Raw genomic sequence first — 237,500 nt, 5'->3', positions numbered from 1 at the left:
TTTGGACTGCTAGTGGTATCAGCAGATACACAAGGTTGCAGTATCGGTATTGGTCAGGGTTGTAACAATACAGAATGATCCACTGTCTGTCAGCAATCTCTACATTTAAACTATTAGTTAAAAATCAATACTGTGTTTTGAGAATCGATACAGTACTGAGAAACATAATATTGTGATACTTCGATATACTGATATTTTCTTACACGCCTAGTATGCTCTTATGCTGTATGTGAGGAATGTAGTGACGCAGTAAAGAGAATGGTGTGTTTAGACTTAGTTTCAGATGGTACTGTATCTGGCTGATGTGGGCGGGATTCCCTGGTTTAAAGGGCTTCTTCTAACCAGAGGTGGTGAAGTAGTGGAGGATCCAGCTGTGCTACTGAAAATCAGCCAAATTAAGTCAGGAGTGAACAAAGAGGTGTGAGTGCTTGTGTGTGTGTGTGTTTGTTTTCTTACATTTTCAGGACTTGTATACTGTGCCGAAGGTATACACACCAATCAGCCATAACATTAGTACCACCAGCCTAATATTGAGTAGGACCCCACCACAACAGGTCTGTGGTATCTGGCAACTAACTAACGTTAGCAGCAGATCCTGTAAGTTGTGAGGTGGGTTCTCCATGGATCACATCAATGAGCCTCAGGTGCCCATGACCCTGTCAACAGTTCAAAGGTTGTCCTTTGTTGGAGCACTTTTGGTAAGCGCTGACCACTGCATATTAGGAACACCCCACAAGACCTGCCTGATGCTTTAGTGATGTTCTGATAGATATGTTCACTTGTTGCCTACTATATTTAACCCCTAACAGAAGCCACTGTCAGTGGTACTAATGTTATGGCTGATCAGTGTACACACAGTGTTACAGCATTACAGAGAAATACAGAAATACAAGTGCAGTAAAATAAACATAATGCAGACAGTGGTCAGGTATAGGGTTCAAATTTGGGTCAGATCTATTATATTATAGGTTATATAAAAGATTAACAGATTTATACTTATATCGTCGCTGTCACGTATCTCCAAAATTGTCCACTTTACAGGAGAGGGATAAAAAAACTGGCCCTGCTTTATATTAAGCATCTCTAACATTTGTGTAATTACATATTAATAACCCATTAATAACAGCAATGTGAGTACAGGTGAGGTATTCACTGTTGCAAATCATTACAGTGTATTTTAATACCTGTTACAGCATAGAATTACTCAAACACTCACCCAAAAACACTACCCCGAAAACTTTACAGTAGAATGAAAAACCTTCTGAATTTTCAATGGACGTCAATGGTAGTCATTTTGGAGCATTTCTATTGGTGGAATTGTCCTGAAATTTTCACACAACATAAAGAGCAACTGAATGATTCATTACATCAACAAAGTGAAACTGTCAAAAACGGAGATGCAAGGGTTTTGTGTGACAGCGACAATATTCTCTCTTTTTTGGTTATACATGTGTAATAAGATGAGGGCTATTCGCTTTGTGCATGTAGCGCTTCCACATTCGCCTTTACCAGAATTTTCTTTTCCGGTTAGCTAAGAGACCAGATGGCAGATGATGGCAACAACCACGTTTTACGCACAGTGTTTCCAAGAGGCACAAGCTGCACATTTCCCTACTGGACAATAAGTGCGCTATGTGATTGCGGACAGCGGTACTTTTGTAATCTGTTTAGTGCACTATGTAGGGAGTAGGGAGCATTTTGAGACACAATCTAATCAAACACAGCAACAAGTTAGCTAGAGAAGTGTTTCCCAACTCTTTCCCAACCCTCCATGATTGGAGTTTGCAACCCTGGAGCTAAAGCGATATGTCCATTAGCTCCGTTCCTGAACTATCATCCGGAAAACTTGACGGTCTTTCTCTTCTTTCCCAAATACAGAGTCGCGTCTTGATTTGTGTATGCCGGTAAACTCTTGAGAGTGGCTACCTTGTCAAAGCGTGCTACTATGGTGAAAAATTATAGGTAAAGCTGTTTTAATAATACAGTAGGGTGGATACTGATAGGCTAAAGGCATCAAGCTGAAGTATAGGCAGGGTATTTGGACTGCCTAAACTACTGTATCAGAGGGTAAAGAGAAGGTATTAGAGGCGAGAAGAAATTATATATGTTAAAAAAATCAAATTTAAATTGATAAATTAAAATGCACACATAGGAATTTAAAAACAATTATCCTAAAAAACACAAAAACATTAAAAACTGGGGGTCCACGCATGCGCAGAGCTATAAAGCAATACATATTGATGGATAGAACAAATCTGCAGAGCGCCGGTTTCCCTCATCCTCAGGGAAAGAAGGAAAATTCCCTACTGAATTATATCCTGACAATACAGAGCAAAGTGGTACAGAACATTACTCTGAAGCACCCCCTTCACGCCTCTGGAAAAAAAAAAAACAACTCACACCAACATTCATACTGAGTTCTTGCTAAACTCTTCACAGACGCTGTTAAAATAGCTGCTAAAACCCAGGCAGGGCGTGAAGGTGCCGGTATAACCCAAAGCGAACCTACGTCACGGCTCGGTAAATGTACAGCCGTTCAGATGCACAAGTCTCTACTACAGTCTATACAGAGACTACTGAACCATCTGTAACAACATTACATTACCATATATATAACAGTATATATATATATATATATATATATATATATATATATATAACAAGAACTAAACAACTAAATGATGTATCGGCATCAAAAAAAAGCTAAATGGAGAGATTTAACCTCTGAAACACCACAGAACCAGCACAGCTTCTCCCCCACTGCTTTAACTTAGGAACAACTCAGCCAGGTTGCACTGCTTTGCATGTATTTACTGATTAGTAATCCTTAAGGTGTAAGAAAAGTCCCAGGCAATTAACTCTGTCTTTGCTTTTAGCAGCATGATCTTTACAGCATCTTTACTTTTGCAACCTGGCTTCAGAGAAACTGGGCAGGCCGAGGGCTGAAATCTCAGTGCCACCCCGAATATGTCCACCAGACATCTTGGAGCACAGAGCTGTTTTTCCAAGCCACCTCTTGATATGGTTTATTTGAAAAGCCCTTTTCCATCACTTTTTTGGCATTTAGGCTTTAGCGGTATTCTATCTTTTCCACCTTGTCCTAGTAAAAAAAAAAGCTTTCCCACTCTCTCTCTTTTTTTTTCTCTGGGAAGAGAATGGCAGATGTAGATGGAGGTACATGTAGACTAATAGATGCGGTGAGAAGGCAGAGCTCAGAACTGTTGCGTTTAAAGTTGTAAACATCTGCACACAAACACTGACACGCAATCGATGTGAAATCCCAGATATCTGCCACATTTTTGATGAACCAGAAGCTTGTGAGAAAAGTAAAATGTAAAAGTGCTGGTACTGAGTATCGGTGAGCTCTGGCCCACTTTGAGTATTTACACTTAATATCAAGTGGAACCAACCTTCTAAACTTTCAATGGAAGTCAATGTATATATATATATATGGTATACAGTATGTATGTATGACTGTATGGAGCTGTGTGTGTGTATGTGTCCTGAAATATTATCAGTCAGTCAGCAGCCTTATCTGAGGTGCTGGAGGACTAAGGAGGTATATATGGGTGGTTTTCATGCTTTAAGCTTCCATGATCAGGGGTTGAAGAGTGATGTCACACATACACACACATACACACACACACAAATACCTTGAAGACTTACATTTTACTTTGAAGAACAGTTGGCTTGAATTAGGGAAATCAGTAGCAGCACTAGAAGAGCAGACATGCGGGAGAGAGAGAGAAGAAAAGAGAAAGGAAAACAGAAGCAAGAGAAAGCAGGAGAAGGAAAGCGTGAAATGAAGTAAGCAAGAAAGAAAAAAAGAGATAGAAGGAAGAAAAGAAACAATAGAAAAAGGAGGCGAGACAGACAGAACGACAGAACGTGAGGGAGAGAAAAGCAAGGGATGGAAAAAGGAAGAGGGAGGAAGTGAGTGAGAAAGCGAGGTAGAGAGAACGAAAGATAGAGAAAGAGAGGAATATGGAGAAGTAGAGTGTCCAGTAGGCTATCCTTTATCATATACACCATATGTCCAAATGTTTGTGGACATCCTGCTTAATGAATACATTCAGCTACTTTCATTGTTGTTTCATCCATTGCTGACCCATGCAGCACTGAGCTGTGGAGCAGTAGAACTGTGTTCTCTGGAATGATGGTTGGTGCTCCATCAAATACATTTCGGATAAGCTGGGGAGGTTGGGTATGAGGTGGGGTAGTGATCATCATCCAACATCCTGACCTCACTGACACTCTTGTAATCGCTGAATGCAATCATATCCTTTTTGCAATGCCATTGATTTTGGTACAAACAATAAACGAGCAGCTGTCCTAATACTTTTGTCCACATAGTGGATCAGGCTCGTCTTTATCCATGTGTTTCTGATCGACTGTGAGTGAAGGAGATAAAAAAAAAAATTGCAGATCAGGGTTTTGAGTATGTCGTGTTCGTCGGCCTGCGTGACCTCTTTAAGGGTTCTTTTTGTGCCACTGCAGTGCATTACGGGGGACCCATCAGTACACTATGGGGCATTAGAGAGCGGGGGATGTTAATAATAAATATCATAATTTATGAGTGAGGAACTGCTCCTCTGGTGAAATGCAATGAACCGTATTTACTCAAGCGGGAGTGGGGCAACGGGGGGGAGTCAAATTTAAAAACGCAGGGTTCACAGAGCAGCTGCAGGGGAGGATAACTAAAAACACACTCCATAGTGTCAGGATTAACTGAGTCACAAGACAGACGTTCAGTGATCAGTCGGGGGCTTTATTTCACCTGAATAACACTCCTTCGTGCAGCACTTCTCCTCAATCCCCCCGTTCCCAACACCATCCCCTGTATCTGCCGAAAGAGACAAGTGGAAACGACCTGTGGACACTTCGCTATGAATCTTTAATCATCAGGGGTGAATTGTTCACGGCACCGTAGGCTTTGAATAAGTTAAATGAAGTGTGTAAAATAAGCACACATTTAATATTTATGCTACTTATATAATTTAGAAAAGAAAAGTGAGCTGTACAACTAAAAGGTAGTCCTAAAAACTGTACCAAGCCACTGAGCTGCCATGTTAAGCTTAAGTGACTGATATACACTGCATGTCCCAATGTTTGTGAACACCCCCTCAAATGAATGCATTCGGTTACTTAACACAGCTTGTCTAGTCCCTGTAGAGAAGTGCTGCCAGTAAAATAAGACTCTCTGGAGCAGATAAACATGAACCTATAGGCACCATGCCTAATGCCAGACGTGTGCCAGGGGGTATAGAGCCCCCCAGAATTGAGCTGTGGAGCAGTGGAATTGTTGGGGAGTTGGGAAGGGATGATGTGGGATGGTGATCATCCAACATCCCGACCTCACTAACGCTCTTGCTGCTGAATGTAATCAGATTCTCACAGCAATGCCCCATCAAAATCTAGTAGAAAGCCTTCATAAAGGATAAAAGGTAAAAGGATAAAGGTGCACGTATTCGTCACTGTACAGTGTGGACTGTACAGCGAAATGTGTCCTCCGCATTTAACCCATCTGGTAGTGAACACACACTCACACACGTGTTAGGGGCAGTGAGTACACACACACACCCAGAGCGGTGGGCAGCCAACTCCAGCGCCCGGGGAGCAGAGAGGGTAAAGGGCCTTGCTCAAGGGCCCAACAGTGGCAGCTTGCCGAGCCCGGGAATCGAACCCACAACCCTGTTATCGATATCCCGGCGCTCTAACCGCTGAGCCACCACTGCCCACTTTGTCCCTGGACAGTAGAGACAGTTCCTCCAACAAAAGCAGGATCAACCCTTAATTATTACCTTTGATTTCAGAAGAAACAATGAATGAGTAGGTGTCCCAATACTTTTGTCCATATAGTGTATTTTTAATGGGATGTTAAGACTAGCTCAAACTCAAAGGCCAAAGCCAGAGACAGAAAACAAGGATTTGTGCTATGCTAAAATTTAATGCTTGCATACTGGCATCGTCTGCTCCCTCCAAAACAAACTCAGCTGAATTGCCTTAGCTGAACCAAACTCACATCAGAGAGGAAAGCACTGGCTAACGTTTTACTGGTTTGACTCAAGCGATTAAAGCAAGTTTAAAAGATAGTCGGCACATTATGCTGAGAGGACTCAATGAGAAGACAGCAGCACTATCTGTTAAGACTCAGGAATATTAATAATAATGAGAGGGTAATAAACAAGCCAATGACATCTGAGCATTTTCCACCCCAACCTAAGTCTCATATTTCTTATTTATGACAACTGTAAGCACAAATGAACTTCAGTACACCTCTAATATCTTATTAGTGTCATTAATAGCGAGTACTTGTGTATAAAACCTGTAAAATCTACTCTAACTGGAACATCTCCAGTGTTACACATTTGCATTTTCTCTTGTCTTTTGTTTTAATGAAGTAATTAGTAATTAATTAACCTAAAGGGCCTCAGGACAGTGGGTTAATGTGTCGCCCAAAAATTAATCAAGTTGATGTGGTTTAGAAGCAAAGCACTGTTGCCTCAATTAACATACTTTCCTTGCCTTTGTTAGATGGCTTAAAAATACAGCCAGATACAAAAACAGATTGAATTTTTCTTCACCACAATCACCTAAAATAGGTCTATAATAGCTGGGCAAATGACCAGTGCTCAACACCACTAGCTGATAGAGTTAAGAGTAGATAAAATGTTGAAATTCCACCAATATTTCCAAATGTCGCCGTATTTTAGTCAATGGGATGTTATTAGAGTGGTTTGATGTGAAATGGTGTATTGTAGAGAAACATACAGAAGACACCAGCACTATATATATATATATATATATATATATATATATATTTGTTAAAAAATATTGTATGTTTTGTCATATATTATACAATATATAGTATACATGTTATATATGTAACTATATATATATATATATATATATATATATATATATATAACTATATATATATATATATATATATATATATTTTACAGGTTGAGTATTCCAGATTATTTCACGTAATAGTTTTCTGTGAGGGCGCTCTCAGGGTCATTAATTAATTTGGTTCCATGGGCGTCACATCTTAACCATGTAAATAGACAGACATTTTGAAAAGCAGTGAAATTCCCCTCCCCTTATCATTTCTCTGTGCTGAATCTGAACAATATGGTCGCCCACATGCAATAAAATAAAAGCAGGAGCAGAAAAGCAGTTGACTAAATAGCAGAAGCCAACGGGCCGTCACTGCAGCTTTCTGCTGTTTTCTGAATGCTGATGATTGTCTATGATTGACAACCGTATATTACAGACACAGCTGACAGAGGTTAGGCTGAAGAAACTGTGGAGTTTTCCTTCAGCTAACAGTCTGAGAGAGCGGCACAAACCGGGTTGGTTCGCTAAAGACGCACACACATTGAAGTGATGCAGAGCTGGACAGCTCAGACACCCCATTGATTGACAGATGGGCTGACCCTGGGTGCTTTCCCTCACTCAGACTGGACACTGGACATGAGCTTGTGTCAGGGGCGTGATCCATATGTTTCAGAACAGTGTCAGTAACTGGGGACACCCCAAAAAGGCTTAGGCAAACTCACTACACTTATACTTAGATACTGTTAAACAAGCCTATTTACCACCCTGTTATTTTGCATTAGAAGGAAAAATGCTACGCTCTGGTTGTATTGGCTGGTTTACAGCATCCCACAGCCAAATAGTCTAGCCTGTTCTAGCCTGGTTTAGGTTTGCACTGTGAAAATAACAAATTATTCTTATCATTTTTAAATTAATATTCCTGAATCCGTCCCGTCACTGTCCTAAAAAAAACATAATAAACTGCAATGGGACGATACTGATGCACCTGTCCATTGGCTTCTATTCTAATGATGGTTTGGCAATTTTTTTCCATTCTTTTACGAAAGCAAGTCCACACCAACGAATCAGCTATGTGCTACAGACCCGGCTGATCAGGCTGAAAAACATGGGACTGTTCCTTTAACAGGTGAGGCAGGGCTGAGGTGCTGACTCTCTCTTTCTCTCTGACCTTGGTGAGGCATGTGAAGGCAGCTTGTTGAGGTAACTCGTCGTTCCGGCTGGAGCACGTACCCTGATTAGCTGTATGACATGGAGCCTGCAGACAGTGGGAGGGGGCCGATGTGAGAGCATTTTAGACTCATAAGCATTCAGTCACAATCACGACCCCCGCCACGAGCCTAATGTTCCGACACTGCGCTTCTGATGGCCAACCGAGAGGCTTCAGGCTGTACGGAGACGGAGACGCCAGGCTGCAGCGATCATTACATACGTCATACGCACTATTTATGACCAACCGTGTCCTCAGAAACTCCCGGGATATTATTGTTTATTTAACTTATAAAAGATAAAATCAGAAACCAAATATAAGTGTGTGTGTGTGTGTGTGTGTGTGTACGGCAGCATAGGCAGCAATGTTTGTGTGGAAGTGTGTGTGTGTGTATTTCTAACCTACGCATGTGTGTGTGTGTGTGTGTGTGTGTGTTGGACTCATTTTTTGGGTCATTAGTGCTCGAAGTCTCAGTCTGCGCTCCATTAAGATGACAAGCTACAGTACGCTGACTGACCTCAGTGTCGCAGCTCAGCATGCACAGCACAACAACACAACACAGCATGATGTCACATGACACAGCACTGTGCAGTATAGCACAACACAGCACAACACACATATAGAAAAAGCACAATACAGCATCAAAAACATGGTAACACACAATACTACCCAACCCAACACAGCCACACAACACAATCGTACAATACAATACAACACAATATAACAACACAGCACAACAGAAAACCACACAACATATACACAATATAACAAAGTCAGATAATACAGCACAAGACAAAACAACACAACACAATGTGACACAATAACACAATATAACACAGCCATGCAACACAATAACACAATATAGCACAGCCACACGACACAATATAACACAGCTACACAATACAATAACACAATATAACACAGCCACGCAACACAATATAACACAATTTAACACAGCCATGCAACACAATAACACAATATAACACAGCCACGCAACACAATTTTAAACAGAACCACGCAACACATAACACAGCCACGCAATACAATAACACAACAACACAGCCATGCAACACAAAATAACACAGAGCCACGCAACACAAAAACACAATATATCACAGCCATGCAACACAATTTAAACAAAGCCACACAACACGATATAATACATCCACACAACACAATATAACACAATATAACACAGCCACAGAACACAATAACACAATATAACACAGCCACGCAACCCAATAACACAATATAACACAGCCACACAACCCAATAACACAATATAACACAGCCACAGAACACAATAACACAATATAACACAGCCACGCAACCCAATAACACAATATAACACAGCCACAGAACACAATAACACAATATAACACAGCCACGCAACACAATATAACACAATATAACACAGCCACACAACACAATATAACACAATATAACACAGCCACGCAACCCAATAACACAATATAACACAGCCACACAACACAATATAACACAATATAACACAGCCACGCAACCCAATAACACAATATAACACAGCCACAGAACACAATAACACAATATAACACAGCCACACAACACAATATAACACAACACAATATATCAAGCTACACAATAACACAATATAACACAGCCACACAACACAATATAGCCAAACTACACAATGAAACACAATATAATAAGGGAAAAACACTTCACTGTTAAAAACTTCTGATGTCAGCGTCAGTCATGGAAGCGAGTGGTCAAAAAAATTTTTTTTTGTAAAATGCACACGTGTGTGTGTGTGTGTGTGTGTGTGTGTGTGTGTGTTTGTGTGTTTGTTTGTAAAAAACTAACTAATATCTGACAATCACCCAAAGAACCCCTTTGTAGCACCTTTTTTAAGAGTGGTCTTACAGAAACCACGGCATCACTTTCATTTCAGACTGAAGTCAGTAAATAATCGTGGATGAGAACCTTAGGGAACGCTCCTAATGACAAAGAAGGCAGTAAGTTGTTTTTTGGAGTTGTCTAATGGGGAGGGGATTTGAGGACAAAAGCAGCGAACTGGCACAGAAAACACAGCAGCACAAGCGGAGCCAAGAAGTGGAACCAAAGACATTAGCTCCAAGATTACAAAGTTACTGAAAAGACCGTCTCGCAGACAAACACACCACACACACTCATACACATGCAAAACACACACACACACACAATGCATGGCACCTGCACGCAGACTGACAGCACTATTCGTCTTTCTTCTAGACAACTCTTTCTGGGCGCAGCACTAATTGGCATTGCGAGACGAGACAGAAACGCTTGTTTGGGCGCTGATGGATTCTCACCCTCCGACTGTTCTCTTCATTAAATCAATTTCACTCCCACACTGAAAAAAGTGATGTTTTGAGCACGCTTGATTCAGTTGTGGGCATCATTTCCACATGAAAATAATGTATTACATCAGCACATTACAAGCCAAACGCAAAATCATGGTGATGTAATTCTGTATATCGTCACGGCTATATGACTCTTTACGTTTCTATTGGTCCGTTCGCCATCACCAGTTTACATTCTTTAAACAGATCAGGGTGAATGGATCAATGGGAATGTCTCGGATTGAGTGGTTGTTATAGTAACGGATGCTAAAGGCAAAGGGAGCTCATGTCAGGAATTTCCCCCTAAAAGTCGCATGTATGTACTGTGTGTGGCCTACACAGCAGGGCCGATTGCTCGTACATGGAGGATTTTCTCAGACTAACTTAAATAGCTTACATTAAACAGATTAATCAGGCTTTATCACTTATGCACAGCAGTACAACAGAATTTAACCTCCACATTTAATACATCCGTCGCAATGAACTCTCTCTCTCATACACACACACACACAAACACACTAGAGAATAGGGCAGTAAGAACACACCTGAAGCACCTGGGGCTTAGGTGCCTTCCTCTAGGGCACCTCAGCCGTGTACTGGGGTCAAACCTTCCAGTCCAAAGCATGTTTCTCTAACCTCATTTAAAATCAAACAATAAAAATGTCATTATGACATTATATGTCTTTTAATTAATGATAGATTATGATGGTCATTGATGATTTCTTACTTTTAATTATATTGAATATATATATATATATATAGATTTAACTTATATTTGACTTATATTGCAATTTTTTTTGACATAATTTAAATAGACCAATAGAAATGCTCCCAAGTGACTTGGAATTAAATCTTTTTACACTGACTTTCCCTGGAAGTAAAGACTTTTTTCCTTCCCCTGTATAGTTGCTAATATTTTGCATATATATATATTATAATATAATATAATATATATAATATATATATATATATTTATATATTTTTTCCCCCAGTGACTCTACCAGTAAATTGAAATAAGCCTACGGACGTCCTGCACTGAAGCAGCTTTGTCCAGTTAAACTACAGCTATTAAAATAGATCGTTCTTCAATACTCAGCCACTCAATACTCTTCCTGTAATTTGATGGGTGAAAGCACCAGTTTCCTTTTCAAGTCACCAGTAGAAACAAACAAAAAATGCATGTCTCCGAAAAAAAATCACATTGAATTATTTATATCCACTTTCAGTTTTTACTAATATGCAAGTGTTGCTATATTACACCTTTTATTTAAGTAATCGTTTATCTGGAAAAAAAAAAATCAATACTTGTATGGGGCAAAAATAGTCCGATCTTGGCCATTTCCGACAGCGCATCCCTAACATTTACCTTTATTTGGCCTCTCAGCCCACAGCCACAGTCTAGTCCTAAAGACTAGAAGTGGTTTTGTAAAGCAATTTGGTAGATGAACCCACACAGACAGCATAAGAAATCAAAAGGAGAAAAAATGAAACACTAGAAACTGTAAGATATTGAGCATTTCTCGTAAAACTACTGTTTCTGCAGCATGTTAGCTGCGCAGGAGAATTTAAAAATGAACTTTAATGAACGTTACAATTGTAAAATTTTATTCAGAAGTGTTTTAGATGGTCACGTCAAGAAAAGCTATAGAGGGCAGCAAGTGGTGATTTAAATGGTATAAAGATAAAAAGATAAAAGGTAAAAGATTATGACAAATTATGACAATTTATTATGACTGCAACAATTTTTTACTTACTTTCAGCAGCAGTTGTCTGATGTAATACATATTTTTCATCATTAAGTGTACATATTATTGGAACATATGTATAATCCATATATTATGCATAACATCTGGATTATACAAATATTTTTTAGTAGGTATATACATGTATATGTACATATGTGTGATAAACCTTGGTAAATATCAGATATAGTACACACGAAATGTATGTTTGATGAATGCACACATAGATTTGTTACATATACAGACACCATATAACATAATTTCCCTCAGTAATACGTATTTAACCCCAGATCTCATTAGAACAGATGCAGGGAAACATAAATACAGTAAAAAGTAACAAGAATTCTGAAGAGAGTAGTTGAGATCTTGTAAACTAGTCTGAAGAACAGAGCTTGGCTCCAGATTTCTTCTAGACGCCCCCATCAGCCAGTACAGTGTGGATGTGTTCAGCTCCATCAGCAGCAGTTCACCTGATTTACCATCATTAAGCACTGATTTACCAAACCAGATGTTGGATGATGACTATAAATAATACTAGACTCCCATGAGGAGCACTTTGGAGATGTTTTAATGAACACAGAGATGTAAATGTATGATGTTTTGTATGAATGTTATTAGTATTTATTCTAATGTTAATGTTTTACTGAGTAAATAAACACTTACTGCTCAGATGAGGAGCTTTCACAGGTACCTTTGCACAGTACTGTATATGTCTGCATATGCTGATGTATGGCTAAAAGTTCATGGCCCACATTCGAAATGGCCAATTTGGCATAAAAACTGTATGTTACATATTTCATATTTCACATATGTGACAAATACACCTCTGTTGGATATATGGAAATTTCATATATTCCATATATTCTAATATATGTAGTATAATTTCTATATATAATCTATATATTGCCATTTTTTAGATTTCCATTTCAGGAACCGAATCTATTCAATGTGTTAAATATTCCAGTGTATCTGTTGACTCTCTGAGTTTGTGGTAGCAGTCAGACACATATCTCTCAGACACTCTGTTTTGATGGGGTGACATCACGATTCCTGCTTTGCACTGATACCCAGAAATTCAGCATTTTCCACCCCAGTTGTACACAACTGCATTAACAACCCTACCGTTTGATGGACAGTGTGTGTGTGTGTTTGTGTGCATGTACCTGCATGTCTGACATTCAGCGTGGCCTTCAGTGTTGCTCCCCAGCAGGTCACATCCCAGACATACTAGGAAAATGGCAAGAAACATGCTGGTTACTAAACACACTGAGCTGCAGGCCATGCATTTCTCACCAATTGCCAAATGTTTCACTTCCACGTTTATGGCTGAAGCATTAGACAGTGCCATTATCATCACTGTGGGCTTCATTCATTTGGCTGTAACAAGGCACCAACTGTGGCATCATCTGCAGATATGGTGTTCAATAGAGATCTATACAAGTCTCTGTCTCGGTGTCTCTCTCTCCCTGTGGAGAAGGTCTCAGCTGAGCTAGTTCTAATGAATGGTTGTTAGAGCAAAATACTTTCTGAACACCTGGTGTAACGGTAACTTCCAACTGATGAGCAGAAACAACAGAATTAGGCTGATCGTTATCTGGCTTAGCGTTTAACGCTTCATTATAAAGTGGTGTTTAAAACATGGACTGCACACTAAATGTGCCAGTACTAAACAGTACATCCACCATTAGCAGTACCCTCATTAGTATAGTAAGTATAATTGTGTGTAATTAGGGATATCTCGATTTTAATCAATTACTTTAAAATCATGGTTCTCTGTGAGTTGGCTTACAGTTCGACTGATGAACAGAGTATCTGCACCTTGTTATACAGTCATGTCCAGCAGTCTGAAGGTTCTCTACAAGGCTGCAGGCATACACCGATTAGCCATAACATTAGCACCACTAGAGAGTGGGTGAAGTGGGGAAAAAACATCGGCAGCAAGTGACCAGTCTGTTCTTTATAGTAAGGTTTAAGAAAAAACAGGGAAAATGGGCAAGCTTAAGGATCTGAGCCATCTTGAGCCACAAGAACCAAACTGTGATGGCTAGTAAATTAGAGCATCTCCAAAACATCAGGCAGGCTTTATGAAGTGTTCCCGATATGCTGTGGTCAGTACCTAGCAAAAGTGTATTAAGAAAGGACGACCTATTTATTTATTACATATTTAAGTTCTTGTTTAACCTCTTAAACGTAAAATTTAAAAGTTTAATTTATAATATTATATTATAAATCTTATAATATTATATATATAGTATATTAACAGAATATGAATGTAATAAATGTAATTTATATATATATATATATATATATATATATATATATATATATATATATATATAAATTACATTTATTACATTCATATTCTGATAATGCAGGATACTCAGGTTCAACTACTCCTTAGTTTCTTAGGCTACCTGAAGCACTGTTGTATTCCAGTATCAAACAGCTGTGACAACATGAAAAAAGTATTAAATATTTTTCTTCACCTTATGGCATAAAAAACAACTATACGTATTGAACTAAAACCTACAGATACCCTTATCATGTATTTTACATTACTGCTGCTTTCTCACAATTTCATGGCACTACTGAGCATGTCAGCCATTTATCTTTGAGTTTTTTTTACTGAAATAGAATTGTGTAATTCCACTGCATAATTTCATGATTAATGAATGGAGTACATGTATCTAGGTTTGAGTCTGCACTCTCTGCACTTAGTTAGTTAGTTTTACTGTGAAAAATGACAAAAACAAAACAAGTCTGCTGATGCTGGCACCGCAGGTAGTGTGCCTGCTGTACGACTCCAGAGGTCTCTAAAGAGTTTGCTGTGTTCTTTCCACGTCCGTGTTGGTTTCTCCTGGGTCTTTGGTTTCATCCTACTCCTACTCCTCAAAAACACATAACAGGTGAATTGGATATGCTAAATTGCCCCTACATGTGAGTGTGTCAGTAAATGGGAATGTGTGGTACCCTGCAATGGAATGACACCCTGTCCAGGGGGAATTCCTGCCTTGTGCCCAAACATTTTGGGTCAGGTCCAGATTCACCGTGACCTTGACCCACAAACAGCAGATAATAAGATAAATGACTAAATTAATTGACATAACAATAACTCTCTCCTCAACCGATCACGTATGAAGACGCTATACTATATTGACAAAAGTATTGGGACACCTACACATTTAATCTACAGGACATTTTTTTTGACAACCCATTCTAAATCTATAAGCATTAATACAGAGTTGGTCCCCCTTTGCAGTAAGCTAACAGTAAGCTTGGGCCTCTGCAATTATTGAGTCAGCAGAGATTTCAAGGATGCAGAGGGGAAAGGAAATTCTCACAAACTGTCTTGTTGCATCGGTGGCATCCTATTACAGTACTGTGCTAGAATTCAGTGAGCTCTTTAGAACCACCTATTCTTTTACTAATGTTTATAAAGGTAGACTGCATGGCTAGGTGCTAGGTGCATTGCTGTGGCATAGAGACTGAATGAAACACCTGAATTCAATGACTGAGAGGTGTGTCCCAATACTTTTGTCCATATAGAGTATCAGATGGTTTTGTTATCACCCGTGATTAGTGTGACTTCTAAGGCCGCTTCTGTCAGCCTGGAACTGACATTTTCATTTCCAGATTTCCGGCAGCCTTCGGTAAGCTGAAATTGTCTGTAGAACCTCAGAGCCACCCTAGCAACAAGTCCTGATGCTGCAATCTTACTATTCGCCACATTTTCCACATCACTTCTCCAAACAGTGTGCAGCTATTCCCCCAAAGGAAACCTCAAACCAGGTCACTCTTCACACCCCCCTGACCCAACAGAAGCAGTGAAGTTCACTGACGCTTGTTCACATCGACCGAAACAGTCCAACCTCCATCTGCCATTCGCGCCTATTTACCCACAAACCCCTGCTGAGAAACAGATTACCACAGACATGCACAGGCTCCCCTCCAGACCTTATTGACATTGCCCTCACTGCACAATACAGTAGACCTACTCACTAGGGCTGCATGATCTGGCCGAAAAACTAGTATTGTGATTATACACTGTTAAAAGTATAAGATTCTTGAGGAACATTTAGAGATTCTTCTGTTTGAATCTTTAAGAAACCTTTAAGAAAAGATGTTCAGAAGAAGAAGGTTCCTTGAAGGTCACTCAAAGCACCTTCTCCACTTGTAAATGATTTAGCGGACAGTGGGACGGCTGATTTCTAACTTATCCTCTTTCCAGACTCTTCTGCAGCTACAACCTTTTCTCTGAAGGCCTGAGAGAGCTCTTTGGATCTGGCCATGGTGATAGCACTAATTTTAACAGTCAAGAGCAGACCAGACTAAATGTCTGAGCTTTAAATAGGACAGGCTCCTCCAGAATCCTCGCTAACCAGCTGTTATGCTGCACCTGATTCCAAGTAGTAATACATGTGGGATACAAGTTTTTCCTCATAAGAAAATAAAAATTCTATTAATTATATTTTCCTAATGATTTTAAAGACATTTCACCAGTTGTATGTGTTTAGTTATATTACCTCCACCTCTTATATACTGTGGTAAATATGGCACAGTCTATTGCATATGCAGCCCTAACACTTTGCAGTGCACACACAGACACTCAAACACCATTCTGTCGTGTAGGAAATACACTAGATGTCCCAATGTTTGTGGACACCTCTTCTAATGAATACACTGAGCTACTATAAGTTACACCCATTGCTGACACAGATGTGCAAATATACACACACACGCAGCTTGTCTAGATTCATGTGTAGAAAAGTACTGCCAAAAGAATAGGACTCTCTGGAGCAGGTAACCTAATGCATGAACCTAATGGCACCATGCCTAATACCAGGTGTGAGCTAGAGGGGTATAAAGCCCCCCTGCACTGAGCTGTGGAATGCTGTGGTGCTGTGGAAGCCCCCAGTATTAAGCGCCAACAATCTGGAATGATGGATGGTTCTCCAACCAGTACTTTTGGGAAGCTGGGGATGAGGCGGGGTGGTGATCATCCAACATTCTGACCTCACTAACGCTCTTGTCGCTGAATGCAATCAAATCCTCACAGCAATGCTCCTCCAAAATCTAGTGGAAAGCCTTCTTCCCAGGAAAGTAGAGGTAGCTACTCCAACAAAAGCAGGATCATTTTTTAATACTGCTGATTTCAGAAGGAACAATGAATGAGCAGGTGTCCAAATACTTTTTGTCCATATATAGGATCTTGTTTTTAGCTTATTAATGTTAAGAGAATGAGGGGAAAAACATTTCTGTTGGTTGATTTATTGTGACATTCTCACCCCTAACACAGGGCGGCTGGTGTTCTCAAAAAAAATAAACCAAAAACTTTATGAGCTGTTATGAGTTATGAGGTGTTGATGTGACACGACAGTATGCTCACAAACACGCAGGCTTACTCTCCCATACTGCATTTCTTACACACACACATACACACACATACACACACACACAAAAGAAGAGTGCAAACCACAAACTAAATCCTTTCAAACCCCCCCCACAGCCAGAGCCACACTGGAATGGGTGGCTGGTGACTGTGAGTTTGTGTGAGTGACAGTTTGATGGCTCTGGGGTCATTGTCTGTCAGTTAAACTGAAGTGCAGTGAAAATATAAGACTGTATTACCAATTCTGACACACTGTTAGCATGCTAAAACATACACACACACACACATTATCAGGTCCTTTCGTCCTTACGTTTTGACCCCAGACTGAAGTCCTTCATGCCAGGTAGAGCGAATGATGTAGTCGATACAAAAAGCATGCGAGATCAAAAATCAATCTACAGAGGCGGCATGACGGAGATTCATACCCACTCTCTCTCCCCCAGTACATCCGAATGTCTCTCTATCTGATTTTCCCCACTGACATTACATACTTATTACTCTCTCTCTCTCTCTCTCTCTCTCTCTCTCTTTTAACATAATTTCATTATCTCTCCCTCCTTCTCTCTCACATTGCATACATATACTCTCTCTCTCTCTACCTACACTTCATTCTCTCTCTGTTTACATGATTTAATTACCTCATGTTATGTACAGTATACTCTCTCTCTCTCTCCCACACACACACGCACACATTAAATACAGTATACCCTGTCTCTTTCTATCCCTTCCTCCTCCCCCCCTCTTTCTTCCTCTCTCTCACACACATTACATAAAGTACACTCTCTCCCTTTCCTACGTCTTCAACATTTCCTAAATCTCTGTCCTTCTCCTGAATCAGCAGATACAGTGGTCACTGAACGGCTGCGATCACACACACACACAGCAGACATACACAGACAGACAGACAGACAGAGTTTGTATGAGGTAGGCGGCAGTGTGCCAGTCATGGTACCATGCTCTTCATGCCAGCAACCCCATTAGTTAGAGCATACCCCCAACACACACACACACACACGCACACCATCCCCTGGCATCAAATACCCTTCCCCCAACTCCAAACCAACCCAAACATCCAGACAACCCACCCACCACACACACACACATCTCATTATCAATGCAAGGAACATGCAGAGGGGACTTCTGAGCTCTTGATACGATTGACCCAGATCTTCAAGCGTGAGTGAACAGAGGAGAGAGAGACAGAGAGAGAGATAATATAGGGATTTTCCTATCATCTATAGGGCTTCTCCTATCTCCTATATATATATATTTTTGGACACAATTTATATCTGATGGTACACAGGATTTGATAGTATACTGGAACTATGATAATGTATATATATATATATATATATATATAGAGAGAGAGAGAGAGAGAGAGGGGGGTGAGGAAAGGGGGGTAAACAGGGACAATGATAGACAGACAGACAGACAGACAGTAATGAAGGTGTGACAGAATCAGAGAGAGAGAGAGAAATTGTAAGTAAGAGAAAGAGAGGAATAGGGCATACAGGGACAGGAGATAGATAGACAGACAAACAGACAGACTGATAGACAGTAATAAAGGTTCGACAGAATCAGAGAGAGAGAGGAAAAAGGAGGGTATACAGGGACAATGCGAGGCAGAGAGAAAGAGAGAAAGAGTGACAGACAGACAGGACTCTGTCAGCAAGAGAAAGAGAGAAATGGAAGCGAGCGAGAGAGAATCACACAAAGAGACAAATAAATATACACTGAAGAGAGAGGAAGAGGGGGGGAGAATAGAGCTAAGCTTCATAAATAGGCTAATTTGAAACACGGCTGGGTGTCTGTGTGTGTGTGAATGGTTGTGAAGATTGGGCGGTGCAGGTCAGTGTGTGTGGCTCGGGCTGGGACAGGGGGCTCATAAAAGACTTATCTACAGAGTCCCTCTGCCTCTCCACTCTCCTCTCTGTCTCTCACCCTCTCTCTCTCTTTCGGTCTTGTTATCTCCCTCCCTCTCCCTGTCCTCTTTTCCCCTCTTCGTGCCCCCCAATACACACACACACACACACACTCCAGTCATAAGACAGAGCAATCAGATCTGCACACATGTGCTATAATCCACATTCACTGTTGTTGCTTTTTCAGGAGGAAAGGAGGGCCGGGTCTTAAAGGAACACTCTCCACACACACACACACACACACACAAGAACCATTCACCTAGAAAAGCACACGCCGAACAGGAGCCAGCGGGCAGATGTTGAAGAAGCTGTCTGTTGGCTTCTGTTATAAATGGATTCCTTTTTGTTTCTATGGGGAGGAAGAAGCTAGCAACACTATAGCACCCACCTAGCAACACCAAAGCAACCACCTGGGATATCACAGCAATGAAACACCATAGAAGCCACTGAGCAACAGCTGAACATCCACCTAGCAACACCAATGCAACCATTCAGAATACCACAGAAATCACCTAGGATACCATAGCGACATCCTAGCAACCACTAAGCAGCATCCTAGCAACACTACTGTAACCACCTTATTATCACAAAAAACACATAGCAACATTATAGCAACCACCTAGGAAAAATATAGCAGTCACCTAGCAACACCACAGTAACCACCTTCATGTCACAGGAACCACACAGACGCACCATAGCAAGGTGCAAAGGTTTGTGCAGATGATACAAACACACCAAGAACATCCAAATAAACCACACAGGACAGCGCAGCATCCACCTGGCAACACTCCAGCAACAACCTGAAACTGCATAGCAACTACCTGGAATATCATATAGGGCTGGTACAACTGGTCAACATAACTATAACGATATGGATACTGAAAATGTGTCAATATGTTAAGCAGATGCATCATATTATTACTACATATTTCTATTATTGAAATTGTAGCTTTTAGATCTCTAAAAGACTTTAGCTCGAATAACAAACTATTCCTCGTTTCCTTATTAACACTACGTAATTACTGCAGGAGGTCAGTCATTTGACTGAGGTCAGTCATTTTTGCTCCAGTCATCAGTCTGCTCCATTCCGAGCTACTATATTAAAAAATTAACAATATTGGCGGCTGCAGCAGAGTCTGACTCTGCAAAAAAGGTTTTTATAAGTTTTCCAAAGATCAAAAGCCTTCAAAGTACAGGCGTACTTGAAATTAGCATGAAACAAATAGGAGGTTAGTACACTGGGCCAGGTATCACTGTCATACCACAGCAGCACCAGCGCAATGCACGTTCGCCTGAGGAGAAAACACACAGGTGCTGTTTTGGGTGATAGACCACCAGAAATGTCTAGTAATGCTTATTAATTATGATCAATCAAGGGAAGCTTCTCTCCTTATTAAAGCGATGAATCCGTCTGCCTGCCACCCTAAGAATTTTCAGTACCTACAGGACTAAGAGAAAATGTCATGGCTAGAATCTGGGCTTTTATGTGCTGGTGTGTGTTTATACGCTTTGGAATTTGGAATTGTTTTATTCCGGCCATTATTTTAAGCACCTTTCTTTGTGTAGGGAATGCTAAATACACTTTGACTAGGGATATAAATACTCCAATGCACTGCTGACTATCACACTGGTGTTCCCTTTGTTTTGTTATTTTAATATAAAAACCTTCGTTTACTTTTTGTTTCATGCTGCATTAAACAATGACAACGTTTTTTATGTCAAAATAAAAGGAATTTAAAATGCTCAGTTTAACTGTTTTGGAGGAAAATTAATTGTTCAGATTAATCCACTAATCGATAAAATAGTCGATAGATATAATATCACGGCAACTGCATAGCAACCATCTTGCAACAACATAGCAATCAACTGAAATACCATAGCAACCACCTGAAATACCATAGCAACCCCATAGCAACGCTATAGCTGTTGTAATAAAACTTTATTACAGGTTATTCATTTATTTATATAATAAAACTCTAATGAAAAGTCTCTAAACGGACCCCTTTACGCAATAGAAAACTACTGCATTATAGCATGATCATTTTACCCCATTTTGCTGTTTGTCCATTTATAAATAAATATTAATACAATTGAAAGCACAGCTGAAGATGTCAAATGGTGGAAACCAAGGTTTTCATATGACTGCGACGATATGTATTTCCACTGTGTGTCTGTGTGTGTGTGTGTGTGTGTATCTCCTTATAACAGCATGTAAGGATTACTGAACCCCTGCAATCAGAATTAAGTTACTACAAAGCAAAGGAGACCCAAAGTCAGCAAAAGTGTGGTTTGAAGGGTGATAGGGGAAGTGTGTATGTGTGCGTATGTGTGCGTGTGTGTGTGTGTCTGTGTGTGTGATCACAGTCACTGAGCTCCTTTTCTGATGGGTAGTGGTATTCATAAAAGAGGATTAAACGTCACAGTGTGAGATGGTGGAGTGTGTATCAGGGTATGCTGTGTGTTCTCAGTAGGGGAGTATGTGTGTTTGTGTGTGTGTGTGTGTGTGTGTGTGTGTGTGGCAGAGGGAGAGAAAGTGAGACAGAAAGAAGGAAAGAGAGATTGGCTGAGTCTGGGAAAGTGGCTTTCTGTATCACTAGGTCTGTATGTCTTTGATAAAGCCCAATATATATGAGCAGACAAACAACACACACACACACATACACACACCTTGTACACTCTATGTCCAAATGTTTGTGGACACCCCTTCTAATAAATGCATTCAGATACTTTTAGTTGCGCGCTGTGCCCTAAAACATTAACCTGTTGGTACCATGCCTAATGCCAGACGTGCGCTAGAGGGGTAAAAAGACCCCCAGCATTGAGCTGTGGAGCAGTGGAACTGTGCTCTCTGGATGGTGCCTCATGATGTGTCTCATCCAATACTTGTGGGATAACGTTGGGGAATTCTTGTTGCTGAATGCAATCCAATCCTCACAGCATTACTCCAAAGTCTTGTAGTAGAAAGCCTTCCCTGGACAGTAGAGACAGTTACTCCAATAAAGCAGGATGCACTCTTTTTAAATACCCATGATTTCAGAAAAAACAATGAATGAGCTGGTGTCCCAATACTTATGCCCATATAGTGCATACAACAGATGTAGTGCAGTACTACTGACAGGGTTTATTCTGGATGAGTTGCAGGGGTATGTGAGGGCCAGCTTGTCTAAAATGATGTCACATTCTTAGACACGCCCCCTTTTTGTAGCGATGTGGTGGAACAGATAGAGACGGCAAGAATCGAGCTGGATGGTTCTGAAGGAGGACTGGTCGATAAAATATGAAGGAACAGGCATAGAGCTTTCAGCTTAGAAAACACATTTAAATTTTTCATTAAAATACAGCTGCTTAGCATATCTACATCTCTGTGCGAATGAAATGTCAGCAGCTACAAGGATGCGCAAATGACAAATAAGTGATTAAGAATTCCCATTTTAGACCAAAAACAGCATAAAGTAGGGCATTTCAGTTCAAATTTATGAACCCACTGCTTTCTAGAGCCATGATAGGGGATATGCTTGTAAAAAAAAAAAAAAGAGTGTGTGAGCTACATTTTACATTTTACTCTAATAATGTCATTTGTCTGATTTTTTTGTTACAAAAACATTAATAATTCATTTCATCATTACTATTGTCCAATCTCTCTTAATCCCATACAGACAAACAGGCTGCTTTTGTTACTGTGCCTTAAAGACTGATATATATAAATTAGCTCTGCACTGATTGGCCACCCTGTATAGAGGATATGCATTGACGCCACGTTCCTGCTGGAGCACACCCTCTTTATCCAGTCTAAGTGGCAAACCCCTCTGCAACACGGCTGCGTTTATTAGGGAAAACGGCTATCTGCTCAAGTTAATGGCAGTTGGACTCGACAGCAATCCATCCAAATGACCAAAGAAGCAATGGTCCATGGACATCAATGTGTAACTGTTAGCAAGGAACGTCCAGCTAACTGAGGCTCAAATCACACTCATTTAGGGATAAATCCTCATATCTGAGAGCACAAAGTGGAGGGAATCGTCTTAGGAGTGTTTTCAGGCACATTTAGTAGACTAGTTCATCCAGACTGGTTCATTGAGCTTATTAAAGCACAGTTAGGCTCAGGGTTAGGGGCTTGGTAAGCTTGACGAACCAGCCTGGATCACAGTCGGAACAGTGAAAAGGATAAGGTATAAAGTGCTTTACCACTCAGCCTTGGACTGAACCCATTCGCAAGTAAGGCCTGCCTACCTGTAATGGTCTGCCGAGAGTGAGAGTCAATTTAAGATTCCTCAATTTTAGGGCTGTGCTGTATGTTGTAGTTATTATGTTAGTAGACAGATTTGATGAATCAGTTGAGTTAAAGCTGAACGTTGCAATATATTCGAAGCCGAATGTTCAGATCTCATAGGTGGTTAAAGAGTTAAAGTCCCAGCCATTAAAGCCACTACAGAATGAATGAGGAATTTGTTTTATGGCTGATTTCGGTACATAAACACACATCAACAAACATCATAAAGGGACTTCTGTGGGGAAAGAAACTACAAGAAAAATGTATGCTACGGCCCTCTGAACACCAAACACTAGAGAATACAGAGTCTTTGCACATACAGTGACATGGAGACAAACTGACACAAGTTTTTTTCTCTAGTTTTAAAGCTACAACAGCACAGTTGCTTCAGACAGATTCCACCTTCTGTGCCTCATTAAAGCCAATATGTGCCTCAGTGACAGGCTCGGCTCTGTCGGACTCACAGTTGTTTGTCTTTGCTTATTGGCTAAAAACAGAGTCACTCCGTCAGCGAAGAGGAGAAAAGCCTTATCTGTCACGTTTGTTTCAGGGTTCATTTACCAAAGAAGCTGAGTTCGCTTCCATCTGTAAACCATCAAACTCATTCAGCATAATTAAGACTTTAATACGACGTCAGCAGTGTGTACAGCAGCTTATATCACACTGGAGAAAGATGCAAAGGTTTCCTTCTGCTGGTTTGGTCAGAGAGACAGCATAATCTGGCATCCAACAGTGAATAAAATATATATGGGCTTGTAGATGACGGAAATTAAGACGCATTAGAGGCCTTAGGTGGCTACAGACAAGGTACAATGTGTGTGTGTGTGTGTTCTAGTGAGGAGTGAAAAGGGAGAGAGCAGGGGAGGATATGCTGTCATAGCAAAAGAGTCACAAGGGACTCATGCGCCCCACTTAACACAAGATATCTGTTTTTGTACATACATACACTCATGTCAAACACACACACATGCAAGTGGGTTAATGCTCAGCCAGCATTTGGTGTGGGAGGGGCTAATATTTTAAACACATTACAGTTGACTATATTTATGCACTTTCTTATTCATCCTATATCTTTTTTTATAAGTACAGCTGAGCTCAGGGTTGGGTGCTTGGCAGAGGGAGTGGTGGAGCTTCAGCCTTCAAAACTACATCAGCACAATCACTTTTTGGCATTTAGGACTCGCTCACAGTGAAAAATATAAGGCATATAGGCCTAAAGTGGATTTAATCCTCTGTCAGATTATGTCTCCTAGTTAACATGAAGTCTTGTAGGACTATAGCCTCATGGGTTCAGACGCCTAGTGTGGCAAAGAACCACTTTCTTTGACAGGAAGGGGCATTTGACTGACATGCAAAATGACCAGACACAAACAAGGATAGATTAATGGTCTTATAAGACCCCCAAGCACAAGCAGAATTTAAATGGGATGTTTACATACACTCATTATCACACTCAGAGCACAGATAACAGACAACACCACTACCTGCCAGTGAGCTGCCACACCATGTGGGAGACCAGGGTTCAATTCCTGATCTGGGTGACTACGCAGCGCTATACCAATAAGACTCCTGACACTACACTGGTCCACCTCTGTAATTTGAGTAACCAAGTAAGTCGCTCTGGATAAGATAAATGTAATGTATGGACTTATGCTATGGTGATATTATGCTTTTTATATTAGACTAAGATTTTTGACCTGGAAAAGAACAATTATACAGAAGGCCTTCCTTTTAGGGGTGTTACCTGAACACCATCTGTATGTAAATGAACTACAAACAAATATATATTTTTCTGTCTTAACCCAAGTGGTCTCGACTACAACACTGCTAACTTACCTTATTGGCTCCATCATCGGTAGGTCACAGGTTCCATCCCTAGTGATGCCACAGCCATCCGTGACTAGGAGTCCCGAAGAGTCTAACTGGCCTTGCACTCTCTGGGTGGGTAGAATGGCCGTCCGTCTTCCTGTTTGAAGGGAGTAGATGTTAGCATTGAGTCCTAACTACTGAGTTTCCTAATTGAAAACTGATTAAAATGGTGCATGCAAGTGCGAAAACATAAATGGGGGTGAGCCAGGCAATCATGTTAGTGTTACTAACATACTTCCAGCAGTTGTGGTCGTCAAAGCTTACATTAACTTTTGCAAGTTAGTTTTACATGATGATCACAGGCTTTGCATGGTAGCCAGAAAAGCTATTCTTTAAAGAGGGATTCCCTTTCCCTCTAAATATACACTAATGGTCAAAAGTTTCAGAACACCCCCAATTTTCCTGGCTTTTATTGACATTTCAGTAATTTAAAGGTAAAAGTGCACGTATCTGTCACTGTACAGCGAAATGTGTCCTCCACATTTAACCCATCTGGTAGTGAACACACACACACACACACACACACACCTCCAGCGCCCGGGGAGCAGAGAGAGTAAAGGGCCTTGCTCAAGGGCCCAACAGTGGCAGCTTACCGATCCCAGGAATTGAACCCACAACCCTGTTATCGATATCCCGGTGCTCTAACCGCTGAGCCACCACTGCTCCCATTAAGTCATTTGAGTCCTCAAATGATACAAAGGTAAGCAGTGAGCAGCCAGGGCTTTTAGGGGTGGAGTATTCTGACTCTTAACCATGTCGATCTTACAGATCTAGAAATTACAGATAAAGCCAGAGTGAAATAAGCACAGTTTCCCACACCAGCAAAAGACTCTTATAAACTGGAGAAAACTGAAAAGATTTCTAGTACAGAAACAGGTGGTTGGTGTGGCGCAACAGATAACACCACTACCTGCCACTGAGCTACCACAACCTGTGGGAGACTGGGGTTCGATTCCTGGTCTGGGTGACTGTGGTGCTGCGCTACACCAATAAGAGTCCTTGGGCAAGACTCCTAACACTACACTGACCCACCTGTGTAATACGAGTCACCTTGTAAGTCGCTCTGCATAAGAGCGTCTGCTAAATGGCATAAATGTAAATGTAACAGGTCTGACAGACCCAAATCCACAACAGCATCAGAATCCAAGTGTTGCGTGATAGACGGCTCACGTGAAAGCTTCACCTGACTTGGAGCTGCAGGTTATATGTTAGTGTAGTGTATATATTTATAGTGTAGTATATATATATATTAGTGTAGTGTATATATTTATAGTGTAGTATATATATATATTAGTGTAGTGTATATATTTATAGTGTAGTATATATATATTAGTGTAGTGTATATATTTATAGTGTAGTATATATATATATTAGTGTAGTGTATATATTTATAGTGTAGTATATATATATTAGTGTAGTGTATATATTTATAGTGTAGTATATATATATATAGTGTAGTGTATATATTTATAGTGTAGTATATATATTAGTGTAGTGTATATATTTATAGTGTAGTATATATATATAGTGTAGTGTATATATTTATAGTGTAGTATATATATTAGTGAAGTGTATATATTTATAGTGTAGTATATATATATTAGTGTAATGTATATATTTATAGTGTAGTATATATATATAGTGTAGTGTATATATTTATAGTGTAGTATATATATATTAGTGTAGTGTATATATTTATAGTGTAGTATATTTATAGTGTAGTGTATATATTTATAGTGTAGTATATATATATTAGTGTAGTGTATATATTTATAGTGTAGTATATATATTAGTGAAGTGTATATATTTATAGTGTAGTATATATATATTAGTGTAGTGTATATATTTATAGTGTAGTATATATATATTAGTGTAGTGTATATATTTATAGTGTAGTATATATATATAGTGTAGTGTATATATTTATAGTGTAGTATATATATATATAGTGTAGTGTATATATTTATAGTGTAGTATATATATATTAGTGTAGTGTATATATTTATAGTGTAGTATATATATATAGTGTAGTGTATATATTTATAGTGTAGTATATATATATTAGTGTAGTGTATATATTTATAGTGTAGTATATATATTAGTGAAGTGTATATATTTATAGTGTAGTATATATATTAGTGAAGTGTATATATTTATAGTGTAGTATATATATATAGTGTAGTGTATATATTTATAGTGTAATATATATATATTAGTGTAGTGTATATATTTATAGTGTAGTATATATATATATATAGTGTAGTGTATATATTTTTAAATCAGTATAAGTATTGTATTTCCTTTTGTTCATTAACAAAAAACATTATTTTAGCATCAGATGAAACTGGAATAATAAAAGAGTTTATGAAAGCACCCCCTAATGTCCCATATCAGCCTAATCTCCCACTTTGCTGAACCACAGCACCAAAAAAAGCAGCGTTAGTAGTGACTCAGACCACTGGCCTGAAAGCATCAGTCATATAATGATAGCCTGCGATGCTTCAGGTTAACCGCCGTCTGCCTGGGGGATAAAGCGAGAGCCATTACTGCGGACAGCTCGCTCTGTAATGACGGAAGTTGATGATGCTTGTAGCGGTAATGATGATGATGATGATCTTCACGCGCTGTCGCGCATGCGCGGAGTGGCTTCATAGCGACTCCCAGCGGTGCAATTAGACAGCATGAGGAAGAGCAGCTTGTTTACACCGCCTCTCTGCTCCAGACCGGAGATGGAGCAAATTAATAACCCCGACTCAACAGGGAGGAAAGCAGAGGTGGAGAGTGGTTAAAGTAGCCGCTCCGAAGTACAAGTATTGTGACATAAGTGAAATAACGACTAGAAGTAAAAATAGGAACAGAAGAAACTTCAGTGTAATATATATATATATATATAATACTGAAGTTTCTTCTGTTCCTATTTTTACGCCAAATTATAGTGCCAGCTAGCTAGTTCCTTAACGAGGGGCGAGTTGCTAGGCCGCATCACCGACCTCCCCTCACCGCGCAGCCTGCAGCCCCTTCTTCCGCTCTTTACACAGACCAACACGCGTCTCCTCCCTGCTTGTTTGTTAGTTATTTGGGTATTCTTGTCTTAATCCTTGAAGTTTAGCTCATTCCTGTTTTTAGCTGAGGATATTTACCTAATTCTTGGTTCACTGTATGATGGACAGCGACAGCGTTCAGCGGAGTGATACAGTGGTTGTGAGAAATAGCGGAACGGTTAGAGCGCGTCTCGACCAATCAGCTTGCGTGGCCGGAACTAACTGCGCTATTACCTTGAGTATATGGTGCACTTCAGCATAGGAGCTGAGCTTCCTCCTCTTCAGCTCTTAACAACTGAAATATATGAAGAAGCTGAATGTTTTTATTTTATTCTTTATGAATCTATTGTTTCTGTTTTTAGCTGTTTTGAGGTTTCTTAATTTTAGCTCTTCTGAAAAAGCTGAATTTCCCTAGTCTTAGTCCTTATGAAGAAGCCAAGGTTTCTTATTTTAGCTTTTATGAAAAGCTAAAATAATTTTCTCTTGATTACAGGGAGCTATGTAGGGGTAAATGAAAATAAACATGATGATTGGCTAATATTTTAAAAGTTTTTATTCTTTTTTATAGTTCATTTAAATGACATTTTTTCTATTTTTGATATCTAATGTTTTTATCTTGATTTTCTATGTGACTACCCTTTTTTTTGTTTTGTTTTTTTACAGTGTGATGAGAGGCCTCTTTTGTATCAGTGGTGGTATTTGTATTTGGGTGTGGTTCTATTGTTCACCACTAGACGGAGACAACTGTAGAAGTATCCCAGATGTAGAAAATAAAACCCATAGAGGGCTTCTCTGATGGGATTTCTGCAAGTGCAAGTGCTGCTTTCAGCATGAATGTTTAATGTGCCTCCTCTGGCGGTGTTTTAATAGCAATGTTAATTAAATCACACAAAGAGAATATTATTTCTACTGCACACAGTTACACAGACCTCTGTTCACTTCATTAATATAACACAAAGGGGAGTCGGATGCTAAGGGGGAATCCCTTCTTTACTGTGAACAGTTTTCCAGAAATTCTCTTGGTTTTACAGGCTAGTATTTAAAAGCTAAAAATAATCACTTTTATCCAACAGTTAAAAGCTGAAATTCAATACAAGATTGAAGCAACACCCCATTTCCCCATGAACTGATTCAGAGTCCTACACAGTAATGAAACTGGTGCACACACCTGAATCATGCCAGCAGCTTGACACATAAGCCTTATTGGGTGTAGGTCATCTTCAAGAAATTTAAAGTCAATTAAACCACATGATGTCTCAAAAATGTCCAATCTGGAATTTGAATGGAGCAGTCTTTGAACAGGAAACACCCCAACCCAAAAATGTCCCGCATTAGGCTAATTCACCCTACTGCTATTAGATTGTTTATCTAGATTATCGTAGCCATGGTGTAATGTGGTGTTACAACACATTCCTTAATTAATTAATTAATTTAGTTATTTAGCATGACAAATATTATGTAAAATGTGTTTTTACTTATTTTAAGATACTCAAGTTGAAATTAAAGCTATCATTTGGTTATATAATTTATATAATTATAAAATTTGGTTAATTAAGGCTATATATTAGTTTTGGTAAATTAATAAATGCTTATGTATTATTGTTCATTAGCAAAGCTGTGTGAATTTGGAGGTGGCTAATTCCCTCCTACCCTCTTACAAACACACTTCCATGGCCCTACAACTTAGGCCTACTTGAAGTCCCCCAGCCACAACATCCTAACCACGATAGACGCCTGTGTTTCTACAGTGTCCTATATTTGAAAAGCAAAATATGGTCACCCTAGATTAAGCAAAGATATTTGCAGCTTGTAACAGACATTTAAGTACCAGGTTTTTACTTTGGATGGTACAGTTTCTCCTGCAGCCTTCAGTTAGCTTAGCATAATGTCCAGCTTACACCACTGAGGACGGAATATGGTCCAACCATAGAGAGACTTTTAATATCAACACAAACTGAATCCAACATCAGTCCCTCGCACCTCATTGACCATGTGTAACACGTCAGACATGTTCATTACTGGTGCTGGGTATGGTTGTTTTTGGACGCAGTGAATAATATTTTGTGAATAAGTTATTTTCAGTCTTTAAAACTTTACATTTTACACAGAATGCTGGTAAAATACTTTCTTGCTTGAACTCTTTTCCTGTTCATCCACAGATGTTTACAGCAGAGATCTGAAGCGGTCACCATCAACAGCTGTTGTGTACCAGCTTGACCGTGCCCCCCAGCCGTGTGTACGTCCCCTGCCTGCTGAGTGTGCTACCCTTGACCTGACTGAAGTGTCGCCATGTTGTGGACTCTTGTGTTGGCGCTGATCCTCTTGCTGGTGCTCCAGGCCCAGTTGTGTGTGTGCCTGCGTGAGCTCAGATCCTCCGCCACCTCAGTGACCTCTGATACCTCAGTACCCCCGGCTCAGGTTCCAAATGCCACAGCCTCGCGCCGAATGCCAGGGGCCATCATCATCGGGGTGCGAAAGGGCGGCACCAGGGCCTTGCTGGAGATGCTTAACCTTCATCCAGACATCGAGGTCGCCAAAGCCGAAGTCCACTACTTCAACCTGGACGAAAACTTCCGCAAAGGCCTGGACTGGTACCGTGCACAGATGCCTCTCACCCTGCCAGGACAAGTGACTGTGGAAAAGACACCCGGCTACTTCACAGCACCTTTGGCTCCATCCAGGATGTGGTCAACAAATCCTGCGGTGAAGCTTCTGCTAATCGTCCGCGATCCGGCTGAGAGACTTGTGTCGGACTACACGCAGGTTCTTCACAACCGCCTCCAGCAGAACAAGCCCTACCAGCCTCTAGAAGAGTTGCTGCTGCGCAAAGGCAGAATCAACCCCAGCTACAAGGCCCTCCAGAGGAGCCTGTACCACCAACACCTGGCTAGGTGGCTGGAGCTCTTCCCCAGAGAGCAGATCCACATCGTGGACGGGGAGGCACTGATCCGGGACCCATTCCCTGAGCTTCAGAAAGCCGAGAAGTTCCTAGAGCTACCACCCCGGATCACGCAAGACAACTTCTACTTCAACACCACCAAAGGGTTTTACTGCCTGCTGTCTGAAGGACACGACAAGTGCCTTGATGAATCCAAAGGAAGACCACACGCGCCACTCAGTAATGAAGTATTCCAAAAGCTATGTCGATACCTCTGGGTGCCCAATCAGATCTTCTTCAGGATGGTGGGCCGGACCTTCAAGTGGTGTTGATGGAAGGCCACAGCATTTGTCTGAACTGCAGGGCAGGGTTTCAGAACTGCAGAGAAGATTCCTTTAAAACGTTCAGGCTCCTCAGAACCTCACACAGTAGTTGTTATTTGATTGAATACCAGTCTGCATAAAAGCTGGTCCCGTTTCAAGCTGTTCGAGTCCAGGAGCCGAAGAAGAAAAACTGTGAGAGCACACATGAGGATCACATCTCTGGTCCACACTTGGTCCCTCCAGGTGTTAGATGTGCAGAACTGCGGCAGACTGCTGTGTGAATTCAGACCTGTAGTAGGACACATTTCGTAGACTGTATGTTTAAAGTGTAAATGTTCAGAAGACTGGAAGCCTTCATTTTGCGCACTATGTACGATACATCAATCAAACAAGCAAGCCTTCACTTTGCTAAATATGTAAAAATATATATATATAACTCTCTCTGGTCATTGAGGATAATGTCATCGGCGGGGTGGTCCTCGAGATGCCCTCCTCACAGAGCTAACCTGTGCTTTCTGTGTATCTTGTGTGCTTTATGAAGCTCTCTGAAAAGTTGTAAATAGTACGAGTGAGCCATAATCCATAGTCCAATAGCTGTTTTTCATATTCGCTGTTCATAATCCTAATAATTTGTACTTGAATATTTCTTTGGGACGTTCTGAATAGAGATCTCTATTTTTTAACTGTCTCTTACAATGGGTTATTTTAAGACATCGGTTCAGCACAAAAAATATTTTTTTTATTCAGTAAATGTTTGTACATAATCCTTCAATATTAGACTAATGTAAGAACTCTAATACACACAATAACTGTTTACCATCTTTAACTCTTCCAGTAATGGATAACCAATGCAGTCTACTCTGTAATTCAGGACCCAGTGTAAGCAAACATCAACTGATTTTGTAATTAAAGACATTTTTTCTTTGGATCAACTTCTCTCTCAAGTCAATCAGTAAGTCCTGAAATGGGACGGACCAGTGTTCAAAAGGTCTGAGATACTAAAACCACTGTAGTCCCAATAAGAACTGTGTGTTTATGTGTCCGAGATCACAAAACACACAAGGACCATGTCTGAAGTTCCTCCAACCTGTCAATCCAATGTCCTGTAAATTTCCCTATCTGCTTCCTGTGACCGTTTTCCATCCTACTCAGCTGACCACCAACGTCCATAGGACAACTCAACAAGCTCATCATGGTCATTTTGAACCAGGTTACCAATAAAACCAGTAAAAAGAGACGCAGGGCTGAATGTAGACGTACATAGCTGTGTCTCTTTGCTAGTTGTGGGGTCCAGGGCGCTCACTAATGTTGCTTCTGGTTACTTGGACTGAGTGGCTCTTGTAGCTCAGTAGGTGCTAGCCTTTAGTCTGTCCATTCAGGGATGTGATGTGGTGTTAACATAAAGAATCACGCTGGTCAGCAAGCATGCTGGGGACCACCACACCATCTCCTCCCTGTTCCTCAACACTTTTGAGTGTTTCTAGGATGAGGCTAGTTTTGTTAGGCCTTGGATAATCAGCAAAAGGATATTGTGGATACTGTCCAACAATACCCAACGTCCAGCTAACCCAGACCTGGGAGAAATGTCACCCTGATAGGATGCTGAGGCAGATCTTGGTCAGCAGAGGGCAATATACGACGCCCAGGGCTCACCTTGCCATCATCACAGGTACACTCAACAGGACAAGACATCTACTGCTGCTGCAGCGCCCAGGGAGCAGGGAGGGTGAAGGGGCCAACAGTAGCAGCTTGCCGAGCCCGAGGATTGAAGCCACCACCGCCCTACAAAAGCAGGGCTCGTCTGGGATTTGAACCCGGGACCTCTCGCACCCTAAGCGAGAATCATACCCCTAGACCAACGAGCCAGATGTATGAACACTGCTCCCCATCACAGCTACAAATATCTAGAGTTCTACAACCACCAGAGCTCCACTGCTCCTGTCCCAGTACAGCTGGCTACAACACCAGCGCTTCACTTCTAGCCCCTTAGACACGCTTAACAAACTCCTCATAGAACTGAGGCCATTGCGGCGACTGACCGCTAGATGGCGGTAAAGCGCCGCTCGTCTGAACCACTGACTGATGGCATCAATTTTCCAAGGTGGATCCCACCTGGTTCTGTATTTTCTGTAGAGTTAAATTTTTTATTCCATTTTGCAATATTCTTACAATTACCTGCATGAAAGTCTGTGTGTATTTAGGCCACAACTTAATTTTAAAACTATGGTAAAACAGTGCAGGTACTGACATGTACTTCCCATCATCACCTCTGTAAAAATCCTAAGGGAAGGAGATCTCCCACCAAACCACTCTTGTGGACTTCTGTGTTGGGGGTTGCACTGGGGGTAAAGCTGTCAAGTACACCTCCACACTCTTCATTCTCCTACCTGCATAACATGGTCAATCCAAAGGTAAAGGTAAAGGTGCAAGTATTTGTCACTGTTCACTGTACAGTGAAATGTGTCCTCCTCATTTAACCCATCTGTGGTAGTGAAAACACACACACACACACTAGTGAACTAGGGGCAGTGAGTATACACACACACACACACACACCCAGAGCGGTGGGCAGCCAACTCCAGCGCCCGGGGAGCAGAGAGGGTAAAGGACCTTGCTCAAGGGCCCAACAGAGGCAGCTTGCCAAGCCCGGGAATCGAACCCACAACCCTGTTATCAACAGCCCGGAGCTCTAACTGCTGGATAAAAAAAAATCTCCAATTAGAGACTCCAATTCAACTAGATTTTGAAGCATTGCTGTGAGGATTTGATTGCATCCAGCAACAAGCGCATTTGGTGAGGTCAGGATGTTGGATGATCACCACCCCACCTAATCCTTAAAGTATTGGATGGAGGAGATACATGCATGTAATGTTTGCATGGAGAACACAGTTCCACTGCTCCACAGCGGGCATAGTGTCAATAGGTTCATGTTTTTTGTCCTATTCTATTGGCAGTACCTCTTTACAGGGACTAGACAAGCTGTGTGTCAGCAATGGGCACAACTTAAGCACATTTGGACATAGAGTACTAGTCTATAATCAAGGTTTCCGATCCCTGCTCATGGTGACCTACAACACTGCAGGTTCAAGCATTCCTTCTCTTAACACACCCCATCAAGATCAACTAATCATTAAACTCGGCTGGTCATTTTTGTCCCTTAAAACATCACAAGGGGTAAAACAAACACTGAACTGAAAGGACGTATCCCGTGACATATCAACTGTATGCAAATTCCCTTATAAAGGTAAAAAAAAGGTAAAGGTGCACGTATTTGTCACTGTACACTGTACAGCGAAATGTGTCCTCCGCATTTAACCCATCTGGTAGTGAACACACACTCACATGTGTTAGGGGCAGTGAGTACACACACACACACCCAGAGCGGTGGGCAGCCAACTCCAGCGCCCGGGGAGCAGAGAGGGTAAAGGGCCTTGCTCAAGGGCCCAACAGTGGCAGCTTGCCAAACCCGGGAATCGAACCCACAACCCTGTTATCGATATCCCGGCGCTCTAACCGCTGAACCACCACTTATATTCCCTTACTTATATAATTAATCAGCCAAGACATGCTTGGTTCTTTAATTTTGGGTTGGAGCCAATATCCTAGAGGTCTGGGTCAATGGCTTGTAACTCCAGTGAAAAACTAAAGAAGCACACTTTGGACACCAAACACTTCCTGGCTGAACACATAAAACACATGTTAGACCTGGACCCAAGTCCTAATCCCCTGTTAGTTTAGATAAAGCTGGCAATAACCCAGCGCCTGTGTTCCTGCACACAATAAGCATAAGACAGCACATAGTACACACAAGCCACCAGTGAGGATAGTGGGAGAAACTGTAGGGTGTTGGGGTTGGGGTTTCTTGGAATTATACGAAACATGACAAGAAGCAGTTTTGTAAAAAAACTTTTTATCGGTTCCATTTTTCAGTATAAAACACTTCCATAGCTCTGGCCAATCAAACAAATTAATTTCACTTTCACAACAGGACGATCACAATTCCTGCACGTCTCTCTAAAATAGCTTTGGGGGGTTGGGTGGGGGTAGAAGAACTGTTTTAAACTAATTTTGTAGAGAACAATAACACAACCTAACAAAATCACTGGTGGTTAGCTAGTACAACATTAACATTAATTTAAAAGAAAATAAAGGAAAAAAATGTAAAGAAAAAAACAAAACAAAAAAGGATGAATAAATGAACGTAAGCTGATCTGGTCACAGTCCAAACGCGAGTCCTTGAGTCCAGGTCACCACGGCAATGACGATGGTGATTATGCAGTCTTCTGCTGGCCCTTCTTGCCAATCAGAGACTTGTGGATGTGAGGGATCACACCTACAGAAGCAAAACATCCAAGATTACTCTCCATCCTCTTTAATAGGACATATTCTCATTTCTCTTAAAAGAAAATTAACTTCTTTTTTTTTTTAATAAAACCATGGAAAAAAACATCTGAGCCAAACCGAGTTCAACACAGAGCCATTACTCCTCAGTGCATTAACTAATATGTATATAAATGCTCCACAACAGTAGTAACAATTCCAAGCCCGAAAGCATCCCAACTCACCGCCACCAGCGATGGTAGCCTTGATGAGGGAGTCCAACTCCTCATCTCCACGGATGGCCAGCTGTAAATGGCGGGGAGTGATACGCTTCACCTTCAGATCTTTGGAGGCATTCCCTGCCAACTCCAGCACCTAAGGATATATATAACGTCAATCAACTATGGAAGCCAATCCGGTTTAGGGAGGAAAAAAAAAAAAACAGCCCTGTAAAAAGTGTCCAACTTTACCTCAGCTGTCAGGTATTCAAGGATGGCAGCACTGTACACCGCTGCTGTAGCCCCCACGCGCCCATGGCTGGTAGTACGGGTCTTCAAGTGCCTGTGGATACGACCCACAGGGAACTGCAAACAGGTGGAGAGACAGCCAACCCATTTACTACAGGTGCAAAATCTAACAGATGCATGTCATTTAAATTAACAATAATAAATTATAAAAATAATTTATAAATATAAAAATGTGACAGCAGCAGTATATATATCATAACTACTAGCATCCCAAACAGCAACTCATGCTCTTATCATACTAACTTGCGATTTTAATGCCTGCATCATTACAAAAACAAACCGTCACATCACACACAAACTACAAAAAGGCTGAAGTGAAGAGACAGTCAACCGAAATCGCGACAAACCTGCTTTTCAACCACTGCTTCACAACTTTCCAGTAATCTAAATGGTCCACACCTAAACATTACATATTCTAGGAAGTAGGGGAAACTGCACGGTCATACAGCTTACCTGAAGTCCAGCCCTTTGTGAGCGAGACACTGCTTTCGCCTTGGCTTTGCCGCTATCTTTTCCTGCCTTGCCACCGGCCTAAAACACAGAGAGGGGGCGTCAGGTGTAGCAGTCAAAACTTCTCTGAATGACAAATGCACTCAAAAACAAACGCAGGTAATGTCTCAAATTTAAGCAATAAGCTTTAAATAAGTGAGACATGATATTTTTGCAACTTATGTATCGGACCTGTTTATATAAGTCAGCTGCAAATAAGCAAACATGCTAAAGTCATTTTTGCACTACTTTTTATTGGAGTTAACCAAACCTGTTGGTGTTAATTATCTATTATGCATTATTAACTGAAGATACCCAGATTTATTTATTTTCTCAAAAGAAAAAAGAAAAAACATCCATATGGAAGTTGTAAACAGAAAAAGTTATTGTAGTTATTGCTTTAAAAAGCATCAAATTTCTAACAAATTACATAATTTATCATTTCTTTAAGAATTTTAGTATTTACTATGTTGTTTTTAATCAGAAACCCCATATAAGGAGCTATTTAACATAACAGCAAACGTTACAAACTTACTTTTTTAAGCCATATTGATTGTTAAATTTTAAAGAATATATTCAAGCTAGTCCCCAGACAAGTTCAGCAAGCATTTGACCCAAAATGATCTTTTAAAAAACTTTTTAAAAAGTTTACAGACACTAATGGGTTAAAGTAGGCGAAGCTCAGCAAGTCAGTCTGTTTAGCAAACAGTCCCCCTGTCCCTCATTCACACTGCGGTGTTTCCCGCCGAGTAGGGTCGCAACTACTCCGAGAATCCCCCCTTTATTAACCTAAAATGGGCTAAAAGTGCTTAAAATATCTACTTAGACATTTAGTTTGCCACCTATTAAAATATGCCAGCGCTTACTGAAAGACCAGCGACCTCTTTCTGGCTCCCAATGAATGAAATAACTAAATCAGCAGCCTACGGTTAAGCTCCAACTCCCGCTCAGAAAACTGCATTTGCTGAAATCCAAGAGAAAAATACGTTCAAACGTTTGTAAAGATGTTAAACCATGTTTATTCTGAATTAGCACCAACTTGGGTGTATTATTGGCCCAATAAACCAGCATAGCATAGTTGTTTTCAAGGGAAAAGCACAAACTTTGCGGCGTTTATTTACTCAGTCGAGGTGGCAAATCCAGGTCCGGGAAGTCAAAATCCGCGCCAGGATTTTGCTCCAACTGCCTGGACGGCTCCGCTGCGCGGAGCCGTCCAGGCAGTTGGAGCAAAATCCTGGCGCGGATTTTGACTTCCCGGACCTGGATTTGCCAAAATTATTGACATCCTCTTTGTAGCTCATCTATCCGCACTAATCTGGAGCTACGGCTAGAAAAGAGAGCCACGTTATATATTTTAACCTAATCTCAACGGGAGATTACGCCGTTTTAAAAATGTCGAGAAATTAGCATTGAAACGTTTTTTTAATTTTTTTAATTTTTTTTTATTTATTATTAATCGTACTTTAAACCGTGCGGTTCTCCATATCGGCGAATTCAGCAGCAGGCAAGCTAACCAACTGTTTTACGCCTTTTAAAACATTTAGCTATAACAACACAGAAAACAGACACGCATGCAAGCACTACTCGGCGATCCGTAGGAAGAAAAGAAAAAAAAAACGCATAGATGTACAGATAGAAAGCCCATAAACATACCATTTTATCGGTTTGACGTTTAGGAGGTGGATTCAGGAGCTAAAACCCAATTTCGCCTCAAACACAGAGGAACAATAAAGCCCCTTTAGGAGAGAACACTCAAAGCATACCGAGCAGAGACGACAGCCAATGGCAAGCGACGTTGTTGTTTCGAATTTCCTGCGAGACCAATCAAATGAGGCCTTGTTAAAGAGTCCTTTACCATCCCCCCACCGATGAATGGCACTCGCACACACAGGCACGTAGGCGGGTCTTACTACAACTGCCAAAATGTACAGAAAAAGAAGGGCTACAAACTTTATTTTGGGGGGTGTGTGATAGTTACTAGCCTACAGCTAGAGTGTTTAGCCATTAAACTTGGATATAAGGTCATTCTTGTATGTATTGGCACTTTTTCTGTGGTGAGGACTTGTTCGGTAGTGTGTGTTTTGCAGACGATTTAGCTATTTTCCATGTTGTGGAGAAAGAGTGACGTGTTTTCTTTTATTATTATTATTATTATTATTATTATTGTATATTTTATAACAATATTATATAATAATAATAATAAAATAATAAAATATTTAAAATATGTTAATTTCAGTTCTCATTCTTATTGCATTATTTCCAGCTATATAATCCCTAGATATGGAAGCATTTCACAACGCAGGATTTCTCCGTTAGCCAGATACCCCGAACCCAAAGTTGAGGGTTGTCCAATAGAAATCTTCCTCAGCTATTTCCCTACAGAACAGGCTTGACTTCGGGTTCAAATTATCCAGCTAAATTGAGTAATCTTATTGTACTAAAGATAAGATCAAATATGTGAGGTTTAATCCGGAGTTGTTTTTTTTTTTTTTCATTGAATTAAAATGTAAAACGAAAATGATAAAACACGTACACACGGCTTGAAAATAAATAACTATGAAAAAATAAACAGAAAATACAATTAATGTAATAATTTAGGGTGCCTTCACGCAAGGTTTTTATTATTATGCATAAATTTAGGGTATTTACTATAGTTCATGTTGTTATTTTTAACCCTATTGACAGAGCAGCGAGCCAATCGCCTTGTCAGCAAACGTTGACAGCGTAACGAGGGCGGGATTTTCCCTTTGATTGGCTTACGGCTCGGTCAATGACAGCGCGTCGCTCGAGTAACGGACAGCTGCTTATCCAATGGGATGAAGACAATCGGCTGCTACTCGGGACAGGGAAGGCGGGACTGCGAATTTGATTGACATCCCAGCTCGTCCAATGACCGCAGTTGGATTGAATAACTGACAGCTGTTTATCCAATGAGATAGAGGGAATTTGCGCTCGTTTTAGACCGTGAGGGAGGGAGAGCGGTAAAGCTGCGCAGGACGCAGGAGCAGCTCCTGGTGATGGTGAAGATGGCGGATGGGGACAGTGGGAGTGAGCGCGGTGGAAGCAGTGGCGGCGGCGGCGGAGGGGGTGGAGGCAGCGGCTTTCCGCACTTCCAGCGGGATCAGGAGACCCAGGAGCTGGCCTCCAAACGCCTGGACATCCAGAACAAGCGCTTCTACTTGGACGTGAAGCAAAACTCCAAGGGCCGGTTCATCAAGATCGCGGAGGTCGGCGCCGGGGGCTCCAAAAGTCGGCTGACACTTTCCATGTCGGTCGCAGCGGAGTTTCGCGACTACCTGGGAGATTTCATAGAGCACTACGCCCAGCTGGGGCCCAGCACCCCGGAGCAAATCGCTCAGTCCTCAGGCGGCGATGACGGTGGGCCTCGACGGGCCTTGAAGAGCGAGTTTCTGGTGAGGGAAAACAGAAAATACTACCTCGACCTGAAGGAGAACCAGCGGGGGAGGTTCCTCAGGATCCGCCAGACCGTCAACCGCGGGCCTGGGTTCGGGGTCGGCGGCGGAGGAGGCGTGCCCGGCGGCGGTGGCGGTGGCGGCGGCGGCGGCGGCGGCGGCATGCAGTCCGGACAGACGATCGCCCTCCCGGCTCAGGGACTAATAGAGTTCCGCGACGCGCTGGCCAAGCTGATAGACGACTACGGCGGCGAGGACGACGAGCTGGTCGGCGGGGGCTGCGGCGGGGGCTACGGGGAGCTCCCCGAGGGCACGTCGATCACGGTGGACTCGAAGCGCTTTTTCTTCGACGTGGGCTCCAACAAGTATGGAGTGTTTCTGAGGGTGAGCGAGGTCAAACCCAGCTACAGGAACTCCATCACGATACCGTTCAAAGCCTGGAGCAAGTTTGGGGGAGCTTTCTGCCGCTACGCCGAGGAGATGAAGGAGATACAGGAGAGGCAGCGGGATAAGATGTACGAGAGGAGAGGAGGAGAAGAGTCGGAGGGCGACGAGGTTGACGATGACTGATCCAGTCAGCTGGTCTGTTGTGTTTTTGACAAGCAAGAGGCAAGAAAAAAAAAATAATAAAAAAAAAAAAAAATTGTGCATGACGAACTTTAGTGCTAAAAATATGGGGAATAAAGTTGTATGACTGAGAAACAGAAACTGTCTTAAATAAAAACAAAAAATATTCTTGTTTAAAGCAGTGTAGCTAGATGAGCTGGTTGGCTATAGCTAGCTAGCTCGCTGCAGTAGGGCCTAGTCGTCTGGAGAGATCCTTTTGGTGCAACCCGGTTTTAAATGTTATGGAGACCCCCCTTACCCATTTAAAAAAAACCCTCAAACTGTTCTTAGTGTGCTTATGAGCTCAAATGGGCGTACAGTATTACTTAAAAAATTAAAAAATTAAAAAAAAAAAAAGGTAAGAGATTATTTAGTGTGCTTGTGGTGTGTTACCATAATGGGACAGAAGACCAGAGTTGGTTAAAGAGACATGTGGACTCCATAGAAAGCCTCTTCAGGTTTGTTTTGCTAATGTATTTATCATATTTTGGATCAAATTACTGAATTAAAAGTCGTAAGTTGGACTCTTGGGTGCAGTTCAAGCCTCAGCTTGGACACTTGCAGTATATAAAGCCACATAATGTGGAACATTTCAACCAGAAAAAGGTGCTATGAAACTCTCACCACCTCCCTTAAGCATCAGCAGAGGTTTCTTATGTTCTCTTTTTAAATCCTTGTTTTCTCTTGTCAGGAACGAAAAGAAAAGAACAGAACAGAACAGGACAGGATTCAGACCTGTCATAGGGATCAACGTGCTTACTAAATTATTGGAGAGTGTGCTTACAGAGATGGTGGGGGATTGACAAAGCACACCAAGCCCTCGAGTTGGCCGTAACCTGCGCTGATTCAGAAGATACCGATGCCCTAAGACCTTGCTCTTAAGTTGCAAAGGTTAGCATGGATACTGGGTTTCATTGTGTTTAAAGGGAATGACATTGGCCTGTTTCGGAGATTTGTGTACAAAGCACTGGTCGTTCAATATCAGTCTTTGATTGATTGATTGATCGATTGATTGTCAAATTAGAAGTTTTTGAATTGAATATACTGAGTGCTTTCAGGCATTAACTGGAAACGAAACGAGATGAGATTAAACTTAAACACCTAGCAGGGGTTAAAGACTTATTTTTAAAAACGATATACAGAAATATATATATATAGAAATATATTTATATATAGGAATATAGAATCAATTATAAATGCTTCCTGAACAGGCTTATTTAAACCAATCTCAGATGCAATTATCCGGTGGGATATTTCTTACTGTTGTTTCCTTAACTTTTACTATGTTCCTTATGGACGAAAGGCCATAAGAATAGAAAATTATAGAATACAAATAGACACCGTATTTAAGATGCTTTAAATTCAGTTTAGTTTGTATCCTGTCTTTCTGCCAGCAGATGTTTTTTTTTTTTTTTTTTTTGTTTGTTTTTTTTGTCACCCCCCGAGAAAACATAAGGTTTTCCATTTTTATTACTTGTATTTCAACAGTCACACAATGTTTGACCTCCCAGAACAGCCTAGTCTCATCAGTCCGCTGCTCTTTACCATGATATATTAAAGTGCATGCCTGTTACAGTTTACAACCACCCACCCTTCTGTTCCCTTGTTTTTGTTTTACCTGTTTGGATTACTGTATGATCTATTATCATAAGTTTTATTTTTCTCAAGAGAATAAGGAGCAAGTTGTTACCTAATTTCCTAAATGTGACACTTTGTATTTGCACATTTGTCAGATCCAGTGTGTGAAATCTTCCTTGATCCTTTTTCTTTTGTTTGTTTTTGTTTTTTTTTAGTTTTAAGCCCTTGAAACAGCAAAGAGTTTGTCATACTACACACCACCGGGGAGCAATAGTAATTTTCTACTACTTTTAAACGCTGTTTTTGAGTTTTGACTTTAGTCTTTTCTGTACCGTGTCCTGTGACAAAGGCAGCTGTTCAGTCGAGATCGTTCTGCTGTACCTAATTCTCCACAGACCTTTCAACAATAAATAAAATTTCTTTGCTGAGGAAATGACTCTCATTCGAGTTGGGGGTGGGTGGAAAAGAAATAAAAGATGTGCCAATATGTTACTGGAACCTTCAGCTAATGGCTTACGTATGGCCAGCTCTTGGGTAGGGGATACTTACTGGAAGAAGAAGATGATGGTGATAATCCCACAGCCCTTTCTGGGTTGCAATCCAAGAAGATGGAATCGACCCTGGTGCTCATTGAGTCCGAAGGACGGCTAAAGATGTGTCCCAAATCTAGTACCTCCTAGTGTACACTTATTACCAAAAATAAAAAAACAACGGCAATCATTCTGCAATACCCACCTGAGAATTCTGTTACATTTGTTTTTCATCAAGTCCTAACAGGAAGTCTACGTCACATTAATGTTTTTTTACTGCAGAATTGTTCACAGCTCAGCTCTTATCATGATGGGCTCCATGAGAGCTGTTAGAGCGCCGGGCTATCGATAACAGGGTTGTACGTTCGATTCCTGGGCTTGGCAAGCTGCCACTGTTGGGCCCTTGAGCAAGGCCCTTTACCCTCTCTGCTCCCCGGGCGCTGGAGTTGGCTGCCCACCGCTCTGGGTGTGTGTGTACTCACTGCCCCTAGTTCACTAGTGTGTGTGTTCACTACCACAGATGGGTTAAATGCAGAGGACACATTTGTGTGTGTGTATACTGTAGAGTGACAAATACGTGCACCTTTACCTTTTACTGAACAGATCCCACTTAAGAAAAAGTGCTGAATGTTAATCCTCATAAAACTGTTTTTGTGAGCATGGAACCTTTCAAGCAGACTGTACAGCACACTCTTAAGAGTAAAGGTGCTTCAAAGGGTTCTTTATGCAACACCATAGAAGAACCATGATTGTAATGAAGATCACCTTCACATCTCTTTTACAAACAAGCTTCTTTATGGAACCAAAAGTGGCCAAGGCATCGCAAGCACCTTAATGTGTAACAGCTGTGCTGAATGTATGAACATTCTGTAAGCATCTTATTTTTTTAATCATCAGTGTGTTGTAATAGGCTTTGATACATGACCACCCCCAAAATCTACCATTTACTACTGTAACTGGGTTAAGCTCGCTTCTGATTTTCACCTGAATATTTATATTTATAACACCTACAGTATTGAGAAGGTTGTATATAAGGTTGCTGGGACAATATGAAACTTACAAATTTAATGTTATTTTTCCACCAACTTGAACGTACATACACTATATGGGCAAAAGTATTAGGACACCCTGGTCCATTGATCATGAAATTCTGACACAATGTAAAGAACAACTGTAAGATTCACATGATCCCAAAAATGTCTGTACTCTCCAGACAAGGCTTTCTATGACTTGTTTGCATTCAGCAACAAGAGTGTTAGTGAGGTCAGGATGTTGGATGATCACCACCCCACCTCATCCACAACTCCCCAACTTCCAAATTCCAAAAGGAGCACCACCATCATTCTAGATTCTTCCACCGCTCCACAGTTCAATGCTTGGGGGTGTTTTTACCCCTCTGGCCCACATGTGACATTAGACATGGTGAGAATAGGTTAATCCCTCTTCTCCAGAGAGTCACATTGACAATACTTCCCTACATGGACTAGACAAGCTGTGTGTGTGTGCATTTGCACCTTAAAGTAGCTGAATGCATTCATTAGCAGGGGTGTCCACAAACATTTGGACATATAGTGTACATTTGATCAATTATTGTCACTATATTTTGATTTGATCACAAGACAAGTCTGGAAATAAGCTACTTTAGGAGAAATGGGGGTGCATGTAGCATTGGTCCCTTGCCTTCCCCATCATAGGACCCACCAAGCTGCCTAGTGTTTCTGATCACTGACAGCGGTTTCCTAAAAAGAGAGTAAATCAGAGGTCCTGAAAGGTGTAACTGTGATAAATGGAAATGTGATTTGAACTCCTATGTATAATTACATCACTGCACACACAGACAACTAATGCTAGCCAAGCAAAAGTGTCCACAGACATGAGCAGCATGTCGGGGACAGCAGAGCAGGTCTGCTGTATTAGTGATTGCATAACAGCCGCTGTGTTACAGTGTGTCTCTCAGCTTGTCCGGAATAGAAACCTGTACTTTTTGAGTGGTGTCATCATTTGACATCTGGAGGCTGATAGATTTACCGGGTTTGTGAGTCACCAGGAGCTGAGTATGATGCTGATGTGCAAGCAGTGTTAGTGTGTGTTAAATGTGTTGAAACAGCACGCCCGTCCAGGGCTTTCTTTGGGCCTGCTGGGGTCAAGAGTCCAGTCAGAGGAGCACTTTCAATATGCATAATGTTCATCTGCCAAAGAACAGCTGATGATGACAAGCGGTGAAGCCAGTAAACTGCATTTTGCAATCAGGCAAAAGGAAATAGTACCTAACACTTTGATCTGAGCTGTGATGATTCATAGATTGAGAGAAAATGAAAAGCATGAGGACGACAAAATAGCATTGCGCAAAAACGGCGAAAAGATTAACTGTAAAGTTCAGCTGACTGAATACGGGTGAATTCGCCGACTAATACTGAGTAAAGCCGCCTTGTGATGCCACAACAGATCCGATCATTCAAGGCATGGGCTCCACTGCGTCCTGTGGTATGTGGCACAAAGACTAACGTTAGCAGACGTGGGGTCTCCATGAATCACATCAATGAGCCATAGGTGCCCGTGACCCTGTCGTTGGCTCAGCGGTTGCCCTTTCTTGGAGCACGTTTGGTAGGTACTGACCACTGCATACCAGAAAAAAACAATACAACATTTGCCTGATGTTTTGGAGATGTTCTGATCCAGTCGTCTAGCCATTACAGTTTGTTCCTGAGTCACAGTGGCTCAGATTCCTAAGCTTGCCCATTGTTCCTGCTTTTAACACCACATCACCTTCAGGAACTGACTGTTCACTTGCTGCCTGATGTGTATATCCCATCATTTGACAGATGCTACTGTAGACATTGTAGATACTGTAGTTATGGCTGAAGACACTAACATACGAAGTCAATGTATTATGAGGTCTTATGAAGGGAAAAAACACATGTAGTGCCCAGACCGGACAACCCTACCCTGGCTCTGTAGTGCCAAGCACTGCAATTTTCAAATCCATGAAGGATTTTATGTGTTTACTTATGAACAACAAATGAACGTCTGTAGTAAATCTGACCTATTTGAAACCTTCTGAGCAAGCTCAGCCTGCTCAGTGAACAACAGCAGTTACTGTTACTGTTTCTCAAAGGGAAGGGTGAATGAACACCTGGCATTAGGCATAGTGCCAACAAGTTCATGTTTATCAGCTCCAGAGAGTTCTATTGTATTGGCAGTACTTCTCTCCAGGGACTAGACAAGCTATATGTGTGCATATGCACATCTGTGCCAGGAATGGCTGCAACTTAAAGGAGCTGAATGCATACATTTGACCTTGCCGGACTGGTCCTTGTCCAGTCTGAAAAGGACCTAGTTCAGTCTAAAATGTAAATACAGTTCATGGGGAAAAAAATAAATCGAGGAGAAATTGCTTGTTGGTTATCGGTTTTAAGAAAGAGGACAAAGGTCACAAAGACGTCACAAGATGTCCCAAGACATATGCTTGGTCACAAATGGTGCACTAGAGGTCCTGCAGTCAAAGAGATCACTGGGGCCCTCTATGTGCCTTCACTACGGCCTTCTGGAAGGACTTCAACATTGCAGACTCAGCAGCGGCCTTTCACCCAATATTTCTTGAGATACAGCTGACATCCAGTCAGGATTTACAGCTCTCTGGCCAACATGGCTGAGAAAAAGATATTTGGATGTGAGTAAAAGCATCTTTTTTATGAATTTATTTGTAATTAATCTGCATAATGTGAGTATTTGAACAAACAAGCAAAATAGGTCATTGACAAATCCAGCATGAGTCTGTTCCAAACATGTGTGGACTTTGGAGAGGGCCACAAGACTTCAACAAGGTTTCCATTACAGCTGAAAGTTCTAATAGAAGAATTAGATGTGGAGGGACCATATGTGTGTATATTACTGGGCAATATATTAGGACATCAAACAGCTTATTCTTTATCTATGTTGTTCAACCTACATAATAGAGGTCATATGCAAATAAAGATCCTTCATGTTCATATGATCTCTATACCATAGTAACTTACAGTTAACCTTGTTAAGTGTAGCTACATCAAACTAGGATAGAAACGCAAGATCATGTAGCGGATCTAAACTTCTAAACATTTCTCCCTAAAGCCCTGATTTCGCAACCCTCCACCACCCCGTCATCTCCTTAGCTCATCTAATTCCTTAAGAGAGTGGGGGGGATTGGCTCCCAACCACAAGCAAAAGCCGCCTGAACTCCAGCCCAAAGTTCTCAGTGTTCTCACCCTTCTCTTCAGTCTCCTTCCAAATCACCATATGCCATGGTCCGAACTACCAAAGCGACAACTAAACTGTTACATGTGTAGATCCAGTTTTATATACACTCACCAAGCTCTGTATTATGAACACCGGTACCCCTACTCATTCATGCACAGACCAGCAGCTTCAGGTTATGTTTACACCAACCATCAGAATGGGGGGCAAAATATAATCTCAGTAATTTTGAGCGTGGTCAGAATGGCACAGTAAAAAATACACATCCAGTGAGCAGCAGTTCTGCACACGGAAACACCTTGTTAATGAAAGAGGTCAACAGAAAATGACCAGACCGGTTGGAGCTGACAGAAAGGCGACAGTAACTCAGATAAAAGCATCTCAGATTAGCTACAACAGCAGACGACTGTGTCAAGTTCCACTTCTGTCAGACAAGACTAGAAAGCTGAGGCTGCAGTGAGAACCGGCAGTAGAAACGTAGCCTTGCCTGATGACTCTCGATATCTGCTGAGGGTAAGAATTTGGTATCAGCAGCAAGAACCCATGGATCCGTCTAGGCTACTGAAGGTGCTGTGAGGTTTCTCGGCAGATTTTGGGCCATTCATACCAGTCAATGATTGCTTGAATGCCACAGCCTATTTGAGTATTGTTGCTGACCATGTGCATCCCATCATGACCAATCCCAACATGACCAACCATGACAATTAACCTACCTTCTAATGGCTACTTCCAGCATGATGATTCGCCCTGGCAGAAAGAAAAAGTCTCAGAGAACTGGTTTCATGACAATGACCGTAGGTTCAGTGTTCTTCAGTGGCCTTCCTAGTCACTGGATCTGGACCCAATAACCATCACCTTTGGGATGTGGTAGAACAGGAGATTCGCAGCAAAAAAGGGCTCCTGATCCTGTGGAATCCATGCCATGGGTTGATGCCGTTTTGAGAACAGACGGAGGCGGTACCCAGCATTAGTATCAGTGTTCCTAATAAACTGCCTGGTAGGTATATAAGAATATTTTGCTTTTTTAAATGAATATAAGAACTAAATTATGTCACGTAACAGTTCAACATAAGATTGAGGTCCTAACTATTACCCAGCTCTGCATCACTGGAACATCCCTGTATACTGCTAATGCTAACAGAAACATTAATTCAGTGGTGAGAGACTGCATACAGCTTATTCTCTGCAGAGAAACCCAATGGCCTGTGTAATCTCCTCTACTGAGATGCTTTCACATTCAGAGGACAGTGCATAGCCACGCTCACGAAGCATCCCATATCCACTGCCGGAGAGGCTACAGGGGAGAGGACAGTTCAAGGGCGTGTAATACCGTCCTGGGCAGTGTGCCAGTGGCAGAGGAGATTATTTCACATTCTGTGGCCTCCCGCCGAGATGAGGACAAGATACGAACTGACCAGCACAGCTGTCACTTACTCGTTCATTCAGATACAGACCCAGAGGTTTGCTCTTGCACAGCGGTTTAGAGACTGTCTGATCCAGGATCAGCTTTCACCAAGCCAGTTCTAACATTACACATTAAAGGAACAGCTGTTCAACCTGATCTCTACCTGATGAATCTGCAGCATTCTACCAAATATGTGGCATTTCCACCTCAACAGTCTCATCAAAAGCTAAAACATATTCAAAATAAGCCATATTCAATAAAAAAATGTGACGGGGTGGTACATTTGATCCTAAATTGGCTGCAGTTCTTCATGTGGCCATGTTTCTGACCTTGGCCTTAATAGTGCATAAACTATTTGTTTCCCCTATGTATTTTTCCATGACAGGGTGGTTGGGTTGAGCTTGATAGACCCTGTCTAACATAAGAATGCAAAAAATAAACAACGCAGAACTGGACGTTTTTGTTCCTGGCTGCTCCAAAGAGTCAAATTATGTCACTTCCTCTTTGTGATATCATTTAAACCAACAGTACAGTATTTCTAGACAAAACAAGTTGGTGTGACGGGGTGGTAAGACAAACATAAAAGTTAATAATAATAAAAATGTATTTGGTGATACAAATGTGGGCATGTGGGAATGGCCATGTACTAATGAACAATTATTAAAATTAGTATGTTACTGTTTAAGAAATAGCCATAACATTAACACCACCTACAGGTGAAGTAAAAAACGTTGATTATCTTCATCCACAGTGGCGTCTGCCAATGAATGGATGCATTAGGCAGCAAGTGAACAGTCAGTTTTTGAAGGTGATGTGTGCTAAAAGCAGGAAAAATGGGCATATGGCCACTTTGACATGGTCCAGACTGATGGCTAGATTACTGGGGCAGAACATCTCCAAAACAACAGGCAGGTCTTGTAGTTTTTTTCTGGTATGCAGTGGTCAGTATCTACCAAAAGTGCTTTGTCTCAGGATCTCCTGCTAATGTCTTGGTACCAGACACCACAGGACACCTTCAGGGGTCTGTGTTGTGGAGTCTATGCCTCAAATGCTCATATCTTTTGTGGCTCAATATTAGTCAGGTGGTGCAAATGTTATTGCTGATCATTGCATGCCGTGATAACAAGAACACTTTTAATTAATAGCTTTGAGCTTTGGAAACACACTTTGGCATAATTTTTGGGCTTAATGCGTCTCATCAAACATTGAGGATAGAAATGGCACCTGTTTTGTAGAATGCCTCTGGATATCACTGAGCAGGTGCTGCAACTACTCTGTTGTATCCATTATTAATGTAGTCCAAGTCAATAGTTTTTCTATAAATAGTCAGTAGTAAAACGAGCTGTTACTAGCGCTATGCGCATTTATGCTGAACGTGCTCCAAGGCTCAAAAAGGCTCACAAAAAAGTGAACACTCATCACTGTAAACCTTTAGGTCACGTCAACTTATAATGATGCATTAACTGATCACAGAGTTAAGTCAGATGTCAGTTGGTCAACGATACTGAGTCAAACATCAGAAACTTTAATAAAACAAGCTGCAGCTGAAACCCATAAAATAATGTGTAAGATGTTTAGTATGTGGCTTCTCCCCCTCAATCTGTTTACTGTCATTCCCATCTGCAGGTTAGAATTCCCCCAGACCACATGACCTGCCCAGACTGGGAGGCTTTTACAGTGGATCACTAAGCCCTTGCTGGGATTTGAACTTATGATCTCCTTACACTTGATGAGCAACAGTGAAAGCACTGTGAGAATTAGAGTTGTGAAAGTCCACTACATCAAAACACAGTTCAATCTCCAACTTTCTTGAACACAGAAATCTGCAGTTTTTCACAGCTCTGGGGTGGCACAACTGTCTAACTGCCTGCCTGTCAAGAGACAGGAGATCATAAGTTCAAACCTTGGCAACATCTCAGCCTCAGGAGTCTTAGATTAGGAAGGCCTCCCTTGTGTGTTAGAAGTGGTTCTAGCCTGCAGATGGGAATTAACAAATTAAGGTGAAAGAGCCACAGACCAAACATCTTATAGAGTATTTAATCAGTTTTAGCTGCAGCTGAAACATTTATTATCATTAATTATTAATTTTGAGGCTCAAATATATCTTCGTTGATCAAACCGAGATACAGGAGTAAGAATTGCGAGTTATGAGAATGGGAGTACCTCTCAGCATCCGTGAAAGGAAAGAAAGGTCTAGTGACATGAACTACTCGTTTCTGGGAAGCTGTTCCGTTTGGTGGAGCGAGTGAAAGAGCAGAGAGGTTTCCCTGCTGAGTCGTTTGTGTGTACCCCCCCCCATTACAGCACATATAAATCTAAAGCTACCCATGGCAACAAGGTCACCAATCCACACTCTGTAGAGAGCAAGAGAGAGAGAGAGAGACATAAAAATAGACAAAGTGAGACAGAGAGGACAAGCAAAATAAGGGGGAGTGAGAGAGAAAAAGAGGCAAAGAGAGGGGAAGAGAGGGATAGTGCAAAAGTAGGAGAGGCGAGGCAGACAGAAAATGGAGAGTGTAAGAGGGAGCAGGAGAGAGAGATAAAGAGAAACAGACGAAGTGAGAGAGCGAGGCAGAGAGAGAGGGATAGAGATAGAGCAGAAGAGGGAGGCATATGAGAGAGAGAGGAAAATGGAGAGGGAATGGGGGTGAGAGGATACAGAAAAATACAGGACTGAATAATAGAGCAACTGAAAACATGAAGACAAGCGTAGTAATGGTGAGCAGAGAACTCAAAAGAGAGACATGCAGGTAAGAAAGAAAGAAAGAAAGAAAGAAAGAAAGAAAGAAAGAGAGAGAGAGAGAGAGAGAAATAAAAAGGATGAAGGATGTTGCGAGCAGAAGCAGGGGGCGCCAGAGGGGGATTTTGCAGGCAGAATGGTTTGACTCACAGCAGAAAAGAGAGAGAGAGGGAGACCTCTGTGTGTGCTGGGTTTCCAGTGCTATATTTAGCCTCAGTGTTGCCATGTTGCTATAGGAAGCTAAAGATATGCCCATGTGTTCATACACACACACACTGCTTACACACACACACACCATTTTTCCTGTATTGAATATGTGGAGGAAAAAGATAACCCCCTCTGCTGGAAGTATTCCTAGTAACAGAAGTACACACACAGACACACACAGACACACACAGACACACACAGACACACACAGACACACACTTTGTAAAAGACAATGAGTCAGTGCTGTAAATGACATTTATTTTACTACATACACATAGAAGGCACTAGAAATTGTGAAACTACATATTCAACTACAAAATATGACATAAAACAGAAATACACAAGCATATTGTTCAAGTTAGAGTATCTGGTGACCTTTTGACCTTTGGGCCTTACTACAGGCCTGTCAGTCGACTCAGATTAATTGGATTAATATTCAAACCCAATATAATATTTATCTAAACACATTTAGAGGCTTACAATTTAATACATAGAGATACTTAAAGTAATGAGCATAGATAAATTAGCTGGCAAGAGGATGATCAGGCTGTAAATTCCTGCGGGGTGTGTGACAGGATTCATAGATTGAGAAGAGGTGGTACAGTGCAGTAAAGGTCTCATTGGATGTGTGGAAAAGGGAGCAAAGCAGATGTTAATGTTTGACAAAAAGGAGTGATTGCATTTGATTGTGCCGAACATTCATTCACAAGCTGTGAAACCTGACCACAGTCCCCGTCTGTCCGATTTGTTTTTCGGCCACAAACTTAACGAGAATTTCCGGCAGACGGGGACTCCTGCCACTGCTGGTAGACCCATATGACCATACACTTTGCCCCCCCTCCCCCATCAACATCCCTTTTTCCACACATCCAACGAGACATTGACTGCACTGTCCCACCTCTACTCAATCTGTGAATCCCATTACACATCCTACAGGTATTTATAACCCTTGTGCAACAGCATCTGCAGGACCCTGAAGTTACTACCACCTTAAAACACACAAGGTTTTGTGTCAGCTTAGCTACTATGTCTAGAAAATGTAGGTCCAGAAAGTAAACATCCTGGACAGCTGAAACTAAATCTTGGGGTGGATTTTTTACTTTTCTATGCTGCTGTAATAATTCATTAAACATATATTTTGACCATCAAGATTGCAAAGCAAATAAAACACTGCTGTAAAATAACAACAAAGTTATGTAATATTCAGTTACACAATTCAGACAAAGCCTGGGCTTGGTCACTGTAAAGGTAACAAGTCTTTAAAGCACCTCAGTGAAAGCCAGTCAGGCCAGCCAAGACAAAGTGATTTGACTGCCTGGAGACGATGCCTCGGCGGCAGTTTAAAAAGAGGCGGTGGCTGGTTGCACATGTGTCAGAGGAAGCATGTGTCAGTCCTCACCCTGCCAGTGGCGGGAGCATTACATGTGATTGGGAGAAAACTAACAAGTGGGTTGGGTAAATGACTAACCTTGGGGAGGGAAATGTTGGTTCAGTAATTCAAGAGTCTTCAGTAAATGTATTATTTAATGCCATGTCTAAAGGGGTCCAAGCACTGAGCTGCTGCACACAAACTCACATTATGTATTTGTCTCAATTGAAACAGTCCATAGGTATAAAAATTGGTCAATAAGCTGTACTACCTCCCACTACTCATGTAGTGCTCAAGGGCATTTAAGCCCCTACCTCCTACGCTGTGAGGCCTACAAACATTATTATCCATTATGCAAGATTAATCACAGAAAAACAAAATACAACTCCAACTAGGAATCATACTTTTTCGAAGTAGTACTAAGCTGGTCATACAATCCTCATAAAACGGGAGACAGAATTTTCTTAAGAGCCTTAACCTCAATAATGTTATTCAACTATCAACCAACCAGGTTTCAGCAAGTATTTAACGGGGTAAATATTCTCAATTCAAATCCACAATGATTTGTATGTCTATGTTGGGACACATAATTACACTATGAATTTTCAAAAGAATTGGGCACTAGGGGAGCCACACATTTTAAGCAAGTAGATCTAAAGGTGCACATGAAACTGAATCCAGATTATACCTAATCCCTTTGGAATTACAAGTGCTATCATGTTAAAATGTAAATGCATGCGCAATTTGACCCAGATTCTCATTAAATACATTAATTACACTAGAGCCTCATTTTGTATAGTCAGTGTTTGTCAATCAAGATTATACAGGCTGTCTGAACACAATATAATACATGTGTCAGCAATGGGTGCATCTTAAAGTACTAATTAGCAGACTCCTCTAAATGAAGACCCATATCTGGTCTATATGCTGGCAGGTTATTCTAAACGTGTAGTTTAGACAATGCTGTTACATGGTTACATGTAAAGATGTGCTAACTGCTTTCACAAGGCTGGGTTGGAAACCTCAAAGTGCTGTGCTGATTAGCAACAAATGACTCAATGAATCAGAAGGCTAAATTGCTGCACATTGGTCTACTGGTTCGTCGACGTCTTGGAAGCAGCTTACGCGTCCTCACATTGCACATTTTCGTGTCATTTTTAAATTTGAAGAGAGTTTCTGGTGAGGTACTGAGAGTGAAGGCATTGTCTGAGATAGACAGGTACTTGCTGGGTTCTGCCACAGAGCTCAGGCTTCTCCATTCTTCTGAATTACTTGAGTTCCACTTAAACAGGAACTTGGTGTCGATCTGATTTTTGATGGGTTCCTTCAGTGGTACAACCTTTTAAGATGGAAAAAAAGCATTTTAAATGTTTATAAAATGTAATGATCATTATTATGGTAGCTTTATTGTTATTGATACAGAGATCTTCATTACCTGAATGTTGGATTCTTCTTGGTTCACTGCAGCAAAGTACTTCTTATTATTCAGTTCAAAGCAGAAGGACAAGTACACATGGTTTTGTTCCAAATTCCACATCCACAAACTCACTGAGAAAAATGACAAAACAAATTCAATTACTCATGTGCTATAACTATGTGCCATGCATGTCAGATTTCCTGGGTTTGCTACTGCTTAAACTGTACGGACACTTCCATCAGCAAGTTTTCATCCTTTGAGCTCCTGGATACTGTCCTTAAAATCCAGAGACATTTACTATGTTCTCACTCTGAGAAAACATCACATTAGCTGGATTCCCTACAGAGACTACTAAGAGACCTCAAGCAGAAATCAGGCACCTAGCCATGCAGCCTTGGCAATATTACATAGATGGAAGAAGGCAGTTTGAACTATGTAATAGATGTGTCCATCAAGCGAGAGGACAGAGTCAAAAACAACCCCTAGGTTTTTAAACAGTGCTGCTGGGTGTGACTGAGACTCAGACATCTAGATTTAGAGAAGTATTGCCATTTTTGCATTGATCAATATTAGGATCCAAAAGTAAGACCTTTGTCTTTTCTGAATTTGAGATATTAAGTCTGTTTTTTTATTTAAACAAAGTCTCATTTGATTTATCTCATAGTAAGTAAAGCAGGGTGTCATCAGCATAGCAATGGAACCTGTGATGCTTAAAGACTGACCTATTTTTGACCAAGATTGACACTGTAATTTACTTTTGTGTAATAAAAGAGTATTTATTATTTAAATATTATTTAAATGGCGATGAGTGAGATAGGATCTAAACTAGTGAGGGCAGATCCTTACATTCCTCCAGTATTCTGTCTATCGAGCAGGATGTGCATGCATACATACAAGGGTATGGGAATGTTCAGAATTAGCCCAATCACATCTAAACTCATGTCAGTACACAGCTGCCACCATCTGATGTGATTCAGATTAACCCTATATAAAGTTCAGCTGTTCTAATTCAGCTAAGAGTGTCTACTAAATGCCTTACATGTAAATGTAGTACATTTTCTCAGCTGCGTTTTACAGCAAAAGCCATTGTCCACAAAGTGAGCTGATTGCTGAAAGGTATCAACATTTAACTGGATATACCATGCAACACAGTGAGAACCGCCATCAGGATGTGGTACAGCAGTTGTCAAATTGATGAAGTCAAGAAAATGTATCTGAGAGGCTGCCAGGAGGCCTACAGCAACATTCAAGGAGCTGCAGGAATGCTTGGCAAGCACTGGTTGTGTAGTGCAGGGACAATCTCCAGAATTGTTTGAGTGTCTGGCTGTGGGGTCGGGTGGGAAGACTAACAAGCCTTTTCTAACAAAGAAAAACACCCAGGTCCGGCTATGTGTTACAAAACGAGCATCCAAGACTGTCAAATGTATGTTATGCTCTGATGAGACCAAGGTTGAACTTTTTAGCTTTTAGATATGCTTGATGTAAAGGCAACATTTTGCATCACCAAAAAGATTAAATTAAAAAAATAAAATAAAAAATAGAAGCTGAAAAGGAATTTTACCTTTCAGCACAACAATGACCCAAAGCATTCCTCCAAATCAAAAATTAATGGCTTTGCCAGAAGATCAAAATTTTACAAATGGCCTAGCCAGAGCAGTAAATCTGTGGGTAGACCTGAAGAGGCTGTACGCAGGAGATGCCCACGCATTTCTGACTTATCTGGAGTGCTAGGAACAAGGAAGAGTTGTGCAAGATGTGTCATATTGATAAACTCCTACTCAAAAAGACTGAATACTGTCATAAAGCCACAAAGGGTGCATATTTATGAATTAAGGGTGCAACAATATGATTGTAGTTTTTATGTGGTTTTTTTTATTTTCCCTCCCCTAAAAAATTTCAGTTTGGTTGTTAATGAAACTACAGATTCTGGGTCACACTGAATGTGGGAACACATCTCAAATGATTAATCTTGGTCTGAGTGTTAACATAACAAATCTGACAAAGACTTTATATCCCTTGTATATAAAAAAAAAAAATGCCTGATAATGCATAATGATTTTTTTTTTTACTTAAAAAAATGTTTGCCATTATATTAGTTCACTTAGATTTTTTTCCTCCATGATGTGATTGGTTCACATACATTTTTAAAATCATTTACATTACAATTTGTTTCATTTCCAATAGAACCGCCTGTAAATTTAGCTTATCAGATTTTATAGCTAAGAACAGTTTGGCACATCCTGCTGGCAAAAGGACATTAACACCTATTATTGTGCTATCTTCCATCGACCCGAGGAGGACTGTTTCCTCTCAAGGAAGGTTCCTTTCTTTCTCTCGAACCCACCTTTTTGCTCAAGCTTTCAGATAATCCAGCAGTGTACTTTACTGTTTTCCTTGCAGATGTAGCCTGTTTCCATACTAACACAGCTGTCTACTCGCTGCTGATGCGAGTCCATTTGTGGTTGGGTACTGATGCCTATGCTTTGGATCAGCCTGTTCTGCTGTCACTGTGATGTATTGAGATGCCCTGTTCCAACTGCTCTGTCCTGGCACTGCCAGACCTGGCTCTCCACTAAGGACCCGGATCTCTGTAAAGCTGCTTTGCGATAACATTCCTTGTGAAAAGCCTATATTAATAAATTAAAATTGAACTGAACTGAATATTATTCACTTTTACTTTCAACAAGGTTTTGCTTTTTGGCTTTTCTTTTTTCACTTGGCTGTTCCTGAAGCACTGCATTGCTGCAGAAAACAAGCAGTGTGTAGCACCTGATCACAGACATAGCAACTCTATCTACACAGAGCCAGAAAACTGATCTCCTTACCTTTATGGACAGTTCCATGTGACTGTTTAACCACCATTCTGAGGCTTCTTGAGCGTCTCCTACTGAATTCTATCTTTGCACACTTTCCAGTTTCGGTTTCCAGTTGGCCCTCAATTGGGTCACACAGAGGCACAGGAGCCATGCTTCCAGTGGGCTAGAAAATCAGACCACTAATGGTTAACTTTGCTGTTGCTCTCACATCTCACTTTGGAGGTTTAACCTTTTATTGTCCTTTTAACTGAAAAACAAGTATTCTGGACATATTCTGGATCTTCAGATGACAATCTTTAGACCTGCAGGTGTCCTAAACTGCAGGTCTAAAGGGATTTCAGCACTTTAAGAGAAAAACACAATGTAGATCTATTAAGAGTCACTGCACAGAATAAGGCACTGGCTCAGAGTTCGCACTGGAAGGCACCACAGGTCAGGTTCATTAGCTACTTACAATGTTTGTAGCAAACGTGGATGAAGGTCTGCAGTGGAAATGTGCTCCCTCAAGAATTTCAGGCTGCTTGTCGTCGCAGTAAAACCACACAAACGCAGTTTCTCAGGCGAAAACGCTTCTCTCGACCCACACTGCAGCTCTGTAGAGCTCTGTTAGCTGTGGCTCAGCAGCCTTCCCATTTTATGCTCCTGCAAAGGGGTGGGCACGAAGGAAACGAAGGGAAAAAAAATTTCCTTTAAGCGCTTTATTGAGCAATTCACTAAATACTGAAATCCAAAACTTCCCTCATAGACTGAAACCTGTGCAGGAAAAAAAATATTTAAAAACTATTAGACTAACTCAACTATAATCAGTTGGCTGCCATGGCTGAAAATGATGCCCAATGCCCAGCAAACGTCAGGCCAATGTTCAAATCAAGCACCTGGCAGCTGTTTAGAGTCCATTTAACTCTTTATATCCAAGTGTATCTTTATCTGTACGTTTTGAGACCTCTGCAATATATAATGTGATAATTAAAAATAAATATCTCAAATGAATGTGAGACAATTTCGATGTTAAAACCATAGTATTTAATACATCATCATTTTTATAGTTATTAAAAAATAAAAACTCGGTTTTCTGGCGCCCCCTGGTGGATTATATGTGCACTGCAGGCGCCAGAAAATTAGAAGAATTTACTTGACTAAAATCTTAAAGGCAACTCAAGAGTATAAGGGGTTAAACAATATTGTGTTCTATATGTTTTAGTTTGTTTAAAAATCTTGCTTTTAGTTTTAGAATTGTAGAGAAAAATAAACTGATGTTATTTCATTTCTATCTTAAAAAATTGTCATTTATTGTCATATAAAAGGTCATATAAACTCCTAGTTTTTAAGAATTTGAATTTTCTGGCATCTATTTGTATATATAGCCGCTTTTAAAGGGCTAAAAACTGTTCTAAGGCGGTCAAATAACAATAAAATTACAAGCATGGCTTCCATTTTCTGTATGTGTTATTATGGTTGAAATTTACAGTTAAAGATGTGTCTAAATGTGTTTTAAGGCTGGATCAACACTGAAATCAGGTTCACAGCTGCCACTTAATTCATATTTTGATTAAAAATACGAGTCATCTTAAAGTCATGTTTTTGGGTTTAAAAAGGCACTGAAAATGTATAGAAAATTAAGTCATTTATGATGCCATGAGTTCAAACCAAACAGCATAATGTCACTGACTGGGAACATTTTTTCACCATGAATCAGAGACATTACAATCCAACTCACCCCTGTTGCACTAACCTAAATTTAGGTGTAGGTGTGTGTCACATGATACCGCCATAAGCATGCCAGCACTTGCTTCTACAGTAGTCACACGTCCTGTGCACAGATTGACAGCATTAGATATACATGTAGGCCTGCATGTACGTAGTTAGGGCAGGTGTGATGTGCAAAAAGGCGGGGCTTACTTGCATGTACATGCAACCAGCAACCATGGATCAGACTGAGCGTCAGTCAATTGCACAGTACCAAACATAACCCGGGGCAATTAGAGGAGGAAGCTGAAGTACCCGGAAAAAACCTGTGCAGACAGACGTTTCTGACATGGACAGTGACTGGCGCAGGGATTGAACTCCCAACCCCAGGCCCCTGGAGCTGTGTGACAGTGCCACCCACCTTAATTTGTTGTTTTTGAGATGAGTTTACTTTCTCAAATATGCATATCTATCCCTGAGTTTACTACTCATTTATGCATATCTATGCAATCATGCAGATACAGACCAGCCGCTGCAGGTAATGTTTCCATCAGAATGGGGGGAAAATGTGATCTCAGTGATTTTGAGCATGATTGGTGGTGCTGCTGGAATTTTTAAACATCCCAGGGTCACTTCTGGACTGAGAATAGGACACAAACTGCAGCAAACAGACATATATAAAGTACTAGAGACCCAGACTTGAGTAAAAGTACAAGTGCTCTATCAAAAAGTGACTTAAATAGACGTGTTCTTTAAGCTCCAGACTTCAGTGGAAGTACTAAAGTATTCAACATGTTTGTACTTAAGTATCGCAAGTAGTTTATTCTACAATGTACTACTTAAGTACTGAAGTAAAAGTACAGTACTGTGTTTTGTAGTTCTTACAGTCAGTCAAAAGTTTGAGTATCAGTGTTTATTTTTTTTCAGATGCTCAGACTTAAGGACTGTCACAGTTCCTCTGGCTGTAGTTGAATGACAGGACTGTAGAAGACAGACTTCATGAACATGAGTTATCAGTTCTGAACAGAACTGACAAATACAAGAGTTTCATCTGTAGAACCAGTGAGGAGAGCAGCTTACACCCCTGAGCGACAGTTCTACAGACAGAAATGAGATGAGAGATGTCAAAGGAGAATGGAAAAAGGCAGCGGTCAGGTGTGGTGGACGGGCTACAATAGCTGAGGCCACAGTAAACAGAGACGCACCCAGACACACTCTCTGTAAACTCAACTACAGCTGAAAGAGCCATGGCTCAGGCCATTTGGACACATACAAGTATTTATTATGTATAAAAGTGATTAGTGCCACAATCACTGGAAGTTTAAGGTGGTGAAGATGGTGTTTCTTCTGGTGGCTCTTCCATCTCGGAATAAATAACAGAGCTCTAGTGTTAGTGTTCTCACTACAGCAGCAGAGTGAGAGGAAGAACGGCAGCATGCTCGCTCACGACTGTTCTGCTCAATGTTGAGGCGGCTTCATCAAACCTGGTGACAGTGCCATCAACCGCTCTGGCCGTAATAATGTGGGTTTGAAATGATTCGTACCATTTTTAGGATTGTAACAAGTAACAAAACAGCACATAAACAATGTAACAGAGTAGATGTATTCATCCAAAATATGTAGTGCAGTAAAAGTAAAAAATAATACTCCAGTAGATACAGATACAGTAGTTTTTTAAATGATGTAGTTCTACTATAGAACTCAGCCAAGACTATCTGCTTCTTTAATTCCCCCCTTGGAGCTTGTACAGAGATGATGAAATATGTCCGCTTGTCAAAATCCTGCCAAGAGCTTTCAACGTACCAAAGCAGTTACACAGCGAAAGTACAATAGTTTGCAGTGTGTTTGAGCAATTTCATAACTGCACCTAGATTTCAAATGAGCCCCACCAGAGTACATTTGGAAGCTTAGTTTAATCGAGATTTTTCTTAAAATGACAGTTTTATAGTGTTTAATATCTTATAATCCAGTATGACTCTCCTTCATCTTCCAGCTCCTTTACAGCACTACAGTCTTGCTTCCTGTGTGTGTGTGTGTGTGTGTAGTGGTACACACTCTGGACTGATATATGTAGTTGTTGGTCTACTGGTGTGTAATATCTGGTTTATAGTGGGTGCTGTGTGTGTGTTAGCATTAGCGTTTGTCTCCACTTGGTTCTGAATGGGTTGTTCAGTGCTAGTTTATAAACAAAGAAAGGCGAGCACCGGTTCTCCCGCTGGTAAAACAGAGCTTTACAGTGAGTTTTTTTTTGTTTGTTTGGTTTTTTTTAATAAAAGGTTAGATATTATGGTTTGTTTTTATGTTCCACTGTAAAATAGCTCCACACGGCAGACGCTCAACTCTTTTATTTACCTTCTGAGACTCCAGTAGAGAACAGACACAGCATTTTAGTACTTATGTACTGTAGTGACGTAGTTCTACTATGTATCTCTGGCAGCAACAGATGAGCTTCTGTCTCTGACTTTACATCTACAAGGTGGACCAATTAGGCAGGAGTGGACAGTGAGTGGACACAGTGTTTAAACACTCCAGCATTTTCAGCACAGCAGTGTTTACTCAGAGTTACTCAGAATTGTGCAATAAAGAAAACAGTCCCAGTGAGCGACAGTTTTACAGTTCTAGACAGAAATGAGATGAGAGATGTCAAAGAAGAATGGAAAAATGCAAGCGGTCAGGTGTGGTGGACGGGCTACAATAGCAGAAAACCACGTCAGTTTCCGTTTCTGACCAAAATAAAAAACTGAGGCCACAGTAAACAGAGACGCACCCAACCTGCCTTGTGTCAACAGTCAGGCTGGTGGAAGTGGTAGTAGTAGTGTAAGGCAATGTTTTCTTGACACATTAACACCGGTCATCGCTTGAATGCCACAGCCTACTCCAGTACTGTTGCTGATCAGTACTTGTGCATTACTTCATGTCTATAACTTGCTCATACCCAGCATCTATTTTCTGCATGATTGTGCACCACGTCACGAAGCCAAAGCAGTCTCAAACAGGTTTCAGTGGCCAATGAGTGTAGGTGGATTTATTAAAAATGACCGGATGTTCTGTGTATAACTGCTGTCTGAGCGCATGGAGGAATTTAAAGGGGCAGGAAATGCCTCAGCCAAGAATATCTGCTTCTTTAATTTCCCCCTTGGAGCTTGTACAAAGATGATGAAATATGTCCGCTTGTCAAAATCCGGCCAGAAGATTTCCACGTACCAAAGCAGTTACACAGTGAAAGTACAATAGTTTGCGGTGTGTTTGGGTAGTTTTGACGTCTTTGGATTTCAAACTGCACTTAGATTTCAAATGAGCCCCATCAGAGTACGTTTGGAAGCTTAGTTTATCAAGATTTTTCTTAAAATGACAGTTTTATAGGGTTTAATATCTTATAATCCAGTATGACTCCCCTTCATCTTCCAGCTCCTTTACAGCACTACAGTGTAATTAGTTGTTGGTCTACTGGTGTGTAATATCTGGTTTATAGGGGGTGAATGTGCTGTGGCTGGGGTTTTCTACAGCCACTTGGTTCTGAATGGGTTCTTCAGTGCTGGTTTAAAAACAGAGAAAGGTGAGCAGTTCTCCAGCTCTCCCGCTGGTAAAACAGAGCGTTTCCGGGAGTTTTATAAAGGTTTAGATAATATGGTCTGTTTTCCACAGTAAAATAGCTCCACACTGCAGAACCTCAACTCTTTTATTTATTCAAGGTCCGCACTGCTGCTGCAGGCTGGACTATGTTTATTAATAGTGCCGCAGGGACACAAGATGGTGCGCTTTTTGGAGAGGATGTACGTGTTGGGTAATTGGCAGTCCACGTTGGGGAGAAATTGAAATCAGATGAAATATTATATATATATATTTATAAATGCTAATTATATTCATGTACATGTTTAGAAATTGTTTGTTTTCCTGCTTTGTCATGTAAACTGATAACTAGGAGTCTGTACTCCTATATCGTGAGTCTGACTTCATGTGCAAATAAAATTATATATAAATAAAGCAGATACCCGATCCATTAAAATATGCCTGGATTAGCCCCATTCCATTGCAGTGGATCTGATTGGGACATCATATTATGGACTATTAAAATAGTCATGCACTCAAACAGCAGATCAGAACATCACAAAAAATTGTAAACACTGCAATTACCATAAAATGGTTATTTATTTCCTTTAAAAATGTGCACTCTCCTTCATTCCTTCCTTCCTTCACTACGTGAAGTAAATCTAGGATAATATGTACAAACAATGGCAACAACTTGTTTTTTTTGGATCATCTACAAGAGGGAAAGTCAACTCAAGGCTTTCTACAGAAAGCCAAGATTTACATAAATAAATCATTTCTGACGCCCCTTACTGCTTCCATGTTCCACTATTGCCTAAAGCAACATGAAACCTAAACAAGTGGATAAGCAGTAAGGCATCACAATTCACATACTCAGTTGGATGAAAGTGAATTATTTGAAAGTATGAATCATTTTTAGAAGGCACTGACTGCAGATATCCCTGTGCAGACAGAATGTTCCAAGAAAAAGCCAGAAGACATTTATGTAGTAATCAATTACGTCTACTCATACACCAGCTCAATTGCCACATGATCTTTAAGGGCTTCATTCTCACGATACACATAGAGCGGGGAGTCTTTATTTTCTGTTGCACATTTGCTGCCCACATCGCATTCACCATCGGTCAGAAGGTCTGGGAGAGAAGTCACGCAGGGGTCGTGCTCCTGTAGGGCCGCTGGGTAACGAGGAGCAGTTTTCTCGATTCGCAGTGAGCGGCGTACAGGAGTAAAGAAGCGAAGTTCCTGGCCATTAACTCGGCCTGATTTCTCCCTCTGATGACTCCTTTTCCCACTGGACACAAACCACAAGAAGACTATAAAAGTCTACAGACTATACACAACGCAATTCTTTGGTTTTTTTTTTACTCAAGCTACCGGAAATGACTAGCATACAACTACCAGGTGTGGGAACCTGTGAAATCTCTAACTGTAAATGAGTAAGCATTTACTGCCCTCATTTCAAGGACTATCAAATGTGCTGATCAGCTTTACAGCCATAGTCTGTAGATCATTAACATCACTAACAATTTATGAATGGATTATTAAACAAAGTCTATTGTTGGCATGATCACACCTTTTCTGATTCTTCTTATGCCATACAACACAAAATAAATATTGACAAGCATTCAGACTTTTGAAGAAGGAGGAGAAAAACAGACAAAAACAAAAACCAGACAAAAGAACTACTTTTGGTTCCATAAAAAGAAAAATGTTTATAAAAAGGAGAATTAAAAAAGATGCTAAAAACCCTTTATCGCATCTAATAAAAGGTTCTTTAAATCTTTAAAAGGTACATTATAACATTTACACATCTCTATTACAAACATGGTTCTTATTGGAACTGAAAGTGGTTCTTCTATGGAATCACTGAAAGAACCTTTTTTCTTGTGCTGGAGCAAGTGACTAATACACTAGAAGAGAATAACATACCCTGGAGTAGTTGTGATCTTGTATTTTATTACAGACGAGTTCCCCCTGGCCCCTCGTATCAGTGCGCCCACAGGTTTTGGGGTATGCATATCACATTGGCGCTTGCCCTCTCCTTCACTGTCCACTTCCTTTCCTTCCTCTATACAAGGGGAGGCAGAACCTAAAAATAAGACATTTGTGAAATGATCGTTACATTGTGTTTAGGGCCACAGCAATGCAACATACTAGGATTATCTGCAGTTAACACTAAAAACACTTAAGAAACTTCAAGAAAGTTAGAACTTCTAAACATGCTTGGGGACACAGCATCACTTACACAAGCCAATACGCCCCCCCCACAAAAACAAACAAACAAACAAACAACCCCCCCCCCAGAAAAAAACAGTAGTAATTTGTCATTTGTTTACCTTTTGCTTCTTTCTTTTTCAGGATCTCGAATACCACAGCACGTAGTTCGTCCACAGGCTATCAAAGGGAATGGTGTTATTATATATTTATTATACTATTAAAACATTTTATCTATATGCAATATATATATTTAAGTTCACGAATGATTGGTCACTCAACTTTTATAATAATATTTTTAACAAAAATATTATTGTCTGCACTTAGAATAACTTCTAAATTAAAGTTTAGGAATTTTGTATATAATTTATTATTATTAATCAAACTGTATTATATAATTTGCAAAGAAATTAAACACTGTGATATCAGCTTCATATATCTGCCTTTGGTCACCCTGCTCTCTGAGTCCAATCGGCCATAAACACATGTAATGTCTATTATCTATTTTAAAATGGAAACCAGGAGGTCAGAGAGAAGCACAACACGTGTAGAAATGAGGAGTGGAAACAGTATAAAGATCATTTAAAACAAATCAATACAGCACTATATAATCTGTCCCCATAAACTTGAAACATCTGCCAAGCAGCCATAACCTGCTTTAAATATAACGTCCAAATGCTACATTGCACTGTGGAAGTAGTTTATGTTGTTCTTCTGCAGTATATTCAAAAACAAACTCAAGAGTCTATGGTATTTTATAGTTTACCTCATCTCAAAACATTAGGAGGTCAGATTCAGATAATCTTTAGATACTTCAGATTATCAGATAAATACTGAACAGAACTACAATAGTTAAGAGCACATGCATGCACTCAGATAAGACTGCAAACTGGCCCGCCTTTGCTGAAGACTGTATTATAGTATCTCCCTGAACAAACTGTACTAAATCACACTGTAACACACCCTGTACTAAATCACACCCTATTAAGCGTCTAACTATATCGTCCAGAGTAATGGGGCACCTGTTCATTCATTATTTTTTCTGAAATCAAGGCATTACAACAAGAGTTTATTCTGCTTTTGTTGGAGTAACTGTCTCTACTGTCCAGGAAAAAAGGCTTTCTACTAGATTTTGAAGCACTGCTGTGAGGATTTGATTGCATTCAAGCACAAGAACGTAAGTGAGGATGTTGGATGATCACCAACCCGCCTCCTCTCAGAAGCATATGGAGCACCATCCATCATTCCAGTGAATACAGTTCCACTGCTCCACAGCTCAATGCTGGGGGGCCTTAATACCCTTCTAGCCCACATCTGGTAATAGGCACGGAGCCAATATGTTCATGTTTATCTGTTCCAGAGAGTTCTGTTCTATTGGCAGTACTTCTCTACAGGGACTAGCATTTGTACATCTGCGTCAGCAATGGATGCTAGTTAAAATAGCTGAATGCATTCATTAGTGTATGAATGCAGTGTCCACAAACATTTGGACGTTTACTGTGTTGTATTCTGTTAATCACATAATTACAAGAGTTCATTTAGTGTAAACGTGTGGAGTTCTGATTACCTGACTTATATTACACTGAATGAAAGGAGCTTTCTTGTCTTTGTAAAATAAATGACTGCGGATAAGACACCAGTTCACTTTTCCCAGCTAAGTTCTGACCCATGTAATGCAGCCAATAAGACATCACGAGTCGCAGTACATTTTAAAATACTAGCATAGACGAATGCTATGCAAAACAGAGCTGTGATTTATCTCAGCTTGAAAAAAGTAAACAATTTAAGTTAACGATTTTATTTTATATCTTTTCTTCCACTTCTGATAAAGTGGATTATGCAAGGCCCTAAGATGATCCAGCATAACAATATTAATGTCCCAACATGAACTCCTTCCTGAGGAATTTGCAATGCAAATTCTCAATATCAGTGCGTAATCTCATCTCTTAGAGGTTTAAAAAAAAAGAAAAAAAAAAGGAGAAGAAAAAGACTATGTCCAAATGTTTGTGGACACCCCATGTAATACATGCATTAGGCTACTATTGTTGACGTGCAAAAGTACACACACATCTAATCTAGTCCCTGTAAGGAAGTATTGCCAAGAAAATAGGAATTTCTGATTAACAGGAACCTATTGGCACCATGCCTAATGCCTAATACCAGGCATGGGTTCGAGAAATATAAAGCCCTGTGGAGCAGTGGAACAGTGTTTTCTGAAATTACTGTGAGAGGGGAAAGAGTTAGGGAGTTGGGGATGAAATCTTTACAGCAATGCTGCTCCAACAGCTAATAGAAAACCTTCTTCCCAGGACAATAGAGACAACTACTCCAAGAAAAGCAGAATAAACTCTTTAATACCCTTGCTTTCGGAAGAAACAATGAATGAGCAATATATCACAGGATTATAATAAAGTGCGGCAACAGGCAGTTTTTACAAAGGAACTGTCCAAAACAGTAGTACAGTCTTTACTATCCATCACCATAACTTCATTAAAAACATTTTAATGTTTTAAATAAACTAAAACAAAATGTACCAACTGGCACTGGACATTCACCCAGTTGGCACATGTATCTCCCTCTTAGTGGCTCTAAACTTTGCTCGATCTGTTAAGCACTGTTACCATTGGTATCTATGGCAACAGTGGCACAGCCATTTCTTGATCTTAAATACACTGCTATTCAAATAATTAGAAAAGAAGCTGGAACGACAGGGTTTACTTCCAAACACCTGCTCGCTCACTATTTCTTACGAAATCAAGGAAAAAAAAAAAAAAAAAAAAATATATATATATATATATCCTGCTTTTGGCTTTCTACTGAACTTTGGAGCATTGATGTGAGGATTTGATTTAATTTGTGTTCCCGAAAGTACTTGATAAAGCAGCCTCATTCCAGAGAACACAGTTCCACTGCTCCACAGGTCAATGCTGGGGGGCTTTATACCCCACGCCTGGCATTAGGCAAGTAGGTTTGTTTACCAGCGTCGGAGAGCCTTATTCTATTGGCAAATACTTCTCTACAGGGACTAAACAAGCTGTGTTTGTGTCCACACGTGCATCTGCACATCTGTGTCAGCAACGAGTGCAATTTAAAGTAGGTGAATGCATTTATCAGTAGGGGTGTCCACAAACATTGAGACAGAGTGTATCCTGTAAGCTGAGAGAATACGAGCTTCGGAAATGTGACACAAGAGTGCACTGGTTTGGAAAGGTCAGAACAAAATATCCCGGCCTATTCTAAAAAAGGGAGAAGGAGGATCTTATTTCCCAGCAGTTCTGGGCTTGATGCCATAATCTGTTTAAGGAGCATTTGGTCTGCAGCGTTTGGAATTAAATTCAAAGCCTTTCCAGACAGCTATGCACACAAAGTACTGCCTGCATTAATGGTGTTTTATAAAGGTGAAAACTGAACACACACACACACACAGTTGGGGTGTAACTATACCAGCTTGGGAGATGTGCAGAAAAACATGTTTTATCTGAACAAAAGAGACTCCCTATAGAGAACTATAAAAGGGAACAACTTTTGTACGAACATCAGACTACTATGGGCATTTTCCATGTGCTGTGTGGTCTCCGTATTCTGCAGAATACTGCAATAAACTTTTCTACTTAAGACGGACAGCTCTCTGTGTGATCTTTTCCTCATCCACGAGCATGCTGATCATGGACTTAGAGCTGTGATCGCGACAATATATATATATATATAAAATCTGAGACAGTGCAGAACAGCACAACCTTTTAAACTCCAGCTTAAATGCGCCTCAGACCTCCTCCTGAAGTGGTCTGAGTGATTGCATTAGTCTCTGTTTTTTAATGCATCTTGTATTTGTATGTAGCTTGGCCTTATCCAGATATTCTCAAGATAATCCTGATACTCAAGATGCATGAAGTGACATGCATCTTGAGTTAACTTTTGATAAAAGTTACTGGCATTGCTGATGTTATAAGCTTGGACTTTAGATTTTAATACAGTTTTACAATGCAGACCTCGGCAGACCAGTGGATTAACTTCAGAGAACATGCCTTGCAGCCAGAGGTTGTGGATAAAATCTGTTTTATGGTACCTCTACGACATCAGTCTATAACGTAAACATGGTACTGGAATAAGACTGGGCTAAATATAGAAGACACTTATCTGTTTAAAGATGCTTGGCTTAGGATTGGCCTCTTGTACACTATAATACAGTTTGATGTATTCTAAGAATTTTTTTTAGGATCTAGTGAAACCTTGAAAAATGGTAAACGGATACCAACAACAGACAGTTAAAGACCGAATGTGTGTGAGAGGGAACGCAAGTGAAACAAAGAGAACATAAAGAAATAATGTACCTCTCTGACTACCCGAATGGCTTCCTCAAATGTAGGTAGAACGTTAAGGTTTCCCTCTCTCTCCATCAGCCTGACTTGACAGATCCAGTATTTGGAGAACTTCTGCGCCATTGGCACTCGAGACAATACATCTCTAATCTGGTCTACAGGGCAACCCTGTTTAGCACATCAACACAAAGAGGAAAAGGAGAGAAACTTTAAATGAGGACTGTTAATGACAGCTTATATAAACAGCATTTAGAAACAGATCAGTTGACTTGTGTTGGACAGACCTCAGGCACTGCTAAATACACTATATGAAGAAAAAAAAAAAAAAAGGCATTGGGACACCTACAGGGACATCCCATTTTAAACCAATAGGCGTTAAAAATGAGTTTTTCCTCCTTTGCAGCTCTAAACAGCAGGTCTGGAATTTTGCAGTTATTGGTTCAGCAGAGCATTGGAGACTTTTCTGCATTAAGCTCTGAGCTCAGCACTCTGCCCTAATCCTGCTCTGTAACTTTACGTGGTCTGACACTTGGTGGCTGAGTTGATGTGGTTCCTAAATACTCCCACTAATGAATAATACCACTCAGAGCTGATGGTGAAATTCCTTTAAGAAATCCCAGCAGGGGTGTAATGTTACCTGCTCTAGAAGTTTGATACAGTCATTCAGTGACTGGTCTACAACACAGACAAAGCCATGGACCTCATCCTCCTTTTCCATGGTAGCCCAGTAGCTCTGAGGATAAGCAGCTGTAGTCTTTCTCCTCACTGGCTTAACAGGCATTGGAGGACGCTTGTAGGTTATACCTCTAGATTCTCGCCATTCCTGGAGTTTACGCCTGTTCAAGGTGAATCAAGATATTGAGATTATTAGTATATGCACCACAATGTTTGACAAAAGATGGAAAGCCACATTTCAGCATTACACTACAGCAATTGCTCAGGTTTTTTTTAGATAAATGACAAAAACACTAGACTCACATTCTCTCCTCCTGAGCAGCATTTTGCTTTTTCGTTCCATCAAGAGGGACGGTCCTAACACCCTGAGTCCCAGGGTTAAATGTTGATTTGGGGGTCTTAAGCTGCACTGATCCCTTGGCCTGGCTGGAGCTCTTGGAGTGGTGTGGAAGACTCTGTGGTACTGAGACTTGAGCAGTGGATTTAGGGGGCAGTTTAACTGTGGTACACTGTCGTTGTGGTAGTGCTTTTTTATTGCCTGTTGTGGTTGCACTTGCTCTTGTGGAAACATTTGCAGTTTTGGAAACTGCTGAATAAAGAGCTGATCTTGGCCTAGTTGCAGTTGCGGTAGGAGCGTTTCTTTGCGAGGCAGGGAGACTAGACTTATTTGCAGGCTTATTTGATTGAGAAAGTGGTTCCTTTGGATTTGACTGTGATCTGACCTTTTCTGTCTGTGAATTTCTGGTCTGATTTCTCTTTACCCGAGTGTCATCACGGCATGCTTTATCTGCAAGATTAATGTGTGTATTAGTCACAGCTTTGGACTCAGTCCTGACCGGCCCCTTGTCTTGCAGGAGTCTCGATACTGGAAATGTAATCCTTGATCCTGAAATCATTTTGCTGGAACCAAATTCTTTTCCTGTGACAACCTTTGGCATGCCTGTTTTGGCAATGCCCATTTCCCCTCTGAAAGAAGAAGCCCTGGAAGATGTTTCAGCTTGCCCACACATAGGTTGCTGGCCTGTCTTTAAATGCTTAAATTGTTTGGAAGCTCTGACACCTGTTTGGAGAGCTGGTTTTATCTTCTGCTCTTTAATAGAGACATTTCTAACCATGCTTGTTAATTCTGAATGTGTTCTATAGTGTTGTGTTGCTGTTTGAGACATAGTGGGTTTGAGCACTGGGTTGCTGCCAGAGGGAGCTTTGAATAAGCTTCTCAACTCCCTTTTTGAGGTGGTAATGTTTGTATGCTTCTCGGTCAGTGCATCTCCCATCTTCACATCTTTTTTCACATCCGTAGCATTCCGAGCACTGTTCTCCTTTCCTTTGCCTGACTGAGAAAAACAGAAATGTCACAAATGTTAGCTGAAGAACCTACCTGTCTATGAACCAAAAGGGAGAAAAGGAGCTTTTGGGACTGTGGTCTGAAAACTTACAGACTGAAACTGCTGCATAACCTCTTGGGTCTTTTTCAGATGTGCACTGTCCTTGAGATAAGGCCTTGAGGAAGGGGAAAAAAATGAGAAACATCCAAATACTGGTCTGACACCGTTTCAGACATGTTCTGAAATTCAAACGTGAACCTACCTCGGATTTGGTGGTTTTAATTTGCCTTTTGCTGCCAGGTACTCTGCAAGTTTCTGCTTGCGTAACTCTGTAAACAGATCATTTGATTATGAAGTATCGCTCTCCCTCTTAGCCACATAAAGTACGCTGTGTAACGGCAAACAACACCTCAAGCAAATTCAAGAAGAACAGATGTGAAAAGGAGTGGTGACATTGGGCAACTGCAAGTTCGTTTTGCATTCAAAATTGGTGTATTACACAAGAGTAATACACCTCTCCCCGTCACCTGAGACATTCACCACCAGCGATGAGTGTTCAGAGCATGCAGCACTATCAGGGACTCAACCCATCCAGCTGCACAGTGTATGACCACCAGCATCCATGCCAGAACCAGCTGATACAGGACACGCTTCTTTCCATCAACTATTACTCTACAGTATACCAATACATACTGCAGCCCATATGCTGCTTAGGGTGGATTTATTTATCCACTATTATTTAATAATACAAAATATACTTTACACTAAAAAAAGACTGTACATATTTATTCTGCATCATAAAATAGAACATAAGATATATTCTGCACTATATATTATCATTTTTTAAAATGTTTTTGTATGTATAATGACATTTCTCATACATTTACCATATTCACCCATATATATATATATATATATGTTTGGAGAGCAATGCCAATGTTAAATCTATCAACCTGTCAATCATCTAGCATCCTTGCAGGTCCACTTAAACGAGTGGGATATTACACTCATGTGCAAAGACAAACTAATGATCTAGTCATGTATTTTAACCACAGCAGATGGACAAGTTAAGTAGATGGATAGATGCTTTAAGCTTTGGCCACGTTGTTAATGTTTTGAGGCAGTGCAGGCGAGCCTGCCCTGTCTTCAAGTCTTCTGGTCTGATATTAGTGCTGGCTAACGTTACTCAGACGTAACGCAAATACCCAGCACAGAAACAGGACATTAGGACATTATTAAAACGTAGCCCAAACTGCAGGTCAATCTTCAAAACAGGCTGGACGTGTCCTCTCTGTATCACAATGTTTACAAGGCTCTAAAGCTAGCTAACAGTTAGCTACTAGCTAACGTAACGTCGCCACGCTCCTGAAGCTGAACAACAGTCAGAATCGTTGATCTACCTGTTCGCGACAGTTTGACCGCGTCTTCATCCGTTAAGGTCCCCATTATTGTCCAGAAATACACTATATTTTGACCTTGTATTGTTTAAACAAGCAAAGTGTGCGTAAAAGGGGCGAAACACTCCCCAAAACAGTCGCACACAGTCGCTTGAATGCTGCGGGTTTGGCGCCCCCTTCACTCTCATTGGTCCGTTCAAAGATTTGAAAATAACAGCCGTTTCCGGGTGATAAAAGTTCCTGAATAAAAAAAACAATAATGGCCATTTTACTTGTAGAAAAGGGTAGTTTAAATATTATATAATATTTATAATATTTAGCTAATTTAATGAGCAACAATTTCTGCAGTACTACAACTTAAAACGGGCGGAATCTCTTTTAGCGCTATTTTAGTGTCTAGAAGAGATAGCTAGCCAGCTCGCTATTTAAAATTTAGACTTCTTAGTTCTGCATAATTTGTTATTATTATTTTTCATCTTTATAAGATTTCTAACACTCTAAATTACAATTATTTACATCTTGCTTCGCTCGCACCTGCCAAAACAATGAACTTTTATTTTGATAAGCATTTACAGGGGAGGTCACAACAATTGACAAACGCCTTTATTTTTAAATTATTTTATTAGTTATGTAATTTTATTCATGAATACAATACTTTTATTGGACTACGTTTTGTGACATCACACAGCCACAATATTATTTATTGCTTTTTGAACCATTCGTGTTATTACTGTAGACTGCATGCAACTCCAGACTGGTCAAGGCTGGTTTGCGCTGGTCTGGTGCTGGTTGACCAGTATACCAGCCTTCAAAACACTACATGCTGCTTTTCTGTTAGCAGGGCTTCTCGTGTACTTTATGTTCTCTTGTTTCTAATTACCCACGTATTTTGCTAATTAAAATTTTTCCCATGCATGTAAAACTTGCATAAAATAATAAGAGCAATTTATTCAGTATTGTTTACATTAAAATGTATAACACACTGTCCAAAAAAGGGGTAGTTTTGTTTCAGAAGGTACAAACAAACAATGTAACCTTATCCTGAAATGTTCCTGATGTTCTAGCTGTTTACCTTAAAAGGGCCACTACATTATACTTTTTTCATGAAAAAGCATAACTGTCCGTTTTTAAGTGTAATTAATTAAATAAAAAGCACTATGAAAGTAACAGAGACACAAAACACATAATTTCTTTTCCATAACTAAAAGGTACTGAAGGCCGACCCTTGGGGGGACAGCTCACCTACTGGCCGCCGCCTTGCACAGGGGTGCCTTGGCCATGAACTTACTTTGCTGTCCCTGCCCCTATTCCGTACCTGTACTAGAGATCGAAACAGCCACCTTCCAGTTCCAAGCCCACGTCCCAATCCATTAGGCCACAGCTGCCCCCCAAAACAGATTTAATTAATTAAAAACCTTTATTGTTGTCATTATACAGAGTGCAGGGTCCCTGGAGCTGATTAAAGGCGGTTAAGGGCCTGGTTTAAGGGCCTAACAGTGGCAAGCGAACCACGGATACAGCAATTTGTGTAAAATCTACATGAAGTCCAAGAACGGGTTCGGTGGTCTAAAAAACTGATTTAATAAATAATATAATTAGATTTTTTTTCTGACCAAAAACTCCAGAAAAAAACAAGACAAGCAGGCAAACAAAAACAAAGATGGGAGAAAAAAGGAGGAGAAAAATGGTTCATATTGAAGAAAACAGGGTTTGTTTGGTCTTTAAACCAAATGAAGTTCAATAACCATTAACAGAAACAGCCAGTAAGAGTGAAATGTACAAAACCATACACCCAAAGCTCTAGCAGCGTCTCAACATGACCCACAACGCACAGTGAAACCCCTTATACAGATAAACAAGAGGCGTTCCAATATATTTATTTGGCTAAACTTGCTGTGATTCGAAAAGACTGATTTTTTGTGTCCATTAATACACCGTTCACCTGCATACGGTTCGTCAAGGATGATTTTTCCAATTTGGTATAAAGCAAAATAAAAGTCCTCACAGTGGAAAAATAAAGCAAAAACAGTAAAGACAAAGTAAAACAAAGAGAAAGAGGAAAAGCTTAAAACCTTTCAGGACCCCTGGCCTAGTTTACATAAGTAGAGATTTTGGCTTCGAGGAAACTACAGATTGTCTTAAAACTGGAGCACATTCTTGCATGTACATAAATCAGTACCGCAACACACTGCTTGATTAAAAGCATGAACCTTGAAACAGAATCAGAGATTACAAAACACAGACAAAAACGGTACATTTCACAAAAAGCTCAAAAATATACAACTTGAATCTTAGGCAAAATAAATACAGTATTTATATATTTTTCTGGTTGGTTCGCTTCAAGTCCTGTAGCTGGGGAACCACTATAGTGTCTTAAAGCTCGTTCGCACACAAGCAAACATTTTCATCCGAAGCGGAGGTGAACTCCACTTCCACGAGCAACTGCCCTCGCTTTGGGGTTGAAGATAAGAAAATGACCATATGTCACTGATTAACAATTACACACAGGCACTGATTCGCACGAGCATGACTGCACAGAAAACCAGTGGACGCCAAAAAAGCATCTCACACAATAATAATAATACACAGAATCAATATGCTACTTCTTTCTCTAGGTCTTGATACGAGATGAAATTTAGCGTAGTTTGTACAACGACATGCTTCAGTTTCTTTCTTTTTTTGGTCACTTGTATTTTAGTTGTACATTTATACACAGAGAAAGGTCATTCCGACATGTGGTTTGGTGTGTATGATGCTCAGTGTCTCCCTGAGATGCGTCTTACACGCCTATAAACAAAGGTGCTACTAAGGGTTCTTTGAACGATGCCATAGCGGAACCATTTTGCGTCTCCATAAAGATCCGTTTTTGTAAAGGTTAGTGAAAAAACAGTGGCTGTAAAGATTCTTCGGATTCTCTTTGTACAAGAATGAGTTTGCTGCTTCGCCATCAGCAGCCTGAACCTGACCGAGCACAACTGGCTATGCTCTCTCTGTGTGGGTAGATGCCGTCCTGTCCCATGCTGGCCAGCAAAGGTGTCCATTCGCTAATGTATCAGAGCTGTGGACCCAACACTTTCAAGTGGCTGACTTCATCACGTGTGTCAGAAGAGACATGTGCTTGTCCTCACCCTCCTCGTGTTGGAAGCATTGCAAGTGATAGGCGGAGTCCTAGTGAGTGGGTGGGCAACTCGGCTAAACTGAGGATATAATTGGGTTAAAATAAAAGAAAATAAAAGATGGCATTGCTCCCAGAACCCTTTGTAACGACTGTATTTTTAAGAGTGTACTGCGACAAAAAACCCCCCAAACAAACCACATATATATGTATAAATAAAATGCAACCAATCTGCTGCTTCTTTAAAATGGAGTGCACTCCACTAATAAACTTGCTGACTTTCTTTCAGGCGCTTGCTTTGGCGCACCTTCACCCCGCCACTCACTTATGCTGCCTTCAAGTGCTCCTTAGACATTTCTAGTTAAACACTTTGGAGCTTGCAAGTACGGCGTGTTCAAATGTTTCCGTCAAAAGCAACAAGAACATCCTGGGGAAATGTTGCTTTGCTTACTTTGGGACTTTTTGTTTTTACTGTTGTTTATGTAAAAATTATTAGCTGATTTTGGTGGTTGCTAAAATACAACCAGTCTACCGTAGAATTATCAGCAGCCAGCTGTTTTTTCTGACTTGAAGGCCGCACAAATCAGCAACTCTCGTCCCTCCTACACCCATATGCATTTTCCTACAAGAGCTGGGTCTGAAACTGTGCCCTATTTACTATCCCCTACATGTGAAAGTCCGGATCACTATTTAGGGCAATGTTATAGGGAATTGAATTTGTCATGGTAGTGAACAATTTCAGATGGATTATGGGTATTTCATTGCATTGCTGTGATGATTAGATTGCATTTAGCAACAAGAGCCTTTAAGAGCCCTTAAGAGCCTTCATCATCCCAAAAGTATTAGATGGAGCACCAACCATCATTCCAGAGAACTCGATAGCTCAAAGGGGGCTTTAAACCCATGGCATGGCATTCATGTTTATCTGCTCCTATTCTATTGGCAATAATTCTCTACAGGGACTAGACAAATGGTGTGTGTGAACTTTCACAATGATGTGAGTAGCTGAATGAAGTCATTAAAAAAAGGGCTGTCCACAAACATTTGGACATATAGTGTATGGTTCTACTAGTGCTAGAAGGGTGAATGAGCAGAGCACTATTTGCCAGTTTTGTTACAGTTGGTTGCAAAGGCAAGTAGAGGCCGTCCTAACCACTCAGAGAGAGCAAAGCCAATTGGATTCTCAGACCCCTGGTTACAAATGGCTGCGGCAACACTGGGGATTAACCTGGCAATCTCCCGATGACTGGGGCAATGCAAAAGACAAAACCGGCTGAGAGAAGCTCTCGACTTGTTAGCTACAGTAGGCTCATAAGTTTAGCACAAAATGAAAGAAGCAAACTTTATAGACCTGAGATGCTAATCATGCCATCTGGGCTCAGGGGAAAGCTGTGTAATTTTTTAGCTTTAACTGTGACTGCTTCTAAACATCAATAAAGATGTTAATCACACTGACATTCTGTTAGCATTACTGTTTGGAACGGGAACACTTGTTAAAACAGAAGTCTTCTCTTCCAGGAATCAGAAGACACACACAGCCTACAACTCTCTCAGTTACACAGACGCACAGAAAGCTCCTGCTCCAGCTTTTTGTTGGCAACTTGATTTGGCAGAGTATCAGGAGGCAGTTTAACGTGTTTGTGTTTGTCTCTACTCCTAAATCCATCAAGTTGCAGACAGATTGTGTATAGCAACTACCGTTATTGATGCCAGTCTGTATGTGTGTGTGGCAGTCTGTTAGATGTGTTTGTGTGCGTGTGTGCGTCAGATGGAGCCATCGTTGTGTGTGTTGTGGTTGGACTGGCGGGCAGGTAGACAGTTCTGCTCATTCAGGAGGGAGGTGTGTTCGTCCGGGGGAGTGTCCGTCAGGGGCAGTGCGAGTGTGTTTTCTGAAGGAGACTGAGGCACTACGTTTGATAGATTCTCCACAGGTGTGTTCTGGTCCATGTGTGTGTGTCCGCTGTCTGGAGACTGGGGTGAGCTGTCCAGCCGAGACGTGATGAGACCATTCTGATACTGTGCTCGAGTAATCTGATTGGGAGAAAAGAGACAGAGTGTTGGTTAACCAGATACACGCTACATGTCTGAAAGTATCCAGACACCCCTTTGCTTTGCTACTTTAAGGTGCAGCTTCTATAATCTCCAAAGAAAAGTACTGCCAATAGAATGGAACGCTGAGTGGAGTAGCCACACATAAGCCTGAGGTCACCATGCACTGGGCTAAAAGTGTGGGCTAGAGGGGTATAAAGCCCCCTGCACTGAGCTGCGGAGCAGTAAAACTGTGTTCCCTGGAGTTATGAAGCTTCATCCATGTTTGTGATCCAGAAGCAATCGTCCAACATTAGTACATGACCTCACTAATGCTCTTTTAGTTAAATGCAATTAAATCCTCACAACAATGTTCACAATGTCTCATCTAAAGGCTTGTCTGATATGTAGAAGCTATTACTACAGCAAAGTAGGACGACACACTTCCCATCAACACCCCTGCTGTTGAAGCTCATTCCGAGTCATCTGAGTCACTGCAGCCTTTCTGTTGGCTCCAATCAGTCTGACCATTCTTTATTGACCTCTACTATCAATAGAGTGTTTCTGTCTGCATAGCTGCTGCTTACTGCATGTGTTTTCCTTTATTACACTTTTCTGAGTAACTCGAGACTAAAAAGCTGCAGTGCGGAAAACCCCAGGAGATCAATACTTCTAGAAATACTCAAACCAGCCCATCTGACACCAACAAACACGCCATGCTCAAGGTCACATTTTCCCCACATTCTTATGGTTAATTTAAACTTATGTGAACTGCCCCTGAACTGGCCATATAAACATTGTTCGACATATCATTCACTTCTCCACTCCATATAACACATATACAGTGGTGTGCAAACGTTTGGGCACCCCATGTCAGTTTCTGTTTCTATCAATAAAGTTAAAGCAACATTATTCAACATTTAATAAAAAGGATTTTTAAAATAGTAGTTTTAAAATCAATGTGATGCTTCACTGACTACCAGAGAATATCCACTTCCTGACTGCAGGGGGAGCTGAAAGGAGAGAAATACCAATTCTTGCATAATGCTTCTTTAAGCTGAAAAAAGATGACCTGGTTTCCAAAAGGCTTCAAGTCAGAAGTTAAAGATAATTTTTCACATTGTGGCACTCTCATGTGAGTAATTCAGGGCCATTTTTGTGTTCTGTTGTGGGAATAGAGGTTTTTATAAACACTGCTGTAGGCAGAAAGCAAAACCTCCAATTGTAAAAAATATCCAGATGTGTGCAGGTGAGACCTTGAAGCAGCATTATGCAAGAATTGGTATTTTTGTTTGGAAGTGTCATTCAGTTTAAAAATAAACTGTAATATGAGCGCCCCCTTGTGGACAGCTGTACACATGCATTTGGTGACAAGCTGAGAGATACGGAGACAGCATCTGAAGTGAAAGAAGCATGTGGACTGAGGCGGTAGAGTAATATTAAAGCATTTTACACAAATAATGTAAATGTAGTGGAGCATTAACATGATTCTGTTGTCTAGTTTTAAAGCAACAGCAACAAAAACAGAAGGGATAAAAAGGAGTTGAAATCTTGTACTGCAAAAAAATTGTCACAACGGTCACAAGTGGACCTCATAACTGTAAAGTACGGCCCATTAAAACGGCAATAAAATGGATGGAAAGTTCTTTCATCTGGGCAAAAAACTTCTCACCTTGACGATCTGCAGGTCCGTTAGCGCGCGCACGTTGAAGTCAGGGATGTACTGTGGAGAGGAGGCGCTGTTGAGCTGTGTATTGCTGCCACTAATGGACTGTGACTCTGTGCGGTCAGTGTAGTTCAGAGACGCTGATCGATTCAAACCGCTGAGATGAGACGGAGAGCGGAACTCTGCAATACATGCACACAGAGGCAGGAATAAACACCTATATGAGCAGGTACTAAAATAATAATAATAACAATAACAACAACAACAACAACAATAATAATAATCACATTTTATAACAAAAACTTCACACATGCTCACACAGCATACAGAACAGGCTCAATAGATATTTGCATTGGTGTATGAGTGTGTAAGACATTTGAACTTTACAAACATACTCCAATATGCAACAAGCCATAGCAAAAATTAGCAAAAGCACACAAGAGAGATGGGGCAATCAAGTGAGAAACTGATTCTTTGTCAGACTGTCATCCTGTGGAAAAAGAGTTATAGATTGGGTTCAGGTTAGGCGGAATCAACTCAGAGTACACAGTTATTACAGCATTATTACAGTAAAGACAAACACTCTCAAGAAAAGGAATAAAAACCATCAACTTAACTGGAATGGAAGCGATAGTTCATCAAATAAAAATATCAAACACTGTCATCAAAGAGAAATAGCAAATGTAAAAAGAGAAACAGTGTCATCTCTCTTCACAATTACACATTCTCACTCTACTGTGAGAAAGTCTGTGTGAAAGTGCTTTTCTGAGCCAATTACATAATTTTCAATGACTAAAATACACACAGACAGACAATACTGTGCAAAAGGTTTAGGCAATCTGATTATCTGATCAGTAAGTGTTTATTTACTCAGTAAAACATTGTTATTAGAATAAATACTAATAACATTCTTACAGAAAGTCGTGGATTTACATCACTGTTCATTAAAGCATCTCCAAAGTTCTCCTCATGGAGTCTAGTATTATTTAAAGTTCTCATCCAAAACCTGGTTTGGTAAATCTGTGCTTAAATCAGGTGAGCTGCTGATGGAACTGAACACATCTACGCTGTGCTGGCTTCCAGTCATGATGTAATCAATGGCTGAGGCTACTGCTCTGTTGTTTTTTACTGCTCTGTTGTTTTAAACCAAGACAAATTAGCCTGTGTTGGAGGGACTTCCAGACATGTTTATGGCCCTCCTGTTGGCTGTGCTGAAGCCTACTGAGCCTACAAGAAAGATCTATAGAGAGCCATTTCAGTCACAGCCATGGTGTGTGTGTGGCACCAGTTTATCACATTAAAATATATATTAGAAATATAAATATAATTGTAATATATAATATAATATAAAGACATATCAATTAGAAATTGAATAAACTAAAAAGAAACACAGAAAACAGCTCACATTTCTTTTTTTATTCCCACGTTAGGCTGAAAATATGAATAGCAAAATGGCCCATTATTGATAAAAGCCGAATAACCCTTTTAGTACTGTAAAGCTCCCCTTTACAGTGTACTTCAGTGTTCATCATCCCTCTGATCATTTCTGCACCGAAGCTGAATCATGCATTGGCTTGTTGTTTCCACTGGCTTGTCATGGCACAGTGTTTCCGTACAGAGAATGATCCGGAAAAAATGCAATTTGATATAATCCTTAATTCAGTGTTATCCACCCACCACCTACAGACCCAGATGTAATACAGCCTAAAGTGGGGAAAAAGAAATAGTATAGGTAATCACTCAGATTCCCCATGTAATGCCAGTGGATCTGATCTATTACTGATAGGCTTCTGATAAGTTATTGTTATATAGCAACATTTTGAAAACTTGTTTTTTGGCAAAGCTGAGGGGCTAAACAACCTATCAGCCCCTTTGGTGCGCATGCAGAGTAGCACTGATCCAGAGCAGGCAAACCCTTCCAACACAGCTGCACACACTAACTAACCTCTCAGTGAAAGTATGATGTGTGTATGCAACTTAGTGCAAGTGTGATGTGAGTGTGTATGCAACTTTCCTCCTTATGCCAAATAGACAGTATGGACAAAATTATTGGGACACCCACTTAATCACGGTTTCTTCAGCAATCAAGGGTATTAAGTAAAAAATTAAAAACGTTTATCCTACTTTTGTTGGAGTAACTGTCTCTACTGCTCCACAGCTCAATCCTGGGGGTCTTTATAACCCTCTAGCCCACAGCTGGTGTAAAACAGGGTGGCGCCAATAGGTTAATAGTTGTCTGCTCTAGAGTGTCCTATTCTGTTGGCAATACTTCACTAAAGGGATTATACAAGCTGTTTGCACATCTGTGTTTGTATTGGGTGCTACTTAGCTGAATGCATTCATTAGAAGGGGTGTCCACAAACATTTGGACATGCAGAGTATCAGCTGATCAGTGGTAAAATTGTGTTAAGACTTTGCTTAACTATTTATCACAGTTCATACAACTGTGGTGTGAACAGCGAGTCAACGGGGCACTACAATAATAATCTGGCTCCCCCTACAGGCGGAATCTTGTCTTACAAGGAACCTTGTGCAAGCCATGGGGCAGAAGCCACAGCTCTTTTTATAAGTCTCTTTAAAAACTGTAGGCTGTAGGAACCAGGCTAACCAGTCAGTAAAAAGGTAGGTGTTCTGTTCCATGGTTCTAGGTATTAGACATTTTTCTGTTCTTTTGTCACAAAGATCTGACATATCCAATCACAGAGCAACAGGAACACTGACACTATGTGTCTAAGCTTTAGAGTTTACTGATATACACTCGTCACATTAAATATGTAATAAATAAGTAGGAATTGAGTCCAAAATTAGCAGAAAAATGACAGTATTTGTTCACTTATTTACTCTAAAATGCTAAGGTTTGAGGGTGTCTAGCGGTGACCGAACTTTTGCTTAGGGCTTTGTGTAACAGATTTCTTTTGAATGGCTGTCTGGTACTGTAAGAGCAGTCTGGGCTGAAACACACAGTTTTGTGTGGTCACAGAACAGCTCATTCAGCTTAGTTTCGCTAATGGACCGTATAGGGAGTACATCACAACAGTGCAATTACAACAGCGTACGTTACAGCACACTATGGTAGTGGAAACACAACTTTATGTGGGTATATTATGAGGTTAATTTCAGTAGTTGTTTTAGGTCATTTGGAGTACAATGCAATTCCCACTCTAACTCATCCCCCTATATTTACATTTAGTTGAAGATACCAACACTGGTTTAAGAGCAGCTGCGGCTAATCTCAATCAGTAACAGCTGATGTAACAGGTGTTTGTCCCAGCGTTAATGCTAATGTGGCCAGCCTGGGGTTAGAGTAACTCAACATGCCGATGGTTACCTGGAAAACGGGAGAAGAGAGAAAGCCTCTTTAAAGAGAAATGACGAGGACGAGAGACTTTCACTGGTTTGGGGGTCGGGTGGTGGTGGAGTAAATGGAGATAGAGAGAGAGAGTGTACATGAGCAGACATGAAACAGCAGACAAATGGGAGGAGTTTACATGATGGATGAAGAGGAAGAGAGAGAGAGAGAGAGAGAGCACAAGAAAGAGAGAGCACGAGAGAGAGAGAGAGAGAGAGAGAGAGAGAGAGAGAGAGAGAGAGAGAGAGAGAGAGAGAGAGAGAGAGACACACACACAGACACAGAGACACAAACTGACCAACAAACTTGGGGGAATTTACATTTGTGAGGATATTGTTTAAATAACTATTTCCTCCTCAAATCTTCAAGTTTCAACCTTTAGCTAAACAAATGTAAAATTTATTTAGCTAAACAAATGCAATATACACACACACACACACAAACACACACACACACACATATATATTTATTTTTATATATATATATATATATATATATATATATATATATATATATATATACACACACACACAAATAAACAACATTTACACAACGTGTAAATACAAAATACAAATTCAAATAGATTACATATTTAATATTGCACATTTATTATGTATTCTTTTATTCTATATTTTTTCAGAAATTCTTCTATTTTTGCTTTTGTTTTACTCATCACTTCTTCATTTTTCTCTCCACCATCTATTTCTTTATTTATCTATCACTTCTGAACTAGAAAACAACAAATCCCAAAAAAGACTACATGACAACAAAGAACCATGACTGTAATGCTACACCTTTCCCATTAGGTGGCAGTAACGCAAGAGATATGAATGACGGCTATGCACTGTGATTCTTCCCATGCTCTGAGGATGGGTGGCCCTTTGATGGGGTGACACATGGACTATTACAGAAAATTACTGTTGTAGGTTGATCTTGGCAATATTGGCATATCCTTTAACGCCTACATAACAATCCCTCTGATGCTCTTTTTGGTTGTTGGGAATCGCTTGCAGAGTGGGCCAACATCTGACGTAGACTTACAGAAACAGAATCAGACAACAGCGCTGAAATTACACGATGTACTTCAAACAGTGTTTTATGTAAACGCTCCTGCTTTCCTTTTTTTTCTAATTACAGGAGAACTGCAGTGATTTTTTTAAATTAGTAAAGGTGTAATTTAGGTGGTTTCACGTGAATTGTAGGGAAAATTACCGACTCCATTGTCTTTACAGTGGTGGTGATACAGACTACGGGTCATCATGCCTACAATGTACATATAGCTATTTAATTTACTATCCAAAATGAGCAGTTTACCCAAATGTTTCCTGAGTTCTAAATGTGATGTTGATTGCGGTAAAAGAGAGGTAATCTTGGGTACGAAAATACCATTAAAAAAAAAGCAGTTGTTGTAGCACAATGTCTGACACCACCTGGGCAGACTGGGGTTCGATCCCGCTGGACAATGCATTTGTAACCACTTTGTGTAGTAACTTCATCTGAAGGTCTTTTAAAAGGTATGAAACTCATAAGACGTTTTATCAGACGTGATCTCATTCACCACCACTGTGATTCTGTACGTTTCTGTAGAACTGTGCATTTAATGCTAAACCAGCCTGAATGACTTCAAAATTCACACAGTGCTCCCCTCACCCTAAATGTAATCAGTCATCCAAGACATATTTAATGTCTGAAGATTGCTTCTTTAGTTTTGGACTAAAGCTAGGTACTAGACTGAGGCCATGTTATCCAAACATGGAATTAACTAGGTGACCTAGACTTCCATTACTTATTAGCTACATTAGCTTTGTAGCTCCAGTGTAGAAACTAAAGAAGCAAACTTCCGCCAACAAACAGGTCTTGGCTGATAAACTACTGTTAGGAGGAGAGAAAACTGTGTGTGTTTGGGTTTTCAGTGAATCACTTCCACAACGATTTAATTATGCATGAATTTTGACAAATGAGTGAATCTCCCCTTGAACAAATGGATGCCATTTTTATTAAGAAAAAAGAAGAAAAGAAAAAAAAAAAAAAAACCTCAAAAGGGGCAATGCCTTTTTTTTATAAAACAAAGCTCATCAAATCAGTGTGTGTGCCGGTGTGGTCTTACCTAGTGCGGGAGCACTGAGTGCCATGACACCATAATAGGAAAAGGGACCAGTCTCAAACTTCATATTTTCATTACCGGCCTCCACCTCCACACGACCCTGTGGACGAACCGGACACACATAAGGCAGAGCAAGATCACAAAATACTGTCATAAACAACGTGTGTGTGTGTGTGTGTGTATGTGTATATGTATATATATATAAATATATGTGTGTGTGTGTATATATATACACATTACTGGACAGGCAGATGAGTACATAGAAGAGAGAAAGATGAGTAGATGGATAAAGAGGCCTGTAACTGATTCAGCAAATGTGTGTGTTTGATTCACTGAGAATGGATTGTGAGAACTGACGCCAGGAATGTGAGAACTGCAGCATCAACATAGCACAGTTAATCCTTACTGAGACAACACTGCTTGCTCACTCTCTCTCACACACACACTCTGAGTAAGGCAGAACGATCTCTGCCATTTCAAAGAACTGAGGACTGGGTTCTTAACACGTACGTACGAGCACAGGAATTTATCACACACACACACACACACACACACACACACACACACACACACACACACACACACACACACACACACACACACACTTTTTTTTTAAAACCCCAATTTTTAGGCCAATATTTAGTCAATTCCCACTGCCACCAGTAGCATCAGTCACATGTAGTCAACAACTTCTTTTAAAACTGCTGCTAAAACACCCCTGGACAGCTGACCACGCTTGGAGAGCAGAGGACTAATCACCAGATCTGTTACATCAGCCACCAGACACCCACACTGACGAGCACGGTGATGAGAGATAGGCAACAGGGATGGTCATCCTACCCACTCAGAAAGAATAAGACTAAATGTGCTCTATAAGACTCCTACTTACAGATGAAGGATGATCAATTAGGGATTGAACCGAATCTCCCGATGATGGGACCAACACTAATCCAGGGCTGAAGCTCTTTAGCTCTACTATATTTACCTTTACATTTAGGGCATTTAGCAGACACACCATAGCTAGTTTGTACAGACGTCGATACCGCTAATCTTAGACACTACTAAATACAGAAGTCCGTATAGAGATCATAACACCCTGCACTCTTGGAGGAGATGGGTCTTCAGTCAGCGCTTAAAGACAGCAAGCGACTCCGCTGTTTGGACACCCTGTGCCAGGATAGAAAAAACAGCCTGGATGCTTGTCTTCCGTGGATCTTAATGGATGGCGGGTCAAACCGAGCCATACTTGAAGCTCGAAGGGCTCCTTAGCCTTGTAGCTGCAGCACAAAACTAAAGACACGTACTTCAAACACCAGAGATGTCCCTCCTACCCATCCAGAGAGAGCGAAACCAACTGTGCTCTCTGATACACACCAGATTTCACTCGAAGACCGCACCAACATTAAGACAGTTTATTAAACTAAATGGTCTAATATAGTACATATGAATACTGACCTGCTTTCAGATACACAGTGTTGTTTATGTGACATGCAAGTTTTATTAATTCTGTGAATCGGTTAGTTTTGTATGTTCCTTAATATTTAAAGACCATACTGCTTTCTTCCTAAGCTCTGTCTGAACAAAACATGCTCTTTTACAATGATCCACACGATGTAAGTGAGTAATATTACAGCATTTTACCCAAATATGACTCCAGTTACGCAGCATTACACAGTTCTGGCAAAGACGTCTTGTGCAGCTCCACCATAGTTCCATAGCGCAGAGGCAGTGCTCCAGCCGAAGAGGCAATGACAGAGATGCAATTCTCCCCGTTACAGCCTTAAACTGCTATTTAAGGTACTAAAGTAATTAATAAAGTAATAAATAATATTGCTTTAAGCTGTTATATGTTAAACACTTCAAACATGTTCAGACCTAGAGCTTTTCATTTTCTGCTGTAATATCATCTGGTATTGTATACTAGGATCCTACACTAGCTAAAATTCTGCCAACCACACAACTCTGATGCATGGTTCTGACCAATACACCTATTAAGTATACTGACACATATGATACACGACCTCTACTTTTCGCACCCACCAAAAGCTTAACACTGTGCTGAATGTGCTGGAACAAGCAGTCTCTCTCTCACACTCACACACATACACACACCACTTGACGTAGTGCAGTGTGCAAGTGTGGTGTGTCCTTGAGGTATTTGGTGCGTCACTTCAGCCTGTGTGCCCTGAAGTCACAGCATGTCAACTGCCAATCAGTCATTGTGGCAAACAACAGAGGGCAAAGTAGGTGCCAGACATACTCCAGGAAGGGAAAAGAATGAGCATATCTATACCATTACAGGCATAAAACCATTTAAGGACCAGTAAGATCTAAGTATACAGCCATGTGAAAACAGTCAGCCAATGAAAATCTTTATCTTAACAATATCATTAATACAAATTTAATTTTCTTGTGCATAAAAGGTTAGAACTCACCCACATTTATTACTACTGCAGCACATCAGCTTAGGTGCCAGTCACCACCTCTCAGGTTAGAACTCACCCACATTTATTACTACTGCAGCACATCAGCTGCAGATGATTAGGTCATGTTTTTAGAAGGATTCTGAGGAGCCTGTTTTATTTAAACCTCAGTCTGGTTTGCTCTTGATTATTGAAGTGAGTGGTGAAGAGCTCTCTGAGGCCTTCAGGAAGAAGGCTGTAGATGCAGATGGGAATGAGTATGGGAAGGAGTTTTTTCGAAACAGTTAGAAATTAGCCGTTCCACTGTCCGCTAAATCATTTGCAAGTGGAGAATATTTAAAACAATGACCAACATGAAAATATTTTGCTATATATTGTTATTATAAAAGCATTTACAGGCCAGGCTCGGAGTAGTAAATGCCGGTGGGTTGACTGGCAGTGGGAAAGACCCCCCCCCCCCCCCCCCCCCAAAAAAAACAAAACAAAAAAACAATAATAATATTAATAATAAAACACTAATAAAAAAGGCCATTCACAGGCCAATAACTTCAAGCAGCAAGCTTACTTCTCTTTCTTACTCTCTCCCTCATTCTTCATTCTCTCTCTGAATGCCATTAAAGGTCAGCGTGAGAGGTTATTAAAACTCCTGAGAAGCACTGCTGGGAGCTGCTGCTGCTAATCTCCTCAGCCCCCAACACATCTTCCTCCCCTCCCCTCGCTCCGTTCTTTCATCTTCTTGCTTGCTCTCATCTGCCTCCTGCTCATGAGGCAATTGACCTATCCTTGCTCCGCCCACAAACATGTGACTGAACGAACGACACCCCCCCCCCGTGATGATAACTACTTACAGTATTAATAAAACAAGAGTTTGAAAATTAGCTGTAAGCTACGCTACACAAGGACTAGCCTAAGGCTGCAAGCGAAGTTACGCCTCTGAGACCTTTGGCTCACCTTCGGGATTTGACTGAGGTTTTCCGAAGAAATGAACAATCGAGCTGTCTGTGCCATGCAAAACGAACCTGAGCGCCTCCATACTTGAGAAAAGGACATGACAGAATACTTGTCGATTTGCACTGGATTATTAGAACCTGAGGTTAATTTTTCAGATTGTTTTACAGAAGGTCAAAAGCACTGAAATCTTTACTCAAGTGGGAGCACACAGCCTGTAAAAAATTACAATCTTGGTGCATTCGGTCGGGGCAAAAAAAACAAAACACTGAGACCCTCACCTCCCCATGGAAAAATAATCCGTCCGAATGGGGCTTAAGTTTAACCCCCAGAGATGCCACAGCCATCTGTAATCAGGAGTCAGAAAGATCTTAACTGACCACACTCTCCCCTGGGGGGTAGGGAAGGTCCCCTTTCTCTCACAGTCATTAAAAACATGAGTCTAGCAGGCAATGTAACAGAACTGGCTGTTACGGTTCTCCTCAAAGCGTGTTGAGCAGTTTTAAAAGACAGATTTTGGCCCATGTTCTTTAAAGCCCGTCACACAACAGTAGCTTCTTAATAGCAGATCTGTAGGAGGAGGCTGGACAGCTAAATTCAAGACCTTGACGCTGGCCTACAAAGCCAAAAATATTCCAGCCCTGATGTCACCTTATCTGGGTAACTGTGTATTTCCAGCATTCTTCATTTTCAGGTGTATATTTATGTGTCTGTTTGACATTCAGTACTTTTAATAAGTACTGTGCATCTTCTGTATCTAGGCTCAGAGGTACATTCCGATGCTAGCTTGCCAACACTAGCTAGGGCTATTTTCTAAAATAGCCTCACTCTGGATAAGAGCACCTGTAAAAGTGTATGTGAAAATCAGAAGACACTTCCTCCACCATGAACCCATTTGCTTTATGCTTTGTTTATCCCTCCTCTCACCCATTCATTTAAACTCTTTCTCCCCAACTTACACATTCCTGTAATCCATTCTCCTTTTCCTCCTACGCTCTCCATTTCTCTCAAACTACTCTCTCAAACAGACACATAAATACACACCTGAAAATGAAGAATGCTGGAAATACACAGTTACCCAGATAAGTGTTTCAGGAAAGAGGTAATTACAGACAGTTTAGTGCATCTCAGTTCTTGCTCTATTCCAGCAGGCTCTCTCATTCAGGGTATCAGCGCAACAGTCAGAGGAAGTATTAAAACTCTCTGCGGCCTAAAATAAACATCAGCCGGGATCAATTTTCTCCTGCTGCTATTTTCGTTCGACTACAAAATGCACTTCTGCTTTTGAAGAGGGGTTTCGGAGACACAGAACAGCGGCGCACTTGAAACAAAGACTGAAAGAACGAACAAGCTCCTGAGGCTCTTTTTTCACAGGCTTTTAGATAGACATTGATAGAGAAGATACTAGTGCAGGCTGTAATGATAGGGCTGGCACTATTGATTATATCACATATTAAATATTCATCGAATTATTTTGAATTTCAATCAAGTAAGCAGACATTTCATAAAAGCACACTGTTGCAGATGTCGTGGTCTTTGTCTAGGTGATCTCTGGCAAACGTTAGTCTTGCCGTGATGTTTGTTTTTTGACACCAAGGGTTTCCTCCATGCACCTCCCACTAAAACCAAACTTGTTGGGTCTCTTGCTGGAGTTAGATGCTGTACTTTGACATCAGCTTATGACAACAAGAGCTACCTGTAGGTCCCGTGGTGAGATTTTAGGATTGTCGGGGACGTCTTTACACATTTTGCGGTCTGCTCTCGGGTCAAACTTGCTAGGACGGTCTGATCTGGCCGTGCTAGCAGTTGTTTTAAATGTTCACCACTTGTAAATGACTTAGTGGACAGTGGAGCGGCTGATTTCTAACTATTCTGAGATCTTTTAAAATCCCTTTAAAAAAATCTGACTTTCTTTCTGAAGGGCTCTGAGAATTCTTGCCATGGATATTCTCCAAAATCCTCTCTTACCATGTTCTAATCATCTGCAGCTGATGTGCTGGGTATTTTTTAGGTAGTAATATATGTGGGGGTGTTCTAAAGTTTTCCTCACAAGACAATTGCTTTACTATTAATTACATTTTACAAATGATGTTTAAAAGCATGTCGTCAGTATGTGTTTTGTTTTGGAGATTACCTTCGTCTCTCAGTACTGATCACACAAAGATCCAGATGTTTGAAAAGTTTATGTACACCCCTTCTAACAAATGCATTCAGCTACTTTAAGTTGCACCCATTATTTACACAGGTGTGCAAATACACACACACACACACACTGCTTGTCTAGTCCCTAGAGAAGTACCAATGAAGTGCCAAAATAATAGGACTATGGAACATGAACCTATTGGCACCATGCCTAATGCCAGGTGTGCGTTAGAGGGGTAGAAAGCCCCCCAGCATCGAGATGTGGAGCAGTAGAACTGTGTTCTTTGGAATGATGAGGGTGCTTCTCAGCTGGGGAGTTCACTAATGGTCTTGTCGCTGAATGCAATCAAATTCTCACAGCAATGCTTCTAAATCTAGTAGAAGACAGTTACTCCAACAAAAGCAGGATATATATATATATATATATATAAACATATAAACAGACTTGATTTTGGCAGAAACAGAGAACGAGCAGGTGTCCCAATACTTTTGCTTGATTTATAAAGCACTACATAGCAAGCACTATATCCATCTTCACTGTAAAATAAACCAGTAAGAACAGGTTTAACTCTGCAATTATGACAGCCCTTATATCTACTGCTCCAAAAATCAAATAAAAAAAAACATTAATCTTTCATGAAGGTCACAGTAGACTTAGAAAACAGCAAGCGAGCAAGCTAATTGTCTTTCTTGTTCCAGGGGGGCTGTAAGAAAGTCATACAGGAATAAACAACAGGAATTACATGCCATTACATGCACATGCTAATGACTACATAGAGCAATAACTGGAATAAGCCTTTATGAGCTCTCAAACCATCACTTACTAGCATTACCAAACATTCCCAACCTAAACTCTATGCAGTCTGTAATACACACATCACTGTATCACTGGACCCCAAAGAGAGATAAGTAACGATGTAGGCACTGATTGTGTCCCATCAGGACGTCACCTTATGCACAATGACTTCACCCAGCAAAGTAAATGATCAACAGACAAGCACGACTCAAGGGAGATATCTCTGGCCCTTAAGCATCTGAGGCGCATCGGCATGCAAATCACGTACATGTGTGAATCTCCCTCCCCCTGCTCAGGACCGACCTGTTTACAATTTAACCAGCACTGTGGTGATGGGACTTCTGTGCTTTGCAACCATGTTATCAGCCTGTTGTGGGGTGTCTGGCTCTGGAATGTTTACATGTAAACAGCTCAGCCCCCTCCTCCAGAGTCCAAATGGAACGCTCCGTCTGGGAGGTCTATAATTTGCCCCCAAGCTAAGAGCAGACCACTAACACCACTAAGGGGGATGGGGTTTTGTGGCTAATGAGTATTTATAGGGCTGTATTGGCATAACAAACCCAGGATAGAATGTCTCTCTGTGTGCGTTTTATACATTTGTATGACTTTGCAGGTTAGCCATGTTTTTCTATGGCTTTCTTACAAAGTCATGGACAACAACATGGCAAAGCACTTTTTACAAAAGCTCCATGTTTCACATGGTTTTAACTGAAAAGCAGAAGCTTTGTTGTTACTGAGGTAATGGTTACGGTTAGGTTTAGAGTTTTATGTATACAGTATACACCCATTAGCCATAACATAAGCCCCACCTGCATAATACTGAGCAGATCTCCCTAGTGCCGCCACAACAGATCTGAGGCATGGACTTCACAAGACCTCTGAAACCACCAAGACGTGACATTCTGTAGGCCCTGAAGGTTGTCAGATGGGGCCTTCGTGGATCCAATCAATGAGCCTTAGGTGCTGGTTCACCGGTTGTTCTTCTCTGGACCACTTTTGGTGGGTACTGACCCCAAAAACAAAAAACAAAAAAAAAAACAAGACATGCCAGATGGTTTGGAGATGCTCTGTGACAGCAGTCAAGCCATCACAATTTGGCCCTGATCAAACCAGTTTAAGACTACAGTTACCATAACAAAACTACTAAATACACTACAGGTCCCACAATACCATGCAAATCCAACAGTTGTGGTCAGCAGTTAGAGTTCCAGGCTATTGATGACAGGGTTGTGGGTTCGATACCAAAGCTCGCCAAGCTGCCACTGTTGTGCCCTTGAGCAAGGCCCTTCACCCTTGCTGCTCCCCAGGTGCCGCAGCAATGACTGCCCACCACTCTGGGCATGTATGTTCTATGTGGCTGTGAATATTACTACACATAGGTGCATATTAGACATATTACACACAGGTATATGTGCTGTATATCTCCACTACATGCAAAAACCTTATATCTCCAAAATGGCAACTTTACAGAAGAGGGGGAAAACCTTCTTGGTTTTCAATGGAAGTCAATGTAAAATATTTTAAAATATATGTCATTTTGCAGCATTTCTATTGGTTCATTTATCATGAACTTTGTATATCATGAACAATGTATAGAACAACTGCCAGACTCAAACTGTGTCAATGCAACTGATATAGAAACACAAATGGGACATATTACATAGGCCAGGAGAGAGAATTTGAAATGACTGATGAAATACAGATTTAGTGTACGTGTACAACTTGCCTTACCATTTGTGCAATTCCTCAGTTACTTTAGTATTTAGTCTTTCAACACAGTCGAGAGGATCAGTATGTATCCTCTGGGACGATAAACTTCTAACGGACATGCGAGAGCCACTAAGAGGGACTGAGGAACTGATTAGGAAGGCAGAGCAGCAGCAATGCCCACAGGAGCACAGCACACTCAAGGAAAAATAAAGAGTGATTTATTTATTAGGCTCAGCTAGACCACAGCTGTTCTTTACCTACTGCGGGGCATTTAACAGCGGATATACCCCCCGTTTCTGCCCAGGCAGTCTGGGACTCAGTAAAAGAGGGCAAACACGTCCTACAGGCTCATACAGAGTAGAGTCCTAAAGCCTGCACCATATGACCCTCCCTGCTAATTGTTGTGCCTGCAGTGCAGTTAAAGGAACAGTTTGGTAAAATATGAATGGATACTTCGATTGCACAATGATTTGGCTGACTGACTGTGTTTGAGCTCAGAGAAAACAGTGTAAAATTGATCAGAATGTCCCAATCAAGTTAAGTTACTATCAATTTTATAATCAGATCTGATAATAAATCAGGTCTCATAATGCTGAGTATCAAGAACACAGCGACACATTTTCGATAAAATGAGCTGCTAATTAATTGGTTCAGTAAAATCCTTTATTTTTAGCCTCAGTTTCTGTAATGAGACGTTCTGGACTGATGATTTAGTTTAGTCAAGACATTTCTTAAAATGATCGTTTTATAGTGTGTTTCATATCTTATAATCCAGTCTGACTCTCCTCCCTGACCAATCAGCTCCGAGCTCCTGTACAACCCTACAGTCAGGTCAGTTCCTCTGTGTGTGTGCACTGTAGACTGATTTGTTGTTTGTTGGTCTACTGGTGTGTAATGATTGTTTTATAGTGGGTGAATGTGCAGTGATTTGGCTTTCTATAGCGTGTGTGTATTAGCATTAGCCTTAGCCTCCACTCGGTCATAGTGGGAATGACGGACACCATTCTCCCCAGAGTCAGTGGAGCATCAACATGATTCTGAGATTATGTTACTTAAAGATAATATTAGTACATAAATATTGAGTTAACGCAAGTTAAATGCCAGTTTATCTATTTTTGAAAGTATTTTATTTTTTGTGCCACTAATACTTTCCTCAAGTAAATGTTTAGGTTTTGACCTAGTTTTGGAGAAGTCATTTTGAAGAAGTAGAATTTTTAAGTGTGAATTTTAGCTCTAATTAGATACACTCTAGGACTATACCCAAAAAACTTCTCAAACAAATTGGGTACATTTGGGAATTTTATAAACCATAAAATAGATGCAAATATAATTATGGACTGTAAATCCAAACTTGTGCGGCTGGGAAACTTCATCTTCAGTGCCCCATCAGCTGAAAAATCTGCTGATTAAGAGAACGGTCTTTCCTCTGACTGCTGAGCCAAACTGTAATGTTAACCCCTCTACCTGGCTCCAAACCAGACCCTGCTTTCTTAACTCGTCTGGTCAGAGTGTCCCGCAGCCTGATTGAGTTTTGCTGACAGCTGACTGGCAGACTGGCTTGTAAATGGCCCTTGGCTTGGATATCTGCTCTAGGGAAAAAGCTTTATTATTACCTTTATATTATGAGGCTCTTTAGACCTTGAAAAGCTGCTTCACTCTGAAAGCTGTTATTCGGATGTTCATAGAACTCCCTGGCAGATATTCACTCAGTGAGGAACTGGAAAAGGCAGTGTGTGTGTGTGTGTGTGTGTGTGTGTGTATATGGGCTGCTACCTGCAGTATGAGTACAAAGAAGTCGACAGCTTTGCCTCGCTGGTAGACATAGTGCTGGAGCGACCGCTTGTCGCTCTCGTTGAATTTGATGTCCTGGATCACGTCTGGGTGCTTCAAGATCCTCAACAGAACCTTTTCTGAGATCTGAGACTGGCTGAACAAATTCACCTCTGGAGAAGAAAATGAAAGGAATTCATTAAAAACATATCTATTGCTGGCTAATGTTCTGCCACTGAGGCCCGGGTGGTCACGAGTTCAAGCCAGAAGAGCACAATTGGCCATTCCTGATTGGTAGATGGCGCTCTCTGCCTTCATCACTCTTAAGCGACGTTGGGCGGCACAGGCATCTGTTAGCTGGTGAGGTGGAGCTGGGGACCTGGAGCTTTCCTATGGGAGTGTCAACTGTTCGTAAAGAGGCGGTGGCTGGCCTCACATGTATCATAGGAGACATGTGGTAGGTCCTTACCCTCCTAGTGTTAGAATTGCTAGTACATTGCTAGTGTAGGGGAAGCTATGAACAGGTGGATTAATTGGCAGTTCCAAATTGAGAGAAAAAAAGGACAAATTTGATAGAAAAATGTAAAAAATAAAGTTTTCAGGCCTCAAGCAATGACGTCTCATCTTTTTTTTTTTATAAATAAATACACCTCTCAGTCATGATCCTGACCTCACACTAGACCACAGCGAGAGCCTTTTACCCACGCTGCCTCCCTCCTGCCTGTGCCAGTCTACTTTACTCAGCACCATGACTCCATCTAACAGACGGCTTGTTACTGCCAGCAGCCCACTAACCATCTAAAGCTCAGTAGGGGATGGCGCTGCATGGGAGCACCTCATAAGCAACGGCCACAAATACCACAGTGCTGCTGCAGCACAGAAGCATCCCCTGGAAACTCCTATTTTCTCAGGTCAGAGCTATAGTTTTAAAGAGCCAATGTTCTTTGCCTTTATTAAAATACAAGTTAAGATATACTAAAAGCACACCAAGCATTATTAGGAAGACCTATACATCTACTCATTCATGCTGTTATCTAATCAGCCATCAACAGCAGGCAATGCATAAAATCAGCAGCTTCAAAATGATGTTCATATTGACCAACAGAATGGGGTAAAACTGTGATCTGTGATTTTGAGCGTGGCCTGACTGTTGGTGTCAGAAGGGCTGGTTTGAGTATTCCTAGAACTGCTGATCTCCTGGGATTCTCAGCACAACAGCCTCTAGAGTTACTCAGAATGGCTTAATGAGGAAAACACATCCAATGAGCGACAGAGAATGGTTAAACAGGTTGGAGCTGACAGAAAGGCTACAGTTACTCAGATGACCACTCTGTACAAGTGTGGCAAGCAGAAAAACACCTCAGCATGCACAACTCGTCCAAGCTTGAAGCGGATGGGTTTCAACAGCAGAAGACCACATTCCAGGTCATGTTCCAAATAAAGTGCTTGGTGAGCGTAGACCACAACTAGTCTAGGATTCTAAGAAATCCACTAATCCAAGGATGGGTTTTGTATAGCTGTGAGCAATATGACTAGTTATAAATACCTGTGGCTAGGAAGCGGTGAGCGGCCAGTAGAAGCTGAGGAGAAATCTTGACTTTAGATTCACTCTCGTGCTTGAAGGCGGAGAAATCTCTCTTGTTTTTATTGGGGGCCACCTTCTTCCTGGTCCGATTGTCAACTGAAGTGGGAAAAACACATTGATGTAAATGATTAAACGTATTTGGTTAAACACAGTTCAATACATAAACACCTTCCTGTGATGTTTAGATGAGAAGCCAATGTTTTACATTAATCTAAACCTGAAAACACTTCTGTTTCACATTTGAAGGGTTTTAAAAGAAACATTGACAGAATGCATAATAGAAAACTATCTATAATGGTTACCATAATCAAAAGAGCTGAGATGGCAAATGTTCCATAAATAACAGCAGCACTATTACTGACACCAAAGATTAGCCTTTCATTTTAACCTGAGTTGAAAACTCAACCACCGCCATTCTATGACTGTATGAAACACAATGTACAAAACATATGAACCAAAGGTCTGTTCACCAAACATGCAAAACATGACCCAAGCTTCTTTTTAAAGAAGTATGAGTCTACAGCATGTACAGTATTGCATGAGGAGTGTGCGTAAGCAGTGTCTGATGACTAAGTAAATGAAGTATGCCAGTATGACTGTATGAGTGTTGGACGTTGTCACTCACTGTAAAGGTCTGATTCATCCAGGATCTCAGACTTGATGATCTCCTCAATGACATCCTCCAAAGTGACCAATCCCAAGACCTCATAGAATGGATCCCCTTCCCCCTCGTTATTCACCTTTTGAACAATGGCCAGGTGGGATTTACCTGTGACAAAAATAATTACAGGTCATAGGTCAGTCAAACCAATCAGTGTTTAGCAATGCAGACCATCGACTCTAAGAAACAAGGGTTTGGCTTTGTGGAGAGTCAGTGCTTTCCACTGGCTGATAAGTGACAACGCAGCTGGTCAAGCCAACAGGCAGATGGTCATTAGCAGCTAAACCACATCCAGCAACAGAGATCAGGTACAAGTTGTTGCTTATCACAACTGTATTGTTTACTGTATGAGCACACACAGCTTGTCTAGCCCCCGTAGAGAAGTATTGCCATTAGAATAGGATTCTCTGGAGCACATAAACCTGAGCCTATAAGAGGGGTAGAGGTGCATAAAGCCCACAGCATTGAGCGGTTAAACAGTGGAACAGTGGTGCTAGAGCCAATACTTTTAGAATGACTTGGGGTGGTGATCAACACCCCGACCCCACTAATGCTCTTGTCAAATCCTCATAGCAATGCTCCAAAATCTAGCAGAAAGCCCCTTTTCCTGGACAGTAGAGACAGTTACTCCAATTAAAGCAGGAGAAACTTTTGAAAATCCTTGATTATAGGTGTCCCAATACTTTCGTCCCTATATTATATATTTTCATCACGAATGGACCAATAGAAATGCTACAAAATGACGAAGCAGTGTAATCAAAATATTAATAGTAATAACATGTTCGTTATTAATGATACTGGCTGTTCTTGGACTTTGGCTGCTATTTGAAACTGTAAGTGCCTGATACAACAGAACTAAAACTATTAATATTTAGTATCAGAACTATTAAGGCGACGGGCCTTGAATGGATTCAGGGTTGTTGCAGACAGATCAATACTTAATACAATACTTTCAGCCCAGCACAGACTAGTGGGCGGAGTCAGATCCTGTGGAAAACAAAACACTTCTATTCAATTAAACTAAACACTGAGTCACATCTTGTTTTGGTACTCGAGTCTGCTTGAAGGACCAGACCACTGACTAATTACATATAAAGTGTAAAATGCACTGAAACACAACAATGCAATGGAACAAAATGACAATGCACTGTGCAGAAGAGTCCGTGTTAATTACCAGAACTACTGAATCTGCATTGTTTTTACACCAACATTTAAAAACAACCAGCACCAATTAACAACCCCCTCCACCCTCACTCTGCCTCTCAGTTCTAGTCTAGTCTAGTCTAGTCTAGTCTTGTTGTGAAACAACATGATAACGTCATTACTTCCTCATTTCCTCACATGTACTAAGCGGTATGTGTTTAAACTGAGATCTTCAGTAAACTGGTGTTTAGCTGAAACATGACATCATCAAACTACTTTATTTCGAAACACTGAACCCTTACTGGCTAAAACACAACAGGTGCGAAAACAATGCATAGCCCACCAGACGACAAGGACTATAAACTATAGCAGCTTCTCCGGACAGCTGTAGACGCAGTCGATCGCTCAAAACATGTTTGATATCTGACATTTGCTTGTTTACTTTACATCAGATGATGCTAGGCTAATGTTGCTAATAAACACTAGATTTGAACGGTCACCAATCTTATCTTGGTAAATACGCCAAACCCCTAATTTACGTGCTTCGGAAATGTAGGGACGTCTTGTAATCCAAGTTATGTTGACAATCTCATTAATTTGGCTGCAGAAAGGTAATGAAGACCTGAGTGCATTTTGAGAGACTGTTTAAGAGGCTGGCCTTTTCCTGAGCTGTGATTGGTGACCGTCTAAATCAGGTGTCTGTTTGCAATGTTAGCCCAGCATCTCCTGTCCTAAACTAAAGAAGCAAACTTCAGATTCCTCTGTAGGCCCTGAATGAACATGACTGGAGTAGCCTGTTAGCTCCAGCTATAGACATTAGTGGTTTGGATCATGCCAGTGGGCTGTGATTTGGGTTTCTGTAGCAGGGGTGTGTGTTAGCATTAGCGTTAGCTTTCACTCGTCCTGGAGAGAAAATAAATAAATAATAATAAAAATATAAATCAGTGGTTCTCCGGACGGTAAAAAAAAACGAACATTTCAATGATAGTTTTAGAAAGGTTCAGATATTATGGTCTGTTTTCATGTTCCACTGTGAAATAATGGCGCCTTGAGGACACCAGATGGCGCTCTGAACACCGTGGTTAAAACATAGACTCTGGATTAAGATTTACTCTGGATTAAAATACTGCATTACGATTAAAATAGTCAATGCCTGACCCATTAAAATATGCCTGGATCGTCCCTTGGCCCGCTTATTGTTGTTGATATTATTATGATGATGACTATTATTTGTAATAATAATTATTATAAGAATAAGAATAATAATAAACAACCACCAAGTCAAATATTAGGAGATACTCAGAAATTGTTTAGGATAGGTCCCACTCATAATGCCCACCCACGATGCTGGGGCACACCAACTTGCATACTTACCCAGACCCCCCGCAAACACACACACACACACACACACACACACGCACACACACACACACACACACACACACACACACACACACCCTTTTTGCACTTAAATTTATGTAGGCCAGAATTCAGAACGTTAGAAACACCTCACAACCCTCACCCTGCTGCGGCCCATCATATTACTAAAGCTCGGAGAAGGAGCCCACTGTTACTTCAATCTCAGCAAAGGAAACTCATAACCAATCTGACAGAGAAGGAAACAAGGAGAGGCCTATTCCCCTGCTGGAAAGGACGAAGAGGAGACAGAACGTAGCTTTGTGAAGCGTGAGCAGGACTTGGATTTGATTTACTGAATCCTCCCCAGCCACGTCCTTATGTTTCAGACTACCGCTAAATCATTAACAAGACGGCTGTGATTGGTCGAGGGCAGCAGTTGGGTAAACTATACAGTGTCTTAAATACAGGGTGATCCATTATGTAAAGCATGGTTTCTTTGACAGTGGTGTTATTAGATCTTGTTGCAGCTCTGCCTTGTGCAACAATTAGCCCATGCCTTAACAAGCCTGCTAGTTGCATGCCTGTGGTAACAGAGCGAGAGAGCAAGTAGTAGCAGACAGTAAGAAACGGAGAGAGAGAGAGAGAGAGAGAGAGAGAGAGAGAGAGAGAGAGAGAGAGAGAGAGAGAGAGAGAAAAGAGAAATACAATATATATGGTCACCTTGTCTCTCTAGACATAATTTGAATCAGGCGATTGAACGGACCAATAGAAATGCTCCAAAAAGGCTTTGAATAAAGATTTCTTTACACTGAAGGTTTTTCCTTCTCCTGTAATGTTGCTATTTTGGAGAGTATAACGTTTTTAGCTGGACAACGATATGCATTAGATGAGCACAATACTTTTTGTAACAAACAGTTGCTCTTTCAGTATTACTTCTGATATCAAGGGCATTAACAGGGAGTTCTTGCACCCTTTGCTGCAGTAGCAGCCTCTACTCTTCTGCAAAGTGCTTTACACTTGATGCTGGACCACTGCTGTGAAAAGCCACAAGAGCACTAGTGAGGTCAGATGCCGGATGGCTCTGGATCAGAAATGGTATTCCAATTCATCCCAAAGATACTGGATGGAGCTCATACTCTCTGGAGTTCCACCGCTCCTCAGCCCAATGCTACGGCCTGACCTTTTGATACCAGTCACTGGGAATGGCGACCCTAGGCTTACGGGTGTCCCATTCTACTACCAAACCTTTGCTACTGAGGTTACACAGGTTACACAGGTTCGTCAAAACCGGTTCTCCTAGGGCATCACTCAAAGAACCTTCTGTAGCACCCTTATTTTTGAGGGTGTAGAGTACATGGTTGTGAACATCCCAAAATATGTATCAACAGATGGCGAATAAGCTCACGCAGGGCTGCAAAACATGGACATAGCGCTACTGCTACATACTGTGACTGGGTTCTGCCTTGCATCACATTCAAATGCACTAGTCATTTAACACCCAGATTACACAAAGCCACCTTCACCGTAATCATTTACTTTTCATTGCACAGTTATACTGTCAAAAGTATGGGGACACCTGTTCTTTTAGCGTTTCTTTTTAAGTCAAGGGGTTAAAAAAAAAGTGTATTCTGCTTGTGTTGGAGTAACTGTCTTCTGTCTAGGAAAGGCTTTCTAGTAGATTTTGGAGTATTGCAGAATGTGGATTTGACTGCATTCAGTGACAAAAGTGTTAGTCAGGATGCATTAGTTAAGATGTTGGATGATTAACACCTAACCTCTTCTGCAAAAGTACCGGATAGAGCATAATCATTCCAGAGAACACATATCTACTGCTACGCAGCTCAATGTTGGGGGGCTTTACTCCCCTCTAGCCCACATCTGGCATTAGGCATGGTGGCAATGGGTTCATGTTTATCTGCTCCAGTGTGTCCTAATCTATGGACAGTACTTCTGTAGAGGGCCTAGACAAGCTGTGGGTGTGTGTTAGACTGTTTAGTAGTGTCTAAGCTTAGAGGTAACTTTTTTTTTTTGTAAAAAAAGTTTAGTTAATTTTTAGTCTATTCAAACTAGTTAAGGTAATTCTTGAGTAAACAGCAAAGAACTTTTGTAAGTCGCTCTGGATAAGAGCATCTGCTAAATGCTGTTAATGTAAAATGTAAATGTGGGCATTTGCACATCTGTATCAGCAAAGGGTGCAATGTAAAGTAGTTGAATGCATTCATTAGAAGGGGTGCCCAGGGGCAACATTTGGACATATAGTGTACCTTGATTCATCAGAACACCAACAGAAACATCTGGAACTGTGATTGGTTGAACGATGCCCCATAGAAATGGTTCAATCATTTAAAAAAGGATATTTCTGCATTGACATCCATTGAAATGAAGATTTTTACCTTCTCATGTAAAATATATTTTGTATGCAAGGCTGTTTTCTTAGAAGGTCTTTGAGTTATGCCCTGGAATAACCACTTTTGGTTCCCCGAAGAACTAGGCCACTATCACTATCAAAACCTTAAAGACTAGGAGGCTTCAGACGAGCAAGTCTCCCCAGACACATGTGGAGCCAAGAACAACAGCTTACAGCCACCTGTGCTGACCAACAACACACTAGGAGTGACGTGGGGAGAACGTGGCATCAACTCACCCCTGGGAGCAGGGCCAATTGTGCTCTTTCTGACGCTGCTGACAGCAAGCAGCGTGACCCGGCATTCGAACCAGCGTTCCTCAGCTCAAAGTGGCAGTGCTTTAATCTACTGGGCCACTCAGAGCTCCCGGCTTTCTTTGTTTTTAAACCAGCACTGAAGAGCGCATATAGAAAGGGGAGGAGTAGGCCAACACGTAAACCAAATCATAGCCCATTCACCACACTATAAGCCAGTTGTTTCACACCCGAAGTCAACAAATAACAACAGATATCAGTACCGCTACACACACACACACACACACAGAGGAAGTGATTAGACTGCAGCATTGTAAAGGAGCTGGGAGCTGATTGGTCAGGGAGGAGAGTCAGACTGGATTAGAAGATATTAAACACACTATAATTATTTTTAATTAAGTCTTGACTATTAATCAGTCCAGAATGTATCATTATAGAAATTAAAACTGAAAATAAAGGGATTTTACTGAATATATTAATCAGCAGCTCATCTGATCTAAACTGTGGGGTTGGATTTTTTATACAAACACACAAAGATCAGATCAGTAGCATCTCATAATCAGCATTTAGAGACTCTGATCAGACTGGGGGTTTAAATATCTTTATCAGGACATTTTGAATAATGATTAGCAAGTAATATAATATGCAGCCTTACAGCCACACATTTGAGGGTCACGACTGGCTGTGGTGAAGAGGCTTCAGACAGCCGCCGCAGTGCCTGGCCTACTGCATGCTACGCAACAGGGGATGAGGCAACGTCCTGACAGCATTGCTGGCAAGCTTACAGCAACTAAACACTGGGTCAGTGTGGATCTGATTCTCTCTCCGTGGCCCATTACTTCATCAGTGCACACACACCAACACACCCACACTTTGCCACACAGTCCTAAATGGACAAAAGTTTTGGGACACTTGCTCATTCATTCTTATGAAATCAAGGATATCCTGCTTTTGTTGGAGTAAATCTATATTGACTGGCTGGAAGGCTTTCTACTAGATTTTGGAACACTGCTGTGAGAATTTGATTGCATTCAGCGACAAGAGCGTTCCTGAGGTCAAGATGTCAGATGATCACTACCCCACCTCATCCCAAAAGTATTGGATGGAGCACCATCAATCCAGAGAACGCAGTTCCACTGCTCCACACTAAGAGGACATCCTTTTCTATTAGCAGTACTGCTTTACAGGCACTACACAAGCTGTATTTGTATGTCAGCAATGGGTGCAACTTAAACTAGCTAAATGCATTCATTAGAAGAGGTGTCCACATACATTTGGACATATAGCATGAGTCAGCCATTTGTAACTGCTGATGCAAACCGATGCGAAGACATGCATGCTTGGGTCACGCGCACATACTCACACACAGACACACACAAGCCAGTTTCCACAAGCCAGTTCTCGCTGAGTCATCACTCCCTCTGGTTAAAACAATGTTGGTCTTTCTTCTCCCTCCTCTTCCACACACACACACACACACACACTTCCCCTACGCCCTCCAGCACCACACACACTACCCTTTAGTATGCACCCAAAGTGCTTTTCCTAGACATCTTCACCAACCCACAACACCACTCACACACACAATCTAAGTTCAGTTAAGCTTTGATAGGGCTGTCATAATGATCCGATTAAAACTGATCACTGAATTGTAATAAATGATCAGTTGGTAATTTACATTACATCAATGCACAATTTAAAATCTCCCAGAAGTCTGTTATGTCTGTTAGCCCGAGCCCGACTCACACATTCAGTATTTATAAGGACTCATATTGCTTCTTAGAGTTTTTCAATGGAGGTTTTTCTATAATGTATGGCCTCTTTTATTATGCAGTCAAGTCCATTTGTGGTGTCTAATTACTTGATTAATTGCTAAAATAGTTGGCAAATTACTCAATTACTTTTATCTTCAATTATGGAGGTCAGTGCTTCCATTGGGCTATGGAAGCACTCAACTACAATGACCAATGACCTGCTTTTTACACACACACACACACACACACACACACACACACACACACACACACACACACACACACACACACACACAGCCACACTGCAAGCTGCGCAGAAACTCCGTAATTTCCCAGTCAACAGTAGTTCAGAGAAGAGTAAAGCTAAAGGAATTCATATTTCTAATGCCAATTCATATATAAACGTTATTGCAAATAATGTGCAAGTTGAATTATCAAAACTTGCTCAGATTAATGAATGGGAAATGAATTATCATATCATTTGACTTAAAACAAAGGCAGAGGCAGATTACCAACGGCCCAAGAATGCCAGCCACTAGAGCCCCTCACTCAGTAAAGACTTAAAAGACAGTAAAAAATGGGGAATCCTCAAGGCCAAATAAAGGTATATATGGAGTTGAAAAGCTTTTGAACATTTAGCAGGAGACAATGTTTGACCAACACTGACCAGCTGCGTATTTCACTTTACAGAACATAAAGAGAAAGTTTTAAAATCTGAACCTCAAAACACTAAACAGCTGGCAATGGATGGTTCTGATTTCATTGTAATTCCACTGTCAGTCCTCACTGTCTTTGCTGTCCTAACTGACAGGCTGGGGTTTTGTAGAACTACACACTACTCATCAAAATCAATAAAATGACTGTAGATGGCAGCGGTGCCTTACATCGGAGCTGGCATGAAACCACCACAGTGTTGATTTAGGGCCCTGCAGGAGTTTATGCCCCCGGGGGCCAGGATTTATGAATCCGCCTATGACTATAAACAGGACGTTCTGCTGAAGTTCTGCTGCTGTAAGGCTTGAGAAAACCGATCATTTGAGGGGAAAAAAAAAAAAAAGTGGTGAAAAGGGTCGACTTTGCAACCCTGCTAACAGAGTTACACGACTGCTACAACCGCTTAATGAATCACTGGAGTCTGTAAATAAAAGATGGTATTTCTTCAAACAGGACAGCGAAGTTTACTCTGGTTCTAACATAATGAATATAAATATTAAAGAAGAGGACAGCAGGACTGGTTACTGATCTGCAACAGGGCTTTTTAACAGAAGGCCCCGCCCACAAACACGTTCTCCTACAAGGCTGGACAAGCATTACAGAGTGATAGCAGTGCGATAGAGATGTAGCAGAGCGATAGAGAGTTCTCAGCCAAATGAAAGAGAAACTGCAGACGTCTTTGTTTAGAGCCTTGAGTTTTCTGCCATGCTGCTGAGCTGGATTATGTTGACTATGTCAAATTAAGGCAGACTACAAATAACCTTCAAAACACCCTACAAACGAATTAGAGTTGGGGGTGACTAACGCAACGCTATTTAATACCCTTGATTTCAGAAGACACAATGAATGAGCAGGTGTCCCAACACTTTTATCCACATAGTGTATTTTGACAAAATGCGACTTGCAATTTCTCATTAGGTTGAATAAGATTGTTTGCAATCTCCACATTTTGGTCGGCCTAGCAATAGTTGTCATGAAAGCAGCGTTTGTGGGTGGTGAACGAACAGGGCAGTAAATACTACATTGTGCAACTTCATCCAAGATTGCACCAGCCAACTTTACTGACTTTCTAGAGTAAATAAGCGAAGGACAGCCCAATGTTCTTGAGCAAGAAATGGCCCCAACATGTGAACATCATGAAAAATGACTTACCCATTTACAACATGGACAAACATACTGACAGATGAAAAATTATTTCATTAGTCAGGAAATAAGAGCCTTAATCTGTCATTGATCTTATCATTGGGGGGGAGGCCTACTCATTCTCAGCATTAACTCCTAAAACCAGTGCCAGCCGATTAACCTCACTGCACCATTCCAGGAATGTCTGGTCAAGGAATGTCACACAAATATCTAAATAGTCTTTGATAGAATCACCCCAAGCACTAAATTTAGCAATGCAGTGACCTACTAGTTACTGCTGTTCATTATGGATGTGTCAATTTACCTGTGTTTACTAAATCCAGTAAAGTCGCCCTGTCCTTCTTGTCTTGGTGACTTTTTCCTTTTCCTGCTCACTAATAAGCAGAAGCAGGAGAGCAGAATCTCAGACAGTGCAAGGCCTAGTGGCACACCACAAATCACGTGTGTGTGCAGTCAGCACGCTAACAACTGAGGCACGTGTGTGTGTGTGTGTGTGTGTGTGTGTGAGAGTTTGTTTTCATACATTTACAAGACAGAAGCGTTCTTCTTTTTGACGAACATCAGAGAACAACCTACAGAGCTAACCTACAGCACCAATAAACTGCTGCTGATTTTGTAACTTGTTCCCCTCACAAACAACTAGGAGTGTAACGGTGCGTGTATTTGTACTGAGAGTGCATGGAGAGTGTGCGGTGTGCTATGTGGGAATAGCCCGTACCACCCGGTAACCTTACGGTACGTGCCCACTTGCCACCTCACCTCGCCACATCCTATTTACTTTAATGGAGATGCTGCCGCATGCGCGCGGTGCATGACTGGTTGCACTGTGTCTAGAGCTAGAGCTTCAACTTCATGCCAATGAGTATGACCACCACACTGCATTTCTCATACATTAGCACCACCTGCCCAATATTGAAAAGGCCCCCTGTCACAACAGATCTGACCTTTTGAGCCTTGGACTCCACAAGACCTCTGAAGGTGTCCTGTGGTATCTGGCACGAAGATGTTAGCAGCAGATCACTATAGTACTGCAAGTTGTGACAAGGGACCTTCATAGATCCCATCAATATGCCGTAGGTGCCCATGACCCTATTGCCGGTTCACCAGATGGACTTTTTTGGAACACTTTTGCAAGGTACTAACCTACCAAGCACCTACAGCATACAGAGAACAGCCCCGCTTGACGTTTTGGAGATACTCTGACCCAGTTGTGTATCCATCATAGTTTAGTTCTTGTCAAAGTGGCTCAGATTCTTATGCTTGGCCATTTTTCCTGCTTTTCAAAAACTGACTGTTCACTTGCTATCTAATATACCCACCCTGACAGAAGACAATCAATGCTTTTCATTTCAGCTGTAAATAGTGAAACTCTTTAAGACTCTTATGGCTGATCAGTCTATAAGGGTTTTCAGGTCCTTGAACCCTGTGACCCTGTATAAAACACACACATGAACATGTTGAGCATGCACGTGTGAGGGCGAGTTTACGTCGGCTGAGACTGGGGGCCTGTCAAGCATTGTGATAAGTGCAGACAGGCGGATGACAACTTTGCTCCTTTCTTAGACAGCTGTCAATCATTCCTACCTCCCTCTCCTTCAATCAGCTTCAAACTGTTCTTCCACTGACCTTTCCTCTCTCGCTACATGCAGTGTCAGCACAGGAAGAGAGGAAAAAAAGAAGAAGAGCATGTTTGAGAAAACACTGCTGTGAAACAGCCACTAACACACACACACACACACACACACACACACACACACACACACACACACACACACACACACACACACACACACAGATCCTATTACACACTGAGAGGCTTACGACATGATGGTCCCGAACAGGGAGCAGAAGGAATCCACTAAGCAGGACCATAATAACAAACAAAACAGCACTTTGGTCAGAGCAGTGGGCCGCAGGGTCTACTGGAAGTACACAGAGCGCCCCAGTGCCTGCTGTCTGCTGAAACACAAATTTTGGGGTAATTATGAATGCTGTATTACGTCTACGTTATGTCTACTTGTCTGGAGGGTGGGCGAATGCAGAAAGGAGCAGACAATGATGTAATATGAGAATGGGCCATTTCTCAAAAGAAAGACAATAGACCTCTCGTAAGATCTCGTAACAGCCCAAAAAAAAAGAAGAAAAAACGGTTCTCATGATGATAATGCATATTTTAAGGTCCCTCAAACAGTAAGAGACTGACAGACACACCGCACACTCCTAAAAATAAAGGTGCTTCAAAGGGCTCCATAAAAAGACCGAGATTTGAGTGTGGAGAAGCTTGGTAGGTTGGTAAATAGCCTTTCAAGTACCCTATATGTGCAAAAGTTTGTAGACACCTGCTCCTTTAGAGCTGCTTTCGAAATCAAGGATGATAAAAGGGAGCTTGTTCACCCTCTCCTCTTCCATTTTGGAACACTGCTGTGAGGATTTGATGGCATTCCACCATGAGAGCATTAGTGAGGTCAGGTACTGATTATGGATGATTAGTTATAGGTCAACACTGCTGCTCAAACCTATCCCAGAGGTATTGGCTGGAGCCTTCAGCACTCCAGCAGGATTTATGCCCCTCTAGCCACCGAATGGCATTGGGCATTTTGACCGTAGACACATGTGCATGCACAACTGAATACCAATGTCAATAATGGGTGCACAGTAAAGTTGCTGAACTCACTCATGTGTCTCTATCTAGTTTTAAATCATAGGTTGACATTATCCTACTGGGACACCTGCTCATTCATTGTTTCTTCCAAAATCAAGGGTTTCTCCTGCTTTTGTTGGAGTAACTGTCTCTACTATCCAGGGATCACTTTCTAATAGATCACCACCACACCTCATCCCCAACGCATGTACTGTATGCACTGGATTGACCACCACAGTTCTACTGCTCCACAACTCAATGCTGGGGAGGATTAACACTCCTCCAGCCCAAGTGTGGCATTAAGTATGGTGCCAATAGGTTCATGTGTATCTGCTTAACAGAGTCCTATTCTATTGACAGTACTTCCTTACATGGACTAGACAAGTTGTGTGTGTGTGTGTGTGTGTGAGAGAGTGTCAGCAATGGAAGCAACCTAAAGTAGCTAAACGCATTCATTAGAAGGGGTGTCCACAAACATTTGGACATATAGTGCATCTTGGTGTGCACTCTCATATTCAATATTTTATGCACAACACTAAATCTAATTAACCAGCACTAATTATACTCCCTCCTATTGCAGGGGTGGGGAAGAAAGGGCAAGAGTCCAGCGCAGTTTGCTGATTTTGCTGCACTACACACCTACTAAACCTGGCCAACACCAGGTGGGCTGAATCAGGTGTGCTTGAGAAGGAAAAACACACATCTTTGAAGGAATTTGGCCTTCCTGGACCACACCTGCCCACTCCTGCCCTGTTGAAACATGTAGTTGGTCAGTGTTCACTGAAGATATCTGACAGTATTGTCCCACAACACAATGTAAAACAGAAACGGAGGAGCTTGGAGAAGTGGATAACATTAATTACTTGTCAAGAGGTGGGATCTACATATTAGGCAGCAAGTGAATTCCTGAAGTTGGGGTGTTGGAAGCAGGAAAAATGAACAAGCATAAGAATCTGAGCCACTCCAACAAGGACCAGAAGACAATGCTAAAGAACCATGATAAGGCCCTACTGCAGATGCACATGTTCATACACGTTCAAACCAACTCATGTCTACACACAACCAGTTCAGCCCTGTTTTTCCTCTAGCTTCCCTACAAAGTCAGGACATTTTCCCCCCGTAAACTATATGAAAACAAACACACACGTTATTGGAGTGACAGTCAGTCAACCCGTTCCTGGGTGTGGACGTCAGACTGCCACAGGCAGGTAGGAGGGGTGGAAGGAGAAAGGGTCAAAGGGTGTCTGAATGAGGAAACAGCAGACAAAGGGGCCATTTTAGATCAAGGACAGAAAGTGGACTGAGAAGAGACTCCTCTGGGCTCTGGACTTGACCGCTTTGCCTTGGCAGACTCGTTCACACAGCAGCCTAGATCCAGACCAGTGGGTTCCTGATCCAGGATCAGGTCTCTCTCTCTCCTAAATAGATCTCAGTCAGTGCACACTAAAGAAAGGAACTGACCCACAAACAGCACATCAGACACGTTTTTAAAGTGGTTCAAGGTTGGTAGGTGGAAGGTTAAATTCCTATGAAGGTCTTAAGAGAAGATCAGTTAGATCCCTAGGAAAGGCAATTAAGCGTACTGCTTTCATGAGCCAGACAGATTCTTAAGAAGTACAGGCCAAGCCAGGCATACACTACACGTCCAAAGGTTTGTAGATTCCTTCATTCCAAACATCTCTCTCAAATCAAGGCTATTAATAGAGAGCTTGTCCACCCATTTGTTGCAGCCTCTGCTCTTCTGAGATTTACACTAGACGCTGGAACACTTCTATGAAGATTCGATTGCATTTAGCTGTAAGAGCATTAGAGAGGTCACGTACTGGTGTTGGACCCATCCCAAAACAACTCATTGGAGCTTCCTTCACCAGAGAATGAAGTTCCAACTTCCACTGCTCTACAACCCAACGCCCAAATGCTGTGTCAAAGATTGGGAGCACTCTAAAGTTGTCCATTATGAACCAAAATCTACATTATCCAAAACCTGCTTTTGTTGCTTCATTAGGCGAATAAGATGTTACAGTTTACAGTATGTTTGTATTATTTCAAGAAAAGGCTAAGGCTAAGTATGCTCAAATCCCATATTAATACTCAGAACTGGTCGATTGTTGTGGACACTACTAGCTTATGTTGTAGAATTTCATCCAAGCCAATGGCATGGAGGGGAAATGCGCAAGACGGCCGCCATGTTGGGGACGGCCTTTGTTAAGAGACTAACTGCTAGCTAGCTAGCAAGATTAAGCAGTAACATACACATATATAAGTTGGTGCATTTTAAATAAGCATGTCAAAAGAACTGCTAACAAAAACTAAAAAAAATAATCAAATTAGTCCATAACAAAACTTTTCTTTTTTGGTTTCAATTTGGCACTACTTCAAAAACTTAGCTTACAGGGCTGTACCTTAACACAGCAAGTCATTTTATCACTCCTGTTGGTACAAAGTGGTGTAGAATGTCCATGTTATGGGTATTAATCTGGCAAAACATAATAATAATAATAATAAAATTGTATAAAAGCACCTTTTTAGAGTATTTGTGTTCAGTACACAACTCGGGGGGGGGGGGCGCACAGGAGTGCTGCAGGAGTAGTCTTCCGCTTGGCCAGCTAACTCTGTCACAGCACTGCTCCAGCAGTTTGCAAACGGTGTTGGACAATACCTCGATTTCGCTCGTCACTGCACATTACTTGACAAATGACCTACAAGCAGGAGAAGCTGAAGTATTACATAATACGCTGAGAAAGAGAAGGACGAGAAAACGTCAATACAGCAACTCGAGCCTACAGACGCACCAGAGAAACACAAAGTGCTCACTGTGCTAATGTGCTTAAATGTTTGATACTACAACAGAAAAGTTACAGCCACTGCTTCTCTTCTCAGATCAATAACACTGTGAAAGTGGCATTTCAGAATAGCATCTAGATTGTCTTAAGCTGGGGCAATATTATTTAAAGAATAATGCAGAAATGACTTTTGGAACAAAATTTGCCATAAAAGCTTCAGCAAACCAACATCCCCTGTCTAACCAGAGTCAGAAGGACCTGACATGAGTGAGTGCACGGTCACCTAGGAGAAAACCAACGACAAGAGCCCTCCTTAACGCCTCTTTCCTTCCGACAAAACTGTGCTATACTGTGCTCTATTGTCCTCATTACTAAAAACTGTTAAAGGAATTGTCTAATCTCCATCTGCTGCATCTCTACCATATGGTTGAAAAACATGGATAGGAAAGAACTGAAGAACTGAACACTTAAGGCCTTTGAAACACACTTACAATGGATACCAATGGGCATCCTATTGGCTTCATCATAAGTGTGTTTTTGGGTCAGGAGAGGTTTCTGTTTGTTCCTTAGCACAGTCAAATTCAGTCATTGTCCACTGTAATTAAGTATATCATCATCTCCATTTTTGCCCTTTGCCCTTTTTTTCACAATAATAGGTCTACGATGACCCTACCCCACCCCTTCCATCCATCATTCCAGCTGCTGCTATAGGGCAGGAGACTTAAGGCCTTATGTATTTCTATGTATTTGTGCATCCGACTGTCAAAAATAGGTCTCCATATTATGCAAATTTAATGGACTATAAAGTGGTCTTATCTATATGCGAATCTGGCAGTCGTTCTTTACATGGTCTCAAACATTTATAAGGAATGGACCAGTAGAAACGGTCCAACATGATTCTGTCATTAAAAGTCAAGAGTTGTTTTTTGTTTTTTTTTTCCTGCAGGCTTGTAAGCTTGCAATTTTGGAGATGCAAGGCTTTTGTGTAACGGATTCCTTTAAAGACACAAAATCATTTGCATTCCTCTTTCATTATTCATTATTTAAAGGCAAAAGATGGTAGTTTGAATGAGAATGGAGGGTTGGACTGATGAATGCAACCACAACAAATGTGGAGCCAGTAACCCCGGGATACACTAAGGCTTCTCATTTTGTCAATGCATCATCCAAACGAAGGCCACGTGCCAGCACAGAGCGAGTTGGCTACCACTGCCATACTGTATGCAGGGGTAAGAACAGCGAGGATACCGCTGGCAGGTGTAGAGGACCAGGCCAAAGCCTGTTGACTGTAAACTGGTTCCCTTTGTGCACATATAATGGACTTAGCCTCTTTACTGTGAGCCATGGCTGGCTGTTAAAAAAAAAAAAAAAAACATACAGGGGCAGGTTAGAGGCACATGACGCACTCTTGGAAAGCACTGCAGTACAGCGACACAATTAATCATACTCTAATCATCATGAGCATTGTCGGGTTCTGCAGTTAATTAGGCGCAGCTGCCAAAGCAGCAAACTTGGCTAAAGTTAAAGTATTACTAGTATTAAAGTAATATAGTTAATAATATTTATAATTTAAATATCTGCCAAGACAAACATATAACCTGGATTTGCAACAGCATATATATAATTAGGTTGATATTGAGTGCTGTAAATGAGCTACTGTGTTACATAATTATCTGAATAATTTGAATAAATGTTAGTCATTTTTATAGTGGATATACTTTTAGCCATCACTGTGCAGCTGTACTCTGCAATAGCAGCTCTTTCTGAACCCCTTAGGCCTTAAATATAAAATGTAGAGGAGAACATGGATCCAGAATTGCAAAAAAAAAAAAAATCTCTCTAAGAAATAAGACACACAATCATGAAAAAATAAAGTACATTAAAAAGCAACTGAATTATTCTCACTGGAAATCTGGCATGATTAAAAACCTTCCTCCTTCCTCTGGAGAGACAGAGCATAAGAAGGGCAGGTACAGGTTATATATAATACACTAGGGGGGGCAAACTTTCACTACGGTGGCAGCCTCGAGAGTACACAGTCACTACCTCTTTAGTACCTTTTTAGTTAGTGAACACAACCGCACTATTTTTCAATATTTTTTTTGTGTATATAAGTTCCATTACTTCCCATACATTGTGTCTCAACTTCAGGCCTTATCTTCCATAATAGGACCAAACTGGACATTACTGCCCTACAGAGTTCCACAACACACTTCTATTGTACCCTTTTTATCTTAAAGTAATGATGACCACAGTATACAGTTTGAGAGTGTGTTTATGTATCACCAGTCAGTATGGAGGCTAAGAAGACCTACACGAATAAAGAGTAGCGGATGGTGTGTGATATCTATATCCATCAGACGGTTTTGATTTGGCGATATTTATGGGCCTCCAGGGGATCAGAATGTTTAAGTGGTGTTAGGCTACTGTGCTGCAATATTTGCATTTTAATTAAATTACTACAGTATTTAACCTTTATGAATAACTATACATTTCTTCTGTGCTTCAGATCCTTGTAAAAGTAGTCTTAATTTATAGGTTTGGTAAATATTCATGTATCAGCATCAACAACGGTGGATATACATGAAAAATATTGGTTAACAATTCCCAGCTCGGTGCATACTTAATCCCTATGTAATAATTAGGTTGTCTTCTTCCGTGCATATTAGATATGCATACGTCGCAGCTTGTTCATTTTTATCATGATACTGGCCTTTGTAATACTGATAGCACAGATGGCCATTACAAAAATTAAGCCTGTAGCAAAGCAATACATTTATTATTACTGTCATGTATTATGGCCAACTGTAAATGTATTATCTAGATTATTATTACTATTACCCATCATTACTTTTATTATTATGATTACTACTATGCATATCAATAATTATATCAGTGCACCTGATCTTAACAACAGTCTTATGTGGTGTTAAGGTGACTTTATTGGTCATTTATAATTGGTTTTGATCAGAGGAGGATGTACCCCCCCTCCCCCCTTTATAGGGGAGCAGGCCTAAAAACGTACGAGTATTTTGGTTGTAGGGCCCAGTGTAAAATCTCTTTACTCAAGGTTTCTTCCTACAGCTTTGAGGGTGTTTTCCATTATACTCTCACCTTTCCTTGCTCACCTGACCTGACCTGACATGGTCTAGGAGATTTTCGGTGGGTTCTGTGAACCCAGGCATCTATAATAATCTTTAATATTGTGAGGACCTGACGACCTGATGAACTCATCACTGCCAAATGAGAACAGGCAGACTTTACTTAAGAAGGTTTCAAAAGCCTGTTGATTGATTGTTCCATATGCCAGTGGCCAGTGACTGATTTTTGCTCCATCCCGGTTCCCAAGAGACTGAGCAAACATGTGGACCATCTGGATGGGTCTAAGGACCAATCAGAGAACCCCATTGCCTTCTGCAACAATAGAAGTGCAATCACCCTCCAAGCACCAAGCACCCACTGAAGGACCTCCCTGTTTAATGTAGAAGTTGTGCATCTTCAACCAGCACTAATAACCCCAGACCAAACACTGTGCAGTGTGAACAGACCTTTCTTAAACTCCTCCAACATGGAGTCCAGCTTGGTGTCATGGAAAACAAAGTGGACCGGGTGGTTGTAGAATTTGGTGATGGTCTTGAGGGTCGTGCAGTCGTCCGGATCCACGAAGGCCAGGTCCTTGACGAAGAGGATGTCCACGATGTTGGTCCGCTCATCCTCAAACACCGGGATGCGAGTGTAGCCGCTCTCCATGATCTCGGACATGGTGTTGAAGTCCAGCACCGCATCACTGTGTATCATGAAGCAGTTGTTTAGCGGAGTCATGACGTCCTCCACCGTCTTAGTCCTGAGCTCCAAGGCTCCCTGGATCATATTCATCTCCTCTTTCACCAAGTCGTTGTAAGGCTCAGTCACCTTCAGCATCTCCACCAGCTTCTCACGGTTGTAGACCGTGCCCATCTCCTGGCCCAAGATGCAGTCCAGCAGCTTGCTGACAGGGTAGGACAAGGGGAAGGTCAGCAGCATGAAGAACTTGGTAAGCAGGATGGTGTTGGCGCCCACTGCCAAGCCGTGGCGAGAGCAGAGGGCCTGAGGCACAATCTCACCAAAGATGACTATGCCGATGGTGGAGGCCGCCACAGCACCCACACCTGAGCCTATGAGGTCATCCAGAAGGATGGTGAGGGTGGTGTTGACCAGAACGTTGCCTAGAAGCAGTGAGCAAAGCAGGTAGTTCCCCTCCCTTCGGATGGGCTCAATTTTGCGTGCATACTTCTTCTCTTTGTCTGTGCCACAGCTTTGCACGATGCGCAACTCCATGGGGTCCAGAGCCATGAGGCCCAGGTTTAGCCCACTGAACATACCTGACAGCACCAACAGGCAGCAGATCAGGATCACCTGGAGCCACATGGGGAGCAGGTACTTCTTATCCTCCACCACGCGAAGCCTGCCATCCTGCTCGCCTAACAGGTACCACGTGCCGTCCCTCTCGTTCCTCGTGCACAAGCCATAGTCCTTGTGCGTCTCACTTTTACGCAGCAGTCTGACTGTAAGGCGCAGCACCGCGGAGGTGCCCTGCTTACCCACGTTTATGCTCTTCATGATGATGTCTTTGGTGGAATCGACGCAGGTGCCGTTCTTCTCATCTCCACCTCCACCGCTTCCACCTCCACCACCACCACCACCGGTGTCCCCACCCAGGTCCATGAACATGACCTGCGCCAGGGTGTTGTTGCTGAGGTGCAGCCCGTAGAAGCGGAGGGACACGCTGCTCTCCTCGGTCACCTGGATCACGCCGTCCTCGGTGATCGTGGCCGGCTTGTCGCTGCCCTCCAGCCGCATGCCGAGGATGCGGCTCTCGCCCGCGTCCCCCGCGCCGCTCCCCGCCGCGCTCGCACAAACTCCGGTGCAAAGGAAAACCACGAAAGTCAGCGCGCTCCCCTTTCCACACCATCCTGTCGCCATGTTTGTTATCCACACACACTCTGACACACGCGCACGCTCGTTCTGCCCGCTAGTCGAGGGCTGACGTCACCTACTCCTTTCCGCAGGACACGCCTCCTCATTAGCATACCACCAATGAGGTTGCTGTGCCTGCCTACTCAATTTGCATGCCACCAAGAAGTCTCTGGGCTGCGATTCTTGTTACCAAAACACCAATCAGACTGTTCGATAGGTCCCTTATTAGCATACCGCCAATAAGAGTGGTATACGCGCTCCCTCATTAGCATACAGCCAATGATATTTCGATATACGCGTGTAAGGCGTGAGCGCCTTCAGTCTGTGCTCTTTTTAAGGACGACTGCGCCCTCGTGTGGTGCAGGGTGAACACTGCTGAAGTGGGACGTTTAAGCTTGAGCCTAATTAAATTAGTTGGTATACAGAACTTCAGTGACTGAAACACCTTTGGTAGTAAAGTGTTAAACTGGTGGGACTGGTGATCGTTATGCCATTTATAAGGGAGGAGTCCAAATCCAGTTTTTGACTGGGATTATAAAAAATCAATAGTAAGTGTATAGTAAGGCATGGCAGGACTGAGGAAAATTAGTCTAAATGAGTTTAAGATTTAAAGAATCAATTTGTAAATAGTATTTAAGGTTTGTAAATGTACACTAAAGGGTGTGACATGTAAAAAAATGGAAAATATAAATAATTGAATGTAATTTTTAGTTTTTAATTTTATTGGAAATGGGACTGGTAAACTGGGACACCCACTCAATCCATTTGAAGGGGCCTTAATGGGGAAATCTGTTTTTGTTATTGTATTTTTAAAAATATCAATTTACAGTGGAATACAAAAGTTTGGACACCCCTGAAAAATAATAGTTTATTAATAGTTAATAATATTTTTTATTATTTTTTAATTTTTTACAGTAAAATGTTTACCATGCCACTGGCCACATCTCTCTACACCACCACAGAGCAGGTATTAGTCGAGTGGTGGGTCGTTTGCAGCCCTGCAGTGACACTGACATGGTGGTGGTGTGTTCTGTGTGTGTTGCGCAGGGGATACGAGTGGATTTTTTAAAAAACAAATATGTGGTATTAATGTTATGGCTGATCAGTGTTTCAATTATGCTCAAGTAAAGTTCAAATCCAAATACCACACAACCTCTCTGTATGATCATGAATGCTGGTGGCTCAAATATTGGTTCCACTTATTGGCTGGAAGGCCTGTTGACACTTGTGGTGAACAGTCACTAAGTGGCAGTATCAGCTAAGTGATTAAATTAGGCATACTGCAACAAAGGTACAAAACAAAGGTACTTAAACACATGCAGAATCAGCGTTCTAATTTAAATATCAGTGTTTAATTAGTGAATTAATTCATCTTAAACAATTAAGGCAATTTAAGAATTACAAGTACACAACAGGGACAGATACACACTGGACAGACTGTAGGTTCTCAGACAATAGGCACCGACCTACTGGCCCTGTTTGAAGGGCAATACTCAAGCATTTTATCCACTTTATCCATCATTAGTAATAATAAGTGTTATTAGAAATATAAACATTATCAATCCAACTGTTTATATTATCAATCCAACTGCATGTCATGACCCCTGGGGTAAAAGAAAGCATGGCATCGACAAACAAACACTGGCATCAACCATCAGAACATTTATACAGTATTTAATACAGTAAAATACATTTTGTTGATTTTTCAAAACAAAAACCAAACCAAACTTAAATAGGTATAAATTAAACCTTGAGATAGTCTTATTAAAACAGTTGATTAGGAACTGTGCGTACTGTAGCTAGTAAGTAAATAAAAACAGAATTTTGCCAGCCCTCTCCTCCTAGCGATTCTGACAGCATCAGATAGCCTGATCCCGACTGTGATTCCTCCATCTGTAGGGGTGGTTTAAATAATGCAAAGGTTACTTCAGTAGAATATACATGTGCACAGGCCTGTCCAACGGACTGGTGACGACCCAACCAACATGCTCATGTGGAGCTTACATGGACTAGGTGGGTTCCAGGTGGGCATGGCTTCTGAGTGGGTTTGTACATGAGCTGTTCCCTAAAGGGGCCCAATTGTTACAGCCCATCCTAATCTCACATGGGTCCCATCTAGGCCCCATGCGCAGTGTACAAACCAGATGGTGCCCAAGCTTAACCCTTTCTGGCCGGTCCCATCACTAACCCTGCTTTGACCTTAGTGGGCATCTATATGTGGGGCCAACATGGAGACCATAGACAAGACTTTCTGGTTTCCAGATAGGTTAACCATTCAGGCCCCACATGGGCATGTTATCTGGGGTGTGAAGGTTGGTTTGACATTCCTTTCCTGTGGAATATTTTGCAAGCTGAAAAGAAATCAACTAAAACGAATGAAATAAATACATGAATGAAGCTCTATGAACCACTAAGTAACACTGTGTTTTATGCAAAGCTGCAAGGAATGCCAGTGATTCACTTCCAGTATTCAAGCTATTAAGATCACATCATTAAATTAGTCCAAATTAGTGGCATTTATATTATCTTACTGAGTTAACCTGCACTGGGGTTGTCCTAAAGTGCTGGGATCACTGAAATGATCTTTGGGAAGTCCTAATCAGCAACCCAACCTAAGAGCATCTACTGTTACAAAGGCTGTTGTTTCAAAACAGTCATAATACTTGCACCAAAAAGGAAGACCATGTTCAACTTGTATAAAATATAATGGCAGGGGCTACAATGGACAGTTCTTTATAGTTTGCCTACAAAGTGCATTATGCAGTCTGTCACAGTCACACAAAAACCCTGCATGTCTGTTTTTCCAAGTCCAATAGTAATTACAGAATAAAACCTCTCCTGTAAAGTTGAGATACAAGGTTTTTCTGTTTTGTGTTTTTTCTGTGGTTGGGTTTCTTTACCTACGCTATTATGTATGTTTATTACTGCTCATAAATTTGGAATCACTTGTTTTATAAAAAAATGTTATTTAATTTGATAATGAATTTTGCAATGTAAACTTAGATCATGTAAACCAGGGACTTATTTATAATCTGTAAATCTGCATAGTACTGCTACCAAATTAGAATATGTATTTTATGTACCTGCGCAAACATCTGTTGTATTGGCAAAAGTACATAAACATCCATTATATCTTCATTATTGTCTGTTTGTAGTTTTCTTCATTGTTTGAGCCCTGTTGCTGCTCTGTAAACTGTTTACATAGTTCTGAATTCTCAAAACATTCTCAAAATGACTTGGAATAAGCTGGTATTCTACATTAACATACATTCAAAGCTAAGACCATTTTGGAGATACATGTTTTTAATTGGACAAAAAAAAAAATCTATAATCGTATAATCGTATATCTACAATTTTGACATCTATTTTATTTTTTGACATAAGTTGAATCTGGCAGCTGTTGTTTACATTATGTCAATATTTTTCCATTGACTTCCATCGAAATTCAAAACATTTTTCCTTCTCCTGTAAAGGTGCTATTTAGAAGATATGATGTTTCTGTGTGACAGTAACTATATATATATACAGTCATGCCCGAAAGTATTCATACCCCTGGCAAAGTTTGACTTAAATTTACTTTTATTTAACCAGAAGTTATATTTTTGCCTGGAAATGACACAGGCATCTCCCAGGAGATAACACGATGATGTACAAGAGGCATCATTGTGGGAAAAAGTATTTCTCAGCTTTTATACACATTTGAACAAAAAGTGGCATGTCCAAAATTTTTTGTTCAAATGTGTATAAAAGCTGAGAAATACTTTTTCCCACAATGATGCCTCTTGTACATCATCGTGTTATCTCCTGGGAGATGCCTGTGTCGTTTCAAGGCAAAAATATAACTTCTGGTTAAATAAAAGTAAATTTAAGTCAAACTTTGCCAGGGGTATGAATACTTTCGGGCATGACTGTATATATATATATATATATATATATATATCAGTATAAGTAAGCATGTAATTTACTGCTTCTGAACTCAGATCTGCTGTACAGCATCAGCTGTATAGAAACCTCCTCATATTTAAATAAACACCACATACAACCTCTTCACTGCCATGACGTGGACTCTGGAATGTACTGATGGGAAACCTGTGATGCCAGGGCTTGTGCGAGTATTCAAGCTGGACTTAGAATAAATGACTTTGACTCATTCTCTTCCTAACAGCAGCATTTTTCTTAGTTCACCCACTCTGTTGTACAGCTCCAAAACCCTTTCCATGTTAGGCCTGAATACAAGACAGGCTGCTTCAAGTGCCAGACTCTATAGTCTCTGAGCAGGTGTCCTACTGGCTGCTGGGAGATTCTTGTCCTGACGCTTTGCTTGTCTGGGGCTGTGATTGGCTGTCACTGCTGGGCAGAAGTACCTCCACAGAGAAGCTGACTTTTTTGGACTGAAAGATGCTGTAAGTGTTGTCAAATCGTAGAACATCTAAAAGAAAAAGTCCCATTAGTAATTTCATTACTGAGCTGAGCCTCACACATTATCCATTTCTTGTTGTTCTCTACTCACACACTCCTGCCTCTGCACAGGTGAGGGATCCATCCTCAGGTACCAGGTGTGCATTGTAGCGCTGACTGGGCACCACCTCCTGCATCTGACCCGCCTTCATCCACTCCCCTAGTTTCTTCTTTAGGAAGACCCCAAAGCCCACATCTGCTCCCTCACAGCAGAACTGCCATCTGATGGGAGGAATGGAGGGAGAATGAGATTTGAAAAGTGCACGTTATGGGGTTGACAAGTATGTGGAGGTAAAGGTAAAGGTAAAGGTAAAGGTGCACGTATTTGTCACTGTACAGTGTACAGCGAAATGTGTCCTCCGCATTTAACCCATCTGGTAGTGAACACACACTCACACGTGTTAGGGGCAGTGAGTACACACACACCCAGAGCGGTGGGCAGCCAACTCCAGCGTGAGGAGTGTGAAGGAGAGAACCAGCCGAGTCTTGAACAGCAATGGGTAATTTATCAGCATAAAATGTTTATTGTTGGACAAATCACTTGTTGGACAAATTTGTTGGACAAATAAGGATTATCTTATCTTAAATTACACATTTGCTGTTCCAAACCTGGCTAGTGCGCCCCCAGGTGGCTGATACGTCCATAACTCATAGCATAATTCAGTCGATAATAAAAGAAATAGAATTTCCCCTCTGTTATGTAGCTGTGGGCAGAGACCTTCGATCGCTAATGCTCCCACTGGCTGCAGCAGCAACTTCAGTAGCAGACAAGCCTTTACATGGCCTTTTACTAGTTTACTAATGAATACTATATGGACAAAGGTGTTGGGACACCTGCTCATTTATTGCTTCTTCAGAAATCAAGGATATTAAAAAGCTGCTATAGTAACTCTATCTCTACTGAAGGCTTTCTATTTGATTATGGAGCGCTGATGTGAAGATTTGATTGCATTCAGTGACAAGAGTGTTAATGAGGTCTGGATGTTGGCAAGATACCCGCATGACATTCCCCTATAGCCCACGCTTGGCATTAAGCATAGTGCCAATAGATTTATGTTTATCTGTTACTGAAGGTCCTATTCTATTGGCAAAGCCTGACTATATATATATATATATATATATATATATATATAGTCAGGCTTTGCCAATAGAATAGGACCTTCAGTAACAGATAAACACACACACACACACACACACACACACACAAAAAATAAAGGTTGGATGGTTGGGTGTATACATTGCGGAAATCTGATCAACTATATTTATGATGAGGCAAAACTGAGCAAATTTGATTTTTTAAACTTAAAAGATAAGGAATGACATGCCTATGTGGGACCTGTATGGTTAGTCCATCTGGGAACCAGAATGTTTTGTCCATGGGTTTATAGTTTGTCCCAAATATGGATGCCCACCAGGGTCAGTGATGGGACCACGAGGGGTTAAACATGAGGCACATCTGGGTTGTACAGCACATGGGGCCTAGATGGGACCCATGTGAGATTAGGGTGGACTGTTCCAACGGAGTCCATTTGTAAAGCCCAACTGGGGTCCCAGTAACAACACATGTACATACATGAGTCCATGCCAACCTGGAACCCACCTAGCCCACGTTCCACCTATGTGAGCCTCACATGAGTATGTTTGCTGGGCACACTCTGCTCTATAAAATACCTTACCTGAGCACACAACCCGGTGCCAGGATCTCGTACTCCAGCTGGTGTGAGGACCCACGGCTGATGGACACACTCTGGTCGTACTGCACCTTAATGAATTCCCGTGCATAGTATGTCTGAGGCACCTGCCCTCCCTGTTTAATCTGTGCAGAAAAACAGGTAACAGCTTTAACATTGAAGGTGTTTTAACTCCTTTTGAACATAAGAGAAAGTTGTTTGTGAGAGGAAATGAAAAGAAGAAAAAGGAAAATGAAACTTACTGAGATGACAGGAGGATTTGTGGGGAGACTGCTGTGGTTAATATGACATTGTGAAGATATAGTGTGTTGTGGATGGAATGTACACTTGTACAATCGTCATGTAATTGATGCAGTTATAGTAGGTATATTAGGTATATTATAAGGTATATAATATACAGCAATATACTCACTCATTTAAGGGTACATTAGCTAACAAAATCTGAATAAGCCTTCTAAGCACAGTCATGTTTGGTAAGGCCTATCCTTATGAAGTTAAATGAAACCCAAAAAAAAAGAATTACAAGGTAAATACAGACTTTCATCATAAACATATAACAGTGTCTAAGTATTAATATTTGGAATATTATCAGTAAATGTATGAATCCAACCTCATTTGTAATTAAGTGCATAAAATGAACCAATGTCTTACGACATGCTTAAGCTCAACACTTAGGATTACGCAAGTAATGCAATGATAAAAGGCTGACAGCAAAATTGAGAGAGCGTGAGAGAGAGAGAGAGAGAGAGAGAGAGGGAGGGAAACAGAATTGTGGATAATAGATAAACCTCCAGTGGGCCCCCTATTCACACACTCCTCCTCATTGCCTCTTCTACTCTCTTCTGCAGTCTCTCAGCACCATGGCAGCTTTTCACAGTGCTGAAGTATTTCATTCTGAAATGCTTTCTGAGCATGAGTTTTAAAAGCAGAGCTTCAAACTGGTTTGAGGATCGAAAACCAAAACTGGAAAGGTTTTCTTAACCAATGTCTGAATTTTCTATCTAGACCAGCTTAGCTTATTATTTCTGCTTTGTGTCCTTATGTACAGCACTGGGCAGGTTGTGTGTGTGAGGTTTTGGGCACCTCAGCACACTATTTAAAACTCTTTCTCTCAGCAATAAGATTATTTTTACTGTAGAAGCTCCAGATCACTTTAGATCAGACACAGCTAAGCTTCTTATTTCTGCTTTGTGTCTTTATGTACTGCACTGGGCAGGTTGTTTGTATGAGGTTTTGGCCAGAGATTTACAAACAAATATAATAAAACCAATAAGCAATATGCAAATCACGTTATACTAATTGATGTCAACTACCTTTTATGTGTTGTTAACTTGTTCAGATTCTTAAGTTAAGATTCTTAATACCACTTTATTAATCTGTATATCAGATCAATATATTGGCACAGAATGTTGAGTAATTTCTACATATCATCACTGTCCCTAAAACACCTTGCATCTCTAAAAGGACAACTTTTCAACAGAAAGAAAAACCTCCTTAACTTTCAGTGGAAATCAATGTAAAAAGATTTTATTCCAAGTCATTCTAGAGATTTTTTTTTGGTCATGACATTTTGAGATCATGATCAAATTAGGTCAAAAAGTAGTTGAAAAAATGAAATAAAATGGAGATACATGTTTTTTGCGCAACAGTATATAATATCAATATATAAAGTCACTCATTTTTCTTATTATAACATGTTGTGATTATCTTATACAGTCTCAAATATCCTGCTTAGGATATGACTATGTCATTATCAGTTTTTGTATTGTTTTAGTGTTTACTGTTTGTTGCAATAAGTGGAGAAACACAAGCTGTCTAGTCCTACATTTATTGCAGCAGATGAAGGTACGTGACTAAGACTATGTACATACAATTACTATGTTTACAGTCAAGCTGTATGGAGTTAAAGACCTGAATAGGGATTTGAGAGTGTTGCTGAGAAGAGCTGGATCACCAATGAATTCACACACTGTCTACAGATGCCTGAAGGAGCTGTTTATGGCTAGTCTGCACTGGACACCAAATACACAGATTGCTCGTCAGTCAGAAGGTCTGTTGTACAACCCTAAAAAAGAGGTCCTGACAAAGAATCCCCAAAACTTTTACATATACACACCTGCACAAATACTCAGAATTCATTCGTTCAGTTACTCAATGTTAAGTTTGAACTTGCTATCTAAAAGGCCCAGCTGTCCTCACAAACACACACCCACACCAACTTCATTTTATCTAACTCTTTTTCCCATGGTAGTGAAGAAAACATGGATGCCCCTGCTGAACATGGATTACTGGTTGACCAGCACAGGAAACATTATGTGTCTTTATCAAACAGAAGCACGGCTGCAAATTGATCTATACATACAGCTTCTGTTTTAGGAGACCCTGAAAAGAACAAATGCCTCTATTTCGTGTGAAAGCAGCAAATCTTTGCCTTTGCACAACTTGAGTATTACCAGTCCGAAACTAAAAAACTAGCACTGGATTAATTAGAAGAATGTTTATCCGCTAAAATCTCCGTCCAACAAAATTAGGCAATCCCAAAGAGAATAAAAAAAGAGTCCAGTGTGGCTTCATAAAGACCTCTCCTCCTGTCCTGAAGGGGGCAGCATCTTTACCTAAGTGTGTATGGACAGACAACATGTCAGATCATTACTAGGCCTTGAAAGGCATGATACTACTTCTGCATTGTCTTACTGGGCCCGATAAGCATTTAATAAGCAACATTATTTAGCTACAGCAGAAAGCTTTAGAAACCATACAGTCTGGGAACTCACTTTGTCACTATGCCAATGCACCTGAATTTGCAACTGTAAGACCTTTTGTATCACCATAAGATATAATAACATATAAATCAGCAATCAATATGCACAATAGAGTATATATACAATCATACATGAATATTATTGAACCTGGCCCATTAAATGAGCTCCTCGTCCCATATAAGAGCACTGAGTGTAGTTCTAGAATTCCATACTGTATCCATCTGTTTCTCTGCAGACTTACTGTAAGCCTCCTTTCACCCTGTTCTTCAATAACCAGGACCCCACAGGACCACCACAGAGCAGGTAGTATTTGGGTGGTGGGTCAGCATTCTCAGCACTGCCGTGACACTGACATGGTGATGGTGAGTGTGTTAGTGTGTGTTACGTTGGTGGTACAAGTGGATCAGACACAGCAGTGCTGCTGGAGTTTTTAAACACTGTGTCTGTCCAATCACTGTCCACTCTATTAGACACTCCTACCTAGTTGGTCCACCTTGTAGATGTAAAGTTGGTTGGACATTCTGTTGGTGTACTGTTCTCAGTCCAGCAGTGATGTTGAGGATGTGTAAGAACTCCACCAGCACTGATCCACTGGTACCAGTGCAACACAAATTAACAGACCACCAGTTCTGAGAATGCTCTGTGGTAGGCCTGTGGGGTCTTGACCATTGAAGGACAGTGTGTGAGGAGGGTAACATGGGACGAGTAAATTCCAAACCAGGGGTGGTCATAATATTCTGATATAACTATATATATATATATATATATATATATATATACATATCAGAACACACACACACACACACACGCACACACACATGCACACACACACACACACATATATATATATATATATATATATATATATATGGATTGTAGCTGTCACACAAAAAACCTGTATCCCCATTTTTGTTGTTTGTCATTTTTTTACATAACTTGAATCTGGCAGTTGTTCTTTACTGCGTCTACTGGGTTTGTTCTTTACTGGACTAGTAGAAATGCTCCAAAATTGACTTTGAATAAAATATTTTTACAATGACTTCCACTGAAAGCCAGTAAGATTGCCTTCTCCTCTAAAGTCGCTATTCTGGAGGCACAAGGTTTTTGCATGATGGCGATATGCTGTTGGTAACGTTTAACAAGAATCCCCAGACTGTCTGGTATTGTGATACACTGCCAGACACATTTGGATCACTGTACATCTATTATATGTCCAGAAAACATTAGCTTAGAGCGTGTAATGACTACTGCACCCATAGTCAGACTGCATGCCACAGCTTTAACTCTCAGCACTAATAACTGATAGAAATGCCTAGTCACTGCAGAGCATCAATCCAATCTACAACACACAGTGAAGCAACTCAATTGGCTCTGTTCCAGACAGCACCACAATGCCATATCTCCTTCTTCTATCTTCTAAATGGTTCTCTCTGTAGACAATAATGTGCAACAGAAATCGGATTTCAAAGATGATGGTTCATTAGGGCTTGCTGTCTTTCAGTCAAACTCAGTGTTGCTAAAATTGCAAATATGGTGGGTGTGGATCTCTTAAAGGCACATGGGGGGATGAGCTTACTTGCCGTGTACTAGATAGACACAGAACAGAAGTTGTACTGTGGTAAACAGTATTACCGTCATACCACCCAAGTATACAGGATGCACAATGCCATGTAGGGCAAATTCACTTGAATGAATGTTGTCATTTTCCAGGACAGATCTATTAGAGGATGCTTATATCAGCCCAATATAATTTTTTGTAAGCCATCCTCCATGACATGTTGAATTATTGACTTCTGATGAAATCTGTTAAAATTGTCTGTATTAATAAACTGCACAAATACTAGGCATGTGAATTTGTTTGAGGTGAAAAATGCTCAGTTGTGGGTTTAACAAGCATGTTTACCACCCTGTTATTTTCCCTCAGAATGAAACCTGCAGCTGATCAGAGTTTATTAAGCTCTAGTCTGGTATGATTAGCTTTTAGCCTAGTACCTGCCAAACGGTGTTTCACCTGGTTAGTATTAGCTATTAGCCTTTGCTTCCATCTTCTCCTGACGTTGTTGTGTTTAGCAGCGAAAGGCTTTGACTAGTAGGTGGAGTTTGTCAATTTTGGAGGGGTACATTAACAGCTTTTGGGTTTTGGGATTGGCCTAGATCTTTTTTTACAGACTTAACATGGGAGGAACAACAGTATTTAAGTATTTAACTATGCCAAGGTAAACACAGTTTTCCCAGTGAGTGCCAGCAGTGGTGAAACCACTGTTACTACAGATATATATTAATAAATTGTTAATAATGCAATATATATATATAGTCCAATTTGAGATGCTTGTTAATACTGATGCTGTGAGGCAGAACACTAATAACTAACAAAAAAAAATCTCTAATCACTGCTGTGAATCAATGCAATTGATAACGCACAGTGAAGCAACAAACTGGGCTCTGCTCCAGGCAATACCATAATCTCTAAATCTTCTATCTAAATGTTTCCGTCTAGAGATAATATTTGTATGCAATAGAGCACATTTCAAACATAGTTCACAATCTAGCAAAAGCCAAGAGTGCACAACCTGAGGAAATGCTTGCCAACCTGCCTACTTCTAATATATTGAGATCTCAGAACATGTAGAACATGCAGGCTGTTCTTTGCTGCTCTACTGCATCAGGGTCTGCATTAAGTTTCTCAGAGTAAGACTGATGAATACCAAGCCCGGGATACTAGGCCTACAAGGCTAATATTAAAGCTGCTACTGCCTGATCCTGAAGCAGTGGCTTGGTGTTGCAGAATCAGTGTGGTCTGTCTAGGCAGTTCAGTTTCACTAAATCTGTGAAAGCACAGGGCAGATTCTTAAAATCAACTCTAAACTAGACTGATCATAGATAATGTACTATTTGAAAGTCCCACCAGAAAGTTTTTTATTCTATATTATTATTATTATTTAAGTATTTTAATGTCTTTTGATGCACACTAAGCATGTGAATTTGTTTGAGGTGAAAAATGCTTAGTTTAACAAGCATGTTTACCACCCTGTTATTTTCCCTCAGAATGAAACCTGCAGCTGATCAGAGTTTATTAAGCTCTAGTCTGGTATGGTTAGCTTTTAGCCTAGTACCTGCCAAGGTTAGTATTAGCTATTAGCCTTTGCTTCCATCTTGTCCTGACGTTGTTGTGTTTAGCATCGATTTGACTAGCAGGTGGAGTTTGTCAATTTTGGAGGGGTACATTAACAGCTTTTGGGTTTTGGGATTGGCCTAGCTCTTTTACCGACTTAACATGGGAGGAACAACAGTATTTAAGTATTTAACTATGCCAAGGTAAACACAGTTTTCCACTCTAGGGCCCATTTAATCCCAGTGAGTGCCAGCAGTGGTGAAACCACTGTTACTACAGATATGAGGTGAGTTACTGTATACTGAACCGACAGCCATACGCACACTGAACACTGTTCAAGCTGAGCTGAGAAAGATACAGACTGTATTCAGGAACATATGTTACTAACCGAAGGACAGGACGTTTAAAGGAAGTACATGTTGCAACTTCAGCTGATTTTCAACACAAGCCAATTTCAAGACATGACTATCTAGTTAAAAAAGGGACTAGTAGCCTGTTCAGCATTAAATAATGCATGTAGCGCCTAACTATGACACTATGCCTGCAATTGCAACTACCTGTTTGCTAACAAGCTGATGTCACTTAGGCAGGGCTGTGACCCTATGTGACCTCCATCACTTACCCTGGTTTTGCAGCGGGGGTCGCCGTCAGGGTCAGTCAGTTTTCCCCCGTAAACAGCTGGGAGCTCCTCAGGGTCGATATGCTTCCGTAAAACTTCCTGCCAATTCGCTGAACAGGATTAAAACAGATGCAATTTCGATCACAATCAGTGCTTAAGCTGTGGGTACACCTTAGTATTGAACATTCAATTAAAATACAACTGAGCTGTTTATCTGTTATGTGCAATTTGGTCACGGCAGCATCAAGATGTAGACACACAATGCCAAAACACCTTTCCCACAGAAGAACCCAACTGAGCCCCCTGTTTAACTGTATGTATATAAGCTATGTTATACAAACATGTAACTCACATAAAGAGATTTGAGAAACTACGGACAACTGACATATAATTTTACATTCTAGATTTTAGTTGTGTGCTTCATTTTATATATCGCCTATTGAAACTGTAGCCCTCTGAAATCGGTATCTATATTGCACCCACTAAAAGGTCCATATCAGCCAGGCCCTAATCAGTAGAGCAGGACTTTAACTCTTACTTTACAATGCTTACATATTTTATTTTAAAGCTCATTCCTCACACCTCGGTCTAGGTATGGTCTCAATATTCGAATATTAATAATCTATATTTAGAGTTACCAAGGCAACGCTGATTTGTGTTTTATTTTTTGTGCTTTTTTACTTTAAACTGTGGCTGTGAATTTACCATTCTTTACGGTTTACTAAGGTTTTGCTATTTGTAACCAAGTTATCAGCCCATTTATAAAAACGTCTCCATTCCGGCAGTGGCCTACGAGATGGGGTGCTGCAGGCAGCAGATATCCCCGGCTACGGTGCTGTGTGGGGACTTTCCGTCCATCCCGGCACCCAGCCACTAAATTCCACAGTGAAGCGGAGAGGTGACAGACGCTGGACGTTAAGAATGATAGGACGTGCATGGTAGCCACTCTCCAAATTGCGGCTTGAGCTTTAGCTCGCCAGGTTTAGCTTTCGCTTAATCTTTAGCTCTCCAGGTTGCTCAGACTTGGAGAGATGGTGACGCCATGTTAGCCTTGTGATTGGTCAGGGGTATGCTGAGGCAAAACTGACCCACTTTTCTATGTCGAGGAGAGCAATACTGGTGACATACAGCAGGACTTTCTATTAGACTTTGGGAATATATTCTTGAGACATACTTTGTACATTTAAACTGGGGGCCCTAAAGAGCTAGGTTAACTTCATTAGACAGAAAAGTAGATTTAGGTTCCCATGGGCTTTAATTAAAAATCACACTGTAAAACAACTAAATAACATATAGAGTGTTTTAGAGTTCATTTAACTTAGTTCCGCCAAAAATTCTCATAACACATTTTTTTAAAAACATTAGTAAATGAGCTGCAGCTGAAGTTAAATTCTCTGCTCTGTAATCAGTTACTTATATAATATATAATACATATTTTAAGTTGGCTTGACTTTACACTGCAGATTCACTGGTTCATGCCTAGCAAAAGTCAACAGCAATAAGTGAGAATCAGTGATCAATCAGTGAGATAACACAAAAGGTTTGTTTATCTTACATCCCAGAACCATGATCTTGCGCCTAGTGTCTTCGCTCAGAAAGTGCTTCACCAGATTATAGGCCACAGGAAACAATTTGGGTGCTGCAAAAACAAACAAAACGTTGTAGCATAAAAGCAATCAAGCCATCAGGTTACAAGTCATTAGCACAATCCATCCACGTTCACTAATGCAGAGAAAACTGTGTTCATATAGCTGTGTTACTGTGTAGTTATCATTTATGCATAAACTACAAATGTTGTGTCAATATTTAACTGGATATGAGAACAAACCTTTTATTACAAACAACTTCTTGAGACCTTCCGGATAGTTGTCTTCAAACATGGTCAGGACCTATAAGAAATAAACATCTGCTGATTGCTCAAGAGTTCTGTCCCCAAGAACTGTCCCCCTTTTTTAAGCCATGTTCAGCAAGGGGTCATGACATGTAAATATTTACACATTTTACATTTCAACAGAGGCATGTTTGAGGCAAAGCAGAGGGTAAGGTCATTAGAGTACACACAGATACGCTAAATACACAGGGATATAATCCTACCTCTCCATAGAGTTCTATAGCAGGCTTCCATAAATGCTTCAGACCCAAACCCTCACAGTCATATATCATTGTGATGGCCTCCACGTTCTTCCCCAACTGATATGCAAGAGAGAGAGAGACGGGCGCTTTGTATAAACAAACAGCAGAAGAACAGGAGACATCCGATATAGAAGGGTGTCAACAAAAAATTAAACATGGGAAGTGACAGTTCTCACTTTATCCTGTTTATTTAGACATAAAAATAGAGGAAGGACGTTTGCACAGACTTACACAGTCATCAGAACATTATGACCACCCTTGGCTTGGATGAAACTAGCAAGATGTGAAGAAGTGGTGGCATAGACTGTATTAGGTGAGGGAAGGTGTTTATAGAGGTGATTATAGAGGATAACTGGTTCACAGTGGCACTTTAATTGCTCTGTACCACTTGCCGGAGTACACATTCCACATCTGGCCTCAATAGCCTATGGGGCACCACTGTTATGCCGTTGGGAGGCACTTAATGTGTGAAGTCCATTCTCTGTTCACCTTCACTACGGCGGCTCTAGAAGGACCTTCGCCCACTGTCACAGTCATATCAGAATATTATGACTACCCCTGGTTTGTAATGCACTGTGTCCGGGACGTCACCGATGCCATGCGAAAGGGTATATTGATGCACACCAGTCAGTTGTAGCGAGTGCAAAACAGTCGGCATGGGCAAAGGATGTGATTTGGCTAATGTCCAAAAAGGGTGTGATAATAGGGTACCGGGTAAAGGGTGATAGCATCTCGGAAATGATTAACTTTGTGGGATGTTCTACAGCCGCTGTTGTGAAGGTGTACCAAGAATAAACTTCTCTCACCTTAAGTGCCTCCCAATGGCATAACTGTGGTGCCGCACAGGCCATTGATGCCAAAGAGGAATGACGGCTCCGGCAAGTGGAACTGAACAATTGGCGTGCCAGTGTGGAGCAGTTACTCTCTATAAACACCTTCCATCACCTAATACAGACCATGTCAAGATGTCTCGTAGTGTCATCTGAGCCAAGGGTGGTTATTTCCACTATTAGGTAGGTGGTATATTCTGTTATGACTGTGTATTTCACAATATTTCAGGAGAACAGCTATTAAACAAGCACCTGTGAAAATACATGTTCTTTATATTTATAACTATCAAACCATATATATATATAGATATATGGACATATATATATATATATATATAAAATAAGAGCTATATCTTCCTATTCCGTATTCCTATCTTCCCCCTTCTACTGGGTGATCTTATGTAAATGATGATAACGTATCTCCCTGTGCTTTTGCAATCAATAACATGACTGTTAACTCAACCACAGGTAGGACAGGTGAGCATGGATGTGATTTATAGAGTTTATAAAGCAGTGGTTATCACACCAGTCCTCAGAGTGAGAAAGACCCTCAGAAGGTCTACATTTTTGCTCTATATGTTGCCTACTGGTTTGCAAAAAGAACCTGGACCGTCTGCAGGTCCCTGAGGACCAGTTTAAGAAGCACTGGGTTTGAGAACGCACCCGTTTGCTCTGCAAGTCGCACTCTTTCTGCAGCATCTCACAGTCTCTGACTTTGCACTTGATGAAGTCCTGCTTGGAAGCTGACAGAAGGAGACCTTTGGGGTCCACAGGCCCAATGACGTCATACCAGACAGGGCTGCCCTCTCTGTCGTAGCCGCACATGCCTCCAGAGAGGTATTTATCTATCACCTGGACGGGGAGCACAACAGCAACAGGCAGAAATAAAAGAATAAAGGTTAACATCTGAACTCTGTCAAGCTTTAGCATTAATGCTGAGGCTAACTCAACAGAAAAACGTGGTTCGACAGCAGCCTAAAAGAAATCTAATAAGAATAAGATAATAATGGAAATGCCATCTCTGAAACTTGAGACTGTTTTCTGATTGGGACTTCCAACTGGGACTTCCATTAGGTTGTATAGTGTCCATTATGTGTGCATTATACCTCAGGGGGCTTCCAGTCAGCAGTGATAGTGTCAGCTTTCATGTGTTTCCGGAACTCCAAATGCTAAAAGGTAAAGGAGAACATTTCTGAGATCAGGGCCCACAGTTTTCAAGCATCTCAGAATCTTTTTTTGGCATAAAGTTTACTTATTAATAAAAATGATTATCAATAAAATAAAAGAAAATGATCAGAGAGGAACAAAATGACTACTTTACTCTTAAAAATTAAGGTGCTACTTAAGGCCCTGGCATTAACATATGTCTTGTATCTGTATAGTATCTGGATCTACTTTGACCGGATTCTGTTTAATGTTTCATTAAAATGTGTCACCGGTGTGACTAGATTAGATCAGATTTTAGTGTTCCACTTAAGAAGCTCACCAACACATACATCATTTCCATTTTACTTTCTGTACACAGCGTTTTTTCATCAAAATTGTTCTGCACCAGGAGACTGTGAATGGTTTAGGGGAACAGTGGGGGTTCTTCGACAACACAGGGGAACAATCGATGGTTCTTGCATTCCTGTAACAGCCCTATCAGAATATGCACCAGGCTTTTTAAACAGTAAGGGAACAAACTCTGTAATACTGCCATCATCTAACGGTAAATTGGTGCGAGTAAGAGCGTGTACACACACACATGAGAGAGAGAGAAAGAGCGAGGGAGAGAAGGAAGCCAAGATCCACAGTTATTAATATTTGTAGTAATGTTTTTTTCGACAGACGTATTTCCGATTGCCTGGCAGAATTTGATCACGCATTCTGTTTACACTTGTATTGACTTGTATGTGGTTTGAGTGATCCTATAGTTGTAGCAATAGCTATTCAACGTACAGTGTTCAATTCAGTCTAGCTAGGAAATTGGCGATATGTTCTTGTGCAGTGTTTATGCTGAGCTAACATTATCATTTAATTCTGTTTACCCTATTTGGGCAACTCAACCGAGCGGCCACAAACCTTTCTAATAGGGTAACATATAGATATAATTTATTGTCCTGCTCCTGCCATTGAACAAAAATAAAATTATTAGGGAGCATAGAGAACATAAATTCAATCATTACTTTTCTAGCGTCAACAGTCTGTGCAGCGCCACACCTATACAGTTCCATTTATCCTCAGTTTTCAGACATATCAGTTTACATATTTTCTCCCAGTGGACATAACTGGCAAAGGGTAAAGAATGAATGACATAATTTTATGATTAAGCTATAAAATGCGAAGTGAGGGTTTGCAGTTTTACGATGGCAAAATAGGAAGAACTAATACCTAATGGAACTAAAAAAACGGATTGGTACAACAATTAATAAATCAATAACCATAACATGTCTTTCTTTCTCTCAGCCCCATGTCTCAGCCAGAGTGGAGGCTGTACTGATAAGGCCTCACTATCTATGTCCTCTAAACAATCTTCTCAAACTCTTCTTTTCTCTCACTCCAAGTCAGCTCAACTGTATCCAACCGTCTCAAACTGACAGTGTCTCCAACTGCATGCTAACTCTTTATCTAGGTGATTCAATGCCTCTGAACAGCCAATCCTGTTCTAACACTGAGACAAACCTATTTCTGCCCACATGGCAAGTTCTGTCCCCCCCTAAGGAGTCTTGTCAACGTATTTATGATCCATTGCCCTCTTTACTTTTGTAAAATTCCAAAGAAAAGGACTCCATCTACCTTCATAGACTGTGCATGGAATGGGTAAAAAGTGGTCCCTTAAAATAGTGTTGTAAACCTATTTGAAGCCTTTATAATTAAGCAGGATGATTGTGTTACTGTGCTCAACATGGATATAAGCATAATAAATAAACTCTGTTCCGACTGGCTGCCTTTTAATGTGCCTCATTCAAAGGCACTTCGAGCCGAAGCACTTCTGAGAACGGCAGTGTGAGCGGGCAGAGCTGTTGTAAGCTGAATTGGAAGAGATATATAAAGAGTGATTCCTAAATGGGCTGTTTTTGCAGCTTAGTTTTCATATATGGACTTTATGGACTTGGGCGTGATTGGTAAACGTTTGGAAACTTCCAAACTCCTTTATTTCTAGTAATTTAAAGAACGTGAAAACTACTTTTGACCTTCTCTCAAAAAGGCAACTGTGGAAGAAGCTGTGCTGGAAAATACTAGAAGGACAGGTCTTCATGCCAAGTGCGGAACTATGTGCTATTGATAACCACAGTCAAAACACAACACAAATTGTTTCTGGAAACGTCTTGACCCAGAGGTACACTATATGTCCACATATTTGTGGACACCCCTTCTAATGAATGCATTTAGCTACTTTAGGTTGTACTCACTGCAGACACAGATGTGCAAATGTACACACAGAAGCACTGTCAACAGAATAGGACTCTCTGGAGCAGATAAACATGAGCCTATTGGCACCATGCTGCCTAATGCCAGACGTGGGCTAGAGAGGTATACAGCCCCCAGCATTGAGCTGTGGAGCAGTGGAACTGTGTTCTCTGGAATAATGGTGGATGGTGCTTCATCCAACTTTTTATCCACTTTTGGTATGTTGTGGAGTTGGGGATGAGGTGGGGTGGTGATCATCCAACATCCTGAACTTACTAATGTTCTGGTTACTAAACACAATCAAATTCTCACAGCAGAATTGCTCCAAAATCTAGTAGACCACCTTCTTCCCTGGACAGTAGAGACAGTTACGCCAACAAAAGCATTATAAGCTCTATTTGAATACCCTTGATTTAAACCAGGAAGAGCTTTTTGAGTAGACAGTATGTCATTGTAAGGGCATGCGTGAGGACATCTGCTAAATGTAAATGTTCATGTAAACAGAAACCAGGGAGATACCTTCCTAGATACCAGAGTACCTGTGTGTTAGTGGTAGTATGTGAGTCTCCCAATACCCTCTCTATTTTCACCTGAGGAGCATTGGAAAAACAACACATGGTGTGTACTGTGGTTCTTCTCATTAATCTCTAATGTCTTTCTCTCTGAACAGGTGGAAACATTTATGGCTATTCTGTGTATGTTCACTCCACAGCGGTCGGAGCAGTTTTTTGAGACTAAGCTAACATGTCAAGACTTGAGATAATTGGCGCTAAGAGAGTCATACTTTAACTGTAGTCATGTTCATCAGTGTAAAGTCGTTAAGTTGTTGTATCCTTTAGGATTGTGTGTATTGTGAACCAAAGAAAGCTGCTTCTTGCAATGTTGGGTTTCTCAAAACTAACCATCGAACTTCCTTTTTTTTATATATATATTTGAGAACAATGTAGGGCTGAGTGAATTGTGTCACCTTCACTGATTATAAAGGAACTGAGAATATAGGGTCAGTGGAGTACATAACCCTGACACAATTGAATCAGCAGAATCCAACCAGGAACAGGGTCATGAGTGCTGCCAGCTTGTGACTGGCTAACGTTGTGACTCATCGAACTGAGTCTGTTGCATGAATTCCAACTCACAGCTGGGTTCCCACCACACCCTGAGGGACATCTCCCACTAGAAGAATTCATACTGATACACTCCTCTAACAGGCCAATTCGCCCTTGAGCAGAGGGCCCAGTCTCGAACCCATAACCTGGTTAACGATAACCCAGCACCCTAACCACTATGCAACCACTACCCTAGTTTTTTGCACATCCCAGCTGAAAAAGCCAGGATCTGAGCACAGGTTCAGCCTGTCTATGGCGCCCCTGGAGCTTGCTTAAGGGCCCAACAGAGGCAGGTTTTGTAGTTTTCATACATTTTCATACATTCATACTTACATTTTCAGCACATTTTCATATAATGAGGAATTTCTGACAGCATGCTATTAAAATGTGTCTTTAAATTGGACACACAGTAATTCTTCTAAAGCATAAGCCATATGTTTTATATAAAGAATCAGAGAAAAAAGTACCATACCTTTCGTAGCATTGCTTCAGATTTCTGCACATTGAAATTTCTGGCTGAAAAGAGAAATGAAATAAAGAGTGAGTGAGCAGAGCACAGCGGGAGAAGAAGATATGGGTAACTAGCAATACTTAACAAACAAAGATGCAACAATTTCTCCTTTGCTGAGATTTGGAAGTGCCTAATCCCCTAAACTGCAGGCTTATTATTAAGTAACTACTAGTTAATCTCTGTCTGAATGTCTCGTATCTCCCCTGCTGGAAAATCCAACTCAAGGCCAGCTTGTGCTGCTTTCAGATGGTCGAGGTGGTTTAAAAGTTTGACATCCAGGAGAATACATACCCTATGCAGGTAAGCCAGCTGGTTAAGTGTACAGTAAAACTTGAGTTTGATGGTTGAGCTGGTTTAGAAAAATGACTGGCTGATATGGCTGTTAAGCTGATTATACTGATTTGGTAAAGCTGGCTGAGCAGTTTTGTTGAAGCTGGTCATGCTGGTAACTAACCTGCCACATAAGTTATGCAGTTATCAAAGTAGGGAATTAAAGCATTGGGGCCATATGGCCCCCTAGGGTTTAAGGGGTTTAGCAAAATGAGTGGCGGACCACAGGAGACCATATGTGAACTTGGTCAGGAATTCTTTGGTAACACATTAACCATACGCTTTATTGAACAGACCCAAAGAAGTGAAGAGTTCACTCAGCCCTGCAATGATAAGAAAACTGTTCTCTTGTGCTACTGATAAGATTCTGTAGCAATCATACAACACTGACACAGTGCAAATAATTTAAATCAAGCCTTTCCTAGAAAGCTACTTTGGGGATAGAGATTCAATTCACTGCTGTTAGGACTGTTAGGCTCTTCAAGTGTGAAGTGTGTTCTGACCCTCAGGATATGAGAACAGTACAACAAAGAATGGGCCTCATTATATATCTCAGATTTATAGTACTGATCTAAGATCACCTCTTATCGTCTGACTAACTGAATTCAGTGAAACCTAACTGATCCCAGATCAGCGTTCTTACTATGAGAAGTTTATAAATACGGGCCATTATTTTCCCTGAACCCTGGATGGTAGGGGTGGATATGACCCAATAAGGTTTAATATAGTGCTACCTACCTCTACTTAATCTTTTTTTTTTTTACACACTACTATGGACAGAAGTATTGGGACACCTGTTCATTCATGGTTTATTCCAAAATCAAGAGCGTTACTGGGGTGAGGATGTTGGACGATGGCCACCCCTCCTCATCCTCAAATCCCCAACTCATCCCAAAAGTACTGTCTGGTCCATCATTCCAGAGAACACAGTTCCACTGCTCCACAGCTCAGTGCTGGGGATCTTTATGCCCTTCAAACCCACACCTGGCATTAGGCACAAGAGTCCTATTCTACATGGACTAGACAAGGCTATGTGCATGTGTACATTTGCACATCTGTGCCAGCCACGGGTGCAACTTAAAGTAGCTGAATGCATTCATTAGAAGGAGTGTCCACAAACATTTGAACATACAGTGTATATGAATAAAGCTTTTTGTTTTTTTTGGTTGTTTTACTGTAATAATAAAAGTCAACTCAACAGAATTGTAATCCTCTCCATTCTGGTTCCCCTATTTTGCTTTTCATATTACTGAACTTCTTCTATCAGCAGCACTCACCACAATTATCTATGATCAAATCTAGTGACAGTGTGGACTATCCCACAAAGGGGAGGACTAACTGGAGCTAAGTAGAGTTTTTAAGATTTTTCAGTCTTGGCCTTTGAGAGCTATCTCATTTAGGAAACCCTAGGTAGTCAGTGCCAGTATGCAATCAGCATAGGGATGCCCCTGCCCATGCAAATGACATGCTCACTTCACACAGTATTTGCATTGGCCCTGCGTGTGTAGCTCAGTGTAGCTCAGATTAATGTCACCTCTGTGACACCTGTTCACACATGACTGAACCGGTGACAGGCCTGCTCCATAACACACACTTACTCACTATGCCATACAGTAGTGTTTAAGAAGTGTTTAATACCCACAACAGGGATTATATTTTACAGCTGACAGTAGCGGTCATTGGGTTAAGACGGATCTGATGCCTGCCTCCAACCAATCTCTGCTCAGTTACAAGGGGTCAATCCATGTCACATACATGCAAAATGAAGCAATAAGCCATTAAAACCAAATAAAATAAAACACATGAATATTCAATTATTATTATTATTATTATTTTATTTGTTTTAACAACAACTGTAATGTACAGTGCAATGGATTGTAGATGCACTGTAGTAACAGTAGACAACGGATGCCAAGCAACCATATAAAAACTGGACATATTCCTTTAGGTGTTGTATGCTTTTTGTTACTGATTTAGATCCTTTAGATCTGGAGTTATCTTTATGATAAGCCAAAGTTATCACAGAATACATCCCAGGCACGGTTACATAATATATAAGCCGAGATAATCTTAACTGTTGATCTTAACTCGAAGTCACAATGACTATTCCACCATATAACGAGGCTTGTGCTGCAATGCAAACTCAGCACACCTCACGTCTGAACTGTCAAATCTCTGCACAATCTTATCTTAAATAAAATGAGATAGGCCTATAAGGCAACTCCTAGGAAAGATCACTGGCAATCATAGGCATGTGAAACTCACAATAAATGGCCACTCTGGCAAACACTACATTGAAAACACCTTTAAAATAGCCAAAAAATCGATATTACATTCATTCTAAACTCGTAAAGCTGTAAAGTATTTACTGTCCGTCCAGATATATACAGATCTTCAAGAGAAAAGCATTGCTAATAGCTCTGGAGCAGCCCTACATGAGCCTAAGTCACCATGCCCAGTGCCAAGCATCAGATCGATGGGTAAAAAGCCCCCAAAACACTGGAACTGCCTTCCCTGGACTGATGAAGCTCCATCCAATACCTCTGGAATGACTTGAAGTCACGTATGCGATCCAAACCTAATCATACCACATCAGTGCCTGACCTCACAAATGCTCTTGTGGTTAAATGCAATCAAATCCTCGCTGTAATGCTCCAACTAGTGTTAAGCCTTTCCAAAAAAAGTAAAGGCTGCTACTGCAGGAACGGGGGAACTGATTTCAGAAGAAATACTGGATAAGCAGATGTCTACAAACTTTCGGACATGTACTGTACTGAAACAATAGCATGTATGAAGCAGGGATATGTTATCTTAGAAGGCTGATATATTGCTGGTCCTTTGCTCTCTAGTAATGCTGACCAGGACATAATTGGAGTCTGTCCAGAGCTGCTGGCTCTGAACACAGACATCTTATGCCACAAGCCTAAGGCTTATAGGAAAACAGCCTTGGCACCTGCATATAAAAGATCCCAGAACCAAGCTAAGGAGGACTTAAACTAGTTCACAGTATGTTTACATGTCAGTAACTGCTCGAACTAACTGTTAGGACTGAAAGGAACATTTGGTGAATAAATATATTCTTAATAATGGCACTGATACAGTCGGCTGTACTTAACCCCACAGATACGTTTTTGTTTTACAGTCACTAATCGGATTACAGCTGGGATTAATCCGGTTCATTCTGCTTCTGCTGTGTCAGGACAGAACAATAGACCCTTTCACTGCATGAGTTTATGTGCAACTGTTAGAGAAACTGAATTTGTGTAACATGGTATTTTATGTGGACTCTTAACTTACAGAGTTAAGTACGGTTACTAGGCCACTACGCTAATAGCACAGTAACTCTGGAAATCCCAGTGTGCAATATCACTGTTATAGCATGCTAATAAAACAGGGAACATGAGGACAATGCAGCCCCCACATACCAACAGATTGCAATATCACGCTTATAAAACACTGAACATGAGGACACCGAAGTCTCCACCCACTCTTTTTGTTTACGTCTGGGTTTTACAGTTTTTCCAGCACACTTGTTACGCTATTACTATTTTGATACTATTCTTATCTTCTTAATCTCCCCATGGGACTTGGCTACACTGCAAACGAGGATTTCCAGGACACAGATTAGGCCCACACTGATTCGGATGTGTCAGTCAACCGCACTGAAGGAAAATATCGGACATCAACACAAGCGCTGTCTTACAGTTTTAAAATGTCGTTTGGGATTTATTCAATTCTGAATCATGGAAGCTCAAATAACCCTTAGTTTAGGGCTAATCTTCGAGGTCAGTGGTCATTTACCAATGGATAAATCTTTAGGACGCCAGCTTTGTAAACCTGAAAGTGTTGCGTCCATCACAATTGTGGAGGTGTGTTAACTTTGGCTTGTCAATTGTAGTGTTGATGGTGTCAAACACTAGGTATTGGCCCTGACAAACAAGTACCAGTACAAGTACCAGTCAAAAGTTTGGATACACCTGACCGTGTGCTGATCCAAATGCTAGGGTGACCATAATTTTGTTTTCTAAAAGAGAACACTGTAGATGTAGTGAAAATATCATGGCTGGGGGGTTTCAGGTAGGCCTAAGTTGTAGAAATGTAGTGTGTGTGAGTGTGTGAGAGTGGAAACACCTCTCAAACCATGCAACTACGTACAATAGTGTACTTTAATAAATACACACTTACTCATTTACAAAGACCAGTAAATAGCCTTAATAGAGTGTGTGACCAAATCATCTCCTCTTGGTTTAGCTCTAATTAAATCCCTCCCCCGTCACGACATCCTAACTACCCTGGATACCTGTGTCCCCCCAGTGTCCTCTGGACCAGATGTTTTTAGATGGCGATCAGCACACATTCAACCAGGTGTATCCAAACCTTTGACTGGTGCTGTGTGTAAGGAAAATACTAATAAAAGCTTTATACATAACAACCAACAGGCTTCTGTCTTGCATAGACTCACAAGTCCCATAAGTCCATCTTGTTCTTACCTCTAAGCCAGCGCAGTAAGAAGTGGTCACTCTGAGAAGGACACTGTGGGAGAACATCCTGAAGCTTCTCACGAAACTGTCCAGTGAAAAAAAAGAGTCAAGGGATTTTTATTAGATTTGGTGAGATCACCAGCGTTAACTGGTATAAACTGGCTGGTTAATTATTTTAATAGATTATACTAAAAAATACCATATGGGTGCTGGAGGGGGAGAGGGAGGGGGGAGGGGGGGGCAAGTTAGGACCATTCTAAGGGTCTGTGACTGATAGGGGCCCTGACAATGTGTTAATTGAGTATTTTAGCAGCTGAACTGTTAGCTAGAGTTGTGTGGACCAGTGTAATATTTGGATATCTCTGGCAGTGCCCCTGCTTGTATCCTACACAAGCGTTCAAAAGTTTGGAATCGCCTGCCACACTGACATATTAATAATAATTTACAATTTTTCACACTTTTTGGATGGTGACTTCTGAATTTCTAAGTCTTTTCTGGACCCATTCAAGCCTTAGCCTACTATATAAGTTTCACACTTGTTAGCAAACCAAATTTCGATAAAAAAAAAAACAAAAAAAAAAACACTGGTGTTAGACCTGCTACTTACGCAAGCAGCTCAAGGTGGGACATGCAGATGAATCAGCACAACACTGCATCAACCTACATGCGCAGATACAGCGTGCAAGTTCACTGAGGAGCAGTCAGGGGCTGACAGGCACAGAAACAGCCCTCATTCAGGCCCTGCTTTGCACTACCGAGCTACTGCATCTCACGCGTAACTCCATAGTTCACGCCCTTCAGCGAGTTGATGGGAGACTGGAGGGCGGAGGGGGGTGGGAGGGGGTACCCGGCGCGTGCTTTTTTTTTCGATCTTTAACGATGTCTAAACCCGTAAAAAGCTCGTTAGAAAAGAAGACCAGTATGGAGCAGGAGCTGAAATTACCCACCTGTGCTAAAGCCTCAGCCTGTTTGGGGCTCAGGTCTCCGACTCTGCCGCTCATCTCGTCGTCATCCGCTGCAGCTAACAGGCCCGAATGAACGGAGGAGTGAGAGGTGATAACACTCGCACGAGCAGAGCTGCTTCCTCATCCCTCCCACTGGGGGCCTGGGAGGGGCAGAACCTACAAGACACGCCCACCAGAGGCGCGCCAACCACAACACACGCCCACTGTCCGAGTGACGTCACACTCGATTTTTTTTTCATTATTATTTTAGTAAGATTTCATATATTATAATTATAATCTAAAATAATTATTATTTTTATTATATTTATTTTATTACCATATAAAAGTTTTAGCCCCCTGTGAAAATTAGAATAAGACGATACTCCCTTATTGTGCCTTAAGTGTCTATTTACAAAGTAAAACACTGATATTAGAATAAATACTAAAAAAAACATTCTTACAGCAAGTCGTGGTTTTCCATCACGGTGTTCATTAGCTCTCCTCATGGAGTCTAGTATTATTTAGTTCTCCTCAGATCAACACCTGGTTTGGTGGTAAATCAGTGCTTAATGATGGTAAATCAGGTGAACTGCTGCTGCTGCTGCTGCTGCTGATGGAGTTGGACTGGGGGGCGTTCAGGAGAAACCTGGAGGAACCGAGCTCTGTTCTTCAGACTAGCTTACAAGATCTCATTACTTTCTTCAGAATGAGAAGCTCTTGTATCTATTTACTGTATTTATGTTTCCCTGCATCTGTTTTAATTAATTGCTGTTGAGACAAGGGGCTTAATATTGTGCTTAGGTGCTTATAATGTCTGCACAGTACTTTACATTCGTAACCTCTTAAACTATGCAATGTTTATTTCATCCTAGGCATCATTATTGAGTAATTGCATAGTGTACAATGCAAAATGGTGGTTATTCAAATTCTACCAAGTTTGTACTATTTTGTTTACATATTAATGAAAAAAAAAAGAATAATCTAATGTAAGGGTAGCATACAGCACATGTATGTCCAGCAAAGAATGGTAGGAGTCTCCACCAGAACGTACCAGCCATAACTGCTCCATGTTTAAGATACGTTTAAGTTTTCTGCATCTTAAGCAGTGTTAAAATGAGCTAAAGCTACACATGAACAGAAAGGGGTGAAATTCCATTTTGCATTTAGGGGCAGCTGCCTAGCCAATGGTATATGGAATATATAGCTCACAGAGTCTTATTCACAGTTTATTAACCAATTAATCAGTGAAAAACACAATAAATAATATAAAAATGCACACATCTTTTATCTCTCAGTACAAAACTGAACACTGTTATCAAACTAGAAATTTACATTCATGAGAAAGTAACACGGTAACTGAGCCTCATCAGCCCATTCTCTCGCTTTTTCCACACTCTCAAACTCACACTCACACACGTTTTCAGTGTTCACAGAGACAGTTACAGTACATTCTCACTAAAGCCTTATCTCTCTCGCTCATGCATGCATGCATGCACACACCCCCCCCCCTCCCAGTCAGAGTGAGGTGTTACTCCATGCCTGTCTGATTTGTCTCCACGGCGTTCCTAACACGGATGCGGCGATGAAGAAAAAGACGAGGATCAGCCCTTTAGCCAGAGCCTGTGAGTACGGCTCACCTGCAGACAGAGACAATCACAGCACTCACTAAACAATCCTCCCCTCAATCGTATCAAAGCCTTAAAGCCGGACTTATTACTCAGTTATTAACCTCAAGACTTTTTAATCAATAACTACTATAAACAGCTCAATAACTAATCCCCCCCCCAATCTGATCCAAGTCCCTAAATGCTGAGTATCAGTCGACGCAGATCTGATCTGATCTTTGTGTTTGTATAAATAATCCAGCCCCACAATTTAGATAGGATGAGCTGCTGATTAATCCAATCAGTAAAATCCCTTAATTTCTTGTAGCAGTTTCTATAATGAGACCACGATCAATCAGCTCCCAGCTTCTTTACAACACTGCAGTCTAATCACTTCCTGTGTGTGTGTGTGTGTGTGTGTGTGTGTGTAGTGGTACACACTCTGGACTGATATCTGTTGTTGTTGGTCTACTGGTGTGTAATAACTGGTTTATAGTGGGTGAATGTGCTGTGCTGTCATTTTACAAATTACTGTTAAACACGTTCCTTCAGTTGTGTGTGTTTAGTTATATAACCTCCATCTCTTAATATTGTTCAAATAAAGATCAAATGTCCAGATGTTTAAATATGTTAAAATGGGTAAATGTTTTCATAGGATGTCCTAATGCTAAGAGATGCTAATCTCTTATTCTATATCAGCAGCTCAGAAAAGTTTTCCTCACCAGTGTAGTAGGGTGTCAGAGGGAAGGCGAGCTCAGGCCAGCACACGTCATTCCTCTGACAGTCAAACTCTGTGAAGTTAATGCTGAACCTGCAGTGGAGAAGCAACAGAAGAAAGATATGCTGAAGGTTAGATTAATTAGATTATTATGCTGCTCACATCCCAATTAACCTTTTCCAGGGTGAGAAACTGTCGCCAACCTTAACTTTAGCTCTAGTTTCAGACTTATTATTCATCATAATGAAGCCCTGTATGAACTGAAGTATCCACAGTATATTATGATGACAGCTTCTTTAGTGCTCACTTGACACATATAATTAAGTAATAACACATGCCAAGGAGTTCATAGCATGAGATCAAGGGGTCTGGTGTGTCATAAGCTCCCTGTGTAGCAAGAACTTGAAGGTAGGATGAGAAGGTACGATTACACTACAGTTTCATTATAAGTATTTACCATTTGTTTCTGAAGTAACAATACAAAAAACAGGCCTGTATCTGCGGTCTGTGGGTGGGTGGGTATCTCCCAATATTGGCAAGGGATTCCTTGACTTAACCTAGATGTAATTTATATGTCTATATCATTATTATTTCTACTATTTATTTACATAACCATTCAGCATGCCCACACCTATCATTAAGCACACTGTGATAAGTGTAAGAGCTCTAAGCAGCAGTTAAAGCTGTGATAATGATAATGTGAATGATATGTTAATGATAATGTGTAGTTTCTGTCCGATAGTAGTCCCTGGCAAAGCATTTTAATAGAACACATTGCCAAGAGAAGACTACAGTACAGACTCAATAATTGTCCTCCCACTTCCATACAAAAAACAATCTATTGCACTGATGTTGCTGCAATGTAGACTAGTCCTACTTCACCATATCTACTTACCTATACCTATATAATAAGAGAAAATCTCTGATAAACTTAATGTAGCTGGATTAGGTGTGCAATATTAGGTTGGAAATGAATCTCAGGAGAAGGCATCAGCATCCTAACTACAGTGGAATCACACTCCTAAACATGCAGACGTATTAAAGGACATCACATAAGCTCAAATGCCTACATTTAAATTGATGTAAATATTCAGACATTTGTAACCCACACTGTAGGACTTCAGAATAATATATTTAGTCATTGTGTAGTCAAAATACAGACTATTCTGAAGTAATTGAAAGAAGTTCTGTAAAGCTGCAGTCACACTAAAAAATTGATTAGCTTTCTAACCACAAAGGTTATCAGAATTACAATTAATCTGACATCAAATCTGACACTCATAACCTCTAATCAACATAATATTGCCCATGTTAAATATTTATTTATTTATTTTTATTCTTTTATTATTTTTCCCTGATCTTTCCACCTTCTGCGAAATGAAGCCAACTGAGCAACTCAAGCAAATTATAGAATCCTTCATTAATCATAACTGAGGTAAAATGTTCGATTATTTGTGATACTGATGATTTGAGGTCATATCCCCCAGCACTACATCAGACAATTATGTACTCACGAGAGCCTACTGCTACACACTGCAACATGTAGCTTCCTTTATATGTGCTAATTTATAGCCAGTAGGAAAGAAATGTCAAGAGGGTTGTTTTTGGTCACCTATAGTTTCATATATTTTGAAAAACACACTCATTATAAGCTGCTATACAAAGCCTTGCATTACAAAACCATTTGAATACTAATAAACTTTGGCTTATAGAAATGGAAGTGCCTCAATGATAAATACGCATACACAATGCGCGAAAGACAATTTGTGGCTCACCTGGACTTAGGTGGTTGAGTACTGATGGGTGTGTCAATGAAGGTCACAGAAGAGGTCAGAGGAAAAGACTGTGTCAGGTCTGGAGTCACACAGGGATTGCCGTCCACCGCATCACACTCCAAACTCCATGTGGCTTCTTTAAAACTGGAAGAACAAAAAATTGTAATGCTTTAATCTCAAAGACATTTACATATATTTACAATAGGACGTTCTGAATTAAGCAAGTGACCACGATCACTATAAATAGAGGATGAAAAGGATGAATCAGGTAGTAGTATTACTGTGTGACTGTTCATGAATATAGGTTCAATCTGAACTGATGCTATGTTTTCCTACTTGTGTAACATGATTCAAGTGTAAGACACTCTGGATAAGAGCTATTAGAGACGAAGTCATCGATCTCTATGAATTATATCAGTAATTAATAAACTAATCTATGTATGAACTATCATAGATGTTAAGCTCTATAATAAATGTTGGATTTCAATGTTGGATATTACTGTTGGATAGTCTCTGCTGTGATGACGAACTACAATTGCTTAGGTGGTCCTTTGTTACTCTTGGGGACGCATAAGTCTTCACCCTACAACTGTCACATACATCCCTCATACATTCTTTGAAGGTATTTTGAGGGAGTATGCCAGATGGTAATACCAGGCTTGCCTAAGCACAAGCTTCAATAATATGCGCTCATTCAGAGTGAGGAACTGTATCAAGGTTGAGGCTCTACCTTAACTCTACAGCTTGGATCATCTTCTGTGGCACACCTCCCACTGTCCCCATGACAATGCTCCTGATGTGGATGTTTAGATGGGCTGGAATGCCAGAGCACACGCCAGCAAAGCCCCATGAAGGTTGACTGGAGTTCTGCACTACAGCTGCAGAAAATACAGGACAGAATTAACATTTCATGCAGCACAAAAAAAAACAAACAAACAAACAAAAAAAAACACACCCCTTAATGCCATGTAAACAGATGTGAACTTTTCCTGAATTGTGTCACATTTCAGGGTGTATCAAAGATTCATAACACTTCAGGGCTTACATTCACACATTCAAAGAGACAAAATGCTACAGGATTCAGGTCAAAAGAAATAATAAAGTACAGACCAAGAATGGCCTGTAGTTACTGGATTACTCACTGCTGATTTTGGTCCAGTTGGCCTGCAAGGTGAAATCTGGCTTTCCTGACCAGGAGACCAGTGTAGCAGGAACCAACCCAGACAAGACAAAGCGGACTGTTTCTCTGTGGCAAAAGAAAAATGTCTGTTTCTGAATCTCAATCCTTTCCATGATTTTGAACTGTTCTATTTCAGTATGTCAGTTACATTTGTGTCACAAACTACCATTTTTAACAAATACTGAACCCTTAGTGATCTGAACAGTGGCGGTTCTAGGGGGGCTGAGGGGGGCCAGTGCCCCTCTCAACATGCTTGGACCCCCCTATGGCCCCCCCTTAAATTAGGCTTAAGCAGCACAATAATGTAAAAATGAATTTTCCAGCGCCTAGAAAGCAGTCTGCCCCTCTAACATAACCATTGGCCCCACACTGCCCCCCCATTATGTTGTTATGTTAAGTCATGCTTTAATAAAATGTGTTATATGAGCATCCTTAGCACTAAAAACAGTATACTGAGAGATAGCAGTTGTGTTCTGTGACTGTTTGGCACATCTGAAAAATGCATCTATATATATATACTTTTTCATCAACTCAGTTAGAAATATGGTTCTAAATATTTGTATTCTATGGCATTGCTCAAACACCCATGTGTAGACCCTTAATATTTAGGTGCACAATTAAGGCTCCATGATGAAACCTTTCACAATTCAAGCATGGGCACTGATGTTCCTTAATTACTCAAGGGCAGACCATAGGTTGCAGACCTATGTGTTGCAGACCATAGGTTAGGCAAGATGGGGTTAATTCACAACGTGTGAAAGGACACTGCCTTCATAAAGTATCACCAGCCTGCCAAAGCTTATTAAAATTAGACTGCTGTGTAAATCATCAAATTTGAACATCTGGATGCAATAAATGTACCTGAGCTGGCCGCACTGGGTGAGATTAAGCAGACTGACAGGCATTAGACATCCAGATGTGGAGTTCATCCCATACAGAACTGGCCTCAGGCCTGCTGAAGAGCACAGGCCATCTCCCACTGCACAGAGGACAACAGGGATACAATAATAAAGAAATCAATAAAGAGCTACAAAGCTATACAGGCTATAACTGACCCATCCACATAATGTAAGGTCTTACTTCACTAACTAGGTTCGTGAACTACTGTTTCCCAACCTGCCACAGCTGTAGCACTTGGGCAATAAGCAGTTCTTTGAGCTTGCGTTTGCTATATTACCTGTGTGCCAGAGGCTAAGTGGAGCTCTCTCTATGACTCCAGTGGTAGAGTCCAAAGACCCACCAATGACAGGCCTTCCAACTTGATAACCTGAAAAGAACCCAGAAAATCAATGGATTTATTGAAGGAAAAACTATTTGAAAAAGTATTCTATCCCAGTACTTATTTATCACAAGTATTCAATGGAGCACCATCCATCATTCCAGAGAACACAATGCTGGGGGGACTAATAAAGGAATATCTTATCTTTATACCCCTTTAGCCCACACCTGGCATTAGCCATGATGCCAGTAGGTTCATGGTTATCTGTTGCAGAGAGTCCTACTCTATTGGCAATATGGGACAAGACTAGAAACTGTGTGTATATGCAATTACACTTCTGTGTCAGCAATGGGTGCAACTTAAAGTAGCTGAATGCATTTATTAGAATGGGATGTCCACAAATATTTGGACATATAGTGCGAATCAAATGCAAATGTAACAGAATACACAATTATCATATAACTGTTAACAATTAATAATTGTGTAATGTAAAAGTATAGTAAAACAACAATGAGAACTCTAGATTCTAAAGGGTTAATGTGGTACTGTGTGGAGTAGAGAAGTAGTCAGACCTGGGTTGCCAGAGTTAGGCTGAGCTGTTACATTTCCATTCACAAACACTGCAGAGTATCGGCTGGTCAGAGACACTGAAAAAAAAATGAGAAAGCGTAAATTATACAGTGTCTCAGTGGGAGAACGGTGCAACTATGCTAATCTAAGCTATGCTCACCTGCTGGACTGAGTGTGATGTTTCCAATGCGGCGGGTCACACTGATAGACGTGAGGCCGTTGCCGCTCCAGTACACTACATAACTCAAGGCAAGCACCACATTTACACACAGCTGTCTCTCAGGTACCTGTGCAGGGCCTGCTAAAACAATATAGACAACACACACCAAACAGAAGAGTCAGGGCACGACACTCAGGATAGCACTGATCACACAGAGATGCCACAGAGAAGAAAAGTGGCATGTAATGACTGTCCAGTCACTGACCAGATTCAGGTTTTGCAGGACTGGATACATATAAGCTGGTGTCTGTGATAACTTCATCCACAACGCTGACAGTGACCATTCCTGGAATGCACACAAGAACAGGGGATTATACTATGCAGGTACAACACACAGCATATCAGAAAGCAACAGCCTCATGAAAACCCACCTCCCAGCCCATCTCTCACTGCCACCGTTAGATCTGCTGGTGTAGCAGGACAGGCCTGAAGAGTCCTCGTACACACAGACTCAAAGTCCTGTAGGAACGCTACTGGAGCATTCTCTAGACATTGGCCCAGCACAGACACCTGAATAGGGACATACACAGAACACATTAGTGCATTAGTAAAGTCAGGCTGTTGGATAATTACCCCACCTCTTTCCCAACTCCCCAATTCATCCCAAAAGTATTGGATGGAGCACCATCCATCATTCCAGAGAACACAGTTCCACTTTATACCCCTCTAGCCCACGCCTGGCATTAGGCATGGTGCCAGTAGGTTCATGTTTATCTACTCCAGAGAGTCAGGAAGTAGGTGTGGAAAAAACATCTTTCAGTGTATTACAATACACACATACAGTAGATTGTTACTAACCTGTGGGATGGTAAAGTACTGGTTGTCCGTGGTGAATATAGGCTCCCCCTGGCGGTAGTTTGTGGGAGGTACAGGAGTTGCCACCTGCTGAGCCTGGAAAGATGGAGCACCCTTTGGAATTCTGCAGGAAGGGTGTTTCAACAGGAAATCATTCAACACACATTTAAAAGACTTAAAAAAGTAAAAAAAAATATCTGTTGAAATAAATCTTGAAAAATGATTTAGAGACTTAACCTACATTGTTTGACCATGGTAGAAGAGCCCCAGGAACGGGTTGTTTTCAGAGGGTGACGTAACACAGAGGAAAGGGAACCAATCAGGAGCATTGTCAGCAGACTGGGAGGAGCAGTCATACTCAGGAGCAGGAGTGACACTCCCTCCAAATGGACCAGGGAGACAGTGACCAGTAAAAAGCCACAGCAATTCTGGAGTACAGTCCTGTAGGAGAGAAACACACAGGCCTACAGCAGACAGGTCATGCACTACCTACTCGACCATTTTGGCTCATTCATCGCCTAGCGTAAATAATAGAGATAAGCAATGATTTTCTAGCCATTGTTTAGATACCCAGCTCTAGTCTGGGTGGGCCAAGGTTAAAGTCATGAGTACTATTGTTGCCAGTGGGAATTTAGAGGAGTTTTTTCTTTCTATGACATTAAACATACCTGATCACAGCAGCATCGTACATCACACTCTCCTGGTGACAGATCACATGGGCAGCGTCCCAAGGGCTGAAACACTTGATTAGGGATAACCGTCTTATTCTCTACAAAACCAAGAGAATCAAAGAATCACAATATACCTCACAGCAATAAAAAAAATCCCCATAGTTCTACACAGTGCTGCAAAATACACAGTCTGGTTTAGGACTACATATTGCCAGCACCTGGCCTATATTGATTTACACATTTAACAAAATTGTTCATAAATAAGAATTGTTGTTAACTCACAATGTTGTTAAGATGACATTTTTGGACTGATAGATAGATAGTTCTTTACTCATCTTGTGGTCTGCTCTTGGGCTAAACTGGCTAGGATGGTCTAACCTGGCCACGCTGGCAGTTGTTTCACTTGTCAATGATTTAGCAGACAGTGGAACGGCTGATTTCTAATTGTTCTGAAATCCTTTAAAATCTCTTCCCAGACTCACCTGCATCTACAGCCCTCTTTCTGAAGGCCTCAGAGAGATCTTTGGACCTGGCCATGGTGATCCTCACCACTCACTTTAATAATCAAGAGCAGACCAGACTAAACGTCTGAGGTTATAATAAGACAGGCTCCTCCAGAACCCTCTCTAACCATGTTCTTGTTATCTGCAGCTGATGTGCTGCACCTGATTCTAATTCTACACATTTTAGGTGGTAATATATGTGGGGGGTGTTCTAACGTAATCCTAATAAAAACTGCATTTATATTAAATACACTATTTAATTATTTTTTGAAGACATTTCTCTCTGGCTATTGATGACAGGGTTGTGGGTCCGATACTCTGGCTCTGCAAGCTGCCACTGTTGGGCCCTTGAGCAAGGCCCTTCACCCCCTCTGCCCCAGGGCACCGCAGCAAGGGCTAATGTTAAATATGGTTGTTGTGTCTTGTCAGTATTGTTCAAATTAAGATCAAAAGTCCATATGATTAAATAGTTTTTAAAAAAAAATTCAAAAGGTTTTCATTGGGTGTCCTATTTTTTCACATGACTCACATTTTGTGTATATGGCATAAAATGGCAAATGACACAGTGAAGAAAAGGCAGCAGCTGAGAGCTGAACGTTGCTTACCCAACACAGGGCCACCAGGGGGCAGCTGAGCATAAATCTGAGACTGAAGGATCAGTGAGGCCAGAGGAGCTTCACCAAGACAAGCCGAAACTTGCACAGTCTCTGCCACACACAGCGGCTGGGCACAGCACTCTGTCTCATTTACACACAGCTGCAGACTCCGGTTCAGGCTTAGTCGCACCAGCAGGGAACTCTGATACACAACCAAACAATGAAAGTCAATGTAAAAAGATTTTATTTAAAGTCATTGTGGAGCATTTCTATTGGTCCATTCATCATGAAATGTTGACATAATGTCATGTATAAAAGTGAAGATGCTGCAAATCGGACTTGGCCATGCAGATTTCTTCTTTACAACATCCAGAGAATTCGACCCTTCCTCTTGTCATTTTAAGACTTGACTACTATAGCTACCTTCTTGCTGGTCATCCTATGCACACTATTAGACGTCTATGATTGATCCATGAATGTTTCTAAGTTCAGCCATGTAACTCCTCTGTTATGTTCTTAACTGGCTTCCTGTAGCTGTTGCCCGCATCAGATTGAAAACCCTGATGCTGTAAAGACCAGTAGAAAAGTAAACCAGTAAAGTGGTCAAAAGCCAATCTTTACCAAAAGCCCTTCCAGCTATAAGTATGGCTCGGCTTGAACCGCCATCCTTTAAGATCAACGGAAGACAAGCATCCAGGCATTTTCTGTCCTGACACCTGACAGACTGAAGACTGATCTTCTCAGAGAGTACTTAGACGGAGTGTAGAGTATGTTCAGTATTCTGGTCTGGAAAGGTATCTTTTAGATCCTAGTCTGTACAAACTAGCTAAGGATATTAAATGTAAATGTAAGTCAGTGAAATGGAGTTGAAATGGATACAGGGCCATTGCTAAGGCTCTGGGAGTCCAGTGAACAAATGAAGAAAAACCTAAAACAGTGGTGAATGGGTGAGTACAAATCATTATCTTTCATAAATGCACTTTTTTGTGTGTTTGTCATGTTGTCTTTATCTTATGTTAAATTAATTGAATTATTTAAAACATTTAAATGTGACAAATACACCCACATAGAAAAAACTGGGCAAAATACTTGGCACTGGCAAATACTTAATCACAGTACTGTAGGTATGACAGTTTTAAAGAACCAAGTAAAAAGTAGTTTGTACCGTATGTCATTCCAGGTGACTGAAATGCTCTAAATAAAATAAAAACTCTAAATAAAAAGACATAAAACCTTTATGAGCAGTACATATATACCTTTCCAATCAGCTCTTGTGACAAATTCCATTGACTGGGAAAGGATGGAATGCAGGACGGAGGAGGGAGACGTCCTTTTGGGCAAAGAAGCAATACAAAATGAATATGCTGACCCTGTGGCTTTGTTTACAGTTTAAAGTGATCACTTATTTTATTATGTTTAGAAATGTACATAGAGATCCTGCACACAGTGGTAAAGGCTAATGATTCTGCATATCAATAGCAAAGGAAAGGAAAAAAAGAAAATGAAAGAGAAGAGGGAGACAGACAATCACAAAAGATTTTGAACCGCAATTAATGATCTAAGGTGGAGGAAAAACAAATGAAAGAAAGAAAAACCCCCATGCACTCCACCATGGCATTACCCCAACATACCAGCTGAGCATTGCAAATCTGGATTGTTCTGGTCATACCTGTTTTATTGGATGGTGTGACGCTGCTGACGGTCAGAGAGATATTAGACACGTTCCCAACCAAAAAGGCAGAGGCTCTCGGCCCAAATGTGACAAGGAATGAAGGTTGAAACACTGTAAAGTACCCAAGAAGCGACAGGTCATTGGGTGTTAAGATAAGCAAAGTCATTGAGAATGGCCTGGTATGAAATCACATTCACATTAAAACCACAAGAGTAAGTTTAAAAAAACATGTGAGTGAGTAACACTGATTATCTGATAACAATAGCATGTGCCAAGCGGTGAAATCTACACATTGCAGGTAATGAACAGCCAGGTTTTAAAGTGTTGGAAGCAGGGAAATGGTCACACATAAGAAGACACCAAATTATGATGGGTCAGAACATCTCCAAAACATCAGGCAAGTCCTGTGGGGTGTTTCCAAATGCTGTGGTTAGTACGTACCAAAAGTGGACCAAAGAAGGGCCACCAGTGACCCTGTACCCCAATACCCCAACTTACTGGACTTAAGAGATCTGCTGCTAACATATTTGCTCCAGATACCACAGTAGACCTCCAGAGGTCTGGTGGAGTCCATGTCTCATTGTGTCAGCTGTTTTAAGGAACTACACAATATTAGACAGGTGGTTTTAATGTTAGGGCTGATCTCAGATATTAGGGAAGGTAGTAAATTGTGAACAGTTCACAAAGAAAGCATTTTATTGAGATTTACCCTCTTTTTCCATCTTCAACATTACATACGAAAACTTACAGTAGTAGCACTGCAGGCAGTGGAAAAACATCTGGGGGAAATCTGAGTCATTGGCTTTGTTAAAATTATGAGTTGTTGAATCTAATTTGAAAAGAATGGTGGAATTCCCCTTTAAGCAATCATGTTTAACCTGAATTACATCAGGCGGCACATGGTTTAGAGCTCTGCCTTGTGACTGGATTCCTACAAGGGGCTTGTATTATATTTTTCTCTGTTATATTTTGAAATATTAAAAAAACACGGATTTTCACCAGATTTCATCAGAAGGTAGTGACCGGACATGTCATAATATTAATAATGCACTCTGTGTATCCAATATTGGACCACAATTAACAATATTTAGCATATATAATTTGATGTGACATAAAAAATAGAAAGGTGTGAATATCTAACAGCAAATAATTTGTAACATTTTTTATTTGACATTACACATCCTGCAAAGTGACTATTGCACATGTGCACACTGCAGTAACAACATTGAAATGACTTTTTTTATTAATAATTTTAATTATATAATTTTAGGGTTTTTTTTTTTTATAAATCAAGCTGTGAATCAATATAATGGTCTTAGGCCTACTCAGAATTATGCATGTCCAAGACTTAACCAGGACTAGCTAAGACTGAACCTGGATCTACTGAACCAGCTTGCTTTCAGCAGTTAAACCTAGGCATAATGGTAATAGGTTCAAGTGTATCTGCTCCAGAGAGTTCTATGCTATTGGCAATGCTTCTCTACATGGACTGGACATTTGTGTGTGTACATTTGCACTTATGCATCAGCAATAGGTGCAACTTAAAGTAGCTGAATGCATTCATTAGAAGGGGTGTCTGTAAACATTTGGACATATAGTGTAATGTAAAACAATGCCTCAGCTATTATGCTGTGTATTCATATCTATTACATGTATTAATGTCCTGTGATGTGGCTTTAAGAAGCACTAGATGCTATAGGTGTTTAGTTCCTATAATTTTGGCTTGACAAGTTGGGAATAACGTTGCTGACATAACAATTTAATTTGTTAATTTGGGAAATTTGATTTCCCTTTACATGTAGACTTGAAATAAACAGAAGATATAAAAAAGTGCTAAAAAGCCTGACTGGCACCAGCATAATCTGCTTTTCTGCCAATTGGATATTTCCCATCTAACCACCAGAGCTTTGATGGCGGGAGCCATTCCTAAAGAGCGCTTATTAGTGTGTCCAAACATTTGTAGACACCTACTCATCCATTCTTCTAAAATCAAGAGTATTTTTGCTCTTTTTATAGCCGTAACAGCCTCTTCCTTAAAAACCTTTACAGTAGATGCTGGGCTCAGTCTGGTTGCCTCTGTATGAGAACATTCATCTAACCTTTCTTGTTAACTTGTCGGGCTACTATAATGGGCAGAAGATGGTTCCTCTACTAAATCCTCTCAGGGTTTCTTATGCATGCTTTTAGGTAGTTCTTCCTGACACTGTGACTTTTAGTGTGATCAAGAAACCCCAGCACTGGACAGTAGAGCTGGAGAACTGCCAAACTGCTTACCAATAACCTTGAAATCAGAAAAGGCTGAATGAGCAGGTGTCTATACACCTTTGACCATGTAGTGGATCACACTGACCCTTCCTCTGTATGAACCCATGCCCTCTGTTTAACCTTTACTGCAAACATCTAAGGCTATGATCTCAGGGAAAAGCTGGTTCCTCTATTGAATATTGGTTCCTCTCAGTGTTCAGTGTTTCTTATACATACTTTCACTAATTCTTTCCCAGCTAACTTACTCATGTGGGGCTCACATGGGTGGAATGTGGGCTAAGTTTTCTACCATGTGTGCGTCATTTACATTACATTTATGGCATTTAGCTGACGCTCTTATCCAGAGCGACTTACAAGGTTACTTGTATTACAGAGGAGGGCCAGTGTAGTGTTAGGAGTCTTGCCCAAAGACTCTTATTGGTGTAGCACAGCATAGCCGCCCAGACTGGGAATTGAACCCCAGTCTCCCACATGGTGTGGTAACTCACTGGCAGGTAGTGGTGTTATCTGTCGCACCACACCAACCACGTGTGTCGTAATTAGGACCCAGTTGGGCTTCCCAAAATGGGTTCCATCGCTACAGCCCACCCTAATCTCACATGGGTCCCCTATATTCCTCATATGCAGTGTACATCTCAAATGGGGCCCATGTTCAACCCCTCCTGGTCCCCTCACTGACCCTGGTGGGACCCTGGTGGCCAAGTCATATGTGAGTTCATCATGGACAAAACTTTCGGGTTCCCATTTGGGCAAACCATACAGGCCCCATATGGGCATGTTATCTGGGTCTTGACACAGACACCCTCAGCATGATCAAGCTGTGATGTGATGGAGAAGTGGAGCTGTGGAGTGAGCTGGACTAGCGATTGTGATCCACAGCTAATCAACCAGATTGGAAACTGGATGAGCATGAGTCCACAAACATATGGACATCCTCATAGACCATTTTTTTCAGTTTAACCTTTCTTGTAAACATGTAGGGCCACTATAATGAGCAGAAGTTGGTTCCTCTACTGATTCCTGGTTCCTCTCAGGGTTTCTTATACATGCGGTCAGTGAGGTTTTCCTGACACTGTGACCTTTAGCATGATCAAGACACCACAGCCTTGGGCGCCTTGGGCTGTGGAGCAGAGGAAAATTAATACACTTGATATTTAGAAGAAACTTTAGGAGGTGTCTACAGACGTTCGGGCATGTAGAGCAGAGTCTTCCTTAGTCTTTCTTGCAGACTTGCTATCTTTTAATATTTCTTATACCCTATTTATGGCCAAAAGTATTGAGACACCTGCTCATTCACTGTTTATTCCGTAATCAAGGATAATAAAAAGAGAGTTTATCCTGCTTTTGATGGAATAACTGTCACTGTCCAGAAAGGGCTTTCTACTAAATTCTGGAACACTGCTGTGAGGATTTGATTGCAATCAGCAACAACAGAGTCGATGAGGTCAGGATGTTGGATGATCACCACCCCACCTCAATCCCAACTCCACGATTCATCCAAAAAGTACTGGATGGAGCTCCACCACCCATCATTCCAGAGAACACGGTTCTTCCACTGCTCCACAGCTCAATGCTGGAGGGCTTCGGACCCCTCTATAGCCCACGCCTGGCTTTAGGCAGCATGGTGCAGATTCAAGATTCAAGAGTTTTATTGTCATATGCACAGCCGAAACAGACAGTTACGCTGTACAATGAAATTCTTACTTTGCTGTCCCTCCATTCACCAATAGATAAAGATAACAAAAAAGAAATTAATAATAAAAAATATATACAAAATAAATAAAGTATAATAATATAAGTTGAAGTAAAAAAAAAAAAAAGAAAAATTAAGTAAACTTTTTCCTTTTTTACAATAAAAAAAAATTTAAATAAAAGTTAAATGTGCTTTTATGTGCAAGTATGAGCAAGTATGAAGAGCAGCAGCTATAAAGTGCAGGTTGCAAGTAAGAAATGTAAACAATAGTGTGCAAGTGTAGAGTCCCAATCTACCAGCAATACTTTTCTACAGGGGCATTGTGTAGGCAATGGGTGCAACTTCAGCAAAGCAGCTGAATGCATTCCTTAAAAGCATTCCTTAAAAAGCCCTGAATCACTTGTGATCCAGGGCTATTCATCCAACACCAGTAGCTGGACAGTAGGAGCTTATACTCTTGTGGCTGACTGCAATCAGATCCTTAAGGAAATGTTCCACCTTCTAGTGTAACTAGGCTTTCCCAGAAGATCAGAAAAGCTCTGTACAATGTAGAGAATCTTAATGCAGCATAAATACGCGGTTATTTACATAAACACGACTGAAATAGACAGGGTAATGAGCTAGCTGCTAGCTAGCTAGCTAAACGAGCTAGCGCATGCTTCTATTTACATCGAGAGGCCTGCCTACGGTCTCCTTGGCAACGAGGCAAAGATCTCCCTGGCAACGAGAGTGCGTTGAGCTCGCTGGCAATAATATGCTAGTGCTAGCAAGCTAACCAGGTTCATAACAGACGCACAAACGGCGCCTTATTCAGAAATTCAGCTTACCAACACTGCATGTGGCTTCTTCTTTTAAAAGCAGCACGAAGACAAGCACAGAAGCGACCTTTAAACGGAAAGATGGGCTCCCTGTTGGCATTTTAGGAGCGGGTGGGAATTTCTCTCTGTGAAAACTCTGAAAGCGCTCGGAGAAACAATCCCCGCATTATCGCCACCCTGCGGCCGGGATGACACGCTGGCCTGAGAATTTAAAGGGGAATTTTCACATTTCTGAATAAATGACATAAGTGAATAAAGCCATTCAGAGGGGTTCAGTGTGTGAAACCTACTGACTCGGATTTCGTTGGTGAAAGGAAAACAGCTGCCATCAGCACTGTCACAAAGACCTTGTATCTCCAAAATGGCAAAGATAAAAATCTTTCTCTCAGTGTAAGACAATGTAAAACAACAACAACAACCAAAAAACAGTAATAGTCCAGTAATTTGGAAGCATTTCTAACATAAATATAACATAAATAAATAAATATATATTATATTATAATAATATTATAAAATTAAAAATTAAATGTAATAAAATTATAGAATAATAATATTATATATATTATATACATATTATATATATATATATATATACAACATAAATAACAACAGCCAGATTTCAATCTAATTACTATTTTGTTATATTAAGTTAAGAATGTGTTAGTTCTATTGTATTTTCATTTTCAAACAGTAAAGTTCCAGTAAATTATGAAGGTAAATATGCTATTAAAAATGTATGCTAACACAACTGCTTTCCAAAACTATTATGTAAAAAAAAAAAGCAAAAAAAGATACAAGATTATTTGTGTACTGACCTGCCAAACATGCACTGTCTAGAGTAATATATAGTATATTGCTGCTGTCCAGTAAAAACACGTATCTCCACTTTTATCTGCTTTTACTCAGTAGCTGTTCGGTACACTGTGTAAAGAATTTTGAATGAATGGACCAAGAGAAATTCAAACTCTTATTTAACACATACATGTTTGTGATTGGACAGCGACAATAGACCTTATAGTATGGTAGTGTGTAATGAGCAATTGGGACGCAGCCCAGTTCTTTATTAATTCTTTACGGATGTGGTTCAATATGTATCCTGCCACAAGGGATAACATACCTATATATGGTAAAGGTAATGGGGATTTTAAAGAAAATATTTTCTTAAATTAAATTTAATTTAATGATCAGGATTTAATAATTGTAAGATGCATTTTTAGAGCAGTTGCCCTTACTGAAACTCACTTTAGAAATCCTGTTAATATTTTTATTATCATAAAAGACATAGAAAGAAAAAAGCTAGCAATACAAGCATGTAGTACTATAAAGGACAATGAAGACAACACTGCACATTGCTCACACTTCAATCATTTATTGAACATGACACATGATTCATCTACAGTAACAGACCAAAGAAATGCCCACTTAAATCCTTTTTAGAAAACAATGAAATATCAAAATGGTTTACAAAAGCTTATTTGTACCACAGAAACAAAAAGTGCCATGTTGCCATGCAGAGCAGAACGTTTAGAAAGCATGTAATTCGAGAAAACAAAGGTGATAATTTAGCTGTATAGCTGCCGTGAGTCACGTTAACCTCCAGCTTTCATTTGACACTGTTGACGGTTGTGTGAGTTCTCTCAATTGTTCTAGGGTTTCATGCCATTGCATCGTTTCCCCTGCAACACAGAGAAACAGAGGAGAGTGAGCTCACTGAGTGACGTGAGTTGTTAGTGATTATTCAGCAGTAAGAAGTTATGACTTGTGGTCTGCGGTTTAAGAGTACAGTGGTTTTTGTGTGAAGGCTGTTGCGTCAGACCCGTACCAAAGCAAATGGATACAATGAGACAGATAATCTTCCAGAAACATAAACCAAGATTCGGTTCAGATAAGCTCAATGGGGCTTGAATTAGTACTCGGAGCTCTAAACACATCTGTTCATTCTTTTCAACAGCATTTGGCATGCAGTTTTAAGCACCGGTTTGAGACAGCTGTAGAACTGTAGATCAAGCCTGGGTAGTCATGGATTGACACTTATTATTTGTCATCATCCAACACCTGGTTTAGTGGTAAATCAGGGCTTAATGATGGTAAATCAGGTGAGCTGCTGCTGCTGATGATGATGATGGAATTGAACACATCCATGCTGTGCTGGCTGGACTGGGGGGCATCCAGGAGAAACCTGGAGGAATGGAGCTCTGTTCTTCAGACTGTATCATGAATATATGACTAGATCTCACCTACTTTCTTCAGAATGAGAAGCTCTGGTATAACTGACATTTTTGTTGAGTCCCACAGGGTTCCAGTGCAGGGTCTATAAAACTATGTACAGGGTTTGAGGAGTTGCATAACCCTTGAGTTGCCTTGTAAACTATGTTTACCATTAGAGAAAAGCCCCTAACCTGTATTTTGCAGCTTGAAATTAGATGGATTATGTTTTCTTGCAGCATAAACTTAATTGTCATGTTTAATAATTTTGCTGAGTTTAAATGTACTACCCACTGGCTCCTGTTATAAGCATCTGTCTATTGACTTCCATTAGCCTATACATGTGTTTCCCATTATGCAAGCTTTCTGTCGTATTGCAAGTGCAAAGAAGCCAGGTTGTCTCTGGTCATCTAGTGCAGGTTATGGATGCTGCAGTTAGGGTAAAACCACAGGTGTATATTTCTTCAAACTACAAACTTTTGACAATAAGTAAATCACATACCTTGAAGTTGGTCTTCTGGCAGTGAAGCAGAGTTTTGTCCACATCTTTTCTCAGGTTGATGACCCATTCAGGATCACTTGGAGCGCACAGGTGCCTGCTTTTTTTGGTTACAAATCTGTGAAAGGTAAGCAAAGTCACCTATTAAAGATGCTAGTCTTATATATAACTATGTAAACATGTTATAAATAACAGTTTTCAGATTATAGACGTGCTACATGCTGCATTTACCATCTATGGGGAATCAGTCATCAGCTCTTGAGCTATACATGTATGGCAATTGATGAACATGATATGTTGTCCAGTCTATTCTGCATGCTATACTCACATGACAGCATCGATGGGACAGCCTTCATCTTTGAACTGCTCGCGGTAGCTGGATACGATATATTTTGGGATACTGTTATTACTGACTGACAGACAGCAGTCCAGTGCCTGGTCTCCGAGGCCCACTGAGAGAGAGAAGAGGAATAATAATATTAATATTTTAATTTCAAACTTAGATTTAAGCTAGAAAGAAAAGCACAGTAGCAAAAAAATAAAAGCAGCAATGGAGTGTAATTCACTTTTGCTGCACTGCAGTAGCTGTGTTCCAATCCTATAGGGTGTCAGGTCCTCGATAGGACTGTCCTATGAAAACTTAGTAGCCTACTGGTCACATCAATGGAACAGTCTAACCAGGCTGCGTGAGAGAATGTGCGATGATAGAGGGATACAGAAAGAAAGATATGGAGAGGATAGAGAGATAAAGAAAGAAAGAGGGGGTATAGAAAGAGGAGAGTGAGTGAGAGAAAGCGCGCGCGCGAGAGAGAGAGAGAGAGAGAGAGAGAGAATGAGAGATGATAGAAAGATAAAGAAGGAGAGATAGCACAGTGTTGAGTTTGAGTGTTGTCTGGTCAGGGTTAGATTGATTCATGTTACTCTGAGGGTGAAAGACTATAAATAGATACCGCCTGTTTGTTTCAGAATTGCTGTAGGTCAGTGAAAATGAAAGTGTTTCTTAGCTATGTGTGTGTGTGTGTGTGTGTGTGTGCACGTGTGCACGTGTGTGGTCAGTGTTTTACAATCTCATACATTTTAACATCTGCAATGCTGGCTCATGGTGGGAAAGGAGCAGCAGCTATTAAGACCGGAACTCTGCTGCACTAAAATCGGAGCTTGTCTTTTATGATATATAACTGCAATATTCCCAAGCCTGCGACTGTGGAGTCACTGCAGGGGGATGTGAAAGCAGACTGTAATTCGGCACGGCACGACAACATCCCCCTCAGTGCACATCTCTCTGTCTCTCTCGCTCTCGCTCTCTCTCTCTCTCTCTCTATATATGTATATATATATATATATATATATATATACAATATATATATATATATATATATATATACACAATATATGTATATATATATATATATATATATATATATATATATATATATATATATATACAACTGGGGTATATATAATACAAAATTAGAGTAATGTGTATATATATATAATATAACATAAAATAACATAAATGAAATACAGCATTTTATTGTTACTAATCATACTGTTGTTATATAACACCAGGGTTATATTCAATACAAAATAAGAGCATGACATGTAATATAATGTACATAATATAGGACAGAAATGATGCTATTATATAGTTTTATATTGTTACTAATAATACTGCTAATAATACTGTTATCAAAATCTATTATTTCTACTCTTGTATTATACATTATATAAAAAAACAGCAACTTCATATATATATCAAATCAGTGCATCTATGCATATACACAACACATGTACTGTATACTGTCATGCATGATGCTCACTTGAATCAATAGAACTTACTTTCCAGGTTGCTGCTTAAGATGAGGCCAGTGATCCAGAGAGCCACACACAGACTGCTAACCCCGGTTGTTGCCATCGCTGATGAAGAAGGAGAGAGGAGTGTTCGTGTTTCAGCTCAGTTAAGAAGGTGTGTCTGTTGCTGCTGAGAGTATAAAGAAACCTCCTGTGGGCTTTTGTGATGTGATGTGAGTGATGTGTCCCACTGTCCCTTTCTTGGCTCTTTATAGAACAGCAGTAAGTTTCGTTTTTGACAGTTCCCTTTAGGACTTACTTTTAGGGGGTTTCCAGAGATATTGGAGCAAAGGTTAAGTAGTGTGAAAAAAAAAAACAATAATTGGGCTGCTTACACACACATTTGAGCACACTCTCTCTTTCTCTCTCTCTCACACACACACAACATGCACTTACACACACAATATTAAAATCAAAATGAGCCCCTGGGGAAAGGGACATGGCCACCGTGACCTGGTAGGCACAGCCACATTATATACATATAATACAGAACATTTTGTTCAGTGATGAGGCAAACTTTTATTTGAATGGTGAAGTTAACAAACAAAACCACCGCTATTGATCTGACACTTAACCCACATTGGATAGATCCCTTTAAGACTGTTGGAACACAAAAATCTATGGTATGGTGTGGTATATGGGGTACAAAGATAGTGGGGCCATTCTCTATCAATGGAAACCTCAAGGCCACTGGATATTTGAAATTGCTACATGATGATGTGTTTCCCTCTTTATGCACTGAAGCTGGCACGTTCCCTGAGTTTTTCCAGCAAGATGGTGCACCACCACATTATGAGTGTCAGGTCCGAGCATTCCTAGATGAACCGTTTCCTGGAAAGTAGATTGGTCGTCGTGGGCCAGTTGAATGGCCCCCAAGGTCTCCCGATCTGACCCCCTTAGACTTTTATTTGTGGGGTCATCTAAAGGCAATTGTCTATGCTGTGAAGATACGAGATGTGCAGCACCTGAAACTACGGATACTGGAAGCCTGTGCTAGCATTTCTTCTGCGGTGTTGCTATCAGTGTGTGAAGAGTGGGAGAAGAGGGTTGCATTGTCAATCCAAGATTGTATATATAAAACCTTCTTAACCTTCAATGGAAGTCAATGTAATGCAATGAGTTGCACTCATGAACATTGATGGTTCCTGTATGCTGCTCACACTGAATTGTTTACTGACTTTCTTACTCTTACTTCTTACACACCACTGACCAGCAAACAAATATTTAGAAAGCACATATTACCGCCTGCACAGAAATGAATGACAACTCTTCACACTTTCTAAATAACAAGCCGTTTCAAAAGGACACACATTCTGTGGTAGTGGTCAGGGCAACATTTTTTCCATCATGGTCAGATGGGAAAGGTGCTTTTTCTCATACTCTATTAAATGCTCTCCACGTTTAAAGTGTAATGCTCTACGTAGTATGCTTTCAGTTTCTCCTAAAGTTCTCTTCAAACATTCATTTCCACTCTGTAATCATCAGTTGTAATCTTGGTTTCGGCGCCAGATTCCTGAGCTCTATTGTGTCTGCACCTTTTCATTGAAGATTATAACTGTTTGATTTTGGGAAGTCCACTGGTGATGATATGTGATTATTATGTCTGAGAAGTTTAATTGCTTTGGGTTGGCCAAAACAGGAGTGCCTTTTTGGAATTACGCTATAAGAATAAAAGTATTCAGACACCTGCTCATTCATTGATTCTTCTGAAATTAAGGGTGCTAAAAAAAGAGTCTCTACTGTCCAGAGAAGACTTTCTGCTGGATTTTGGAGGAGCATTGCTGAGGATTTGACTGCATTCAGTGCATTCTTGAACTTCTTGCACCACCACATCTGTGAGAGGGGGCAGTATAAACACTGTTCATAAGCAATATAGAAAAACGGTGGGAAAACAAACAAAGGAAAAACTAGGAGTGGTGTTTACTCAAACAAACGACAACAACTCAAATGCTTTTCTTTTTTAACTTCAGCTTTTCTTCATTGTTCACACCTTGAACTTTTTTCTCTTTTAACTTCAGCTTTTCTTCACTGTTCACAACTTAAACCCACAGTTACCGTTCGCCCCTCTACAAAGGTGTGATAGGAAATTGTGTTTGGCTGGGTGTATTTATACCGTGCCACACAGGTGGGTCTGGTCAGCGTTGATTACCGCTGGGTATTCTGGGGCTTAGAGTTCTTTGCTCCAACCCCACCAGCTTTCATACTTTGCTGGCCACACCCCCTGCTAGTGGCTGACGGTACACGCTGCCTGCTCATAAGTGCATGTAGTACAAATACTCTGCAGCAATAATGGTATTCAACAGCCTGAAAGAAATACATTTGGAAAGGTTGATTTGAGCGAGGTTGTCCTCGTTTTGGCATAATTGTTGATCGGATATACATGTTTTGCTATTTCTTTTATTAAGCACCTCATTGGGTAAGACAATAAACTTTATATCAGTCTATTTTTGATGCTACTGTATGGATATATTCTGCATGGGGTCCCCATTGTCTTTTTTTACTTGTTGGTTAGTCTATTTGTTTGTTTTTGTCTCAATGTATTAATGCACAGAGATGTGTATGTGTATGTTACTGTAAAAATACAAAACTAATGAACAGCTATTAACCAAAAAATAAATAAATAACACATGAAGACTGTCCCATTGCTTGCCTGGGATTGTGTGTGCATGCTGTAAATGTTGCTAAATTGAATGAATACAAACTTATTTTATTTATAAATATGTACAATATACATAAACAACCCATAAAAACACAAACAATTATTCAGCAGCACCAAGATATGAAAAGCACTGAATGACATTGAATAGAAAAGCCCTGCTTGTGTCTACAACAGCAACATACACACACTATTTGTATATCATTTGTGTTGAGATGTTGAAATGCATGACAACATAACCATTAGAAATGTCTATAAAATAGAAATCAAGGTATGTAGCTTTAATGCCGTGAAGGCAATCATCCGATGAACACCAGGACACTCAGTTTGGGCAGTCATGTTGATGCTTTTCTACTGTGTGTCTGCAACAGAGCAATTGAGAGAGAAAGAGAGATGTCACTTAAATTAGGTTGCTTTTGAGGTTTGATTTTGTTGCTGTTAAAACAAAACCTTGCATCTCTGAAATTTTTGAAAAAGGTCATATATGTAAATGTAACACATGTTTGGAAATTCTTACACTATAAAGTTGGCTTTCTAAACCTTCATATTATACATGTTAAACCCCTTAAACAGCCTCTATCCCGCTGGCGGGCCGAACGTCTTATTACACACTTTTAACTTCTATTACCAAAGAACGGCTCCACCAGATTCTGCAGAAATCCCTGTAGCTGCTAAATAATACACCTTAGTGAGTAATAAGCCTTTCTGTGTTAAAGGGTTCAAGAAGAGGAGGTCTAAAGTCTGCAGAGTTGTGGCCTAAAAGGAATTTAATTTGACATCTCTGGTTCAGAGGGTTTGTATATCTGTGCTGAGAGTCTGCATACCTTCATTTCTGCCAGCTTTATTGTCCAGGAATGAAATGAGATTGGCCACCCATTTAGATTTTTTGTCTTCTGCAGGTGGAGCACATAGCCTTTTGTTTCTCTTTGTGATGAACCTGAAAGAAAAAAAAGACATGAGTTTTTCATTCATCATTTAAAATTCACAATCCTGGTAGTGGAGATCTGCCATACTGCAGAGTTTAGTAAGCATTCTGTGTAAGAGAGCCGGGTGGGTGGTAGATCACCCCTGTTATAGAGGGACCACTTCTGGGTTCCTATAGATTCTTTCGACCTAATCTCCATCAGTTCATTATCACAGACAATTAACTTCATGCTTCTCCTCTGTACTTGTTTGCATAGAGACCTGTAGATACTTACACAGTAGCTGCTATGGGGCATCCACTGTGAGTGGTTTGCACAATGTAGGATGCTGCAATTTTGCGTGGAACGTAATTGTCTGAAGTCGCAAAACAGCAGTCAATGGCATCCTCTGAGAATGCTAGCAAAGAGAAAGAGGGGAAAACCTGCATAAATTACCAAAGCAGTGGGATAAAAGATGGATCAATGAGTGCATATGCATTTTTATGGTTCAAGGAGATGAAGGAGACGAAAATCTAAGAAAAGGGAAAGTTGGACATTTCACTTTGTTTGGTTTCATTGTGAAATTTCTGGATTTCTGGATTCCTGTGGGATTTACTGAAAGTCCGTCTTCATAAAGAACCACAGAGGGATCTTTCAAACCACAGCCAAGATCAGAACATGGAAATGTTGTTGACCTTTATGGGTGACACAGATGCACTGTGGCACGTTCACATTATGCACAATAGAGCTTCAGTGCTGCAGCCAGCAGCTTGTGAACTAACTGGCCATTAGGTCATAATTTAATGAAACTTCCAACCCCAGTTTCCTCTATTGTTTCCTCTAAGCTTTGAAAATATACAACAAAAATATTGTGCATGCAACTGTGTGTCTGTGTGTGTTTATGTGCATGTGCAAATGCACACCCTACCTTCTGTGTTGCCCAAGATTGCTGCTGTAATGAGCAGAAGAGCTGCCACTGCAGTCGACATGCCTGTTGCTGTGTTGTATGAGCGTCGGATGCAGGTGTGTGTAGCTCTTCGAGAAGGTGTCTGTGCTCAGGTGGAGAAACTATATTTATACACCTGCTGAAGAGCTTCATTTCACTTTCATTATCTGATAAACTCATCGTACCCTGAAGGCATCTCCACTTCCCACAACTTCAGTCAAGATGTCCAATTGCTTCCCGTCATATTTACACCCTCCTCCCCCTTCCCTGTCATGTTTGGACACAGATGCTGTGCATGATTCAAAAATGTTTCAAAATACTTTCAATTTCAAAAAGTTAACTTCAGGCCAAAAGTCAGATTCAGCTGCAAATCATATCACAGACATTTAAAGACTAGACTAGTTAGTAGAACAGAGAGACATTTAATACTGTGCAAATACCAGTCTGGACACACCTGGCTAAATGTCTGCTGAGAATCATCTTAAAAACATGTGATTGGAATGCTTGGCTTTTTTCGTAAAGGAGGACATTGTGGACACATGGATATTTATCATGGTGAGGATGTTGTAGCTGAGGGGTTTTAAGTAGGCCCAATTGTAGGACCTTTACACAATTTACATCTAATACATGTAAAGTTGGGGGTGTCCTAACATTTTCACATGACTGTATATATATATATATATATATATATATATATATATATATATATATATATATATATATATATATACACTCATTGCACATCTGGACATATATATATATGTATGTCCAGATGTGTAACGAGTTTCCCCGCACATGGTCTTTCACCACCCCTTGGTCTTCTGTAGGTGCCCAAGAACCACTGAGAACACATACCCCACCCAGAGTGGTGGGCACTGGGAGCAACACAGGGATCAACTGGGGGTTAAGTGCTAAGGGAGGAGAAATGCTGTTCCTTTACTCCTCTGCTTCCTGTTGGTCCAGGGGATCAAACCAGCAAACTTTCCGGTTCCAAGTCAATTAATCTAGCCTTTAGGCCACAGCTACCCATAGAATTATAATTAGATGAACATGCTGAATGCCTCGTATGTGAAAATTACTGATACAATAATATCAAGGCAGATAGCATGACAATAATTTACTTAATAAAATATCAGACTTATTATTGAACATGAAACTGAGCAGAATTGATCAAAACTTAAGTGATTCCGTATATTTTGCAAAGTCATTTCTAGTAAAGATATGGTTTTGCAAGGCAAAAAGAAAATGTATATTTTGAAATTTGCCATTATTTTTCCAATAATCAACATTACATATAAAGCACATAAGACCTATGTGGCTTTACTAGTCATTTTGAAAAGTAAATAAAATGGATATTGATGAATATGGATATAGATAGCACTTTAATGCAGGAACCCCCGTAATTTTAACTTTCAATGCAAGTCAATGTAAAAATAAATATTTCAAGCTATTTTGGTGCACTTCTATTGGTCCATTCATTGTTACAATTTAACACAATGTACAAAATACCCGCCAGACTCAAAAATTATCTCTGACTTTGTTTACATATCAAAGATTGAATTATGGAGAAAATTTGAAAAACCAGTAGACTTCACCATTAGGTGGGTATAGATACTCTACAAGCTGCAGTGTTTTCTGTATTGGTTATAAACTGTCATGCATAAGTTGTGTTGCAATGGACTTCTTAGACACTGTACTGGATGTTCACATGTTTTGGATGTTCACATGATTGTGCATGGGCCCCTCGTCGGGAAGCATCCTTTTCAGCCCCTTCCTGTGAAAAGAAAGTCAGTTAATTCTTCAGAAGTAGCGGTAAATTCCTGAGAGTGTGTTCCTTCCTGTTGCACAGCTAAGCATTTAAGTGCTGCTCACCAGACGTGTCAACATCTCTTCCTTTTCTTAGGCTTTTAGAAAGTCCACCTTCCTCTCCTGTTTTTCTCTACTTTGCATGTCAGCTGCACAAACCTGGATCTGGTTTAAGTTTCGTTCGTAGGAATGGTTTCGTAACTTCCTCCTTATCCCAATTGTCAATGAACAGTCAAGCCATGCTGTAGTGTTAGCATCAAGCATGCAGCATACCCAAACCATCACACGCTTGCCTTAACCTGAACTGAGTTGTTAAATAATCTCAAATAGACTTGCTGGTTTGTGGTTTGTGACCCTGTATGATGATGTTATCTATAAAATTGACTAAAAAGTATAGATAGCACTGAGGCTACATGATGGCTGCTACTATGATGGCCCTCTCGCAAGAATAGAGTGGTACAACACGTAGGTCTATTTATATTACTGGAGTTCTTCAACAAAAAAAAATATTTAACTAAATTGATCAGAACTAAACTGACTGGAAGACAAACAGTGAAGAGGACAACCATGTGATATGTGGACAAATTGCTGATAGCAGTAGGTCTCAAACCATGCTGTAATTAGTTCTGTTTAGCAGCCGGCACACACTACACCAATGGTTCCCAACCCTGGTCTTGGAGGACCCCCTGCTCTGTACATTGTGCCTTCATTTATATAGAATGGAAAGTAATGAAACCATGGCGTTCATGGCCTCTTTTCCACTGCAAGGCCAAATGTTTAATAAGGCCATGCAGCACCGTTCTACTCCAGTGCAGACCCGATATATATATATATATATATATATATATATATATATATATATATATATATATATATATATATATATATATATATAGATCACGGCTCCTTTTTCAATATGCAGCACTGCTAAATCATGGCCCCAACTTAAATATGCTAAACTTTTTTATCCTAAAGTGCATTAAAGGGTGCTTGTTGCCACACTAATGTTCAGTGCAACTGAAATAGACTATTCTCTTATTAGATACGGTCTCTGCCATTTTCTGTACTGGAAATATCTCGGATTGGTCCTCCCACCGAGTAGTTCTGTGGCCCCAAGTAACTGAGAAAAGCTGGCCCAGCCCGGTTTGTAAGCAATCTGTGCCGAACCGTGTCCGTGTGGAGAAGCCAACGAAACTGTTACCCACCAAGCTCAGAACCGTTCAGTTCTGCAGAGGAAAAGCAGCCATGTTTTCCATTGCCATTTTAGGACCCGTACCATTTTAGACAAGCGTTTACCTTTAAAATGGCTTTGCTTGAGCAGACACCAGACTTGGATGCTCAATGTCATTTAGGGTAAAGGGGAGGACTATTTAAACTGTACCTTTGATCCAGATGGCTTGCAAACAGATCTAATAATGCACTGCCCAAGATAACAAATGCTTGACATTATCTTGACAGTGATCAGCACGTACCTCAGTAAACCACAAGCTTTGTAGTAACAGCCACCACTCTTCTGGAACAACGTTACACAAGATGTTGGAACATTGCAGTAAGGATCTGAACTGGACCCCATCACATGGTGACCATGGTGGATTCCTTGAGCATTTACAGGTAGATCTATAAAAGGACAAACTGTCACAAAAGGATATATCCATCATATATTCAGACACTGCTTTTTTAAATCCATAGTGTGCGTTTAGTTGATTTCCTCAGATTGTATGACAATCACTACTGTGACAAAAGTATTGGGACACCTGTTCAAGGTAAAAGAGTTTAATAAAGGGGTTTATCCTGCTTTTGGTGGAGTAACTGTCTCTGGAAAGGCTTTCTACTAGATTTTGAAGCATTGCTGTGTGTGTGCATTTGCACATCTGTGCAAGCATGTCTACAAGTGTACTGTCTGTACTTCCTTTTAATTTTGTTGCACGATAGACTATAATATTTCAAAAGGTCATGTTTATGAAAGTGCTTAGTCTAAGCTTCATCCAACGTTAATGGCATAATCTTCCTGTTGTGGCAGACAGACAGCGATCACAAAGAATTCTGTGGAATATGCAAACGGTCCTGAAAGTACTTTTTCATTTCGGAACACAGAACTTGGCTGAAGAAGAAGAGGAACCTCGAAAAATGAGAAAGCCCCGTTTCAGTTAAGTATCCCTGTCACAAAAGGCCACAGACGGCACTAATTCTGTTTTGCGCACGCTATCAAAACAGTATGAGTATGAAATACAAACCAGGCTATTATATGTGTAGAATACAGCTCAACTGAACAATGATTCAGGAGTGGCCGCCAATGTCCAGGCCAGTCTCGCTGGTGCAACGGCTCATTCACAGGTGAACAGGTTTTTTTAGTTCCATTACTCTGCCTGGAACTGTAAACGGTTCGAACTCCAGCCAACGGAGAAGTGAAAGCAAATATGTCTGTGTTTGCTGGCATTTCGCCTTGTCACGGGCTAAACAAAGTAATCAGGGCCGCAGTTATCTGAGACCTGCAAAAGAAAAGGCTATCTATGATTAGAGAGTGAAGAGGAAATGTGATACAGTGCAATCATTACATTGACACTCAATGAACCTGTATTCAAAAGCAGTGCACAGTACAGGTGATACATGATAGGCTTATGTGAACACTGTGCTGCTTAAAAATAGACCCTGTGTTGGCAAGTCATAGTTAGCCTAATATAAAGATGCAGATGCTGAACCACAAACCGAGATACTCCATCAAAACTGAACTCCTGATTCGAAAAATTATTAATACAGTATAAACTAAATGAACTTGTTCACTAATTACAACATTGCATTTGCCGTGTAACGAACTGACAGCCTATGGTGGCCGGAAGTCCAAGACAGCATAAAGTCGCAATTCAAATTATTTAACCCCCATTGCAAATTAGGTTTATTAGCAAAATGTACAAAGCGGTTTCAATAATTTCAGCGATTTGCAATAAACCAATCAAACAAGACCAATTTGAATAGCTCAACACAACCAACAGAAGAAGTACTTTCTCCAAATTCAATAAATCTTAATGACAAGCGTCTTTAGCATCCATCTGCTGTTACGACCTGGTGCAAATATGACGCATAGCCAGACTCCAGCTTCTGGCAGCATTTCTGATGAATCTTCCATTCCTCATAAATAACGGCCTCCAGTTCACTAATATATACTTGGGTTTGCTCCTGCAGCAACTCTCTTCAAATGCCACCAAAGATTATCTATGGGGTTCAGAATCTACCAGGACTTCTTCTGAAACCAAGCCTTGGTGGACTTTAAGGTGTGCTGGGGATCACTGTCCTGTTGGAAGGACCAATGATGCCCAAGCTTCAGCTTTTCTCCTAGGATTTCCTAAAACTTGATGGAATCTTTCTTGTCCTCCTCACGCTGCAAATTTTCAGTGCCACAGGAAGCAAAGCAGCCCCTTAGCATCACAGAGCCACTTTTCAGCTTATACTTCGTTCTGCCTTTTCCAGACATACGACTGATCCACAGGCTGTATGGATCAACCGGGAAATGACGGGAGCATACTAAACCTATTTAAATTGGTCTTGTTTGATTGGTTTATTGTAAACAGTTAAACGTTTGTAAATGTTGCTACTAAACCTAATTTGCAATTGGATCTGAATTGTTCTGATTGCAGCTATAGCTGGTCATGCTTTCTAACGTAACGCTAGCAAATGCAGTCTGTTAGCTGATGAATTGGCAGCTAGGGTTTTCTTCCAAGCATGTTTATCTACCCAAAACACCCTTCACCATCCCAGTGCTGGTAGTGTGGATGGTAGCTTGTAGAGGGTTTTACTATGATTACATTGGGAAATTTGCTAAAATGTGAAAGGAAAAGGCACTCTGTTAGTATTACTCAATAGTTACAGGGACTGGCAGGGCTATTCACTTGTAATAGAAGTCTATAATAACACTTTTTAAGGGGTTAATAAAGAGCAATTCTGATTAAATATCTTGTGCATGGATTTTTATTGGGTAGTACGGACTCAAACACTACATTAGCTGCATTTTCACAACTGAATAGCCTCTAGATCGAGTGAGAGGGGCAATTCCTACTTAACCACACCTGATTCAACTCACCTGTTAATTGTCAGGCGTAGTAGGTCTGTTAGAGCAGGGAAATCTGCAGACTGTGCTGGCAGAGTCAGTTTTGCATGGTCTGTCTGCTATGAATAAAAGACTTCATCCACTTAATATAAACTTACAAGCTTACAACATTAACAGTGCTGGGGTAGCTGCTCTATAATGATTCACAAATGATTTTAGAACTGGATCATTTTACAGCTCTTTCGTCATACAACATGCCCAAGAAAATACAGTTTGACATTATAGGGCCCCTTAAAATTCTTATCTAAATCATAACGCCTGGAGCAGGATTAAATAACGCTGGTCTATATTAGAGTTTATTTCCCACTTGTCTCATGTCGCATTTGAGCTGCTGCTAATGTATTTATTTGAGTCTGTGTACACATCACACAAGTAAAAGTAACAATAGACACATGGCTCAACCTGTCGGAGCCAACAGGCAATGATTTATGCTGTTTCCATAAGGAAAAATGTGATGATGCAATGCAGACTTTCTCATGCCTGCTGCCACTTTCTCATGCCTGAGGTTTGATGTCAAGGAGGCGGGCCATTATACCGCTAAGATAGTACTTACAGTAAGTCCTGCAGAAGGGATTTTACAGTTGATAGTCTTGTTTGGAGAACATGTGGTAAATGACTGAAATGATAACAAAGACATGTGGTAGATAAGAATCTTCCAGGAAGTGTTATTGTCAGGAGCTACATTGCTGGACAATGCAAAATGCATGTAATAAAAGAAAATGTGCATTGTGCATTTAATAAGAAACGTCCATCCTCTCTCTACATCAAATGTTACAACAGCAATTACACTTTAAATATTTACACATTTTTGTCTTGCAATTTATTTTTCTCCCTGAGGTCATATGTGTGTTTTTATGCACCAAAATCATATATACAAAATCATATATAAAAACACCTATATACAGGCCATTATTGTTACTGTGCCTTTGTTACTTACAAAGCTAATGTCTGAAATTGAGGGTATTAAAAAAATATTTATTTGATGATCACCACCCCACCTCATCTCCAACTCCCCAACTTATTAAAGTTTTGGATGGAGCACCACAATTCCAGCATTGAGCTGTGGAGCTTTATACCCCTCTAACCCACATCTGAAATTAGGCATGGTGCAAGTAGGTTCATGTTTATGACTCGACTAGAAAGGCTGTGTGTGTGCATTTGCACATCTGTGTCAGCAATGGTTGCAACTTTAACAAGCCGAATGCATTCGTTGGAGGGGGCATTTGGACATGGACATGTGGTGTATGTAATTAATCTAAGTTCTGATTGGTTGTCCTATAACATACCTCATTTTAAAAGCTGTCTGGACTGAAACACTCCTTATAACTTCTGTGTTATTGGGTAGAGCTCATGGGCACCAACTACCCGAGGGAGCAGAGGGTTAATTGGGTCATTTACCCTCCAAAATTAGAGGAAGTGTCGCTATGGCAACCAGAAACACTGTGATGTTTTCAGCATGTGTGTTTGATGCAGTTGTCTTTACAACACGATTTTAGAAAACATTTGAATGTTCATTGATTATTTTATTGAATAGCTGGCCCCCGATGGACAGCATGTATAGTGAGAGAGTGGGCAGAATGGACGTTTATAGTATAATAGTATGCCATATACCATAGCCAGATTAGGGCCATGCCCTGAACTGAACTGTTACTGAACTGACTGTAACACCACCACAGCACAAGTCTGAATCCCACCTGGCAAGAGAGGGTAGTTTCCTTGTTTTGCAAAGCCAAGGTCTCCTGTGGGTCATGCTTCTGTTGTGTAGATTGAAAGGGTGTGTGCTGGACAAAAGAACATGTTTCCCCCCCTAAGAAGCACAGGAACTATTTCAACAAAAGCCCCAAATGACAATGTGCTATGAAATGTTCCATAGTGACAAAGTATTCACATGGTCCAAAGGTATTAAGAGATAATGATGATGTTATCCAGTGACTGTAATTGTGCTGTCCCCCATGAGATCATTTACAGTAGATACTTGTAATTGCACTCCCACTTGCATTGCACGATTCCAGACGGTTGAAAACAGTTGGAATTATTACAGCTGGTATTATTAACAACCACAGCAGGTTTTAAGGACCCGGTTTGTACTCTTTACTACTAGAACATATTTCTGGACCATGGATCCAGTTTCCAGTCCTGCATTTGGTAATCACTGCTGGTTAAATGAAACATTTGGCCAACCAATTCCATTCCTTTTAATTACCACAAATTACCTATGGTAAATAAAAAACAACAACAACTTCGATTTATATCCACACCACAAGCTATAGGCCTCCAATCCAAGCAGCAATGCTTGTCCTGTATATACACTATACACCAGTATATAGTGCATGTAAACTATGAGCACCTAGGTCTGTGCATGTAGACTATAAGCACCCTTACCAAGTGGCAACTATAGCACATATATTGCTGCCCAATCTTAGATCAGATTTATCAATGGGATCACCATTCAAATACTGCTGAAATGCTATTATTTGGGTGGTGAATTTGCACAGCATGTCACATCAACATAGTAGTGGTGTGGTACTGCATTGAGACGAGTGTTATCAGTTGCTGGAGTGTGGATGGGCATTTTACACACTGTCCACACTAACTGTATGCCAATGTTCTACACATGTTGGACCCTCTCTAGCTCTCTGCACACCTAATGCAACCAATCAGCAGTGCTCTTAAGTGTATAAGAGCAAGAAGAACACTAAGTAGTGATACTTCAGTATCGACATTCCCTCTATATATATATTCCTGTCCTCACCGCATCCGTCACAGTGTGGGGCAGCTCAGCCACCAAACACGACACCCACCGACTGCAGCGCCTAATCAGGTCTGCAGAGAGAACCATCGGTGTGAAGTTGCCCTCCCTACCGGACCTGCACACGGCCAGAACCAGGAAGCGTGCAGAGAACATCGTCCGTGATCCGTCACACCCTGGACATCACCTGTTCCAGTATCTTCCCTCAGGTCTGCGTTTCAGCCAGTTGAAGATCAAGACTTCCAGGCTACAGAGAAGCTTCTTCACACGCCATCACACTCATGAACAGCTGAACATTACAACAATACTTTCTGTATACAGTCTACTACATACATACATCCTATCCAGATGTTCTCTCACTCTCCTTTCTCTGTACTGCACTTTATTTATCTGATAGTGTCTCAGAACAACCTGTACTACCGTCTCAACCAGTGACTCCTCTGTTCTCCTTATTTATATCTATTTAATCCAGTCTGCACTGTTCTTTACTGCTGCACTTATCACTTTACTTTAAATATACAACTCTGCACATGTTAAGTTTACAGGTGTGTCTGTGCGTGTATGTCACTGTGTGTGTGTGTGTGTGTGTGTTTGTGTGAAGGTTGGGTGTGTTTGTTACTTCTGTAATGTCAGTTATCGTGCACTGTGAGCTACTGTAACCAAAAACAAATTCCTTGTATGTGTAAGCATACTTGGCCAAAGTCCGATTCTGATTCTGATTCTGATTCTATAAGACAACACAATCAATGTTGCCAAGATTTTACTGTGTGGTGGACCTCTCTCAACCATGTCAGTTTGTTGTGTCGAGAATGATCTACCTCTCTAATAATATCTGGTCAGTGGGGGTTTAACAGAGGTAGATGTTGGAAGAATCATTTAAAGGAGTTACAAGGTGGGGGCAACTAATAATCTGGAAATCAAGAGAATGTCCGCTGATAGCCTTAACCCTGAAAGTGAATCTGGAGAAATTCTCGGAACTAGCACTCTAGAAACTTACTGTAATCTTTGTTTAGTCTCTGCAGACTCCTTGACCTCATGAGCATGATGTATTCTCTCTGCTGGACAAAAACACTTAGCAGCCCCTCTAAGTTATTTACGAGGGGTTTTCCGCTTTAGCAGAGTGTTGCACAGGACATGAACGCGAGTGCAGTTTCACACTGAGAAAGCTAAGAACACATGGCAAGTCACAGCATACAATTTGATCATATGAGGGCTATATAAGCGCTATGAGCAAACATAAGGCTGGTTTCACACATAATATGCAGTGTTTCCTCTAGGATTTTTTTTTTTCAGCAGTGGCGGCAGACTGTATGAGCTGTACAGGGCTGGGATAGTAACATTAGAGGAGGTTATTTTCAAGTCACGTGTTATCGATGGTGGCTTTCTGTGGTCCCAGTATGGCTTTTATTTAATGTGTTATTGTGAAAATGCTGTGTGGTGCATTGAGGAATTGAAAATGCCTACAATAGTCAGCAAGTGCCTGCATGTGTCAACACGCAGTGCTAGCGACAGTGTGCGTGCCTCCATTAAAAGCATTAAATGTTTTATTTTAATTGGAAAATGTTGGATAGGAAATGGAAATTTGGATGCAAAGTGTTTAACTGAAGGGATCCCTTTGCCAAAAACTGTAGAAGAAAAGAAACAAACAGATCTGACTCTGAAACCGCACTGTATTATTAAGTAAATAAGACTTTACAAACAGTGTGAAATCGAGACTGATTACAGCAGCTGACTAACATTACTAACTTTTCTTGTGGAATCTAAAGTGCTTCTTCCATGGCAGTACTCTGCAGAACCCTATTTTCAAGAGTATATTTACTGTTGGGAAACATGGAAACATGGTCTATATTCCTACACTTAATGTGTCATCTGTTTACCTTCTACAGAACTCTGACACAAGAGTCTGTTACATCTGAAAACTAACTTCTTCTTTTCAGAGTTCCTTGTTCATTTGTCTGCAGAAATGTAAGAAGGAACTTCATATGCAGATGCAGTTCTGCAGTATTTCCCTCTTTACCTACAGTTTAAACCAGAAACATATTCCATGGATTCACTGTATTTTCATAAAGGTTCCTATGTAGATGCACTATTCCAGAAAACTCCATCTTTATTTTTTATACTTGTGTACCTCATTTACATAGTTCTTTAAACAAAACTAAACCATACAGTACTTACTCAATACCATAAAAAAAACGTTCTGCTTGTAGGAATGATTATAGAAATAAACCTCATCATAAAGGCCCTTTACAATGTGTGAAGGTTTATCAGCTTTTGAAAGGCTCTTTGGAGGATTGCTACATTCACGTTCATATCTTCTTAAGGCCACTGTCAGTCACAGGAGATGCTAACCCCCACACACACACATCCTGGCCCCCTGATACTATGCACGCATGGGGCAGTGGTGGCTCAGCGGTTAGAGCTCCAGGCTATTGATAATAGGTTTTTGGGGGTTCTAAACATGGGCTCAGCAAGGCCCATCTTTGCTCACAGGGCACTGGAGTTGGCTGCCCACCGCTCTGGGTGTGTGTGATCACTGACCCTAGTTCACTAGAGTGTGTGCGTGTGTGTGTGTGTGTGTGTGTGTTCACCACTACAGATGGATCAAATGCAGAGGACACATTTCACTGTATGTAGTGCAGTGACAAATATGTGCACCTTTACCTTTTTATCTGATGATAAGGCCAGTGTATAGATGGCTGCACCACTCAGGAGCCATACCTTTATTTCAAAAGTTTGAGCATGTGTCCAAGTTAATTGTGAACATATGAATGTTTAATTACAGACTGGGAATAGAGGTGTTCTTATCAACTGCTGTTTTTTCAGACTAAAATTAAGTGTTATTAAGCTGTCATGTTGGAAAATAAACGGTACTTAAACTCTTCTGTTTTCCTGCAGGGCTTCTACGCCTACACAGGAAAACCTGACTGCCCCAGTTTCTGTCCTGTTGTACAGGAAACAAAAACCTAAGGAATCAGAAGTATAAGAGATCATTTTACCTCCTACACTCAACGCGTATAATAGACGGTTACGGTCCTATCATTGTCATTGCATTCAAGGTGAATGACATACCTCCCCACCCCAACAAACACACACACCGGGAAAACATCAAAAACAGGTGTGTGTGTTTATGGGGGTGGAGAATTATAGTCACTTTGATTGTAATCATCTTTTTTTTTTCTTTGATCTTGAGATGGCACACAAAACAATTGCATTAGGGGCTTTCTATTTGCATTTTTTTTAACTTATCAGCCCCCCCTTGATAATTTCCAATTAATGGGTAAGGGATCACAATGAAATACCAAGAAATAAATAATCAAAGTTCAGTTTGTAATTAGTCATAATAAAAAAAAGTACACAGAAAATAACACTGTACTGTTGATACAACTAACTCTGTGTAACTCCAATAGGTGTCACTGTTTACAGTTGTGGTCTGAGGTTTACATATACTCATCATGGGCCTGAGTATCATGGCAATATGAAGTTTTTCAATTATTTCTTTGAACTGTCCCTTTTCTGGGGCGGAATAACTAAACAACATACATCTTAATAGTAAAAAAAACATTCTGTGGCACAGGTTTTAATTTTCATAGGAAAAAGGGCCATATTTATAAATACAGGGTCAAATAAATACATACACCCAGTCAGATTATTGGTTGAGTGATGCTAAAAGGTCCTAAAAGTCTTCCTAATGACTTTCTATTAGTGCTCATGATTGACTACAGCTAGTAGCCTTTGTGTCTTGGTGCCATTTCTGAACAACTACAGATTGCAAGAGCATCAGTTCAAACAACCATATGCAGATACAAGTTATTGGGATGTGTAGCCACATTTGCCAAGGTCTGCAAGACGACACAAACTATCACTTTAAGCTGAGAGGAAATGAATTCAGATGGAAACAACCCATCCAGGCACAGGCCTGCCACACACAACCATCAAGGCACAGGCCTGCCATGTACTGGAAGCTGCTATAACACTGGTGTCACTGTCTACGGTCAAGCAAGTTTCAGATTGCCATGGATTTATAGGCTGCCATCTAAGAAAGAAAACCATGCTCCAAAGTCTAAAGAAAAAGCCCTCTGGAGGGAAATTTTGATGAAACAAGGATTGAGTTGTTTAGCTACCATGACTAGAGGCATGTTTGAAGGAGTAAAGGTGAGGCATTCAACCCCAAGAACACTGCGCCAACAGTTGCACCAACTGTTATGCAAAGTGGAAAAAAGTGGAAAAATCAAGGAGGAGGACCACTGAACTCTTTAGCATAGCCACAAACAATCTGCTAGATGATTGTAATTTTGACAAAACAGGGTGTTCAGACAGGGCAGTGACTCCAAACACACATCAAATGTGGTTGAGCAATAGATAAAGCAGGCTAGAACAGGCTAGAACGTTAAGCAGTTAGAATGGCCTTCCCCGAAGCCCGGGCCTCACTCCTTCAAACATTCCTGTGGTCACTGAGGCCAAACAACTTCATCTTTGTCTCATCATTGTCTCACACTTTTTTTCAGAAGGTCATGTGTTCCTAAATTTGGTCAGCTCTAAATTACAGAGGTGCTGTTTTTGGACCATAGCAAAACTCCCATGGCTGTAGACAGTGACACTGCCAGGACATCAATACATTCAATTGAACTCTAGCACTTCTGACAAGAACACGGGTCAGATATTCAACCAGAATTCTGCCAGAAACTTCTGGTGAAGGTGCAACTTGCCAGGGGACATGGGACTGTGTTGTTTTCAGAAAACCCAAACCCACAAAATTCTTGTTTTTTTTCCTATAAAAGAGGTACACCAATCAGCCATAACATTAGTACCACCTGTCTAATATTGAGTAGGTCCAGCTTGTGCAGCCACAACAGATCTGATCATTTGCGAATAACCTTCATAAGACCTCTGAAGCCATCCTGTGGTATCCGGCACCAAGATTAGCAGTAGATTCTGTAAGTTATGAGGTGGGCCTCCATGGATCACATCAATAAGCCTGTCACCAGTTCACAATTTTTGGTAGGTACTGACCACTGCATACCAGAAAAAAAAACCCACAAGACCTGCCTGAGAAACTCTGTCCGAGATTCTCATACTTGCCAATTTCTCCTGCTTTTAACACATCAACTTCAAGACATGAGCATTCACTTGCTGCCTAATATATATCCACCCCTTGATAGACGACACTGCACCTCCACTTGGTGCTTATGTTATGGCTGATCAGTGTATGTTGTTAATCATTCTGTTCAATGGTTTTCATAGAGCAGTTTGTCCTCCTTTGCTTCTTAGAAGACATTACACCAGATGTTGGAACATGCTGTGAGGATTTTTTTTGCATTCAGTCTCTATAACAGTACTGAGAGCTGTACTAATGTTGAATGATTAGTTCTGGATCATAAGCACCATCCCAAAGATGTTGTGTGGAGCTCTATCACTCCCGAAAAAATAGTTCCACTGTTTGTTTGTTTTTTTCATACCCTAGATTTAGTCCTGACCCTGGGTGTTAGCATTGATCAGCTAAATATTCTACCTCAAAGCTCAGTAATATCGGATCATTATCTAATCTCCTTTGAGCTACATCTAAGGCAAAATGTTAATTCGTCTCCCCAACACTAAAGCGCACAATAACACCAATGACAGCTGTACAGTTTACTAAATCTCCCACCCCTATCAACCTTAGCTTACACTCCGTCAGACCAAACTGAGCTAGTTAAATTAACAAACGATCTAGAAAATACCCTTCGATCGACCTTAGACAAAGTAGCACCGTTTAAAAATAAAATGACAAGGCAAAAAAGGCTCGCACCGAGGTACAGTGATCATACTTGTACCTTAAAACAAACAGTGTGGAAACTAGAGCGTAAATGGCGGACAACCAAACTAGAGGTGTTCCACTCTGCGTGGAAGGACAGCCTTAGTCCATATAGAAAGGCACTCATTAAAGCTCTCTCAGTGTATCTGGCCTCGCTGATCGAGAAAAACAATCCCAGAATTCTTTTTAATGAGATCTCTAAACTTACTAAAAGCCAGGCAGATTCTCAACCCCAGATCCCAACATCTTTAACCAGTCATGTTTTTATGGACTATTTTAAGCTGCTTTAGAACATAACTTAGTTGTAGAACAAAGGCTGGAAGCCTTCTACCCACTTCCACAGCCAGAACTAGAAAAAATTATTTCCTCAGCTAATTGTACAACATGTACACTCGACCCGATTCCCTCTAAATTGCTAAAAGAAATTCTCCAAATTATAATCAGACCTCTTTTAACAATTGTAAATTCATCCCTTAGCCTTGGGCATGTACCCCAAACCCTTAAATTAGCAGTTATAAAACCTTTAATCAAGAAATCAAATCTTGATCCTAGCGTATTATCTAATTATAGACCCATCTCAAACTTAACATTCGTATCTAAGATATTAGAAAAAGCTGTGGCCCAACAACTCTGCTTATACCTGAGTAAAAATTACATGTATGAGAAATTTTAATCTGGATTTAGACCAAATCACAGCACAGAGACAGCCCTAGTGAAGATTACGAATAATCTCCTTCTTGCCTCTGATCAAGGCTACGTATCTTTATTAGTCCTACCAGACCTTAGTGCAGCCTTTGATACAATAGATCATTCTATATTACTAGAAAGATTAGAGAATGGTTGGAATCACAGGGACAGCCCTATCATGGTTCCAATCATATCTAACGGGACGCTATCAATTTGTAAAGATAAAAGATTTATCTTCAAGCTACGCAGAAGTAAGATATGGCTCAATTTTAGGACCGCTATTATTTACATCATACAAGTTACCACTGGGCTCAGTTATAAGCAGACATGGCGTTAATTTCCATTTCTATGCAGATGACACACAGCTCTATATATCAGCCAAACCTGACAATAAATTTAGACTACAGAAAATGGAGGACTGTGTAAAGGATATAAAACTCTGGATGTCACATAACTTCCTTCTCCTCAACAGTGACAAAACCGAAGTTCTCCTTTTAGGTCCAAAAGACTCTAGAAATAAACTATCAGACTTAATGTTAGACTTGGCTGATGCTTCCATCATTCCTGGTTTAGCAGCTAAAAATCTTGGCGTCACATTCGACTCAGATTTATCATTTGAGCAACATATAGCTAATATTAGTAGAACAGCCTTTATGCAGCTTAGGAACATCTCCAAACTAAGAAACTCCTTATCACTACAAGACGCAGAAAAGCTAGCACACGCTTTTATTACCTCAAGGCTAGTTTATTGTAATGCACTACTGTCAGGTTGTTCCAGCAGGAACCTCAATAAACTTCAGCTGGTGCAAAATGCTGCAGCCAGGGTCCTTACTAAAATTAGAAAATTTGACCATATCAGTCCAGTTCTATCAGCACTTCATTGGCTCCCAGTTAAATTCCATATCGAATACAAAATTCTTCTATTAACATATAAGGCCCTAAATGGCCTCGCTCCTGAGTTCCTGCAGGATCTTATTGTGTATTACGAACCATCAAGACTACTTAGATCTCAGGGTGCTGGACTCTTACTCGTTCCCAAAATTCAGAAAACCTCAGCAGGGGGAAGAGCCTTTTCTTATAAAGCCCCCCAGCTCTGGAATAACCTTCCAGATAATGTTCGGGACTCAGACACAGTCTCAATCTTTAAATCTAAGCTGAAAACGTATATGTTTAGTTTAGCTTTTGGTAATTAATGTTTCTTAGATAAGGGCTGCAGGTCCAGGGGTTTGCGGACCCAGGGAATTGTAGTACACTGAGATGCTGGAGCTGTCGTCTCGCTGCTTACACGCGATCACTCAGGTTTGTTGACGGTGGAGCAGATAGATGCTGGTGTTCTCAGGGTGCGCCCGTGTCCATGTTACCTTCTAGCTCTCTCCTTTTAATTATGCTGTGATAATCAGACCTGCCGGAGTCGTCAGACATACCCAGATGCTGATTCTCAACATTCTCTGCCCTCCATAAAATTCCTCTTAGAACTAACTTTTCTCTTTTTACCTTCTTAGAGTAAATGGCCACCCAACCCGACCTGCTGGAAGATTGCCCGCTGAGGTCCCCTCTACCTGCGTCTAACCAGCTGCCACCTACCAGTCCGGCCAGCGGGTCCCCCCCCAACCTGCCACCACCCATGGCTCACCCGCCTGCCGCTGCTGCCTGTTTGGTGGCCGTGCTGAAACCTAGATGGACTCGTGTCTGTCTGACACTATTAATATCACCACTATCAACTTTCTGTTGTATCTGCTTTGGTAATTTTTACCATTAATGTTTAAATGGTCTGGCCAGAGGAGGATGGGTCGGGTCCCCCTTGTGAGTCTTGGTTCCTCCCAAGGTTTCTTTCTCCAGCTCTAAGGGAGTTTTTCCTTGCCACTGTCGCCGTTGGCTTGCTCACGGGGGTCTTTGACCCTTCATCCTATTTCTTCTTTCTTCTCTGTCTCTGTCCTTTATTAAGTACTAATTATGTAAAGCTGCTTTGTGACGACAACAGTTGTAAAAAGCGCTATACAAATAAATTTGACTTGACTTGACTTGACTTCTGCAGCTGTATGGGGAACCTTAGGTGAACCTCAGGTGGCATGATGACCTTAGGGTCATGTGTGGCTACTCCAGAGCACAGCTGAATGCCTGTGTTAGCAGTGGGAACACATCAAAGTAGCAAAGAGCTGTCTTTTGATACACTATTTTGGACAGAAGTATCCTGAAGGAAGAAAAATGCAGGCAAGTCTCTGCATGTTGTGTTAGTCACATGGGTTATGGTAAAAGGAAACTTTGTGTGTGTGTGTGTGTGAGTGTGTGTGTGTGTGTGTGTGTACAAGAACAGGTTGTACACACACAGATTAGCCATGCATGCATGAACAAACAACTCCGTTTCTGGTAACACCGCAATGCCCACAGCTTTGATTAGATAAGATCCGTAAGGGCTCGTGCATGTGTGGTCGTAATTGACACTGTTATCTTACCACCCACCACTCTGAGGAACTGCATTTTGTGCGTTTAGTCTCAGGCTTTGGACTTTACAAGATCTCTGAAAGGGTCCTGTAGTATCTGGTACCAAGACTAACGTTAGCAGCAGATCTTTTAATAGACCACATACATTAGCCTTGGGTGCTCATGATCACCAGTTGTCCTTCCTTAGAGCTCTTTTTTTTTGGTTGGTACTGACCAGAGCAGACAAGGAACACTTCACAAGACCTGTCTGAGGTTTTGGAGATGTTTCATTTTTCTCACTTGCACACAGATCAAATCCTTACAGCAATGCTCCAAAATCTAGTCGAAAGAGCAGGTGTCCCAATACTTTTGTCCATATAATGTAGCTGTGCTAATTCTGATAAAAATGTTTAATGCTTAAACCCATGTGGTAACTTTGGGCCCAAGTAAGATGCCAATATTACAACATCGTAGGTCCCTTACAATTATTTTTTTATATTACAATCCCGTAGGCCACATTTACAGCTGTGTTTGGGTGACTAATCTCTGTCTGTGGTTTCGGTGGTTACACGCCACTTTGTCGTCACTGGTCATTTCACTGCTGTGAACTGGGATGTGATCCAAGCAGAAGCTGAATCAGTGCCTCACAGGATCTCTTTCCTGCGGTTGTAACTCTCACACTGGAGCCTGGAGTGACATCTTTTGGTCATGGAATGGAACTTCAAAACTACATCATCTATACTGTGGCTTCTGACCTCTGCTGGGAAAGAGGGTTATTTAAAGTCAGTGACAACTCTAACACTGCAGTGACATCTTTTGGACATAGAATAGAACTTCAAAACCACATCTTCTAGATGTTAGCTCAAATTGCTGGGTGAAGGGTTTGCTTGTTGTAAGAGACAAGGAGTGAAATACAGTGGATCCATTGACAATGGAAATTCTGGGGGGGCCCACAGAAATCTAATTATCAGTTATAGTTAGATGTCAAATATGAATTCGGGCAAGTGCTGTTGGTACTGTGTTTTATTCGAGCTTGCTTTTCCCCTCAAAACAGCAGATTTCTGTCTTTAGTGTAGCTAAAGCTGCAGCAAGCTTTCCAACTGTAGCCCAGATGTTAAAATTAATAGTAGCCAGCCAATATTGGACCATAGGCACTACCCAAAGCCCAAATGATGCTGGTTATTTTACACACTAGTGAGACTTATGTGTTCTTGCTTGTGCACTATGCAATAGGCTTTAAATTCACTGCATATTCACTGTGTATTACTGACAGCGGGTGAAATAACTACTGAACACGCCACCAATTTTCTAAGTAAATATATTTCTAAAGATGCTTTTGACTATATAATACTTAGTACAAAAGCCTTTGATGGTGATGACCTCCTGTGTGAAGAACCTAGTCGCATGCATTGCTCAGGTGTGATTTTGGCCCATTCTTTAAATCCTGAAGCTTCAGTGGGCTTCTTCTACGAACTCTGAGCTTTAGTTCCTTCCATAGATTTTCACTTGGATTCAGGTCAGATGATTGGCTGGGCCGTAGTAGCAGCTTTAGAGCAGCTTTAGGTTCCTTTCTCTAAAACCAACCATAGAGTTTCCTTGGCTGTGTGTTTGGGATCATTGTCTTGCTGAAATGTCCACCCTTGTTTCATCTTCATCATGCTGGTAGAAGGCAGCTGATTATTATCAAGAAGGTCTCTGTACATTTGTCCATTCATCCTTCCTTCAATTATATGAAGAGTGCCTGTGCCGTATGCTGAAAAACAGCCCCATCTCCCACTTTACTGTTGGTATGTTGGTGTTTTGGGGTGATATCCAGTGTCTTTTGACCTGCATGGTGTGTATTATGGCATCTAAAGAGTTTTGGATTTTGGTCTCATCTGACTAGACTATATTCTCCCAGTGTTTCACAGGCTTGTCTAAATGTTGTTGAGCTATACAACATTACAAGCCATGGCAGTTGAGTGCATTACTTACTGTACCTGCTGATTGCAGGTCTTTCTGTAGCTTTCCACAGGTGGTCCTTGGACAACTCTCTTGGCTCTTGGACAACTCTTGTGTACATCTTGCAGGAGACACTGTGTCATGGCTGGTTTATGGTGAAATTATGTTCTTTCTACTTCCGGATTATGGGCCCAACAGTGCTCACTGGAACCTTCAGTAGTTTAGAAAGTCTTCTGTAACCAGTGGCATCAGTGCCACACAGTTTTGTAACAGTACGGTTGCGAAGGTCTTGGAAGAGCTCACTGGTTTGACCCATCATGAGATGTTTCTTGTGTGGCACCTTGGTAGTAAGACACCTTTTTATAGGCCATCTGTTGAAGCAGCAGATATTACTTTGCACTAAGTGTCAGGGTTTCTTTCTAATTACTGATCTGCTGGTGTTGTGACTTTCCATGGCTTTTTGCACCTCTCTTTCTTGATGTATTTAAAACTTTTCACTGTGTCATTTCTCATTACACATAACTTCATTTATGGACATCTATGCCTGGTGAGAATGTCTGGTCAATAGCACTTTTGGTGCCATGTTCAATACTTATTTCGCCTGCTGTGAATACCAATATACGGATCACGTCAATGAGCCTTAGGTGCCCCAGAACATCCCACAAGACCCACCTGATGTTTTGGACATGCTCTGACCCAGCTGCCCAGCTGCCCAGCCATCGCAATTGAGCTGACGCTCTTACCCAGAGCAACTTACAAGGTGACTTGTATTACACAGGTGGGCCAATGTAGTGTTAGGAGTCTTGCCCAGGAATTCTTCTTGGTGTAAAGCAGCATACGGTCACCCAGACTGGGAATCGAACCCTGGTCTCCCACATGGTGTAACAGCTCACTGGCAGCTAGTGGTTTTATCTGTTGTGCCACACCAACCACATTGTTGCTCTTGTAAGAGTGTCTCTGATACTTACGTTTGCCCATTTGTCCTGATTCCAACATATCAAGAACTTCAAGAACTGACATTTTACTTTGTGCCTGATATTATGTTTGAATGCAATGATACACCATGATGTGGCTCTGATACACCCAGTTAACCACCAGCTTTCCTGTCAAAGCTTAATCTGTATCTGCACCTAAAACTCAGATCAAAATGTCAAAATTATTGGCAGCCAGACAATACTGGACCATAGGGACCCCACAATGATTAGTACTTCACACACTGGTGAGATATGTGAACACTGTATTCACTGTATATTACTTAAATAGCCTGCTATGATACTTAACCTTGTAAATCTTCATTTGAAACAACACTGCAAATGTTATGGTTTAGTGATTCCCTAATCAAAAATGCTATGCATGTGCATTTCAGGCCTGTGCTATTAACAACTCACAACACGAGTGCACCAACTTGATATAAATAAATCTGTTATTACAAAATTGCCTGAATTCACACTATGGCAAAGACTGTGAATTCATTTTTATTACAATATTAGCACAACATGCTATAGGCTGTGAATTCACTGTAAAATTCATGGTATGTTAACTAATGAAGAGATTGCTACACTATAGGCCGTGAATTCACTGTTTTTATAATACTATGTGAAAAGCACACTATTCTATAGGCTGTAAATTTACTGTTATAAATATATAACCCAGATCTACAACCCATTAAACATATTCATTTACTAGATTTGTTCACAGAAATTAGACAAAGTTCATAAATTACTTCCACTTTCTTTAAATATATGTAATGTGTGTACCTAGTCTCTTACATTCACAAGATGTTAAAGTGGCCCACTGGTATAGTCTTTTTAGTCTTGTTTAGCCTTCTTTTTATCTCTATATAAAGAAATGCTGAGACTTTGAATGTAAAACTCCAGCTTGACACCAGAGTGACACCTTTTAGTCACAAAATGGAAAATTCAAATCATCATGCAGTGGTTTTCTTCAGATCGCAATGCAGGAAAACAGGTCTGCTTGTTTAAAGTCATTTGTATGTGTATCGTCTAAACAGAAAGAGAAACTCATTAGTGAGTTTGTTTATTTTTGCTGACTACTACTACTACTACTCATAATAATAATAATAATAATAATAATAATAATAATAATAATAACATTGTACGATTAACCTTGTAAATCTTAAATTGAAACAACAAACACTGCAAATGTTATGGTTTAGTGATCAGAAATGTTATGCATGTGCATTTCAGGCCTGTACTATTAACAACTAACAACAAGAGTGCACCAACTTTATATAAATAAATCTGTTAAATAAACAAATAAGAAAATAAATGTAAAAAAAAAATTGATGTAAAATAAGAAGCGATTCATAACGGAAATATAATACTTTCTTAAACACAAATATAAGTAATGCTATTATCATTTGAACACTCAGAAACTAAAAAATACATAAAACTCATTTTCCCTAAAGGGAATCCACTATAATGTTTTACAATATCTGAATAATTATGTAAAAGGAAATGAAATGTGCCATTTAAGACAACCCCCCTGAGTCTGAACTGTTTACACTTCTTGGCAATATGATCTTACTCTAAAAAGCCACCAGTGACACAAGCTAGGCTCAATTTCTACTAGTAAAAGATCTCTGCAATGCAATGTCCCATAAAAATATCAGCTCTACAGATCTATAAAGTGGTTCTGACTAGTCATACTGCCAGGATGACATATTCTTTAGGATGTCATCTCTTTCTTTTTTATCTGTAATTAAAATTGTACATGTAAAAGTATAATTAGACATTACATTTTTGTAGAGTAGAAACTACTGTAAGTGTAGATACCTAGATAATTGCATTTTCTACTTGAAAAAAGTTTCTGTAAGCATTTAAAATTTCTTTAAAAATGATCTCAAAGGAAACCATTAGATGAAATGTTTATTAATATGCTGCCTGATGTGATTACTTTTGGACAGTTTTTAAATTAAAATGTGTATTTTTGCTGGTCATTTTAAATGGTAAATAGAGCATTTCATATCAAATAGTTTTTAATTACTTTTTACATCTTAATGACTGAATTATCCACAAAAGAAATGAAAATAGGTGGGATTTCTCTTATGGCCTACATTCATGCAAGTGATGCTAAGAGGTCATCGCAGGTCTCTCTCTCTCTCTCTCTCTCTCTCTCTCTCTCTCTCTCTCTTTTTATTTATTTATTTTTTTTTTTAGCAGGTCATATATAACTGAAGGTTGACAGAATGTGTAACAGCAGTAAGAAAACACTATAATCAAGAATATAATAGAAAACCAAGCTGCAAAGACCACATTTTTTATTGCCTTGTAATGGAAAGTACCCACAGTCCCGGCTCTGGCATCCTGCCTCCATGTCCCAGGCTCGCCCTGCTTCAGCTCTTCAAGGGGTTAAAAACCGGGCAAAAGCGAAACTAGAAAGCTTTTTACTGATAGAGATGAAAGTAACCAACTGACAGGACTGAAGGGGAATTAAAAAAAAAAAAGATAAACTAGTTCCTCCTGAAACTAAACCTCACTTTTTGGAGAGGCCTCGCTGCCGCGGTGCACTGTGGGAACAGTTGGACGATCCAAGATGGCTGCGAGCAGGAGGCTGCACAAGGTAGAAGGCTTTCCTCGGTTTTTTAAATAAACATTTTAAGTTGTAACCCAGGTCAAACGGTGCTTTTGTGGCAATGTAAACGTCGAGGAAGCGAAATACACGACCGGTGGGCTCGTTCGCTCGCTGGTTTGTGATTTAGCCGCGTTCAAAAAAGTGTTTCGCCGAGACGGTGTCGGTTAGCTTGGGCAGCTAAACAGGTACAGAGAGGGGGGAGAAAAGCCGGGTTTGGAGGGACGAAAAGCCTCGTTTTATCCCGCCCCAAGACTATTAACGCTTATAGTGTGGAATATGATTAGTTAAAGTGTTAAAAACGAGGTTACAAGTGCGACTTGGTGGCTTGTTTAACCCTAAAATCGGTGTTGGGCCAGAGAGCCCGGTGTCAGCTCGCCGTGACATTTAGCTAACGGTAGCTAGCGCTAGCTCTGTCGGTGGCGTAGCTAGCAGACAACCTTACCATTTCCGCCCCAATTTGAGCAAATAAAGACATTTACATTTTATTTTTATGCATTTTCTAAACAGGCTGTGTATTAATAATATATACCATGCAAAAAACTAGATCGCCCAGCTGGTGGTCGCCGCTGAGACACGATTTTACGGACGTTAACAGCTAGCTGGCGCTAGCTATCTAATATAGGTAGCTATATTAGCTTAGCTTAGCTAGCTATCTATCTAACACGGTTTATAGCTAGTTGGAGTTTATGTGAATATAGCTAGATAAATTAAAAGTTCAGATATTCTGGCTGTTCGCCGAGCCTACCAGTAAAGAGCAAAGCCAGTCTTTGTGTGTGACTATCTATCTAGCTTTAGCGAGGTGGGCTACCTAGCTGGCTAACGCCCTTAAGTAAAAAACGAAAGCGCAAGTTGGCTTTGCGTAAAGCGGGTTTCACTTCAGGGAGGCTTTTCTTCGTCCGCCACCCACAACACATCGGCCTTGTTCATTCATTCCCTAAATCTGACAGGGTTGCGTTAACGAGGATCCTCTGTTTACTGCGTATAGCTCAGTGTATATATAGCTGCCTTTAACGCCTTTCACTGGTCACTTATGTGGAAGCAGCTGCTGCTAAGTTGGAGAGCTGCTCTCAGTGGTGTCAAAGTGTTGTTTAGCGAGGAGAACAACTTCCTCATCTGATAAGAGAGGCTGTAACTGCTCAATTAGGTCTTTGTAGTGAGGAAGGGAAATAAGTCATCACGAGATTGTCCTTATGAGGGGATGACTATTTATAGACGTCTTGTTTAATGATACTAACATGGCTGATGATTATGATATACATACATTATCATATTTATGAGGTGGTGTCATGTCCCTTTAGAGGCCTGCTTACCATATGGATAATACCCAATTCATAGCATTCATTTAAAAAAAAAAACCTTATATCTCCCGGATGGGTCTGGACCTGTCAGACTTGAAAAGATTTTATTCATTTATGTAATTTCAGAGCATTTCTATTGGTCCGTTTAATGTGAAGTGTAAACACGCATTGTCAGAAATTGAGGTGGGGGAAAAGGCAAAACATGGAGATACAAGATTTTTGTGACCGAAGCAATATACTAAAGGCACAATATAACTTCATGATACTAATTCTGATATTTACGTCTGGTGACCCATGTTTATCTGATATGACTACTCAAGCGCTTTACTACCCCACAGGCCGAAACACACAGCTACCCTCACGTCACACAGGATTGAATCAAATTTCTTTTCCCCCCCTACAGTGCAATATCCAGGATATTATGCTGATACCAACACCCATCGATAGCAATATGTGTAATGTTTGTTGTGGAGATGTGAAATCTACCTTTTGAAATGGCAGGGTGCATGATTTAAGCTCGTAGGACTAGTTTGGTAGATGCCGATGAAGAATGGTTCAGAACTAGCGAGAAACAGGCAACAGTGGTGTTATTTAATTTAAAAAAAAAAAAGCTTGGCTTAGTTTGTGTTTGGGAAACCAGTCTATGTAATAATTTCTGTTAAGTAGATATATCCTGGAAGATATGCTTTCTGAACATCCTCTCACAGTCCAACCTTTCTGTCTGTTCGTTTTCACAGGAGCTTGAAGAAATCCGCAAATCTGGAATGAAAAACTTCCGTAACATTCAAGTCGATGAATCTAATATATTGACATGGCAGGGCCTCATTGTTCCAGTAAGTGACGTTTTCAGTTACTGAATTGTTGAGTATAAGAAAAATGATCTTCTGCTTTAGCAAAGACTTCATTGTACTTTATAGACAATAAACTTTGTCTACAGCCGTGTTTTCAGGATTGCATTTTGGTCAGAGTGAGGTTGAGTTATTGCCAGTAGTTTCACTTCCAGTTTGTATGTGCTGTACTTCTGTAATGTGAAGCTTGTTTTTTTTTTATGTATATATATTATAATTAAATAAATCATTTTTAACACTATGCATGTCTTCATGTTACCTTCTTCCATCTCTAGGATAACCCTCCCTATGACAAAGGGGCATTCAGGATCGAGATCATCTTTCCTGCAGAATATCCTTTCAAACCTCCAAAGATCACGTTCAAGACGAAGATCTACCACCCCAACATTGACGAGAAAGGACAGGTCTGCCTGCCTGTGATTAGTGCAGAGAACTGGAAACCAGCCACCAAAACTGACCAAGGTGAGTGAACCCACTGCAGCATTAGGCTGCGTGCTATGCTTTAAAGCAATGTGCAGTGTTGGGTGCTGTGTATAGCTGGCACTATTGATTCTGTAATTAATCAAGCAGCAGTTAATGAAGTAGTTATTTATGGTTTGCTTGTAAAGCGTCAGGTTACAGTAAATAATGCATATATATTTATAATGTTTTGTTTTAGTAAAGTTCTTAATATGTATGTTACAATAACACATTGTATTGCTTCTCTGAGAGCTCCAACAAGAGCTGCAAAATATTTAATATAAAAAAATTTCAGCATTTAGATTTAGGCCTGTCTTTATCATTTTAAATTACGGACATTTAATCAGTCATTTATTTATTTATTTATAGGATGTGTATGAATTTTTTATTTTTGCTGTTTGACACAGAAAGAAACAGCACACTATTCACACTTCTTATTCTTATTATCATTAGCAGATACAATGGTATTTACATAGGTTTATTTCATTGGATAAATTCTTTACTATAGGTAAAATGATCTTACTATTGGAAGTTTTTTTTTATACAAAAACTATTTAGTATCTAGCTTATTATATATTATTATTTTCATTATAAATTAAAATTAACAATTGGCTGTTTGGTTTTCAAAAATAGTAAGAAATTGTGACAGTGAAATCCTGTTTGATTACATTTTGTTAATACCAGTATTAAACACATGCACACTATGATAGCCATACATTTTTTTTTTTATGCCATGGTAACCCTAAAACTGGTGCAACCCTAATTGCAATATAGATCACAGAAAAAAACACTGGATATGTTCAGCTCCTCCAGCGGCTTACCTGGTTTACTTTAGTTTAATGAAGGACAGATACATAAAGATGATATTTAATGGGAACTGGAAACCCAAACACAATGCAATAGATAAAGTCTGGCAGTGGTAGTGCTAAACCAGTAAAGGTTTCTGATGTTTAATACATTATGAATGGCGATTACAACATGGAAAACTTCATTTACCTTGGGTTATTAGATTATTTATTTTACACAGAGGCTCTATGCCTATGCAGATGAATGCATTATTGGTGTCCTCATCAATATTTATATTTGTTTTGCAGTTATTCAGTCGCTTATTGCCCTGGTGAACGACCCACAGCCAGAACACCCCCTGAGGGCCGACCTAGCAGAAGAATACTCAAAGGACCGTAAAAAATTCTTTAAGAACGCAGAAGAGTTTACAAAGAAACATGGTGAAAAGCGGCCAGTGGACTAATGATACCTGACAAGTGTGTAGCCCCTCTCCTCCCAAACATAAATTCTCCTCTGCTCCCCCTGCCTCTCTCTCTTCCCTTTCCGTCCCCTTCCTTCTTCCTCTCTCCCTCCTGTTCCCTACACACGTGTCATTCTAGTTGAGCTGGAGAATTGCACCACAGCTGCAGCCTCCGTTTTAAAGCAGGACTCCGTGTGGATATATCACCAGTCTGTCTGCCTGGTGTTAGCTTGAGGCCCTTACTAACTTTCTACTGTTTTTTTTTTTTTGTTTGGTTTGTTTTTTTCTTTTCTTTATTTTTAAGTTTAAAAGTTTAAATATGTCTGGAGAATTGGATAGGGGGAAAGAGAAGACTGGTAATCTGGTAAAGGAATTAGAAATTGTGTTGGGATATCTGGATATCGTTTGCTGTCTGACCCTATTCTGAGTGAAAGCATCACTGCATTAGTATGCACTTCTTTGATCTGATTATTCAAAACGAAGAAAAAGGTGTAATTTATCATGTATAATAAGTTTTTTCTGTTGTCGTTGTTCCCTATTCTTATATTTGCGCTCAAAAAAAGGAAATTGTTTGATGTTTGAAAATGAATGAGGTGATGGAGGTTACACAGCTTGATACTGGAGGAGTGTGGCAGTACTTTTTTCATACTGATCTTTTTACTTTCACTGCGCTTCTCGAGTTGCACTGTATTCTGTGGGACGGCCTCCTCGCCGCCCCTTAGCAAACCCTTGGATTTGCATAGTCAACAACAAAGGCAGCCTAGACACCAATATTGTTATGGAATACTTTGTTTCACAAATGGAAAAAAAGGACGGGCAAAACCAGTCTTTGTGTGAGTGAACATACTGTCATGGTGACGATAACTAATTTTAAAGACACCTTTTATTTTAACACGTTTCACAGACGCGTCTTGTACTATGTTCATTCTTTGAATTTAGGGTATAAATGGAAGTAGTGCCTCCAGGTGTACAGGTCTATACACTCCTGAGGCTGAAAAAGATCATTGTTGCTCATTCCTCCTAAGACAGAATAAAGAGTAGTTGGCAGCGGAGATCTATTTACAACATACTGTTGCAGTTCCTTTCATATATCCAATCTATCCGTTTTCGAACAGACTATCACCCTCTTTCTCATCATTTTAACGAAGATGTACTTGATAGTGGAGTAAGTGTTTCAGAGGAGGTGTAATTTCGCACTTTTCATTAGTAGGCCTGTACGTAGAAATCTTGGTCGAATATGTATTAAAAATCTTATTCACTGGCAACGTGCCCCTCTAAGCCACTTTGCACCTTTCGTACGGTAATATCAGCAGTTCTGAGAGTCGAGGCTCATTTTCACCCATTCTCATGAATTCTTTTACAGACACTTCGCTTATTTTGTGTATTAAAATGTAAGGAGGAAAAAAAAAAAAAGGAAGACCAAATGTACAGTCATGAGAATGACGTTATATACAGAGCGGCTGACTCCGATTGGTCACTCTGAGTGTGCTGACTCTCTGATTGGTCAAAGATTTCCTAATAAAGCCAGCTAACCAACGAGACTATTTGTCTGGGATTCTCCAGTCAAAAAGAGCTCTGAACTGAGACACTGGGATGAAAACTGCACCACTTAGAGGTTTGTACTTACTTCTGAAGTAATGATTTTGTGTGTGTGTGTGTATGTATGTATGTATATGTGTGTGTGTGTGTGTGTGTGTGTGTGTGTGTGTATGTATGTGTATGTGTATGTATATATATATATATATATATATATATATATATATACACACACACACAAATGAATTTTGCTGTGGAACATAGCACTGATCAGTATATGAACTAAAGTTAGATAATAGATTTTCCTTTTTAGGGTCCTTTTGCTCTAAAACAATAGGATAAAACTCAAAAATTGGTGGCCACCATTCCATTTAAACATAGAAAGAAATGAGTAATTATTAAGTAGGTGTAAAAATGTAGCTCAGGTGTGAAGCAGATGATCATTTTTTTCATAAATACAGTTTCTTACAAATATAATACTCAGAGTGCACACGACTTTATACTACACACCTAATTTGTCAGCAATGCTCATATTAGTATGTTCTTCCATGTAAAACCACAAGGTGGCAGCATTTAAAAAAAAAAAAAAAGCCTTTTCTGGATCTCAGGCTATGCACAGTTTCAGTATCCTACAGGGGGGCAGTGTCCTGACCATAGATCAAGTCTAGTGGTGGTCTAAAATTCAGTTAAAAGTGATAACATAGAATGTAATGTAGTTTGGGTTTAGGCTTAATCTGGGTCTAAGAAAAGGATGTGTGTGTGTGTGTGTGTGTGTGTGTGTGTGTGTTATTGCCTGAATCTAAAATCATTTATGACCTACAGTGTTTAGTGCTGGGGTAGTTTACAACACTTCCTTCCACATGGCAGACTAGAATCCAATTCCCCAACCCAGACAGGGACACCACACTAGTAAATGTCTTTGGGCAAGATCTCAAACATGACATTTGCCTACCTGGACAGGGAAGCAAACCTTAGTCCGCCACTGGGAAAGTGTTTTACCCACTATGCTACACTACGTTTTCTTGCTGCTATTTTAGAAGATAAAAAAGAAACAAAACAACAATTCAATTTAAAACAATTCAAGCAGATTTTTTTTTACAAATCTCAAGATATTCTGTTGTAAGACATTCTTAATTAATATATGTAATGTGATCTACAATTTTCAAATATTCCACAGATTTTGCTCAAGTCATTTCTGATGAATAATATATTGAAGCCCTATTCACACCACTTAAAATAAAACTTTTTTTTCCATTCCAAAAGCATGAAGAACATCTAAATAATGAGATGTTTGTAAAGCATCAATAAAGCATCTCAAAATGATAGAGCCATCGCTAAATATCAAGAAAGCATACTCAGCATCTCAAAAAGTGATCTCAAAATAATGACTTTAGTATAAAAAGAACGACTATTGCAAAACGACAACTTTAGTTTCTCAAGATAATGGTTTTGTATCTAAAAATAGTGAGTGTCTTAATAATTTGGCATCTGAAAATAAGTATCTCAACAATAAGGAGTACCTCAAAATGGTCACTTAATATCACAAAATGTAGTATCTCAAAATATTAATTTTATACCTCAAAATAATAAGCATAAAATAAATCTCAACAAAATGACTTAGTATCTCAAAATAGAGACAAAGCATCTCAAAAGAATGACATAGCAATAAATAGGATTCTATAGGTTTTTATGGCTTTAATTAGTAGAAAAAGTAGAAAACCCTCAATTAAAAGCAACTCTGAGTTGGAAGTGACTCACAAGTCCATCTTGTTTCTAAAGAGACCCTTTTCTTTATCCAGTTTATTTTCCTATTTCATGTTTACCTTACAGAAATGCTTACAGAAAGCATGCTGGCTCCCATTAGGCCCTGTGTAATGACCAGCTGCTGGAGGCTGTGTGAGACTGTTGTGAACAGGTTCGTTCTGAGAGGCTTATGGCACCACGCTGTCTGTTCTCATCCATTTAAAGGCTCCACAGGTCATCAGCTGCTGCAGGAGAATCAGATGGTGGTTTGGTTGACTCAGCTGTGCAGTAATTTTAGCAGTGTTGTATGCAGCCTTCACTTGCAACAGTAACCTCTAATCTCAGTTCATAGACAATAAAACATCAAATATTAATGTGGAATAAAAGACATTTTAATTCAAATATTGTTACATCAATATATCATAAATACATTTGTTACATGTAAGAAAAATATACAATATTTATTTTTAAAAATATATATATATATATATAATTGCTACACGGTCAGTTGGACACTGAAATCTTCATGTGCAATACAATCACAACTCGGACAGTTCCAAGTGTTGGAAATGGCCTGGTCTGCTTAAAACATCATAAAATGTCCAGTAATTACTAATATTAAAAATAATAATAATTAAAACCACACACTCTCTTGAGCGTTTTCGTTTTTCTACTGAGGCAGATGCTAAAAAACAACAAAAAAAGACCTTCATTTAATAATGAAGAGAACTGTTGGAAGCACACCCCCTGACTGAGGGAGGACACTCGTGTCACAGTGAACAAAACAATGAGTGGTGTTGATGTTGCCTCCAAGCACAGGCCCTGGATCAGTCCCCTGCATCTTCTCTCTGAACATCTGATCCAAGCTTAAAAACAATGTTGTGCTTCAGCACTAGATGACACAAACATCTCAATTACCTTTCCTACCCATGGGTCGCACCACCCAATCATGTAGCTAATTTATGTCAGGAGGATTCTGGGAAAAACCTTGTTAGTGAAGTCAGGTGTTACATTCCACGTCTTTTTAAAAAGCCCCTCGGGACCTGCAGCACCTGTGGACCCACTTAAGTGGTTCTTAATGGTTTAAAAGTCATTGAAGGCACAGAGGAGGATTCCCTGCTGCTTATAGTAGCTGAGCAGTGCCGGGTCCCTCAGCGTGTTCAGCTCATGCAGACGATCAGAGGACTGGGAAAAGTCGTCTGGCCCTTCGCCACAGCCACCCTGCAGAGGATGACTCGGGTATCCAGGATGCACCATCAGCTCCACTGTGATTGGCTGATTCGAGTCAGGGGCACAGAGATCATCAGACTGCACCACCGTAGATGTCCGCGCCTCCAGAGCAAAGCCCAGGGCTCTTTTGAGGTTGGCGAGGGACATGTTCTGCCCCATCGTGCTTAGGCCCAGGTAGACATCAGGCCATCTGCAGAAACCAGGAACAACAGTGAGTGAGTCAGTCAGGAAAATTACAGCACAATTTTGACTTTAACTGTTGTTTATGTGCTGTCGTTCTGTACAGTGATTAAGGGCCGGTTTCCCAGACATGGATTAAGCTTAGTTTTGAACTAAATTCCAGTGCCAATGGTGGATCACCACTGGAAATTCCTTTTTAGTCTAAGATTAGCCTTAATCTGGCGTGGGAAGCCAGCCCAAAAGGCGTATCCTCAGTTTCTGCACCCTTTAAAGTAAAGGTGCTTCAATTGGTTCTTGCGATAGCATGGAAGAAACAAATATACATATAGTTTATATTGTTCCATAGTTCCATAAAGAACAATGTTAGGAAGAAACAGCATCGCTCAAAGAACGACTGGAAGCACTTTTTTATTTTTTCATTTTTTTAAGAAGTGTGAGACATTTGGTGTTCTTCGTGCACCATAATTTTCTAAGTAGGTGGGTTTTTGTAAGCCCTCTAAACTGATTCCTTTAGCAAAACATAGAGGAACAAAAAGCAGCTTCCACTCTGCCCAAATCATGTAATTCATATACTGTAATTAGGATTTTCCATAATTACATACAATACATATAATAACATACAGCATAAGCTAACCATGCAGCTGTAAACAATGCAGTTGCATCATTTATGGTCTAATTAACTGTATAGAAGGTACGCCTCCTTTAGTCGGACTGAGTGGCAAAACACTCTGCAGCATGGCTGCGTTTATTAGTGGAACTGGCCAAAATAGGAACGAAACGGGCAGTGTTTCTGCTTAAATTAAAGGCAGTTGGACTCAAAATCGATCCATCCAACATACGAAAGAAGCAATGGTCCATGGACAGTGATATGTAGCCAGGAACTTCCAGTTAACTGAGGCTCAAATCAGTTCAGGCAACTTTTAGGCAATTCCAATTCGTGACTGCAAGCGACACCAAGCGCATACCCTCTATTGCAGATTAACCGACCTCCTTTTAACCTCTGACCAAACCTGATTGCGTTACTGCACTATACAGAGGGCAGCTGTGGCCTAAAGCTTAAAGAGGTGGTCTTAAGCCTTGAAGGTCACCGTTTCCATCCTCAGGACTGGCATTCACGGCTGAGATGCCATTGAGCAAGGCACCTAACGTCCAATTGATTAATGGGTGCTAAGGTGGCTGCCCATTCTAACTGCCCTAGAGGCCAATGTATGCTTCTGCACTGAATCTACGCCACAGTCTATGCATAGCCGTATACCCTACACCATAGCCAGGCACCCACATCCTCAAAAACGCAACTATGGGTCATGGCGACGCAGACTGCAACAACTGCGATTGGTCTGTGTGATTGGTAGATCATGACGTTCCTCTGGACCTACACACCTGATGCCATGGCGATGGAAGACCTCCACAGACTGGAGGGCATCTTGCTCAACCTGCAAGTAGAAATCTCTGAGATGGGGAGGTAGAAAAGGACATGAATGCAGACCAGGCTCCACTGGGACGCGTGTGTAAGAGATCCCAAAGTCAGAGAGAAGTTGCGCAAAAACATCTCGCACCTCTGAAAAAGAGCAACAGTCAAAGTCAAGGCACACATCTGCCAGGATCTGTTCATTTTAAGTTAAACACTGAGGCCAGATAATATTCAACTGAACTGCAGCAGGAAATATGAAACGTCAACAGTTGCTGAGGGAAAAACTGAGGTAGTACCTCTTGCAGGTGTTGTTTAGCACCTTGGCCCCTGCTCTTACCTGGCAACACATGTACATGCTGGTGGCCATCCATGTGACTGGGCAGGTGACCAGTGAGCTCACAAAAACGCTTAACCTGAGCCCTAAGCTCCGCCTCCACCTGTCAATCAGGAAAAAAAATAGGTTTTGAATGCAAATTGCAAAACAATACATGCAAAATGATTTAGTGCTTGACTTCAGTTTCCAAATCTGCAAGGAGGAGTTTGGTGTGAGCATCTTCAGACCTGCTCTGGAATTTAGAAAAGAAAGCCTCCACTGTCAAAACAGAGATTTATTTCTCAGTATGTGAGTAAAGGAGTAAGAGTACTGATCAAGCATCAGTTTTTGCTGTTTACATCCAGAGTGAAAATTATATTAGGGGCCAGATTCACAAAAACATTCCTAAGAATAAACTTCAAAAAATTATTTAGATAAACAATAAATATAAGAATATTTTTAATTGCAATTAAAAAAAAAGACATTCTTAAATATTCTCTAAAGTCTTAATGTTTTAAAGGTGCTCTTCCTTGTTATTTTTTTTCTATAGGTCATATATAAGAAGCGTTTTTGTCTGCATTTTACAGCTTATCATAAACAATGTGAGTTTTTATTTGATATTTTTCAGTTTAATTCATGCAACATGGAGGAAAAACTAAATCAAATTAAACATTACAACAACAAAAAAGAACCAATAAGAAAAAATCCTATTGGAAAATATGAATATGGTGTGAAATAGGAAAGGCATTAATTCCCTTATAGAAACTAAACAAGACAATACATCTGTCAATTAAACTACTTGAAGGCCACTTACAGTCAAAGGCAAGTGTGAGATAACAGTAAGGTTAATAATATAATCATATAGCATTCTTAAAATATTTTTAAGACCAAAGTCAAAACAAAATGAGAAATCTTAAAGATTAAGAAGTAAGATTCTTAAGATTTTTAAAAAATAAGGCTTTGTTCACATTACAAAACATTTTGTGAGATGTGAGATCACATTTTTTTCTTTGCTGTGTGTCAAATCCAATCTTTTCAAAACAGATTTGAGTCTTATATGCAGTCCTGGATCAGATACGTATCCGATTTGTAGGCATGCGACATCAATGCAAACGATCAGATTAAATGCACCGTGTCTTTTTGCCTGTAAGCATGGGCTTGGTGCGGTCGTCATCAGCCAGCACCAACAGCACGACAAAACAACAATGGAGGAGAGAACAACTGTGGCGACAGCGGCACACGCGTGCCGTTTCAGGGACACATCGGTTCACATTATAGACGGACACGGGTCACTTACATTTATAAATGTGAACGGTCAAGATAGCCAAATCTGATCTGAGCAAATTACTGGAATTGATTAGGAGGGTTTGTAATGTGAATGTAGCCTAAGCAGTCTCTATACTCTCCGTTGTCAAAACAGGGACCTATTAGAGAGAACTTTTGGAGAGGAAGAGTACTGATTAGGGATCTTTTTTTGTTGTTTACATCCTGATAAAATCAAACATCAAGTTTTCTGTCAATGCTTAAGATGGGTGCCAAGCTAAATATGAACTCTGGATCTGGATTTCTTCTAAACTTTTCCTCCTTGTGTCCGGACACAGGACGTAAGACAAATCCTTTCTGAGAAATGGGACAGGCACACACGTCTTACTGTCACTGGGCCAAGAGTTATATGACGTTCGTTTACATTGACTGAGCTGTATTTGAGGAGCGACCTGCGTAAATCTAGCTTCTTTTTTTTGTTTGTTCGTAATGTTGATCTTGTATCATAACCAGGTAAATGAACAGGAGATTCGCCAACAGGGAAGGGAACATTTGTAAATCATACTTCCCACAAAGAGTATATTTGCTCGCTTTATGAAAGCCTGCTAGGTGACCTTAAATGTATCTCTTTCATTTCATCTGTTCAGTTGCGAGAAGTATTTGCACAGTATCTCCTACCTCAGTCATGTTCATTTGTCCACTCTGCAAAACTTCCCGGAAGCCCATTTTGCCATGAAAGAAGCCATCTTTATTAAGAAGTGTGGATCTCTTCAGCTCCTGACACACTGGAACACCCTCTGAGAGGTTGGCATGAAGTCCAATAGGAATGTGATGCCTGAGGTGAGGAACACAGGGTAACAGAAGCCGTTTGTATTATTAATGTGGGTGAAAAAGAACCACATTCCAGCTGAAACTAAGAAGCAACACACTTTTGTGTGTGATTGTGAGGGCATATACAACTAGTGATCCTGACGATGTGTTGTGCATTAATGACTGCACATTTATTTCCCATTATTTCTTTCACTTACTGTATACAGCCTACTGTAAAGAGTTATAATATATATTTATAATATAGATTTAATATATTTAAACTCAAGTCAAAGTACTGCTTCAATAAAATAATGACTTAAGATAAATTAAAAGTAGTAAACAAAAACTATTAACTATTTTAAGCAACTATTGCTTTAAAAAGAACTGCCATACTGTGTTGTCTACAATATGCAGCGTCTCAGTCCAATCCATCATGAGAGCTGAGGTGCTAGAATAGCTCGGATTGTGTGACATTTGATCTAAAATAAGCTAATAAAGCTCTTAAGTGAGAGATGTGCCTAACACCATACCATCCCAGGTGCTGCCACTAACAAAACAGACTGAAATAACCCAAAGAAATTGCACTGGACACAAAATCTGAAGGAATAAATGGAACTAAGTGAAATAGATTAATTTCCTCTCAAATGTACTTACAATTTAAAGAAAAGCTTTACTTAGGGGCCTAAGTGTTAGCCTGTGAAAATACCCAGTAAACACAATGAGAAAGCTGCTAACATTGTGGGATGTTTTAGAGCCACTGTAGTGTATATTGTAGAGTACATTGAGTGAGTCCCAATGGAGTAACAGTGGTGCCCCACAGGCCACTGATACCAGTGGGGAATGATGAATCCGGCGAGTGATACAGAGCATTCGACGCACCACTGGAGCAGTTAACCTTCCGTCACCTAATACAATCCATGCCACTGCGTCTCGCTAGTGTCATCTGAGCCAAAAGGTAAAGGTGCACGTATTTGTCACTGTACAGTGTACACTGTACAGCGAAATGTGTCCTCCGCATTTAACCCATCTGGTAGTGAACACACACTCACACACACACACACACACACACACACACACACGTGTTCAAGGGCCCAACAGTGGCAGCTTGCCGAGCCCGGGAATCGAACCCACAACCCTGTTATCGATAGCCCGGCGCTCTAACCGCTGAGCCACCACTGCCCATAATAGGACTGGGAAAGTTTCCTCACTTTAAACTACCCATTTGATCAAGGAGGTCTTGTGAGGTCTGGTCTTGTGTGACTGGAAATAACTGCCCGGCAGCACTGCAACGACGACCGCAGAGAAAGCAGCCTTGCTTATAAGGACTTTGTGGGGCACTTACGGCTCACTGACGCACATGGGGAGCGAAGGCTGCCCTCCTGGTCAGATCTTACAAAAGACACAAGCACAGCATTTGCCAGCCATGTCTTGTGGAGACCTGAGAGCTACAAAATATTTGTCTGATCTGTGTAGATATGCTGAGATCCACTGGGTCCCTTCCCCACAAGTGCAGATAAATCCAAGCTGGCAAGCTTCTATATAATGAATATTTCCTTTTTCATTAAAATACTGAATGACTGAAAGTTTACTCCCTGAAATGATGGGAAAATCTGTGGAATTCCCCCTTTTTTTCAGCGGTTAGAGCGCCGGGATATCGATAACAGGGTTGTGGGTTCGATTCCCGGGTTTGGCAAGCTGCCACTGTTGGGCCCTTGAGCAAGACCCTTTACCCTCTCTGCTCCCCGGGCGCTGGAGTTGGCTGCCCACCGCTCTGGGTGTGTGTGGGTACTCACTGCCCCTAGTTCACTAGTGTGTGTGTGTGTGTGTGTGTGTGTGTGTTCACTACCACAGATGGGTTAAATGCAGATGACACATGCGGATGACAAATACGTGCACCTTTGACCTTTGAAAGACTCAAAGTCTGAATGGTGGTCTACAAGTCTACACCCCCTCACCTCTTGGCCAGCTCTGCTGCGTCCTCCGCCGAGGCGGCGTTAACCAGCAGCGACACGTTGGAGATCCCCCCAGCCTGGAAGCAGTCCACGATTCCCCGGTTCCTTCTCTCGCAGTACCCAAAATCATCTCCGGTCACGACCAACTTGACTTTGGGCTGAGGCATTTTCACCGGGCGCTGCTGGGCGACACAGACACCAACAGACTGGATCCATGAAAATTGATAATGACCATATGTCTATAAAAAAGCGTGACGTTACTGATGATCCACGTCGCTTCCTCAAACGCCTAGTCATGATGGAGAATGACCTAAACAGGCCGATGACTACAGCTATGACACACATACCTTATGAGAAACCTCGACACCACTATTTTCACCATGTTTACACTTGGCTTCCAGCCAAACTGGGGTTGAACCCACAGCAGGAAGGACAGACCTAATCAATAGGATTCACAAAAAACCCCACACGCATCCTGCCAGCCTGGCTGGGTTACATGTTTCAGCTGTCAGCTGGCATTAAACCGGTTCCTGGACCCAATCTAAACAGCAGAGTCCCTAAAGCCCCCAGTCAAACGTCCTACACAGGGGGCGAACACGTCCCAGCTACACGTCCGCGCGCCTACATCTCTGTTACTGATCGATATTATCGATAATCTCTACTTTATGGGCAAATATTCCAAATACATGCATCATATCACGTCAACCAGCTTTGGCCCATCAAAGCCCCAGCTACATTTGATTGTATACGTACACAAAGGAACAGATGACCCGCAACTCACCCATCTTATTACCAGATCTGTGCCATTAGTGCCGGTTGCAGTTGGCTGTCGCTGCCCTGTTCTCTTCTGCTTGGGTTTTTTTTTTTCCCCACCCGTTTTTAGATAAACCCCACTCTCCTGCACTGGGATTGGCTAAATTGCTCATTCTAAGGAGCGATTGGCCAATATGAGAGGAGGGGGAAATCCCCAACCAATCCCAGAGCAGAATGGTGAGGGAGCCGTGACGTCAGAACACTCCTCCTAAAATAGGATGGCTTAAATAGACTTCCTCGAACAACGTCCCCTATTGGGAGGCTTTGGAACTTACCTGAGTACTGAGTATGAGTATTTATTTGAATATGCAAATGCTTATGTAAATGAGTGTTGTGTGTTGATGTGAATTAGAGGTTGTATGGAGAACAGTTCCACTTTACAATGCTATAAATGATTTTTTTTAATATCAGGTATATATTTAAGATAAAATAAGCTTAGGTTTAAGAGCTCCTGCAAAGTAAATCCAAGACAAATACAGAATACACATAAAAGGAAGGTCAAATCAAATAATGATAAATAGGAAATGTGCCAGAATGTTCCAAATGTCCTAAATTTTCAATACGGGTGTAGTTCCAGGCATGCTTTGGCTCTGAGTGGGTTCGTACATGAGTTTTAACTGTTACCCAGTTGAGCTCCCAATGGGCCCCATCGTTAAATCAGCCCACCTTAATCTCACACTGGTCCCATCTAGGCCTCGTGTGCAGTGTACAACCGAGAAGATGGGCCCACGTTTAACCCCTCTTGATCCCGTCACTGACCCTTAAGCGCATCCATAGTTGGGACCAATGTGGAACCCAAGGATATAGCTTTCTGGTTTCAGTGGGGCTCTCTATACAGGCCATACATGGACATGTTAGCTGATACAGGGTCAGCGGTACTGTTACCATTGCAGTGTTAGCGTTAGTATAGTCAGTAATGTCTAATGGAGCATTTTCAAACAACGGAAGATCACAAGATCAAACAGTTGTATGTAAGTACATTACATAAGTCATTGGGAGGTGTAGACTTTTTACAAGCCTCCCTCTGTAAGGGTTCAGTCCACACCGCCAAACACCAGCAGGGGGCCAAGGCGGTGTAGTAGTAAGGAAGCAGCTGGGAGCAGCCCTAAAAACTCAATTTCCCAGAAGCCCAGCGCTGATTGCTGCTGATTAGATGCACCTGCTGGGCTCTGCATAAAAGCTCTTCCAAAGTGTTGCTCAGTGCTGCACCTTTGTAGAGGGGCAGACGGTAAACTGGTAAAGAGAAAACTAGCACGAAAGAAAGGAAAGAGAGAAAGAAAAGACAAAGGAAGCTAAGAACAAGTAAACATGGAAAAAAAGAAAAAGAAAAAGAAAAAGAAAAGTCAAGTCAAGTGGATTCTGGGTTTAGGAAAGAAACTCTGTGTTTGAAGTGTGAGCTGATCCAAGGGCTCAGCTTACTGCCTTTAAGTTTATTCATTCCTGTGAGAATTTTTAGTTACGGCCTTATTTTCAGCCCCTAGGCTGAGGGTGTCTTTTGTTGAACCCTGTTTGCTGTTTATTGCCTCCCTTTGTTTTAGTACACCATTTTTTTTTGTGTGTCTCCTTTGTTTGCCATTTCTCTCACCACTTTTTGGGGTGTTTTCTCCACTCCTTTTCACACCTCCCCTGTGGTGCAGTGGGTCGCTGGTTCAAACCCGGCCTCCAGCAGTCTAAGCAAAATCCTCATCATCCTTTTTCACCTTTCTGACTATCCATTTCAGTTTACTCATCTCCCAAAAAAATAAATTAAGTCGTTGCTCTGCCACAACTCTGCCCTCAGCTCAGAGAAAACGGGTTTGAGTCAAAAATTGTCACTTCAGGGTCTCACCTGCTTTCAGATTATAACTCCAATATTAAATAACAGCCTGGTATGTTTTTTTTTTTTTTGTTACTGTTGTAAATTAGTCATGAATTATTGGAATATAAAGGTTTTATTTATCCAAGTGTAGCCTTATTTAAGTCTACTCTATCCACATTTGATTAGATACCACAGAAGCTTTCACTCACCTTGGAATTTAACCAGATTTCACTTCATCATAGGAGTTACTCAGGTGGGTAAATGTGTGACTTTCCCACATGCATGGGGGTGTAGTCAGATCTTTAAACCCTTGTAGAAGGCCTAGATCCCACCCAAGAGTAACTGCTATCCCTTTCATGATCTTAGACCATGGCTTATAAATATGTATAGACCTAATTTCCATCTTTTCCCCATTCATAGTGTAACGTTACAATGTTTTAAGTTCTTAAACACCAAAGGAAACAAAGTAGAGAGAGCTTAGGTGCATCCCACTTGCATACTACTAATACTATAGGATATATAGTGTATGCTAATCTGATGTGGATTTGGCATGTTGGTAAACAAAATACCAGAAGCCTCGGCCTTCTCCTGTTTGTTAAATACAAAACTCTTAGTTGCCAATATGTCTTGTTTTATTCAAACTTCAATCATCCAGTCCACCAACCCCTAAACGAGTCAATGGCAGAGTAAGATGTTTGGCATTGGCAGAGGGGATTTGGCAAATTTTTAATGGGTGCATCCCACATACTCAGCTCTGCTGGCCATCCCGTAAATGCATGTTCCTTACAAATGTGGAATTATTTCAAAGGGAAATTAACAGGCTTTCCAACTGTATACGATTTATTGCCAATAAGCATTATTACAACAAAGAAATAATGTACTAACACACATTTCCCTCTTTTTTATGCTAATTTTTAATTGTCATTATTTTAAGCTTGGAGACGCACTCAGTAACTCACAACGCAAAGATCTAGGGGTCGATTTGAGGGTGACTCGTTAGGCAGCTAGCAGCACACAGCCAGGCTGCAGGCAGTGACTGTCCGTCTGTGACGCGCCCAGGGTTCTACAGCGGCTCGTCATGACTTCCTCAGCCAATCACGGACCTCCGTGTGTGAGCGCGCTGCTTCCTTGTTTTCGGACTTGTCGTGACGCGATTGGCCCGCTGCTGCCCCGGTGTGTGAACGCGGCTCTCCCTCTTTATCAGTCTCTGAGCTGTTATGTAGGAAACACACTAGTTTGCAGCATGGAGCCGTTAAAGACCACCCGTGTCTGTTTGGATGTCGTTTTGCTATTCGTGGTCTTGGCCACGTGCCAGGCCCGCGACCCGGACTCCAGCTATGTCACATGTGGGTCTTTAGTGAAGCTGCTGAACACACGGCACAACGTCAGGCTGCACTCCCATGATGTCAAATACGGCTCAGGTAAACTCACCTGCTGGACAGGTTCAGACCAGTGGACACGTGGATCATGAATCGTGTGCATTAGTATTGATCATTGATTTTCAGTGGCAATATTTAACGTTATGGGGGGGCTTAGGTTGGACCTGCCGTTTGGGGGTTTAGCCTGCAAGCTAATGGCAGCCAACCATGGACCTACAGCATTGTGTTTCCTTGTTTGATTGCATTAGGGTGTAATTTAGGGTGTAATTCAGGGTCTGTTCAGAGATAGATACACTACAGATTACATAAAGAAAGGGGTCTTTTGATATGATGACCAATGAGGGACTTGATGGAGCAGCAAGATCCAGCTCAACAAGGAAGAGTTCCACTTTTGTTACATACTAAAAAATTCTGGTCATTTCTGACCGGTAGCTGACATCTGGATAAAAGTGTATAAAATTGGTGCAACCAAATGCAATTCCAATAAACTCTCTGTACCTACAACTAGGGGTGCCCCCTCTGCACCTCTGCACCTATAAAAGTGGTGGCTATATTAGTCAGCAAGTGAACAATCAGTTCCTGAAAGTGATGCGCTGGAAGCAGGAGAGAATCTGAGCCATCTTGACAAAGGCCAAACTGTGATGGCTAGATGACTGGGACATCAGGCAGGTCTTATAGGTGTGTGTGGTATGCTGTGATCATTGCCTACCAAAAGTGATCTGAGCTTCTGAGAAAGGCTCATAGATGTGATCCATGGCAGGCCCACCTTTTTAGATGTTATAGTTGATCACTTTCAACACCACTCTGTACTGAATCATCAAGCATCACTGGAACAGACTACCTGATGTAACAAAGATAACCTAATTTACTAAGAACAAAATGTATTATTATTATATAATTGTATTATTAGTAGTATTATTACTGCTACCAAGGGTGCAGTGATATGGGCAAATGAAGATGCTCATCCTGATACATAAACAAAATCTATAAACTTTGTCTAAATCCACATGGATTTTAATCATGAGAAAATATTACATGCATTTGTTGAGGATTACAGCCCAGCAGCACCTAAACATTCTGATCATCCAACATACAATAAAAACTTCATCAATTATCAGTATGAATTATTAAAATCTGAACACCCATTGGATCCATCATCCAACAATGTTTCCACAACAAAACTAAAAAATTCCTTAGACCAGGAATCAGTTGCAGTATCACTAAGCCTAACCTGTAACACATGCAGATGGATGTCGTTTTTGTGAACCTTGTCTTTTATGTTGTGCTAAACTGTAACTCTATCCCGTAGGTAGCGGGCAGCAGTCGGTTACTGGTGTGGATACAGCGGATGATGCAAACAGTTACTGGCGTATCCGTGGTAAACCAAATGAAACGTGCCAGCGAGGAGTGCCCATTAAGTGTGGTCAGGCCATCCGTTTCACTCATATGAAAACCGGACGCAACCTCCACACTCACCACTTCAGCTCTCCCCTTTCTAACAACCAGGTAATTTGACTGCCTCTCTGTAACCAACCCCAGCACACACACAAATGTAGAAATTTGACCTCAGCTCTCCTCTACCTTAAGCAACCTTGTGACCTTCTTCTTCTAGTTATTATTATTATTATTATTATTATTATTATTATTAATAAATATTACTATTATTATTGTTATCATCATTTTCTTATAATCAGATCATGGGGCCATATTCACTATCCGTTCTTAAGAAGAAATTTCTTCTTAAACTTCCCTTGTGCAGTTTTCATGAAGAATTTGGCATTCACCAGTGTTTTCTTATTTGGAATTTGTTCAGTTTACAGTGACGATGGAATCCATCATAAGAGCAGATATGTGAACACATCATGAATAAAATGTAGACTTTCTGTTGGAACTTTACTTAAGAACAAATTCAAGAACATACTTAGGAAGATACTGGTGCTCGAGGCTCATTGCTATCTCAAATACATTCATGGTTTAACTTTATCTCTAGGTATGTGACCTTGAGAAGTTCATAAATGGTTCTAGTGTGGAATATATAGTACTAAAAGCCTTAATCGACCTTAAACCATGATATTTACAATTATGGTTTCATTGAGTTGCATCCATTGAAAAATTAGCAGAAACCAAAAGTGGGTTTTGGCACCTTTTTGTTGGCTTCTACACACATAACCAGGGGATATAATGTGGGTACTGTGCAAAGTAGCTTTCTTGCTCAAGCAGGAGCCACCAGTCCCGCTCACACTCAAGGCCTGATGGGATTGCAGGTTTTCATTCAATCCAAGCAGGAACACATCTCATATAACTAATCACCTGTTTGAAGACTAAAACTAACTATTTAAACAAGTGGAGTCAGTCGTGCACCAATTTGTTTAGAATGAAAACCTGCAGTTACATTGGCTCTTTGTGGTGAGACTGGTGATCCCTGTGCTAGAGGACTGGTTTTCAAACCAGTTCCAAAGCTCACAACACAAAGGGATAGAGGGCAAATGTGAACCAACTGGTGATCCATGAGTACCAGTTTGAGAACTACTGTGGTTAAGCTGTGGGTTTCAAGATTGCTTGGCTTCTTTTATTCTATTAAACAGATATAAGGAGTACTTAGAAACATGCCTTTTTCTTTTTATTGTTAGTTAAAACAGATAAATAACTAAAAATGATAAAAATGCAGTATTTATGACTTTATAAGTGGGTTTTTGTTGTTTTAATCTGTTCAGATTGGTTTCTAAACAATTTGTGTTTCATATTGTACCAATAACACCCTAGTTACAAGCTGGTGTGTTTGAGCACAAGCCATAAAACAGTACAATACAATACAATACACCGATCCACCATAGCATTAGAACCGGTGACAGGTGAAGGGGAAAAACACTGATTATCTTCATCTACAGTGGCTTCATCTGTCAAGGTGGGGGATACATTAGGCAGCAAGTGAGCAGTCCAATCTTGAAGGTGATGTGTTAAGGGCAGGTGAAATGGGCAAGTGAAAGAACCTTAGTCACTTTGATAAGGGAAAGACTCAAATGTCTAGAACATCTCAAAAACATCAGGCAGGTCTTTTGGGGTATGAAAACCCTCATAACAGGGTTATGAGCACCTAAGGCACATTAATGCGCTCCATGTAGGCCCCACCTCACGCCTTGCAGGACTTGCAAGGACTTGGAAAGATCTGCTGCTAACGTCTTGGTGCTAGATACCACAGGACACCTTCAGAGATCAGAAGGGGGACATACTTACTATTAGGCAGGCGGTGCTAATGTTATGGCTGATGGCTAGAAAGCGTTTACTATTCCAGTGTATTCTGACCATGTGAAACACTTTTTTCGGTTTGTGCAGGAGGTCAGTGCGTTTGGGGAGAACGGAGAGGGTGACGATTTAGACGTTTGGGCGGTCCAGTGCAGTGGCACTTACTGGGAGCGTGACGATGCTGTTCGGATCAAACATCTCGGCACCAGCGTCTTTCTCAGCGTAACTGGAGAGCAGTACGGCCATCCAATCAGAGGCCAGCGTGAGGTCCACGGAATGCCCTCGCCCAATCAGCACAACTACTGGAAGGTGATGGAGGGAGTGTTCATCCAACCCAGCAATGAACCTCTCCATCATGACGAGCTGTGATGCTGCAGAGCGTACTGTACGGCGGCCAGCCAATGAAGACTGTTCCACTCACTGTTTTCACTCACTGTTTTAGGTTCTTCATTCTGCACCTCTCATGTGATCAGCCAGTTCACCTTCAGTTTAGTTTCTTAGGATTTTTCTTATTTTCTGTGCTTTATGCCTGTTTAGAAATGCATACACCAAAAGAAGTATACGTTTAAAGAGTATACTGTACTGAACGATTGGATTTTGTGTCTTATTTTGTCTTATTTTGGGTTTTTTTTGTTTTTTTTGTTTTTTTTTTAATGTAAATGTAAAAACACACAAGACTACTAGTTTTATTTGTGTTTTATTTATCTGTGGTACTGCAGTGGCATAACCGGCTGTTTGAAGGACTAAAGAGAAGAATTATACTGTAATGGGGTTCATTTGTTGTTTTTACAAACATGTAATTGGAATTTGGTGATTATAAAGACACCAGAAAAGAGGTTCTATTAAATAAAAAAACTGTTATCTCTCTTATTGTCAGTCCAATATTATTATTATTATTATTATTATTATTTGCATTTGGACAATAAGACACTTGGATTAGAAGCTCCAAATAATATGCCAATAATGTCACCACTTACTACTGTATTTTTGTTCTGGACTAATAAATGATTTATCCAAATCAGTGGATACTGATATGGAAAATATCAGTCAAAATGTTATACTCTATATGGACAAAAGTATTGGGACACCTGCATATTTAGACTTTCAGAAATCAAGGGTATTAAAACGAGTTTATCCTGCTTTTGGTGGACTTACCATCTGTGTGGCAGTTGTGGCTCAGCGGTTAGAACTCCGGGCTATTAATGACAGGGTTGTGGGTTCAATACCCAGGCTCGCAAGCTGCCACTGTTGGCCCTCTGCTCCCCGGGCACTGGAGTTGGCTGCCCACTGGGTGTGTGCTTACCAGTTCACCAGTGTGTGTTCACTACCACAGATGCAGAGGACACATTTTGCTGTACACAGTACAGTGACAAATACATGCACATTTACCTGTGTTGTCCAGTAATTACAACAGGGTTAGTGATTTCAGAAAATCCCATGCCTTCAGAGAGTCCTATAGGCAGTACTTCTCTGCAGGGACTAGACAAGCTCTGTGCATTTGCACACTCGTGTCAGCAAGGAGTGCAACTTAACATAGCTGAATGCATTCATTAGAAGAGGTTTTGGACATCATAAATATTTCAGTATGAAATATTAAAAATCCAAGTAAACAGATATTGAAGGATTTTTTTATCTGACGTTTCTACTGCAAAAGTTGCATAAGTAAATAAGTATGACTGAAATGACTGAGATTATTATTATTAGGCTGCTGATACTACTCCGTCCTAATTTATGCTGATACACTTTACAGACATGATCACATGATTTGATATACTGAAATCCATTAATAGTGGGAATTTCCCACTATTAGTGAAATCCATTAATAGTGGGAATTTTCCCACTGCGGGACTAATAAAGGACTATCTTATCTTATCTTACACGGTTCTGCAAAAAATAAAAAGTAGCTTCTACGGGTTGAATACACTTTAAAAGTGGATAAACACAAGCTGTGTAAAATCAATGAATTTATGTGTTTCCTTTCTACACACAATATTAGCTGCAAATGACTCTAAACACAGGCCTTTTTGTCCACTCATGAATACAGCACTGTACAGATATTATTTAGACGCATGAGTTATAACCATTTTTCTCAGCAATAAGAGAGAAAGTAGGCAAGATCTTGTGAGCCTGAAAAAGTCTAGTCTGAAGAATAGAGCTTGGTTCCTTCAGGTTTCTCCTGGACGCCTCCAGCCAGCACAGCGTGGATGTGTTCAACTCCAACATCAGCAGCTCACCTGATTTACTCTCATTAAGCACTGATTTACCAAACCAGGTGTTGGATGATAACCATAGTTAATACTAGACTCCTTGAGGAGAGCTTTGGAGATGAACAGATTATGTAAAACCATGAAATTCTGTATGATAGTTGTGTGTATTTATTCTAATATTACTGTTTTATTAAGCAAATAAAACTTACTGCTCAGATAAGCAGCTCTAAGGCATTTATACTATAAACAGATCCACCCTGAGTGTGAGGATGAACCCAGTCCCTCCAGCAGATGGCGCAGTAACACCACAACAGTGCTGAATCTCATGCCATTTGGGCAATAACGAGGTCCTCCATGTTGTGATTTGATATGACCCGAGTTATTGGGCTGATAAAAGTTTGAAGAGTTGATTATCCACTCAAAAACGTCGCCCTAATGTTCAGGGAAAACTACAAATCCCAGAAACTACCCGCTGTTTTCTATCTAGCTGAGACAGCTCGTCCAAAGCAGTCTCTCATCATGGCGCCCAAAGTTGTGAACCTGAGGATCAGCCTTAAACAGCGAGCTTGATTTAGACAGTAGTGTGACTCTAAATCTAATTATTTCCAACTATTTGGCCAGCTGACAACGTTCATGTTAACAGTATGGGTGAGATTTAGGTTAATTCGTGTTTAATCACTTATTCTATGCTCTAAAATGGAGAATGAAGAAAGTGCAGCTCTGAAACCAAACACGCCAGCGAAACCCTCTCAAACATCTGACTGACGTGTCCTACCTGGCCTTCAGAAATACTGCGTAGACTCAACGTTCAATTTATACATACTTAAATATATATATTATGGACTATTTCAACTAGTATTCCTTGCTGTCTTGCTTAATGGAGTCATTGTTAATTATCTGAGCCTAAATCTTAAAATCTACCAATACTGACCTCTCATTGTATTATAATAATAATAATTATTATTATTATAATTATTACATTTAATATTATTATTATGTCATATCCACATAAATCAGTAGTTACAATTAGTAGATAAAAGGTTTGTATCCTTTAAAAACATTGTTAAACAAGACAAACATTTATTTAGTATATATTCATAGTAAGGCTTTCATAGTAAAATCAGGTAGTTATATCTTACTATAGGATACAAGCATTCGTACAGATTATTACATGTATTTTAACATACAATAATAAAGTACTACAGTTTTTTTTTCTTTTAAGAGGCTATTTTATAAGGCCTCTATTTTATTTTATCTAGGCCTATATAGATGTAGACTACTACACATTATTAAAGCAGTATTACACAGCATGGTAGAAATCGTATATTTTCTTATATCATTACTACAGATGTCTCTGTAACAACAACTGTCTATCTTTAAAACACGCTATTTTCTATTTCAAAGAGGCTCAGGAAGCTACTGTCTGCCATAAGATACAACTATTTCTCCTATTAGTACCAGACAGTTGTATTACTAGTAATACAGCAATGCAATGGTAATTACTATAGTATGAGTATCTACCAACCTAGCAGAAAGAAATATTGCACATGTAGCTGTTTTACACAGCACTGTGAAAATGTGTTTGTCACAGAATTAATATAGACTTATTTTGTAGGAATAATTAGTGCAGAAGGGCAGACAATCTGTTTTGGAAAAGGCTCAGAGAGCTACTCTATAGGATACAAGTATTATAGATTATTTTAAGATTTACGGTGCAGGAATTCCATGATTTAGGACAGACAGCTATATCACTACCACATATTACAGTAGTTACAACAGTACTACTAAGTATCTTTCTAACTATTTATCTAACAGTGAACATATTAGTAGTATACTAGTAATATAGTTTTATACAGCACTGTGGAAATGGCATAGTTAGTTTTAATGTGGGCTTATTTTGTAGGAATAACCCCTTAAAGATTAATGTATCAGTGCTTAAGGGCAGACAGTCTGTTTTTGACAGGCTGAGGCACCTACTGTGTACTACAATTACAGGTTATAGGCATTTCTACAGGATACAGGTTCCACAGGATTACAGATTACTATGAAAAAATACTACACAAGTATTGTATTACTCTGGTATACTTTTAGTACTACTATCTATTTATGGATAATGTTACATACTATTACAGCAGTACTGCATATTACTGCAGAAATCTAATAGTTTGTTATATACTGCTAGATGTCTTAGTAAGAGCAACAGCCTATAGTTTACATAATCTGTGCAGAAGGGCAGGCAGTACTGTCTAAGAGAGGCTGATGGAGCTACGGCCTGCTATAAAATACAACTTTTTGTACAGGACACAAATATAGATACAATAAGGCTGCACTACAGGACAGATGGTTTATAACTTTTACATTACTATAAGCATAATATTACTATTGCATTATAATATTATTAGTAATATGCAATATTAATTACTAGCATCTAGAATTTGTCTATCCATCCACATTTTAGCAGTATTATACAGCACTGTGGAAAGTGTCTCTTGTCTCTTACAGTATTATTATAGCTGTCATTGTAAGCCCCACCCCATATAGTTTAAATAATCAGTGCAGAGGGGCAGGGAATCTATTCACAGGGAGACTGAGGGAGCTGTAATAAATATAAGACAAGTATTATAGATAGCTGGATAGCTAGAAAACACTAGAACTTGGATATTTTGCTTCAAGACAGACAGTTTATAAGTATTACATTACTATAACTCTAATATTACTATTATATTATAATACTGGTAATATAATAGTACTATGGTGCACTATATAGCAGCAACATATTGCAGATTAATATTGCAGATTTAAGAGAGCTACTGTCTGCTGCTACACATGTGATATTTATTTATCAGTGTAAACACTAGACTGAAACATCTAAAATCAGAATTCAGTTCCCATTATGTGTTATTGATTATTAATATGCGTGCAAGTATTATATGGGTTACGTGCACGCATATTAAACATTTTAACTTTGAGACGTGGTTCCACATCTGATGGGGAATTAGGCTGGTTATAATTTCCTGATACATCAGTTTGCGTCACAGAAGTTGAAAAGAGCCTGGATGACTGTGACAGTATTAACTACTTGCTTTTAAGAATGGCATGTTTAATAAAGAAGGTGTTTTCAGGTTTTATAGGAACTTATTTATTAGAACCTTTGATCTCTTTGAGAGCTCTTGATCTCATTTCCGGTTCAATGGCTTCAAAGTCACAGGAGTCCATTTAGGTGTTGATCACAAGTGCACGATTACGGAGACAGGCATTAAAACAACACAAACACACTGAATAAATCTTCTCAACTTTTATTCAGATGTTTACAAAGAAGCTCAGCTGCACCTCCAACATTTCAACAGTAAAAAACAGGAGACAAAAAAATTCCTACATACATAACTGTGGAACATCTGGTTAGATAAGAGGTTGGTAGCTCAGCCTGGTGGCCAGCTACAGGAGTCAAAAACACACACTTTGCGGAGGAATGGATGAGTAGGTACGTGTGTGTGTGTATGTGTGTGTGTTTTAGTCTAGTGGACTGATGCCCTTTCATTATTGCACTGCTAGCTGCATCTCCCACAGTAGTGCAACAGAGAAAGAGTGTCAGGCAACAGACGACTACCGGCCAGCGGATACAAGATCCATTCCAGACACACACACACACGCACACATATGATCGCATTGCTTTCTCTCTCTCCCTCTCTCGCTCTTTCTCCCATTCTCGACATACACACACACTGATCTTCACCTTCTTGTCAAAAATGCATACACAGAAGATACAGCTCAGTTAACCTTTTCTTTTACTACATGCTACCATGTAAACATAAGATCCTTCTAGGCCATAAAGGGTTTAAGTACCCGTGAGGTTTGCTGTGTGAAGACACTTTCCATAAAGCAGTTTGTCAACAGAACCAATTGTCCAAACCAATTCAAAATGACAAACGTGGGCCATAAGTTCAGACGAGCGACCTTTTTCATTCAAACCCAGCGTTTCAGGAGCCCACACATGAGCTCTCATTTACAGACTATAATTGTGCATCCATTAATCACAAGAGGCTGTTGAAAGATGAACAGTATGAAACCTTGTAGATATAAAATATCATCCACGTGTGGTGTGTTTCATGTTGCACTGGAAGAAGAGCTTTAATATGGCTTGGCATAGATTTAACTAATCAAATCACTTGAGAAAGCTGAAAAAACACTAAATCAGTGCAGTAGCATGAGTCTAGAGGTTCTATTAGGGCTGCACAATTAATCAAAAGGAACATTTAGAACTTCTAAGTCTGTTAATACTTTTTATAATCCTGGTAATACTTTCCCCACTGTGTGTGTTCATGTACTGTCCTCTTAAAAACATACTACCGAGTGTGTAGTCACGTGACTCCGCCCTGTCCAGTCTGCGACATGTAAGCAGCATGGAGGGGAACTTTGAGCACCTCGAGCAGCTTTCATTAATTACAAGGGTATATATATATATATATATATATATATATATATATATATATATATATATAAGGTATACCTATACTATATTCTATAATAGTTCAATGTGTTTGGAAGGTCTTTTACCTTTTAAACTCATATGTGTTTAATCTCAGTTCAACCTGAAATCAGAACTACGTTAAATCCAAAACCAGAACTATGTTAAATTCTGATTTGTTTAACAGTAGTTACTATTGGTGTAAATCTCCATTCCATGTATGAAATCCCTACTTCAGATATGATTTGATTATTTTGCTTTGATGTAAAAACAAAACAGTATTTTTGATTACATATTACATAAGATCTACATATGATTATAAATGACGCATCTATACATCCCTACTAAAACGATTATAATTCATAGTAGTTTAAATTATATACCTTAACATTAATAACTGATTAAAAACCACAGGGCTTGAGGCTTTAAAATGAACAGAATCTTGCAAACATATCAGAAAAAGATCTGGACTTATTTCCTTAGTTTCAGTAATAATCTTACAGTGTGAAAGAAGAATTACCATACCCTACGTATAAACCACCATAACAATGCCTAAATGCCTTTATTGCTGAAATGCAAAGCAAGGTCTCTACACAGAATATATTTTCATATGGTGGTAACTGTCCTTTCCAACAAAACACTATGGTTTTGAACCACAAGGTGGTGTTTAGCCTGTTTGATTAATTTCTCTAGCCTATTCCTCATATCGCTGCTGTCCAATGAAAAACACGTATCTCCATTTTTGTCCATTTTCAGTTTTGTCCATGGTTTGAACCCTGTAGCTGCTCTGAACACTGTCCAGACGATGTCCTCCCTGTTCTTATTTAGTTTGTTTAGTTTCCTATTCCACATTCACAGCGATTCTGTTCTGATAATACCATAAATATGGACTGTCAATACTGTTCAGTGCTGCTATATTTGGTTTAAATATAACACTAATGCTACTGCTGCCGCTGCTTGTAATTACACAAGATAAAAGCAACACTCCCGATGAGATGCAATATTCCAAATGAAGGAAATATTACCCTCTATACACTTGTTTTCAGATCCTACTCTAATAAATCTCATCTCCATGAAGCTTTATTTATTTATGTATTTATTTACTGATTTATTCAGTGTTTAATTTATATCAATTTAATCTATTTCTCAAATATAACATTTTTGGTTTATTTTTGTACAATCTGTCTCATATATAGCCAAAATACTTAACTTAATTAGGTTTATTGTGGTGTAATTCCTACATGTTATAATTCCCAGCTGCCTCCAATCTTTGGGGTTAAAAGGTAACCGATTGCACTGATTGCAAACATGGGTTTAAAAAAAGCATCCTTTAACCTTTGTATGTTGAAATCGCTCTATCTTTACTTATTCCTATAACCTCCCATAAACCAGATAGTAAACCTCAAGTAGCTGTGTCATACTGAGTGGTTTGTCACCAATCTAGACGATGAAAGGCCTAATGAGCTCAAGACATCACTTCTGTGAACCCACAGCTGTAGACTTATATTTTAAATACCTTAACCCTTTGAACAAATGCACCAGAAGTGCAAATGAAAAAATCGTCAAGCCATTTCTGACAAATCAAACAGCACACATCATTAAATCAGTGACAGACTGAAACCTGTAAGGGCTTGCCATGCACTATCATACATTTTTACTGTAGCGTTAAACGCAAAGACGTCCTCAGGTAAAAATGTTATTTCGCAGATTTCCCTTAAAGTCAAGACCCTATAAGCAATATTGCACTACTCCAGTTACAGTTAAAAAAGCAGAGGCAATATTGATAGGGTCTCGCCTGCAAGGTAGACAGAGCAGTAAACACAGCACAACATTTTACAGTAAAGAGATCTAGACATTTATTATTAAAAAGGCAAAAAGAGACCAAATATGACTTTAAAGACCATTTTCAGGATGGGTAAAAGGGCTTTTAACCACGCCCCCTTTCCCACCACCACCCACCCTGCAACCCACTACAGACCACAGAATAGACACTTTATCCAACCTGCCACATTAACCTCTACCAGCCTGCCTAAATGCATTTCCATCAAACATATTTTGTAACACATTAATGAAACATTAAAACATGAAATGTGCTCATCGTTTCATATTCAAGTTCACCTGATCTATCCAACTGCCCTATCCATGTATTCATAAACTTACACTCCTGTGTCCTTAAACTGTATGACCTTTCTCACCTTTTCCACCAAATATGATCTTTTCATATTAATCTGATTACCATCTGATCAAAGTAAAGCACTCAATATGGCTCATATTGCTATGAAATGGAGATCCCACTGCCATTTCTTTGCATATGTATGCTGCTGGCCTACATACGCCTCAAAGTGAGACTTGGCAGTTAAAAAATACATATACAGAAAAATATATACACAAAGATCACATTTTAGAAAGTCCTTTTACTGCCTGAAAAAAATACATGACACGTCCTTGTACCAAGTTAGTACTAACTAATTAGTACTAGTACCCTAGGCACATTTACACTGAACTACACTGTAATAAATGTTTGATTAAAATAATGCAAAAGCAGAATAAATAGGTTAAATAAAGAAAAGTATTATTTTACATAAATTCAAATCTCAAAAACACTATCAAACAAAGTATTTGTGATTGATAGGTAATAAGCAGATAACAGGATTGGCAGTATGATTAATAGGTAATGAATTAATAGGTAATAATAATTCTTAAGTGGTAAGAATGCAGCCCAGTACGTAACGTCACCAAGACGTAACTTAGCCAAATATATACTGAGCTCTTAAAAATGTTAGTGATTGAGATGCATATTTGCAGCGTTTAATGGATACTAACATTAGTTCTGGTTAGTATGTAACTTGCCCAATAAAATGGCAAATAATTTGTGACTTGGATGTAGCTTCGCCTCATATTTCAAGAAGTAATTCATGAGCAATTTGGCCCAAATGTAATGTAATAAATAGTTATTAAACTACCCATGATTGCACACAGGTAACTTAGCCCCATATATAATAACCTCATTTGTAAATAACGGCCTAATTATGACGGACTAATTACTTAGCAACCTGTTCTGTGATTGATTGTGACATAATAATAGTCACATAATAAAAATGGAATTACTAAGTTAACTATTGTGCAACCGTGACGTAACTTAGTAACCAAATAATAATGACGAAGCTATTTCCTGATTGTGACGTGACTTGGGCAACTAGGATTAGATTCTAGGCAAATTATTGTGATTGTGACGTAATATAGCAGTCCAATAAAGGTGGAACGTGTTTTGATTGCTTACGTGACTTCGAATAAAAATGGTGATTGTGACGCAACTTCGCCTCGCGCGTAGTGGACTAACGACTCGTGCACGGCTATTCTTTAGTGCGTATCACATGGAAAAAAAAAAACTGGCCAAAATGCTAAAGTTTCATATGGTTCCCTCTCTTTAATGCAGCCTCCTGTCAGTGGACTGTAATTCCACGCATACCAGCTTTTGCCTGCGAGCAAATGACATGCTCAAACAAAATGTGTGTGTGTGTGTGTGTGTGTGTGTGTGTGTGTTTTCCTTTTCTTTTCTTGGGGGATTTCACATTGAAGTTACATGCATGATCGTACTTGTCCCTCCCTTGCTGGCGACTAGCTTGAAAGACAGGAGGCTTTCTGCACTGCAAAGCCAAACAGAAGTCCACGGAGATCTACACTGTGGAAACGGAGGCGAGGGCTGCTCCCTAAAAATGGACGGCTCTACTCAACACACACCACACACACACGTGTGGCGTATCAGTGGTGGTATATTAAAACAGCCTGAGCGCGATTATTACGGCCAGCGCCTCGAGACGTGCTGCAGTATAGCGCCTAATGCGCCCAACAGCCCCTAACAGTGATAAGCCAGCCGTTTAGACCCCGTTAACAAATACAAGTGGAGATGTTTAGATATAACTACGTGCGTTTGCTTATTTTGTTACGTATTTGTGGAGCTATTAGTTACGTAGAATACGTAGAAGAGAGAGATGGGGGAGGGGAGGGGGGGTACAGCACAATGACCTTTTGCACTTACCACCAAAAAAAAAGAAAAGAAAAAAGGGCCAACACACTGAGGCCTGGTCCTACAGACGAGCCCTGATCCCGAGGAGTGAGAAAAGGTGTAGGCCCGTGAGAGGGTACTGCGCATGCGTGTTCAGGGCCATGCAGCCAACACGATGCTGTCATTTCTAACATGGCCATACGTGGGCTGCGCCCCAAGACCACCACCAGATGCATGTGCATGAAATGCGTAAGAACACGTAGGACATTAATACAGGTTTGCTTTCCAGAGGGCTTTTAATGTGATTTAATTCCTGTGGAAATGAATACCATGCACACGTGACTGTTTTCCAGCGCAGTCTTAGTATAAGGACTAGGGCTAGGCTAACGCCACTGCGCGCCCACTACCCTTGCATTAAGGCTACCCTTGGCGTAGTTTTAAGGGGTCTGCGCACGCGAATGTGCAATTAAGTAAAAGTTCAACCTTGCAGACACTGACCAAGAATAAAATGTCACTCTGGGTGATGTCCCCACCCCTTCTTTTTCCTCCCCCTCGCAGAACCAGACCTGCCCCCTGCATTCCTTACAAATAGTCCCATCCCCCACCGACCTGCCTCAAATAGGAAATTTCATCCCTCCTCCTCCTCCTCCTCCTCCTCCTCTGTTCCACAGCCTTCTTACCATTTAAACCTTCACAAATATGTCTTTGCTCATTTTACATATACATATATATATATATATATATATATATATATATATATATATATATATATATATATATATATATATATGCATGCAATGCTAGTCACCAATGCACCAGTATTTTAGCTATCCTGCATGACGCACACGAGACGAGGTGTGCTATTAGTATTTCTAATATTTTGAGAAATAACAATTTCTACACCTAAATATTAAAAAAAAATAAAGGACACCCAGACGAAATCCGTTCACAGCAGCTTTAAATATTGGGATAATTATTTATTCTCGTTTCTACAGCTAAAATAAAGTGACAGCACGTCTCTCATCGTTCAGTCTTAGTTCATATAAAATACTGAATATAAAAAAAAAATAATTAGCACGTGACTTAATAAATCACACACGCAAGCCTGGCTACATTACAAAGCCTCACGGTCCTCTGAAGAGATTCGTCTTCTCCTCAGATTCGTCAGAAAGTAATAAAAACATGACGTGTGCTTAATTACAGACTATAATATTTAATGTGAAGCCATATGGAGGCATTTGGGGCAGAAATAGGGCTGTATTTATATTATAAGTGACATTGTTTTAGACGTGTAACGTTTTTAGCCGTCTGTGTGAGTGTGTGCACGCGCGTGTGTGGTGGGCTTTGGCTATATGTTGGTGTCTCGAGACGTTCAAAAACGTGCGTAAAAGTAAAAGAACTACCTTCAAAGCATTGCTCAAATGTTACTTAATGTAACACGTGGGTGTTTTTTTTTTTTTCACTGCAAACGAAGACGACCTCTGAAGTCCCGTCGAACAAAATGTTCTTTCTGAGGAGGCGTGGTGTGGTGTGGTGTGGAGGCCTTTCCAGACACTGGGAAGGAGCATTTGTACTATAGGCTAACTGCTGTATCACACACACACACATACACACACACACACACACATATATATGCATGCACACATACGCAGTGCATGGCATGTGGTATAGCTCACGCACACGGCGCATGGCTAGGTGTGCCACATCTATCATACACACACACACACACACACAGCCAAGCAATTGCACTCTTTCTCACACTCTTACATACATGGCATGGCGTATGACTGGCTAGCAGTGCAATAGCTCACATACATGGCGTATGACTAGGTGTGCTACAACTAACACACACACACACATACACATACACACATGGCGTATGGCTAGGTGTGCTACATATGATACACACACATGTTAGGCGTTAGCTGTGCAATAGCTCTCTCTCTCTCACACACACACACACACACACACACACACGGTGCACTGATAAGGTGTGCTACATATAACACACACATGGCGCATGGCTCGCTGTGCAACAGCTCTTTCACACTCGTTCACACACACACACACACACACACACGCACGCACGGCTGGCTAGGCTATACCTTCCCCTCTCACACATGGCGCAGGGTTAATAGTCCTACGGTGCGAGCGAGCGCGCGCGCGCACACACACACACACACGCTTACACGCTTACACACGGGCCCTGTTCGTTTGCTAGTTTGCCTACCTCACACACGTTACACGGCTAGCTGAGCAACACACACAGGCCACAACTGTCCTATTGCACGCACAAACACACACACACACACACAGAGAGAGAGAGAGAGGGGGGGGGGCACATGGATCTATAGGCTAGCTCTCTCGCACACATACGCAACGAACACATGGCACATGGTTATAGCTGCCATAAAGCACGCGCACACAGACTCACACTCACACACACACACACACACACACTCGTAGGCCACGCTAGCTATGTTACAGCACATGCTCACATGGCACATGAGCTCACACACACACACACGGGTCAATGTCACTAGAACTGGCTTCTGCCTGTTATAGCAGTGTTATTATATAGCAGGTAGAGGGGTTATGGGACTCTCTGGATACGACATTAAAAAGGACCTCGTTTAAACAACACACACCTCATGCTGCCATCGGCCCTGACTTAATCTTCTGTGCTACGATTTAGCTTGAGTCGAATGCAATGACAATACTATTGCACTGCTTGATAAGATGGTTCAGTAGTGCAACATCGTCAAAGCAGGAGACTTAAGCACGTTCAAACAGTGGAGCAGGTTAGGAGCCATAGTGCAGCATGATATGTAGAGTACACACTATACATTACTCCTTAAATACGGTGCTAAACTCTGCTTTAGTTCATATAAGCATCTATATATTAATATTATATATTTGCATGTGACTTATTAGGTCTATAATCATATCAGTCCATTCCACAATACACCAAATGCACACAGTATATATATATATATATATATATATATATATATATATATACACACACACAATTAAGCTTGTAATACTTGCAATACTATACTACACATTATTGTATTTCTGAGCTGTTTGATAAACAAGAGGTGATAAACCCTGCAGTAGTTAATATAGTTATTTGTACATTGTTTATTTACTTGTATACATTTTAATATGATTTACTAGGCTTATAATGATTTAATTCCATACCCCAATACAACAAATGCATACATTAAGCTTAATACACAGCCATTTCAAATAGCTTGTAAATCCTAATGTAATTGTATCTTTATAAATGCTAATAAACTCCTAAAGATAATTAAATCCTGTATATAAGAATCACAATAATTTGACGTGGTACATCTAAAAGGGGAGGTGTAGGTGTTTTTGTTGTCATCCAATGCCCTTTTAATATTGCACTGCTCATCTGATTTCACAGTAGTACAACAGAAAAAGGGCCCTGGTTAACAACAGCAGCCACTAGAAACAGACAATCACAGTTTAATTTGTGGTCTCGTTTTTTACTGTCCCCCCCCCCCCCCCCCCCCCCCCCCAAAAAAAAAAAAAAGACGATGCAAAATCAGGTTTTAATCGTAGGAAAAGGAAACCACAAACAGAAGTTAGGTTAGGCTTTAACTGTGTCAAAAAAGGGGGGAAATGCATTTTTTTAACTTCTGTTAATTCCAGTTTCATGTTCATACTTAATAAATAATTCGAAGCCAAAACCAAGTCACTGCTGTGGACATTAGAAACAGCTTTAGTTGGATTAAATTGGATACACCCAAACAGAAGCAACTCAGGTCTGCAAACTCTCGAAATTCACTCCTAATTTACAAACGACTGCTTATCAAAGAATAACAGTAATCAGACCGTAATCAGACATCAGCAGCTCCTGGAAAAAAGATACAAACTCGACGCTTCTCCATAGAAAACGAAGGGAAAGGGGGGCAAAAAAAAAAAACGAGGGCAAAGAGCACATTCCGAGATACAATACCAGAATCCTTCATTTAATATGTACTATTCTTATCCCCTTTGCCAAAGTGGCAATTTGAAACCCCCCTCCTGTTTGGGGGGATGCAGCGAGGGGGCGGGGGCTGCACAAGGCTCTTATTTTCACTCTTCACTATAGTGCAGCTTCTGACCACTTGCAAAGCCAGTGGAGGACATTAATATGGCCTAAGCCTGTTAGTCTGCTAGGCCTTCGTTTGATTAGATTAACCACGTATTTAAGACTTAAATATCTACTGTCAGTTCTTTAACGCTACACACATGGGCTACTTTTCCTTTATATGGACATTTGTCTTTTAAAAAGCATATATATATATATATATATATATATATATATATATATATATATAGACACAAGAATAAAAAATGAACTTTTTTTTGTATTTAAGTTTTTTTTTCCTCTTCAATTTCGTCTTTAAAAATCTCCCCAGAAAATAATAGCACCGTAGAAAGAATGAGGGGTGAAAAAATTCCCCCAGCAAATACATAGTCATGGCTAATTCAGTGTGATCTCCAAGCAGGCGAGTGAGAGAAATCTCACTAAACCCAACCAAGTGTGGTGTTAGACTTCAACAGGCAGGCCTCTACTCCTCAGCCTGGGGCCCGTTAGGCCAATTAAACCTTGCACACCAGTGTTTTTTGGAAGTACTGAGCTAAGCCCTCTACAAGTAGGCACTAAAATTCAGCTTTAGAGATTAGAGACTAGAGATAAACAATTCACAGACAACTCCAGACCAATTGGACCAACAGTTGAGGAAGCTCCAGAAGTCCTTCTGCTTTTCATAAGACCGAGACTGGCAAAGTCTTCTGGTGTGAAGGCAACCAGTGCAGTGTTGAATGCCCTCCCTCTGCCCAACATCTCCAAACTACAAGCCACGTTCAGGTCCTCCAACTACCACCCACCCACCCAACCACCCACCAACCCACCAACCCAAAACGATACAATATTGTCGTTTTTTTGCCTTCAGCTCCCGCCATTTCCACGAAACCACCCGGATGCTACTCACAAAACAGAAAGGACCCCCCCTTTAAAAAAAAATCATGAATGGTACCTGGCCAAGGGAGGGACAATCCTTGGAAAACAGAAGAAACGACAAAAAGAGCGAGAGAGGAGAGAACAGAGAGGGGAGAGAGAGAGAGAGAGAAAAGTTGGAGCAAAAATGACTGCAAGGCAAAAAACAAGAGCCATAAATATCTCCAACCCGTTTCCTTCGCATTCGTCCACTTTTAACACTATGCCATCCTGCCATCCTCGCCCACTCTTCTTGCGCCTCGTCCTGCTAACGCAAATTGTAATTTATCCATGACCAGCCTGACGGCCTCTCGGCTCCAGACTCCATCTTTGACTAGTTGACATTCAGCTCTCGCTGAAGCGAATTCCTCATTTGCATACTCCCGCCGCGATTGGTCCGTTTCTGCGCTAGTCTTTGCCGCTCGACGAGCCATTGGTCGACGTCCGAGGCATTTAAATGCCTCTTCTCCGCCCTGATTGGTCACCCGCCGCGCTACGTCACCGCGTAGTTTTTAGTTTAACAATGAAGGCTCGAAATCCTGCTCCCCATTCATAAAAACATGGTCACTTCATTTATCCGATGCGAGCTTTCTGCGTGGTTTTTGCTGGATTGGGAGGTTTTCTGATGCAGAAACGTGCACACGGAATAGCCCAATGAGCCCGGCTCAAATGCCAAAGCAATTACATGACACATGACACAAATGTGGTACAGTAAACTACACAAATAAACAACTGAAATAATAAGCAAACCTTCTTCTCGTTGGATAGATGGTGTGTATAATCTGTGGGGGCTTATTAACCTTTTGAACTGCAGGTTTGTAATTGTATTATTAAAAACACTGTGCAGAAACGACTAGGAAATCTTTGTGTGGCAGATTTGACGGCGTCCCACAGGGTTCTATTTTAGGGTCTATGAAATTGTTGTTATTATTGAGAGCATTTGAAGGTTCAGGGACTAAAGGGTGGGTTTATGTAATGTGTCAATTCATTTCAAGTCGAAATGAACTTCATTAACGTTCAATCAACATAAATAACAAAAAATATGAAGGGTTGTCTCAAGCTGCTGCAGCTTCTTGTTCATATCTATGAGCTCAATGATCTATCATCTAGCATGTTCACCATACGTCTGAGGCACGTGAACACGGCTTCTTCTACCAGCTTCTCTGAAACTTTGTTGCTTACTGACAAGTTACCAGAGGCTGGAGAAGGAAGTGTGACGCTCATGAAGAAGGCAGTTTCTAGGTGGTCGTGGCTGATATGGTGATATGGTGGCTGAGGGAAGGAGGGGGCTTGGGAAAGGGGTTGAAGGGGCGAATTGTTGGACGTGTTGGTGGGTGGGGGTTGAGGTGGAAGAAGTATATTGGTGGAAGAGATGTTTTGGGTGTTGGAGGAAGGTTGGTGGGGGTTGGATTGGTAGAAGATGTGGTTTGCTGGAAGAGGGTTGGAATGAGTGGTTTGGTGGGGGCAGAGGAGGGCTGATGGGGGTACAAGGGTGGATGGGTGGAAATGTTGGTTGGTGGTCTGTGGAGGACGGTTGGTGGGTGGTAGTGGTAGAATGTGGAGGAGGCTTGATTGGAGGGTTGGTGGAAGACATTGTTTGCTGGAGGAGGCTTGGTGGATTAGTGGAGGGCAGAGGAAGGTTGATGGGGTGTAAGGGCGGCTAGGAGAGTTGGTGGAGTGGTAGAATGGTGGCTGGGTTGATGGGGTGGAGGAAGTTTGTTTGGGGAGGGGGGGGGGGGTGAAAGTGGTGGAGGAAGTTTTGTTGGGGTGAATTGTTGGTGGAAGAGTGGTTGGTAGAGGGGGTTCTGGAAGTGATGTTGTACGGGTTGTGTGGGGAGGGGGGTTGGGTGGAGGGGGTCCGGAGGCGGACGGTCACTGGAGGCGCTTTGGTTGACGCCTGGAGGAGGGCAGCGGCCTGTAAAATCCGGCATTCCTGACCAATGGAGCTGAAATAATGGCATTGTCCGGCGGAAAAGCGCCCGCCTCTCGCCTCTCTCACTGCCTCACTCTCCCCCCGTTTACTGCGGGGACCTGATTGTGTAGCTAATCGGTGCAGAGCGTTTGATCCAAAGCAGAGCGTGAATTCAGTGGGCTTCGGACATACACACACACACACACACACACACACACACACATATATATGCACGAGCGTGCGCACACATACACACACACACACACACGCATTTTTTGCCAAACAAATAGCTATTGATATCCTCCTGGTGTACTACAGACTATGTGAAGAATGTGTGTGTGTGTGTGTGTGTGTGTGTGTGTGTTCAGGGGAGGGGTGCAGAGTGTAAATCACGCGGAGGTATGTAGCTCCAAGTAAAGTAAGGGGTTGCTGGAAAACGGCCACATGAAGATCTAGACCTGACCTATGAGCATCGTGCACGAGTTCATTTACATACATTATTAAAAAATCAACAGATCGGTCTTTTCAGACTTGCTAAACACACACTGACACACACACACACACACTGACACACACACACACACACACACACACTGCACGTTTTCGCTTACTACGCAACCCATAAAGCCCACTCTCCTCGTGCTGGTTAATGTTTACTTTATTGAGCAACATTTCTTGTGCACGAGCACGTAAACGACGGGGAACAACGTCGCGTGCTTAATATGTGCCACCACTGCACGCGCGCACACACACACACACACATATACGTGCTAACTCATGACATGCAATGTAGAGACATATTCAGGGGTATGACTAGCATGAAGGGGTATTCTTTTAACCGCGCGCGTGCTTGCACTCGCACACACACACACACACACACACACACACACACACCATTCAGACTCTAGGGCCCTCCTGTACATTCAGCGGCCTATACGAACAACCAGCTCCCCTCATGCAGTAACAGGAAAACACTCCATACTCAATTTCCCACTGTATCCCCACCCCTTCCGAGCACGTGACATGCCGTTAACCACGCCCGCGCTTGCACCACTCCTAGAGCAAAGTTTCCCAATCCACATATTTGTGCTTCTCCTTTTAAAATGTACTACTTTCAAACCCATGCAGCTCCACTACACACCACCTCGATGCCTGTTAATCACAGCTGAGTCCAGGGGTGTTGCTCTAATCTATAAGCTTTACCTCTAACAGCCTTATTTTAAACCTATCAGCTCATTATTAGGTTGAACTGCTTATATAAGATCACATGTAGCATTAAAATGTGCAGGGAAAGGAGTGTGTCCAGAGGCAAGACTGAGAAACATTGACACACAGCTTCTTAAATTCATGCAGCTCCAGTTCTACTTGTTTTCTTGCCCTCAGCTACAGCTAATGAACCCTCTCTGGAGCCTTAGTCCTGTGGTTGAAAGGTTCGCATTGAAATACCTTTAAGTAAACTATAGAAACCGACCCACTTTAGTTCAGATCACATCTGATGATTTATATATAATTTATATATATGATTTATATTTATTTATTTACAAAATATACAAAACTTAGCTTAAAATATTTCAAAAACATTTACATTTACTAAAGATTATTTAAATTAATCTAACAAATTAATCTCAAACAATAAAACAATATTTTGTGATCTATAATGACACATAATAAACAATACCTGTTATATATATATCCATTTGTAGTGTCTTTGAAAATATGTTCATTTGCTAATTATAAAATACAATTATTACTCATTTAATAATTGTAAAATAAGAAAAGTATACATATATAATATTAAATATGAATGCCAATTTAAAGTGGTAAATTAGCTTAATTGGGGTTTTGAAGTCACTACGAATCAGTTCATTACATTTAGTCTAAATTACTAAATTCAAAACATTACTTTAACATATTACAAATATTACAAAATAGTTTTTTTAATGTTATTGTTAGTGTTAATGTTATTAACATATTTAGCAATATAATACAACATCCATTTATTCATATTTATTGAACTAAAACACATCATACTGTACACTGTACACTATACACTGAGTACTCTGTACATATTTGTTGTTGCAGGACACTGTAAATGTGGTATTCTTTTTACTTTACTCTATATATGTACTCTATATATTTTTGTACACATTTGTGTATATATCTATCTATCTATCTATCTATCTATCTATCTATATATATATATATATATATATATATATATATATATATATATATATATAAACGTGTATCTCCCTTTTTGTCTGTTTTCTGCATCATATAAATACCCTGTACCCATAGCCTGTAGCTGCTCTGTATATTGTACACTCTGTATAGTTGTAAAGTCACCATTCTGATGAAACATGGTTTTAATTTTATATATATATATATATATATATATATATATATATATATATATATATATATATATAATCTGTAATAATTAGAACGAAAAAGCTTCTTTTCTGGTTCCTTAATGTCAATTAATGTGTATTGAGTACTTCAAAATACCTAACTCAAAAACTCAGAAATGCTCATGGTCTTTCCAGACAGGGCAAGCAGTTGTGTGCAAAAATTATAATGACTATTACGTGGGTGCAGAGGGTATTGTCCATACCGCACTGAACAACTGCATGGGTCAACAAAGATAGATAAACCACCTATAAAACACCTGTAAACCAAAACCAGTGTAAAGTAGCAGCATAAACTGCACAGTAACAGACATCTGATTGGATTCTTGTCTTATATACCATTTTCATATTTTATTTATGTATTTTTTATTTCTATTTTGTTTGATTGTGTTTCCTCCTCTTCCTTCCCAAACTGTTTTTTTTTATGTTTATATATTCAGTGCAGGGCAAAAGGTTTTAGGTGCCGTTAAAGGAAATGAAATTAGACTGAAAAAGCTGCTTATCTGAACAGTAAGGGTTTATTTCCTCAGTAAAAGACTGATATTAGAACAAATACTAATAACATATCTACACAATGGTGTGGTTTTCCATCACTGTGTTCATTAAAGCATTTCCAAAGTTCTCCTCATGGGAGTCTAGAATTAGTTATGGTGATCACCAAAACACCAGGTGATGGTAAATCAGGTGAGCTGCTGCTGCTGCTGCTGCTGCTGATGATGATGATAATGAAAATGAACTGTGCTGGCTGGACTGGGGGCGTCCAGGAGAAACCTGGAACCAAGCTTTGTTCCTCAGACTAGCTCACAAGATCTACTTTCTTCAAATGCCTGTTCCTAAATGTTCCTTTTTACTGTATTTATGTTTACCTGCATCTGCGCTAATGAGATCTGGAGTTTCTACAGTAAAAACTCTTCTCTTGTTGCTGAGAGAAATGGTTTGTCTGCTTGGGGAGTTGTTTAACTACTGTTGTGCTGTGATCCAAGGTTCCAGCAGATCACCCTGATGGACACTGATGAATAGAAGGGTTATACTGCAGTTCTAAAGAAAGCATGGAAATTAATGATGTTAAAAATGTGACAAGTGTGGCTTTTCATGTGCATGACTGAAAAGTACTACATGTGGGATCCCTATTCAGTGAGCTGAGCCTATCTAAGTGACGTTGACAGGTGGAAACCTTCTCTTTGATATCTGTATCATTTCAGTGCTGGTGAGCTGCTTGACAGGAACCACACTTTAAACGCTTCTCTTTTCCTCTCTGACTCAGGGGTTTCCTTCCGCTCCCAAATGGTGCATGTGGCTTCCCTTTTACCCCTCCTTTTCTTTCTCTCTCGCTCATTCTTTCTCTCTCTCCCCCCCTCCCATTCTGCTTCACACACTCTCACTCTATTTCTCCTCACTCACACACAACCTCTCTCTCTCTCCTTCTCCGTCTCTCTCTCATTGATGGGTATTGATGACTAAGAAAGTTAGTCGAAATTGTGAATTTGCTGGAGGTGGGAGGAGGCTTATAGACGCCCCCACACCCTCACCCCTCAGCTTCTCTTGGAAATGAAGCCCCCTTCATCTTTTACCCTCTGCCTCTCCTTTCATTCCCACTTCCCACCCCCTAAGCGACGAAGTCCCCTCTCTCTCCCCCCATTTTCACTCTGACTCTTTAGGCAGGCTGGGCTGCAGCCCCTCATTCCTCCCCCTAACCCCCAGCCTCAGCCCCTAACCCAGCCCTCCAGCCCAGGCCCCCCAGCCCCCAGCCCCTGCTGCAATCTCCCCTAATTGCATGCATGACATTCCAGCTGGGTGGGTGGCAAGAAGCCTCCCACTGTAAAAGCCTTGCTGCTAAAGCAGGAGAGTGCAGGAGAGTGGAAGAGAGGAGACATATGCTCTAAAGCACAGCCATAAGTACAAACATAAAAAGACCAACAAAAATGAATCAAATCAAATCAAAGGTTATTTGTCTGATAAAAACTCATACACTGTGCTACTACAAAGCTGTGAAAGGCTTTGATAACTGTCTGGTCACATGAAACAATAAGATAAACTAATAAGATAAACTAATGAACTGAAAAAAAGTCCCATACAAATAAATAGACATAGAATATCTGCAGAAATAATAAAATAATTATATATATATATATATATATATATATATATATATATATATATATATATATATAAACAATACTATACACTATATAGAAACGTGTAAAACATAAGAGTAAAATTATTAAAACTTTGTATCGTCCTTATTTTTTCTTATTAACTATTACATTTTCTGAACATATTAAGAAAAAATAATAATCTGGCTTTTTGTTCATGTTAACTTGACATTATTCTTGACTTTATTTTATAATCAAAGTTTGTTATTTGTTGCCTTTCAACAAAATACACATGGTATAAACAAAGTAAATCAAGTCAAATCAAGTTTTATTCATATAGCACTTTTTCAACCTGGCATGATCAGAAATCAGCTTTACAGGAATCAAGAAATAACACGAAATACTGTGGAAACGAAAAAATAATAAAGATTCATTAATAATGAATAATGTTTTTGTGTCAATGTTAACTTCCCATTTCAGCATTGATTCATAGTCAAGTTGTGTTATTCGTTGCTTTTCAACAAAATATTCATTTTTAAGGTGAAACAAAAGTCAAATTAGAGAAATCAAGAAACAACACAAAATATTGTATAAACAAATTAAACACCTAAACCAAGCGAACAAGACAATGGAGAAAGAGGCAAGATAAACTTGCTGAAAGCTGGAGGAAGAAGCCTTGAGAAGAACCAAGACCAGGATAAGAGGTAAACTCTTCCTTCTCTGGTCAAAACCATTTAGAAATGACTAATAAATAGTATAAAGTCACCTTAAGTCCAATGTAATACCTGTGTGTATTTATTCTGAGGTTATTCAGATCAAATAATCTGGGTTTTTGTTGATGTTAATTTTGTTAACATCCCATTTCAGCTAATTTGCAGTCAGATGTTTGCTACTGATTGAAATATATATTTTTTTGGTGTGTAAACAGTCCAATCCAGTGAAATTTACTCATATAGTGCTTTCTACGACCTAGTGTCATCAGAAATCAGCTTTACAGAAATCCAGAAATAACACAAAATACTGTAAAACTGAAAAAATCAAACACCTACACCAAGTGAAGAAATCAAAGGAGACAAGGAGGCAAGATAAACTTGCTCAAAGTTGGAAGAAGAAACCTTGAGAAGAACCAAGACACCTTATGGGGGACCCATCCTCCTCTGGTCAAAGCTATTTAGAAATGACTAATAAACGGTGTAAAGTCACCTTAACACCACATATGCCCAGTGTCACGCTCAGGTGTACCGTTACACTATACATGGATGTGGTTCAAGTTAGATTCTCTAAAGTTACTAGGTTAAATAATAATCAGGTTTTTTTTTATGTTAACTTCACATTTCAGCTTTAATTCAGAGTGAGATGTTGTTATCTGTTGCATTTAAACAACATATCTATCTTTAAAGTGTAAACAAAAGTCAAATGAAATCAAGTTTATTCATATAAAGACTTTTCAATCTGGCATCATTAGAAATCAGCTTTACAGGAATCAAGAAATAAGACAAAATACTGTATAAACAAAAGGAAATGAAAAACACGTAAATTTAATTAAGCAAGATAAAGGTGAAATGATGTAGAAACCATTTTTATGAAAGTTAGTTTAGTTAAAGAAAAAGAAACAGCCAAAGATATGTTTAAAACATTTAAAAAACAGTCTAATCTTCACTGTGAGATGTTAATAGGTATAAAAAGGTTCTCTAAAAACACACTGTTATCAACCTTGAGGAAAATATATGTATGTTTTTCCCCATTTTTCCCTTTTAAACATCGGAATTGGAATACGCCAACATAGCATCACATTCACACGAAAAACTTTGATCTCCAACATGGCAAATGAACAGGAGAAGAAAAAACCTTTTTACCTTCTAAAATTGTATTCCAGCTCATTTTGGAGCATTTCTATTGGTCCATTCATCATGCAAATCTGATTCATACAATAACTGCCAGGTTCACATTGCCAAAATGGCAAAAAGTGAAAAATGGATATACAAGGTTTTTGTTTGACAGCTGCAATAGGTTTGACAACTTACTGTTATTGCATTGGATAATACACTTTGATACAACCTTATAGACTATAAACACCCACAAAAACACTGTGGAAATGTTGGTACCAAAAAACAACTTGAGCAAAACTACAAAAGTAACAGGTCCAAAAAATATCCTGAGATATCCTGATAATGTGCAAAACTGAGCTCAACCAACATAAAAGAAAAAGTGATTAGGAACTAAATAATTAAAATATAACCGAGTGAATAAACAATTTCTCTTCTTCACAGATGCACTTTATTAAGTAAAAAATGCTATAATCTGAAAATAGATAGATAGCTGAACTTTATTATTGTTGCTTAGTACAGGTACAAGGCAACAAAATGCATCTACTAGAAGTGCACATTGTGCAGTATTGTGCTTAAACAAGACATTATTGAAAAGGCAAACATGCAACATCTAACAACACCCGGAATACAAATGAATATTTATGATAAAAAAGTAAACATATTTTCATATAAATATGCTTAATTAATATATATATATATATATATATATATATATATATCCATTTTCACCTTTTGACACAGTGTGAACCTTGCAGTTGCTTTTTATATTGTGTCAAAATGTCATGATGAATGGATGAATGGACCAATAGAAATGTAAAATGACTTGGAAAAATGACTAAAATGACTTCTAAACTAAATATGAACTAAATCTTTTTACCTTGACTTCCATTGAAAGTTAAGAAGGTTGACATTTTGGAGATACGTATATATATATATATATATATATATATATATACACACACATACACACACAGTATGTATACACACAGTACTACTCAGTAAGTGGGGTAGTAAGTGGTTATTTGCTAATATTGTATAAAATGCACAAAGAAGTATGTACAAATACATCATTAATAATGTAATTAATACCCACTTAATTAAATGTAATTAATACCCATTC

General features: G+C 40.4%; 12 protein-coding genes, 1 long non-coding RNA gene and 1 other non-coding gene across 19 annotated transcripts in view; 4 read left to right on the top strand and 10 right to left on the bottom strand.

The window, feature by feature from the left end:
* hs3st1l2 (heparan sulfate (glucosamine) 3-O-sulfotransferase 1-like 2) overlaps positions 1–32,772 on the top strand; it is a 34,570-nt gene extending 1,798 nt beyond the window's left edge. The window contains exons 2-3 of one of the 2 annotated variants that reach the window (XM_072664703.1): positions 25,593–25,674; positions 30,803–32,772. In XM_072664703.1, the coding sequence (XP_072520804.1) occupies positions 30,933–31,853 (921 nt within the window). In that variant the 5' untranslated portion in view covers positions 25,593–25,674; positions 30,803–30,932 and the 3' untranslated portion in view covers positions 31,854–32,772. The remainder of the gene's footprint in view (positions 1–25,592; positions 25,675–30,802) is intronic. The other variant, XM_072664702.1, reaches the window with a different exon arrangement.
* Positions 32,773–33,637: 865 nt separating this feature from the next.
* On the bottom strand, positions 33,638–33,709 carry trnap-agg (transfer RNA proline (anticodon AGG)). The gene has a single exon. It is a non-coding gene; the product is annotated as a tRNA-Pro (tRNA).
* A 2,028-nt stretch (positions 33,710–35,737) lies between these two features.
* h2az2a (H2A.Z variant histone 2a) lies at positions 35,738–39,382 on the bottom strand. The gene is made up of 5 exons (XM_072664541.1): positions 38,834–39,382; positions 37,145–37,222; positions 36,635–36,748; positions 36,410–36,539; positions 35,738–36,177 (listed from the first exon to the last, which is right to left on the bottom strand). Exons 1-5 carry the CDS (start codon positions 38,834–38,836, stop codon positions 36,116–36,118), a joined length of 387 nt encoding a protein of 128 aa, XP_072520642.1. The 5' UTR covers positions 38,837–39,382; the 3' UTR covers positions 35,738–36,115.
* Positions 39,383–40,158: 776 nt separating this feature from the next.
* On the top strand, positions 40,159–43,210 carry purba (purine-rich element binding protein Ba). The gene is made up of 2 exons (XM_072664540.1): positions 40,159–41,202; positions 41,891–43,210. Exon 1 carries the CDS (start codon positions 40,198–40,200, stop codon positions 41,161–41,163), a length of 966 nt encoding a protein of 321 aa, XP_072520641.1. The 5' UTR covers positions 40,159–40,197; the 3' UTR covers positions 41,164–41,202; positions 41,891–43,210.
* Positions 43,211–52,130: 8,920 nt separating this feature from the next.
* Positions 52,131–58,162, bottom strand: LOC140541901 (uncharacterized). Its single transcript, XR_011977964.1, has 4 exons — positions 57,946–58,162; positions 57,501–57,654; positions 54,694–54,806; positions 52,131–54,597 (listed from the first exon to the last, which is right to left on the bottom strand). It is a non-coding gene; the product is annotated as an uncharacterized lncRNA (long non-coding RNA).
* A 5,170-nt stretch (positions 58,163–63,332) lies between these two features.
* On the bottom strand, positions 63,333–72,821 carry ckap2l (cytoskeleton associated protein 2-like). The gene is made up of 9 exons (XM_072665295.1): positions 72,660–72,821; positions 71,522–71,588; positions 71,371–71,434; positions 70,238–71,268; positions 69,897–70,095; positions 69,272–69,427; positions 65,063–65,120; positions 64,656–64,815; positions 63,333–64,017 (listed from the first exon to the last, which is right to left on the bottom strand). The coding sequence occupies exons 1-9, from the start codon at positions 72,703–72,705 to the stop codon at positions 63,729–63,731; spliced, it is 2,070 nt and encodes a 689-aa protein (XP_072521396.1). The 5' UTR covers positions 72,706–72,821; the 3' UTR covers positions 63,333–63,728.
* A 1,508-nt stretch (positions 72,822–74,329) lies between these two features.
* On the bottom strand, positions 74,330–116,127 carry LOC140542341 (metal transporter CNNM4). 3 transcript variants are annotated; one of them, XM_072665290.1, is made up of 7 exons: positions 114,698–116,127; positions 96,918–97,061; positions 96,254–96,388; positions 94,711–94,880; positions 84,922–85,018; positions 79,472–79,647; positions 74,330–77,802 (listed from the first exon to the last, which is right to left on the bottom strand). In XM_072665290.1, exons 1-7 carry the CDS (start codon positions 116,109–116,111, stop codon positions 77,536–77,538), a joined length of 2,403 nt encoding a protein of 800 aa, XP_072521391.1. In that variant the 5' UTR covers positions 116,112–116,127; the 3' UTR covers positions 74,330–77,535. The 3 variants fall into 3 exon arrangements, with proteins under 3 accessions (XP_072521391.1, XP_072521393.1, XP_072521392.1); XM_072665292.1 differs by lacking the exons at positions 74,330–77,802; positions 79,472–79,647 and adding exons at positions 79,791–80,123; positions 82,794–82,856; XM_072665291.1 differs by lacking the exons at positions 74,330–77,802; positions 79,472–79,647 and adding an exon at positions 81,209–82,856.
* Positions 116,128–119,983: 3,856 nt separating this feature from the next.
* Positions 119,984–142,622, bottom strand: sec14l8 (SEC14-like lipid binding 8). Its single transcript, XM_072664644.1, has 12 exons — positions 142,479–142,622; positions 141,541–141,616; positions 136,682–136,725; positions 132,817–132,879; positions 132,374–132,562; positions 130,842–130,937; positions 130,576–130,636; positions 130,303–130,386; positions 128,751–128,857; positions 122,240–122,379; positions 120,616–120,785; positions 119,984–120,534 (listed from the first exon to the last, which is right to left on the bottom strand). The coding sequence occupies exons 1-12, from the start codon at positions 142,530–142,532 to the stop codon at positions 120,389–120,391; spliced, it is 1,230 nt and encodes a 409-aa protein (XP_072520745.1). The 5' UTR covers positions 142,533–142,622; the 3' UTR covers positions 119,984–120,388.
* A 1,066-nt stretch (positions 142,623–143,688) lies between these two features.
* Positions 143,689–158,899, bottom strand: tctn2 (tectonic family member 2). 2 transcript variants are annotated; one of them, XM_072665293.1, is made up of 18 exons: positions 158,784–158,899; positions 153,996–154,109; positions 153,583–153,656; positions 152,336–152,528; positions 151,225–151,325; positions 150,798–150,997; positions 150,560–150,680; positions 150,133–150,271; positions 149,967–150,047; positions 149,702–149,842; positions 149,544–149,618; positions 148,930–149,019; positions 148,614–148,731; positions 147,715–147,818; positions 147,303–147,450; positions 146,573–146,716; positions 144,802–144,890; positions 143,689–144,112 (listed from the first exon to the last, which is right to left on the bottom strand). In XM_072665293.1, the coding sequence occupies exons 1-18, from the start codon at positions 158,872–158,874 to the stop codon at positions 143,991–143,993; spliced, it is 2,145 nt and encodes a 714-aa protein (XP_072521394.1). In that variant the 5' UTR covers positions 158,875–158,899; the 3' UTR covers positions 143,689–143,990. The 2 variants fall into 2 exon arrangements, with proteins under 2 accessions (XP_072521394.1, XP_072521395.1); XM_072665294.1 differs by having other exon boundaries at positions 149,702–149,839.
* Positions 158,900–160,122: 1,223 nt separating this feature from the next.
* Positions 160,123–163,523, bottom strand: ccl19a.1 (chemokine (C-C motif) ligand 19a, tandem duplicate 1). The gene is made up of 4 exons (XM_072664832.1): positions 163,318–163,523; positions 161,807–161,930; positions 161,482–161,596; positions 160,123–160,450 (listed from the first exon to the last, which is right to left on the bottom strand). Exons 1-4 carry the CDS (start codon positions 163,391–163,393, stop codon positions 160,421–160,423), a joined length of 345 nt encoding a protein of 114 aa, XP_072520933.1. The 5' UTR covers positions 163,394–163,523; the 3' UTR covers positions 160,123–160,420.
* A 3,248-nt stretch (positions 163,524–166,771) lies between these two features.
* On the bottom strand, positions 166,772–167,876 carry ccl19a.2 (chemokine (C-C motif) ligand 19a, tandem duplicate 2). Its single transcript, XM_072665303.1, has 3 exons — positions 167,816–167,876; positions 167,185–167,305; positions 166,772–166,922 (listed from the first exon to the last, which is right to left on the bottom strand). Exons 1-3 carry the CDS (start codon positions 167,874–167,876, stop codon positions 166,772–166,774), a joined length of 333 nt encoding a protein of 110 aa, XP_072521404.1.
* Positions 167,877–190,823: 22,947 nt separating this feature from the next.
* On the top strand, positions 190,824–196,316 carry ube2l3b (ubiquitin-conjugating enzyme E2L 3b). The gene is made up of 4 exons (XM_072664618.1): positions 190,824–190,912; positions 192,960–193,055; positions 193,346–193,532; positions 194,624–196,316. Exons 1-4 carry the CDS (start codon positions 190,886–190,888, stop codon positions 194,776–194,778), a joined length of 465 nt encoding a protein of 154 aa, XP_072520719.1. The 5' UTR covers positions 190,824–190,885; the 3' UTR covers positions 194,779–196,316.
* A 2,108-nt stretch (positions 196,317–198,424) lies between these two features.
* ydjc (YdjC chitooligosaccharide deacetylase homolog) lies at positions 198,425–206,053 on the bottom strand. Of its 2 annotated transcripts, none has more exons than XM_072664680.1 (6): positions 205,995–206,053; positions 205,217–205,392; positions 203,130–203,286; positions 201,213–201,312; positions 200,845–201,022; positions 198,425–199,474 (listed from the first exon to the last, which is right to left on the bottom strand). In XM_072664680.1, the coding sequence occupies exons 2-6, from the start codon at positions 205,378–205,380 to the stop codon at positions 199,138–199,140; spliced, it is 936 nt and encodes a 311-aa protein (XP_072520781.1). In that variant the 5' UTR covers positions 205,381–205,392; positions 205,995–206,053; the 3' UTR covers positions 198,425–199,137. The 2 variants fall into 2 exon arrangements, with proteins under 2 accessions (XP_072520781.1, XP_072520782.1); XM_072664681.1 differs by having other exon boundaries at positions 205,217–205,395; positions 205,995–206,050.
* A 2,925-nt stretch (positions 206,054–208,978) lies between these two features.
* On the top strand, positions 208,979–213,316 carry sdf2l1 (stromal cell-derived factor 2-like 1). The gene is made up of 3 exons (XM_072664782.1): positions 208,979–209,245; positions 210,513–210,709; positions 212,537–213,316. The coding sequence occupies exons 1-3, from the start codon at positions 209,068–209,070 to the stop codon at positions 212,813–212,815; spliced, it is 654 nt and encodes a 217-aa protein (XP_072520883.1). The 5' UTR covers positions 208,979–209,067; the 3' UTR covers positions 212,816–213,316.
* The last annotated feature ends 24,184 nt before the right edge of the window (positions 213,317–237,500 follow it).

This window comes from Salminus brasiliensis, chromosome 20, assembly GCF_030463535.1.
Source record: "Salminus brasiliensis chromosome 20, fSalBra1.hap2, whole genome shotgun sequence".
Taxonomy (NCBI): domain Eukaryota; kingdom Metazoa; phylum Chordata; class Actinopteri; order Characiformes; family Bryconidae; genus Salminus; species Salminus brasiliensis.
Note: the sequence above shows the minus strand (reverse complement) of the source record. Positions and strands in the feature narration are given on the sequence as shown.

Coding starts and splice junctions, on each gene's coding strand:
- h2az2a (XM_072664541.1), bottom strand. Junction 36,540..36,634: donor TTGAATACCTGACAGCTGAG/GTAAAGTTGGAC, acceptor ATATATCCTTAG/GTGCTGGAGTTGGCAGGGAA. Junction 36,178..36,409: donor GGCTACCATCGCTGGTGGCG/GTGAGTTGGGAT, acceptor TTGCTTCTGTAG/GTGTGATCCCTCACATCCAC.
- purba (XM_072664540.1), top strand. CDS start 40,198: ATGGTGAAGATGGCGGATGGGGACAGTGGGAGTGAGCGCGGTGGAAGC.
- ckap2l (XM_072665295.1), bottom strand. CDS start 72,705: ATGGGGACCTTAACGGATGAAGACGCGGTCAAACTGTCGCGAACAG. Junction 71,269..71,370: donor TTATGCAGCAGTTTCAGTCT/GTAAGTTTTCAG, acceptor TGTTTTTCTCAG/TCAGGCAAAGGAAAGGAGAA. Junction 70,096..70,237: donor GCTGCTCAGGAGGAGAGAAT/GTGAGTCTAGTG, acceptor CACCTTGAACAG/GCGTAAACTCCAGGAATGGC.
- LOC140542341 (XM_072665290.1), bottom strand. CDS start 116,111: ATGGCGACAGGATGGTGTGGAAAGGGGAGCGCGCTGACTTTCGTGGTT. Junction 79,648..84,921: donor ACTCAGTGCTCCCGCACTAG/GTAAGACCACAC, acceptor CATGTATTGCAG/AGTTCCGCTCTCCGTCTCAT. Junction 77,803..79,471: donor CGGACCTGCAGATCGTCAAG/GTGAGAAGTTTT, acceptor TCTCCCAATCAG/ATTACTCGAGCACAGTATCA.
- sec14l8 (XM_072664644.1), bottom strand. CDS start 142,532: ATGAGCGGCAGAGTCGGAGACCTGAGCCCCAAACAGGCTGAGGCTTTA. Junction 136,726..141,540: donor CTTACTGCGCTGGCTTAGAG/GTAAGAACAAGA, acceptor TTCTCTTTTCAG/CCAGAAATTTCAATGTGCAG. Junction 120,535..120,615: donor CTGTGCAGAGGCAGGAGTGT/GTGAGTAGAGAA, acceptor TTTTTCTTTTAG/ATGTTCTACGATTTGACAAC.
- tctn2 (XM_072665293.1), bottom strand. CDS start 158,874: ATGCCAACAGGGAGCCCATCTTTCCGTTTAAAGGTCGCTTCTGTGCTT. Junction 154,110..158,783: donor AGAAGCCACATGCAGTGTTG/GTAAGCTGAATT, acceptor GGTACTTTACAG/TGTTTCAACCTTCATTCCTT. Junction 147,451..147,714: donor CAACTGGACCAAAATCAGCA/GTGAGTAATCCA, acceptor TATTTTCTGCAG/CTGTAGTGCAGAACTCCAGT.
- ccl19a.1 (XM_072664832.1), bottom strand. CDS start 163,393: ATGGCAACAACCGGGGTTAGCAGTCTGTGTGTGGCTCTCTGGATCACT. Junction 161,931..163,317: donor CTTAAGCAGCAACCTGGAAA/GTAAGTTCTATT, acceptor TCTCTCTCTCAG/TGGGCCTCGGAGACCAGGCA. Junction 160,451..161,481: donor GCCAGAAGACCAACTTCAAG/GTATGTGATTTA, acceptor TCTGTGTTGCAG/GGGAAACGATGCAATGGCAT.
- ccl19a.2 (XM_072665303.1), bottom strand. CDS start 167,876: ATGTCGACTGCAGTGGCAGCTCTTCTGCTCATTACAGCAGCAATCTTG. Junction 167,306..167,815: donor AATCTTGGGCAACACAGAAG/GTAGGGTGTGCA, acceptor TCTCTTTGCTAG/CATTCTCAGAGGATGCCATT. Junction 166,923..167,184: donor TGCCCCATAGCAGCTACTGT/GTAAGTATCTAC, acceptor TTTTTCTTTCAG/GTTCATCACAAAGAGAAACA.
- ube2l3b (XM_072664618.1), top strand. CDS start 190,886: ATGGCTGCGAGCAGGAGGCTGCACAAG. Junction 193,056..193,345: donor GGCAGGGCCTCATTGTTCCA/GTAAGTGACGTT, acceptor TTCCATCTCTAG/GATAACCCTCCCTATGACAA. Junction 193,533..194,623: donor AGCCACCAAAACTGACCAAG/GTGAGTGAACCC, acceptor TTTGTTTTGCAG/TTATTCAGTCGCTTATTGCC.
- ydjc (XM_072664680.1), bottom strand. CDS start 205,380: ATGCCTCAGCCCAAAGTCAAGTTGGTCGTGACCGGAGATGATTTTGGG. Junction 201,023..201,212: donor GCATGTACATGTGTTGCCAG/GTAAGAGCAGGG, acceptor GCTCTTTTTCAG/AGGTGCGAGATGTTTTTGCG. Junction 199,475..200,844: donor TTCCATCGCCATGGCATCAG/GTGTGTAGGTCC, acceptor TGGTTTCTGCAG/ATGGCCTGATGTCTACCTGG.
- sdf2l1 (XM_072664782.1), top strand. CDS start 209,068: ATGGAGCCGTTAAAGACCACCCGTGTCTGTTTGGATGTCGTTTTGCTA. Junction 209,246..210,512: donor TGATGTCAAATACGGCTCAG/GTAAACTCACCT, acceptor TCTATCCCGTAG/GTAGCGGGCAGCAGTCGGTT. Junction 210,710..212,536: donor CTCCCCTTTCTAACAACCAG/GTAATTTGACTG, acceptor CGGTTTGTGCAG/GAGGTCAGTGCGTTTGGGGA.